Here is a 288,358-nt window from a genome sequence, read left to right as displayed (position 1 = left end):
CGTGATACCCATTGATTCTGGTTTTGTCAGGGGTCCTTGATGCCATACTCGGTCAAAAGCAGCCTTGATGTAAGGGCTGTCACTCTCACCTCACCTCTGGAATTCAGCTGTTTGGCCCATGTTTGAACCAAGGCTCTAATGAAGTCAGGAGCTGAGTTGCCCTGGCAGAACCCAAACTGGGCATCACTGAGCAGGTTATTGCTGAGCAGATGCTGTTTGAAAGCATTGTTGATGACACCTTCCCTCACTGATAATCAAAAGTAGACTGATGGGGTGGTGATTAGCTGGTTCAATTTTTCCTGCTTCTTATGTGCAAGAAAATACTTGGGCAATTTTCCACATGGTTGGGTTGATGCCAGTGGTGTAAGTGTGCTGGAACAGCTTGGCTAGGGGACCAGCAAGTTCTGGAGCAAAGCCTTCAGGTCTATTGCTGAAATGTTATCAGGGCTTATATCCTTTGAAGTATCTAATCCCTCTAACTGTTTCTTGTTATCACGTGGAGTGAATTGAATTAGCTGAAGACTGGTATCTGTAATGCTGGGGACCACTGGAGGAGGCCAAGATGGATCATTCACTCCGCGCTTCTGGCTGAAGATTGCTGTGACAGCTTCAGCCTTATCTTTTGTACTGATTTGCTGGGCTCTTTCATCATTGAGGGTGGGGATATTTGTGGAGCCTCCTCCTCCAGTGAGTTCTTTAATTGTCCACAATGATTCACAACTGGATGTGGCAGGACTGCAGAGCTTTGATCTGATCCATTGGTTGTGGGATGGCTTAGCTCTGTCTACCACTTGCTGTTTGGGGTGCAAGTAGTCCTATTTGATGGCTTCACCAGGTTGACACCTCATCTTCAGGTATGCCTGGTGCTGCTGATGGCAATAGTGCCCTGCACTCTCTATTGAACCAGAGTTGATCCCCTGGCTTGATGGTAGTGGTTGAGTAGGGGATATATTATTAGAGTACAGTTCTGTTGTTTTTGATGGCCCACAGTGCCTCTTGGATGCCCAGCTTTGAGTTACTAGATCTGTTTGAAATCTGTCCCATCTAGCACAGTGATAGTACCACACAACACAATGGGGGTTATTCTCAACGTGAAGGCAGGACTTTGTCTCCACAAGGACTGTGCGATGGCCACTCTTACCAACACTGTCACGGACAGATGCAACTTCAGCTGGCAGATTAGTAAGGATGAGGTAAATTATGTTTTTCACTCTTGTTGGTTGCCTCACATTCTGTGGCATACCCAGTCTAGGAGCATGTCCTTTAGGACCCGACCAGCTCGATCAGTGGTATTGCTGCCAAGCCACTCTTGGTGGGGGACACCTGAAACATTCACTTTGTCTTTGGGGAGTGACAGGCAATATCCACAGAAGGCCTGACTTAAGACACCATTGCAGAGTGCAAAAAGCCCAGCAAAGGAAAGACACAATGCCTTCTATACCTCAACAAGGGTAAGAAAGTTCATACCATTGGATGGCTGAAAATGAGGATCGACTGCCTGGTCCATTCTACTGGCGCATTTCATTATGAAACACATGGAGTCTCCAGGATCACTTGACTTCTTGTGGCCTGCACAAACTTGTGCAACATGATGTTGAGGATTTTGCAGATGGGAAGATTGACCATCCAAGTTCCTCTTCAATTGAGGAAAGAGTGAAATCACTGATGTTCATGAAGGTTTGGAGTGGGCAGCTACAGATGGAGCAACATGGCAGACAGACTCATAAACTTCTCGTTTCATCTAGGTTACAACCAGAATGAATCTCCTGCAGGATCTTTTGATCTCCTCATGAAATGTCATTAGCAGATTCAGAGATTGCAAGTTCTTCACAAAGAGCCGAACTAATGCTGCTGCATGGTGGGGATTGGAAACCTATGTGAGTGCAACTTAAACACGACATGGGTCTTCAACCTCATGAGGTAACACTGTGTCCAGTGACTTCCTACCAATCCTCATGGAACAATTGGCTAGGTCCCGTCCCTCTGCATGTCTAAATGTCCGGTTCTTATGCGGCTGAAGTGGAATTTCCACACTTTTCTTGTGCCACAATCAGGACCATCTGTCAGAAATAGAAACACAGGTTGCTTTCAGGGTCAATCAGAACAGCTTGAGAGTTGATTGAGAGTTTATTTATGAGCTGAGTTTTATAACTAATGCTCTTGGTGCAGTAAGAGAAAAGTGGGCACGGGGAAATGCTTTATTTTCCTCTCCAACTCTATTTTAATTTAGTTGCTTCCCTCTCTCCCTTCCTTCTTCTCACTTTGATTTTGATGTCAGCATTGCCGTTAACAGGCTTTCCCATTGGTCACGGGGTGCTTTCCTGGTGGTGGGGAAAAGGTATATATTATAAAGTTTGTTCACAAGGTGCCTTTTTTCCTGTCTCACTAAGTAAAACGTACATATGTAACCACAGGTGATTTGGGAAGAAAAGAAAATAAAGAACACTAATTGACTCTATTTAAAAAAAATTGAACAACTGAAGCACACTTGAAAAAAAAGCAGATTGAACTAATAAAAATCTGTGTTTGTTTCTTTTTCCTCTCGCTTGAAAACAGCAGTGCTCAGACTCGATGTAGTTCACCAGTAGGTAAAGGCTCAGGTCCACCTGTGCAGACCACACCCCCCCCCCCACCCACCAACAAAATTCCACATTGGGCCCATGTGCCGGAATTTCCCTTACAACCCTTTGCTCTGCAATCTGAACCACTTCATGGAAATTCTCTCCATGCCCATGTGACCCCTCCCACTTTCCATCAGACCATGGGCAAGTTAGTTGTGGGAGATTGCACCCTCTATCTGTTATATTCTTTTGGTTGCATTTCAGCCCAAGGATCCTGATCGTTGAGCATTCTCAGCATAGGGGAGCAAGCAAGTCGGAAGACCTCGTCATGGGTCTGCTGCTTGGCATAAATAAAATTGGCATCAACAGGTCCAGGAAGTGTGCCATTGAAGTCCTCATAACTCACATCACAACAACTGTGCCCGGGTATCCTTGGTGATGGAGCATGCAATGCCTACAGGGTATGCTTGAAACTTTAGAGAGAGGAATTGTGGCGACTAATGTGCATTATTTCCCCTATGCATTGCTATTGAGGATCTTGCTTTTCTCTCTTGATAATCATGATCTAGATTTTGGTGTGTATGGGACAATTTCAATGTTTGCAAATGAAACAAAACTTGTAAGAATTGTAAAATATAAGAAAGACAATGTTGAGCTTTAAAACAACATAGGCAAGTTAAATGAGTGGGTGGATACATAGCAGATGGGGTTTAGTGCAGTGAAATGTGGGGTAATGTATTTGGAAGAACATTGAAAGACAACATCCTAATAGGAGGCATTTTTATAAAGAGCATGACTGAGCAGTGTGTCCCAGTTTTACTAATCACTGAAGGTGACAGGTCAGTTTGAGACAGCAATTAATAAGGCATGCAGTACCCTCAGCTTTATTAGCAGGCCATAGGGATAAGGCGATGTGGAACTTTTATAAAACACTTGCTGAACTTCAGCTGGAGCATTGTGTACAATTAGGGGTACAACAAAATAGGAAAGATGTGAGTGCACTGGAGAAAATGCAGAAGCGATTGACAAAATTTGTTTCAGGAATGAGATGAGTTCTGGAAGACGTCTTCAAAATCATGAGAGGGTCTGGACAGAGGAGATAGGCAGAAACTGTTCCAAACTGGATAAATATTAAGAACCAAATTTCAACTAATTTGCAAAAGAAATAAATGTGAAGGGGGAAACCCATTTTCACTTGGGTATTGAATGCACTGTCTGGAAGTGTAAAAGTAACAGGTTCAACTGAGGCATTTTAGAGGGCATTGGATGATTGCTTGGATAGAAATAACGCGCGAAGGCTTGGAAAAGAAGTAGGAGGTTGACAATAAGTAATGATACTCATTGGAAGAGCTGGTTCAGAATCGTTGGGCTCAACAACTTCTTTCTCTGACATAGCACTTCTGCGTTTCTGTTCGACTGTCCCAATGGACAGTGGTTGTAATTTGATTAATTCCGTTTCTGGTTAACTTCATGATGAGCCACTTTCAAAAAGACATCTTCTTTTCGAATGAAGATGTGGCATCTGGGCAAGGGAAGGGTCTGGAAGGAAAATTTGGAGCATAACATTTCTGCTCAAATGCCAATTTACAATAAAATCATTGCAACTTTCTGAAATCCTCTTGCCGCTAAATCCAACATACGAATATTAGTTTGTTTAAATACCCTTGATGTAAGAAGTGTCATTTCCCATTCAATGCAGATTTATTTTTGCTAATAATATCCAGAATGAACCTTAATAAAAGACCCTTTCTAGAAATTATTATTAACGTCATTGTTAGATAATTTCTTGATATGGGGTAGAGAATTCGAAAGCTTCATGGCTAGTAATGACGTGATTGGTGGTAACATGGATTTGCAAATTGGAAAGCATGTTTGGTGGACATTTTGAAGATTTTTCAGGATGTTACTAACAAATTTGATAAAGGGAAGTTGATGGACATAGAATACTTCAATTTTCAAAAGGTTTTTTGTTAGGGGCCCTAAAGAATTAATACGCACGAGATAGAGGTAATGTAGTGGTATGGATTATTGATTGGCTAACTGTCAAAAAGTAGAAATTGGAAATAAATCATGTATTTTCGTGTTGGCAGGCTGTGCCTAGTGGGGGTTCCACCCAGGCCCCGGCTATTCACAACACTTATTGATTGGAATGTGATAACCAATCATAATATTTTCCAATTTGTGGATGATAGAAAGCAACATGTCAATGTGTAGTCTGAGGAAAATATAAAATGACATCAGACGGATTTGAATGGACTTGGTGAATGGGCAAGAACATGGCAGACGGAATACAATATAGAAAAATGAGAGGTTATTCAGTTTGGTTGAAGGAACTGAAATGAAGAGTATTTCTTAAATGGTAACAGGTTGGAAAGTATAGGTGTACAAACGTTCTCCTTGTCAGCAAATCACTTATGACTGACATACAGATTCAGCAAGCTATTAGGAATGTTAATAGAATGTTAACAACTATTGTAAGTGGATCTGAATACAGAAATACTCAAGCCTTTCATCAATTGTAGAGAGCATTGTTCGTCTTCACTTGGAGTACTATGCGCAATTTTGCTTTCCTTACCTTGGAAAAGAGAACAATTGCCATGGAGAGAATGTGACAAATGACCATCAGAAATAAAATAAAAGTGCAAGAGAAAGTCAGCAGGTCTGGCAGTATCAGTGGGAGAGAAATGGTATTAGCTTTTTGAGTCCCATATTATTCTTCTATGGAAGTGAAATTTTTCCAGTGTTAGCCACACTAGGCAATGAGAAACCATTCAAATTGGCGATTGATGCTAGTGACAGTGGTGTGAGGGCTGGTTAACTGCAAAGTGATACAATGGATTTGAACAGCATATCAGTTATTTTTCAAAGAAACTGACTGTAGGCCTGCAGAAGTGAAAAAGGAGACATTAAATCTTGTGATGGCTCTACATCATTTTGAAATATACATCTGTAGCTACCTGGAAGAAAAGTATTTGTATGGGCCACAATTCTTTGATTGTTTTTGACCTACAATTCTTTTCTTCGAGATTAATTTGTCAACTGTGCGATTTAAAAACTAATCATGTGCCTGGAAAAGAAAATATTACAGAGGAAACTTTATCAAGAGCATAGTTGAAGGATACTAAGTGATGAGGTGCCATTGGGCTTACATAAATTACAGTTGCTTTGTAACTCATTGAGTGTTTAATATCAGTATGGTGCTACTGTTACTGTGACATAGAAATAGTGTTAAAATAGTTTTTAATAAGTAATAAAAATGTTATTGCACACTTAGCATTTACATCCATCTTATATCCTGATCTTGCTTTTACCATCGTTAACATCATTTGTATTTTACTCTGGGCAAACTCAGAATGTGCTCCAATTGGTCATCCCCTTCCTGCAAAGGCATTAAAACTACCATTTTCTAACCCCTTCTGGTTCTGAAAAAGACCCCATCAAACTCAAGACATTAACTCTATTTCTCTCTCCACTGATGCTGCCAGATCTCTGAGCTTTTCCAGATTTTTGATATTTCCAGCATCTGCAGTAATTTGCTTTAATTTGGGTTTAATTCATGACCTTTTCTCCACTGGGTATGCCCACCTTGAAGAAGTTCCGCTTTGCTCTCCAATAGGATTTTTGCTTTAATCTTCTGGCTTGTTCACCATCATTGTTTACTCCCTCTTAATAATTGATCATGTCAAAACTCACTTTCAGAGCCACATCTCCTTCCTCAGTGACTGAATCAAGTTCTGCCTTACCCATCATGGATTTCAACTGATGTTCATCCTTCATGTTTCAAATCCACCCAGGATTACAGGTATTTCTGTTACAAATAACACTCCTCAGATCGCTAGTGCCATGTATGCTAAGCTCCACACTCAGTGCCATGCTCTGCCACCTGCACACTTTCGACCTCTTTCTCAATCAGCACCACCTCACACTATCTGAAAGCTGTCCCTGTCCCCAATTCCATTTCATTCTTCATCTCATTCGATGCTTTTAATTGTTAAGAAGGCAAGTTCCATAAATTCACAGATACTGATGCCGCTTTAGGTTCTTCCTCTCCTCCTCTTCCTACAAACACTATTCTCTCTTCTAATTTTATCTCCTACTGTATATTCATTTTTGCTTCTGGCCTTCCCCTCTCTGATGCTGAACAATCCATGCTCAATGAAGTACTTCATTTTATTCTTCTAAGCCCCAACTCAATGGGATTCTGGCAGGCTATGATATTCATTTGTTCTTCCGTCGCCTTCAAACCTTTGCCCATTTCTTTAGATAGAAGCCCTCTTCCTGTCACTCAGACCACTTCATCTTCTCCAATACTTCCGTCCACCCGGACCCTCCCCTCTGGCCTTTTACCTGTTCTTGATCTCTTCATTTGAGAACAGTTGACACAACATTAGCTACCTTATTATCTCCTCTTCCCTCACTAATCTAACTTGTCTCCTTCTGAACATGCTGCACTCGTTACGTCAGATATATCTCTGGTTTTGAGGTCTTAAAAACTGCTGATGCTGGAGCCAGAGACAACACGGTGTGGAGCTAGAAGAGCAGAGCAGGCCTGGCAGCACCAGAGGAGCAGGAAAGCCTATGTTTCGGATCGGGACCCTTCTTCAGAAAACCCAAAATGTCAGCTTTCCTGCTCCCCTGATGCTGCCTGGTCTGCTATGTCCCTCCAGCTACACACCGTGCTATCCCTGATTTTGTTGTCAAACCTGCCCATCAGGAAAGTGGGTCTCTGCCTGGCACACTAACATCAACCTTATAGGGAGTGAATGGCAACTTTCACACACTTCTTCCTATCTCCCCAGACAATGACCACACCACTGAACTTCAAGCTGCTGTTTCCAGAATTGTCACTGATCTCTTTTCCTCTCGACATCACCCCTCCATAGCTTCCCATTTCATAGAAGCAGAGACTAGTAACCAGGAGCATAAGTAGGCATTTAGCCCTTCAAGGCCCCTTCATCATTCAGTATGTTCCTGGCTGATCATTTATCTCAATGCCACATTTCCCCTTTCTCCCCATACCCTAGATGCCTTTAAAATCTAAAATAAAATCAATCACTCTCTTGAATATATTGAATGGCTTGGCCCCCACAGCCTTTTGTGATAGAGAATTCCAAAGGTTTGCTAATCTTTGAGTGAAGAGTATTTTTTTTTCTCATTTCAGTCCCAAATGTTTTGCCTCAAATGCTGAGACTGTGACCCTGGTACTTAAGCTCTCAACAACTAAAACTATTCTGCACCTCTCAGTCGCAAACCACTTTAACTCCCCCTCCCATTCTTTAGATGACATGTCTATCATGGGCCTCCTGCAGTGCCACAATGATGCCACCCGAAGGTTACAGAAACAGCAACTCATATTCGGCACGGGAACCCTGCAGCCCAACGATATCAATGTGGACTTCACAAGCTTCAAAATCTCCCCTTCCCCCACTGCATCCCAAAACCAGCCCAGCTCGTCTCCTCCCCCCACTGCATCCCAAAACCAGCCCAGCACCTCCCCGCCTCCCTAACCTGTTCTTCCTCTCTCCCATCCCTTCCTCCCACCTCAAGCCGCACCTCTATTTCTGACCTACCGCCTCATCCCGCCTCCTTGACCTGTCCGTCTTCCCTGGACTGACCTATCCCCTCCCTACCTCCCCATCTATACTCTCCCCTCCATCTATCTTCTTTTCTCTCCATCTTCGGTCAGCCTCCCCCTCTCTCCCTATTTATTCCAGTTCCCTCTCCCCAGCCCCCTCTCTGATGAATGGTCTAGGCCTGAAACGTCAGCTTTTGTGCTCCTGAGATGTTGCTTGGCCTGCTGTATTCATCCAGCTTCACACTTTGTTATCTTGGATTCTCCAGCATCTGCAGTTCCCATTATCTCTGCCTGCAACAATCCCTGTTGAAATTTTATATGTTTCGACCAGATTCCTTCTCACCCTTCTAAATGTTATTGAATAGAGGCCCAATATCTCGCTGTAAGACTATCTTCCATTGCTGGTATCAGTCTAGTGAATTTCGGCTTCATTTCCTCCATGGCAAGTTTATCTCCCTCTTTAGTTAGCAAGCCCAAAACTACACCCAATACTCTTGCTGTGGTGTTACCAACTATAGAACTTCAGTAACTCCATTCTGAACTTAAATCCTCTTGCAATGGTGACCAATATACACTTTGCCTTCTTAATTCCTAATAATTCACCAACCCTTACAGCACACTTCTTCCTTCTTCCCAAAATCTGTAAGCTGGATTGCTTTGGCAGACCCATTGTTTCAACTTGTTCCAGCTCTACTGAACTTATTTATACCTAACTTGATTTTTCCACTCATATTCTGCCTCTTTACATTTCATTCGGGATTCTTCTAGTGCTTTACCTTAGTCCTACATGCTTATTTTCTGGCTAAACCACCTCCTCTTCACAACAAATGTGCAATCCATCTGCATGTCTATCTCCCATTGAGAAGTGATTGTCTGAATAGCCCTCATATACCATCAAAGCAAAACAAAGAACTGCAGGTGCTTAAGATCTGAAATAAAATTAGAAATTGCTGGAGAAGCTCAAGTCTGTCAGCATCTGTGGCGAGAAAGCAGAGTTCATATTTTGAGTCCAATGACCCTTCTTCAGAATTGGGTCACTGGATTTGAAATGCTTTCTCTCCAAAGATGCTAGTAAATCTGTTAAATTTCTCCTGCACTTTCCTATACCACTGTACCCCTTCATCTGGTTGAGCTGTTTATCACTTTGAGTGGCTTATCTATTATCCTTCGTCTCACTTTCTCGATGTCAAAGGCGTGGTCGTAGTGACCTACTATACCTGTTTCTTTGTCAGTGAATGAAATACTCCTTGTTCCAGACTGAACTGGACTCCCAACTACACTTCTTTCTCTGATGCATTCTTAATGCTGCTTCCTGCTCTCATTCGTAATTGGAAAAATTCAGCAATTTTGCACCCAATTTCTATCCATCTCTCACCTTCACTTGGTCCATCTCTGATTCTTCCCTTCCCTTCATTGACTTCACTATTTCTATTTCTGAGGATAGGCTGTCCACCAACATCCATTACAAGTCAACTGAATCCCACATGTACCTCAACTACACTCCCCCATACCCTGCTTCTTGAAAGGATTTTAATCAATTCTTCTACTTATTTCTTACCATCAATCTATTCCAATAATGCCACTTTCCACTTGGGTACCTCCAACATCCCTTTGCAGAGTTTCAGAATCTGCAGTATATTATTTAAAATTTCACCAGGCTTGTTCCTGAAAGGCAGGAAAGTCCGATGAAGATGATATTGACAAATTGGACCTGTGCTCTCCTCAGTTTAAAATATAAAAAGTGACTGATTGAAGGCTACAAACAAACAGACAGGTGCAAAATACAAACCAGCCCCAATCCTGACCCCATGAAGATGTGTTCTTTTTTGTGCCCAACATTTCTACCAAGATGGAAAGGTTCCCCATTGAGGTGGCAGTTCAGGAAATCTGAAATAAAAATAAAAAGTCTGGAAAATACTCAGTCATTCAGACAACATCTATAGTGAGTGAAACTGAGTTGACATTTCAGTTTGATGACCTTTTATCAAAAATAAGTTCTAACCAGAAGTCTGTTATCAAGTGACTTGTTGGTTGGCAAAACATAGTAGATGCAACCAGACGATAGACCATATCAATGACTAAAGCTCATCTAAAAAAAATTGCTGCGCTTCTCATCGTGCCCCCTGAACCTAGGATACAAAATTAATGCTGTCTGAACAACAAAGTATTTTGTTGTAGGGCTGGGGGTGTGGTCGTGGTGGTGGAGGGCATATGGATGGGGGAAATCTGAGCAAACCTAATATCTCAGAAAGTATTCTTGGAGCTCAGAGCTGAACTGTTGTTCTGACAGACGTTTCCAGTGTACTTCCAGTAGGCATTCCCACCGCTGCTCCTGATTTTCTTCTCAATGTTGTTCACATCTCCAGTGGAACTTGTTTCGTTCATACCCAGAGACCTGCACAATCATGTATGCAGTATTGGAAAGTCAATCCTCTCATGAGGTGTTATACTCAACTGAATTTTTTTTAAAAATCAGGAAATTTCAAGACTGTTCTGAGCAAAAGGTCGTAAACATAAAATGTTACCTCAGTTTCTCTCCACTGATGCTATTCAGCTTGCTGAATATTTCCAGCTATTCTTGTTTTTATTTCAAGACTACCTGAACTTAAAAATTCAATGTTTGGCAAACTTGTTGCCGTTATTAACAGCCACTCATTTTAAGCTATTATGTGGGTTCTCTCATGAGATGTGGTATTATTAATTGTTCAGTAATACTTGTTCTTGCCTAACAGTTTGTACTGACCACCAAGTGGCCTATGCTTTATGTTAACATATTGTTGGTTGAAGACGATGAGTCAGCAGTCCTGAGCTTGGGGAAATTGTAAATTCAAGGTGAGTTGCTTGGGGAAATAATTTTAATTAGAAACAGATTTTGCTTTGGGAGAAATTATTCATTTTCATTATAACAAGCATTCAGTCAAATTCTCCCATGTAATATGTATAAAAGAAGACTTTGCTAAATTTATGCTTTTCTGCTCCACTGCTGAAGCTAGCATTCAGTACAGTTAGTTCTGACTCTATTCTGGTATGCTGTGGCACAACATAATTTGTCTTTTTATCTTGCTTTGCATTATTTTTGGAAACATGAATAGATGCGCACTCATGCATGTACATATGTAGACCAAAATACAAACACACAGTCCTAGCAAAATGTGAACCCAATCATTGTTCTATAAGATATCCAGATTCTTGTGCTATTTTGTTTCAAAAGGCAGGGATTCCTTTTATATTTTGAATTGAGAAGGTAAGCCCAGTGAGGATATTGAAAGATGCTGGATCACGTCAGTCACTGATGCCAACTGAAGATATTATTTATCCTCCTGAGGGATTAATTAGGGAGAAAATATTAATTGGACATGGTCCTGGAGGATACAAACCAGGTTAGACCTGTATATTCTGGAGTTTAGTGGGGTGAGAAGTGATTTAATTGAAACATACAGAATCCTGAGTGAATTTCAGTGGTTGGATGTTGAAACCATGGTTCCACTTGTGGAAAAAGGTGCAGACTGCAGAGAACATATAGAGCATGAAACAGTACAGCACAGAAAAAGGCCCTTTCCCCAACCATGCCTGCACCGACCATGAAGCCATTCTAAATTCATCCCAGCCACCTGCACATGGTCCAGATCCCTCTATTCACTGCTTATTCATGTGTCTGTCTAAATACCTCTTAAACATTGCTATCACATTTGCTCCTATCACCTGTCATGGCAGTACATTCCAGATACCTATCATTCTCTGCGTAAGAAAAACTTGCATCACAAATCTCCTTTAAACTTTTGCCCTTGTCACCATAAACTTATGCCCCCTAGTATTTGATATTTCCATCCTGGGAAAAAAAAGACTCTAACTATCCACACTGTCCATGCCTGTCATAATTTTATGTACATCTCTCAGGTTGCCTCTGATGCTCAAACACACAATATTCCAAATGTGGCCAACTAAAGTTTATATAGCTGCAACATGACTTGCCAACATTTATACTCAATCCCTCAACTGATGAAAGCAGGAATGCCATATAATTTCTTTACCACTTTATCCAGTGTTGCCACATTCAGCAAGCTAAGTACTTGCACCCTAAGATTCGCTGCACACCAATTCTCCTAAGAGTCCTGTCATTTGCTGTATACTTTCCTCTTGCATTTGACCTCTCAAAATACATCACTTCACACATGTATGCCTGGATTAAACTCCACCCAACTTTCCAACTGATCTATATTCTGCTGTATCCTTTAGTACCTTCCCCAATTCCACAATTCCATCACCTTTTGTGTCATCTGCAAATTTACTAATCAGATCAACCATATTTTCATGCAAATAACTTGTACAGATTATAAAAAAGAGAGGTTTCAGCATTGATCCTTGCAGAATACCACTAGTCACAAACCTCCATTCAAAAAAACCCTCCACAATTACCCTTCGTCCATTATGATGAAGCCAATGTTGCATTCAACTTATCAACCCACAGTGGGTCCCGAGTGACTTAATCTTCTAGACAAGCCTACTATGAGGGATCTGATCAGATGCTTTAGTAAAGTCCATATGGACACATCTGCTACTCTACCCTCATCAGTCATCTTCATCACCTCCTCCAAAAGCTCAACTAAATTTGTGAGACATGACCTCCCCTGCACAAAGCCATAGTGACTATTGTTAAAAAATCCATTATTTTTCAAATGCAAATAAATCCTATCCCTAATAATCTTCTCTAATATTGTCCCTACCACCGATACAATGCTCACTGGCCTATAATTTCCATAATTATCCCTGTTGCCCTTTCTAAACAAAGGAACAACATTGACTATTCATTAGTAATCTGGGATCTTGCGGATAATGAGGATACAAAGATCTGTGTCAAGCTCACAGCAATATCCTCCCTTGCCTCCCTCTGTACCCTGAATTAGACTCCATCCAGCCCTGGGGACTTAGCTACCTCAGCATTTTTCAGGACACCCAATACCACCTCCTCCTTAGTATCAACATGCCCTAGAATATCAACGTACCACTCCTTAATGTTACCATTGTCCATGCCTTTCTCCTTGGTGAATACTGATACAATATACTCATTAAAGACGTCGCTCACTTCCTCTGGTTCCCCACTTAAATACCTTCCAATTTCCTTGAGTGAACCTACCCCTTTTCTAGCTACTCTCTTGTTCCTAATATATGTTGAAGACACCTTGGAATTCTCCTTAATCTTACTTGCCAAGGACATATCATAGCCCCTTTTAGCCCTCCTTGTTTAATTGCTTTCCTGATTCCATTATATCCCTCAAGGACCTTGCCTGATTTCAGTGTCTTAAACCTGACATATGCTTCTTTTTTATTTTTGACTCAACTATAATATTCCTTGTCACCTTGGGTTTCTGAATCTTGCCATCTTTTGTCCTGCACATCACTCAAAAGAGCTAACAATACAGATGCAAATGGATGCCACCAGCACAAAAGACTGTATGTATATGCCTATGTTTGTACGAGGAGGGGACAGAATTGGAGTAAGAAAAGAAAATGTAAACAGCTAATTGGTGGAATGAAAGAGAGGTATAGTGTAAAGAGTTATTAGCTGCTATGCAAGTGTCGAGAGGGTGAGCTCAGATGTTGTCAGATCATTTGGAATTGGTACTTGATTGAAGAATATTCTAATGGAATGCTGTAAAGTTTATCCGGTAAATAATGTATATATTCACTAAGTGTTGATTAGTTTGCACTAACGTGGCTTTCAGCCCTTTCCTATCAGGGAGACCCAGAGCCTGTTTGTAATATTTATACATTTACAAAGAATTTCATTACTTGTCTTTAAGTATCCACAAATAGATTGTCAAACAATGAAACACAACCGACAAAATGTTCTGACCCATATTTGCTTTCAGCTGGATTTATCCTAACAATGGACAGAAATGCTCTCTTGTGTGATTTTGACAATTTTGGAAAAATCTGTTCACTATTCTTTGCCAGATTATTGAGGGTCAACTTAACCATTTTCATTGGTGGATCATTGTTTTTGCTGACACAAATGGGTGCATTTCATCGAATGAAATAAGCATCAAATTCTACTGTGAATGATTACAAACCAGAAATGACTCTCTTAAGCCTAATAAATAGATCTTTGAAGGCATTGTCTGAAAATCCTGATTGACAACTTGTTAAAACTGGGCCTTAACCCAAATACACTGTGAGGAAGCTCGGAAGTTTAACTGGGGGTAAGCCTCTTTTGATAGCATCAAAAAAGTGTCGCATGATGCATTAATGACAACTAGACAAAGCCCTCAGGGTACTATACATTTTTTATTTGTATTAAGTAGATAGTAAAGGGAAAATAAATTCTTGAATTAGCCCAGATGGACAGCAAAATCTTCAAACATTATTAGTAAGAGAGAAAAGAGGCCAACAGATTTTATAGTTAGAGATAGTAAGAACTGCAGATGCTGGAATCAGAGATAACACAGTGTTGGGCTGGAGGAACACAGCAGCACAGGCAGCTTCAGAAGAGCAGGAAAGTTGACGTTTGGGTCATCCCAGATTTTATGGGTAAATTTCTTAAAGTGAGTGTGATTTCCATAGGGTTTCAGATTCGATCTATGAGTAAAAATATTTGGTGCAGTTATAATTTTATTGATTTAGGTGCAAAGACAAACCATCCAGATCCGTATAGAAAATAGTTCACCAATACTCTTGCACTCTGTCCATCAAACACGCTAAGACAAACTCTTCAATGTGTAAATTATTCCTTTATTATAATATCCATTGAATTTGTTTCTCAAAAGATGTATCCCAAAATTTGTTCATGCTGTCAAAATCTCAAAGCGAGATTGCAGATTTGCTTTAAGTTCTGCAATGTAGAAATGTTGTAGTTGTTGCCTCCTTAGGATGAATCCCAACAAATCTCTGAAAGCAAATTATTTGGTATGCATTGAAACATTTTTTTTCTCTCTCATTAACACTGAATGAATAGATAATTTAGTAGCTAAATTTATAAGCTATAGAGGGTTCAGAAGAGATTCACCAGGATGTTCTGGGTATGCGAGGTTTGATTCTAAAGGAAGTTTGGATAGACCTTTTTCACTGGAGCATAGGAAGTTGAGAGATGACCTCAGAGAGGGTCATAACATCATGAGAGATATATATAGGGTTAATGGTCGATGTCTTTATCTTTGGATGGGGGAGTTTCAAGACTAGGGAGCATATTTTTAAGGTGAGGAGAGAGAGGTTCAAAAAAGACACAAGGGGCATTTTTTTTTACACAGAGGGTGGTTCACATGTGGAATAAACTTCCTGAGGAAGTAGTAGATGTAGGCACTGTTACAGCGTTTAATATTTTGGAAAGGCAAATCAGGGCAGGACTTATACACCAAATGGTAAGGTCCTGGGGAGTGTTGCTGAGCAAAGTTCAGACCCATAGTTCCTTGAAAGTGGAGTCACAGGTAGATTGGATAGTGAAGAAGGTGTTTGGAATGCTTGCCTTTATTGGTCAGTGCATTGAGTATTGGAGTTAGGAGGTCATTTTGCCTCTATAGCTTATAAATTTGTCTACTTAATTATCTATTCAGTCAGTGTTAATTAGAGAGAAAAAATTGCTTCAATGCATACCAAATAATGTGCATTCGGATAAATGTTGGTTTTCATCCTAAGGCCGCTTTTGGAATACTGCATGCAATTCTGCTCTCCCTGCTATAGGAAATATATTGTGAAACTTGAGAGGTTCAGGAAAGATTTACAAGGATGTTGCCAGGGTTGGAGGAATTGAGCTGCAGGGAGAGGCTGAATAAACTGAGGTTATTTTCAACATGTGATCTTATAGAAGTTTATAAAATCATGAGGGATATGGACAGGGTATAAATAGACAGGCTCACTTTCCAGATTGGGGTGACTGGGGGGGGGGGGGGGTGGGGGGGGGGGGTGGGGGGGGCTGGAGAGGGATGTCCAAAAGTAGATGCCATAAGATTCGGGTGAGAGGGGAAAGATTTGACAGGGATCTAAGGGGCAATATTTACATGCAGAGGGTGCTGCGTATATGGAATGAGGCTCCAAAGGAAGTGGTATAGGGGGGTACAGTTACTACATTTAAAAGGCAACTGATGGTAAATGAATAGGAAGTGTTCAGCGGGATATGGGAAAAATGCTGGCAAATGGGTCTAGATTAATTTAGAAGGCCTGGTCAGAATGGATGAGTTGGACCGAAGTGTTTGTTTCCATGCTGTATATCTCTATGGCTCTAAGGCACTTAGATAAGTACATGGATAAGAAAGGTTTGCTGGGATTTGGGGCAGGAGCAGGCAAGTGGGAGTAGTTCAGTTTGGAATTCTTTTTGGCATGGACTGGCTGGACTGAAAGGTCTGTTTCTGTGCTGTATGACACTATAACTCTATGACTCTGAGTACAAAAGTTGATTGAACAAACAGAAGAACCAACTACAACTGAATAATTAATTCCTCTGAAATTTTAGGGCCTAATTTCTACCTAATTAATCTTTTACAATTTTCAGGACATAGCACATCAATCTGAAATATAAACCGGTGGCTCATGAACTTTTATTCTGAAGATGTTTTTATTTTGCAGTCTTATCAGTAAGTTTTAATACTTGAGCTCAGATTTATGCACATACCACTTGAGCTTTGTTTTGGTAGTTTACAGTAATAATTAAATTCCTTCACATAATTACAACCTTGAAATCTCTTCCCAAATGTCAGCTCATGTATGAAAATCATCGGTCTGCAATGTTGGATGTGCGTTGTTAGAGTTTTGTCATGTAGCATAAAATAATTTTTGATTTTGTTCATTCCCTTGAAACTGTGTCATGTTGTAGCTGATATAATGCCATTGATTTTCAACTCGTTAAGATTTTTAAAAATCTTTCTCATACTTCCATCCCCCACAGTAGCATTCGCTAACATTGTTTACTTATTTGTTACACTCCAGGAAACCTTCAGCCCCCTACTTACAAATTGTTCAGGAAGTGTCTCCAACTGCTTGCATTAAGGGCAAAGTGTATGAACTTAAGGAGGCGCATCAAAGTATCACCAGCTGCTTGTCAAGCTCAAATGTTACAGAGAATTACACGCATCTAGAGCAGCTCTTTTATCCACATAAATGCTTGCCGTTGGGTTATAGAAGTACAGATGCACAGAAAATAGTAGCAGCAGGCCCTCTGAGCCTGCTCCATCATTCAGTATGATCATGGCTGATTACCCATATCAGTATCCTGTTCCTGCTTTCCCCCACCCCCACACCCTGTGATCACTTTTGCCCTAAACTATACGCAACCCCTTCTTGAAAATATTTAGTACTTTGGCCTCAGCTGCTTTCTGCGGCAGAGGACTCCACTGGCTCATAACTGCCTGGGTGAAGAATTTATTATAGAATCCCTACAGTGTGGAAACAGCCCCTTTGGCTCAATAAATCCACACTGACCATCAAAGCATCCCACCCAGGCCTATCTCCTACAAACCAAACGCCCCCCCGCCAATCTGCACATCCCTGGACACTATGCACAATTTAGCACGGCCAATCCACTTAGCCTGCAGATCTTTGGATTGTGGGAGGAAGCCCATGCAGATAAAGGGAAAATGTGTAAACTCCACACAGACAGCTGCCCAAAGGTGGGATTGAACCCGGGTTCCTGGTACTGAGAGGCTAAGTGCTGACCACTGAGCCACCGTGCCTCCCCTAATAAAATGTTTCTCATCATCACAGTCTTTAATGGTCTTTCCCATATGCTTAAACTGTGACCCCAGTTCTGGACTCCCTGGCCATCAGGAACATCCCTCCTGCATTTACCCTGTTTAGTCCCATTAGAATTTCAAGGGTTTCTATAATACTCCCAGTCATTCTTCTAAACTTTAGTGAATATAGTCTGAATGAATTCAGCCTCCCTTCATAGGTCAATCCTACCATCCCAGGGATCAGCCTGGGAAATCTCTGTTCCACTCCCTCCATAGCCGGCATGTCCTTCCTAAGACAAGGAGACCAAAAATGCACGCAATGCTCCAGGTGTGGTCTAGCCAAAACTCTGTACAATTACAGTGAGATAGCGTTGCTCCTGTACACAAACTCTCTCGCTATGAAGGCCAACATACCATTTGTCTTTATCATCGCCTGCTGCACCTGCAGGCTTACTTTCAACCTACATACAGTCATTCCTCTGTTATCCGCAGAGGGTTCCATTCCTAATAACCCCCTTGAATGCTGAAATTTGTGAATGTGGAGCTTGTTTAAAAATAAGTTAAAAGTTGCAGATATGTGAGTTTTTCCCACAAATGTTAAATTATATTATTACTTATTTTTGACTTGGATAGGTGAATTCACAAATCACGTTTATGCAGATACGGAGGATTTACTGTCTTGTAATTATATATTTCATGAGAAAAGAAAGACTCAAGATTTCCGACATCGTAGACACCACATGTCAAGTCATCGACTACATGCCCCACCATAAACAAGCGGCTTATTAAAATGTAAGTAAAGTAAACAAGTGATTTAAAACCTTACTTGTAAACTTATCCAAATGGATTCCAATTGTTTCAGAGACAGTAGGAACTGCCAATGCTGGAGAATCTGAGATAGCATGGTGTGAAACTTGATGAACACAGCAGGCCAAGGAGCAACAGAGCATCTAGAGTCAAATTGTGCTCCTTCTCAGGGCGAATTTTACATTCTCCTAACCATTTTGTATTCTAGTGACCTCTGGCTACTCAACATTCGCCTCTCATTAATTTGACGCAAAATTGTAGCCCCGCTGCCATAGAAAAAAACCTTGCCAATGCACTAACATCTAAGAATCATATTTACACAATCAATTTTCCAATCCATTACTAGCTTAGAACATCATAAGCCATCAAACAAATGGGTTAACTTGTTTTTATTTTGGAATCAAATTGATTTTACATCAAAATACAGAAAACTAAGTAAAACAAAAACTCTTCTTCATCTGCTTCCTTACAGACAAAACTTTAAATTTTCCTGGAATTCTACATCCACCAAATTCCCATTTCTTTCAGCACCCTCTTTGCCTTCCCAAAGGCTCAGCAATGCAGGAACATTTAATCATCTCTCCTAGCACTTTTATTTTTAAAAATTTTCTTCAGGCAGAACAAGGGGAAATAGTTCTTTGGGCTTCAATGCGATTATAGAACTGAGCTAGCATTGTACGAGAGAAGTGGAATAAACAATGGTCATTAGTTAACAAGTTACATTTGTGACTATACAGCAAGAAATTTCTCTATGCCATATGTAGAGAAACCTTTGTCAAACTCACCAAAATTGACTCAGCTTAAATACTGTAAGATTCAGCTTTCTTTAAAAAATTGCTTTACTTCAAAAGGTTATAGTATTATGTTATTTAGTCCCAAAGAGAAATGCTTGTCTTTAAATCTAGGGTATCAACATTAGATTAATTTTCTACAGGTTAATTTACAAGTTAAATACATGAACTGTGGAACCCAAGATTTTCCAGTTGGTAATGACCCTTTTGAAGATAGAGAAGTCTATCAGATGTTTGAAATAAGCACTGAGATTGTTTTAAGGTCTGACCAAAAGACAAATAATTATATCATCAAAAGTTATTGCAGTGTTTATGAATGTGTGAAATAAATATTGCAACCTTTTAATGTTGATCAATAACTTCAATATTTCATCTTAGTACCTTGACAGTCAGTTAATACTGAGCAGATCGCAGGCCTGGTAGTTACTGTGAATTTCATTTAACAGTTTCAGTTCCATGTGACATTTTCCAGTAATTCAACAGTAAATAGTAAGTATCAGAGGGCTAAATCCCAGCTTTCACAAATGAAATTTCAAATGAAGTCACCTCTAGCATTTCAGATGCTTTACACTGCCAACAAAATAGACCAGCACTGTAACATTCTTGCCTTGATACTGTGACATTACCAGGCTTTAAGAGGCTATATCCATTTAATGCCAGGCTTTATCCCTTTTTTTATGAAGAAAAGTTGAAACAGAGATGTCAAGTGATCTCCTCAAATCAAATTAAGTAAGCAGCTTGTGAGGCCTTGGTGTTTCTTTTTAAAGTCAGAACAATAGAAGCAGCCTGAATCGGTGGGGTCAAGAGTCCACAGAACAAGGATTTTTAGTTTTGGCTTTCAGCAGTTGCTGGGATCTTGAAGCTGGATGTGGAAGCTCTTATTCCTCTCTCTGTTACAGCCAATAGCTGGGGGTTCTCTTCCTGCTGCTAGAATTGCATGTGACACAATAGGTTTTACCGAATCGGCCTTTGTCAACAGTGTGTTTTTGGGATGTTACTATATTTGAAAAGTTAATTAGTAGTGGTTAATATATATGCATATTTCATATATATGCACTATTTTGTTAAGCATTTTGATAGAGTTACCAATGACAACCTTGTTAATATCGGTCAGCCACGACCCTTTGATTGGACCAGATTAACAGCCCTAATCAGGGAGCACATATTCTAAGAGGTCCACTTGGCTGACCTCTTTCCAATCACACCAGTGGTTAACAAAGGTAGTCAAGGAGAGTATCCAATCAAAAACTAAGGCATTCCAAACCTGTTGGGATGGCATGCCTGCTGACACTAACAATCTGATGATAATTCCCAATTGCAGATACTTACTTTTGATTTTATGAAGCTGATTTTTATAAGTTGAGTAAACTTTCACTAAGTGAAAATTTGCATAACTGTCAAGAAGAATATCTATTCAAAAGCTAAGGCATACAAAGCAGCAAAAAATTAATAGGTGGCCAGAGATTTGGGATTTTATTTTTAACCAGCAGCTGATGACTAAAGACCTAATAAAGAGGGAGAAAAATTGATTGAGAGTAAATTGGCAAGAAATATTAATCACCTCTAGCTTTATGGAAGGTTTCTATGGTATGAAAAACAGCATAAGGGTCGCAAAATGAGTGTGTGACCTTTGTAAATCTTTACTCATCAGAGTTAAGAGGGAAACGGCCTTATTTGAACATATCAGATTCTGAGGGTCTTCACAGCTATATTTCACAAAGGTGTTTCTATGAGTGGGGAAATCTCAAACTAAGTACAGAATAAAGGGGCATCAATTTGAATTTAGATCTGAAGGAAGTTCTTCCCTCAGAAATTAATTCATGTCTTTAGTCTTTATCACAGAGAATTGTGGAGGGTGGATCACTGGAGATATTTAAAGAGGAGGTAGATAGAATTTTAAAATCTTCTCAAATCTTCTCAAAACTTGCTAGAATTTTAAAATGTCGAAGATTTGAGGACTTTGAGAGCTGGCATGAAAGGGTAGTTGAGACCTGGGTCTGGTCAACCATGATATTAGTGAACATTGGGATAGGAATGGCCCATTCTAGCTCCTATTCCTTATGTTCTCTGCATGACCCCATCAACAGGGCTTTCAGATCTCTGTCAGCAAAGTGGGCCACCAATTTCCTGTGATCTGTCTTGTTCAGGGTGAGTGTCACAAATTGTACTGAGCAGGTCAGGACTGACAGTGCTTCACTAGACACACAAGAGCCTTTCACAGGCCCCATATTCAGTGTCCTAGAATATCCAGCATTGGCATGTACTTTGGCAACAATGAGCAGGAGAATTGGGCTCAGGTCAGGTAAAAATGGCACTGTAGGGATGTTGTAGTTACTTAGTAAGTGTGTTTTGGATAACAAGACAAGAAAATTCACTCGAGCCTACTGTTTATGGAGAGAAACTGTCCATAAAACTTGACAAAAATGATATTTTGACAAAATACAGTGAAATTTAGCCCATTATTTCTTTCCTTCCCTGCGTAAACATATACGATGATGTAAAGCTAAATCAAAAATATGCAACACTATTAAATTAGTGCACATTATACAATCACATTGAAAGCAAGATGAACTGATAGTGAATAAACAATTTTTTTGATATGAACATTATATGTCATATATAATGACATATTGTGGATATAAACTAACAGAAGAATATCTGGCTTATGGGTTTTGGGTAGGTCATGTACAGGATAGATCCTCAATACATTAATATTTTGGACCTATATGGGCAGCATTCTATTCTTTCCTTGGATTCTATAAGGGGCTGGATGGACATTCAGATGGTGACGGCAAAAACCTATCTCATTTCTTCATTGGAAGGAGACATGAATCCACCATGGCTTTGCCGTTGGATAAAAGTAATGCATTGAAGAATCTCTCATAACATTTATATAAGCCCAGCACCAAACAGCAAATAACAATATTGAATTTTTGTCATTTTCATCTTTGGAGCTTCTACCAGATTGTGAATGATATTATCTAAGTACCTTGCAATCCTGTGCCACGTGTTTCATTTCATACCATTATCTAATTTCAAGTCTGGAGCCTTTTGCACTTCATTAATTTGATTGCTGTAGTTTGTTTGATTTCTCAGCATTTTAAAATATTAGCTTTCTTGGTATTGATAGTTCTCCCTTTTTAATGGCTTTCTGTTGTCAATATGTTGTTTCAATGTAAAGAGTATGTGTTTTTTCACTTTGTTACCTATATACACCAGACTGAGGCATTTTTTAAAATCTAGTTGGTGCTGGCAATTACTACCGATTCTTATTTCTTACGTAATATTTGTACACAGAATACTTTCGTATGGTGATGTAGAAAACATTTCTAAAATTAAATTATATGGTAGATAGAATCTTAAATTCCTCCAAGCCAATTCTCACACAACATGCATCATACAACTGTTGTGATTTACGCTGTTGCAAAAAAAACTGTGGAATTTCACATTTCAATGTAGTACTAATGGCTATTGAATTGATTCAGACTTCTGTATCTAAATTTAAGGAAATGTTGGGAGTAAATTCTATTATCACTAACAAGTGAGGCAGATAGGGCAGTATTTTTCAATGTTTTCTTCATGTTACAGTACTCTCACTTAAAGCAGCACTGAATTCATCATCAGATGTCTATGTAAATTTGGTGGCACTGCTATTACCAGGGAGTAGAAATATATTTCAGAAAATGATGTTCAGCTGCTCTTCCGGAAGCTGCAGCGGCAGCAAAAATAAAGTCCTGGAGGGATTGATGACATTTTATTTTCCGTGCTCTTGTTTTTCACATTGCTGACTTCACCTTCAGAAATTGAAGATGGTCTGATGCCAGGAAATGAAAGCTGTGATGCGACTTCTTAAAAATTATACACTAATTTCTCTGTTGCTTTTGATGTTTTAAAACTTGCCACACAATGTAAAATGGGCAGATATTTCTGCATATTGTAGAAACATTGCACATGTAAATGATTATCTAATGAGGTGTGGCATAAAATTCATCTGGATTTAAATAAGTTAATTTTTTTAAACAGGAATAAGGGCTTGAGTGGTCAGATTCAATAGGTTGCTGTGAGCTGATAATTATAAATGAAGCTATCTTGATTATTCTCATGGCTATAGCAGTCATTGGCTGTTAATAGCTGTCTGTGTATTTTTTAAGTAGGGGATGTGCTTACACTACACAGTATCTAGAATATAGGAACACAGGAATTAGAAACACCAGTAGGTCTTCAGCCTTCTGAAAGCCCTCTGTCATTCAATTAGATCATGGTTGTTGCCTCAGCACCAATTTTCTTTCTGCTTCCCTTAATCTTTGATTTCTCTATCTACCAAACTCAACCTTAAAAAGATTCAACGACTCAATGTTTGCTGTGACAGAAAAGAAATTTCCTCAAACTCGTCTGAAAATGAAACTTCTTATTCTTAAACTGTGTACTCAAGCTCTAGTTTCTCCTACAAGGGAAACATCATCTTAGAATTCCCCCATGCCAAGTCTCCTCAAGATCTTATATGTTGGAATTAGATCACCTCTCATTCTTGTGAGGTGCAATGGGTACTGGTTCAATCTGTCTCCACTTTTTTTGTAAGATCAGCCATTTAGTATATATCTTCATGCAATAGTTAAACATGCGGATGTAACATTTGACCAAGTGTAGCATCAAGGAGACCTAGCAAAACTGGGATCAGTGGGAATCAGAGGCAAGCTCTGCTGGTTGGAATCATATCTGGCACATGGGATGATAGTTGCAGTTGTTGCGGGTCAGTCATCTCAGCTCCAAGGCATCTGTGTAGAGCTCCTCAGGGTGGTGTCCTAGGGTCAACTGTCTTCAGCTGCTTCAAAAATGACCTTATCTCCATCATAAGATCGGAAGTGGAGATGTTTGCTGATGTTTACTCAATGATGACAATGCACCATTCACAATTCTTCAGGTATTGAAAACAGTCCAGATTCAAATACAAGAAGATCTGGACAATATCCAGGCTTCAGGCTGACACGTATCAAGTCACATTCATGGCACTCAAATACCAGGCAAAGACCATCTCGATGGCAATATGTAGTCCCGTTCCAATACCTTTTTATTTTATCAAACTCAGTGAACTGTTATTGACTTTTATCCCTTGTATAATTTTCAGAAATATGTCAATAACTGGAAGTTTCAGTTTCCATCTTATACATGTGTTAATTTTGACTCAGATTGACACTTTTTTTTAACTGTTACTTTCATATGCTTGGCTCAATCTTGCCAGGTGATTACAATGGCCATTTTTGTGTCAGTATTTGTCCTCACAAAAACCAATTTTACATGACACAACATCTTGGGTATTAAAATCAGATGCTGGAAGTTGAATATCAAGAGCCCATGTATAACCTTTTCATGATGAAGACAGTAGCCACTTGAGATTTAAAGTGTTCAAATGGGTTCAAACAGGTTTTCAGGAATCATGGAGTTTATTTAACATGCTGCAGATTGTAGCAGACTTTTAGAACATTATTTCATTTCAACATGTCTCTGAGATCTGTCCATGATGGATAATGGATAAGTTGGCATGAGGCATTTAAGGGATAAGGGAGATGGATATTGTACTCAAACTCTGGAATAATGCACATTCCTGTCAGCAAGACTTGTGGATTACAGCTCTCATTACTGAAGGACTTTACGAGCACCCAATGCTCCATCTTCCCAAGTTACTTACCCTTCTTGGCCTCATTGTGTCACATTACCAACTGTCCTTCCTCTGCATCATCATCAATACCTTTACATTCCACTTCCATCATGCTCAATCCCTCCATTTGTGCCTTAAATCTATCTCAGAGAGACCGGGCCAAGTGGGGTAAAGACTGATGAAGGTATGGCAGACATTAGAATCCTTACTCGATATGAGTAAGAGGGAAATGCCAGTATTTGCTTCAGGGGAACTTGTTAGATCTCACTGAAAGACGATACCAGTGAGCTTCATTGTGCAATGCTGAGGCTGCTCTTACAATTTTGTCAAAGGCAACTCATTCTTATCCTCAACAGCCTTTGGTTCTTTTTCACAACCAGTCTGCTCTTTCCTCTTATTCTGGTGGTAACCAGCAAGCGACTGCAAAAAAGAAGTCAGAACTGCCTACTGTTTGCTGAAATTCCATCTCTGAGGGCAAGGCAACCGGACCCTCAGAGAATACACCAACTACACTCTCCTGTAGTCTGGAGACTTTCACCTGTCCAATCTCCTGATTCCTTGACTGCAGATCTCATCAGACATCATCGCTGAACTGTCGCATTGATAACTGCAGACCAGTTATTGTATAATGCTACGACGATGAGCAACGTGCAAGCCTGCCCTACATATGCCATTCATACAGACACCCATTCTAAGACCAAAAGACAGAATCAGCCATGATTCCCCATGTCTCTGGAAGGATCCTTTGATTCCCCCTTTCAGCTTCTCAGAGGAATGTATTGCCATTCAAGGCTGGGACGTGTACAGGATGTACAAAGTGTTCACACTCATGTTAAACGTTGACCGACAGAATGGTGAAGAACTTCAGGGCAACTTAGCGCCCTACACAAACTTTGAAAAAATGAAGACTAACTGATGTGGAGCACCTATGGAACGGGGCTACTGTACATAACTGATAGATACTTAGTATACTGTAACTGGGTCTCCATGGTGGTTGTCTACCTGTCCAAGGAGGCAGCTTGCCACTTACATGCTGGAGCCACCATGGAACATTGATAGGCTCCTCCATCCTTCAATCCAATTCACTGACTATCTCTCTTGACCTGTCCAATGTCCCTGAGTGCCTCTGGGCATTTTGTTCAACTCGTTAATGGCAAAGGCCATCTTCTGCCTGGGACTAGGCAGGTGCCTGGTATCTGGTAGACCTCCAAGTGTCTGAGACCTGGCCATTTCTGCCCTGACAGACTGTAGAGATATGTCATTGTGCTTACCAGGCTGTGTTTCCAGGTCTAATGGAGAAAGAGAAAGCACTGAGGAGAAAAGAACTTGTCTCGGGATTTCTGTCAACCTGTTGCCTAGCACAATGAACTGTATGCAAATCATTCAGATTTCATGTGTTGACTGAAGCTTTAAAAGCCACCTAACCTCTGTACCAAGCCATGATACTGTCCTGTCTGAGTGGCTAATGCTTTCTTCTGAAAGACAGGTAGAGAAGATGCATGAAGTGCAGGGACTTTAAGGTGAAATTAATTCCACACCTACAATGATTAAAAAACAATTATTCTGCAAGCGAAAAAGTTAAGAAGTATATGAATGATGTGCAGTATGGAATGACCAGTAACTGTTGGCCACATAACCAAAACATCAGTGCAAAAGACAAGGCTGAAGCATTTGCAGCAATCTTCAGCCAGAAGTGCCAAGTGGTGATCCAACTCTGAATCAGTTTTCAACCAATTCAGTTCAGTCCACATGATATCAAGAAACAGTTGGAGACATTGGATAGCAAAGGCTTTGGGCCCTGGCAGCAATAGAGCAAAATTTATGAAAACTTGTGCTTCAGAACTTGCCATTCCCCTGGCCAAGCAGTTCCAGGCCAGTCAAAACACAGGCATCTACCTGACAATGAGGAAAATTACTCAGGTATACCCTGCAAAGAAAAAAGCAGGACACATTGAACACAGTGAACTCTCAATCAACAGTAAATGATAGAACATGTCAACAACAGTGCTATCAAGCAGTATCTGAGGGATACTAGTGAGTCAAATGGGTTTTTACACTGATAAAGGGCAGTGGTTTCATGGTCTTCAGTGGATTCTTAATTCCAGCTTATTTTTATTGAATTCAAATTCCACCATATGCAATGATGGGATTTGTACCAAAGTCCCCAGAACGTTAGCTAATTTTGTGGATTAATAGTCAAGCAATATTGCCACTAGGCCATTGCCTCCCCTTTGGCATCAATAGTAACAGGCTGGGCATTGAAGGGGTGAAATTTTGTTTTGGATGACACATTCTTTATGTTGGTGAGAGTTCATGTCAAAGTAACTGGATGCATTTAATAGCACCTGCAACTGGGGGAAGACAATGAGGTTGCAGAATTCAATAGCTTGTGCTGCTTGACTCTCCTTTAGACTGTGGAAGGATATAAATTGGTAGAATCTGGAAAACATGGCATCAGTGACATCCCAGATTTAGATATGAGCCAGTAATTGGTTGATAGATGTTTGTTCCCACTTGCTCCTTAGAATGAGCCATTGAAATAAAAAAAACAGTTGAAGTAACGTTAACATAATGGGACGGCCACTCATTCCTTCTGAGTACAAGTACTGTTCCACCAGATGACGGGGCTCATTGATGATGGCCTGAGACACACTCAATCTGGTTCTCTGAGAACTGTAGAGAATAACAGCAAGATTTTAAATTCTCATCATTCTTCTCTGTTGACAGATGAGATGTGTGTAGATCCCTGTTTATTTTTAACTCACTCACGGGATGAGGACATAGCTGGCTAGGTCAGCATTTATTGTCCACAGAGCAGTTAAGATTGCTGTGGGTCTGGAGTCACCTGTAGGCCAGACCAGGTAAGGATGGCAGTTTCCTTCCCTGAAGGATATCAATGAACCAGATGGATTTTTCTGACAATCAAAAATTGGATTCATGGTCATCATTAGACACTTAATTCCAGATATTTATTGAATTTAAATTCTACCATCTGTTGCGGAGGGATTTGAGCCAGGGTCCCCAGAAGATTACCTAGGTCCTTGGATTCACAATCCAGCAATAACACTACCAGATCATTGATTCCCCATAAAAGAAACCTGCGTAAGCATGAGGTATAAATGCGCCCCGCCCCCCCCACTTTCCAATCCACCAGTTTCTGCATTCAAGTCACATTCCATCATTTCCACTACCTCTAGCAGGTTGAAAACCACCAAACACATCTTCTTGTCTCGCCCACTGTCTGCTTTCCACAGGTGCCATTTCCTCCATGACACCCTCCATCACCCCTAACTTCACTTCCTCACTTCCCCCCAGCACATTCCTATGCAATTGTAGAAAATGTAACACTTGCCAATTCACCTCCTCCCCTAACCTTTCTCACTGTCCACGGACCCAAACACATCTTCCAGATGAAGCAGCATTTTACTTACCATCTTTGCATTGGTGAGACCCAATGCAGAATGGGTAACCAGTTTGTGGAGCATCTCCATGCTGCCCATAGAAATGATCCTGATTGTCGTGTTGCTTATCATTTCGGTTGGGCCATCTATCTGTTGTTTCTTCTTGATGTCATATCGCTATATTAGGGTGTAGGATTAATAGGAATGCAGCATAAACCAGTTAGATGGTAACCACTATAAGTCATGTTGATATCTGGAGATGTGAGGAACTGAACAGCCACCTTTCAGTGGTGTGCTCTTCTATAACTCTATTCTATGTGCACCAGGGTGAGGTGACTCCAGGTTTAAAAAAAAAACAGAAATTGCTGGAAAAGCTCAGCGGGTCTGACAGAATCTGTGAAGAAAATATCTGAGTTAGCATCTTGGGTCCAGTGACCCTTCCTCAGAACTGTTCCTTCTGTTTTGACTCCAGGGTTATGTGGACTGGCCATGCTAAATTGCCTGTATCATCCAGGGATGCCCAGATGAGGTAGCCAGGGGGATAAGGATAGGGTAGGTCTGGTTGGGATGGTCTTCAGAGGGTTGGTGTGGACTTAACGGGATGTACGACCTGCTTCCGCACTGTAAGTCCACTAATCTGGACTTTAGTGGCAAGGGGATGGTAGGTTTGGGTTCTTTTGGCTAAAAGTCAAAGGTCATCTTGTACACAAGACATATGAAAAATGAATGATTTTGTGGCCAAAAATTGGAGGTCAACTTTTAATGTGAAACCTACCATTACCCAAATATTTATATTTGACAAGTCTTATATCCTTGATAGAGAGAAGTGGCGTCTTGTGCGTGCAAAGCCATCTATAGGCACAGTTCACCTTCCTCTCTGATGAAGGGTCTAGGCCCGAAACGTCAGCTTTTGTGATTCTGAGATGCTGCTTGGCCTGCTGTGTTCATCCAGCTCCACACTTTGTCATCACCTTCCTGCATCTTGTGTTTGTTAGCAAGTGCAACAGTTGCCTAGCACATACCCATGATGATAGGATCATTTAGCAGTACACAGGTAATATTTTGCAGATTTCAAATTCGTTTCAGTCCCTCTGCCTAATAACTGTCAAGCAAAGATAGCCATCTTGCTGTGTGACAATTATGTACTTAGCATAAATCAGCAAACTGCGAAGCACTGTTATGATAATGCAATGCACATTTATACATTTTGTGTAACTTAATGTCTATCCATTTGGCATATTTTCAAAACAGTCAATCACTGCGGGTGAATGAAAGACACCAAAACAAATCGGGATAAAACAGTTCGACAATCAGTGGTTATGTGCCATTTGTGTTTTCTACATTAATGCACCAAAAGGTTTTCAAATTCCGAATCATTAAGCAGAAGGAAATCAAGACAGTATGTTATGGAATGTCTGCAGTGCTGTCTGCACAGAATGTGTGGTAATAGATTTATCCTTTTTGGTAAGTTGTAACAGAAAATTATAAAGTCTGCAACAGTTAGATCACACAATTACTATTGCAGAAAGTAGAAAGTTCTGCAGCAATTTCCTACAAATTAAAATTGTACAGCTTCAACAAGGCAGTTTCATAAAGATAAGAAAATCTGCTTCCTATCCTTAGAAACAGAGTTGTATATCCTGTCCAACTCATGGGTCCATGTGCCTCTGGGATTTGTCCTTGACAGTCTATCCTCTGGCAAAATATGCTTTCTGAGTTGAGCTAAGAGCCAAAGCACAGTTCACCACAGGAAATTCCAACAAGTATTATCTCAAGCATTCTGAAACCTTGGCCAATATGATGGGATAATATATTTCAATGTCCCACGTGGCATTGCTTAATATGAAAAAAGGGACAAAGGAGCAACAGAGCGTAAATCTGCAAAACAAAAATTGCTTATTCTGATACATGAACAAAAGCCACGAGAGGAGGTTAGTGATAGTAGTAATATGAAAAAATATGAAAATGTTAAATATAATAAGTTGTTTTGTCAGGTATGAAGGTCACAGGTCAAATGGAAAATCATTGTCTCAATATGTACTTTAGCTCTTTCATGCTTCACAGATGTAGTCTGGGCTTTGAAACACAGTTGCTGATTGTTGTGTGATCCCACTGCAGATTAAATGTGCAATTCTTTCTACATTTCTACATAAAGTTTCCTAAAACCTTGTATTGTGTGGATTATAGAAAGTAAGGTATGTCATGCATTGTTAATACAGGCTTCACAGATGTAAATAGTACAAGTCAAATTACCCATCAATACAGAACTCCTCTGAAAAGTGGAGGGCTACCTTCAGCCAGGCATTCCAAGTGGATAGTTATCTTAGCCGCTTTGTGAGGTCCCCAGCAATATAGATGCCAACCTTCAAACAATTTGACTCACTCCACAAAATACTACAAAAGCTTTGAGCACTGACAACACTCCAGCAGGAGTAGTACTTGAGCTCCAAAACTGCACTCTTTAACAATTTGCAGCACAATGCTGGCGTCTATCCAGGAACGTGGAAAATTGCCGATGTGTAACTTGTACACAAACTGCAAGAGAGATCCAACTCAGTCAACTGTTGCCCCATCAGTTTGTTCTCAATCATTTGCACAGCAATGGAAGGTGTCGTCAACATTGTTATCACAGTAATAACCTTCTCAGCGGGATTTGCCAGATCCAGTTCCCTCCTGACATAAATGCAGAGTACTGTGAATGCTGAAGATCTGAAACAAAAATAAAAACTCAGCAGGCACTCAGTATTCTGAAGAGTCGTATTAGATTAAAAAGGTTAACTCTGTTCCTCTCGCCACAGACCTGTTGAGTTTTTCCAGCATTTTCTGTTTTAATATTGCTGTCTCCAAAGGTGCCAAACCTCCTGAAATGGCCAGGAGTCTTCTGGAATTGACATTGGTTGACTATTAAAAGCTATCCTGTAAATAAATTAATGTATACTGTAGATGGTACACATGGAGCTCTTGCATTGAAAAATGATGATCTGATGGTGCTCTTGGCATCATGATGACATAAAGCACAAACCGGTACAGATCATTTATGTGTCCTGCACTTACAAACAGCATTTCTTGGTATTCTTTTTTTTACCCAGTCAAGCAAGTTAAAGCTCTCATATGTAATTGCAGAAAATAATTCACTTTTTTAAAAATTTCCTCTCGATTGAAGGGAACACCACTAATCTGTTTTGATTTCAGTAAATGTTTTGGTGTACACACTGTGATCCCTTTGATCAAAACGTCAAGATCTCAGCAGACAAACTACAGGAGTAGCTGTGGAAGTGACTCCGATTAATGAAATGGTGAGAGTCATGTCTCTGAGTGCTGGCTTGCTTAGCACATGGCTCAAAGGGCTGCTTAGCAGCTGCCCAGGCCTCTGGGCTGAGTGCTATATTAGTCAGGGAACAACGGATGATTTTGCCTGAAGCAGGCACAGGATGCAAAACCGCAGAACCAGGAATAGAGTGAAGGCACCTGGTTTGCTCCCCCCAGGTATTGGTCCAGTTTGCAACAATGTTATAATCAAGAACAGCAAATCTCACAGTGTCAGGCCTGCTAACAGTGTAAGTATTCATAGGGGCAAATACCAGGGCCATCAGTGGCCAAAGAGTAGAACGTGAAATGTTCACTACACAGTGTCTGATGAATGAGTACTTGGGAGATGTTCCTTCAGGAATCACTGTGTATACATGTAAGGCAAGGTGAGAGAGACCAGGGCCTGAGCCAAGAATGTGATGGGATTCTAAGCAGTAAGCTGGCTGTGGTTTCAGCAGTCATTTGGGGCTCTCGATGTTGCAATCATTTCACTCCCCTTCCCCTTTTGGATGGGTTCAAGTGATGCTTCTGCTTTACATGGTGGTAACCTTTGACATCTCCCTGAGGATAACCAACGGGAATTGCAATACTGTTTGACACAAGATTCCATTACAGCCATGGTCCAAACATGAATGGAGAAATTGAATTTCAAGAGGTAAGGTTATCATGACTGCCTTTAACATCAAGGTGTGGACTTTGCTACAGCAGTGTATTTGTACTTGATATCACAATGCTTACACTAGCTCCAGTAACAGAAGAACTAAACCTGGGTAATGCAGTATTGAAGGAAACACCATTTAATACAGCTCCTGATCATATATTTCAATGATAGGCTCTTCACTTTCTGGGTTAACATTAAGTTATTTGGTTATCAGCATGTCATTCCTCAAGTGGTCCAAGTTAAGATGGAAACTGAAGCCTTTATTCCCTCAGACCACAAGCTATTACATGGTGATGAAATCTTGAGCATGTCTCTTAAAGGTGTACTGATATACTAATAGTGACACATAATGCATCATCCTTATTTTTTAAAAAAAGTATTCCAAACAGATATAGGTGGTTTTACATTGGCGTGCGTTGTCATTTCAATAAATGTACAAAGAAGAAAAACAAAGTTCTCAGGATTGGCAATTCAAACTTGAATGTACTGCTTTGGTGCTTTGAAACTCATTCACATCTGGTGATTGTACACCCATCTGGAGACATAAATGTTGTCCTTGAATGTCTAGTTGCTGGTTGTTGTCACTGCATCACTGACAATCATCATTGTCAGAGTGTCCTTCCTCACTTTCTTCATGCATGATTGGTGCATTGTGCATTTTTCTGAGCTAGTTTCTGTTCCTTCGTAATGCAGCACCATGATCAGTAATCACTTTGTATGATTTTGGCTGATTGCATATTCCAGAAACTTTGCTGGTATTTAAGTTCTTACATTTGGATTTCTGACCTCCACTTTCCACTGGGCACACAGATGTGGTAATTATCTACTTGCTGGATTGTCATGCATCTCTTTCATTTTCATTTATTTGTGAAGAAGAATGTCCTGTCTTTCAAAACATTTGGACAACTGGTTGCTAGGCAAGATTATTCATAATTGCCCTCTGAGCACAAATTGTGCTGGCAATGATAATCCCTTCTTTGTTGGTATTGCACAAAAACGCAGCAACGCCATGTGAAAATGTTGCTAGGTATTAATGATCATATTTGATTTGAGAATATGTCACACTTTCCACATGTTTGATTGAGTGAGGATTGTCAGGTGACAATGTAATGTGGGTCACTGACCACAGTGCACTTGTCTAAAAATGGAATGCCAATGAACTGCAGTTTTGTCAGACTCTGTCATGGTCATCTGACATTCCTGGCACCCATTCTCCTGCATTTTCTCCATAGCCTGATTATCCTACTGATCGAGAATCTATCTGTCTCAGCCTAAAATATGCACATAGGCTCTACTAGAACACATCTCTGAGGCAAGGAGTTCCAAAGTCTCTCAACCATTGAGAGCCAAAATTGCTTCTTATCTCAGTCTTAAATTGGCTCTCCTTTATTCTAAGACTATGCTTTCTGATCCAAAACTCTCCCATAAAGGGAAACTCTCAGTATTTGCCCTGTAAAGCCCCTTAAGAATCCTGCAGGTCACTGTCACTGCTGAATCATTGATATCTATTAGGTAGAAGATTTGGACAGCTATAAAGAGCTTGAGTATTGTCATTCCAGGAATATTCTTTCAATGTCAATGATCTATTGTATGCTGTAAGATGGTCTCTCCAAAGTTATACCATGGAAGTCTTTTGCTTGGGCACCTGCTCTTTAGGATACATGGCTGTAATATGTTAACTCTAGATTCTATGTTAATTTTAGCTTTTAATATGTGTCGGTCATCCACAATAGTATCTCAATATTGGATCCGTGGACACCAACAGTGCATTCTTTTCATCCACTAACATCGGCATCTGGTATTTACCAACCCCTCAGGATCTTCATGATACCTTTCAGAATCACTTACTTAAAAAGCACGTACTTGTATTGGAGGGTGCACTGGAAGGTAGCATTGAATGACTGCTGTAGGGACAGCAGTTTACATGCAAATGCAGGCATCTGGCCCATGGGTTGAACCCAGCTGCATCTAGGGGCAATAGCTTGTACCCTTAACACTTTCTTGTTTAGTGCCTACTTATGTGTTCACAGAATCCATGCCTTCCCTTGCCATGCCATGCCTGTTGGTACCATGATGCTTTAATGAAAACCTAAATGTTATCAATACTGCTGTGTTGACATACTCTTTTGCATGGGCACATAGGCAGGCTGCTCTATTCTTGTCAGTTAAGATCTATCTTCTGGGGAGTAATTTGCTGTACAGCACACCAAAATAACTATCAAGCACCTACAACATGTGCCAGTTGCTTGTGTAGCATATGCACTGCACTTGTTTTCAACCAAATGGCCTGACTGGAAGATAACAAAGTGTGAAGCTGGATGAACACAGCAGGCCAAGCAGCATCTCAGGAGCACAAAAGCTGATGTTTCGGGCCTAGACCTGCTCCTGAGATGCTGCTTGGCCTACTGTGTTCATCCATCTTCACACTTTATTATCTTGGATTCTCCAGCATCTGCAGTTCCCGTTATCTCTGGCCTGATTGGAAAGTGGGTGATGACTCAATCCAGTCAAGGGCAGTCTGCTGCCTGCTATTGGTCTGGGGATAGCGGAAACATCAGTCACAGGCGCAGTCTAGACACAGTGCAGGGGCTTGGCTGGGTCTGTTGTCCACTAAGACTGGTCATAGTCAGGGAATATGTATGACTATAATGATGCTAGTAAGCAATGGTTAGTTCTGTAGGACCAGCACAAGCAGTGAAGGGAATTGTGAATCAGCGGTCTGGGAGATGCAAAGTGATCAGGGGTTCAGTCAGTCACATCTAGGAGTTGCTTGTCAAAGTCACTCAGAGTCCAGTGTAACTGCAGTCCTGGAGTTCTGTATGTTGATCTGTGAAGAGGGTGCAAAGTGATACTGGTGGAGCAAAAGGAGGCTGGTTACCAAAAGGAAATGGGGCACTCAAGGCTGTTGGGGGAAGAAAAGATATGTGTTGCAGTGAGATTCTCATCTGTTGTACATCCCAGGACATTGGAGGGACAAATACATGAACTATCTGTTTGCAAACTGCAGGTGCATTCAAAATAAACATACTTAGGGTTCTAACGCTAAGCATGACTTTGTGGCTGCTATGCCATGGTGTTGCCAATGAAGAACAACACTGACTTACCAACACTTGACTGGTGAAACAGCAGTTTTTTAAAAGATGGCGCATATACCATGCATCCTGGTTTTTTTTGGCAGATGTTCAATGAGTGGTAAGTTGTTCTGTAAACAGCAGGTTGTGGGACAGGGCCAGATTTCAGAGAAAGGGATGCTGTAGAGGTGTAGTAGAGCATTACTGAGGCAGATTTGGTAAGATATGGTGAGAGATTTTGTTAGTTCTCATGTTGAAAAAAAACCTGCAAGAAACTTGTCAAAACTAATACTTAGCCAAAAAATGGACAATTCAGATTGCAGATTGTGTCAATTTTAAATCAGATTTTGTTTTTCCTTTATTCATTCACAGGACTAGGGTGTTGCTGGCTAGGCAGCATTTATTGCCCATCCCAGTTGCCCAGAGGACAGTTAAAAGTCAACCACATTGCTGTGAGTCCGGAGTCACATATAGGCCAGACCAGGTAAGGATGGCAGTTTCTTCCCTGAAGGACACTAGTGAACCAGATGAATTGTCCCTGACAGCCATCAATGGGTTCATGGTCATCATTAGATTCTAAATTCCTGATACTTATTGAATTCAAATTCTGTCATCTTCTGTGGCAGGATTCAACCCGGGTCCCCAGAACATTATTCGGGTCTCTGGAATAACAGCCCAGTGATAATAGGGCCTTCATCTCCCCTATTATAATTAGTATTCATTCAAGTTATGAAACATATTGTACAAAATATATAACAATAAAATGAACAATATTACATAATGTTATGTATAATAATTGAATGTGATAAAAGTTCTAATGTACACTGTGTTATCTCCACCCAGGGTGTTCTGTAGTTCAGAGCAAGGATTTGCTGATCTGTAGTTAGAGTTATAGGGTGTGAATGGCACCTTGACAGTGCGTTGGGACATCCAAATTGTACAAAGCAAAACCAAAGCACAGCCAGGTTACACTGAATAGAACAACCATGATCTGCATGCCTGAAAAAGCAACAAACCCAAGTATTGGGAGCCATTTTAGAATTCAGCAATTAAGGACAAAAAAATTGATCATAACGGGGAACATAAAGTACAAGAGTAAAATCACTGCAAACATAGAAACTAACCATGAAAACTTCTAAAAAAGTGTGAAGAGATAAGCATTAGTAAAGCCAAATGTGAATCCCTTACAGTCAGAAACCAGGGAAATTATAGAATCATAGAGGCATAAAGTACAGAAGAGGATCTTTGGCCTGTCAGGTCTATACTCCCAAAGCTACATTAAATCTACACTAGTCCCTCTTTCCAGCATTTGGCGCATAGCTTTGAATGTTATGACATTTCAAATGCTCATCCGAGTACCTTTTAATGGCTGTGAGGTTATCTACCTCAACTACCCTCCCAGAGGGTGGATCCCAGACACCCACCAGCCTAGTTAAAGGGCTTTTCCTTAAATTCCCTCTAAGCCTCCTGCCTTTCACCTTAAAAAAATGCCCTCTCCTCATTGACCCTTGCACTAAGAGGAAAATCTGCTTTCTATTGACCCTGTCCATGCCTCTCACTATCATATACACCTCTATAAGGATCCCCTCAGTGTTCTCTTCTCAAAAGAAAACAACCCAAGCTTATCCAGACTCTCTTCTTAGTAGAACTGTTCCATCACAGGCTGCCTCCTGGTCAATCTCTTTTGCACTCTCTGCAGTGCAATCACATGCTTCCTGTTGTGTGATAACTGGAATTGCACACAGTACTCCAGCTGTGGCCTAAACCAAGCCCAGTGCAGCTCCAACATAACCTCCCTGATCTTATAATCTATGCATTGAGTGATAAGGACAAGTATACCTCATGTCTTCTTGACTACCCTGCTAATTTGTCTAGCTATGTTCAGGGATTTCTGGACAAGAACCACAAGATTCCTCCGTTCCTCTGAACTTCCTTGCATCCAGTCATTCATTGAGTACGCCCTTGTCCTGTTATTCTTCCCAAGTGCATCGCCTTACACTTTTCAGAGTTGGATTCCATCTTCCACTGATCTGATGAACTGACCAATCCATTTCTAGCCTCCCACAACATAAGACCTGCTTCCACACTGTCAACACCTGGCCAATCAACATTTCATCCACAAGCCTATTTATCTTTCCCTCCACATTTTCAGCTACATCACTTATATATGTATAACAAACAATAAGGAACCCAGCACTGATCCCTGAAGCATACTACAGGGCACAGGACTTCAGTCACACAAACAGCCTTCCACCAGCACCTTAACTGGGGAACAAAGAAATTACAGAAGAATTGAACACATACTTTGGTTCTGTCTTCTCAAAAGAGTGCACAAATAACCCCTCAGAAATTTTAGGAAACCAAGGGTCAAGTGAGGGGGTAACATTGAAGGAAATCACTATTAATAAGAAAATAGTGCTGGGGAAATCATTGGGATAAAGACTAACAAATCACCAGGGCTTAATAACTTGTATCAATATTTGAGAATGTAACTAGTACAATAGATATCAGAGAATCTGTGGATGTGGTGTATTAGGATTTTCAGAAAGCTTTGAATAAGGTTCTTGATAAGTCATCAGGAGACAACATTACAGTTCATGGATTGAGAACTAGTTGACAGACAGGAAACAGCTTGGAAATAAATTGGCTGTTTTCCAAGTTGTAGGAAGTGACTATATCTGGCAAGAATCAGCTTTTGGGCCCCAGATATTCAGAATATATAAGAATGACCTGGATGAGAGAGCCAAATGCAGCATTTCCAAGTTAGCCGATGACATAAAACTTCAGGAACTGTGAGTAGTGAGGAGGATTCAAGGAGGCTTCAAGAAAATATTCAAGTCATATTGCAGTTATGCAGAGTTTCGGTGAAACAAAACCTAGTGTATTGCAAATAGGTCCCTAGCCTAATGCTGTGGATGGCAGGGCTGTTCGAAGAGGAGGGATTGGTTCAATTAGGCCTATATTCAATAAAATTTGGAAGGATGAGAGGAAATTTGATTATGAGTTCTACCAGAGCTGGACAGACCATCTACAGGGATGATGATTTTCCCTACTGAGGAGTCTAGAACCAGGAAACCCATCTCAGGATACAGGGAAGAACATTTAGGACCAAGACGGGGAAAGGTTTCTTCACTCAAAAAGTAGTGAGTCTGTGGAATTCTCTACTATAGAAGGCTGTGGATGTCAAGTCACTGAGTATATTCTGAAAAGAGATAAGTAAACATTTAGATTTTAAAGGCATCAATAGGTATAGGGAGAAAGAAGGAATGTGGCATGGAGATAGAGGATCAGCCAAAATCATACTGAATTGTGAAGCGTTTTTACATCTCACTACTTTAGGATTCCTTGATGCAACAGACCTGTGCTTTGCATAATCACAAAAATAAATAATAACAAAATCAGTTAAAATTTAGAATAGAACCAATTGTGTCACTCTTTTCAGTTTAATCAGAATTATAAAATTATTTTGCCACTACGTTTATCAAAAGAAAGAACTCTTTCTTATCAACAATATCATAGAAACCAATTAAATTAAAGTTATTGCAGAAACTGATAATAATTCAGTGCCTAACTGAATTAAGAAAGCAAATGTGGTGTTGTCCTTTATTGTGAGTTATGCTTGAAAAAGGACATACTGGCAACAGGAACAGAGGAAGCTCACTAGGTTGATTCTGGAGTTGAGAGGGTAGCCTTATGAGGAGAGATGGAGTAGACTGGGACTATGCTTATTGGAATTTGAAGTGAACAGACAGAATAGAAGTAGGGAGGTTGTTTCCACTAGTGGATGAAACTAGAACTAGGGGACATAGCCTCAAAATAAGGGGAAACAAATTTTTAGGACTGAGTTGAGGAGGAACATTTTCTCTCTCAGGGTTGTGAATCTGTGGAATTCCCTGCCCAGTGAAGCAGTTGAGTCTACCTCAGTGAGTGTTTTTAAGGCAAAGATTCATAGATTTTTGAACAACAAAGGAATTAAGGGCTATGGTGAGTGGGTGGATAAGTGGAGTTGAGTCCATGAGAAGATCAGCCATGATCTTATTAAAAGGCAGGGTAGGCTTGATGGACCAGATGGCCGACTCCTGTTCCCATTTCTTGTGTTCTTATGTTCTAACATAGAATTGTTGAGGACTAGTAGTTGTACATAAATGTAATTAAAGAATTTTACAAGAAAATAATTTAGAAATGTCTAAAAATATGAAAGCGATCAATATCGATAAACAGGTAGCAAGGAGACATAAGCTCAGGCTAAGTGTGAAAGTATAAAGTGGAAGGGTAAAATGTGTATATTCATAGAAGATGCAAATATATAACATATATACAGTCAAAAACTACATACATTGGATTAAAGTGTATTATAGTGTTGTGGAATTGGCATGAGAAAAGATATCATGGGTTAATATTACTTCATTCTTCTATGCTAACGCTTTTTCTGATTCTGTGCTTGTAGTTGCTACGTATTTGAAGCTATCTTTTTGCATTTGGATAATTTCCATAAACATAAGGTTAACTACTGTCAACTATAATTAAATCTGACACCCAGAACATAGTGTTCTGAATAATAATTCATAAGCTTACTTCACTGTAGTAAAATTATTTATCACATTTTCTTTAACTTCCACATTTCTTAAGCATCAGTACCTTTACAATTTGTGATAGGTCCAAAAACTGGCAGTTGCCATGGTATAGTATGGATCCCGGGATCAGGGAATATCATGTGACTCCCACAGCACCAAATGTACAGAGCAGTGAAACCTCCTCCGAACATTAAAATACATTAGCGTATTTAAATCCAAAACATATCAGTTAACCAGCACAGTTTATCTTATGCAGTATTCATTTCATAAATTCTATTAGGTATGCAAATGGAAAGAAATGGAAACAATTATTACATTTACAAAAAAATTGCATGAAAGACCTTAATAATATAATGCAGTGAAAATATAAATCTCAAATAACACAGTAGTTAAGAGGCAGTAGTCTGTGAAAAAATTATTTTACATTGTTTCAGTGACATAAATAATTCAGGAATATTTTCTATAGACATGTTAAAAATTTATATATTTATGAAAAATATATGTTTCTTAATTTAGTATTTCTATTCCTGGTATTGCTCTAATCATAACTAGAAGCTGGTGATCACTTGGATAAGTGTACTTATATTTCCAATAGAGCACCTTTTCATGTTTAAAAGAAATTCCACGTCAGGCCAGCATTTAAATTGCATGCAATTCTCTTTTGTGTCCACTTATTTATCCTGCAGCAGTTTTATTTTAATTTATCTGAGAAATATTTACGGCTAACTAATACAATGATTCCAATGAAAGAATTACTGTGTTGTAAAATCTATTACGCAAACTATCCTGAATAAACGTCATTACTATTTAAGATTCTTGTCTTAATATATAACATTGCTGCTATGGCACAGTAATTTTTTGAAATTTTTATGCTTATTGATTTTTGAAAAATATATTTCAGACATTTAAGGAAAAACATACTGTCTTCAAAAACACACCATGATACAGAGACTGAAGACTTTCCATATGTAGATTTCATATTGATGGAAGGAAATTACAATGATTATACAAAAAAATGCAAATATCTACGTTTATTTTTCATAATGAATGCACTGTTGATATTTTACAGGTCATGTTTGTTTCTATGCCTAAAACCTGAGCCCAGCGATAAACAGTCGCTCTTTGGGATTTTGACCAGGATGCCCTCTTATTATTCCTGCTGGTTAAGGGCAACAAGCAAACTCCAAAACCGAAAGGCCAAACACAGCCCTTTCAGCTTCAGAGAAAGAGTAGTGTGCCTTGGATCGACAGAGTGTTTTAATATATATGCAGAATTTATAAGTCCCTGAATGATGTGGACAATGGTGAGATTTGTGGCAGAATTGTGAATGAAGTTCAGCAAGGATTATCCTCGCTGGATGTTGATACATCTTTTATCAAACTTCTGGGCACCAAAGTGAGACTTTTGCCAGGAAAGCCATGGATTGCCTCTTCAGTGGGGTTACTGCTATTAACTGCTTTATTACGTGTACATCACAGCTCATTAATGATGATTCAGGGAATAACAAGGTTTGATTTCTAGCACGTTAACCCAGTGAGTTGAAACAGTATGAAATATGAATGTTCATGCAACAGTCAGGGAGATCCTTTCTCTTTTATTTTTAAACCAGTAATATTTCAGTTTAATTGGTCCGCTGAAGACCAAAATACAAGGCCATTGCCTGTTTGAATTGTAAAATTGACTACTGCTGATTGGCATGAAGGAATTGTAATGCAGTGTTTCCAACATACATTTACCAGTCAATTCCCTTGTGAAGTATCAATTTCGAATTCTTCTGCCCTTCCAGATGTGCATCATTCATTCAATGGACCCAGAGGAATATACTTACAATGTGAGTATTAAAACTCTGAAAATGGGAAGAATGTAGATTCAACAAATTTAGACTTAGACAAGTTTTCTTATTTAAATATTCCAAAGTATTGTGCAGATATTTTTCTGAATTCAGAAAATTCAGAGTTGATAGCAAACACCTTGTAGTTCTCTTCTTGCCCCAGCCTCCATTTGCCACAGCACCCTTCCATCACTTCGCGAGGTCTTTGATCCCTCAGGATTATTGATGCTCTTAAGGATACTTGTGTCAGTTTTGGCGATTTTAGTTATGGCCTGTAAACTAAAAGGGAGCTAATTCAGAAGATTGGAACTATTTGACAATTTTTTTCACCCACTTGAAGTCATTATGCATTCCCAGATTAGGCATCAAATAATCTAAAATGATGTGTACTAATGTGAACTTTCCATTTATCATCCTTAACTTCCCGTTGTGTGAGAATGCCAATTTATGCATAATCATTTATTGGTGATTTGGAGACAGTTGGAACCAGCATGTGATAAACTGTTCTTATAGCTGATGAGCAAGCAAACATTCAACTGAGAACTGCAGCACAACAGACTTGCCTCAGTGGTAGCAGACAGGTCTAGATCAGAGTTGCCTCATTTTGGCCCTGCGTCAATCGATGGGCTGAACAGCCCACTGAAGGTATGGAATAGAGGCTGGAATAAAAAGATTTATCTGATTTAGTCACAGTGCCACTACATTTTTTTTGACAAAGTGCTTCCTGATTTCACTTTAAAGTGGGCTAATTTTAAAATTATTCCCCTTGTTCTAAATTACCTCATGAGAAGAATTAGCTGCTCTGCATACATTCTACTAAATTATTTGACATTTTAAATATCTTGTTTAGATCATATGTCAACTTGGGATCTTATGGCATCAACATGACGACTGCAAGTACATAACAATTGCGTTTGAAACCATAAGCTTGACGTTTTTTTTTCTGGGCAGCCTGCTGCAGATTAATTGAATAATTCAATATACATGTCAAAATACAACAAAGCACTGTGGATGTTAGAAATTTGAAGCAAAAACAGAAAGTGCTGTTGAAACTCAGCTGTGAAGGAATGTCACTGGACATGAAACGTTAACTCTGCTTTCCCAGCACAGATGCTGCCAGGCATGCTGAGTTTCTTCAGCAATTTGTGTCTTTGTTTCAATATATATACCAATGGGTGGAGACTACAGGGTGCATAGCATACCCTCTGATACTTGCAAGCTGCGGGGTGATCCTTTGCTAACATAAACTCCCAACTCACATGATGCACATTCCTGCATTAGGCAAGTGTTTATTAAGCATTCCTTTGTCAAAGAGCTCAGCAAGTGTCAGAGTTTCAACATCAGCAAGAATGGGGCACCATGTTGTGTTTATCATTTTCATCGTAGAATCCCTACAGTGTGGAAAAGGTCCTTCATCCCAGCAAGTCCACACTGACCTTCAGAGCATCACGCCCAGACCCATCTCCCTAAAGACCACCCAATCTACACAACACTGAACATTGCGGGAGATTTAGCATGGCCAATCCATGTAGCCTGCACATCTTTGGACTGTTTGAGGAAACTGGAAGAAACCCACACAGACACGGGGAGAATGTGCAAACTCCATACGGACAGTTGCCCGTTGGTGGGATTGAACCTGGGTTCCTGGCACTGTGAGGCAACAGTGCTAACCACTGAGCCACTGTGCCATCTATAATTACTACAGAATCCCTACAGTGTGGAAATAGGCCCTTCGGCACAACAAATCAACACCGACTCTCAATGCATCCCACCCAGACCCATCATAAAGATAGTTGCCTGAGGGTGGAATCGAACCCAGGTCCCTGGGTCAGTGAGGCCACAGTGCTAACCTCAGAGCCACAGTGCGGCCCCGTAGTTTGCACCTGACGAAGGAACAGCACTCATAAAAAAACCCATTGGACGATAACCTGGTGTCATGTGATTTTTGACTTTGTCCACCCCAGACCAACACCAGCTCTTCCACATCATGGCAGTTCCTGGTTGAAAACAAGAACAAAAACTGCATGACCCAATGTTGCCTTAAGGTTTTCCCTGAACTTGAGTAAAATTTATGTGCAGAGTCTTCTCTAGGCACCAGGGATATTTCGCAGACAGCTGGTGAGACATCCGTGTTGCCTCTACGGGCAAGAACACAAGCCAATCGCACAATGGCGAGGCATCCTACAGGTCTTCCATGGAATCATGACCTCCTGGGGCAGAAGTCTGATCTAGGTAGGGCAGCTGGCCAATTAGAAGCTGGCAGCTCTAGTTCTCAGCAGTAACACGGACAATGCCATGGCTCGTGCCACAGGAGCAATCTGGACTACCAGGATCATGGGGGACCAACAAGAAAGATTAATGATGAGGCGGGCTTTTGTGAGAATCAAGGTTTGAAGCAAGGGCAAAAGGATGGGTCAGATTGGGCTGACCTTTGTTCAATGCCTAGTGCCTGGATCAGGCACTAAATGACATTGTCCCCCTGCCCCACACCCTATTCTCCTTAGAGTGATAACTTGCTTCCACAGCAGCCATGCATTGAGACATTGCAGCTTAATTAATCTAAGCAGCAGGAGAGGATGAGTCTCTTAAGTGGTCCTTAATTGACCACTTAAAGTGCTCAAATAGTGACAGGCGAGGAATGTTGACCATGGCCTTCCTGCCCAGAATGTAGAAGAAATTTTCGTGGAACTAGAGTATTTGAATGTGGCACTGCCCCCGTTAACTAAAAGCTAGTCCCAACTCCTAACCAGCCGACTCCAAGAGCAAATTATTCTACACAATATCTCAAAGATATGATATCAAACAGTGATCCTCTGAAGGCATGTAGCACAACATGCTTGAGCAATAAGTCATACACTGAAAAGAACCAATGTGCTTCCAAAAGTCATTATATTAACTGCATTATGTTTATCTGTTGAATTAGAGAGAATTCACACACTTCGAAGATTTCATATTTAATTTTAGTTGTCCATTGGAATAGTGGTGGAAGGATATTTAATGTGCTTGGCTAAAAATTCCCTCCTTGTTACTTGCTTTGATAAAATAAAACCTTTGATAAATCAGGTAAACATTTCAGATCAATGTATTTGTGAGTTCTTGATGTAACTTCAGAATTTCCAATCATTAGAATAATTTTCAGATCCATTTTAAAAGAATGATGCAATAGGAACAAAGTATGTTATAGATCATTCAAAAAAGCCCAAGTTACTGTGTTATCTTTTTATGCTTACCCACATTTTATTCTCTCTGCTTGTGAATGCTCTGGCTTTATTTTCATTGTATGGCTGACCTGGATCGTTTCGTATTGTTACCAACTGCCAATAGCATGTGATGTATGGATAGTTTGATGCTTAGCTTTGGACCACATTATGAGCACATCTTCCTTGGAAATCAAATCGTCGAGTGAGACTCACACTAGGAGCTTCTGATTCACTGCCCGGTATGCTTTGCACTGTTCCATACCATATGACCTCAGGGAGAGAGGACTGGATTGTAAACAAGCAAAGGAAAGAAAGAAACAACTTGTACTTATATAGCACTTTTTTGTAATCTCCCAGGGAGTTTTAGAGCTAGTAAACTGTTGTTGATGTGTAATCACCCGGGAACTTAGGCAAAAGCATCAGCTATTGCAAGCCAATTCCCTTTAGGTAGCAAATACTTGAATGAGCTTGTTTTGTTCAATCCCTCAGTTACACCCGTGTAATCCATGATCTCCACTTCCTGGATGGACAATGGCAGCTAAAACATAGAAGCATCATCACCTTCAAGCCTCACGCCAGTCTGTCTTGACATTATGTTGGGCACTTTCAAGGAGCCAGAATCACAGAACTTACTACTTCCCAGCACTGTTGGAGGAAATTAACAACATGGATTACAATAATGGTTTAGAATAATCCTTGAGGTTTCATCACATGACTTCCACCATTAAACTACCCTGCTCTGCCCCATTAAACCCCAGCCTCAACTTCTGTCATTTATGGACAAGCTTCCAAACGAACAGAAGAAGAAACTAAACGTATTTTAGTTACCTGTCTAGGTGATTTTAGGTTATATGTCAAAAAGCCTTTTTATCCATACACCAATAATTTTGTAATTAATAACAGTTTAATATAAATTAAAATATTGTGCATTTTTTTCCTGAGATTTTATGATCTTTTTCCTAATTGCTGATATCCTGAAGATGATGGTTCAGTTCCTGGAGACTCCAGGGCAATCCTGGAGATTTGGTAACCCTATCTGAAAATATGTGACTTGGAAAGGAACTGGAAATTATCATTCTTTCAATATATGTTGGTATGTCTACTTCAGTTTCTGAGGAGATAGACTCCAACAACCAGAACCAGCTTCCTGTGTGGTGGATATGATAAAAACCAATAGAGAATTTCTCTTTATTCTCACTGACTTCGGCTTTGTTAGGTCTACTTGATGTGACACCCTGGGAAATAGTCCCTTGATGTCAAGAGCAGTCACCCATATTTCACCTCTTTTGTCTCTGTTTGGATGAAGATTGTAATGAGGTCAAGGACTAAGTGGCATTGTCATAACCCAGACTGAGCATCAGTGAGCAAATGGATTGGTGAATAAGTAACAAAAACAGAAATTACTGGAAAAACTCAGCAGCATCTGTGAACAGAAAGCAGAATTAGCACTTTGGGACCATTCTTGTGAAGTCAGTGAACAATTGGCCCTTGCTGAGACTTTCAGTGTTGTGGATTGAAGGATTAAATGTACCATTCCCTGACCATATCTACTGAGCATGTGTGAGAAGAACAGTGTCATTGAGATGTCAGATCACATGGGACTGAGACCTGAAGACATGAACAAAACTTTGCTGTCCCTTGCTCCCATACATATTTGTAGGCAATAAATAGCAACAGTTTGTCCTCGTATTTTGGTTAGCCCTCACATGTTTCAAGCTCCCTGGTATTCTCAATAATATTTGCACAAATAAATTCTCCCACCACTTTGGTGATGATGAAGAGCCCTGTTGTGATGGTACTGGGATGATTGTTTTGGTCCCATTTTTTTAACACCCACATCTGAGTAATTTTCCACCTGTTCTGAGGAAGGGTCACTGAACCCAAAATGCTAACTCTGATGCTGTCAGGCCTGCTGAGCCTTTCCAGCAATTTCTGTTTTTGTGATTTCCAGCATCTATAGTCAATTCGGTTTTTAATTTTCAAGACTGTTGGGTAGAAGACAACATTGGAGATATATTGCAACAGCTTGGCTAGGGCTTCGGCTAGTTCAGGAGCACAATTCTTTAATAGTAAAGAAGGAATGCTGTCAGGGTCCATGGCCGTTAGGGATGATAAGTGCATGTCAGCATTACAGAGGGCCCTAGATTTAATGAAGGACAAAAAAAAGCAGCCAAGTCTAAGTCGTTGATGGTCAGCTTAATGAGATTCTTCTATATGTCAAAACATTGCAATATAATATGACAATGACACAATATTTTGCACTTTCCAATAGATTTCAATTTTATTTCACTTCTTTTCTGATAGGGGAGTGTAAAGCGTATTGCAAATCTTGTGTGACCTCATTTGTTAACTTGCTTGAGAGGAATGATCCCTCTGCTGATAGTCTAAAGTCAGTTTCAATTTGAGTTAAATGGAGTTGAAACTGGGAACTTTGCCAATGGTAAGAAAAGTACAAGCACTGCACTATGTCTTCCTCACAAACAAAACAGTTTATTTTACAGATTTAAAAAAATTACCACATTCATCACTGTTCATCACTAAAGACTGTTCTCCACCTCAGTTACGAAGATTACTAAAATCTGTTCTCTTATCAGAATGTATTGTGGGTGATGAGTATGAACTGAATATAAATTGTGCAACTGGGGAGTGCCATGAGTGATGCACCAGTAGACAGCAGCAACTACTTCTTCTTTAATGCTGGAAATAGAGTTTTTTTTTGTTATAACTGGAAATACAGGTAAGCATGAAGTGCAACTTTATTCTGTTTGCAGTATGTGATAAGAAACTTGTAGTTTTTTAACATTTGGAATTGTTACCTAGTTAGTTTTTAAACAATACAGTTTGGGAAAGGTTTTCTTGATCAACAACTGGAAAGAAAATGCTGAAATTTTGTTTTGAAATTTGAGCAAAATTGTAGGTTGATTCAAATTGATGATTTAATTCACGCCAATTTGGATTGGAGTTGATACCTCACCCAATGGACAAAAGAGAGATCTTCAATCTTTAATTGTAGAATTTAATCAAAATCACACAGCTGGCAAAAATAGTGACTTATCTATTACATTATTTCTATTATTCGGATGCTAAGAATATCTAGACACAAATTCAATGGGCCTAGTGCAGACAAGCAAAGCAAATTCCATATGGTACATAAAATCATTTCGAATTATGAGCAATATGGTCACATGCTAAGCATGCCAAATTAAATCTTATTAGTTGTACAGAAATATCTTCAAATCCTAAACATTTTGCAATTTGAAGTTTAAAATTAAGAGTGCGTGTTCGAGGATAAAATCTGTATCAATTACCAGAAAAATCCTCTTTATTGCAAGAATCTAACAATCTCTTCTTGACCTTCAGTGGTGAGAGGAGAGATGTAGGGCAATTTTTTTGTACAAAGATAGTGGCTCATGTGTGGAATAGCTTCCTGACAAAGTGATGGATGTGGGTGCAATTACTATATTTAAAAGAGATTTGGATGAGTGCTTGAATAGGAAAGGTTTGGAAGGATATGAGCCAGGAGCAGGCAGGCAATACTAGTTTAGTTTGGGATTGTGTTTAGCATGGACTGGTGAGACTGAAGGGTCTGTTTCTGTGATGCATGACTCTACGACACTATAACAAAATATCATCTTTTCCTGCAGTGCTGGTGTCATGGTTAAAAATGTGGAAAATTCTTCTTGAAGATTATTTGGGACTCTTTTTAGTTAGTCAGAATACAATAAATGTATTCTGTAAGTTGTAAAGGATACCTAAATTAGTTAAATACATTTGCATGTTGTATAATGTATTGAAACAAGATATAACAGAATGCCAACAATAAATATATTTCTAGACATTTATTTGAAAGAAATGTAGCAAAACTGAAGTGTATCTGTCTCAGCGTATCTCTATCTGGTATCTTATTTCATTTTCTTGGAGTTACAGTACAATCAGAATTCAAATTAATTGTTATCACCAAGCTAAGGGGAAAGTAGACTGAAGTGTGGTAAGTGAATTATATTAGCATGCATCTCTATATTAAAGTCTACTAAATACAGAGCTTTTACACTATACACTCCAGCACAATATTTGTGGTTGGGTTTTTGGATAAGTATTCATTTCATGCAAGCAATTAATTTTTCGAAGTGTTTGAAATACAGTGAGGGTTTCCCAATATGGGGTTAAGTCATTCAGTTCAATGCATTTTCCCCATCCTGAAGTTACTTTTTAAATCATATTTGATTGAATACTCAGAAGGTCTGAGTAGAAAACTCAGTTTTCTCAGAAAACTCAGAAAAGTAGAAGGTCTGCAGAGAAAACTAGGTTAGCATTCTGAGTCTGGTGACCTACCTGAAGTAGGGTCACTGGATTCAAAATGTTAAATGTTTTCTCTCTGCAGATGCTGCCAGACCTCTTTAGTTTCTCCAGCAATTTCTGTTTTTTTTTGTTTCAGATCTCCAGCAAATGCAGTTCTTTGTTTTATTTTTATTTGATCAAATAATGGTTCATGCTGAACTACAGCAGAGACAAGCGTAATGTGAAACAGTGCCGAACTCTGTAATATTGCAGGGAGTAAACAAATGTGTTTCAATTTGGATTTAATGCTGCATTGAAGAAGAAGCATCCTTATTAGTTTTTTTTTAGCAACTTCATTATTCTCTTCAAAAATATATATGGCTTATAATTCCATGCAGATTCGCTGCCAAAGATAGTTACTTATGCTTTTTCCCTGACATTCTCCCACTGAAGTTATCATTGGAGATTAGGTGTAATAAATTCCAGAGCCACTGTTTATGCTAAGTATTATCCTTGTATCAATTCATCGTTTGACTTATAGCCTTAACCGTATTCTGATGAATTTAAGAACATGAAAAATAGGACCAGGAATAAGTCATTTGGGCCATCAAGCCTGCTCCATCATTCAATAAGATCATGGCAGGCCTGACTGTAGCTTTAACTGCACTTTCCTGCTGACCAGTGCTTCACCCCTTTCTCCTGTAACTTTTGAATACCCTGTAGATGAAAAATTATTTCCCTCAGCCTAGGGAATATTTAATAATCTAGTGCCACTGCTCTCTGGAGGTCGTAAATTCCAATGATTAATGACAGTCCAAAGAAACAATTTCCTCCTCATCTGCAGTGCATATTCCAGGTGCAGGGTAAGTGTACAGTGACCCCATCCTGCATAGGTTTACCTAAATAGTGGTTAGGAAGACCACTTACTGATTTGCAAGGGGCGTAAGGGGAAGAAGCCTCCAGTTCAGTTATTAGCTCTCCTCTCTTGAGGGGAAAAAGACGCTGTGACTGAGCTGCCAATATGGAGGCATGCACTGAATTTTGGTTCAGCACATTTTGAGAAGTATTTGTATCAAATCCATGATGTTCAGCTTACCCAGAAGAAGGTCAGAGACAGTGCAGCTTGCCACATTCCCCCAGGTACTAGCAGCATAAACTATTTGTTCTGCAGTTACCTGTGCTATTCCTGCATTGGGTTCTTCAGTCAGAAGATGACCACAGAATGCAAGTAAATAATTTACAGCTTGATCACACCTCAACAAAGAGCAAGAGGGAGGTTATTTGAACATACATTTGAACATGAACATGGAATCTAATAGGGGTCTGGGTGACTTGGGCGGGGGCAAGAAGTGTGGCAGAATCAAGCAAAGCCTGTCTCGTGGTCATCTCCCTTCAACTTTTATGCTTTTCACAAATGGTGTGGTGAGATTCTCACTGGGCAGTGGGAAGAAGTCAAATAATGGGGTTATTGCTCAGTAAATGCCACAACACCCCTCATTTATATTCAGCCTCTCATCTTACCAACTCACCAAACAAGCTAGGTGATAGTAAAACCAGATAATGAAAGCAGAGCAGGTGCCTGTTGAATTCAACTCACAGCACAACCTTCATGTTGGAAACTGCGCAATAACATCTCAGGGCACGCTGTACGGGAACAGGCCACATTCACCTCTGAATTTGGCATCTGCCAGGTGAGAACATCTAAGAACCTGCATGGCACTGACAGTCACTTCTGAACACAAATGCAGTTTCTTAGGCTACAATTTCAACCATGATTGTAATGCTGTGGCAACGACACTTTGTGTTCAGGGGCAAGTATTCAGCTCTTGGACAGGGCCAGGGTTCTGCCTCCAGACTCTTTGCTTGCTTGTATAGTGCTCAATCACTCTACGTCTACAGATGTTCACAGCATCCCTGACCTGCTTTGCATTTTTGTGCTTCACCCCCTCAGCTAGAGATACAGGCTCATGTTCCCGCAGGCTTAACATGCACTTTAATACAACCACAAAGTCTAGAAGCTTGTTGTAGTGGCAGCGAGCCTCAGGGAATCAAGGCACAGTAGGTGGAGGGCAGCCTCTGATACAGGCCCATACTTATTTGGTGTGGTCAGAATCAGGATTCTCTCCTCAGAAGTTGTGGGGAACTGAACAATAGGCAACATATTCTTCCTGCCCTATTGTAGACTGGTTCCTCATGGAAGAGAAAGAGGCAAGTATTACAGGAGATATAAGTGGGTCACAGCTAACACTGTTGGTACTGACCGAGTGCAGAGGTGTTCGTGGTGTTAGGGGCTGGTGCGGATGGGAATGAGTGAGGGGCATGTTGCAGGAAATAGAATTATTGTTAGAGCATGGCTTTGTGGATGGTGGAGGGAGGATACAGCGGGTGTGAGGTATCAGAGTGGATGGTGACACATACTCTGGAAAAGTGGAGAAGGGCTGTGACCGTCTTCCTACTGCCCTGGACATTCATCCAGATAGCTGAGATTACATTGACCTGGGTGGCAACTTTGGTTCAGGTTGGCATGATGTAGTGTCATGGCCTCCACTGCCAAATCTAGACATTGAGGAGGTTCATCAAGGTCCCCGCCCACAAAGCAGGGCACCAATTTCCTCATCTGTCATGTCTGGGGAAAATGTCAGGAACTGTGTAGGGAGCTGTGGACTGGCAGTGCTTATGGGTGCTTAAAGATGGTGCAGGCGCAAGGGATGTTGGTGTTTTGGTGGGAGTGGGTTTTTTTTAACAGTGTGTGGTAAAATGCAGTAGAAATAGGAGATGCTACAGGGGCAATGTAGGTAATTAATAATACAAATTTGTTGAGCTAAGGGATGAAAACTTGCTCATGGTGAAGGTCCCTGCAAAACCTCGATGTATCTCCGGCCTTGCCAGAAAAACTCAGTCACAGAGGTCTGCTGCACGTGATGAGGCCAGTTGGCCCATTACGTATGAGCCAGTCAAACACCTAACTATTTTAATGCCACGTTCCCACATTTGGCCCATAGCCTTGTATGCCTTGGCATCAGAGTGTACATCTAAATACTACTTAAATGTTGCGAGGGTCTCTGCCTCTACTACCCTTACTGGCAGTTCCCACCACCCACTCAGAAACTTTTATTTCCCTCCTATCCCTTTTAAAACTTTATCCCCTTTACTTTTAATCTCTGTTTCTGGTCAGCGATCTATCCACTTAGAGGAAAAGTTTCTTACATTTCAATCATGTCTCACCTCAGACTCCTCTGTTACAAAGAAAACAACTCCGAAGGGTTACTGGGCCTGAAGCGTTAACTCTGATTTTTTTTTCAGGTGCGGCCAGACCTGCTGAACTTTTTGTTTTTTTTCCTGATTTACAGCATCCGCAGTTCTTTCAGCTTTTATTTACCCAGTCTATCCAATCTCTCTTCAAAATTAAAACTCTCCAGCACAGACAACGTCCTTGTAAATATGTTTCAGAGATAGTAGGAACTGCAGGTGTTGGAGGATCTGAGATAAGAATTGAAGAGCTGGATGAACGCAGCACGCCAAGCAGCATCAGAGGAGCAGGAAGGCTGACGTTTCGGGCCTGAAGAAGGGTCTGGACCCGAAACGCCGACCTTCCTGCTCCTGAGATGCTGCTTGGCCTGCTGTGTTCATCCAACCCCACAATTTGTTATCTTGGATTCTCCAGCATCTGCAGTTCCCATTATCTCTAATGAGAGTTGTTATTCTATATATTTAAATGGGCTAAGAAAACAAGTAACAGACACCAGAGTCAAACTAAACCCTGTCTTCTTTTTTGATAACCAAGTATAAATATTTTCAATCAACATTCATCGAATGACATTCTGAAGAAAAGCATTGGCTGATTTTCCTTAATTCCGCACTGAGAACCAATATGTGTTCTCCTCAGTATCCAGGATTATACCTAAAGCTTGTTACTTTCACACAACTACTGTCCAATTCCTTGCAAAGGAAGAGAAAAATAAGAGGGTTGAAATAAAATTTGAAAATTTTTCATGGATGTTGAGTTCCTAACATTTAAAATTTGTGTTGCTGTCATGTTAGTAACTATAGGGCACCATTGCCAGTTTTATTGGAACATTACTTCTGTGTGAAAAGTACCATGAGAACTTGACAAAATTGCCTGAAGAGTTTGAAAGCCCAGAATATTTCTTCAAGGTCCCAAATGAAATCTAAACCCCCATTTTTAAAAAAAACACTCCGCAATTAAGCCAACGTAAACAAAACTGAACAACATGTAAACTGCATCCAGTAGATCACTCAGAAACAGCTGTATTCATTTATGTGGTAACCCACTAAAAATCCGCTCCTGAAGACCAAGTATGATATTGGCGAGGATGATCAGTCGAATTTCAGACTTCCTTTTCGTCTGTGGTTAGCCAACTGTTTGCTTTCACTCACAGTAGTAAATATGTGGAGAAGGTATGGTCATTGAAAAAAAATGCAGTTCAGAAATACTTAACTTGATGCTGTATTTATTAGATTTTTATCTTTTTTCTTATTGTTGTCCTAAAGCTTGTTGCACGTCATACAATTATAAGGCAAATATTTATTAAGCACAGGCAATTAGCCTCTTTGCCACATTTGTCGGAAAAATTTGAATGCTAAAAAATATTGTCGCTTGAAATTTCTCCATCTTCCCAAAAACACATGCAACTACAGCAAACACTTGAGAAAGCAAGTTGGACTTTTTTTACAATCCAGCTGTTCACCTTAACGAAGAAGGAACTGGATTCTTTCTCACACCTTTGAAAATGTTCTGAAATATCTCCCAGGAATTTTTTTGGAAAGCGCATTCACTAATCACAGAAATAAACAATTGGATAACTTATGGCCAGAAATGCCCTACTATATACAGTAAGACTGATGCTTGGTTAAACTGCTCTGACAGTATTTGTTGAAGAATAAATATTAGAACACAGGGAGGACTCTTGTGTTGTTCAGCTAATGCTATGGGAGACAAGTAGACAAAACCGCAATTAAAGGTATCAACCAAAAGAAAAGAAATTCGGCCAACCTTCTCTAATTTAGTGCCACTGCAAACTATCATATACTTAAATGCATGGAATGAAGCTTGAGTTTAATCCATTCATAATTATGAAGGAAAGACATTGTCAAGAATTGTAGCTGAGCCAAAAGTAGCCACAACATGAGGCAGATAAATGTATTCAAATTTGGAGAACATTACGACCATAAGACCATAAGACATAGGAGTGGAAGTAAGGCCATTCGGCCCATCAAGTCCACTCCGCCATTTAAATCATGGCTGATGGGCATTTCAACTCCACTTTCCTGCACTCTCCCCGTAGCCCTTGATTCCTTGTGAGATCAAGAATTTGTCGATCTCTGCCTTGAAGGCATCCAACGTCCCGGCCTCCACTGCACTCTGTGGCAATGAATTCCACAAGCCTGCCACTCTCTAGCTGAAGAAATATCATCTCATTTCAGTTTTAAATTTACCCCCTCTAATTTTAAGGCTGTGCCCTCAGGTCCTAGTCTCTCTGCCTAATGGAAACAACTTCCCAGTGTCCATCCCTTCTAAATCATACATCATCTTGTAAGTTTCTATTAGATCTCCCCCAACCTTCTGAACTCTAATGAGTGCAATCCTAGGATCCTTAGCCGTTCATCTTACGTTAGGCCTACCATTCCAGGGATCATCCGTGTGAATCTCCGCTGGACATGCTCCAGGGCTAGTATGTCCTTCCTGAGGTGTGGGGCCCAAAATTGGACACAGTATTCTAAATGGGACCTAACTAGAGCTTTATAAAGCCTCAGAAGCACATCGCTGCTTTTATATTCCAACCCTCTTGAGAAAAACGACAACATTACATTCGGTTTCTTAATCACGGACTCTACCTGCAAGTTAACTTTTAGAGAATCCTGGACCAACACTCCCAGATCCCTTTGCACTTCTGCTTTATGAATTTTCTCACCATTTAGAAAATAGTCCATGCCTGTATTCTTTTTTCCAAAGTGCAAAACCTCACATTTACTCACATTGAATTTCATCAGCCATTTCCTGGACCACTCTCCTAAACTGTCTAAATCTTTCTGCAGCTTCCCCACCTCCTCAGCACTACCTGCCTGTCCACCTATCTTCGTATCATCGACAAACTTCACCAGAATGCCCCCAGTCCGTTCATCCAGATCATTAATATATAAGGTGAAAAGCTGCGGCCTCAACACTGAACCCTGCAGGACACTACTCGTCACGGTTGCCATTCCAAAAAAGAGCCTTTTATCCCAACTCTCTGCCTTCTGTCAGACAGCCAATCCTGTATTAATTAAATTTAAAATTAAATTAACTGTATCTTGTTCTTTGAGGGTTGTGTATACTCTTCCAGTCATTGCCAATCATCCTTTGTTGGTATTGCTCTGACAAATTAGTTGATATTTTGCAGTAGATGCAGTTAATGTGTCTATGACATGGCAGGGTCTGCCATCCAAATGACCCTACTCATTGATTTGAGAAGAGCTATAATGTTGATATAAGATCAGGTGCAGTATCTGCTCCAGTATCATGGAAAATTTGAGGATAGAAACATAGCCCTTGAAACTTGATGAGCCCTAAATCAGAGAAAGGAATTGCTGTTTTAAATAATGGTTCTTAAAGGGTTAATGCTGAAAACTGCATTACATTTCAGCCAATGTAATGGGGTTATCAGGACTGGAATGGGGAAAGGCTGACCAGACCTGGATTTTGAGGATGGCTTACCATCTAAGTTGGAGATAGCAAGAACTGCAGTTGCTGGAATCACAGTCAACACAGTGTGGAGCTGGAGGAACACTGCAGGTCAGGCAGCATGAGAGAAATAGGAAAGTCTATTCGGGACCCTTCTTCAGAACTGGAGAAGGGTCCTGACCCGAAACATTGACTTTCCTACTCCTCAATGCTACTTGACCTGCTGTGTTCCTCCAGCTCCACACTGTGTTGATACCATCCAAGTCACCTTTATTGTCTTTATGGCAATGGTAATCTTGCTCACATACCTTGCACCTGATTGCTATCACGCCACAAACTATACTTTGTTTAAGACATAAGATTCTTTTCATTATGCTGATAGTTTCCTGCTACCTCTTTCAACCAATTAGGTCCTATAGACCTAATCGTAAAATGGGATGGGGTGACTACTATCTACCCAAACACATGTTGATAGTTAATGGCATGGCATTCTTACATGACAGGAATTGCAATATGTAATTACCCATGTTGATCACAGGCAGCACATATACATCATGTTGCTTACTCATTACCATGATTGTAGCATGTAGCTATTGCTAAGAACACTGAAGTTAAAGGACAATAACTGGTGCAAAGTCATGAGAAGCTGGCAGGAGTTCAAGCTAACGTGTGCTGGTTAACATAAATGTGAGATTTTAGTTATAGTAAGTTCCAAAAGTTGATGGAGAGAGCAGGAAAAACATTGGAAAATAGTGCAATTGAGGAGAGATCCAGCTTCAAGCATTTGTAGCATTGGAGCCATTGGTGTAGGAAGTGGAGAGGAGGAGAGATATTTTTACTAATAGAACTTCATGTGAACATGCAAAGATAGTGGGAAAGGACAGGCATCATGATCAATATCATCAGATCTGAGAGCTGGCTGGACTGTCAAGCAAAGAACAATAAATAAACAGGCATGGTGAAAGCAAATGAAAACATCTGGAATGATTTGCATTGCTCAATACATCACCCCTTTACAAACCAATCAATAATCTCTATCAACCATGAGCCATGCTTCCCAATTCTAGCTTCACTTCACCCTCACTGAATTCATAATTCTATAAGCCTTATGTCTAAGTTTCTCAGCTTACATACAATGTCAGTCATTCAACCACAATAGGTAACACATGACATCACATTTATTGACACATTTCTATCTATTTTTCAGAACAAAGGGACACATAATTTAGGGTGACATGATGACTATGGTTAGCACTGCTGCCTCATAGCTCCAGGAACACAGGTTCCATTCCACACTAGGGTAGCTGCGTAGGGTTTGCACTCTATGTGTGGATTTCCTCTCAGTGCTCCAATTTCCTCCCACAGTTTGCGTCACATACATACAGGGTGGTTAAAAAGGCTTCTGGCATGCTTGCTTTCATTGCTCAGTCCTTTGAGTATAAGATTGGGGAATCATGTTAAGGTTGTACACTATACTGGTGAGGTCTCTTCTGGAATACTGTGCCCAGTTCTGGTCACCCACTTATAGGAAGGATATTTATAAGCAGGAGAGGGTTCAGAAGAGATTCAGCAGGATTTTTAAAGGAATGGAAAGTTTGAGTTATAAGGAAAGGCTGAGTAGGCTGAGGCTTTTTTCACTGGAGCATTGGAGGTTGAGAGACGATCTGATTGAAGTTTATAAAATAATGAGGGCTATGGATAGAGTTAATGATAGTTGTCTTTTCTCTAGGATGGGGGTTTCAATACCAGGGGGCACATTTTTAAGGTGAGAGGAGAGAAGTTCAAAACAGACATGAGGGGCAAATTCTTCACACGGACAGTGGTTTGGGTGTAGAATGGACTTCCTGAGGAAGTGGTGGATATGGGTACAATTACAACATTTAAAAGACATTTGGATAAGTACATGATTAGGAAAGGTTTGGAGAGAGATGGGCCAAGAGTAGGGAGGTGGATCTGTTTAGTTTGGTATTGTGTTTGGCATGTACTGGTTAGACAAAAGCATTTGTTTCCATGTTGTAAGACTATGAATCGAAAACACTAAGTGCAGGTTAGGTGGATTGGCCATGTTAAATTGCTCATAGTGTCCAGGAATGTGCAGGCTGGGGGAATTAGCCATGGAAAATGCAGGGTTATAGTATAGGGTGTGAGTCTAGGGAGAGATGTGTCTGCTGGGCCAAATAGCCTGCTTCCACACTGTAGGGGTTCTATAATTCTATGGTACGCTCACAGCACAATGTGGGCAAGGCTGCATGTCTTTATATCGATAGATGAGAGGTTATCAACATTATCAGAGAGGCCATGATCAAGTCAGAGCCAGTGACAGCTGTGAAAATGTCAAAGGTGATAATAGGCCCAAAACTAATCGTCCTTTTCACAACTTAATTCCTGTTTAATCCACGAGTATGAGAAACCACAAGGATGAGAATTTTAAGTCTGAGATAATTCTGGATTTACTGTAGGTTTGGATTAGCAAAGAATGATTTGAAATAAATCCAGAAACATTGTAAGTCGTATAATAATAAATTTTGCTTCGAGTAAAAATGCTTTTGTTTTATTGATTTTTTTTTACCAAAAACAATTACAATAAATTCTCCACAGTGCCTACGTCCTTTGGAGATTGGAAATCTGAAATTTCCTAATGATAAATTTTAATTATTCACTGAATTACCAGAAGCATGCTTTACAAAAGAAATTGATTATTGTGAGGTGAAGCTGACACAAGAATTTTCATTTGTTTACAGTCTGCACAGAACAGAAATGGCTACCTTGAACTTTATTACTATTTGGTGTCAAGCCACTTTGTTTACTTTTGTGCAGAAGCTGATGTTCTAATACTGACACTGAGATCTAAATATTTTGCCCAGTTGTCGAGACTTAACCAAAATTGAAACCAAAAGAACTGTGGATGCTGTAAATCAGGAGCAAAAACAAAGTTGCTGGAAAAGCTCAGCAGGTCTGGCAGCATCTGTGGACGAGAAAACAGAGTTAACGTTTCAGGTCCAGTGACCCTCCCTCAGAACTGATGGTGGCTGGGAAAACGTTTACATGCAGAAATAGGGAGATGGGTGGGGTAGGGAGTAAACGATAGGATAGAGCCCAAAGAGAGAGAAAGACAGTTGGACAGACAAAGGAGATGCTAACCATCAGGCTGGGAAGGTGAATAGTTGTTAATGGGGACTGTTAGTGATTAACAACAGGGGGTGTGTAGTGGCAGGCTGTGGTAACAAGGTCTCGCATGTAGGGTAGGGGTCTGGGACAGGGGATAGTTTAGGCCCTAAAATTATTGAACTCAATATTGAGCCAAAAATTGTTTTGGGAACCCAGACCTGGAAGACTCACCTTAGCTTCTGGCAGATTTATTTGCTCTGCTAAGAGCATTAAGGCAGTATGTGACTGAGACATGAGGGGAAGCCAGAACACAGTTATGGCCATTTTTACTCAATGCTGAGTTCACACAGGTACCATTTTTACTGCAGAGAAGATGCTATCCTGCAAGGTGTGAATGTTATCTTGAACATGCTGAATGATTGAGTTTTCACAGTCCTCTGGGAGAGCAAATTCAAAAGACTCACCACCTTTTGAAGAAATGTCTTGTCCTCAGCCTTTAATGATTTACCTTAGTTTATTCCTCTTGTTTTACACTGCCCATCTGGAGGAGTATCTGTATTCGCGCTGCCACTCCCCCCACCTTGTCACAACCTGCAAGAATTTTGTAAGTTTAATAAAACTAATATTTTCTGAAACTTCAGGGAATTAAGATTCAGCTTCCTGAACCATACCTGACAATGAAATATTGCCAGCACAGAATGAATTTTGGAGAACTTCTGCTGCACTTCCTCTTTGGAAATAATATGCCACCCCACCTCCTTACCCATTTTCTACCCTCGTCATTCAACCACTTGCAACCCCGTCCCACCCTCCTTATCCACTTGGCACTGTCTCTTCATACACTGTCAACACTATCCTTTTATCCACTTACATTAAACACTTAGTCTTCTGCCTATAACTTCTCAAAGCAACTTCAGGACATTTACACTCTACTTATCAGAATGCAATATTGAGTGCTATAAAACAGGCATGAATGGCTTCCATGATAAAGAATCATACGGATTATCTATCAAGTTCTTTCCCCTCAGGAAAATCAATTTGCCGTGTGCCTAGTTAAGAAAAAAGGCAGATCACTCTGGGCACAGGTCTGTTGCAAAGATTTTGAGGCAGAAGTAACAATTTCCAGCTTTTCTCCCATCCCCCTCTCCTCTACCTATCCACGGGACAGACAGTTGCTTGTTCTGACAAAGTTTTGAGGGCAACTGAGATGAAACAACTTGAATCTCATTGGTTATTAACTTACCCTGGGGCAGTTGTCCTGAATAGCAGACCAACAGCTAGGAAAGCCTTGTAATCTTACTTAATTCTTAGCCAGGAATCAAACACTTGTGGAGTTCCTGGACCAGTTAACAGCTCAGAAAAAGCAGGAGTCATGATAATAATGAGCTGGTGCAACTGCCCTCAAGAAACTGCTGCTACTTAGAGTTAGTCACAGGAAAATCGCACTCAATAATTTTACAGCACAGAAGAAGCCCACAACTTTTTCCATAAGTGATAATAGTTTAGGTGAGTTCACCTGCTGTTTTCCACTTTAAACTTCTTATTTTAAGATGACACTACTACTTACCCTCTTACGTTTGTGCATCAGCTCTCATGTAATGCAACATCCTTGAAGTTCTGTCTGTGTAGGCAGGGATTTCCACATCCTATGAATGAATGAAAAGAAAGTTTTTTTTCATAACTGAGTGTTAGGTAGGTCAAAGTTTATGCAACTTTTCTCTACTTATTCATCAATGGAATGCGGGCATCACTGACTAGGCCAGCATTTATTGCCCATAGGGCAGTTAAGAATCACTCTTATTCCTGTGGATGTGGAGATATGTGGAGGCCAAATTAGAAAAGTTACAGCAGATTTTCTTCCCAAAAGAGAATTTGTGAATCAGATGATTCTGTCCAAAAATTGTCATCATTGTCAACGTTGTCATCATTAAACTCTTTATCTAAGGTGCTCCAGATTTGCCACAATGGGAGTGCAAACCAAGTCCCCAGAACAACACCTGGGTTTCCTAATTTAATGGCTTAATACTAATGCCACTAGCCCATCAGCTCCACCCGAGTAGAGGTAAGTTATTGACCCAGATGATTGGAAAGAAATGGAGAATAAGGCTAAAGGAAAGGCTTTATGATTGGCCAAATGTGATTCGTCATGATCTGCAAAGGTTTATGTTGAAGCATAAACTATTGACAATATTTATTCATGACTTAGATGATGGAGCTGAAAACCACATATTCAAGTTTTCTAGTGATGCAGGGGTAAAACCCAATATAAGTAGCTTAGATGGAATAATTAAAACAGAGATGCACAGTCAAAGTGAAGAGGCAAAGAGTGAAAAGTGGAGTTCAATATAGGCAAGTGTAAGGTCAGCTACTTTGCAGCTAAAAAGGATAGACCAAAATACCTAATCAGAAATCTAGCCACACTTCCTTGCATTATGCACTGCCACAGAGGAAAAGCCCTCTATGCAGGGGTTGTATTGCATTTTATCTACAAACTAATGCCTGTATCTCAGACTTCCTTTAATTTCATGGTGGACAGCCACCTAAAAACTTAAAAAACTGAAGCAATGTCACTGGACTGGAAATGTTAACTGTTTTCTCCAGAGCTGGTGAATTCACCAGGAATTTCTGATTTTTGATTTGATTTATTTAACTTGATTTGATTTGATTTATTATTGTCACACGTATGTAGGCACAGTGAAAAGCTTTGTCTTGTGTGCAGTACAGGCAGATCGTACCATACAAAGTGCATAATGGTCATAGAAGAAAGGGAAGAATGCAATGTTACGGCCGTAGAGAAGGTGCACAAAGAGTGAGGTCAACATTAAATTTGAGTGGTTTGTTCAGGATTCTGATAACAGCAGGGAATAAGCTGTTCTTGAATCTGTCGGTCCATGTCTTTTAGCTTTCATATCTTCTGCTTGACAGAAGAAGTTGAAAGGGATATAACCGATGTTTTAGGGGTCTTTGATTATATTGGCTGCCTTTTTGAGACAGCAGGAAGTATAGATAGGGCAAATCGATGGGAGTGTGGCTTGCTTGATGGATTGGGCTGTGTTCACAAATCTGTAGTTTCTGATGGTTCTGGGCAGACCAGTTGCCAGACCAAGCTGTGATATATCAGGATAGAATGCTGTCTATGGGGCATTTATAAAAATTGGAAAGAGTCTTAGCAGATGTGCCAAATTTCCTTAGCCTTCTGAGGAATTAGAGGTGTTGTTGTACTTTCTTGACAATTTTTCTTTGTTTCAAATCAGTAGCATCTGCAGTTCTTAGTTTCATTTAAGTTCTAACAGCATCTGAGGTTCAGCCAAGTCTTGGAACTGTGTAAACCAAGTTAGAGTTGATTAACACTTGAGTTTTTTTTTTTACCTTTCTGGCCCTTTAATAATGGCCCATAGCCAGCTGAACATTGAAGTGCATATTTTCCTAAATTTTAGCAACACTAAATTCTGACAGCTTTGTGTGTTGTTTTCTTCATCTATCTAGCTGGGATACGAGTAAAAATCTTATTTTTAAATAACTTTTCCTATGAAACAATTTGTCAGGAAAACATAAGCCATTGCAAAATAAAATGAACCTCCCTCCAAACATTTTGAAGACATTAGGTAGATGGTTTAAGAGAAACAAGAAATTCATTTAACTGTTATTTTATCGTAAATGGACACAGAATGAACACATTCAGGAAACACCATCACAATTACAATTTTGAATAGAAGCAGAGTGGCTGGAAAGAACAGAGTGTGGAAATATCAGCAGCCCCAAACAACAGTTGCGTGTGTCTGTAGGACTTTAGTATTGCTTTCTGCATGAGCCAATTAAAAATCGACACATAGTTTGGCATCAACTTTACACATTTGGAAAAAAGTGAAGCAACAGCTTTCTCATGCAACAGGAAGTCCCAAAGCAGACTTGCACTAAACATTTGGAGTGTCAGATGATGAGGAATGTGCTTGTTTTAAAAACTTCATGAAAAATCATAATACACATAACGGATAACAGAAGTCACAAAAATGACACTAAAATGATGACACTTCCGGATTATAATTTTGCAGGCAACTTTTTCTATTATATTTATTCTCATCTGTTTATATTATTCATTCTAGCATGGTTTTGACTGGGTATTTGCAAACTCCTTGGTGTAACAATTACAATAGTACTTCTTCCATCAAATAAATCCTGCTGGCAAGCACATGGTTTGATTTAATTAAACTTTGTATGAAAAAGAAATTGAATTTTCTTATCGACAGTCCATTTATTCAGCAAGTGTAACTGTCTAGCAACTGGCAGAAATTCTGAAAGAAAAATATAACTTTATATGGAAATTGTTTGCAGATATTCATTTGTCCATAATATATTGGCTGCCTTGTCAACATCAAGTGACCATCACATCTTCTGCAAATTGCACTCATTTTATTTGTTTCAGCCATTAAATACATCACATGAAACATGAGGCTGAATCATTCCCTTCCTGTGTAGTGGGAGTAATGTGAAATAAAGGTGAGAAAATGTGAAGAGAATGTAAAAAGAAAGCAGATTCTTGGATGCTGAGAATTCCAATATTCCAATAATCCTTGAGATTATATATGCTGGAATTCAGAAGAACGAGGGGAGACCTTATAAAAATTTATAATTATAAATCTTCTCATTAATGACTTAAATACAACTTCAGAATCTTCCCATTGAGTGGTAACAAACTTATTTCTATGTACTTGTGTCTCATTTAGAGCAAGAGGCTTAGTCAGGGCAGAATTTGTTAAGTGCATATAAGTGGGTTTCTTGAAACAGTCTGCAGATAGTCCAACTGGAGGAAATTCCACACTGAACCTTGTATTGACTATTGAGCTGACAAGGTGAATGACCTTTCACAGGGAGGGCATTTTGGAAACAGTGCTCACAACGCTTTATGTTTTAAGATAGCTATGAATAAGGATAAGTCAGGGCCTTTCAGGAAGTTAGTAAATTGGGGCAAGGAAAACTGTCAGATTTAGGCAGGAGCTAGGCAGTGTTGATTGAGAGGAGCTGTTATCGGGCAAGTTCACATTTGACACGAGGGAATTGTTTAAAGATCTACTGTTCAGAGTTCAGGATCAGCACATTCCAATAAGGAGGAAGGGAAAGGATGACAAGGTAAGGGACTCTTGGATAACGGTGAAATCTGTGAATGTGTTCAAAAGGGAAAAAAAAGCATATGTAAGGTTGGAAACTAAAATCGGACATGGCCCGTGAGGAATATATAGAAACCAGGAAAGAACTCAAGCAGGGAATTAGAGCATAAAGGGGCCATGAAATGATCTTAGCAAGGAGGATTAAAGAGAATCCCAAAGCATTCTAGCTTGATAGCGAGATTAGTGTTAGAACATGCTATTATGCCAGGGCATTTTGATATCAAGAAAAGTGTGGTGTTGGGTCTCTTGGAGAGCATTAATGTGAAAAATCCCCAGGGAACAGTGGTATCTACCCCAGGTTATTGAGAGAGGCAAGAGTGGAGATTTCTGAAGCCTTGACCAGGACCTTTGCATCCTTGCTAGCCACTGGAGAGCTCCCAGATGACTGGACAGTAGCTAATGTTTTTCCTCTGTTCAAGAAGGGAAATAGGGCTAACCCAGGAAACTATAGGCCAGTGAGTCTTACATCAGTAGTTGGGAAGCTACTGGAGAGAATTCTTAGGGATAAGATTTACATGTATTTGGAAAGGCATAGCCTAATAAGGGATAGTCAACATGGCTTCATCTGGGGCAGGTCAAATCTGCCTAATTTGATTGGATTTTTCAAGGAAGTGACAAAGGTGATGGATGAGGTAGAGCAGTGGATGTTGTCTAAATGCATTTTCGTAAGGCTTTCAACAAGGTCCCTCATGGTAGGCTCATCCAGAAGATTAAGATGCATGGGATCCATGGTGTCTTGGCTGCATGGAATCACAATTGACTTGCACATAGAAGGCAGAGTGTAGAGACATAAGGTTGTTTTTCAGGCTGGAGGTCCATGATTAAAAGTGTTGCAGTTGTCGGTAGTGTAGAAGGTTGACAAAGGATACAGCCAGATATTGATCAGTTGCAAAAATTGTCAGAACTATCCAATGGAGTTTAACCTGTATAAGTGAGGGGTACTGCACTTTGGGAGATCAAGTGTTAAAGAAAAATATACAGTTACTAGCAGGGCAGTAACAGCAATTATGTACAGAGGGATCTCAGGGTTCAAATCCATAACTCCCTGAAAGTGGGAACACAAGTAGGGTAGTAAAGAAGGTGTAAGGCATGCTTGCCTTTATTGGTAGAGTAATTGAGTATAAGTGTAAAGATGCCGTGTTGCAGCTTTATAAGGCTTTGGTTAGGCCACACTTTGTTTAGTATTGTGTTCAATTTTGATCACCATATTACAGGAAGGATGTGGAGGCTTTGGAGGGATTGCAGATGCAGTTTACTGGGATGCTGCCTGCATTAGAAGACATGAGCTATAAGGAGAGGCTAAAGCCCCTACACCTCCTCCCTCACCCCCATCCCAGGCCCCAAGATGGCTTTCCATATTAAGCAGAGGTTCACCTGCACATTTGCCAATGTGGTATACTGTATCCATTGTACCCAGTGTGGCTTCCTCTACATTGGGGAAACCAAGCGGAGGCTTGGGGACCGCATTGCAGAACACCTCTGATCGGTTCGCAATAAACAACTGCACCTCCCAGTCGCAAACCATTTTAACTCCCCCTCCCATTCTTTAGATGACATGTCCATCATGGGCCTCCTGCAGTGCCACAATGATGCCACCCGAAGGTTGCAGGAACAGCAACTCATATTCCGCTTGGGAGCCCTGCAGCCCAATTGTATCAATGTGGACTTCACCAGCTTCAAAATCTCCCCTTCCCCCACCGCATCCCAAAACCAGCCCAGTTCGTCCCCTCCCCCCACTGCACCACACAACCAGCCCAGCTCGTCCCCTCCCCCCACGGCATCCCAAAACCAGCCCAGCCTGTCTCTGCCTCCCCAACCTGTTCTTCCTCTCACCCATCCCTTCCTCCCACCTCAAGCCGCAACTCCATTTCCTACCTACTAACCTCATCCCACCTCCTTGACCTGTCCGTCTTCCCTGGACTGACCTATCCCCTCCCTACCTCCCCACCTATACTCTCCTCTCCACCTATCTTCTTTTCTCTCAATCTTCGGTCTGCCTCCCCCTCGCTCCCCATTTATTCCAGAACCCTCTCCCCATCCCCCTCTCTCATGAAGGGTCTAGGCCCAAAACGTCAGCTTTTGTGCTCCTGAGATGCTGCTTGGCCTGCTGTGTTCATCCAGCTTCACACTTTATTATCTAGGATTCCCCAGCATCTGCAGGTCCCACTATCTCTGCTAGAAAAGTTCGGGTTGTTTTCTCTGGAGTGGCAGAGGCTGAGGGGAGACTTGATAGAAGTCTGTAAAATTATGAGGTGCATAGACAGGATTGACAGTCAGAATCTTTTTCCCAGAGTTGAAATGGCTAATACTAGGGGGGCCTGCATTTAAGGTGAGATGAGGAAAATTCAAAGGAGATGTGAGGGGCAGGTTTCTTACACAGAACAGTAGAAGTCTAGAATATGCTGCCAGAGGTAGTGGTGGAGGCAAATATCCCTCAGGGACTTTTAGATAAGTGCATGAATATCAAAGAAATGGAGGGATATGGGCCAAGGGCATGAAGAAGAAATTAGTTTAATTTGCCTTCATGTTCAGCACAACATTATGTGCTGAAGCACCCATTCCTATTCTGTACAGTTCTATGTGTAACTTAAGTCCGACCTCACTTTAATTATGTGCCACTTCCAATTCTCTTTTCTACTAAAAAAGACTAGATGATATAAATTCTGTTCATGTAGCTCAGTGTGCCCTGGCAGCTGCAGATTGCCAGTGTTGTGCTGACCAACATGCAACTGTTTCTTCATGCTAATAAATTTTCATTCTCCATGATCACCATCCTGACAAAATAGTAACTATGGGCAGGAGCAGGCTTTTCTGTCCTTTAAACTGCTCCACCATTCGTTGTGATCATGGCAGATCATCCAACTCAATAGGCTATTCCTGCTTTTCCATATATCCATTGATCCCTTTAATCCCAAGTGTTATATCCAACTCCATCTTGAAATCATACAATGTTTTGACATTGATTGTTTTCTGTGGTAGCAAATTTCACAAACTCATCATGCTCTAGGTGAAGAAATTTCCCTCATCTCTGTCCTAAGTGATTTTCCCTGTATTCTTAGACCCTTAGTTTTGGACTCCCCCATCATAAGGAAGATCATTTCCACAGCTACCCTATTTAGTTCTGTTAGAATGTTACAAGTTTCTATAAACTTTCCCAGCATTCTTCTGAACTCCAGTGAATATGATCCTAACCAATTCAACTTTCTTCATACATCAGTTCTGCCATCTCAGGAACGAATCTGGTAAACCTTCACTGCGCTTCTTTTATGGCAAGAGTATCCTTCCTTAGATACAGAGACCAAAGTTGCACACTATATTTCAGTTATAGTCTCACCAAAAGCCTGTACCATTGCAGCAAGATGTTCCTGCTCCTCTGCTCTAATCCATTTGCTATGAAGGTAACTGGTATCAATGGGAATCGGGAGAAAACTCCCCCCTAGTTTTGTCATATTGGAACACAGGAAGATGATTATAGTTGTCAGAGGTCAGTCATGTCGGCTCCAAGATATATCAGTGTAATGACCTTTGGCCAACCATTTTCAGCTGCATCATTAAAGATCTTCCCTCCATGATAAGGTCAGAAGTGGAGGTGTTCACCAAGGATTGCACAATGTTCAGCACCTTTCATGGCTCTTCAGATATTGAAGCAAACCATGATCAAATGCAACAAGACCTTGACAACATCCAGGCATGGGCTGAAAAGTGACAAGTAACATTTGCACCACATACCACCAGGCAATGAACATCTCCAATAAGAAACAGCCTAACTACTCCTCTTTGATATTTAATGGCATTCGCATCACTGAATCCCCCAATATTCATATTCTGGGGTTACCATTGACCGGAAAATCAACTGAACTTGCTACACAAGCATAGTAGCTATAAGACCAGGCCAGAGGCAAGCAATATGGCTTCAATCCTATCTCCCTAAAGCCCTTCGATCATCTATAAGGCACAAGTCAGGAGTGTGATAGAATACTCCCCACTTGCTGGATGTATGCATCTTTAACAATACCCAACAAGTTTGTAACTATCCGGGACAAAGCAGCCCACTTGACTGGCAACACAACCACAACACCCACTCCCTCAACCACCAATGCTCAGTAGCAGCCATGTGTACTGTCTATAAGATACACAGCAGAAATTCACCAAAGATCCTTAGCCAGCATGTTCGAAATCCACAATCACTTCCATCTAGAAGGACAAGGGCATCAGCTACATGGGAACACCATGACTTGCAAGTCCTCCTCCAAGCCACTCATCATCCTGAACGGCTAAAATATATTGCCGCTCCTTCACTGTCACTCCGTCAAAATCCTGGAGAACACTTGCTAATGTCATTTTGGATCCACATTGAGACTGCAGCAGTACAAGAAGGCAGCTTGCCACTACCTTGCAACTACAGATGGGCATTGAACACTGGGCAGCCAGCAACTGCTGAGTGAGTTAGTGTGTGAATTAGTGAATAAGTGAATTTAAAGAAAATACCATTTTGCGTCTTTACCATCTGCTGCACCCACATGCTTCAGTGACTGTTGTATGAAGATACCCAGATCTTGTTATACATTCCCTTCTTTCAATTCATAGCCAGATACAAACTTAGTGGCGGGGTTGGATTGTAGATGGCGGAAGTGTCGGAGGATGATGAATTGTATCCGGAGGTTGGTAGGGTGGTATGTGAGATTGCGGGGGGGAATTCTCTTTTAGCGATTATTGTGGGGGCGGGGTGTGAGGGATGAGTTGCGGGAAATGTAGGAGACATGGTCGAGGGCATTCTCAACCACCACAGGGGGGATGTTGCAGTCCTTGAAGAACGAGGACATCTGGAATGTATGGGATGGAATGCCTCATCCTGGGAGCAGATGCGATTAAGGCGAAGGAATTGGGAATAAGGGCTGGAATTTTTGCAGGAAACTGGGTGGGAGGAGGTGTATTCCAGGTAGCTGTGGGAGTCAGTGGGCTTGAAATGGACATCGGTTTCTAGATGGTTGCCTGAGATGGAGACAGAGACGTCCAAGAAGGTGAGGAATGTGTTGGAGATGGCCCAGGTGAACTTAAGGTTGGGGTGGAAGGTGCTAGTGAAGTGGATGAACTGTTCGAGCTCCATTTGGGAGCACGAGGCTGTGCTGATACAGTAATCACTGTAACAGAGGAAGAGGTGGGATTTAGGGCCAGTGTAGGTGCGGAGGTGGGGCTGTTCCACATAACCTACAAAGAGGCAGGCATAGCTTGGGCCCAATCGGGTACCCATGGCCACTCCCTTTGTCTGTAGGAAGTGGCAGGAATCCCACAGCTACATGGAATACACCTCCTGCCACCGACCTTCCTGCAAAAATTCCAGCCCGTATTCCCAATTCCTTCGCCTCCGCCGCATCTGATCCCAGGATGAGGCATTCCACTCCCGTACATCCCAGATGCCCTCGTTCTTCAAGGATCGCAACTTCCCCCCCACGGTGGTCAAGAACGCCCTCAACAGTGTCTCCCGCATTTCCCGCAACTCATCCCTCACACCCCGCCCCCCCCCAGAGAATCCCCCTAGTCCTCACATACCACCCCACCAACCTTCGGATACAAGGCGTCATCCTCTGACAATTCCGGCATCTACAATCCGACCCCACCACTAAAGACATTTTTCCATTCCCACCCTTGTCTGCCTTCTGGAGAGGCCACTCTCTCCGTGACTCCCTTGTTCGCTCCACACTCCCCTCCAATCGCACCACACCTGGCACTTTCCCCTGCAACTGCAGGAAGTGCTACACCTGCCCCCATACCTCCTCCCTCACCCCCATCCCAGTCCCCAAAATGACTTTCCACATCAAGCAGATGTTCACCTGCACATCTGCCAATGTGGTATACTGCATCCGCTGTTCCCAGTGTGGCTTCCTGTACATTGGGGAAGCCAAACGAAGTCTTGGGGCCCGCTTTGTAGAATACCTACACTCAGTTCACAGTAAACAACTGCGCCTCCCAGTCACTAACCATTTTAACTCCCTCTCCCATTCCTCAGACAACGTGTCCATCCTGGGCCTCCTGCAATGCTGCCACCCTAGGCTGCAGGAACAGCAACTCATATTCCGCTTGGGAACCCTGCAGCCAAGTGGTATCAATGTGGATTTCACAAGCTTCAAAATCTCCCCTCCCCCGACTGCATCTCAAAACCAGCCCAGCTCGTCCCTGCCTCCCTAACCTGTTCTTCCTCTCACCTATCCCCTCCTCCCACCTCAAGCCGCAACTCCATTTCCTACCTACTAACCTCATCCCACGCCCTTGACCTGTCCGTCCTCCCCGGACTGACCTATCCCCTCCCTATCTCCCCATCTATACTCTCCTCTCCACCTATCTTCTCCTCCATCCATCTTCGGTCCGCCTCTCCCTCTCTCCCTATTTATTTCTGAATCCTCTCCCCATCCCCCTTTTCTGATGAAGGGTTTAGACCTGAAACGGCAGCTTTTGTGCTCCTAAGATGCTGCTTGTCCTGCTGTGTTCATCCGGCTCCACACTTTTTTAACATAACTTTTATACATTTTATCCTGCATCTGCCATGCATTTGCTTCCTCATTCAGCTTGTCCAAATAATGTTAAAAGCATGTCTGAATTCCACTCACAGCTCACCCTCCCATCCAATTTTATGCCATCTGTAAATTTGAAAATTCTATGTTTAGTTTCATCACGCAAATCATTAATATAAATGGGAATAGTTGAGGTCCTGGCACCACAGTGCCTCATTCGTCACTGCCTGCCATTAGGAAAAAGACACAATTTTGCTCCTTTTCATTTTCTGTTGGCTAAACAATTTTTTATTCCTTTCAATACATGACCCCAAAACCTGTGTACTTTAATTTTACCGACGAATCTCTCATATGGGACCTTACAAAAAGCCTTCTTAAAGTCCAACTAAACCACATCCACTGTTATTTTTCTCTGATCCACTTATATGCCTTTTCCTTGGATCTAATGTACTCATGTCCCTTGTAAGCCATGTTCTGGCCACCTTTTTCATTTTAATTTTATATCAGACAGCAATGCACAATTCTGAAAAATCATCACTAGTTCTGAAATGTTAATTCTGCTTTCTCGCCATATAGCTGCTACCAGACCTGTTGTGTTTTTTGAGCAATTTCTGTTGTTGTTTCTGAAGAACGAATGATTGTTGCAGTTCACCCATGTGCTCTTTGACTACTTGCCATTGCCTTTCCACCATCATCTTTTAAGTAACGTTTCCCAATTTAACAAAGCTGACTTGCGTCTCATACCATCATAACGTCCTTCTTTGAGATTCAGGGCTCTAGTTTCAGAATGAACAGCATCACTCTCCATCTTGATAACCACATTATGGTTGCACATTCGCAAGGGGCTTTGCACAACTAGATTGCCAATTATTCCCTTCTCATTACATAAATTCCAGTCTAGGAAATTCTGTTCACCAGTTGATTCCTCTATATACTGGTTCAGAAAACTATACATTCCAGAAATTCCAACTCTACAGTTCAGTTACTAATTTGATTTTCTCAATCCATACACAGATTAAAGTCACCTTCATTGCAGATGTTTCCTTATTTCCAGTTTCATGCCATTCCCAATATCACCCCTACAGTTTGGGGGTCTATTTGCAACTCCCATGAATGATTTTTGCTCCTTGGTGTATCTCAGCTCAAACCATACAGCTTGAACATTGTCAGAGCTAATTCCTTCTTTGCTATGGTGTTCCTTCTTTTTTTTAAACTGCAATGCAACTGTACCATCTTCTTTTTGTCTGTGCTTCCTAAATACTAAATATACCAGATACAATTGGCTGTAATATAAGTGATGAATAGTGGACATTGTTTAGATAACACAACCTTTCTGCTGTCCAGGTATGGTGATTTTTCTTTTGCGAATTCCCAATAATGCAATTTTCTATAGCACAAGGTTACACAAGAATGCAACTATCACAGTATAGAACTACCTGTAATCAGTTTGCATCCATGTTCACCCTGCAGTCATGTCAACATAATCCTGATTATGTTACATCTGTTTGTGTGATTAACTCAAATACTTTATTGTGAATGTTTCTTGCAATAAGGCTTATCGTTTTCACATTACTTATCACTTTCCCATTATTTTTCACTCTGGCCCTGTTTAATCTTTAATTTCTCTGCCTATTACGTTTCTTATTCACTTTACTGTTTTTTTTTGTTCTGATCCTTGGTTTCTCTTCCTTCAACTCCTTGTACAGATTCCCAAATCCCTGTTATTTTAGTTTAAAGCCACCCTAACCACTCGATCAAATACTTCCCGTAGGGCATCAGTCCGCTTCCTCCCCAGGTGTAAACTGACCGGTTTGTAGTTGTCCAACATCCCCCAGAACCAGTCCCAATGTTGCAGGAATCTGAAAACTTCTATTCACACCTTCTCTTCAATCACATGTTCATCTCAAATATACTGCTAATTCTACTCTAACTGCCATGTGGCATCCTGGGATCATTGCCTTTCAGATCCCTAACCCTTTGTCCACATAAGTCAACATTGACAAACCATCAGCCTCACCAGATCATTACACCTGCTCTTAGTCCAGCTCACAAACCATTTCATTGCTTCAAATCTTTACTTTGGAGCTCAGGAACATCCAGGACTTGCATGTTTCTGCCAGGGTGCTTTGCACACAAAGACAAATATGCTTCTATCTAGACGAGATGCACCTTATGAGTCTTTGCTTTCTTAGCACTGATACTTATTTTGAGGCTGCTAGCCTCTGCATAATTTATAATGCTTTCCTAGTGCACACTCACTGACTCATGGACAGACATTTTTTTAGCACACCGCATCTTTACTGCTCAGTTACAGGCTGCTGGTAACTGAGGCTTGTATTGCATTTTAGCACTGAAGGAAGAGAGAGGCAGCCTGCTCCAGTGAGAGCACTAAACCATCGAGAGGATGGATATGTTGTTGTGCAATACTATGCTACCTCATTAACAGTTTACACAGCAAACACACTGTATGTACTTCAAGCAAATGACCACATGTGAAAGTCAAAGGGAAACAGTCCACAGTGGAGTGAAGGGAGACGAAAGTCAGTCAGGGAGTATTGTAACACGCTGTCAATGAGCTAGCACAATTCCACTCCATGGGATTGGCCACAGTCAGTCAGGTACTTGTTCTGACCAGAGTCCAGGGATTGGTATATTGACAGTCTGTAGACCAATTGTAAACTGTCTAGGAATCTCAGGCAAAATACAAACATAAGTAAATACAAAGTAGTGCAGGATCGGCCATTCAGCCCCATTGATTTATTTCCTCCATTCAAAAACATTGTGGCTGTTTAATTTGTGACCAGAGTCTTTACTGTTCATTTGGAGGCTGCTGGCCTCTGACTTGCATTGCTTTTCATCATAGAGAAACAAAATTATGATTGTAACGTCAAATTTGAATTCCCACCTACTCCGATAACCTTTCATCCTCAAGCTTAACAATAATCTCCCTCTGCCTCAAAAATCAACAAGGACTTTGCTTCCATCATCTTTTCATAAACAGAGTTCCAAAGACTCACCACCTGCAGAATTTTATACTGTTTTGTGTATTTTTAAAAGGTGGGATCGCTGATTCTTAAACAGTGATTCCTCGTTCGAGATTTTGCCAGAAACATCCTCACCACATCTACCCTGTTCAGACCCTTCAGGATTACATATGTTTTAATTAACTGCCTCTCTGCAAGAGTTTACTGATCGGAGAATATGCAAGGCTTTGCAATATACTGAGAGATGTTCCAGGCTGAATAAGAACAACCTATAGAAAGGAATATTTGCAGGAGGCCTGACAGAAAGATCCAGACCAGAGGACAGGATGTGACTATTGTGGAAGACATCACACAAAAGAAATGAGAAGCATGAATGACACAGAGAAAACAGAAACCAATTGGTAGAAGTTGAAATGCTTTGTTTGGAGCTGTTTAGCAAGAAAGAGGCAAGACAGACCTATCATAATGACTGTTGGAGAGATGTCACACTAACCCATAAAACACAGTGACATTGTTAGGTCTAAAGCTGATAAATGATTTGTGATTGTTAGAATGGTGACTGCAACTGAGAATCAAGTGAAAGTGAGTGTCAGACAGACACCGGTGTTTCACGTAACATCATTTGCTTTGCCGACCTATGGAAAGTGGCTCGAGATGGTGACCCAAAGATGAGGTCCTTGAATGAAAAATTGAAGTTATTCCTCCAGAGAGGATAAATCAACTTGAGAGCCCAATGAAATGGGAAGAATGAAACTTAGAAGTTCCAAATCATAGACATTATCAATATTTATTCATCTCAGTAGAAGGAGCTGATGGGTTGCCTTCTTAAATCACTATACTCCCCATCAGCAGCATTCTTAGATTCACAGAAGTGTTCTGGTGCAGAAGGATGTCATTCTGCCCATTATGTCCGCACATATTCTTCAAAGGATTGTCATTTCTACTGTCAATCTCTTGCATTTCCCCATAGCTTTGAATCCATTTCAATCCAAATTACCATCCCACACCCGCTTGAAAGCTTTAGGAAGAAATATTGATCCAACACAACTGCCAACAAAATAGAATCTAAACACTACTGTTTTACCTTCAATGGCATTACCATCACTGAACTGCCAACAATCAACATCCTCGAGATTATAACCAACTAGAAACTGAACTGGACTACACATATGCATACTGCATCTATAAGAGCAAGAAAGGAGCCCTGTAGTAACTTATCTTTTTATTCATTCATGGAATGAGGTGATTGCTGGCAAAGCAACATTTATTGCCCAAAGGCAGTTAAGGGTCAACCACATTGCTGTGGGTCTGGAGTCACATGTAGGCCAGACCAGACAAGGATGGCAGTTTCTTTCCCTAAAAGACATTCATGAACTTTACAATCAACAATTCACAGTCATCATTAGATTCTTAATTCGAGGCATTTATTGAATTCAAATACCACCATCTGCCATTGCAGGATTTGAACACAGGTCTCCAGAATGTTATCTGAGCATCTGGATTAACAGTCCAGTGATAATACCACTAGACCATCACCTCTCTTGACTCCCTAAAGCCTATCCATCATCTAAAAGGCACAAATAAAGAGTGTAACTGTCCGCCTTTCAGGATAAATGCAGTTCTAACAACAGCCCAGAAGTTTGACACCATCTAAGACAAAGCATTTGTTTGGCACCACATCTACAAACATTCACTCCCTTGACCACCAAAGCACAGTAGCATCTATAACATGCACTGTGGAAATATACAAAAGCTCCCAGCTTCACCACTTTTCACAACAACTTAAAAGGACAAGGGCAGCAGTTACATGGGAACAGTACAATGTATAAATTCCTCTCCAAGCCTTTTAACATCCTGACCTGAAAATATATCACCGTCCCTTTAGAGTCAATGCGTCAAAACCCTGGTACTCCTTCCCTAAAGACATTATGGGTTTACCTAAAGCAAATAGGCTGCAATAGTTCTAGAAAATAACTCACCAGCGCTTTCTCAAAGGAAACTAAGGAGAGGCAATAAATAGCATCAGAGGAGCAGGAAAGTTGACATTTTGGGTTGAGACGCTTCTTCAGAAATGGGGGAGGGGAAGGGGATTGTGAAATAAATAGGGAGAGAGAGGTCCCCACGCCTCCGCTTTGCGGAACACATACCCTCAGTTTGCAACAAACAACCCTGCAGCCCAAGCGTATTAATTGGACTTGACAAGCTTCAAAATCTCCCCTCTCCCGACCGAATCCCAAAATCAGCCCAGCTAGTCCCCACCTCCCCAACCATTCCTCCCACCTCAAGCCCCACCCCCATCTCCTACTCACTAACCTCATCCTGCCTCCTTGACCAGTCCTTCCTCCCTGCACTGACCTATTCCCTTCCTGATTCCCCATCTACATTCACCTTCACTGGCTCTAACCCTGCCTCTTTGACCCATCTGTCTCATCTCACCCTATCTTCTCCTTTATCCATCTTCGAATCTACCTTCCCCTCTCTCCCTATTTATTTCAGAATCCCCTTCTCCTCCCCCATTTCTGAAGAAAAGTTTCGGCCCGAAACGTCAACTTTCCTGCTCCTCTGATGCTGCTTGGCCTGGTGTGCACATCCAGCTTCACACCTTGTTATCTCAGATTCTCCAGCACTGGCAGTTCCTACTAACTCCATAGGCAATAAATGTTGGCCCAGGCAATGATGCCCATACCTAATGAATGAATTAATGCAAAGGAGGACCAGCAGTCTTAAATGCAATCTCGGAGGAATTCAACTCGAGACCTCTCTCCACTGTGAAAACAACTTTTTATCAGGGTCAGGGAGAAAAATCACTAGCTTTTGTGCTCCTGAGATGCTGCTTGGCCTGCTGTGTTCATCCAGCTCCACACTTTGTTATCTTGGATTCTCCAGCATCTGCAGTTCCCATTAGCTCTGATTGCTTCTCTTGTTTTCAAGCTCCTTATGTCTCCCCTCCCCCACCACATTAGAGCCGTCATTAGCATTTCTTGAGTTTTGAGACCAATATAATAGCGAAAAACAGAAGGAGGTCATACAGTCCTTTTGAAGATAAATTGAGTCAGAACTACCACTGCCCCCCCTCCTGTTCTTCTGCTTTCCTTTTCCTCCCAGTATTTATTTAATTTCTCTTGAATAATTTGAAGTTGAAGATGTGTGTTAATACTTATTCTTGTCAGACTCAAGGAAGGACCGTATTCCAATGTTTGTCGTAGATTAGAGTCCCTACAGTGTGGGGAAAGGCCATTCAGTCCAACAAGTCTGGCTGGCACACCAACCTCACCCTATTCCTGTAACCCTGCATTTCCCACAGCTAATCCATCTAAGGGGCGGCATGGTGGCTCAGTGGTTAGCACTGCAGCCTCACAGCTCCAGGACCCATGTTCAATTCCAGCCTCGGGTGACTGTCTGTGTGGAGTTTGTACATTTTCCCCATGTAGGCTAGGTGGATTGGCCATACTAATTTGCCCATAGTGTTCAGGGGTGTGTGTGTGTTATAGGGGATGGGATCTGGGTGGGATGCTTCAAGGGGAGGTGTGGACTTGATGGGTCAAAAGGGCCTGTTTCCACACTGTAGGGAATCTAATCTAATCTAACCTACACATCCCTGGATACTGTGAGCAATTTAGCATGGCCAATTCACCTAACCTGCACATCTTTACTCTGGGGGAAGAAATCAGATTAACCAGAGGAAACCTACACAGACGTGGGGAGAATGTGCAAACTCCCCAGTTACCCAAGGGTGGAAATGAACCTCGGTCCCTGGTATCATGAGGCAGTAGCACTAACTACTGAGCCACCATGCCGCCCTTTTGTGTTAATGCTTTTATTGCAGTCCTTTTGATCATCAGTTTAAATCTGAGTCATTTGATTATTGGCCCTTGAGACATTGGAAATAGTTGCTATTTATTTAATCTTAACCCTACCCCCCCCCCCTTAAAATCATACATCTCCATCAAATTCCCTCAGACTTCATGACTTTTAGGAGAACAACTTAACTTTTCTGTATGCCTCATCCATACAGCCATTCTAGTAAATCTCTCTGAGCCATCTACAAAGTCCCTATTATGATGTTCAGATTCAGATAACATAGGATTCAACTATTTTATATCAATTCAGCAAAATTTAGTCATCTTTTCACTCAATGCCTCCATCTATAAAGTCCAACAGAAGCTAAATTATCAGTATGACATACTTTAAATGTATGGTTTTATCAGACAATTGCACACAACTTCATAGAATCCCAACAGAGTGGAAGCAAGTCATTGGGCACATCAAGTCCACAATGGTCCTCTGAAGAGATTCCCACCCAGGCCCAACCACCCCCCAACTCAGCTGCAAATCTATGCCTGTAACCCCATATTTCCTATGACTAATCCAGCTAACCTGCACATCTTTGGACTGTGGAAGGAAACTGGAGCACCTGAAGGAAACCCACACAAACAATGCACAAACTCCACACAGACAGTTGCCTGTGGGTGGTTTCAAAACTTGTATCACTGGTGCTTGCAAGCCACCATGCCACTTGCTTATTTATATGATGTAACCAGCTCCACTTCTTTGAAATTTGCCCTATGTCAAACAATAGTTTTTTTATGGACTCTTGAGATTTTTTCAAGGGCTACTTTATAAAATTTGGAGGCTCCATTTTGCTTTTTAGAGCACTCTTTTTACATTCTCAGCAATTCATTTATTATGTGATGTAAATCTTCTATGTTTGACTAAATATCTGGGGTATTTGGACTTAACCAGAAGCAGCATTAGAAGAGTTATCATTTGCCAAATCTCCGTTAAACCTAAAGCCACAGCACACAAGGATAGCATTAACTTCCAAGACACAACTGTATTTAGATTAGTACAAGAACCAAACAAAAATTATTTAGACACATCTTCTATAGAATGTTGAGGTCATAGCTAATGCACTTCCCCATTGCACATACAGAAATTTGGTTCGTTTCATCCAAGCAGGTACCACCCTGTTTACTACATCTCATCTCTTAATCTCAGATATACATTTGACAATTAACAGAGCTGGTCACAATAGCATTCACTATGTTTCCCCCCAAGCAGTTGCTTCTGATTTTACGTAGCCTTGAGTTATAGATTCTGCATTCAGTTTGGAAGAATTTATTACTGAAGAGATTTTATGTTTTCCTGGCTCTCAAGTAACTGAGCACTTAATTATTGACAGGTTTTAAACTGTTCTCCCTCATTTCCAGCCTCCTCCTTCCTCATCCTACCACATTGCAGTTACCTCTTTCCATATGCAGCCTCCTCCACCTCTTCATTCCCCCTTTCAACTTAATCCTTTCTCCCAGTCTTAGCAGTCTCTTCTTTCAACTCTCGGTTTTTCAGGTTTCTCCTTAATCTGCCACTCCATTCAGCATCCTTCTGCTCCAATTCCACCCTTTTCAGCCTTTTTCCCACACAACTGTGCAATCTACTCCATCATTCCCTACTTCCAAGAGGCAACAGCCCCCACCAAACTCACTTGGTAACCTCTGAAATCAGGAGTCACATTCCCCAAATCCTGGGACTGAGCTGGCAGAAATCCCAGCAATTTGCTCACTGCTCTCACTTTCCAGGCAACGGCCTCGTGACATAATTGTTGGACTGTTCATCTAAGGGCTCAGGGAGTGTTCTGGGGAACTGGGTTTGAATCACGCCATGGCAGATGGTGGAATATGAATTCTGAGTCCAATGAAGTAAATTTTTCCAACGTGCATCAATGGCAGCTTGTAAGACCAGGAGTGATTGTTAGTTAGCGATGTGGTGGAAAGAAACTGGATCTTCAACCGTCAATTTCCACAGCTTCCAGATACAACATATATACAAACATAGAACATAGAATTGTACAGCACAGTGCAGGCCCTTCGGCCCACAATGTTGTGCCAAACTTTTACCCTAAACTTAAGGTCTATCTAACCTCCATCCCTACCTTATACAATCATTCAAATGCTTATCTAATAGCAGCTTAAATGACCCTAACGAGGCCAACTCCACTACTCCCTCCGGCAATGCATTCCATGCCCCCACAACTCTTTGAGTACAGAACCTACCTCTGACGTCGCCCTGATATCTAGCTCCACTCACTTGAAAACTATATCCCCTCATAATAGCTACCTCCACCCTAGGAAAAAGTCTCTGGCTGTCTACTCTATCTACACCTTTGATTATTTTGTACACCTCTATCAAGTCACCTCTCATCACCATCATTCTAAAGAGAAAAGCCCTCGCTCTCTCAACCTTTCCTCATAAGACCTTCCCTCCATTTCAAGCAACATCCTGGTAAATCTCCTCTGCACCTTTTCCAACGTTTCCACATCTTTCCTGTAATGAGGAGACCAGAACTGGACACAATACTTCAGGTGTGGCCTTTTGTATAGCTGGAGCATAACTTCTTGAACTCAATTCCTCTAGTAATGAAAGCTAACGCACCACATACCTTCTGGACAACTCTATCCACCTGGGTGGCAGCTTTCAAGGAACAGTGGACATGAACCCCAAGATCCCTCTGCTCCTCCACACTGTCAAGAATCTTTCTGTTAACCCTGTATACTGCTTTCAAGTTTGTCCTTCCAAAATGAATCTCCTCAAATTTTCAGGGTTAAATTCCATCTGCCACTTCTCAGCCCAGCTCTGCATCCTATCAATGTCCCTTTGCAACCTAGAACAGCCCTCTGCACTATCCACAACTCAACCCACCTTCATATCATCCGTAAACTTACTAATCTACCCTTCCACTCCTACATCCAAATCATTTATTAAAATCACAAATAGAAGAGGACCCAGAACAGATCCTTGTGGTACACCCACCACTTATAACTGAGCACCATGTTGAATATTTTCCATCCATACCACCTTTTGTCTTCTAAGGGTCAGCCAATTCTGAATCCAATCTGCCACATTTCCCCCCTATCCCCCTCCTTACTTTCTGCATGAGCCTGCCATGGGGAACCTTATCAGACACCTTACTTAAATCCATGTATACCACATCCACTGCTCTATCTTCAACCATGTTTGGCCACCTCTTCAAAGAATTCAATAAGGCTTGTGAGGCATGATCTTCCCCTTACAAATCCATGCTGACTATCACGAATCAAACTATGCATATCCTAGTGATCTTAAATCCTATCTCTCAGAGCCTTTTCCAATAATTTGCCCACCACTAAAGTAAGACTAACTGGCCTGTAATTTCCGGGGTTATCCTTATTCCCCTTCTTGAATAAGGGAATGACGTTTGCCACTCTCTAGTCTTCCGGCACGATAACCATGGACAATGAGGATGAAAAGATTAATGCTGAAGGATTGCCACAGTAACCTGGTACTGTGGTTTAGTTGTTTCAGATGATTCCATAGTTAGGATATGCCAGGCAGGTGCCAAAAGCACTGAGTTCAATCCCTGATCCGGCTGGGGTGGATTCGGAATGTACCTCCTTGTGCGACCAGAGGTGGAGATTGTAGAACTATGGATCAAATGTGTCTTTGGACAATGAACTGATAAGGAAAATTAATTCTAAAAACTTCTCCAGCACTGAATTAAACTAATTGGCCTAAAGATATTGCTTTTATTTCCAGCATTTTTGCATACCAAGGTAACATCTGCAGTTCTTCAGTTCTTCCAATTTTATTGGACAGCAATGTCCAGTTTGCTCCCAGTAACATTTATGCATATTCCTGGGAATAAAATGATCATTGATGCATTTTGTTAATTTTGTACCCATCTTCCTAAATTCTAACTGCAATGCTATATCCCTGATTCTATCCATCCATTCAATCACGTTGTTGACATCCTATGTATGAGGGTGGTAATTGATGGGAAATGTTCATTCTGGAGTCCAGTTACGAGTGGTGTACCGCAAGAGTCAGTGTTGGGTCCACTGCTGTTTATCATTTTTATTAATGACCTGGATGAGGGCGTAGAAGGATGGATTAGTAAATTTGCAGACGACACTAAGGTCGGTGGAGTTGTGGATAGTGACGAAGGATGCTGTAGGTTGCAGAGAGACATAGATAAGCTGCAGAGCTGGGCTGAGAGGTGGCAAATGGAGTTTAATGCGGACAAGTGTGAGATGATGCACTTTGGTAGGAGTAACCGGAAGACAAAGTACTGGGCTAATGGTAAGATTCTTGGTAGTGTAGATGAGCAGAGAGATCTCGGTGTCCATGTACACAGATCCTTGAAAGTTGCCACCCAGGTTGACAGGGCTGTTAAGAAGGCATACAGTGTTTTAGCTTTTATTAATAGAGGGATCGAGTTCCGGAACCAAGATGTTATGGTGAAGCTGTACAAAACTCTGGTGCGTCCGCACTTGGAGTATTGCGTACAGTTGTGGTCACCGAATGAGAAGAAGGAGGCAGAAGCTTTGGAAAGAGTGCAGAGGAGGTTTACTAGGATGTTGCCTGGTATGGAGGGAAGGCCTTACGAGGAAAGGCTGAAGGACTTGAGGGTGTTTTCGTTAGAGAGAAGAAGTTTGAGAGGTGACTTAATTGAGACATATAAAATAATCAGAGGGTTAGATAGGGTGGATAGGGAAAGCCTTTTTCCTGGAATGGTGATGGCGAGCACGAGGGGACATAGCTTTAAATTGAGGGGTGAAAGATAGAGGACAGATGTCAGAGGTAGTTTCTTTACTCAGAGAGTAGTAAGGGAATGGAACGCTTTCCCTGCAATGGTAGTAGATTCGCCAACTTTAAGTACATTTAAGTCGTCATTGGACAAGCATATGGATGTATGTGGAATAGTGTAGGTTAGATGGGCTTCAGATCGGTATGACAGGTCGGCGCAACATCGAGGGCCGAAGGGCCTGTACTGTGCTGTAATGTTCTATGTTCTATGTATCACAACCTCTGGTTGCAAAATTTCCAAAATTTCTGATCTGCTCTTCTAATAATAGGATCTATATGGCTGGTCCAATTATGTTACTGACTAATGGTGACTCCAAGATTCAATGATACCATTGAATATGGTTATACTTTCTCTTGCTAATGATCATGCTTTCTTGACAATTGCATAATGCAAATGTTACTTGACATTAGTGTTCTCTATGTCTTGCTGCCTTCAGGCACCCACTGCTTCAATATCTGGGGAGCAGCACCTGTTACTGAACAATGTATAATCATCAGCAAACAATCTCACTTCTGATCTAATGTTAGAGGGCAGATCAACAATAAAGCAGCAAAAAATAATTGGGTTGTGGAGGCTTGGGGACTGCTTTGCAGAACACCTCTGCTCGGTTTGCAATAAACAACTGCACCTCCCAGTCGCAAACCATTTCCACTCCCCCTCCCATTCTTTAGATGACATGTCCATCATGGGCCTCCTGCAGTGCCACAATGATGCCACCCGAAGGTTGCAGGAACAGCAACTCATATTCCGCCTGGGAACCCTGCAGCCCAATGGTATCAATGTGGACTTCACCAGCTTCAAAATCTCCCCTTCCCCCACCGCATCCCAAAACCAGCCCAGTTCGTCCCCTCCCCCCACTGCACCACACAACCAGCCCAGCTCTTCCCCTCCACCCACTGCATCCCAAAACCAGTCCAACCAGTCTGTGCCTCCCTAACCTGTTCTTCCTCTCACCTATCCCTTCCTCCCACCCCAAGCCGCACCTCCATCTCCTACCTACTAACCTCATCCGACCTCCTTGACCTGTCCGTCTTCCCTGGACTGACCTATCCCCTCCCCACCTGCCCACCTATACTCTCCTCCCCACCTACCTTCTTTTCTCTCCATCTTCGGTCCGCCTCCCCCTCTCTCCCTATTTATTCCAGTTCCCTCACCCCATCCCCCTCTCTGATGAAGGGCCTAGGCCCGAAACGTCAGCTTTTGTGCTCCTGAGATGCTGCTGGGCCTGCTGTGTTTATCCAGCCTCACATTTTATTATCTTGGATTCTCCAGCATTTGCAGTTACCATTATCTCTCACATTTTATTATATTGGGTTGTGGACACTGCTTTGAGGACCTCCTGCAAAAGGGGCTTTCTTTGATATGATTGTCCTCCAACATTCATAATCATCTCCCATGTGCTCTGTATAACTCCAAATCATGGAGTATTTTCTCAATGTTTTCAAATGACATAAGTTTTGCTCTGGCTCCTTAATGCCAGTCTCATCCAAAAGCTGTCTTTGATGTCAAAGTCAGTCACTTCCACACTCTCTGTAGAATTCTGCTCTTTTGGCCATGTTTGGATCAAAGCTATAATATTTTTGTAAATCAAATAGTCCTTGCTGAACTCAATCTAAACACCTAAGACACTTAACTGTCCTTTGAAATGGCCTACTAAGCCATTAAGTTGAATCAAAACCACAACAAAATCTAAAAAAAAGGTTGAAACTGAATAGGGTAGCTCAACAGCAACCAAGGCACCAGAAAAGACAAGGCTGACCCCAGCCCTGGCACCTGACAAAGTCCTCTCTGCCAATTTTGTGGGATTTGGGTTAAAATTGGGAAAGCTGTCGCACAAACTATTCAAGCACCACCCTGACATAATCATACTTATGGAATCATACCATACAGGCAAAGCCTAAGACACCACAGTCACCAGTGATGGCCAGGGAGTGGTATACAGATAAGACAGATTTGCATTGGGGGTCTTAACATGGAATCCAAACCTGATCTCATCAAATGAAACATGGGCAAGGGGATTTCCTGCAATTGACCATCTCCATCCCTCCCTCAACTGATAAATGAGCACTTCTTCATGTAAAACACCATTTCCTGAGTATGGTGAACATAATCTAGTGGGGGATCTTAATGTCCTTCATCAAGAGTGGCTCTGTAACAACTCTACAGACCAAGCTGACATGTCTAAAGGACATAGTTGCCTGATTGCATCTGCAGATGAAAGAACAAACAAGAGGGAAAAACCTATTTGACATCATGCTACATTTTGCAGCTGGGTCTGTCCATGTCAGTAATGGTAGGAGTGATTACCTCACAGTCATTGCAGAGACAAAGTTCTGCCTTCACATTCAGGATAGCCTCCATTGTGTTGTGTGGCACTATTACCTTGTTAAATGGGACAGTCTATCTGACAATGCAAGATTAGGAATCCATGAGGCACCATGGGCCAGCAACAAAAACAGAATTGCATTCAACCACAATCTGTAGCCTCATGGCCCATCATATCCTCTACTCAAATATCACAAACACCAAGCTTGCCTAAAAATGAGGTGTCAACTCAATGAAGCTACAACACAGGATTACTTGTGTGCCAAACAAGAGAAATTGTGTGCAATAGACAAAAATAATCAATCCCACATTTAATAAATCAGATCTGAGTTTTATAGATCTGCCACATCCAGTTATGATTCTTCGTTTATGTATTAAATAACTAAGAGGAGGATGATGCTCCAGAAGTATCCCCAGTCTCAATAATAGGGGAGCCAAGCACATCAGAGTGAAAAAATGAGGCTGAAGTTTTTGCAACGCTCTTCAGTCAGAAGTTCCGAATATCCATCTCAGCCTTCTACAGAGATCCCTAGCACAATGGATGCCAGGCTTCAGCCAACTCCATGTATTATCAAGAAATGTTGAAGGCTTTAGAAATAGCAAAGGCTATGGGCCGTGACCACACTCTGGCAATAGTACTAAAAACCATTCTCCTGAACAGGTGCACCTCCATTCTAACTGTTGGAATACAGCTACAACGCTGGCAACCAGCCAAAAATATGGAAACTTGCCCAGATGAGTCTTGTGCAAATAAAAACTTGATAAAGCGAACAAGGCAAATTTACCATTCTATCAATCTACTCACTAACATCAGCAAAGTGATTGAAGGGCTTACTGATGCTCAGTTTGGATTCCACCAGAGCTACTCAAGCACTGATTACATTAGAGCTTTGGACAAACATTAACAAAGTATTTGAACTCCAGAAGTGAGGTGATCTTAACTACCTGGCCATATTTGACCAAGTATAGCATCAAGGAGCCCTAGCATAAACAGAGCCAGTGAAAATCACTTCAAGGTAATGTTGAGTGCAGCCATCTTCAACTGCTTCATTGATGACTTTCCCTTCATCGTATGGTCAGAAGTGATGATGTTTGCTGATGACTAAGCAATTTAAAGTATCATTCACATCTCCTTAGATACTGACATAGCCCATTTCTAAATGTAACAAGACATAGACAAATTCCAGGTTTGAGCTTGTATGTAGCAAGGAACATTTGCATTACAAAAGTGCCAGTCAATAATCTTCATAAAAGCTAGAGAATCTAAGTATACTCTCTTTGCATCAATGCAATTGCTATCATTGACTACCCACTGTCAATACCCTGGGGATTACCATTGACTAGAAACAGAATTAGACTAGACAAATAAATAGTGTCTACAAGAAAGGGTCAGAGATTAGGAATTCACAGCAAGTGCCTTACCTCCTGTCTCCTTAATGCCTCTTCACCATCTACAAGGCACAAGTCAAGAGTGTGATAGAATAATCTCCACTTGACTGAATAGATTCAGCTTTAGCAATGAGCAAAACGTTCAAATCATTTTAAGAACAAAACATCCCACTTGCATGGCATTGTAATTGCCTTCGATGTTTACTCCTTTCACCACTGATGCACGATGGCAAGAGAGTATAATATGAAAAGGCATACTGCATTAACTTATCAAGGTTCCTCCAACAGCAGCTTCCAAACCTATAATCTCTACCAGCTACAAAGACAAAGTCTGCAGACACATGAGAAGACCATTACCTGCCAGGTTCCCTACAAGCCATACAGCATCCTGACTTGGAACAAAACCATATTTCTTCGCTGTTACTGGGTCAAAAGCTTGAAATTCCCTCCATAACAGCATTATATGTAGACAAAAGCCAATCTCACTTGGGCTGCATGGTGGCTCAGTGGTTAGCATGCGGCCTCACAGCACCAGGGACCCACGTTTGTTTTTATCCTCAGGTGACTGTCTGTGTGGAGTTTGCACATTCTTCCTGTGCCTGCGTGGGTTTCCTCTGGTTGCTCCGGTTTCCTCCCACAGTCCAAAGGTGGGCAGGCTAGGTGGCTGTGCTAAATTGTCCATAGTATTCAGGGATGTGTAGATTAGGTGGGTTATAGTGGGATGAGTCTGGGAGGGATAGTCTGTGGGTTAGTGTGGACTTGTTTGGCCAAAGGGCCTGTTTCCATACTGTAGGTATCCTACGACAAGTCTACACACACTCTAGGGACTACAATGATTCAAGAAGGCGGCTCATGGCTAGTTTCTTCAGGGCAATCAGAGATATACAATACATGCTATACCGATGAAGCTCACATCTCATGAACAAATTAAATAAAAGATGGCTGGAGTAATAACTTGGCTAGGTTCAGTTTGTCTTGTAATTCTACAGACAGGACAAAGCTTCATAATTTTCCACATGTTGGATAGATATGATAGCATAAACTTGAAGCATATGTTAATAACATGACATCCAAGCAGTCACATGGTATTAAGACTTTTATCAAGAATCACACAATCACAGAAGTGTTGTGGCGCAGAAAGAGGCCATTTGGCCCATCATGCCTGTACTGGCTCATCAATAGAACACCACGACCTAGTGTCAGTCTCTTACTTTTTCGTCATACCCTTGTACATCATTTTTATTATTTAAATAATCATCCAATGTCCTTTTCAATGCAAGGATAAATGGAATAACCCATACTAGAAATGGATTACAAAGATTAGTAAATACTAGATAAAGTGTTTGTTGGATTTTCCAAGAGTCTGACAATAAGCTATGGTCTTAAGTAAGCATATGTCTTGAAGATACAGTGAAAAGTGATTTGTCACCACAATTGGGTGCCATTTTGAGCTACAACAAGGATGAAAAGAAATTCTTCAAATAAGAGTTCATCTTCTGTTTAAATTAGATCTCAAGCAAGGCTCCAGGGTTTTTGCATGTTGCCTGCATGGTGTTTCAGTCCTCAAGAAGTCCCAGTCTGGGAACAGCAAAGACGATGCCGATGCCCCAGAAGACATCAACTCTGCTGCTTCTGCTGCCTCACTGACACCACCAGGAGACCCTGCTCCAGGTACCGCCACGACCAAGAATCCTGGCCCTGGTCACTCCTACCACCAAGTGTCTACTCTGGGCACCACTGCAGCCAAGAGTCCAGGTTTCAGGCTTATCAGCTCTGAGTCCGGGCTCGGGGACTGCCACTGCCACATTTATTGCTAAGAAATCTAGTCTATGCTGCCAATGTTGCAGTCATCACCCTGCCCACACTGCTCTGGCCTCAAAGATGAAGAAGAAAGGAAGTAGAAAAGACAAAAGATGAAAAGCACATTGAGAAAACAATACCGCCGGGTTGGAGCTGACAGGGTCCGATGAACCCAAACATAATCTACTGTGTCAAACTATATTGGAGGTTGAAGCTTGATGAACTGAGGGTTCTATCTAAAAAGACAGCTCAACCAGTTGACAGCATCGTAACTATTCTGAAATACTTGGGGAATGGTATGGCTAGTTCAAAAGCACAGGTCTTTACCACAATGCTGGAATATCCTAAGGGACCAAACTCAATTGCTGCTTCTTGATATCACATGGGGTAAATAATATTGGTTAAAAACTGAGGTTAAACAAGGCAGCCCCACCGCCAGCACACTCTGACAAGTTGAGTACATTCCATGCTGGTCACATTAATTTTCAGACCCAAGTGCTTCAGAGAGAAAAGGCTTTGTATTCCTTTCCCAGGCGTAAGCAATCTGTTGAAGTGAGTAACTTCTATCAACTTTAGCCCCTGAATGAAGGTTATCCAAAGTGCCATGAACTCCAATGATGAATCAAATGGAATTCCAATGTCACTATGATTTCAATAGGAAATCTTCAAGATAGAATAAGTACAACCCTTTTCATCCATTTTAAAGATTCCAAAGGTTCAGAAACTCTCTCGTACACATATCGTGATAGCACCTAATTCTCCATATACCCTTGGGCACATTCTTAATCAGGCATTTCATGAGTGCTTCTTAAGCTGCAAGGCTCTTGTGGCACAGTAGCAGTGTCCCTGTTGTTGTAATTACTAAAGCATTGGTTCAAGTCCCATCTATTCCAGAATTGCATAATAACATCTCAAATCCTGTTCATTAAAAACATTTGTTTTATTTTCAAGCTGTCATTTGTTCCATTTCATTTGAACTATTTCATTTCTGAAGTAATTTCTTAAAGCTCCAGCTCTGTGAAGAAAAATAATTGCTAGATTTGATTAAACGTTCTTAATTTTGTATTTGTTCTTTTCTTTTACTCACATGTGCTATCATGGACAGAACATTTCTTCAGTAATTTATAACGTCCAGAGATATGTGTACTCATTTTATTACCTGTAAATATAGGTATTACATCTTTCAATTAAGTGCAATTCAATTTCAATATATGTTAAATATTGAATTATTTTGCTGAATAATTTGCACTGCGCTATTTACATAATTTCTTATGAGAAATAACAACTCACTTACCACTATTTTGTGGTATTTTTCAGCATGTAACATCCTTAACAGGAATTTTGATTGATGATAATTCACTTGTTAAAAGGAGTACCTATGTGTATGTGGTGAGAATCAACAAACAGTGCCTACCCTTGATTTGTTGTAAACTTTAGCACATCCAGGGCCTTTCTGCCCTTGTCCTAATATCTCTTCAAGAAGGCAGCTCACCACCAACTTCTCAAGGGCAACCACAGATGGGCAATAAAAGCTGGCCAGCAGTGATGCCCATGCCCAACAAGTGAAGAGAAAAGTCATACTGTGGTGCATTTTCCCCAATGCACCCAATTGGTTGTGTTTTGAAATTTACAATTGGTTTCCTAACTGCTTGAAATATTGCAGGATATTTTTTTTTTCTCTTTTAATTTTAACAGTATGTTAAACTGAAAATACAGTGAAATTCATGCTTACATTCTCTGCTAGAATAATTGCACAAATCTAGCAGAATTTTGTTCTTATTTTGCTACTTTCTGACACAATTTCATGTCATTTCTAAATCTAAATGTTCATCTTTTAATAAGGCTGTCAAGATCACTTCTTAATATCATTGGCAGCAGAGGTCCAAGGACTGACCTCGAGACACTGTTTAAATCACAAATGTCTAAATATAATCATAATCAATAATTACTATTGTTTTTGTCCTATAAATTAACCCATTCTTAAATCAGGTTTAAAATATCCTACATGCACTTTTACCAAAATAATCTGTCAGAGATCATTTCAAAATGGTTGCTAAAAATACCTGCATATCTAACATCCGCTATGTTATCAGCTTGCAACAATTCTGCTAGATCCTTAGGCAACTTAGATATGTTTCCAGAGCTTGATCTGTTTTACCTCAAAAAGATGTGCATTCATGGTAATAGCATATCCCAATATGTTTCACAGCAACATTATCAAATACAAATTCACATCAAGCCACATGGGAGACTTTCAGGCAAATAACCAAAACGTTGATCTGAGGTTTTAAGAAGGCGAGAGAGGTAGCAATGTTTAGGCAAGGATTTTCAGAAATTAGGGCCTACCTAAAAACACAGATATCAATAATGAAGTGATTTTTTTTTCATTGATTCATTGGGTGTGGGCATCATGGGCTAAATCAGCATTTATTGCCCATTCCTAATTGCCTAGCGGGCAGGTAAGGGTTAACTACATTGCTGTGGACCTGGAGTCACATGTATGCCACACCAAGTAAGGAAGGCCGTTTCCTTAAGGACATGAATGAGCCAAATGAATTTTTCTGATAGTTGATCGCGGAATCATGGTCAGATTGTTAGAAATTTGATGCTACCACCTGCTATGGTAGGATTTGAAAACATAATTCCAAGGATATTACTTGGGTGCCTGGAATAAGAGCCCAGCAAAAATATCACCAGGCCATCATCTCTCTGAATTTAAGCAGGAATGAACGAGAGGTAAGAATAGGAAGAGTACAGGGGCTCCAGACTGTTTCAGGGTAGCAAATAGCTAAAAGGTTACAACACCATGTAGAGATTTGAATCAAGGATGAGAATTTTAAAATGGCAATTCTACCAGACCAGGAGCTGATTTAGGTCAATGAACTCAGGGTGTAAAATGAACAGAACTTGGAGTAAATTAGGATAGGAATAGAGGGTTTTTCACTTGTGTAATGTGGAAAACAGTTTATTAGAATTTATTATTGAGAGTTTATATTATTTAGAGTCTATTATATAGAGTTTATTATTATCTGAACTTAAATTGTTAAGGATCATATACTTTGAAATGGCTTTATTTCCTTAATTACTTATCTTGTTTCATATCAGAAACTAACTTCCTCTATTTTTAATAATTATTTTGCTATCTTTAAATGGGGATACGAGCTATTTTTGGATGTCTGTGAATGTCTGTTTCCCAATGTGCTTGAAAATGCTCAGATATGGGTTTCATATCTACCTTCCTTCCTGAAAATGCTTTGGATGCAGTCCATCTGATATTATTGGTCAGTGGATATCTTTGCACATTTTTATGATCCTTTCATTCAAAATCACTAACACAAACATTACTGTTTCGCCTATTCTTTCAACTGTCAGGTTAAAAATATCACAATCTTCAGCAACAAAAGTATTCAAGGAAGAAAAAATACATTGGATACTTTCAGCATTTATACATTCTCATGATCTCATATCATATCCAACCTATGTGTCCTTTACTGCACTCTCCACTGCACTCATTTCAAGAAGCTGATCTCTCAGTTATTCAATCTATGCCGCTTGCAATATAGCTTTCTAATGTTTTTCATTCCCATGTCATTTATCTGATGGCTTTACATCAGTTTATGCATATTTTCTAAATTCATTTCTTTTTCTCTTCCAGACTTCTATGCACAAAAGCACATTTGGCTACATGCCAGTGGTGTTGGGATATGACCAAGAAGAAGTCTGGTTTTTTTTCAATTAGTGGAAAACATATGTTAAAGGATGTATGAAAACACACCAAAATAAGAAACATCATGATACCTTTTCTCCTGGTTTTTGGCCTTCTTTTTATTTGTTTGTGGGTGTGGGCATTACTTGACAGGCCAACATTCATTGTCCCTCACTAATTACCCTGCAGAACATAATAGTAAGCTGCTTTCATGAACTGCTGCAGTCTGTGGGTACTGTCAGAAAGGGGGTTTTGGAATTTTCACCTAATGACAGTGAAAGAATGGCAATAAAGTTATGCCAGGATAATCATAGAATCCATACAGTGTAGAAGCAAGTCATTCAACCCACTGATTCTAACTAAACCTCCGAAGAACATGCCACCCAGCCCCTCTGTTTGCAACCTTGCATCTCCCATGGCTAATCCACCTAGGCTGCACAGCCTGGGCAAATTAGCACAGCCAATTCACCTAAACTGATAGAATGGGAAGAAACTAGAATACTTGGAGGAAACCTATATAGGCACAGGGAGAATGTGCAAACTCCACACAGTCAATTGCCCAAGGGTGGAATCAAACGTAGATCCCAAGCACTCCAAGGCAGTAGTGCCAGCCACTGAGGCACTGTACTGTCCCAGAACTATTACTTGGATGGGAACATGCAGTTGTGGTGTTCCCATTCTTTCTGTAGCCATTATCCTTATAGGTGATATAACTTGTGGGTTTGAGTAAGCTGCTGAAAAGTCTGGGTGAGTTACTAAAATGATAAACACTGTTACCACTGAATGAAAGTTGACGTGATGGATGGGTGCCAATTCAGTGGGCTTCTTTGTCAAACTTCTTGAACGTTGTTGAATCTGCATTATTCAGACAAATGGAGATGATTCCCTCACACTCCTACCTTGAGGCTTGTATATGGTACCCAGGTATGAGAGATACAGGCGTTACTCATTGCAGAATTCCTATCCTCTATCCTGCTCTTGTAGCCAAAACACTTTTATGTCTGATCCAGTTTAGTTTCTGGTCAATTGTAGCCCCCAGAATATTTATTGTGTGGGATTCAGTGATGGTAATGCCATTGACAATCAATGAACGATAATCAGATTCTCCTTTGTTGGAGATGGTCATTGCCTGGTATTTATATGCTCGGATTTACTTTCCACCTATCATCCCAAGGACAAATAATATCCATGTCTCACTGCATTTAAGTATGGACTGTTTCAATACTGAGAAGTCACAAATGGTATTGACCATTGTGCAGAGATACTGTGGAACTAAGGTAATGATTAATGTTCAAGAACCACAACCATATTTCTTTGTGCTAGCTATGACTCCCCCTGAATCCCATTGATTCCAACTTTCCTGGGGCTCCTTGATGCCATACTTGGGTCAAATGCTTCCTTGATGTTAAAGGCAGTCATTCTCACCTCACTTCTTGAATTCACCTTATTTGTCCATGTTTGAGCTGAGGCTGTAATGAGGTTAGGGATTGAGTGGCCCTGGGTGGCAAAATGAGCCCAAAGAGTCAGTTATTTATTTATAAGAGCCTCTTAATGGCACTGTTGAAAACCCCTTCCATCATTTTGCTGACTTGCTTAGGAAGAGGCAAGATAGATCATCCACTTGGAACTCTAGCTGAAGATAGATATAACTGCTCATTTTGTCCACCCCAGTACAACACGGACATCTCCACATCATAACTAGCAAACAGTTTAGCCTATTCCAAATTGTGGCACAGTAACTCATGGCCAAAGCCACTTGGCCCAACATAAATTTAGCTAAACAGTTTCTGCAAACAAGACCTGATGGAATGCAAAGAGGTCAAGGTTACCATGATCCAGAAGCAACCAAAGGAGCAGTCCAGAACCTGTTTTGCATGTTGAACAATGAGAGAGTCTTTATGACCTGCAACGCATTAAGATGTACTCAGCTAGAATAGTAGAGAGAGGTAAAATGTTTGTGTATTCTCCAGTTTCAGCCAGATCTCTTGGCACCATGATGCATTTGTATCATGGAAAGGGGATGGGTACACCTAGGAGGGCTGGCTTACCTTCAGTAGGTGTTGTGACCAGTGCCCTGTGACTCCATTGGCTGAAGTCAGACAACATTCAGAAGGGTTGAGGAAGACAGTGATAAGAAGGGACAGCTGCTGGCTATTCCTGCAGTAAAGACTCAATGCATGACTAACCTACATACTAAGAAGGCCCTGAATGCCCTGTAGACAGAGATCAGTGAATTGTATCCAGCAGCCCAATCAAGTTCACCAGAGCTGATATTATGTGTGTTTTTCAGGCAGTCAGCCTAATTTGGAAAAAGTTAACATAGCAAATATGAGCGGGAAGCCGGACGACTGGGAAGCTTTTAAAGAGCTTCAGAAGATAACTAAAAAGGTGATACGTGGAGAAAAAAATGAGGTACAAAGGAAAACTGGCCAAAAATATAAAGGAGGGTAGTAAAAGCTTTTATAGGTATGTGAAAAGAAAAAAAAAATGGTTAAGACTAAAATTGGGCCCTTGAAGTCAGAAATGGGTGAATTTCTTATGGGGAACAAGGAAATGGCAGAAGAATTGAATAGGTACTTTGGATCTGTCTTCACTAGGGAAGACACAAGCAATCTCCCAGATGTAATAGTGACTGAAGGACCTAGGGTAATGGGCAAACTGAAGGCAATTTATTTTAGGCAGGAAATGGTGTTGGATAGACTGTTGGGTCTGAAGGCTGATAAGTCCCTGGGACCTGATAGTCTGCATCCCAGGGCACTTAAGGAGGTGGCTCCAGAAATTGTGGATGCATTGGTAATCATTTTCCAATGTTCTATAGATTCAGGATCAGTTCCTGTGGATTGGAGGGTAGTTAATGTTGTCCCACTTTTCAAGAAAAGAGGGAGAGAGAAAACAGGAAATTATAGACCAGTTAGTCTGACGTCAGTGGTGGGAAAGATGCTGGAGTCAATTATAAAAGATGAAATTACAACTCATTTGGATAGCAGTAACAGGATAGGTCAGAGACAGCATGGATTTATGAAGGGGAAATCGTGCTTGACTAATCTTCTGGAATTTTTTGAGGATGTATCTATGAACATGGACTAGGGAAAACCAGTGGATGTAGTGTACCTGGACTTTCAGAAAGCCTTTGATAAAGTCCCACATAGGAGATTGGTGAGCAAAACTAGGGCACATGGTATTGGGGGCAAAATACTTACTTGGATTGAAAATTGGCTGGCTGACAGGAAGCAAAGAGTAGTGACAAATGGGTCCGTTTTGGAATGGCAGGTGGGGCACCACAAGGTTCGGTGCTGGGACTGCAGCTGTTTACAATATACGCTAATGATATAGACGAAGGCATTAAAAGTAATGTCAGCAAATTTGCTGATGACACAAAGCTGGGTGGCAGTGTGAAATGTTGGAGGATGTTATGAGAATACAGGGTGACTTGGACGGGCTACATGAGTGGACGGATGCATGGCAGATGCAGTTTAATGTGGATAAATGTGTGGCTATCCACTTTGGTGACAAGAACAGGAAGGCAGATTACTATCTCAATGGAGTCAAGTTAGGTAAAGGGGAAGTACAACGAGGTGTTTTTGTACATCAGTCAATGAAAGCAAGCTTGCAGGTACAGCAGGCAGTGAAGAAAGCTAATGGCATGCTGGCCTTCATAACAAGAAGAGTTGAGTATAGGAGCAAAGAGGTCCTTCTGCAGCTGTACAGGGCCCTGGTGAGACCGCACCTGGAGCATTGTGTGCAGTTTTGGTCTCCAAATTTGAGGAAGGACATTCTTACTATTGAGGGAGTGCAGCATAGGTACACGAGGTCAATTCCCGGAATGGCGGGACTATCGTATGTTGAAAGATTGGAGCGACAGGGCCTGTATACCCTTGAGTTTAGAAGGATGAGAGGGGATCCAATTGAGACGTGTAAAATTATGAAGGGATTGGACACTCTGGAAACAGGGAGTGTGTTTCCGCTGATGGGTGAGTCCAGGACCAGAGGACACAGTTTAAAAATAAGGGGTAGGCCATTTAGAACAGCGTTTAGGAAAAACGTCTTCACCCAGAGAGTGGTGGATATATGGAATACTCTGCCCCAGAAGGCAGTGGAGGCCAACTCTCTGGATACTTTCAAGAAAGAGATGGTTAGAGCTCTTAAAGATAGTGGAATCAAGGGTCATGGGGATAAGGCAGGAACAAGATACTGATTATGGATGATTAGCCATGATCATAATGAATGGTGGTGCTGGCTCGAAGGGCTGAATGGCCTACTCCTGCATCTATTGTCTATCGTCTATTTGTGTCAGAGTTGTTTTCTTTAACTTGTGAATGTTTTAATAAAAGCAAAGTTGAACTGCTGTCCTTTTTATGTCTCAAACAGTAAGAGCACCTAGGTAAACACATTCTATGAGTAATAAACTGGTCAAAGTATCTATATACAATATTTCACAGGCAGCAAAATTATTGCAAAAAGGTCAAGTATCTAAAAAATTGACTAATAGGTTATGAATTTGTTTGTGACTGTTGTTGTACAATGTCTATAGAAGTGGTATCTTCCACAAATAGATGCTACCATCAAGCAAAAAGAATAGTCTGCCTACAGAATGCAGCAACATTGTGCATGAAATTATGTGCTGTTGCAATTTGGAAAGTATCGTCCAGCGCCTGGCTGATCATATCAAATAGCATGTTATTTTTTCATTGTTCATATTAGACAGAGTATAAACCATAATCAATTATTTGGCACTTAAAAAGCTCAAAACAACATGTCTACTGTTACATATGATTCTACATTCAGACAGCACATAATGACCAATTATGAGTGTGCCAAAAGATACTTGAACAATCAATTAAAATAATCAGCCAAGCTTATAATATCCATTTATGTTCGTTAGAAATGGCATACACATTCACACACATACACATATTGTTTCTGCTCAAATAAAACAATTATGGTGAATCCTTGCACCTTTTTTGAATTTCATGGAAGTTTGGGAAGCCAATAGTTCTCTGCTAATTCCTTCATGATAAGTCAACATCTATATGCTAACCAATCAGCACCTATTTTTCCCCATTTTATGAACTGTTTTGATTATTTCTCGTTTTTGCCTTGGTCAGTGAAACACCATAAGCTTTCACCTTTCCAAAATATTCAAGAACTGGAATAGTGAAGGCATGCTTAGGCATCTGGATCAGTTTGAAATGCTCTGCAACTTAGTGCTGGCAAGACCACTGATGGGTCCTGCATGCTGAATAACTCAACTTCAGAAGGAAAATTCTCATGAGAGGGAACAGAGAAATAAGATGTTTAAAGAGAAACAATCGGCAACATAAGGGGAAAACAAAAATCACAAGTCATTGCCTGCCAGAAACCACAATTTAATACAAGAGACATATGTTTGTTCCTAAATTAGTCACTTCTACATGTTCTGTCTTTCCCATCATAAATATGCTATCATCTACAAAACTCCGCATGCTGTAACTCATCCTGTTCCACCTTATTCCAATCCATTTGAATGTTGTCAAAATGTTGTCCGTAATACACAGTGCTACCATCATTTTACTTACAATCATGGTGTGCTTTGCAACTGCTTATTCCGATGGTACTTCCCCTCAGTAGCACTGTGCAGATTGGCTGCCACTTCTGCTTATTTAACAGCACTAACAGCCATTGAAAAGCAATTTATTAGTTGTGAAACACTTCAGGACATTTAAGGCAAGTATGATTCCTTTTAGCTACAGAATAGGTTCTATTTCATACATGTGCATCTTATCTCATGATCAAATTATGCAAATACATACAACCAGAAAACAGTCATGGCTTTAGTATTTTGTGGAAACCTAGATAGTGCCATCATTTGAAGTGGCAGCAAAACTGAACAGAATGCTCCTTGGGACTCAAGAAATTCTCTGAATCCCTGATTCAGTCTTCCCTCACCTTAATGACAGATACAAATGCTCTAAAAAGCCACAGCTACCTACCTACCGTCCCTTCTGCCACCTTTGGACCCCCTTTTGCAGTACTTATTGCCATGGCATATCTAGATTTCACAAGGAAGACTTTTATTTCTCTTTCCCTTTTTGTCTTCATAATTGAAACAGCAAAACTTTCAGTTGCAGTATGTCATTCACATTTAATCGTAAGCTAAGTTCCCTACAACCAAAGCTCAAGGAACTCCCTCTGCACTAGCCAACGTGTGCAGGATATTTTGCAAAAGGAGGAAAATGACATGGGGTCAGCTGAGCAAGCAATATATCTCGTGTACGAATCACAATGGTCCTACCACTGTTGGAGGCTTTGCCCTGATACAAAGTTATTGTATGTTATTAAGTAGACTGTTAGTGCTGTTTTAGATCTTATACTGAAACCAAGCATAACTCTTTCTATTCCACTAACTTCAAGCTCTCTTTTTTATTTTTATTGGCTCCACATATCAATGGCTGCCAGAGGGACTACTTAATTAACTAATCATTTAACACACTCAGGTTACCTTACTTGTTCCATCACAAACTTGAATTAAGTAGAATGGCTTGACCACATATTCTCCTGGACCCACGCTACATAGTTCAAATATTAAAATCACCTCTTTCTTCCTGAAGAGTAAAAGTCTGCCTGCTTGCTATGTCTGTGAACTCCAACAGTACCCTTGAGTATAAGCAGAAATTAAATCTACTGAGACTTTCAATGTCTAGTGTCTTTCTGAGACTACAAAGTGTGGAGCTGGATGAGCACAGCAGGCCAAGCAGCATCTTAGGAGCACAAAAGCTGACGTTTCGGGCCTAGACTGAAGGGATTCATGGGATGTGAATATTAGGGTACTCAGCAAAGCAGTGCCATTAAATGTCAAAGGTTGATTGTCAGACTCTCTCTCATTGGAGATAACACTTGTGTGGTGCAACTATTGAACCCATGCCTTGATATTGTCCAATCTTCTGCATTTGGACAAAAATATTTTCAGTATCTGCAGAGACAATAGTGCTGAACATTATGTAATCCTCAATGAACATCCTCACTTCTGGCCTTATGATTGATGAAGCACATAAAGTGGCTCTAGCTGGTACTCTACCCTGAAGAGCTCCTGCAGGAAAGTCCTGACACTAAGACGACTGGCCTTCAACAAGCACAGTCACCTTTTGTTGTGCTAGGTACAACTCACATCAGCTAAGTTCTTTCTCCCTTATCTCATTGTCTGTCATTTTATTTGAGTCCTTTGATGCCACACTGTGGCCTGGAAGTCAAGGGCAGATGCTCTCACCTCACGTCTGGAAGTCAGCTCCCTTGGTCATGTTTGAAATAAGGCTGTAAATGAGGTTGGGAGCTGAGTGAACCTGACAAAACCCAATCTGGATGTAAGTGGCAGATTATAATTTGATAAGCACCACTTGGCAGCACTGTTGGCATCACCTTCCATCACTTCACTGATGATCAAGGGTAGGTTCATGAGTGGCAATTGGCTGGGTTGGAGTTGACTGTAATTTGTGTGTTGGATATACCCAGGCAGTTTTCCAAATTGTCAGGTAAATGTCAATGCTGTAGCTATACTGGAACAGCTTGATTAGGGCCACAACAAGTTCTTGAGCAGAATTCTTTTGTACTATTGCTGGAAAGTTGCAAGGAGCTCATAACTTTTGCAGTGTCCTATGCCTTCACACTTTAATCACTTTAATAAAACAATTATTGTTGCCATCATCTAAAGTGATTCGGCTGAAGGCAGGCACCGATGAAGCTGGGTTCCTACATTTCCTGTAATTTTTCCTGGCACTGTGTGAACCTTCAAGATCCTTGTATGGTAGCAATATTAGAATCCAAAGTCAATGCATCAGCTGGCCTATCAGCATGTGTGGGTCCCCTAAGTGACTGTGTAGCTGCACTGTTAGACTGACTGTTTCTGGGGAAGGGGATGACAAGGGTCATGACAAGACACAAAATTGATTAGAAGGATAAAAGCTGTGAGAAGGATATAGAGACATTGCAGTGTGCCCTGGACAGTGTAAGTGAGTGAGTAAAAGCATGCCAAATGCAGTATAAAGTGGATAAATCCACTTTGGTAGCAAACATAAGGAGGTGAGTTATTATTTGAATGGCTATAAATTGAGACAGGGGAATGTTCAACAAGACCTGTGTGTCGTCGTATACGAGTCGCTGAAAGTAAGTGCTCAGCAACAGCAGGCATTAAAGAAGGCAAACAGCATGTTGGCCTTCATAGTGAGTGGATTCCAGTACGTAAATAAATATGTCTTGCTCCATATACACAGGGCATTGGTGAGGTTATACCTAGAATATTACATGCGGCTTTGGTCTCCTCATCTGAGCAAGGCTATTCTTGTTACAGAGAGCAGAGAAGGTTAACCAAATTGATTCCTTGGATAGCGGGGCTGACTTATGAGGAGAGATTAAGTCAGTTAGGCCTGTATTTACTGGAGTTTAGAAGAATGAGGGTGAGTCTCATAGAAATCTATAAAATTTTTACAGGTCTAGACAAGGTCAGAAATCACACGACACCAGGTTATAGCACCAGGTTCATTTGAAAACAAATATATATTTGCTCCATAGTTGAATTAAGATCATTGTGGTCAAGGATATTTGGTCTTTTTTACTTTGATAAAAGCTTTAGTTCTCTCAGGACCTTGACTTGAAAGGAATTCAGGGATTTAAATATACATGTTAATCAGTTAAAACCTTCTAACGGATTAAAGATTTCACAGTATCTTCAGTTTATTTAATATATCCTCATTAATGGTGTGAACCATTGATCTTTTACTTATTAATTCTGTGCCTGATTCTACCTCTCTCACTAACATCTGAAGAAAGGCTGAGCCTCCAAAAGCTTGTGTTTTCAAGTAAACTTATTGGACTATGATCTAGTGTCATGTTATTTCTGACCCGTTCCACCCCAGTCCAACATCAGCACCTCCACAGCAGGTCTAGGCAAGTTAGATGCAGGAAGGATGCTTCCAATGACCATGGCGTCCAGAACCAGGGGTTTATAGTTTAAGGATAAGGGGTAAACCTTTTAGGACTGAGATGAAGAGAGATTTCTTCACACAGAGAGTGGTGAGCCTGTGGAATTCACTGCCACAAAACATGACGATACTGTTGCTTTGAGAGCTGTATTTTGTCCTCTTTTGCTGAAGAAAGGTTGAAATAGAGGTGACGAGTGGTCTGCTCAAATCCAACAAAATAAGCAGCTCGTGATGTCTTGGGGTTTTTTTTTTCTTAAATTTGGAATAAAAGAGTAGAATAATATTAGAACATCCGGGGGTCAAACTCACAAAGCACTAGGATTTTTAGTTTTAGCTTTTTGCAGTTACTGGGATCTGAAAGCTGGATGTCGAATCTTTTATTCCACTCTCAGTTACTGCTAAAATCTGGGATTCACTTCCTGCTGCTAGAATTGGATGTGAGACAATCTATTTTACTGAATTTTCCTATGCCAACAGTATGCTTATAAGATGTTACCATATTAGAACAGTTGCTGTTTAGTAGCTAAAAATAATTTATCATCCTGTTAGTTATCCCAACAGAGTTACAGTTAAACCAATTCTTTTTTTATTTTGTCTGTACTTTAATTACAGTATAAGAATAAAGTGTGCTTTGATTCAAGCCTAATAGTTTGACCAATTGAATTGCACACAGAAAACAATGTCTGGCATTTGCCTTTAAAATAAGAAAAAGTTAGGGTCTAGGCTCTCTCCTTGTCATGTTTTGAGTGGGTTTGGTCTGATCCATTACATCCAGAAGGAGGTAGATGTAGCTGAGATAACACGGTGTGAAGCTGGATGAACACAGCAGGCCAAGCAGCATCAGAGGAGCAGGAAAGCTGACGTTTCAGGCCTAGATCCTTCATCAGAAATGGGGGACGAGAAGGGGATTCTGAAATAAATAGGGAGAGGGAGAGGCAGATAGAAGATGGATAAAGGTGAAGATACATAGAGAGAAGACAGACAGGTCCAAGAGGTGGAGTTAGAGCCAGTAAAGGTGAGTGTAGGTGTGGAGCTAGGGAGGGGATAGGTCAGTCCAGGGAGGATGGACAGGTCAAGGGGTGGGATGAGGCTAGTAGGTAGGAGATAGGGGTAAGGCTTGAGATGGGAGGAGGGGGTTAGGTGGGAAGAAGGACAGATTAGGGAGGCAGGGACAAGCTGGGCTGGTTTTGGGATGTTGTAGGGGGAGGGGAGATTTTGAAGCTTGTGAAGACCACATTGATACCATTGGGCTGCAGGGTTCCCAAGTGAAGTATGAGTTGGTGTTTTTGCAACCTTCGGGTGGCATTGTTGTGGCACTGCAGGAGGCCCAGGATGGACATGTCATCTAAGGAGGAGGAGGGGGAGTTGAAACGATTCGCGACTGGGAGGTGCAGTTGTTTGTTGCAAACCGAGCGGAGGTGTTCTGAAAAGCGGTCCCAAGCCTCTGCTTGGTTTCCCCGATGTAGAGGAGGCCACATCTGGAACTGCGGATGCAATATACTACATTAGCAGATGTGCAGGTGAACATCTGCTTGATGTGGAAGGTCTTCTTGGGGCCTGAGATTGAAGTGAGGGGGGAGGTGTAGGGGCAGGTGTGGCACTTCCTGCGGTTGCAGGGAAAAGTGCCGAGGGTGGTGGGGCTAGAGGGGAGTGTGGAGCAGACAAGGGAGTCACAGAGAGTTTGGTCCCTCTGGAAAGCAGCTAAGGGTAGGGAGGGAAAAATATCTTTGGTGGCAGGGTCGGACTGAGATGGCAGAAGTGTTAGAAGATGATGTGTTGGATTTGGAGGTTGGTGGGGTGGTACGTGATGATGAGGGGGATTCTGTTTTTGTTGTTTTTGTGGGGAGGGAGCGTGAGGGATGAGTTGCAGGAAATGCGGGAGACACGGTCAAGGGCGTTCTTGACCACTGAGGTGGGCTGAGTGGGTGAGCACTTACAGTCCTTGAAAAATGAGGACATCTGAGATGTACAGGAGTGGAATGCCTCATACTGTTAGCAGATGCGGTGGAGACCAAAGAATTGTGAATAGGAGATGGCATTTTTGCAGGAAGGTGGGTGGTAGGAGGTGTATTCTAAATAGCTGTGGGAGCCAGTAGGCTTGAAATGGATATCGGTTTCCAGGTGGTTGCAAGAGATGGAAACAGAGAGGTCCAGGAAGTTGAGAGAGATATCAGACGGTCCAGGTGAACTTAGGGTTGGTGTGGAAGGTATTGGTGAAGTGGATGAAGTGTTTGAGCTCCTTGTGGGAGCACGAGGTGGCGCTGATACAATCATTGATGTAACGGAGGAAGAGTTGGGGTTTAGGGCTTTTGTGGTTAAAGGGATCAAAGGATATAGTGAGGAGGTTGGGGTTGGTACTTTGATCTCAATAATGAGCCATGATCATAACAAATGGCAGCACAGGATTGAGGGCGCAAATGACCCACTGCTGCTTCTATGTTTACAATGGTAACAACCAATCTACCAGCAAATCACCACGCTGAGCTACAATGAGGATCTTTCAGACACTAGATGGTTGTTGAGGGGTAGAGTCGCATATTTGCTGTAGTCACATCACCTAGCTAGCAAACTAGAAGACCAGTCTGATGGTCTTGGAAAATAATTTCAAATCTCACTATAACTAATGGACTTAAAACTTAATTAATCAAGCTTGTATGTAATGCTCATCTCAGTAAAGGAAACAATTTGCACCAAGTCCTTCATTTTCTCTCCAATATGTTCTGTCATAAATTTGTGTTTCCAATTGTCAGGATCCATCAGGATTCCATTCACTCCTACTAGGTATATTTCAGTGCCTCAAGTGTAATTCGCATTTCAATCTTCTCTGCTGATTTGGAATTGAAATCTCTAAAGCTGATGATCAGTTTTTCAGGGAGCCGTCACAGCGTATATTTTTATATTTTCTCTACTTACACTATAAAACGAGACTTTTATTCAGATATTCAACAGATCACAGCAGTGACTGAAAAAGGAGGAAGTATGGATTTCACCCTAATAAGATTCACTTTCATGTCGGCGTTACCTTAAGTTACGAGACGAGACTTTTATATCAGCCTTAAATAAATGTGCATTGCCTGCTGATTTCAGCTGGAAATGATAATTCAGATCAGTCATTCAATAAATAATATCATAAACCCTAGTGGGTATATTATCTGGTTCACAATCATTCTGCATAAATTTTGGATGATTTGAGTCATCCTGAAATAAATGAAAACAATTTGTACTGTAAACTGGAAAATATAAGCAATATTCTACACTATTAACTCAATGTTACATGTTTGCCAACATCAATCTTGAAGGCTGAAGTGAATCCATTTGCAGCCCTTACAGTTTTTGTTAAAGTTTCCAATTTTCAATTGGGAGAATCTTTTAAATTACATTACATGAATATTCATAACTATATTCCTATTGTTTCAAATTTATTTTTCTATTACTCATTTGGATTTAATGGAGCCATCGCCATAATTTGTCTCTTTAATAACCATTTATGGATAAATAATTAACAGAAGGAATATTTAAAATGATGTTGTAAACACTTTCAAGACTCAGAAGGCAGACAATCTATTCCCTCATACTTGAAAAGGGGATAGGGTATAAACAGCCACAACTGTGAGGATTGAGTCACAGATTCTTAACATTCATGAAATAGCTTGTCCACCAGCTCCTTTTGCAACAATCATGGCTGAACCTTTGAAGTCCGTTCAACAATTTCAAAGAAAACCCATTAGAATAACATAGACCAAAGGGAATCCATAGCTGAATGTTTTTTTTGTCCCATTAGTGCTGAAGGAACTGATCTTTTATCAACCAACTTGGATAATTGACTTCACTGACCTGGAATGGTGATAAATTCTGAGAAAAATAATAATAATAAAACTCATTGAAGATTGGGGTACGGTTGATGACAATTTTGTGGTGGCTTAGAACATCTGAGAAAGGGTAAGTATAAGAATTCTTTATCAAACTTGGCATTTGATTATGATTGTTTCAATTGCAACTTCTGTAATATTAACTGTCTGCTATACAACGTCCAACTCATGTAAAGTTAATTGTTGGCCACACAACGATTTTCATTACAGCGGTTCCATTGGCAGTGAGTCATCATCAAAATGCCCAAGGATGACTTATTTAATGATAATTCTCACTCCAAAACCAAAGATGAAGTACCTCATCTGTCAGGGAGATCATAGAAAATCCCCAAAGTAATATGAGGCTGATCATCACCCATTTAGGGAAGAAATGCTCATCACATGATGGTTAAAATTCTTCACAATACAAAAATAACAACATATTTATATAGTATTTTTGCAATAACAAGATATCCTAAGGTGCTTCACAGGAACATCAGAAAGCAAAATCTGGCACTGAGCCACATAACAGTAATAGCCAAGATTGCATAGTCATAGATATGGGTTTTAAAGGGTGTCTTAAAGGAAAAACGTTAGGTAGAGCAGCACAGACATTAAGCAAGGGAACAGAAGCTCAAGCCCACACACATATATCATTTACAGAGTGAACAAAATCAGTACTGAACAAGAGGTCAATGTTACACAATTACAGACATCCCAGAGTGTTTTGGAAGATATTACAGAGATAGACAGCGAGAGTAATACAGATCAATAACAAGGAATCTTCATTTAATTTCTACTGATACAAACTTTCAGACATTGCAAAACAAAGAAACCTGAATTATCAATGTAATACCACTATCTTTCAGTCATGGGCTGAGAATGCCTACAAACACAAGGCTAGTTGAATCTTTGTGTTCTAACATGTTTCCTTTTTACTGAGATATTACATTTAGTTCACTTGTCTCAATCATTAACACATATTGTGACTAGCTGGGATCTTTCTACTGATTCTGGAAAAGACTCATTTATTCCGACTCTTTGCTTCCTGTCGCTAGCCAATTGTCTTTCCGTTCCAATTATTGCCCTCAATCTGATGTATTCTAATTTTTCATGGAAATGTCTTACTGGGAGTTTGTTGAAAGCCTTCGGAAAGTTTATATAATCTTTTCTAAATAATTTGGATGTGAACCTGGAAGGTTTGGTTAATAAGTTTGCAGAAGACCCTAAAATTGGAGGTGTAATGAACAGCGAAATTTAGAGTACAGCAGGATCTTGATCAGATGGGCTAATGGGTCAAAATGTGGCAGATGGAATCTAGTTTAGATAAATGTGAGGTGCTGCATTTTGGAAAGGCAAATCAGGGCAGAACTTATATACTTAATGGTAAGATCCTGGGGAGTGGTGCTGAGCAAAGAGGCCTTGGAGTCCAAGTACAAATTTCTTTGGAATTAGAGTCATAGGTAGACAGGATAGTGAAGAAAGTGTTTGGTATGCTTGCGTTTAGAGCATTGAATATATGGGTTGAGAAGTCATGTTGCAGCTGTACAGGACATTGGTTAGGCCACTATTGGGATATTGTTGGCAGTTCTGGTCTCCCTGTTATAGGAAGGATATTGTGAAACTTGAAAGGGTTCAGAAAAGATTTGCAAGCATGTTGCCAGGATTGGAGAGATTATGCTATAAAGAGAGGCTGAATAGGCTGGGGCTATTTTCACTGGAGCGTCAGAGGCTGAGAGGTGACCTTGTAGAGATTTATAAAATCATGAGGGACATGGATAGGATGAATAGACAAGGTCTTTTCCCCCGGCTGGGGGAGTCCAAAACTAGAAGGCACAGGTTTAAGGTGAGAGGAGAAAAATTTAAATAGGACCTAAGGGGCAACATTTTCATGCAAAGGGTGATGTGTGTGTGGGACGAGCTGCCGGAGGAAGTGGTGGAGGCTGGTACAATTACAACATTTAAAAGGCATCTGGATGGGTATATGAACAGGAAGGGTTTAGAGGGATATGGGCTAAATGCTGGCAAATGGGACTAGAATAATTTAGGATATCTGGTTGGCATGGACAATTTGGACAAAAGGGCCTGTTTCCATGCTGTATAACTCTATGACTCTAACACTCTAAGTGCAAATAAACACATCCTTTGGCTGACCCAATCAACTCTAATAGGTACGTCCTCAATGAATTCCACTAGTTTTGTCAATCATATTTCCTCTTTTGCAAATCGATGTAGACTGTATCTGATTCTATGACTGTTTTCTAAGTGCTGTGCTATTAGATACTTGACAATTGTCTCCAGCTACTGATGTCAGGCTTACTGATCTATAAATCCCTGTTTTCTCTCGAATTTCCTTTTGAAATAATAAGACTATATTAGCTACCCACTGATTGGTGGGAACTGTTCTGGAGGCTAATGCCTAGATGACCACCTATACATCCACATTTTCTCGGGCTAGGGCTCCTCCATAAGTATTCTAGGATGTAGACAATTAGGCCCTTGTGATTTATCAGCGTCAACCCCATCAATTTCCCCAACACATTTCTCTATTAGTACAGGCTTGTTTCAGTTCCTTCCTTGCACTAAATCCTGTGTTCGCCATCATTCCTGATACAAAATTTGTGTCCTCCCTTGTGAAGACAGACGCAAAGTCTGAGCTTGGTTTGTGAGCTATTTCTTTGTTTCCCATTATAAATTCCCCCACTTCTGACTGTAAGGTACCTATGTTACTTTTTCCCAAAACTGTTTTCTCTTTATAATTTTTTTAGTCAGTTCTTATGTTTCTCCTCATCTATTTTCTCCTTCTTAATCAATCCCTTGGTCCTCCTTTTCTGATTTCTAAACTTTCCCAAATTCGGGTCTATTTCTTTCTCTTGCCAATTTTTATGCCTCTTTTTGCATCTAATACTAACTCACACTTCCTTTGTAAGTCATGATTTGGCTACTGCTCTCTTTGCTCTCTCGTGCCAGACAGGAATAATTATTCCAACTCTTTGTTTCCTTTCTGTCAATCAATTTCTGCCATTTCAATACAATGTCTTCAATCCAATGTATTTTAATGTTACACGTTAATGTCTTAAAGGGAGTTTATTGAAAGCCTTCTGAAAGTTTATGCAATCTTATCTAAATAATTTGGATGTGAACCTAGGAGGTGTGGTTAGTAAGTTTGCAGAAGACACTAAAATTGGAGATGTAATGAACAGCAAACATGGTTACTTCAGAGTACAACAGGATCTTGATCAGATGGGCCAATGAGCTAAAGAGTGGCAGATGGAATCTAATTTAGACAAATGTGATTTTTTTTGTCATTCACCCCTTCTCTCTTTACATGTATGCTTTTGCCTATCCACTGTCATTTACTTCAGAAACTTTTCCTAATCCATCATAGCTACCATAGTAAAATTGATATCTTATTTTTCGGTATATTTGATTGTGGACTGGATTTGGGAAAAGAAGTGACTCTATCAAAGCTAAGATTTGCAAAAGAAAAAAATGTAGCACTTTGAGCAAGAAAGTTACCAACACTAATTGTAAGCCATTTTAATATTATTGTTTTGTTCAGGCAAAGGTGAATTTGTTTGCAGAGGCCAGCACTGAGATGGGGGTGAGGGTGCAGGGGAGGCGGTGCGCTGCTCCAAATGATATTTGGCTAGCTACAAGTTTTTGAAGTTGTGACCAACAGTTGATCACAAAGACTACCAGCTTCACAACAACAATTTGATTGGCACCTAGGTACCATATAGCTTATGCACAATAATGAAAGAAGTCTTTGGACTGATGCAAGATACAGATGTTTTGTCTTTCTGTACAGCAAAATACCTAAAGCCTGAAGACAGCTAATTTATTTTCAGTCACCAGCAGCTATAAGCTGTGACCTTTTATCAGTAACTAAGATGCCATTATTTGCAACTTTAATAAATATTTTGTGTTCTTTTATTTGCTGTATGAAATTAGTCCTTCTCTGAATCCCCTGCCTTTAACAGATTTCGCTGGATGCTTTGTGCCATCTACAAAGCTGATAATAATTTCATTGGTTTACAGTCTTTTCATGGATGATCCTATTGTTCAATCAATTCTTCCTGCCTTTAGCATGATAGTTCTCTTGCTTTTCCTGCAGCTTCATTAATTTCCTAGCTTTTGTCTTCCATTATAGTTTGTCTGCTCATGTTCCCAAATTATCCCTTTATCGCTTTACTCCTTGATCATCAACAATCCCAAGTTTGTGGCCTTATTCTAAATTTACTTCTATCGTCCTTGCTTTCCATTTCAATAGCCGTGCCTCATGGTCTCCTTAGAGATGACACTTGATCTGAACTATAAGTATTTTGTTTATTTCTGCCTCTTGCAGTTTGCAATTGTGCCACCGTAAAAAAAGATTTTCCAGAGATTTCAACTTTACTCGCAGACCTTCCAAAGTCTATTCCTATTCAGTTGAACTACAGTTTGGGACAAAACATGGAATGATCAAATTACCAACACGAGATTAATCCGTAACTATCTAAATGTGAATCGGGCTCCAGCTGTATGCAGTAACTGGCTCACACTTGCCTATGTGCGTCAATTACCAGTAATGCACTTTACAATTGACTGCTGATTCTGCCTTTAAACTCTTGCTATGACACTCTTTACTGTGCTGCTATGGAAAGTTCAATTCTATCAGCTGTTGCCTATCCCACGTGCAGCCTTACTGCCGCCGTATCTGAAGATTCTTTAGCCTACCACTGATTGTTCCTCCGCTGTAAGATAAAGCAATGCACGCTGTTGGCACTTTGTTGTCTGATGGATCCTCATCACAGGTCCACAATTTTCCTCTTCCAGCTTCATGAGACATCATCATATTGAGTATGCTTGATACACTTTTCAGCATTAACCTTTCAGACCTTTACACTCGATACAATTGCCTCCTTCGCAAAAATATCCTTCAATTCAGTCAGACATAGTCTCCCCTTAACAAATCCATATTGACTACTCTTAATTTATGCCTTGTTAAATGATAATCAATATAATTAGAAATTTTTCCAATAACTTTTCCAATACTTAGGCAAAGCTGACTAGCCTATAATTTTTTGGTCTATTCTTTCTTCTCTTTTTAAGCAAGGACTTAATGTTTGCAGTCCTTGACTCATCTGGGAACATGCATGTTTACAGAGTGAAATAGTATATGATGACCAGGCAATGATGTCCTTCTATTGCTCCTCTTAGCAGCTTGGGATATATTTCATTGGAATCTGATGAGTTATTTACTTTTAAAGATATTTAGCCCTTTAATATTTACTTTTTCCACTTTGTTCGAGTTAAAGAAATTCCTTCTTTACTGAGATAACAAGGTGTGGGGCTGGATGAACACAGCAGGCCAAGCAGCATCAGAGGAGCACGAAAGCTTGATGTTTCGGGTTGGGACCCTTCTTCTTGACTGTTCATTAAGAGCCATACCTACATCTTTTACATTTACATTCAAGCTGCCTTTTCATCTCCTATCAGCCACGCTCTTCTCTTGGTTATTCTCTTGCTCTTTGTATCTTTATGTAACAGTGATAGTCAACTTATCAAAGGTCAATTGTCCTCTGTTGTGTATCATGAAGGCCATCAAAATGGAAATCTCCTTAGTTTCAGTCACATCCGGCCAAGGCAAAGCAGAATTTGGTCAGCATTAATGGCCTGCACTTTGTGAACTTTTTTAAATTCTTTCATGGAATGTCGGCATCACTAGCTAGGGCAGCATTTATTGCCCATCCCTTATTGCCCAGACAGCAATTAAGAGTCAACCACATTGTAAATCCGGAGTCGCATGTAAGCCAGATAAGGATGGTAGAGATATCAAAGTGCAGAGCTCGATGAACACAGCAGGCCAAGCAGCATTTTAGGAGCAGGAAAGCTGACGTTTCGGGCCTAGACCCTTCATCAGAAAAGGCAAGGAGGATGGTGGTATCTTTCCCTAAAGGACATTATTCTATTCACCACTGGTCTGTCAATCCAGAGACCCATGTAATGGTCTTGGCACCCGGGTTCAAAACCCACCCTGGCAGATACCTCTAGGCCATTGCTTCCCTTGTACGACTGTAATGTATTGCTCATTCTGCACCAGATTTGCAAGCCACTCTGTATCTCCACAATTGTGCATAAAAGAGACTTGACCTATCCTTGAATGATGGTCTGTCAAATATTCCATCTCATATATTATGAGGGCCAGATTAAGAAATATGTTGAGCAGCCGCTACCTTCTCAAAAATGGTCACCATTGTTAAATAAACTTTACCAGCTTTACCATGTCGGCCTACTACAAACTAGTGGAGAATGTTTCAGGTAAAAAAGGACCGTGTAAGTCAAAAATGTCCAAGTATACGGAGAAGCTGTTGTGACCTGACTCCTCTTCTGCCATTGGATCTGTTCAGTCTTTATAAGAGCACCAGAGAAATTTGACAAGCAATGACACAATTCACCACATTTTCTGGATACAGTGCAAGAACCATTGAACAAATGTTAGGGCTCAACACAAAATATTTTCAAACATTAGGCAAAACTCCATGCTGAACTGCCATTGATATTAATGACCGAAAGGAGCTTATTACTGATCATTAATGCTCTTGAGACCCAGTTTGGAATCCCACCACGGCAGATGATGAAATTTGAATTCAAAAGAGAAAGAAATTTGGAGTTAAGAATCTAGTGACGACCATGAAACCATTGCTGGAAAAGCCTATCTGGCCCAGTAACGTCCTTCAGGGGAGGTAATCTATCACCTATACCTGGTCTGGCCTACATATGACTCTAGACCCACAGTAATGTGGTTGACTCTCAATTGCCCCTTGACGAGCAATAAGTACTGCCCAGCCAGCGATGTAACATCCCACAGAGAGTGAATTTAAAAAAAATTCAAAATGATGGCAACTTGTGCTTCAAGCTTTTGCCAGAGAATGGCAGAGAAGGAGGAGAAAAGGAAGCAGCTCTGAGGTTATGGATTGCAGTATCTCCTGGGTGGTCCTGTTCACGGCCTCAAAGCTTTTCAGGCCAGGGTTCAGCTTGGAAGATCCATGATAGAAATTTGCATCTGTGAGTATCATCCTCAAATTGAGAGACTGACACTGTCAATTATGCATTTATAAATAATTTCTGGGTTTTCTTTAATTTCCCTGTCAAAATTTTCCCATGCTCTTTGTTTTCTAAATTTCATTTTAATTTAACATCTGCACTTTCTATATTCATCTCAACTTCTTGTGGTTTTGAAATCTCACTATCTGAGTCAGTTTCCATTTTCACCTAATCTTACTATGTGTGTTCTCTGACATAGAAGACACCTAAACTCAAAAGTCTCCTCCTATTTCATTATAAATGCTTTCTGGTTCCCCAATGAAAGCTTTCATTTTTTTTCTCTGTAACTGATTTACCTTTAACTAGCTGCTTCTTGTCTACTTCTTTCAAATCAAATCCCACTTGAGTAAAATTGGCCTTCCTCCCTTTTCCTCTTGGATTATCTTCATCCTTTTCTGTAATTATTCTAAATCTAGTAGAATTCTGATTGCTATCACAAAAAATACCCTTCCACGTTTTCAGCTTCATTTCCAATTCAGAAGATCTACGTCAGCATATGATTGATCATCTAAATGCAAGTCACATAGAAACAGGAAAGAAGACAAGAAATTGGCCTAGTATTAATAACGACATCAATCAACTAACCAAGGTGTGTGAAACATATCGATTTCATCAAACTCGACAATTGAGAGAACCCGAACCGAAAGAACTGCAGATGCTGTAAATCAGGAACAAAAACAGAAGTTGCTGGAAAAGCTCAGCAGGTCTGGCAGCATCTGTGAAGGTAAAAACAGAGTTAACATTTTGTGTCTAGTGATCCTTCCTCAGAGGACCCCATTTTCTACACAAGTCATGATGCATCCAAGTATTAATGCATGATTGCGACTATTTTTCAAGTCCACGAGCATGATTACACTGACTGACTGTTTCACCAAATTCCTTTTTGTGAAGCAAATTAGTTAAAGATGTGACTAGTTATTTTCCCATTCAGAGCCATATTCAGTTGGCTTGGTGTACCTCAAAAAATTGTATCCAACAATGGTCCTGAGTACACTAGTGCACCCTCCAAAACATGTGTACGCAATGAGGTATTCAACACAAACAGAAATATCAGAGCAATCTTAGAATGACTCGGAAATTAAAAATTCAAAAGTTGACATTCAAAATTCAGACTGGAAAACACAGGCATGCATAAAAAGTTAGCTAGCATCATATTATATCTTCTAGAAAAGTATCAAGGTGACTTGTGAAGTCTCTTTCAGGACTATTAACCAATTTGAGGGAATTGGAGAGGTAAAATGGCTTAGGCTGTTCATTATGTTAATTTCAGGGATACATCACCAATAAAAGAACACCCTTACAGACTCAATGCAGAGTCATTACCTCACATGAAGGAATAATTAAATTATTGGTAGACATTACATATTGAACTGTTTGTTGTGGGTCTTAAAGGTGCTATGCCGATTATTGCTAAATCGGCATGGTCACAAAAGCAGGTTTATGTTGTATTCTAAAACTGGAGAACCATATTGGGTGAATTGGATATGCACAATCTGTCAGAAAAACAGACCTATTAAATGATACTAGCAAATATATTTGTTTGATAAAGTCTAAAAAAGACTTTTTTGAACATTAGATGGGTCTTGTCAGTGAAATAAAAAATGTTTCAACGGCTACCCAATAAAATCATTGAAAGACTATGTAGCTTGTTGTCTGTGTTGAAAATTCTGTTGCTTTTTTTAACTCAATCTGTGAAGCATGCTTATACCAAATCATTTAACAGCTTGATTGGCAATAAAGAGTCACTTCTTTATCTGGTTAATAGTGAATTAACGCAAAACTGTGGGACAAGTCAATGTAGCAGGTATAAAAAAGTGAAGGCATGAGCCGTTTTGGATTTTCCCATACCCAGGACAAAACATGATTTTTTTGGGTTGTGTAGGCATGAATGGATTCTATCCCAAATTTGTTCTGAACTATCATTTTATCATTAACAAATCTTTAGGAAAAAAATGCCAAAAAATATAAAGGACATAAGAGCAAGAAGGTGCCTTTGTAAACTTGAAAGCTGTCCTGCAACTTCACCAGATTTAGTCACACTGGATTATGGGAAGCCATTCAAACTGGCCTTTGATCATGGGGATTAAGACAACCTGTCAATTATTTTTCAGAGAAACTGATCGAATGTCAGCAGAAATATTCTGCAGAGAAAAAAAAGGAAACATTGATTCTTATGATGGCTTTGCAACATTCTGAAATATGCATCAGCAGAAACTATTATTTATATGGCTCACAGTCCTTTTATTTTCTTAGAAGCATTTCGAACCGATAATTGTTTCAGTGGAGCTTTCGACTTCAACTGCATCATTTGAAAATCATTCATGTGCCTGGAAAAGAATATATTTTAGAGGCCGTTCTATTGAGAGCACATTTGAAGGATACTTGGTATTGTGTGCCCATGGATTTAAGCAATATATGGTTACTGTCATTGAAGCTTTATTTCAGTATGTTGTTACTGTTGCTGTGACATAGTAGTGATAATAAAGTTTTTAATGAGTAATGAAAATACCTGTTGGGGTTACATATTTATTCTTTCTACTATGAGATGTGATGTAAGGTCTATTATTTATGTATATATTTTAATATAATTAATTTTAGTGTTTAGATTTGAGCTAGTGGTGAGTGAGCTTTGGGCTGTATGTTTGAAAGGCTTCAGTGATCAATTTGTATGTATTTGTGTCGCCATGGTGATTTCATTTTAGGATTCTCTTTGGTGTGAGTACTGCAAAGGAGTGTTATTGTGATTAATGGTATTCCATTTTAATGGAAGTTTCTAAGTTTTTAAACTTGCGTTATATGTAATTAATTTATTTCATTTTATTTCATCTTCATTTATTCTGCATGATAAACTGCTTTGTTTTAAAACCAAATCTGCAGCATTGTGTTTCAGTGATAGACCACTACATTGAAACCAAAAGCAAAACAAAAATTACCTATCAAGCCAGATTTCAGTCTGGGATCTGATTTGTCTAGTAATAATATCAACTGGGATTGTAACAATATCTCTTTACAGTTATTCACAATCCTCCTCACAGTTTACAATGATTCAAAATTTTCTAACATTAGCGAACTTTGAAATTGAGCCGTATCTACCAATATCTAGGTCATTAATTTGTAATAGTAAAAGCAAGCATGCCAATACAGATCCCTGGGGAACTCCATTGCCAAGCTTCCTCTAGCCTGAAAAATATCCATTGACCACTACCCTCTGTTTCCCATTAGTCAACTAATTTTGTATCCAAATTAAGTTGCATCTGAGTTCTAAGGAAGCATCACTCAATCCAAAATGTTAAGTCTGATTGCTGTCCACAGATGCTGTCAGACCTGCTGAGTTTTCCCAGCTATTTCTGTTTTGTTTCTGATTTACAGCATCCACAACTCTTTCAATTTTTATTTTCTATCCATGTTGTTCCTGCTGCTTTTATTCCATAAGTTGTAACTTTTCTTATAAGGCTGTTGTGTAGCTCTGTTTGAAATGCCTGTCAAAAGTCCAGGATTACCCTCATCGATCCTATTTGTCATCTCTTCAAAAAACTTCGATAAGTTAGTTGAAGATGATTTCCCCTTTAGCAATTCATGCTGACTTTTCTAAACAGTCCACTTTTTCCCATGTAATTACTCGTTTTAACCCAAATAAATGTTTCTAGAAACTTCCCTCCCACTGAAGTTAAATTTTCAGGATTTATCAATTAGTTTATTTATACAACTCTGGTAGGACACTACATGGGCTTTACTGTAGTTCGAAGATGCTACTTGTGCATTATCTATTTTGGCCAGTGCGTAGCACTCTAGTACCGAATTAGCCTTTGCTCTACTGACAAGTTTCTGCTTTTATGAACACACAAATTAAGAGTAGAAGTTAGCCATTTGGCCCTTCAATCGTGCTCCAATATTTAACTAGAATATAAAACAAAAAGACCATAAGGAATAGGGACAGGTGTAGGTCATTCGACCCCTCAAGTCTGCCCTATCATCCAATAGGATCCAACACTCATCTAGTTTCTTGTCATGGCTGTTCTGTTTATTCTCTGAATTTCACATTCCTATCTCATAACCATTGATGGCCTTGCCTAAAAAAATTCTTTATTTCCTTCCACTTTAAAAATATGCAAACATCCTGCCTCAATTGCCTTCCGTAAGCTTAGTTGACTGGAGAACTCACTTGTGTTGCAGAGAGAAGTTAACAGTGCGGGTTCAGTTTCTGCACTGGCTGAGGTTACCAAGAAAATTCCACCTTCTCAACCTCAGCCTTTCCTAAAATGTGGTGACCCTCAGGTTAAACCGCCACCAGTCCACTCTTCGTAATGAGAGGCTGGCACCTTGGTGTTTACTTTATTTTTACTGACTTCTGATACAGATAATTCCAAAGGTGCACAATCTTTTCAGAGAAAATAGTTCTTGTCATCTCTGCCCTAAAAGGGTGACCATTAATTTCAAAGCAGTACCCCTTGTCCTGGATGCATCTTCAAGAGGAAGCATACTGTCATGTCCACATTGTTAAGGATATTCAGGAACTTGTAAAATTCAATCAAATCACCAGTAAACATTAAATATTCAAAAACTCTATTGAAAACAAGCCCAGCCTGTCCAATCCCTCCTCATCAGACAAGCTGCGTATTCCAGATATCAATCCAGTAAACTTTCTCTGAACTGTGTCTGATGAATTCAGACACTTCCTTAAAGAAAAAGACCAAAAGTGCACACAGTATTCAAGGTGTGGTCTCGTTGGGCTTTGGTGTAACTGATTTATAACATTTATACTCAATTCCTTTCAGAATGCTCAATAAAAATGTAGCCTTTCCTGCCACATTGCTTGCAAATTTGATTGAAAGCTGGGTATTCAGGCTTACAAAAGGCTAAATGTTTTACATGACTCGTTAACTTTTTGGTGTTCTAGCGATTGTGTCAACTGCCAGGTTTGTATTCAGGATCTAACAACCTTCATTGCTCTGTGAGGATCACTTTGTCATTATGTTCACTGTTGAGTAGATCTTTGACACTTTAAATCTTTGCTTTGTCTAATAAATCTCTCTGCAAAGCTCCCATGTGGATTTATGTGATCAATAGTTCAATACTTCAATTTCTTAGCTCCCTATCTGAGAGGCCACATTGTGAGTCCTACTCTACATCAGCTCATAAAGTTTCCATGGATTCTATAGGCTTCTGACGAAGTGACATGAATTCAAGTTGCTGATTATTGAAGTTTAATCTAATTCTCAATTGATCTTTGAACACAGTCTATTTCTTTTCGGAATAACAAGTTGTAGAGCTGGATGAACACAGCAGGCCAGGCAGCATCAGAGGAGCAGAAAAGTTGACGCTTTGGTTCTGGATCCTTCTTCAGAAATGGGGGAAGGGAAGGGGGCTCTGAAATAAATAGAGAGAGGGGGAGGCGAAGATATAAGGTGGATAGAAGAGAAGGTAGGTGGGAGAGAAGACGGACAGGTCAAGGATGAAGCTAGTAAATGTGAATGTAGGTAGGACGTGGGGGTGGGCATTGGTCATTGAGGTGGGAGGAGCGGATAGGTGGGAGGGAAGACGGAGAGGTCAGGCTCAGAGATTGCTTTGTGAAGCACTTACATTCAGTTTGCGACAAATGACAACACCTCCCAGTTGTGAAACACTTCAACTCCCCCTCTCACTCCCTGGATGACATCTCCATCCTGGGCCTCCTTCAGTGTCACAACGATGCCACCCAGAAACTGAAGGAACAGCAGCCTTGGGAGCCTACAACCCAATGGTCTCAATGTGGGCCATACAAGCTTCAATGTCTCCCCACCCCCAACCTCATCCCAAGATCAGCAACCCCTCTCATCCCCGTCTCCTTGACCTGTCCATCTTCTCTCTCACCTAACTGCTCAACTATCCACCTTCTACCTCTGCCTCCCCCAATTTATTTCGGAGCCCGCTTCCCCTCCCCCACTTCCGAAGAATGGTCCTGACCCGAAACGTACATTCACATTTACTAGCTTCATCCTTGACCTGTCCGTCTTCTCTCCCACCTATCTGCTCTTCTATCTGCCTTATATCATTGCCTCCCCCTCTCTCTATTTATTTCAGAGCCCCCTTCCCTTCCCCGATTTCTGAAGAAGGGTCCAGAACCAAAACGTCACCTTTCCTGCTCCTCTGATGCTGCCTGGTCTGCTGTGTTCATCTAGCTCTACAACTTGTTATCTCAAGCTCCAGCATTGGCAGTTCTTGCTATCTCTATTTCTGTTAAGGATCTTTTAGCTCACTGACTGTTAGTCCCCATGTGTTAAGTCTGCAATGACCATCATGCCAAATTGCTGAACAAATTTTTATGGTTTGCTTTTCTGGGTCAAACACACCTGACCGAGAAACCTGGCAGCATCCCATTGGGTTCTCAGTGACATGAGCTATGGTGAGATTTGTGCTAGAACTGGATGAGGACTCTGCTGAGACTAATCTCAATATGGGCAACATCTTGCTTCATCTTTCATACTTTTGCCAAGCATGTTTTTGTAAGGCAGTGATGAATTGTCAATTGAAGTGGATTATTGTTTATTAAGTCCTTTGTTAAAGGCACAACTCACGTCATTAATATTCAACTTTATCTCTTACCAAATGTGCAAAACAAGCTAGGCATCAAGACATTTCAACATGAATCAAAGTGGGCACTTGGTGACTTCAGCTCACGGCTGGCTGCGAATAGCCTCCATGTTACGAAGCAGCAAGCACAGCGCACAATTCTAGGGTAGCAGCCACCTGCAACCATCATCCATACACATTGGCATCCAACACTTGCCAAACTCTCACAGGCATCATGGCACCTCTTAAATCCACTTCTACGCCACTTAGGAAGCACAGACTTCCATTGCAGCAGAGAAAGGCACCCAGCTCAGAGTTTGGTTTAGACTACATCTCAGAGCTTATCTCTGGGTCTCTTCTGAGGAAGGATCACCGGACTCGAAATGTTAACTCAATTTTCTCTCCACCAATGCTGAGTTTTTCCAGCAGTTTCTGATTTTGCTTGTTCTCTTCACACTTGCACACTTAGAGTCTAGCTGCTTGCTCACAGCATCCATGCATTGCCTTGCCATTGTCATATCTGTTAGTATGTTGAAAATTCAGCCAGAGCCAAACATTATCAGTATTGCTGCATTGATATGTTCCTTTGTGTGGACAAATAGAGAGGCTGCTTATCATTATCATCAGGAGAAATCTTAGAGCCAGGGCTCATCTTGATGTAAGACACATAGAGACTTCAGCATGTACTGGCTGCCAGTGTGGCAAATAACAGCAATAACACAAAAGGAGGCAAATGCTGGCCAAAAGCCTTCCACCACTTGAAGAATTTCCAATGATGCAGTGGGACAAAGGGAACATCCTTGCAACTTATGTCATCCATGTATGACAATGGTCTCTGATGAATTCAGTGGAAAGTGGAATGGTTAACGTGACTCTAGGCTGGGAGGGGGTGTTGGAGTGCATCGGCCACTCCCTTTTAGATTTAACGTGTTGGTCACTCGGCCAGCACAGCGCCTTTAATATTATAATGCATGTGCTGTAAACAGAGCCACGATAGTGCAGGCAACAGGGATGCTGAATATGCAGTTCCGCAAAGTTCTAAGGTTGCCTCCAGTATAATCCAGACAGAATGTGGTACTTAATCCTGGGGCACAGTGCTCTGTACGATTGGAACAGGCAATGATATAATGTGATAAATTCTGGAGAGCCGGTGAGTGGGAGAGGTGTGTGGAATGGGATGAGGATGGTAAGCTGGAGGAAGATCTCCTTAAGGCTGACAGAGCCTAGCTGCATCGGATACTATGCGGCAGACAGATCTCAAAGGACACCTGGCTTCAACTGATGCTGACTGGGTGCAGCAAATCATCATGGAATGTCAAGGTCAAAATGCTAGCATTGACAAACTGCAGGCTTTATTTATTTTCTTTAGCTTCCCTTTCGTTGGCTGTCAATAAAAGCTCATGTTTGGATTTAACTGAATACTTTCCTGTATGTGATGTTCCCCTACTGGACAATGACAAGATATTGGTGATAACTGAGCATTGGAGAAGAGCAGCAGGCATGGAGAGGCTCTTCAAACGGAATGTGTATGGACAGGTAAAGTGATGACTGGGTCAAAGAATGGGGTTGTAAATGCAAGGAAGTGGCAGCCATGCCAAACAAATGGTGTGAGTAACATTACTTTGTGGCTGCTGTGCCATGACATTGCTATTAATGGACAATGCCCGATTGTCGATACTTGTCTTGGTGCCCATCTCAAGGATACAATGGGCACAAAGGCTGCAGTTGTTTTGATGGATATCTGCTGAATGACAATTTGTTCTGGGAATGGTGTCTGTTAAGATTGGGCTATAATTGGACATGAGGCATGATATAAGGGTCAGTAACTAGTAACTGAGACACTTTTGGTAAGATGCAATGAGAAATCTTAGCAAATCAAGGCAATGGTCTTTTCAAAAAAACTTGATGCAACTCACATTTAGAGAAAAATACCCCATAAGATTAGTTCCACAGCTCTGAAGGATGTTTAAAGATTTAAAATTTGGCTAGTTGACTCTGCTGAATTCCAGTTTAAATTAGGGCTTTATGTCGATATTGCAACTATACATCTTAAAACTTTACTCGCTTGTTATTAATCCACCACAGTAACTTTCCTTTTTCACATGAGTTAAACTGGCCTTTCATTTGATGGTTCTTTGCTCACCAAACAAAGTGTATTTTTGACACTTTCCAATGTTGTAACAAAGGTATTGAGTGTTGTCTCATGCACATTAGCATAATTTAATATTTTTGACAATGCGCTCTACCTGTCGATTAACTTGAGTGCTAACTGTTCAGGGACAATAGGCTTCATCAGGACAATGTTTTCTACAGCTGTTCAAGACATCATGTTAACAGTAATTGTCCAATAATCAATAACTTATTGGGGATTGATCAACTCTGTGGTTAGTTGTTAATAACACACTGCAAATTTAGAAGCAGACATTATAGAAATCACCTAATTCCGAAGGTGTATAGCTTGCAAACCAGTAGGAGAGTCTTGACATTGTACACACATAGTACTTTGACTCCTTAAATGTGAATTCTTTTAAAGTTTGGTAAACATAGAACACTTACTGGTTCATATCATTAGGATTAATCCAGAAAATACTATCTTTGCGGTGCTGCTCTCCAATCCTCCTTCTGGCTCTCTAACATCTGCATGTAGGACTGCATTCTTCTTTCTACTTAACTCATTGTTACTCATACAGGATGCAGTCTCTGACTGTTCACATCCCCGCCTTGGGTTGCTTTGTCAATGGCATCATGGAGGCAGCATACATTTTTGACTACCACCTGCAGCTCTAGAAATGCCCACCTTTCCATACTGAATAACCTGACAGGATTCCTGATTATCTTCCTCCCACATTGAAAAACTGTCATCCATGATATTGTGGCCTTGTCCCAGGCTGAGTTTCCCCAGAAGAAGGCTTATGTTAGGATGAGATGTGAAGGCTCACTTAGGAAACTTGAGGGCTACGAGGTAGCCAGGAAAGACCAAAAGAGAGAGCTCAGAAGAGCCAGGAGGAGACATGAGAAGTTGTTGGCGGATAGGATCAGGGTAAACCCTAAGGCTTTCTATAAGTATTTAAGGAATAAAAGAATGATGAGAGTAAGATTAGGCCCAATCAAGGATAGTAGTGGTAAGTTGTGTGTGGAGTCAGATGAGATAGGGGAAGCGCTAAATGAATATTTTTCAACAGTATTCACTCTAGAAAACGACAATGTTGTCGAGGAGAATACTGAGATACAGGCTACTAGACTAGGTGGGATTGAGGTTCACACGGAAGAGGTATTAGAAATCCTTCAGAAGGTGAAGATAGATAAGTCCCCTGGGCCGGATGGGATTTATCCTCGGATCCTCTGGGAAGCCAGGGAGGATATTGCCGAGCCTTTGGCATTGATCTTTAACTCGTCATTGTCTACAGGAATAGTGCCAGATGACTGGAGGATAGCAAATCTGGTTCCCCTGTTCAAGAAGGGGAGTAGAGACAACCCTGGTAATTATAGACCAGTGAGCCTTACCTCAGTTGTTGGTAAAGTGCTGGAAAAGGTTATAAGGGATAGGATTTATAATCATCTAGAAAAGAATAAATTGATTAGGGATAGTCAGCACGGTTTTGTGAAGGGAAGGTCGTGCCTCACAAACCTTATTGAGTTCTTTGAGAAGGTGACCAAACAGGTAGATGAGAGTAAACCAGTTGATGTGGTGTATATGGATTTCAGCAAGGCGTTCTATAAGGTTCCCCACAATAGGCTATTGTACAAAACGCGGAGGAATGGAATTGTGGGAGATATAGCAGTTTGGATCGGAAATTGGCTTGCTGAAAGAAGACAGAGGGTGGTAGTTGATGGGAAATGTTCATCCTGGAGACCAGTTACTAGTGGTGTACCGGAAGGGTCGGTGTTGGGTCCATTGCTGTTTGTCATTTTTATAAATGACCTGGATGAGGGTGTAGAAGGATGGGTTAGTAAATTTGCAGACGACACTAAGGTCGGTGGAGTTGTGGATAGTGACGAAGGATGCTGTAGGTTGCAGAGAGACATAGATAAGCTGCAGAGCTGGGCTGAGAGGTGGCAAATGGAGTTTAATGCAGACAAGTGTGAGGTAATGCACATTGGTAGGAATAACCGGAAGGCAAAGTACAGGGCTAATGGTAAGATTCTTAGCAGCATAGATGAGCAGAGAGATCTCGGTGTCCATGTACGCAGATCCTTGAAAGCTGCCACCCAGGTTGACAGGGCTGTTAAGAAGGCATACAGTGTTTTAGCTTTTATTAATAGAGGGATCGAGTTCCGGAACCAAGAGGTTATTGTGAAGCTGTACAAAACTCTGGCGTGGCCGCACTTGGAGTATTGTGTACAGTTCTGGTCACCGCATTATAAGAAGGATGTGGAAGCTTTGGAAAGGGTGCAGAGGAGATTTATTAGGATGTTGCCTGGTATGGAGGGAAGTTCTTACGAGGAAAGGCGGAGGGACTTGAGGCTGTTTTCATTAGAGAGAAGAAGGTTGAGAGGTGACTTAATTGAAACATATAAAATAATCAGAGGGTTAGATAGGATGGATAGGGAGATCCTTTTTCCTCGGATGGTGACAGCGAGCACGAGGGGGCATAGCTTTAAATTGAGGGGTGAAAGATATAGGACAGATGTCAGAGGTAGTTTCTTTACTCAGAGAGTAGTAAGGGTATGGAACGCTTTGCCTGCAACGGTAGTAGATTTGCCAACTTTAGGTACTTTTAAGTCGTCATTGGACAAGCATATGGACGTACATGGAATAGTGTAGGTTAGATGGGCTTGAGATCGATATGACAGGTTGGCACAACATCGAGGGCCGAAGGGCCTGTACTGTGCTGTAATGTTCTATGTTCTATGTTCTAAGAACTGTCACCTTCCCTGGTGCACAGAACCAAATGCTAGTTTTGGAGAAAGATGGACTCAATCCTACATGACTCAGTTGATCCCCTTTCATTATGCGGTGGTTACACATTTCCTGTCTGCCAATAGATCATGTTGTTGTGTTACAGTCAGCCCCAGGGCTGTAGTGCAGCGGATTTTGATGGGTGAGTCCAGGACCAGAGGACACATTTTAAAAATAAGGAGTAGGCCATTTAGAACAGAGTTGAGGAAAAACTTCTTCACCCAGAGAGTGGTGGATATATGGAATGCTCTGCCCCAGCAGGCAGCGGAGACCAACTCTCTGGATGCTTTCAAGAAAGAGATAGACAGAGCTCTAAAATATAGTGGAATCAAGGGTTATGGAGATAAGGCAGGAACAGGATACTGATTGTGGATGATCAGCCATGATCATAATGAATTGTGGTGCTGGCTCTAAGGGCCGAATGGCCTACTCGAACACCTATTGTCTATTGTCTATATGCACTGAAAGCAGGAGCTGGGGCCCCCGCCCAGCTGACAACACTTCCTATCTTTGCCCAGGACACAAGAAGTGTTATGGAGTCCTCACTTAGCAGAGGGTGTAATTTTGATAGGGTTAGGCTACCCAGGCAGACAGGAAAATCCCAGGGGTCATTTCACTTGATAATCATTGTTTTGTTTTGGAAGACAATGACATTGTGGGTTGCACTGGGGAATGCAGCATTGGGGCGATCCAGTTATACAAGAGTGTGAAGTGTAAGAGTCTAGGGGAAATAGCGATGGATAACTCAATGGTGAACAGAATAGAATAGCAATATTTGTCACATGTATTTTTACAAAAAAAGTGGAAAGTTTCAAAAGTTGTCATACCATGGTACCCAAATTAATGACAGAGTTCAGGAATAAAAAAGGGGCAGTCACATTACTGGCATTGTATTAGAGATCCTCAAATACACAGTGGACAATAGAAGAGCGATATGTAGACAATTCACTGAGGTGTGCAATTTTAATAACTAATAATATTAATAATTCGGGACTTCAACTTTCTGAACATTTATTGGAAAAGTAAAGGGTTTAGAGGGGGATAGATTTCTTGAAATGTTTTTAGCAGAACTTTTTATGTCAACACATAGAAGGTCCAGGAAAGGACAGTGCACAGCTGAATCCCATTCTGGTGATTGAAGCTGGATAGGTGTTTAAGGTGGAAATGGGGAAGCGTTTCAGTGATGGTGGCTGCAGCACCATGCAAGTTAAGTTTAAATATGGAAAAGAGAAAAAATGGTCTGTAAGAGAAAGCTTTGGATTGGGGGAAGTCAGGATCTGGCCAAGGAGGACTGGAATCAGCTTCTTGTGGGAAAATGTACATGAGAACAATGGGAAATGGAGAGGGAGTAGAGTAAAGTGGTTGGGGGTCTTCAAGAAAGTAAAGGGGGGAATGTGTGAAATATAGGAGCAATAATCCCAGAGAAACCTGGATGTCTCAGAATATTTAGAGCTGAGTAAAAAGGAAAGGGGAGACTTTCAGCAGAGACAAAGAGAGGAAATCAACAGATCTTTAGTGGAGTACAGAAAGTGTGGTTAGGAGCTTAAGAAACCAAGTAGGACAGCAAAGAGGGAGCATGAGAAAACACTAGTGGGTAAGATCAGGAGGAATACCAAGATACTCCATAAATATATTAAGGGAAGAGGATAAGCAGGAAATGAGTAGGGACAAAGGCAGGAATCTTTACTTCAAGGATACAGGTACAGGATTTGGAAAGGGATCTGTGAGGGTCTTGAACAGATTGACATAGGGAGTGAAGAGGTATTGGAGGTTTTGGCAGGTTTAAAAGTGGGCCAAACTCCAGGTCTGGATAAGTTTTATCCTCTGATGAAGGGTCTAGGCCCGAAACGTAAGCTTTTGTGCTCCTGAGACTCTGCTTGGCCTGCTGTGTTCATCCAGCTCCACACTTTGTTATCTTGGATTCTACAGCATCTGCAGTTCCCATTATCACTAAATTTTATCCCACGTTGCTTTTGGAGGTGATAGGAGAAATTTCAGAGAAAACACAGTTTTTAGTTCCTCTATGGCCTCAGGGGAGCTGCCAGAAGATTGGAGTAAAGATAATTTAGTTCCACTTTTCAAAAAGTGTGTTAGAGATAAACCAAGGGATTACAGACAAGTGATTCTCATGTCAGTGTTAGGAAAACTACTGGAAATAATTCTGAAGGAGAAAATTAATCTCTAGTTAGAAAGGCAATCTTTTATTGAAATTGTCAGCATGGTGTTATCTGAGGAAGGTTATGTCTAACAAATTTGGCATAATTTTTCAAGGAAGCAATCATGTTTATAGATGAGGGTAGTGCAGTTGATGTAGTTCATATGGATTTCAGCAAAGCCTTTAACAAGTTTCCGAATGGGAGAATGATGAAGAGGATAAAAGCACATAGATTCAGGGTAACTGACAAGAACTTAAGAATATAAGAAATAGGAGCAGTTGTAGACCATGTGGCTTGTCGAACCTTCTCCACCATTCAAAAAAATCATGGCTCATCTTTTCATGGACTCAGCTCCACTCACCTGCCCACTCCTTAATTCCATTACTATTCAAACATCGATCTATCTTTCCCTTAAAAACATTCAATGAGATTGCCTCAACTGCTTCAGTGAGCAGAGAATTCTACAGATTCACAATCCTTTGACAGAAGTAGTTCTTCCTCAACTCAATCCTAAATCTGCTCCGCCTTAATTTGGGGCTGTGCTCTCTAGTTCTGGTTTCACCCCCCAAGAGAAATAACCTCCCTGATTCTATCTTATCTATTCCTTTGTTAACTTCACATGTTTCTAAAACCCTCATTTTTCTAAACTCCAATGTGTACAGTCCCAGTCTACTGAATTTCTCTTCATCAGTCAATCCTCTCACAAGTGGAATCAATTTAGTGAGCCTCCTCTGCACTCTCTCCAGTGCCTGTATATCCTTTCTCAGGTAAGGAGACCAAAACTATACACGTACACCAGGTATGGCTTCACCAGTCTCTATACAGCTGCAGCATAATCTCCTTATTTTTAAACCCACCCTTCCAGCAATGAGAGACAATATTTCATTTGTTTTCTTAATTACCTGCTGCACCTGCAAACCAACATTCTGTGATTCATGCACAAGGACATCTATGTCCCTCTGCTCATGCTGCAATGTTTCATCATTTAAGTAATAGTCCATTTTGCTGTTATTCCTGCCAAAATGGATGACCTCACATTTACAAATATCGTACTCTATCTGCCAGACCCTTGCGCAAGATGGATCCAAAGTTGGCTCAGTGATAGGAAACAGAGGATAGTGGTAGAATGCTGCTCGTATGACTGAAGGTCAATGTCCAGTGGTGTACCACAAGGATCAGTACTGGGTCTCTTATTGTCCATGATATAAATCAATGATTTAGATGAAAATGTTGGTGGGTGTTTGGGTGAGAGGTAAATTTGCAAATGATACAAAGATTGGCTGGGCAGTTAACAATGAGAAAGAAGGTCCCAGTTAAGACATAGATGGGTTATTCAGGCGGACAGATCAGTGGGAGATGGAATTAATTCCAATGATTAATTCCACTTTGGAAGAAGGAACAAGATAAGTGAGTAAAAAAAAGCAAGATTCTCGGAAGCTCAGAGGAATAGAGGGGTCTTGGGGTATTTGCCCACTAATTCCTGAAGGCAGCAAGATTTGTTAATAAGGTAATTAAGAAGACACATGGGGGTCATGTCTTAATTGTTTGGTTGGGAGGTTTATATTGGAGCTGTACAAAACTTTGGTTTGGCTAAAGCTGGAGTACCATGTGCAATTCTGGTCACCAGATGGTAGGAAGGATGTGACAGTGGTGGACAGGGTGCAGAGAAGATTGATCAGGAAATTGCCTTGGATGAGCATTTTAGCTATGAAAAGACATTGGATAGACTTAAATTGTTTTCATTAGAGCAGATAAGGCTAAGGGCTGACCTGATTAAGGCTTCAAGCATTATGAGGGGCATAGTCAGAGTGGGTAGAAAACAGCTGTTCCTCCAAGTTGAAAGGTTAATAACAATACGGCCACAAATCTAAAGGTGAAGTGCAAAAGGTTGAGAGTGGATTTGAGGAAAAAACATTTTCATCCAGTGGACAGTGGGAGTCTGGAATACACTGCCTGGGAAGATGCGGGAAACTTCATAACATTCAAAAAGTATGCGGATGATCACTTGGAATGTCATAACATTCAAGGCTAAGGGCCAAGTGCTGTGATATGAAATTAGTGAAGCTAGTCAGCATAAATTGAATGGGCCAAGGGCCTCTTCCATGCTGTACGACTCTATGCCTCTTCATCCATGCCTCTGCTTATTGGACACTAACTTAGCTCAGTTTAACAGAGCACACGACTTTAAAGAGAAAAATATGACAACACTCACTAACCTGTTACTAACTGCATCTTGTGTGCCACTCTAGTTGCCTTTTCTCTTTGGATTCACTCGGGTTGAAACTTTATCGTTTGCTTATTTTGCCATTATTTTATAGTTTCCAATCTTTTAATTGCTAACTGGATCTATTTTAAGTTATAGGTAGATCAAATTGGGTGCGATGAAGTCTGACTAGCATTCATAAATAGTGTTGGCACCTGGTCTCACATCACCCCTCTATACCCTGATCAGTGCATCACTGCCTGCCCTGGCTTTTCATTTTCCAGACCTCACATCCCCAACTTGGTAATTGTGATTGGCGTTCTCTTCTGCTCCAAGTGGCAATGCCTTTCACTTCCCAGTTTACAACTGGGACCCAATGCACTGATACAAAATTCTACCCGTTAAGTGAGTAGGCACAGTTGTATCACATGAAGTTCAATAAGAGGAAATGTGAGATCTTTCACATTGGATGCAAACAAACCAAATCCAATTATTTTCTTAGTGGCAAGAGGCTAGCAGATATTATTCGAATTAAGTAGTCAAAAGCACTTTATTCACATAGATAATAGTGGGAACCTGACAACATTTCCACAAAAGGCTGTGGATTCTGGGTCTGAAATTATAATTTTCAAAAATTGTTTGATTTTTATTAGTGAAGCGTCTAAAGAAATATACACCAAATGGAGATAATAAGGTATAGAGCTGGATGAACACAGCACTTCCTACAGACTAAGGGGGTGGCCATGGGCAGCCGCATGGGCCCCAGCTATGCCTGCCTCTTTGTAGGTTACGTGGAACAGTCCCTCTTCCGCACCTACACAGGGCCCAAACCCCACCTCTTCCTCCGTTACATTGATGACTGTATCGGCGCCGCCTCTTGCTCCCTAGAGGAGCTCAAACAGTTCATCCACTTCACCAACACCTTCCACCCCAACCTTCAGTTCACCTGGGCCATCTCCAGCAGGAGGGTAGGTGGGAGAAGGTGTATTCTAGGTAGCTGTGGGAGTCGGTGGGCTTGAAATGGCTTTCTCTACATTGGGGAAACCAAGCGGAGGCTTGGGGACCGCTTTGCAGAACACCTCTGCTCGGTTCACAATAAACAACTGCACCTCCCAGTCACAAACCATTTCCACTCCCCCTCCCATTCTTTAGATGACATGTCCATCATGGGCCTCCTGCACTGCCACAATGATGCCACCCGAAGTGTGCAGGAACAGCAACTCATATTCCACTTGGGAACCCTGCAGCCCAATGGCATCAATGTGGATTTCACCAGCTTCAAAATCTCCCCTTCCCCCACCACATCCCAAAACCAGCACAGTTCGTCCCCTCCCCCCACTGCACCACACAACCAGCCCAGCTCTTCCCACCCACCCACTGCATCCCAAAACCAGTCCAACCTGTCTCTGCCTCCCTAACCTGTTCTTCCTCTCACCTATCCCTTCCTCCTACCCCAAGCCGCACCTCCATTTCCTACCTACTAACCTCATCCCACCTCCTTGACCTGTCCGTCTTCCCTGGACTGACCTATCCCCTCCCTACCTCCCCACTTATACTCTCCTCTCCACCTATCTTCTTTTCTCTCCATCTTCGGTCCGCCTCCACCTCTCTCCCTATTTATTCCAGAACCCTCACCCCATCCCCCTCTCTGATGAAGGGTCTAGGCCTGAAACATCAGCTTTTGTGCTCCTGAGATGCTGCTGGGCCTGCTGTGTTCATCCAGCCTCACATTTTATTATCTTGGATTCTCCAGCATCTGCAGTTCCCATTATCACTGAACATAGCAGGCCCAGCAGCATCAGAGGAGCAGGAATGCTAACGTTTCAGGCCTAGATCCTTCTTCAGAACTTCAGAAAGAAGGGTCATTTCTGAAGAAGGGACTCAGCCTGAAACATCAGCCTTCCTGCTCCTCTGATGCTGTGTTCATCCAGCTCTACACCTTGTTAAATCAGATTCTCCAGCAACTGCAGTTCCTACTATCCCTCATACACCAAATGGAGTTGACATATATGGTAACCATGATCTAACTGTAGGATGCATTGCCTTAAGATGCTGTATGGTTTGGTCTTATGCGAAGTTGTCTGATCTTCCGAAATTCGTTCTTAGCTATCTGCTAGCAAGCTGTCCTATGGGAATATCTAAAATCAGTTGGTCACATTGAGAATGCCAAACAATTTTCTCGCTTTGTGAATAGAAAAACTACAAAAGTAGTGTTGGTTAAAAAAACAGCATTGAGGAAGTATATTTTTTCAGAGATAGTAGGAACTGCAGACACTGGAGAATCTGATAGTCGACTGCAAGTGCTTGTTAAACTAAAGAGCATCATGTATATTAGTAATTTTACCAACATATTGAAGAAAACAGTTACACTACAATTAAAGATAATTCATAGTCAGGCTGTAGGATTAAAATTAAATATTCCTTCTGCAAATCTCCACATAAGTTTCACTTAACCTAATTTTGGGAGGCGACAAATGAAAACGTAACTAGCTATTATTCCCTCTAAAGTTCACTCCAATCAATTATGAATGAATAAAAACAAACATTGTGCTTCCTTACAAATCATTTCATTATATAAGACTCTCCATAAAGAAAATACAATCGCCAGGTTGAATCTGAGTGATGATCTCTCTAAATAAACCCAACATACATTTGCATTAAAGTAATTTGAAAAGTAAGTGGGCAACATTTCCAATTTGCGTTACCTTGAGGTGGGCATGGTGTGTAGCAAGATACACTCCCTAACTTCTTAAAAGTAATTGTTCCTGAATAAACTTTTACTTTGGCAGGTCATCAATAATGTAGGCTATGTGAGCTACTTATTTTTTGTCCAGGTGGATGACTGCCTCTAGGAAGTCATGCATATCTGATTGAAATTTCCAAACATTCTGGCAGTTAATCGAAAGGGAACAAGGCTGTGACTAAGAAAATAACTATTGACCCAAATATGAAAACTGTAGAATTCTGTGGAACTCAAACAGAACCACTTCTGCAGTTTTATTTATGTGTTAGAAATACTCCTGATTGACATTGATGCATGGAAGGTAATACAATTTGGAAGCAGCAGGACAATGTTTGAGATAAGGTGGTTGTGAGAGGAAGTCTCAGTTCCAAAACCTGGAAAATGCAAACACAATTCATGCAAGAAATTTGCACTCTCAAAGAAAGGGATTGTACTGAATGGTTTCAGTCGATGATTGTCTACTGTTTGTGAAATTCAGCAATGGCCAAATTGGTTAAATCTATTGTGCATCAAAATGAGATAATGAATTTGATACATCTATGCACAGCACATTGTCAGAGCATGCATATGGTCCCTGCACTCTTGCACTAGTTATCACAGCTTGACGATTTAAACGCAGTTGTAATTATTTGCAAAATAAAAGGGATAGTAAAAACAAAGATTTTGCCAGTGTACTTATTGCAGTGTTCCAAAACAAGATGTGATGCTAGACCTCAGGGACAGGTGGGACTTGAAGAACACAGGCCACTATTCTCCAAGATTGGCAACCTACGAGTGCGCCACAAGAGTCAGTTGCAATGTGCAATTGTTCTGTTTTTAGTTATGGGATCTATACTGAAAGTGCTTCTTTGGTTAAGGCAGCCTGTGGACTCAAAAAATGTAAACAGTTACCGCAGAATTCTTCAATGCTGAGCTGCGTGCATAAGTGAATACACTTTGTGATGGCTGAAATATTTTTAAATGATTGCAAATTAACCTGCTAACTATTCAAAAACAGTATCACCTCTTCATTTCTGTACAGCAGCTATAATAATCTTCCTAACAGCGATACCCTCTGGCTGATTACGTAGCACTGCCATGCTCTCACCTCTGAGTCAGAAAGTTATGATTTCAAGTTTTCCTCCAGGGACTTGAGCGTAACACCTACAGTGCTGAGGAGATGCTGCATGATGAGAAGTGCCGTCTTTTGGATCAGACATCACGCTAAGGCTTTTCTGAACTTTCAGGTTACATTCCCGTAGCGCTGTGTCAAACATTCCACACTGTAGGGATATTATGAATTCAATGAACAGAGGGGGAATATCTGCTCAATGTCCTTTAAAATGTGTATGCTCAAACAACATCATTAAAAACACATTACTTGTTCCCAACCTAATTGCTGAACATACACATTCCGTTATAATTTTGATTACACTTTAGAAGTGCTTCGTTTAAAGTAGACCATATGGTACAACTGAAACCATGAAAAACACTATAATTTTTCTTCCTGTTCTTTACACAATAACCTTAAGACTTATGCTTTTAAAGGTAAGCCTCATTCACACTGGCCACATTTTGAGAGCACTGCTCATATAATTTAAGATAAATAACTGAAAAATTGTGCATACCAGCAGCTACATTTTTGATGCAGTCAAATGTTAGTGGAAATATTACCTCTATCGTGTTCAGTAATAATGTAAGCTACGCGTGGAAAGTTCAGAAACTTCTGATTTTAAGTTGCTGCTGATAGGACTGTTTCAAATGAACAGAATGTCTCCCCTGAGAATTCTCAGTGTACAGATAAAGATTCCCAGCTGGATGCTTTCATATGTCATCTTATCTGATCACGCTTCTGTGTAGTTCACAAGGGCATCCATGCTTCTGAACAGTTAATATTTTTAACAGTGATATTTGCATATAATTTCAAAAGCTAACCAAAAAACTGTGGTTTCGGTGAATTTATACATCCATTTCAGTTTATTTCTAATTTTAGTAATTCTGCACTGAACACAGAACAATTGTTCTACTTCAGTTGTTTAAGCCTGGATACAAAGCAACTATTCTTTTGAGTGCAATGAAATTTCTGTTTTAGCTAAGAATTGACCTGCAGTTGCTCTCGGATAGTATAATTATTTCTGCATTTCTTTTGGATGGCTTTAAGATTTCAACGCAATTCTTTCACATTCAGTTCATGCCTGAAAATATTTTATTAGATTGCAACATTGTTTAAGAGATAATACTAAATATAATACATTTGACTCCCAGTTACATTTGTATCTTAAGAAAATGGAGGGTCTGTCATGAATGAGCTTTCCTTTTCCACTTCTGCCATTGCATGTTCTATATTCTTTTTGCAGCAGCAATTTTCTCTTACAGTCACAAGCCATTATGGTCTTGACTATTAATTTTTCCGATTGATAGCACAACATATTAAAACAGGTATTTTGCTTATGAAGATCTGACACTGAAGGAGTATGTCTGCAATTTCAGCAGTATCTTTTCCAGATTGCCTGCCATAACTTTGATGGAAGATCAAGGAAAACACTGGAGAAATGGCAATAAAAGGACATCCTCACAATTTCTCTGGAATTATTGCTGCACCACTGAGATTAAAGAAGGAGATTGGATAGACTGTGCGGAAATTCCAGCAGATAATCTTTTGTGTGTCATAAGACCCCGAGAACAAATCCCGTTATTCAGAGATTCATCCATCACAGATATTGTGTTAGTCGGTTTACTAGTGCCACTAATAAAAGTTTGCATGAGTTGGGCAGCAGAAAGAAAACCACAGCATAGTTTTGGCAAACCAACTTCTTTATTTGATTGCTAGTAAATGAGTATGGAAGGCAAAGAGAATAAAGTCTAGATAACAAAAAGACTAAAGAGTTATAGGTGTATCTTGTTGGGGCATCTGTGATTTTGCTGAAGGCCTGCTGAGAAACATCTGCTGTCCCTTTTTAGGAAGAACTGAAAAAGCACAAGACCATCAAACAATGAAGCTACCAGTTGGCCTACCCCTGGAACCAGCCCTGGGGGTGGATGCCTCACCTACTGAGACCTATTGGTCAGCAGCTCTTGTGTTCACTAGTGCTAATGCTACTTCAAAACACCCACTGGAATTCTAGAAGGCAGGAGTAACCTGAAACATTGGTAAGAAATGTGGTGTGCCATGGGCAAAGGTTTGCGGCTGAGCATCACAGGGAAAGGGTTATAGGAAGCTTGCGCAGCAAGACCTGGGAGTGACTTATTACAGGCCTTTTTCCTTCCCAATATTCAGAGGCCCAAGAGGTGACAAGCTTGCCGTATAGTTTATACTGCCACCACCATGCACAGTGACAGGTTTGCCATCATATAGTTAATATCAGTGGATAAGGCTCCTAGCTGGTAATGAGTTAGCTGCTTAGCTGCTTCATCTGGCAGTATTGGGCCTTCCTGCTCAGTCATAATTCTGGTGGAAGTGGGAAAGCAGAAGGGTTTTGGTATAGTGCCACCCCACCAAATTGAATGTCCCCAAAGCCTTCAAGCCCCCCACTGGTGAGAGCAGAACAATTACACCTACAGAGTCAATTGAATAAACCTAAGGAGCTGAAGATGCAAGTAGGCACTGAAAGCTTATTTCAACAGATCTTCTTGAAATATGGTTTAAGAGACGAACAAGGGCTGCGACTAAACATTCCTGCCTGCAGAGTTTTCAGTCTGGAAGAGAGGAGGATGAGAAAAGGAGTAGGTACTTGTAATCAACCCTGTTCACAGATGTGATGACACACCTCTGGAAAACGTGAGACTTGAACCTAGGCCTGCAGAGCCAAAGGTAGGAGCATGATCATCTTGCTATAAGAGCTTCTTAGAAGGGGCTTGTCATATCAATTAAAACAATAAACACAGCAGTGAGCAGGGATGACATGTTGGCGGGATCATCAAATGGATTGAACTGGGAAATAAAGAAGGGCAATCACATAATTATGAATATGCAATAGAATGGAGTGTTTGTGGTGTAGTAGTATTGTCCCTATCCCACACCAGGAGGCCTCAGTTCAAATGCCACATGGTCCAATCAGGAAAGAGAGATCCCATCTGGAGTATGACAGAGCCAAAGAGAGAAATTTCGAGGCAACATGAGAATTTGATGCAGGGGGAAGAAGTACTTTCTACTTGCTTCCATTGGCTCATTGTTTGCAAGGTTGTTTTAAAAGGACAAAGTGAAGGCCAGGATTGGGTGCACAAGGAGAGACATCCCAGGGAAACCGTACATTAATTAATTGGTTATAGCTACTGATTGACTATCTATTGTGGATTATTTTCAGTTTGAAGGTAATTGGGGGAAACATTTATAAGTTATAAACAAAACAGCAAGATATTTTGAAAGATCAAATTAAGAGCTAAGTAAATCAAATGGAGATGCAGGGCCTGGCAGTGTGTTGTACCCATATGTTGTGGGAGCTAGTAGATCATGCTAACCACATTTGTGACAAGTGCTGGTTGCTTGAGGAACTCTGGGTTAGAGTTGATGAATGGAGTCTGAGCTTCAAACAATGTGACACATCAGGGAGAGGGAAAGTTACTATGACACTTTCACACCCCTTAGATAAATTTGCTCGAATTCAGTCAGTTACCAGGGACACAGAGTGTGGCAATAAGTGAGGCAGGTAGAGAGAGCTGAAATGTGCTCTGGTTCAAGGTACAGTGTAATTATGAAGTAGCCGAAGGATTTGTGGGGTGAAGGTCATATGGTAAAGTATCACTAGGATGGGTAGAATATGGGAAGGAAATGGTCCACGTTTAGCAGAAGCCTGGCTTCAAGGGAGGAGGGCAGTGAATGACTACAGCCAACATTGTCACCACACGTGTCAGCGACTGTGTGGGAAAGTATAGAATTACATAAGTGGGTTTAATAAGGAGCAGCACAGTATCTCTGTGGTTAGCAATGCTGCCTAGCAGTGCCAGGGACCCAGGTTTCATTCTAGTCTCAGGCACCTGAGTATGTGAAGTTTTCACATTCTCTCCAAGTCTGAATGGGTTTTCTCAGGGTGCTGTGCTTTCCTTCCACAGTTCAAAGATGTGCAGGCTAGGTGGGGTAGCCATGGGAAATGCAGGGTTACATGGATAGGGTCGGGGATGAGATTGCCTTCAGAGGATTGGTTAAGACTCAGTAGGCCCAATGGCCAGCTTCCGCATTGTAGGGTTTCTGGGATTCTATGAAGGACTTGGGGAAGTATAAAGATTGTGGGGTTAGTGGGAATGGGATTCTCTGAAGGGGATGTGGATGTTTGGGTGCTCACTGGTATCTTCAGGATATGTCTGGAAACCAGTGGCAGAGGAGCTCCCATTGTTGGCTTACATTGTAAGGGGTGAGGACCATGATGCTGGGCACCTATCTACACAGCTTTGTTCTCTTCTGGGTTATCTTCTTCTGGAATAGGAGAAAGGGGGAATAAGTGAGATCACAGTCTGTCACACAGCTGTTATTACAGGTGAATGTGGGGGGAAGGTGGAGAGATGTATCGAAGGACTGAGGAGACAGAAAAGGGACAATGCAGACATAGTGATGTGGGAGATTTGGGGGGGAAATGACAGCAAGTGAGGGAAGATGTTACATGCAATAGTGAGAGTGACAGTGTGGCTAAGCCTGAAAATGGGTGGAAAAAGGGTGCATTAGAAAATATACAGTGAGTGTAAAGTGGCAGGGAGAAGAGTGTGTCACGTATCCTGGTAGAGTGGAGAATGTCATTGATCAGCTTTGTCCCTTTCTGGCTGTTCCTCCACGCCCTGACCCTGGCTGACAGGGACTAGTAGTGCAGCCTTCGCTGTCAATCCTCCACAAAGGACACGTCTTCTCTGGGCCATCTAAGACTACCAGAATGCTGTCTAAGAATTGTGATATTACTTCCTCTTCTCTAAAAAGGTCCACACTCAATCCTTGAGTGATCAGGAAAGCTCCAGAATGCCAACACTAGCCCGGGGGCCAAGTGACCTTTTAAGTAAGTCACAAATGCAAGGGATGCTGGTGTTTCCCCAAAAATTTACAGCGTGGAAAACTGTTGTAGGAATGCACAGGGCTGATGGGATAAAAATCAGACACGAAACAAGCCAAAGAGGGATGACTGGTGTTTAATGATTGGGAAAAAATGAAAGATAGAAACCTCATTGCATCTCACGGCAAAAAGGCCTCCAAGAAGCATGACGTGAATCAAAATTTACCAAAAAAAGAGGCTGGAATCAGTTCGGCATCTAGTGTATTATTCTTATTCACTCAGGGGATGTGGGCATTGCTGTCTCGATCAGCATTGACTGCCCATCTCCAGTTGCCCTTGAGAAGGTGGGAGTGAGCTGCCTTCTTGAACTGCTGCAGTCCATCTGCTGTATGTAGACCCATAATGCCATTAGGGAGGAAATTCAAGGATTTTAATCCAGCAACAGTGAAGGAACGGAGATATATTTCCAAGTCGGGATAATGAAGGGCTTGGAGGGGAACTTGCAGGTGGTAGTGTTCCTATGCATCTGCTGCACTTATTCCTCTGTACTGTAGTGGTTGTGGGTTTGAAAGTAACTATCTAAGGAAATTTGGTGAATTTCTGCACTGCATTTTGTAGATTGTACACACTACTGCTACTGAGTGTCAGCGGTGATGGAAGTGGATGTTTGTGGATAGAATGCCAATCAAGCAGGCTGCTTTGGCAGAAGGTTTCTGGATTGTTGCTGGAGTTGCAAATATTGAGATGAAGCATATTCCATCACATTCCAGATTTTTGGCTTGTACATGGGAAGCAAGCATTGGGAAGCAGGAAGTGAGGCGACTTGCTGCAGTATTCTCAGCCTCTGACCTATGACCTATCCGTGTACTCACTGTATTTATATGCTGAACCCAGTTAAATTTCTTGTCAATTATAAACACCAGGTTGTCAATTGGGGTTCAGTGATGGCAATGTTATTGAATTTTGGCACTGGGATTGGATTCCCCCTTTTGGGAGATGGTCATTGCTGGCAGCTGTTTAGTGCAAATGTTACTTGCCATTCGTCAGTCTAAGCCTGGCTAGCGTTCAGGTCTTGTTACATTTGAAAATGTTCTGCTTCAGTATCTGAGGAGTTACAATTGGTGCTGAATATTGTGCAATCATCAGCAAACATCCCCACTTCTGACTTTATGATATGACAAGGTTATTGATGAAACATCTGTAGCTGGTTGGGCCTAGGACACGACCCTGAGGAACTCCAGCAGAGATGCCCTACAGCCAAGGTGACTGACCGCCAACAAACACAACCATTTTCCAGCTTGCCATGTATGATCCCAACCAGTGGACAGCTTACTCTTTGATACCCATCAATTCCAGTTTTGCTAGGGCCACTTCTCGGTCGATTGTAGCCTTGATGTTAAGGGCTGTCACACTCACCTAACCTCTGGAATTCAGCTCTCTTGTTCATGTTTAGGTAGTGATTGTAACCAGGTCAGCTAGAACAAGAGTTCCCTGATGGGGACTGTCAACCTGGTCCTATAAGGGGGCACTGGGTGGCATATAAAAAAGAGAGGGTCAATGATGCTGTGACTGTGGTAAGTGGCTCTGAATGAAGCAGTGCTAAAGCCAAGAACTGTTCAGGGTATGTAAAGGATGACTTGGTGATGGGATACTGGCTCTGTGGAATTATTTCAATTTGAATGAAGGCTGTAATGAGGTGAGGAGCTGAGTGGCTCTGGCAGAACCCAAACTGGGTGTCATTGAGCAGGTGTTGCTTGATAGTGCTGTTGACGACACCTTCCATCTCTTTACTAATGATCGACAGTAGACTGATGGGGCAGTAATTGGCTGGTTTGGTTTTGTGCTGCTTTTTTGTCTACAAGACATATTTGGGCAACTTTCTACATTGTTGGATAGATGACAGTGTTGTAACTGTACTAGAATAGTTTGTCTAGAGAGCTACAAGTTCTGCAGCCAAGTCTTCAATACTATTGTCAGAATGTAGTCAGCACCTGTCGGCTTTCAGTATTCGGTGCCTCAAACCATTTCTTGATATCACGTGGAATGACCTGAATTGGCTGAATATTGATATCTGTGATGCCGTGGACCACTTAAGGAGGAAGAGGTGGATCATCCACTTGGCACCTCCGACTAAATATTGCTGTGAATACTTCAGCCTTATATTTTGCACTGATGGGTTAGGCTCTTCCATTACTGAGGATGGGGATATTTGTGGAGCCTCCCCCTCAATGTGTGTTGCTTAATTGTCCATCGCCGTTCACAACATTAGGTCGCAGGACTGCAGAGCTTATTCTGATTCATCAGTTATGAGATCGCTTAGCTCTGCCTATCAACTGCTACTTATGCTGTTTGGCATGCAAGTAGACCGTATGGTAGCTTCACTGCAATAACGCCTCTTCTTCAGGTATGCCTGGTGCTGCTCCTGGCCTGCTCCCCTGAACTCTCCAATGAACCAGGTAATGCTAATGGTTGAGTGGGTGATATGCTGGACCATGAACTTGCACATTGTGCTGGAATACAATTCTGCTGCTGTCGATGGCCTACAGTGCCTCATGGATACCCAGTCTTGAGTTGCTAGTTCTGTTCTTAGCTTATCCCATTTAGTACAGTGATAGTGCCACGCAACACAATGGAGGGTATTAATATTATGAAGGCAGGACTTCATCTCCATTCGGACTATGTGGTGGCCAGTCTTACCAATACTGTCATGGACAGATGCCATCTGCATCTGGCAGATTGATAAGGATGAAGTCAAGTATGTTTTTACCTCTTGTTTTCCTTACCATCTGCCACAAATCCAGTCAAGCATATATGTGCTTTAGGGCCAGACCAGCTCGAACAGTCGTACTGCTTCTGAGCCACTCTTGGCAGTAAACATTGAAATCCCCCACCCAGACAGCATCCCTTACCACCCTCAGTGTTTCCTGCCAGTGTTGTTCAACATGGAGGAGGGCTGATTCATCAGCTGAGGATGGTATGTGATAATCAGCAGGAGGTTTCCTTGACCATGATTAACATGAATTTATGAGATTTCATGTGTCCGGAGTCAATGTTGAAGGCTCGGGGGGAGTTCTCTCCCAATTGTATACCACTGCGCTGCCAAATCTACTATGTGTGTCATGCCCAGTGGGACAGGACATTTCCAGGGATGGTAATGGTGGTGTCCGGGACGTTGTCTGTAAGGTATGATTCCGTGTGTATGGCTCTGACAGGCTGTTGCTTGACACTTCTCTAAGACAGCTTTCCCAATTTTGGCACTAGCACCCAGATGTTAGTGAGGAGAGTCAACAGGGCTGCTTCTGTCATTGTCTCTTCTTTTTCCTAGGTTGATGCCAAATGATCCATTCACTTTCATTTCTTTTTATTGAGACTTTGTGGCGATTGATACAACTGAGTAGCTTGCTAGGCCATTTCAGAGGGCAATTGAAAGTCAACCACTTTGCTGTGGGTCTGGAGTCACATGTTGGCCAGACAAGGCGAGGTAATGTCCCTGAAGGATATTAGTGAGCCAGATGGAGTTTTTTTTCAACAATCATCAAATAGTTTCATGGCCTTCAGTAGATTCTTAATCCCGGATTTTTTTTTATTGAATTCAGATTCCACCATCTTCCATGGCAGGATTTGAACCCGGAATATTAGCAGTGTTTCTGGATTAACAGTTTAGGGCTAATGCCACTAGGCCATCACGTCCCCTCTTAAAATGGGTTATATACTGTAATTGAGCACCCGGCAGCAATCATCAATTTGCAAATGCTCTCAGCACAGGTGTTATGGATGTCTCAGCAACTCCCATACACATCAAAGAGATGATGGTTCGTTAAGCTTCACGAGAGATTACGATTTTTCAATTTGCTGATCTGGTTTTGAAAGCCCGTCTCAACAACAGCTCTGGCATTGAATGCCAATTCCAGTTGATCACCCACTTGTCCTATGTTTACACTCCCCTTGACTCCAAAACTGAATCCAATACTGATTCACTGGCAATATTCCAGCATTTTGACAACGACTAGCTTCACAAAAGTTGTAATCTGCCCCTGAGATTTTGCTGACCTCTAATCTTACTCTATTGTATGAAACAAATACTGCTTGTAGATTTTCAATTGCCACTGTCATAGCCATGCTGAAGTATTATTAATGCTCACAGACTTATTCTGAACCACTTGAGGCTTCTGCCAACACAAATCCTTCCCACTTTCACAGCTTCCCAGGCCTACTTTCTGAGTTCTGACTCAAAAGTCTCACTACCTACTACTTCCTAGAGCTTCACCTAAGTTTGTTACAGCAGCTCCGAGCTATTCAAATGATTAACTCTATGACTGCAGGACAGCGACAAATTGACATCCTAACATGGAGTCAGGCCCTATCTCAATTTCCTTCTCCACCTTCGTCTCAAGCCCTGGAATTACTTTTCAGTGAACCCCAAAGTGTCCTGAGAGAACTGTACAAACCCTTGCAACAAACTCCGCCCCTATCACAAGACAGAATTATATGTTGCTACCTGATAATCTTGGAACTCTGTGTCCTCTGAATGTTACAATGTTGTTTTTAGAGAAAGAAAACAATGGCTTTCAACACTAAGAATATGCACAAAGAAAATCTCGCACAATGTGTCCAAGCAATGTTGCTGCAATCACTTAATAAAGATTGATATGCAGGGAAGTATACGTAAAGTGAGATTGCTACGATGGAAAATCAGAAAGATAAAATTTAAATATTCAGAAGCAATACGAGGCCTTAGCAGTTTTGTTTCTCATTAAAGTATACTGTGTTAATATTGGATTTTAAGCATTTTACTATAAATTAATTTCTGTTAATAAGCAATTAGCAACCAGCTTATTCTTTGTCAAAGTGATTAACCATCAGTGCAGATTTTGCTCTGTATCTTGCAAAACATGGGAGAAATTTCAGTCCCTCTGCTTATCGATAATTCTTAGGGGATGGATGCTAATTTTCTAAATATGATTCACTGATGAAAGCGCAGAGCTTGGAATATATTCAGCATCCTTATCGTTTTGAGGTTAACAATTTTACTGAATTTTCACATGACTTTGTCAGGTTAGATCAAGGTTTAAATTAAATTTGGAATTTTGACAATGTGTGAAATATTGAGCTAAACAATGTCTTCATTACAGATCCATATCAAAACACATGATGTTTAGCCAATACATCATTATGTTCTAGTAACAGCAGTTCTCTGTGGATCAGCATGAATGGATTGTATGGCTTATGCACGCGATTACCATGGTGATATGTGTGGTGTAAAGTGTTACGTCTGACTATGTGATAAGTTAATGAAGCTCAATATACATCATCACAGGAAGTGATGCAATGTTACATGACCTTGGTCTTACAGCCTAGCGGCAAGATGAAGCTAAAGAAAGATTTTTTTTTAAAACTTAAAATTAATGCTTTTGTTACTGCAACAAATTTTACTCCGCAGCACAGTGAGCCCTAATACAGCATAACATGACGAAAGGCAATCAGGACTGGACCCCTACCAAATACCTGGCTCATTCTTCCTACATTTTTGTGAAAATTAATCATTTGTTTAATAATTAATTTTTAATTATTAGCGCTGCTCAAAAAGAGGTACATTTTTCTGATTTTGCCTTTCGCTTTCAGGCTCTGAGAATTTATAATGATCAAGGTCCGTGTCTCTTGCAGTCTCATCTCATGCAGTCTGCTTCAGATGTAGCAACAGCGATCTCAGCTTGACTGACAGCTCATTCTTGAGAAAAATGGTTGCTGCATGTTGCTGGCAAACTAGATTATATAACAGCAGATGATTCCTAAGGGTTGGAAAATCACCTTGTTTATCATGTGCATTGTGACAAGCACCCAGTACGTCAACTTAATTATTGACAATGAATGACTGTAAGGCTGCTGAGTTTCAAAGGATTTTTGTTAGCAGAAAATTATAGGACTGAAATGATTTGCAGAATTGCTGCAAGGATCTGTTTAAGATGATGAGGTTTTGTTGACTCTGTTCATTAGTTGTCCTGCTTTACACTTGCTGTCCACTAGTATTTTGTTGCAGAGATGCAATAATTCCTCATAATTAATTTCTCAAAGGTGGAAATTAATTTTTCAATGAGTTGATTATTTCTGCGTGAAAATTCACACACTCACATGTAAAGATGCTTTGTTCTGTACATGGAAAGATACACTCCACTCTTGCATGACAGTAATGTTTGATAAATATTAGTAACGGTTCATACAGCACAGATGGATGTCATTCGGCCCATTGTAGGTATGCTGACTTTTTGAAAGAACAATCCAATTAATTTCACTCTCTCACTCTTTCCCAACAGGTCCTGAAAACTTAACATTTTTTGTAAGTATATATCAATTCCTGTTTTAAAAGTTACAGTTGAAACTGCCTCACTTTAGGCTGCACTTTACAGATCAGGAGAATACACGGATAGAAATATATCTTCATTATCTCATGGGGAATCATTGAATACCAAATTTATAATGAGTACAAAACAGCTGCGCACTCGACTCATAAGTATATTATGGAAGTCTTAGACATAAGTGTAATGCAATAGGGATCTGCAAAAAGTAGACCAGTGCAATGCTGTTGTATTACCATAATTAATGGTTTCCCTCAGTAATTTTGCAATTGCTCACAGCAGTAGGTAGTCAATGAATGTCACAGTTTTATATTACATCCTTCAAAAATGCAGATATTACCAGAGATCACTTAAAGAAAGCTTGCTTGCACAGTAACTAATGCTCTAGTTGTTTTGCATAATAATACCAGAACAATTAAATTCAGCCTGATTTCACCTCTAAAGCACTTACCAACCTCGGGAACTGGATTTTTAAATTAGTGTGGAGGCCAGTTTGGATTTAGGGAGCCATGCATTTGGCATTGCCGGCTTCTGAGCTGCTTGCTGCCATTTCTCTGCAGGCAGCCAACTGAATCAATTATTGGTAACTATGATGCTTGTTAAGGCATTGTTCTGTACCAACTGGGATTACTTGTTAGCAATGGTGGGTAGACTATGGCTTAGACCAAACCAACATGGTGGGATCACAACAGGGAACTGTGGGAGGAGGGTTTGCTGATAGTGATGGATCACATGATGCTAGCACTCCTTCGGCTCATTATTATTACTGCTTCAAAGCCATCAGCAGATCAACTGGTCCTACTTGAGCTGGTGGGCTAGCCGATCACTGAGTACTTCCCTTCCATTCATTGATCCTTCAGTGTTAGACAGCCTGCCATTTTTCCAATGATTATACAGCCAGCTTGCTCTCCTGCCTTTAATTGACAACAGCTTGGAAAATCCAGAAATCATATCTAGATTACCCATTCAGTGTTGGCACTCGGAATTTACTTCCATTTGCATTTTTCAAACCCCAATTGAAAGTACAGTCCCTGATGCCAACATCACCACAGCAAAACCCGAAATCCAGAAGTTGTTGACTTTCAATCTGCTCTATCACCATGCTCTCCATGGACAGCAATTGGAATTCAGCCAACTGTTAAAAATCTGGTCCTTCATGCCATTCGTTGGTGTAAAAAAGCCTTTGAAATATTACACCTCATTGGATTATTTTTGGATGTGGTGTACCTGATTTTATAACGAAATCCAGAACTATCTTGAAAAATCCATGTTACCTTTGCGGAATGTTGAATTGCTCTAATATATTAAAAAGATCTATTCTTTATAAAGTTAATGATGTTTCAACTTCTACCTTACTCCCATGTCCCAATTGTTTAGCTTATTTTCTGTAAATTTAATTAAACATGTTGGAGAGTCAGTGCATTTTTAAAAATTAATTTATAGGTTGTTGATATCACTGTCCAGATTAGCATTTATTGCCCAGAGAGCAGCTAAGAGTCATCCACATCGCTGGAGTCACATGTAGATCAGACCAGGTAAGGATGTTAGTTTCCTTCCTTAAAAGACTCTAGCGGATCAGATGGGTTTTTCCCAACAAGCAATTCATGGTCATCATTAGACTCTTAATTCCACTTATGTTTTAATTGAATTCAAATTCCACCATCTGCTGTGGCAGGATTCGAACTTAGGTCCCCAAAGCTAAATTAACAGCCCGGCAATAACACCACTATGCCATCACCTCTGCTTTGTTCTTGATTTGCAGGTAATGAAAGTTGTTTTCAATCTGATTGGCAGTCAGCATGCTGATTGTATTACTGTTGCTGGATGCATGGCGATTGGCTTAACTAGGTGTCAGATTCAAAGTAATATTGAGGAAATACATGCCTCTGGAAACTTCAGATCTTCTTAATTAATGGTGTACTGTTATTTTGCTGCTGACTGCTAAATTCAGCTCATTATAAACTTTTGAACTTTACTTGCAAATTATTCTGGATGCTATTAAATATCTGGCCTGGCTCTAGTATAAATATATTTTGGCATTAATAAATGCAACTCAGACTAAAAGCCTAGTTTTTTTTATTCGCATCTATCAAAAGCCTCATCTAAAAGAAAATTACTGGAAGATGAATGCTAACTTGCACTAGGCTTCTGGACATCTGGATATACACTGAATTTATTAACTTGGGACAACTATATAGGCCATTCAATCTGAGATATTTACAGTCAAAATTCAAACAACTCAGAGAACAAATCAGGCAAGAATTAGGATTGCTTGACTGAAAATCACTTTACCTTCAACTTTCAGAAGGTTAAGTATGACGGATCATAGAATCCTTACAGTGTGGACGCAGATTTGGCACATCGAGTCCACACCAACCCTTTGGATAGCATCCTGCGCAGATCTATCCCCTTACCCTATCCCTATAGCCCTGAATTTCCCACTGCTAACCCACTTAGACTGCACATCCCTGGGCATGAGGGCAATTTAGCATGGCCAATCCACCTAGCCTGCACATCTTTGGACTATGGGAAGAAATCAGAGCACTCAGAGCAAACCTACACAGCCATTGGAAGAATGTGCAAACCCCACACAGACAGTCATTCAATGCTGGAATCAAACTTTGGTCCCTGGCACTGTGTGGCAGCAGTGCTAACCACTGTGTCAACCAGGGATAATCCTGTCCTGAGTGTGTAAGTTTTAAAAATGGATACTATGTTGAGTTTTTAGAGGAGTTGTTGTCAAAAACACATATCCAATTATACAAATAATTACATGAATTAGGGAACACGCAATAAAATATCTGCTAATAAACAAAATTTTGTTACCTTGGGATCAGTATAATGCACAAGGCATTGTGAGCATTCCCAGTCCTTTTTGCAGATGGATCTTTGTCCACACACCTTTGTGCAGATCACAGTAAGATTTGGCACATCTTTGAAGGTCCCACTATTGTCTTCTCATTGGCATCACTGTTCTCGTCTGACACATGCTCCTTGAGTGAGTGTTGCCAGAGATTGTGCACTTTGTGTACCACAAGTAATGGTCCTGTGTAGTTCCAAACTGCAAGAGGTAAAATATAAAGAAATAAAGCCAAAGAAAACCTGAGAAAGAGAGAAAAAAGATTTCCTGGGAGGCCAGGATGAAAATAGCATTTCTAATGCATGAGTCAGATTGCGGTCAATCTCGGTATTATCCTTTGTTTGGACTATATCTCTATTGTTCTAGGGTAGCAAAGATGCCACAGTTTCTCCATGTCAGTGCACAGATGAGATTCATAAGGGAAATTGGTAATGCTAGACTGCCTCAATGAGTCAACTGAATTTCAAACTGGACAAAAGTGTGCTGTAGCCACAGCTTAATTTCTCCCTCCCTCATGGACAAAATTCTGAAAAGACGACCCTGATGACATCGCCCACTCCGATGGACAGGAGGCCCACTACTGAAGAGGATGTAGGCTCATCTATCTTTCCCCATTGATTGTGCAAAGAATAACACAAAGACAGTCAAGTATGTAATTTTAACGTGATTATGGTATTAAACACAAGGTTCTGCATCTTATGTTTTACTGGCTAAGTCCGAGTTACGTTGAGCTTTTTGGAGGAACTTCATCCAGAAGACCTAACACATCTAGTCAACATATCTTAGCAAACATGCCTCATTAGTTATCCACTCTGTGCCCATAATGGCTTTCAAGTCAGAGTCCAGTCCGATCTTACTATGCAGTGGACCCATAACAAATCATCAATTAACATATAGCCTGGAACTTACTGATATCCCTTGATCCCAAGCCATATTTAAAAGCCTGTCATGCATCCAGACAAACGCTGTCAGTCTGACACTACCTTGCATGGTCTCTGGCATTTGCTCTGGACATGGCAAATAATGGTGAATCAGTGTCCTATTTTATGGGCAGGAACTTGGATGTGCTGCTGGATGGCATGGTGCATAGGCGGAGGTTCCTCTTCTCCGAGGACGAGCTGTGCATGCCACAAGACCAGACTATGCCGACCTGGTGCAAGCTTAAAGCACTTTCAACTCTCCGGAGGAATGCACATCACTCCAGGATGAAAGCCAATGTCCTTCTCCGCTTCACCAGTGTCCTGTCACCTCTACCTCTCACTTTATTTCTGCAACTGTGCTCACCTCTCACCAGATTTAATGCTGAACCACTCTTATTGCTTGAAATATTTTCCTCCCCTCACTGTCACACAACGCAATCCCAACATTACTGATCCTGCATGCTGTCTGTGCTACCTACTCACTCATTCATGTCACCTCCACTACTGCAGCAAAAGTAACAGCCCTGCCACACATTTTAGCTCCCTTAATACCTCCTCTCTCTCTCTCTCTCACACACACACACACACACACACACACACACACACACACACCACACACACACACTCCAAGAAGAAAACAACCCACAATAGGACTGAAAGAATTAAAGCCGGTGAAGGAGAGATGCTGTCCAAACATTGGCTCCTCACACCGCATATGGAGAGCACCCTAACTCTGACTGTTGCAAATGCTGGCTGACTGCCTGGCCCTGGTATCATGTTGCAGGTGGTCCTTGAGAGAAAGCTATCCCTTTGAGCATACTGAGGCCTGTTGATAACGTGGCATTCTGTCTGTCCTAAATAGCAAGGCAAAGTTGTAGTAACATGAAGCAGATAAACTGGGCTCACAGTGAGTTAGTGCAATGATGGTGAGTAAACAGTTTGTAGAAGTAGCCAGGTTTAGTCGCTGAGCAGGGTTTGTGTCCCTGAAGGCAGAGTTATAATGATGGCTATTGGTACAGCCTGAGGTGCTACATTGAAGTGCAAAAGCATCCTATGAAAGGATGAGAGATGTGCCAGGAGGTCTCAGAAACTGGCACATATCTAACATTAATCTCCATGGATGTGGGATATGTGTGGGTGTGCTGTGGGATGTTGGTGCCCAATTTCCAACATTGGGGTCATTCAGAGCAGGCGGTGAGCTGAATTTATCAGGTTCCAGTTTGACTTCTACGCTGAGTTCTCTCAATATCTAGCTTGTTTTGGCAGATTTAGTAAGGTAAAAAGCCAAATATTAACGAGGCACACATTTGGTTTGACAGAAGTTTACAAAATGATGAACTGGCTGGATAGAGTAGATTAGGAGAAGCTGTTTTTGCTCTTTGTAAAAAAAAAAGTATGAGGACATAGATTTAAAGTGATGTGCACAAGAAGCAAGGATGATATGAAAAAAGCCTTTTTTTATGCAACGTGTAGTTAGGATGTAGAATGCACTGCCTGGAAATGTGATGTAGACAGATTTAATTGAGGCATTCAAGACGCATTCAGTGTGTGTCTGATCATTTGGAAATATTGGGAAAAAGCAGGAGATTAGCACTGGGTCATAGAACCAGTGCACACATGGCCTCCTTCTGCAGTATAATAGTTCTGTGATTCTATGATGTTTTTGAGTTGGGCCATCAACAAGCCATTTAGCAACCAATAATGGCCCTCAATTGACAACTCATCTCTGCTTTTCAAGAAACTTGCCGCATTGCTTGTGAAAAGCATAAAAGATGGAGCAACATGTTCCTGATGTCAAGATAGGTCTTGGCAAACTTCTTGTCTAATTCAGCCACAAATCCTGCCATAGTCCATTTCGCACAGACCCCTCTGCAAGCTAGCACTCAGAATAGGGTGGCATGGTGGCTCAATGGTTAGCACTGCAGACTCACAGCACCAGGGACCAGGATTCAATTCCAGCCTTGGGTAACCGTCTGTGTACAGTTTGCACATTCTCCCTGTGTCTGTGTGGGTTTCCTTCCACAGTCCAACGATGTGCAGGCTAGGTGGATTGGCCATGCTAAATTGTCTGTAGTGTTCAGGGGTGTGTGCGTTATCAGGGGATGGGTCTGGGTGGGATGCTCCAAGGGGTGGTGTGGACTTGTTGAGCCAAGGGCCTGTTTCCACACTCTAGGTAATCTAATTTAATGTTGGTTTGTACAGAAACAAAAGTCAAGAAAATGTCTAACAATTGCCTGAGCTGATATCTTACATTTCACATTATTGCTGATACTCAAACTTACCACAAAGAATTTTCTGATACTTTAGATTTTAGTTGTGAATCTTTCAAAATGCCGCACTTGAGAAGACAAAATATATGGCTGAAACCTCTGCCTCTGTAATTTCACAAATTACTACAAGAAGTCTATTTATCTGCAAATCTTACTTTTGACATGTTTCATGCAAAATTACAGTGGTACACCAGGAGCAGCTCCAAGGAAATTTCTGGTAACACTAGAGTTCAGATAACGATGAGTGAGTGACCAGGGTTATCTGAAGTACAGTGTGTATATGTAATTAACCAACCAAACTATTATTCGGTTTTTCTTTTTCTAATCCTTACTTTCACATTTATAATGGAAATTGACAAGACAAACTTATCACACTGTAATCGCACAATCCCAACTGTGATGACACTGTGATGTCACCACGAGTAGGCTGTGCAATAATTGAATTACAAATTTGCATAGCTAATGTTCATTATAGGTATAGACGTACAAATTTCAAATATAGACAGAAAAATGTTTAATATATTTTTAATCAATGTTCTCCAACACTGGACTTGAAACAAAGAAAGGGGGACGGTAAAAAAGGAGAAGAAGGCAGGATAACAGAGTAGATCAGAGTTGATAGATGGATGGGGGAGGGAAGCCAAAGAGGGAGGTTAACCAGGAGACAGAGAGAAATGAAATAAAAATGAAGAGATTTAAACGGGAGGAAAAGGGAAAAGTAACTTGATGCCTTGTCTCCAACCTGGCTTGGTTTGTGAGCTGAAGCATCCTGGCAGTCAACAGGTTGCTGCTGCTTCAGGGCAACTAAAATTCCCTTCTTTCTGGCAGGCTGTAGTGATATTTTGCTGATTTCAAACACTTCAAAAGGTTTCCAATTTAACTATTAATAGAGAAGATTGTTATCTAGGGCAACATCACATATGCTTCTGCCAGGGAGGAATGAGAGAATGAGGATATGATTCCCTTGATGAAAGTCTGATACACTCAGAATTGCAGTAAATGTGGTTGACAGGAATTGAATGTTGAAGATAAAATTACAGTAAAATTATGATAGGTTAAATTGCCCGGTCCACCCATAACATTTTAAGTGGAGCTTCAAGAAGGCTGAAAAAGCCACTGAGTAATTTGGTTTTAACACCGAACAAAAAGAAAGTTGCTGGGAAAGCTCAGCAGGTCTGGCAGCATCTGTGGAGGAGAAAACAGAGTTAACGTTTCGGGTCCAGTGACCCTTCCTCAGAACTGATGGTGGCTGAGAAAACGGCAGTTTATGTGCAGAAAATAGGGAGGTGGGTAGGAGTAAATGATAGGTTAGAGCCCAAAGAGAGAGAAAGACAGTTGTACAGACAGAGGAGTTGCTAACAATCAGGCTGGGAGGGTGAATAGTTGTTAAAGGGGACTGTTAGTGACTAACAACAGAGGGTGTGTAATGGCAGGCTATGTGCTAATAAGGCCTAGTGTGTAGGGTGAGGGCCTGCGACATGGAAGAGTTTAGGCCTTAAAATTATTGAACTCAATATTGAGTCCGGAGGGCTGTAAGGTCCCTAAGCGGAAAATGAGGTGTGGTTCCTCCAGTGTGCATTGGGCTTCACTAGAACACTGTAGCAAGCCAGAAGCAGAGATGTTGGCCAGGAAGCAAGATGGTGCATTGAAGTGGCAGGAAACAGGTAGCTCAGGGGTCTTTTTTGCAAGCAGAATGTAGATGTTCTGCAAAGTGGTTGCCAAGTCTATGCTTTGTTTCCCCAGTGTAGAGGAGACCACATTGTGAGCAGCGAATACAGGAAACTAGATTCTGGGAAGTGCAGGTGAAGTGTTGCTTCACCTGGAAGGTATGTTTGGACCCTTGGATTCTGGGGAAGGAGGAGGTAAATGGACAGGTATGACACCTTCGCTGGTTACAAGGGAAGGTGCTGTAAGACTGTGGGGAGGTGTTCGGGGGTGAAGGAAGTGTGGACCAGGGTGTCCTGGAGGGAATGGTCCCTGTCGAAGGTGGACAAGGGAGGGGAGGGGAATATGAGTCTGGTGGTGGCATCTTGCTGGAGGTGATGGAATTGGCATCTGATGATCTTCTGGGTGTGGATGCTGGTGGGATGGTAGGTGAGGATAAGGGGAACTCTGTCGCTGTTGTGGGAGGGAAGAGAAGGGGTGAGGGCAGAAGTGCAGGAGATGGGTCAGACCCGATTGAGGGCCCTGTTGACAATGGAGCTGGGGAATCCTCGGTTGAGGAAGAATGTGGACATTTTGGAGGCTTCCTTGTCGAAGTTGGCCACGTCACAACATATGCAATGGAGACGAAGGAACTGAGAGCATGGGATGGAGTCTTTATGGGAAGTGGGGTGTGAGGATGTATAGCGCAGGTAGCTGTGGGAGTCAGTGGGTTTGTAATGGACGTTAGTGGCCAGTCAATCCCCAGAAATGGAAACAGGAATGTTGAGGAAGGGAAAGGAGGAGTCAGAGAGAGACCAGGTGAAAGTGAGTGCAGGGTGGAAATTGGAGGCGGAATTGATGAAGTTTTCCAGTTCTCGATGAGAGAGGGAAGCAGCACTGATGGTATCATCAATGATGAGTTCAGTATTGAGTTCAATAATTTTAGAGCCTGAACTCTCTCATGTCCCAGCCCCCCACCCCCACACCAGACCTTGTTATCACATAGCCTGCCACTACACACCCCCTGTTGTTATTCACGAACAGTCCCCATTAACAACTATTCACCCTCCCAGCCTGATCCTGAGCAACTCCTTTGTCTGTCCAACTGTCTTTCTCTCTCTTTGGGCTCTATCCTATCATTTACTCCCTACGCCACCCACCTCCCTATTTTCTGCATATGAACTGACGTTTTCCCAGCCACCATCAGTTCTGAGGAAGGGTCAGTGGACCCGAAATGTTAACTCTGTTTTCTCCTCCACGGATACTGCCAGACCTGCTGAGCTTTTCCAGCAACTTTGCTTTTGTTCCTGATTTAGAGTTTTGGTTTTTATTGTAATTTGGTTTGTTTACAAAAATGCTTTATGTAAAATAAAAAAATGGAAACACAAGTATGCAGTAAATAAGTGAAAAAAAAAACTGTTTGGTTTAAAACTTATAGGGGCCTGAGAGGTATGGTCTATAGTGGGATGTGTGGCAGAATCACACAAGAAGTTCAGGAAGGTCTGTCTAGATATCAGACTAACTTTCTGTGTGTTTTATGCATTTACAGAGCAGGGAGGAACATTTCTGGCCAAGCAGTGGGGGACTATTGCTTGTTTAAATGCCTTGTTGATGGCACAACACATTTCATTGATATTCAGCTCCCATCTCAACAAATGTGCCAAAAAATCTAGATGCTGAGAACTTTCAAGATAGAACTCAGATCGGATATCCGGCAATTTCAGCCTACCAAGGACATGCAAGTTGTACATGGGGTACCAACATCTCATACCAACACACTCCATGGGCACTGGCAACACAAGTCACATCCAGACACATTGGCATCAATCATGTACCACCTTAAGAGAGTCCTCATGGCACATCTCTGATCCAGTTATAGGGTACTTATGCACATCAAAGGGTCACCTGGGGTCCCACTGGCAACTACCATTTTAATGTGGCAGCTAGGAGCCTGTGCGTTAGTGACACACGCATACAGCCCGTGGACTGGACCTGGCTGCATCTCTGACTTGTTTGCTCACTATTATTGCACTTACTCAGTCTGAGCCTACCTGGGGCTTGGACAGAGTCAATCAGCTGCTTGCGTGGCTCAGAGTCAAAATATTCTCCATTTCAGGAAAGTTGGGCAACCACCCCCTCCACCCATCTTAACTTCTTCTGGTTTTTGTGAGCTATTTTCCTCCTTGAATAAGAGAGAGGAAGGTATGAAGTGAATCTAAAGTTGTACAATTGTTAGTTTTGGTGACCGTGGAAAGTTGTTCTGAACGAATGAGTTGGCAATGCAGAGGGCATGACTGGCCAGTGTTGTTGGGGATTGTGATGGATGACAGTAAATGAGAGAAGATGCTGCATGCAATGATGAGAGTTGTCGAATACAGGCTTTGGTGGGGAGGTGAGTACAGTCGTAGAGATAGTGTGAGAGTGTGGTACCGGGGAGAAGATGTTGACTCTTAAACTGGCGGACTGGAGAAGGTCATTGGCTTCTTCCTATATTATTGTGTATTTGTCCAAATGGCTGAAACTGCACCAACCCAGGTGGCAACCTCAGAGCAGGCTAGCATTATTTGATGTTCTGGCCACCATTACTGCTCCTGGTGGAAGAGGATGCCTCATCTCTACACCAGCCATTCCAACGGGACATTCAGCTTCTGCCTGCAAGGTGGGGCACCAAATTTCCTTTGTCTGTCATAACTGAGGCAAATGGCAGGAACCATGCAGGACAGCATCGGACTGACAGTGCGTATTTGGGTGCATGCCAGCTTTTTAAAAATGCTAGTGAATTTCAGAATATCCACTGAATGGTCTGTTGCTCTGGAAAGTAGAGTTTGAATCAGATAACAAGAGTATCATAAGGGCAGATTTGATGATTAATTAGATGTGTTTGGTAAAGTATGATGAGAAATATTCCTAGGCATCTTGGTGGCCAGAGCAGTGATATATTCCTTGCTTTGTCCTCCACTACTACATGTTTCATATGTAAACATTAAAGAGTGTTCTGGTAGAAGACAATAAAACAGCTCACTTACCTCAGTAAAAATGTCTCTTGTTGCATACACTTTCAGGAAGTGGACAAGACAATCCATCACTGCAGATTTGGCCATGATTTCACACACAACTTCGCTTCAATTTGTTGACATTGTGAGATGACAAGAGTGCATGAGTTCTGCTAATCTGGAACTGCTGGTCCATAACTGGTTTATCATGGCATCCATCTCATGAGCTTCCTATTCTGCTAGCAGGACAGGCTGACACCATCATGATAGCCAGAATGTCTGATTACTTAAGTTTGACCCATCGCACTTTCACTGACAGTAAAGTCATGCTTGTGTTATTACTCAGCATTAAGGAAACAGGAAATTAAAGCATATGCACAATTGCAAATCAACATATTTGTGAAATTACGCTGTACGTTATTATAGGAGAAAATGAATGTTATTGCTTCCACAAATATAATGGAGAAAGGAAATTTGGACAATTGTGTTCAAGATTTGGTTGCTGGCACCCCAATGCAAATCTTTGTTGATTAAATAAAGTGAGCTTTTTTCCAATTATTTTCCAAAAATAAATAAACCCTGTGAATTTTAGAATTATGTCTCATTCATTCTATAAGGTCAGAGGATAAACTTGTTTTGCATTCTAGCTGGTAAGCACTGTTTATCAATGAACTGACTTATTTACTGTGATTTGTAGATGAAGTTCAAAAGGAAACATCTGTGACTAAAACAATTATAGCCTTCATCTGCTTCTTGTCTTTTGTAATTTTAATGTTTCAGACTAGCTCTGACAGTGAACCATGAATGGAATAGTTATTCCCCGTTTATCCCACACCAAGATTACAGCAGGCTGCAGCTCCAGTTATTATGCATCCTCATATCCTTTCCAGCAAAGGAAATGCAGAACGGTGCACACACGGAAACAAAGAAAAACTCAGAAGTACAAGTATTTATTGGCAAAGGACAGATGTGACAAGGTGCATTACTGACAGGACGTTTAGTGCTGTACCATTTGTGTGCTCGTAATTATAATATTCTTGGCCCGTGCTGCTACAAAGCATTTACAGAAACTACTGAGGTAAGGATTATATTAATTTCATTTAAGAAAAACCTTAAACTTGGCCATGAAGATGCAATGCATAAAGATCATGTGACATTGCATCACATCTATGATAAAATATACTTCATCTGATTAGTACTCTACAATCAGACTTAATTCCTTATCCTACAATAATGACTTAAAAAAGAAACATTTTCTGCCAGACATAACATTTCTTTAATAAACTGCCAGGCTGTTACTTAGTCCCTAACTGAGACCACTAATATTCCAACATGTGCATCAGTCCCTGTCGGGAATTTTTTTTATGCTGAGGACTATTATATTAAGATGGAAATGTTCATAGATCTGCAGTATATTGGAGTTAAGTGCCAAGGACATTCCCCTGAACGTTCCTGGTAACTGGTAGATATCAATGGAATTTAATCCTATCGTGTATACAAATTTTTAGCTTCTGCCTCAGCCATAAATGAACCAATTCTCGTGTGTTCCTCCTGCTCCACACTGTTATTTATAACCAGTTCTACTCCTCCTTTTATAAATATCTAATCTCTTATGGTTATTTTCAATTATTGTGTCCTGCTGCAATTTTTTAAAGTTAATATGTTGATAAATAATATTTTATTCAAATAATGTTGAATTACATTTTTGATGTTTCTTTACTGCTTTACATTATAAATATATTTAATATTTCCTATATTTCACATGGGTGAACTTTGGCTTACATTGTTGCTGAGTGTCAGGTTACATAAGCTGATTCACAGCAACAGAATTCTGTCTTCAATTTATTTCAATTGTTGCATTTGACATGTCCATTGAGCATTTTTTTTGGGGGGGGGCAGGAATTATGAAAATGGAGTAACATCGCATTAAACATTTAATTTCCAAAGAGATTTACTCAGTTAAAAAGCACAATTGAAAAGTAACATTGACTAAACATATATTATTGCAATAGTTGTTAATATTTTTGAGGAGCAGAAATGAATTAATAGTTTACAATTATTGTGATAAGCTATGATTAAAGTTTTGGAAATTTCATTCTGTCACCATCTACAGAAACTACTTAATTTGAATTGCTCCTTTGAAGGCTTCGGACAGACTCATTCATTTGACAAAACTTACAGAAGTTTGAGATTGAGTGACAAGAACTTGTAAGGATGTACTTCCTTTACTTTTGAAATGTGTTCTAAACTCCTTCACAATGAGGTAATCAAAGTATGGATGCCATATCTAAGAATAAGCCACAATACTGTACGAACATAAAGTTTTGTCATACAGATGGCTTTTAAGAAGGGTCTTGAAGGACGATGGTGATGTGGCAAAGGTGGCAATTAATGGAAGGCCAGTTTCAGAGGAATAGAGAAAGCAGAGAGGCCATAAAAAAGTTTAAATAAGAGGATGGGAATGTTAAACTTGTGAGACTGGAGCAGGGTACAACATCACAGGCACAGGATGCTAAATCTGTCCTTCCTCCTCTCATTTTTATCGTTGAAGACCACAAATACTCCTTTCCTTTCAAGTGAAACTGTGACTTGTATTTCTTTCAACTTAGTTCACTGTTTTTACTGCTACCCAATGTGTTTTCCTTTTCTTAAAGGACATTAAAGGCAGCATGGACAACAGCTTTGTGGAGCAAATACAGAAGTTGCTGGAAAAGCTCAGCAGGTCTGGAAGCATCTGTGAAGTGAAATCAGAGATAACATTTCGGGTCTGGTGACGCTTCCTCAGAACTGATGTTAGCTAAGAAAACAAAGTGTTGAGCTGGATGAACACAGCAGGCCAAGCAGCATCTCAGGAGCACAAAAGCTGACGTTTCGGGCCTAGACCCTTCATCAGAGAGGGGGATGGGGTGAGTGTTCTGGAATAAATAGGGAAAGAGGGGGAGGCGGACCGAAGATGGAGAGAAAAGAAGATAGGTGGAGAGGAGAGTATAGCTGGGGAGGTACGGAGGGGATAGGTCAGTCCAATGTTTGTTTACATGCAGAAGAGCTCCTTACACTACACAGGAGGTCTTGTTATCACATAGTCTGTCATTACATACTGCCTATTGTTAGCCACTAACACTTTCCATTAACAGCTATTCACCCTCCGAATTGTAAACCAACTGCTCTTTTCTGTTTGGGCTCGATCTCCACCTATTGTTTATTCCTTAACCCCTCCCCCCACCCTATTTTCCACATATAAACCAAAATTTCCTTAGCTAACATTAGTTCTGAGGAAGTGTCACCAGACCCAAAATGTTATCTTTGATTTCTCCTCACAGAGGCTGCCAGACCTGCTGATCTTTTCCAGTGACCTCAGTTTTTATTTCTAATTTACAATATCTGCAGTTTTTTGGTTTTTGTTTAGCGTTATGGAGCACCTCCATTCAGTTCACACCACATTTCACTTTAATTCACCTTATTCTCCCCTGGATTCTCTTTCTCCACCGCCTAATGTATTCTAGTGAAGCTTGCGTGAGCTTGAGGAAGAACGGCCCATCTTTTTAAGAGGCCCTCTGCAGCCTTATGTTTCAACATTACATTTCACAATTTAAGATCATAACCTCCGCTTCCATTTTTTGGATATGTTTTAGAAAGCAGCTGTCAGTGACAATTTTACATTTTCAATTTACAGCCTTTGGTATCTTACACTTTCTTCTCCACTTTCCCTGCAATGTATTACATGTTTTAAAACTTTCCTGTTTTTTTTCTCTGTGTATGTGTCAGTTGCAAGTATGTCTTTTTATGGTCCATCTGTAAATGCCCTGTAATTGAAGGTAGCAACAACAGGGTAGCATAGTGGTTCAGTGATTAGCACTGCTGCCTCACAGTGCTAGGGAGACAGGTTTAATTCCACCCTCGGGTAACTGTGTGTGTAGAGTTTGCACATTCTCCCCGTGCCTGCATGGGTTTCCTCCGGGTGCTGTGGTTTCCTCCCACAGTCCGAGGATGTGCAGGTTAGTTGGTTGGCTGTTGGAAATGTGGTATTACCAGGATGGGGTGGGTGTGGTAGATAGCGCTTCAGTGAGTCAGTTGTAGACTTGATGGGCTGAATGACCTGCTTCCATACTGTAGGGATTCTATGATTCTAAATCATCTTCTTGAGTCACTGGTCTTCATTTGGTGGAGGTATGCTCACCACGTTATTAGGGAAAGGAAGTTCAGGATTTCTGGATCCAGCAGCACCAAAGAATTAACAAAATAGTTATATTGCAGATTTACTTTTCTACAACTTTTATGTAGTAGTTTGATACAACTGAATAGTTTGCCAGGCATTTTCAAAGGTAATTACAATTCAAGGGGCGATCACCCTGATAAGGATGACATAAATTTCCTTTCCTTAAGAATGTTGGTAATTCTGATGGGGTATTAATGACAATCTAATAGAATCCCTATAATGTGGAAACAGGCCATTCAGACCATAGAGTCCACACTGACCGTCTGAACAGCATCCCACCGAGACACACTTCCTGGCTAAGCTAGCTAGCCTACATGTTGCAGGGCACTATGGACAATTTACCATGGCCAATCTATCTAACCTGCACATCACTAGACTGTAAACCAGAGTGCTGGAGGAAATCCACTCAGACACAGGGACAATATGCAAACTCCGCACAGACAGTAGCCCACGGACGGAACTGAACCCAGGTCCGTGGTGCTGTGAGGCAGCAGTGCTAGCCACTGAGCTACCGTGCTGCCAATCATTGCTTAGTGTTATGATCAGAGTGAAGCTAGACCACCAATATTGAAATTTCATCATTTGACTAATACCTGAGACTTGCATGGAACTAAATGATGTTAGGTGGGCAACATTGATCTAAAATGGTTATTGTGATCACCTGACAACCTCAGACAACCCACATGAAATGCACAAAACTGGCTGTACTAGAATGACCATTTCAAACAATAGGCTCAGAAACGCAGTGAGTTGTCAAGAAATTCACATCAATCGTTTTACTCGCACTTGCATGTATCTCCACATACAGAGAAAGGAAAGGTTTCCAGTGGAGTATTCAGTTTGAAAGCTTATTGATTGACGTGGGTTAACTACACCATTATTTTACCTACAATTACTGAACATTTGCGTAAGAAGTTCTGCCATGAAAATTTCAAATCAAATGGAAGGAGGTAATGGTAAAGCCTTGTTCCACCACACCTATGTATGTAAGATTGGTTTTCCAGAGCATGAAATTAACCATGATCAAGTGTTGCAGAATGGTACATTCCGAGGTACAGGAACAAGTGCTGAGGGATGCTTTAAAGCTTGGGACACCTGCCACCAAGGCACAGTGGAGAAAGACCACCAATAGATTTCTGTTCAGCTATTGGGTCCTCCCCGTTGGATAAAATGTATGTAAATATAGTCTTGTACAAGTAACAAATGCCTTGGGAATGTTTGCTGGATACAAGCTCCAATGTTTGTTTGTTTTTTTCATATGCTACTGTACAGAACTGATTCAGGGATTGTGTAAAGAGTTTTTAATGAATAAAGTATATCTTTGAAATTAAAAATGTTGATGTTTTCTGTTAGTCTTGTGCTCAGCTCCTGCATGTCTTGAGCTCCTACTGACACTTTGACAGTTGAGTCTGTAAATGACAAAGGCAGCAGATGAAGATTTTGATAGAAGAAGGAAATAAAGGTAGGAGAATGGGTAATATTTTGGTGGTGAATGTAGAGGTGGTGAGAATAGAAAGGAATTGGACCCTGAGTGTGTGACCAGTGAGTTTCAATTCAAGACAGCAGCCAAGAAAAACTTTGGAGTCTATCACAAGTATTGATTTTTTTCACAGGCAAAGGAAAACATGAGTTAGGATTCACTGAGGAGACAATCTAAGGTATTGATGCTAATAAAACAATACAGGGTCATAGCAAATCAGCAACCTTACACCGGTTTTTCTTTTCTGTAGAGTCATGTTTTGCTCCAAACCCATTTCCTGTTAATGCTGAAGACCAATTCCATGGCAATGCCTTTATAATCTTTGAGTTATCATTCAGTTAGTGTTACTATTTTACAAGATAATAACAATATACTAATTTTGCACACAACATTACTTGTGTCATATCCCATGCAGTTATATTTTGGGAGGAAAAGAGAAGAAAAAAGTGTTGTCTGAATGTTGGTTGGGGCTCACATAAAACCACTTTGAGATGTCAATGTCAATGAGCAATGTGTTCCCCTGGTATTGACAGCAGGATTATTTTCATCTAATTCTAGCATCTGGAATAACATAATCCTCAATTATACAGGCTAATGTTCAAAATGTTTTTTAATAATGTGCCGTCTATGATGGTGGATTCATGTTAAAAAAAAATTGGGACATCAGCTTTGCACTAATTTTAACTTTGCAGAAGTAAAGTTGTGTGGTAAAGCCTGAATTTTTTTCTTAAAAAGCTGTAGATGCAAGAAATCAGAAACAAAAACATAAATTTGTTTCAGGGAGGACAGACAGGTCAAGGAGGCGGGATAGGTTAGTGGGTAGGAGATGGGGATGGGGCTTGAGGTGGGACAAATGGTGATGGAGGTGACGGCTAGCTGGATTGAATTTGGGATGTGGTCGGGGGAGGGAAGATTTTGAAGCTTGTGAAGTGCACATTGATACCTTTGGGCTGCAGGGTTCCCAAGTAAATATGTGATGCTGTTCCTGCATCTTTCGAGTGGTGTCATCATGGTAATGTAGGAGGCCCAGGATGGACATGTCATCCGAGGAGTTGGGGGGTAGATGAAATGGTTCGTGACTGGGTGGTGCAGTTGTTTGTTGCAAACCGAGCGTAGATGTTCCGCAAAGCAGTCCCCAAGCCTCTGCTTGGTTTCCCCGATGTAGAGGAGGCCACAACGGGAACAGCGGATACAGTATATCGTGTTAACAGATATGCAGGTGAACATCTGTTTGATGTGGAAGGTCTTCTTAGGGCCTGGGATGGGGATGAGGGGGGAGGTAAGGGGCAGGTGTAGCACCTGCTTCGGTTGCAGGGAAAAGTGCCGGGATGGTGGGGCTGGAGGGGACTGTGGAGCAGACAAGGGAGTCACGGAGAGAGTCGTCCGTCTGGAAAGCACATAAGGGTGGGGAGGGAAAAATGTCTTTGGTAGTGGGGTCAGATTGCAGATGGCAGAAATGTCTCTCTCACCTCTCTCTCCTTCCTGGACCTGTTTGTCTCCGTCTCTGGCATCCACTTGGAAAATGATATCCATTTAAGCCTACTGACTCTCACAACTACCTAGAATACACCTCCTCCCACCCACCTTCCCGTAAAAAGGCCATCCCCTATTCCCACTTTCTTCGCCTCCACGGCATCTGCTCCCGAGATGAGTCATTCCACTCCCGAACATCACAGATGTCTTCTTTTTTGCGAGGACCGCGACTTCCCGTCCACAGTGATCGAAAATGCCCTTGACCGTGTCTCCCGCATTTCCCGTAACTGATCCCTCACACCCCCCACCCACAATACTAACCAAAATAGAATCCCCCTTGTCCTCACATACCACCCCACGAACCTTCAAATCCAAAGCATCATCCTCTAGCATTTCTGTTTTTTCAGTACATTTCAGTGTCTCGTTGTTTCATAGACCACACACTGTGTATAAATTTAAGACATCCAAAGATTGACTGGATTAAATACTAACTGAACACAATGCAGTCAACATGTTGTTTCAAGCAATCATACATTTTTTTTTCACAACACAGCACTGGAACTAATGATACAGCGCTCCAGAACCCCTTTATTGTATAAGAGACCGATTTTTGAATAACCATTCATTGTCAAGTGAAGTAAAGCAGCATCCAATGCAGATTATTTTCTCTGAGAGTTTGTGAAGGATGTTTTGACAAAATATGTCAAAAACTGTGCTCCTGGAACTGAGATAATGAGAACTGCAGATGCTGGAGAATCCAGGATAACAAAGTGTGGGGCTGGATGAACACAGCAGGCCAAGCAGATCTTAGGAGCCTAAAAGCTGATGTTTCGGGCTTAGACCCTTCATCTGATGAAGGGTCTAGGCCCGAAATGTCAGCTTTTAGGCTCCTAAGATGCTGCTTGGCCTGTTGTGTTCATCCAGTCCCACACTTTGCTCTCATGGAACTGACATGAGTGAAAAAGAGAATAGAGATTATACACAAATTCCAGGAGAGGGAGGAGAGTAATCTGTTCAGTGAGAATTGTCAATGTTCAATGTCAATTACTGGACAGTGAAAAAGGTAGATTTACAATCTACGCCTCTCCCTACACCTTCCCCCTCACCTCCATCCAAGGACCCAAAAAACCTTCCATACCTGTAAATGTGGTCTATTGCTCGCGATGTGGCCTCCTCTACATCGATGAGACAAAGCAAAGGCTCAGAGCATGCTTTGTAGAGCACCTGCACTCGGTTCGTGGCAAACAACAACAACCTTCAGTTGTGAACCACTTCAACACCCCCTCCCACTCCCTGGACAACATATCCATTCCAGGCCTCCTCTGGCGTCACAATAACGCCACCCAGAAACTGGAGGGGCAGCACCTCATATTCTGTCTTGGAAGCCTACAATCCAATGGTCTCAATGAGGACTTTACTAGCTTCAAAATCTCCCCACCCCGGCCTCATCCCATGACCAACCCTCCCTCTCATCCCCACCTCCTTGACCTGACCCAACCTGTCCGTCATCTCACCCCCTTTGATCCCTCCCACTTCACTGACCAATCCTCATCACTACCTACCTGCACTCACGTCTCACTATCCCACCTACCTTCTCCAGCCCCTCTCACCCCGCCTCCTTGACCTCTCCGTTATCTCTCCCACTATCCACCCCTCCCACTTCACTGACCAATCCCCACCACTGCCTACCTTCACTCACCTATCACCATCCCACCTACCATCCCCAGCGCCACCCCGCTTCTCCCTATTTATTTCAGTGCTCCTTTCCCCCTCCCCCATTTCTGAAGAAGAGTCCTGACCTGAAGCGTCAGCTTCCCCGCTCCTCTGATCCTGGCTGGCCTGTTGTGTTCCTCCAGCTCCACGCTGTGTTATCTCAGACCCCAGCATCTGCAGTTCTTGCTATCTCTGAGTGAGATATACAGGCAATAGTTTTAAGGATAAAAAGAAGCGAACCTCCACCTCCTTCATCTAATGCATCACTCACCAAACTCAAGCTGCACTGAGACTTCTGTATTGATACCATTTGGAACTATACTGCAACAACTAGATTGAACCAATTTTCCTAATTGATAATCATATATTTTGGGTAGAGCTCATTTACCCTGCCTAAGGCTGGAAGAAAATTACTTCACATTCTTACCTTAACTTTTACGAGCGCCAATAACAGTTAAATGTTACTTATTTAAAATACGTTGATACTTAAAAACTCGCTATTCACCAAACTGACACTCCTCCCCCTGCCCGCAGTAACATCAGAGGATTTTCTCTTTGCAAAACTTCACATTCTCATGCAGCTTAGATTCCACTTTAAATTCAACGCTACATTTTTATTCATTATATTTTTATTCATTCATGAGCTGTGGGCATCACTGGCTCAGCCAGCACTTATTACCCATCTCTATTTGCCCAGATGGCAGTTAAGAGTCAACCACATTGCTCGAGTCACGAGTAGGTCACACCAGATAGTGATGGATCATTTCTTTCCCTAAAGGGCATTAGTGAACCAGATGAGTTTATTTTTCACAAAAATTAAGAATGTTACATGGTCAACATTAGACCAGCTTTTTTTTAACTTTCTTCTTATTTTTATTGTATTCAAGTTTCATCATCTGCAGTTTGTCTTTAAACCCATATTTCCAGAACATACCTCTGAATCACTAGTCTGGTGAGATCGCCTTGCTTTGTTTACACCATAGAGAGGATTTTAACTTGCTTGACTGGCAAAAATGGACTTGTTGCAGCCCAAAATATCATGGTGCTGAATACTTACCACCCTATTCTAGCCCTGTTCCATTCCACTGCTCAGGTTTTTCATTATGATGGTTCAGTTATTCACTTACAGCAGGTGGTGTTCTCAATCAAGCATGTAAACTGGGGTATTTTGCTGTCTGTAAAACCTAGCTTTCATTTTCAGAGGAGAAAGCGGAACTAGCACGCAGCAATATGCTTGTTCAATATTAATGCATCTGTTGTAAGCAGCATTAACGGGTAAGTGTGTGGTTGGAAGGAGAAGGAGAGTTTATACAGTGTTTCCTTTCGTGTAACTGGAAAGCATGTTACTCAGGGGAGGAAAAATGTTTAGAATACTAAGGAAGGGAAAGAATTACTTTAATCAGTGGAAGAAACACATGTTAATGGGTCATGTAATTGAAACATTTACAGACAGGAATCCTTGTTCTGATGATGCTGCAATTAGTGGCTGCCACGTTCCTGCAGTTTGCTGCCATTTCTGTTTGATATGGTGCAATAAGAACTACCTCTCTCTCAATGTTGGCAAAACTAAAGAACTGATCATTGACTTCGGAAGGTAAGGAGCAGACACGCCCCCAACTACATCAAGCGAACCGGGGTTAAGAAGTTGGAAAACACCAAGTGCCGAGAAGTGACGATTAACCACAACCTGTCCTGGACTTCCCACATAGATGTTATAGTCAAAGAAAGCACAACAATGTCTCGTTTTCCTCAGGCAGCTCAGGAAATTTGGCCTGTCCATAAGGGCTTTCACCAACTTTTATTGCACCTTTGAAAGCAAAATGCCAGGGTGCATAACAGCCTGGTAAAGCAACTGCTCTGTCCAGGACCGTACAAAACTACAAAAGTTAGTGCACACAGCCCAGACCATCACAAAAGCCATGGACTCCATTTAAAAGGCTGTCAACATCATCTAAGGCCCATCACACCCTGACAAAGCTATCCTGCAACCCTTTCATCAGGCAAAAGATACAGAAGCTTGAGCACACGCACTAGCAGGTTCAGGAGCAACTTCTTCCCAGCTATGAATGGACTCTCTAACTTCAAATAATGATGATCTTGTTAATGTTGCCCTGTGCAACGTAATTTGTGCACCTCTTTCTAAGTTTTTCCTTTACCCATGACTTGGATGTCTTTGCTCACCATGACCTGCCTATACTGCTCATAAACAAAGCTTTTCACTGTACCTAGGTACACGTGACAATAAATCAAATCAAACCAAATCAAATCTCCTTCCCATTTGACGCAACAGTACCTGCCTGTGTGCTCTCGCCTGCTTTACAAGCATGTTAAACACTCTTTTTTTCAGGGAACTAAGTTCCTACTGCGTGCAATGGTTGCTTCTCATGCATCTGGCATGTGCAAAGTTGAATGGTAGAGGTTTTCCCTCTCTCTAAAGAATTATTTCTGCTAGAAATAATTTTCTCCCATTAATAATGTTATCACTGAAATACGTTTCAAGTCGAATATCGGAATGATTCATACTTAGATGACATGAGGACAGAGGCATGACAAGTCACCCCATGCCTGACCAAGCAAGCAGCAGAGCTTTGTACCAGGTGGTAAAGTATAGATGCCTCAAAGGACACTTATGGAAGATTGTCATTCATGCCTTACCGAATATAGAAACAATCTTCATTATTTTTGCTTGTTTTTTCAGGAGACCCATTAAAGGAAGCTAAATTCCCAATGGATGCAACATTAGGCAAGTTCAGCCGTTATCAGACTTCAACTCTTCTCAGTGTTTTATTTGGGAATTTCCACATTTCATTCACCCTTGACCCCAAGTTATATATCGATCAACCAAAATATATTTTCTTGGCATACATTAAGGTAACATAAAAAGGCTTTGGGTTCTTCCAGGAATATATGCATTGTAGTTAAGAAATAAAATGGTTTTAAAAATTCAGGGTTACTGCAGCAAAGTAAACTTGTTTCCATAAAATTTGAGATGAATTCAAGGAACACCAGTCAAAACTTATAGTTGCTACATTGTTCAAATGAAAATAATAAGTATGTAAATTATCTGTGAGGCTATTTGCCTCCAGCTGTACATTACTATTTCATACAGATAATCGAAAATCATTCTGTGTCTTCTTCTTTTATTTAACATGAAAGATGAGGTGAGAATGATTGTTACTGGAATGAATCATAGAATCATACAGTTCAGGATAGGCCCTTCAGCCCATCAAGCCTGAACCACTAAAAATATACTATTACCTACACCAGTCTCATTTTCCCACATAGGCCCCTAGCTTTGACATTTCTAGTGCTCACCTAAGCATTTTTTAAAGGCTATGAGTTTCCCGCCTCAAATACACTCCCTCTGGGTGAAAGAGTTTTTCCTAAAATCCCCTCTAAGCCTCCTGACTTTCATTTTAATATTATGTCCCCTGTTATTGACCCTTTGCTTAAGGGGGTCTACTGCTTTCTATTCATCCTACTGATGCCCCTAGTAATCTTTTACGCCTCTATCAGGCCCTGCTCAAACTTGTGGCTCTAAAGAAAACAGCCCAAGGTTGTACAGCCTCTTTTCATCACTAAATGTTCCATCGCAGGCAACACTCTTGTGAATCTCCTTTGCACACTCTCCAGTGCAATCACATTGCTTCTATTGTGTGGTAACCAGAAATGCAAAAAATAGTCTTGCTGTCATCTAAGCAGACTTCTCTAGTGGTCCAACATGATCTTCCCTGCTCTCATAATCTATGTCACAACTGATAAAGCCTCATGTATGTTCTCTTATCAACCCTATTAATCTATCCTGTTACATCCAGGGATCTGAGGATATGCACCCGAACAACACTCTTCTGGGACTCCTAATGCCCAGCTATTTAATGAGTAGTCCCTTGCTTTGTTCAATCTTCCAAAGTGCATCAAAACACATTTATCAGGGTCAAATTACATCTGCTGCTAACCTGCCCATCTGACCAATTTATTTGCACTCTCATGAATCTGAATACCTTCTTCCTCACTGTCAACCACTACACCAATCTTTGTGTCATCTGCAAAATTGTTTATCATTTCCCACCCAGCTCCCTTCCCTAAGCCCACATTTGCATCCACATCATTTATGAATATCACAAACAATAAGGCACCCAGCACTGATCTTTGTGATATGCCACTGCACATTGGGCTCCAGTCACACAAACAACCTTTTACCACCACTCTCTGTCTCCTGTCACTGAGTCACGTTGAACTCAATTTGCTAAGTTACCCCAAATCCAATGATCTTTTACCTTCTTTATCAGTTTCCTATGTAGGACTCTAGAAAGGCCTTGCTGAAATCCATTTAAACTGTTTCAATTGCCCTACCGTCATCCAAACACTTAGATACTTGCTCAAAAGATTCCACCAGATTAGTTAGGCATGAATTTCCTCTGACAAAGCCTAGCTGACCACTCCTGATCAAACCTTGCCTCTGTAAATGAATAATTTTCTCTTTCACTATTTTCTCCAAGAGCTCCTGAACACTGATGTTAGATTCACTGGTCTATTTTCCTGGTCTACCATCACTACCCTTCTTCATATTGTAAAGTTATTTATTGTTCCAAATATTTATGAAAATAACTGTAAAATGTGGATAATTTGCCATGATTAATCTGGTGTCATTGTAATTACATAAATTATAAAAAAGAAATAATACACACAAAGTTAAGACAAATTTCATTTATTGTCTCAATGTATTCTTGATTTCCTAGGTGGCCTTGGGATGTGCCTTACTCCTCAGCCGCCAAAGCTGTCCCTGAGGCCACCACATCAAGGGGGAAGAACGCTGATGCAGCCCCTGCTGCCGCTGACCAGACCCAAACCATTGCGTCTGCTGAAGCCACATCATCACCTCCGACATTCCAGCCCCCGCCAAGACCAGGAAACTGACCCAACTTTCGAGGATCGGGGCCCATTCCCAATCTCTGAGGACTGATGGACCATCTAAATTAACTCCCAAAGATCGAGGGATCATTCACTTCTCCACCATCACACATGCTGCCAAAACACCTCTGGAAAAGAATCAGCCCCAATCCATTGATCTTGGAAAAATTGCTCGAGCTGGGACCACCATTGCAACAAGGAATTGGCCAGATGAACCAATCAACAAGCTCCCTGCATCTTCTTTCCATTGGCACAGCTACAGAAAGAAAGAAAAATGAATTTGATTCGAAAGTCAAATGAGGAAAACTAATCTTCTAAATGAGGAAAACTAAAACTTTCAAAAGAAAATAAAGTGGCCGGTCATGCAAGAGGGAGTGAATGGTCTGGGAGCCTGAACACCTCTGGCCCTGCCACCTCTGCAAGTTTCAATAGCCTGAAAGTTTTCCTGTAAAGTTGAACTCCATTAGGTGACCTCCAGTCCTCTGTACCCAACTAGTCAAGGCCTGTTATTCGAAAAGAGACCTGTTTATTCCTATTCATTTTTTCCTGTCTGCCAACCAGGTTTCTTTCCATCTCAATAATTTACGCCAATCCCATGCACTTTAATTTTATGCGTTAATGTCTTGTGTGGGACTTTTTTCAAAAGCCTTCTGAAAATCCAAATAAACTGCATCCAACAGCTTTCCTTCATCAACTCTATTAGCTATATCCTTGAAGAATTCCAAAAGGCTTGATTTCCCTTTCATGAATCCGTGCTGACTCTGCCCAATCTTACCACTTTATTGCTGAAAATAAAAGTTCATGGTGTAGTTGGTAGCACATTGGCATGGATGGAAGGTTTTGCCAACAGGAAGCAAACGGTAACAATAAATGAGGGGTAATGGGAACTGCGGATGCTGGAGAATCCGAGATAACAAAGTGTGGAGCACAAACCTCAGGGGATCTCTCTCCCACTGCACCACCTTTGATCTGCCTCTCCCTCTTTCCCTATTTATTCCAGAACCCTCTCTCCATCCCCCTTTTCTGATGAAGTGTCTAGGCCTGAAACGTCAGCTTTTGTGCTCCTGAGATGCTGCTTGACCTGCTGTGTTCATCCAGCTTCACACTTTGTTACCTGATAGCAATAAATGGATCTTTTTCAGGTTTGCAAGCTGTTACAAGCATAGGGATCAGTGCTGGGGTCTCAACTCTGACAATTCATGTCAATGATATGAATGAAGGGATCACAGTCAGAGTATTTTAATTTAATAAGTAAGATGACGATACATGGAGCCAATAAAGGTGTATAAGTAGTATTCTGTACTGGGCAGTTACTGGGCTCCAGTCATTAATAAAGAACATCTGAGCTCGTTGTCAACCAAACAGGGAAGTTTTATTTCAAAGTTGTGCACTCTGTAAGAACCAGTAACAATTCTGAACAAACCCACAAACATGACTCACTGATGTAACTCTCCAGTCCTCAAGTGACTCACTTCTTAAAGGGACACTATCCTAACATGACTTACCACAATTAAAATAAGAAAAGGATAGGTTAAATGAGTGGAAAAGGATCTAACAAATGGAGTACGATGTGGGTAAATGTGAAATTGTCCATTTTCACAGCAAAAATAAAAATAAGCATGTTACCTAAATGGTGAGCGGTTACAGAAATCAGGGGTTCAGAGAGAAATAGGTGTCCGAGTGCAGGAAGCACAAACGATTGGCATGTAGATACAGCAAGTAATTGGGAAAGCTAATAGAATGTGGGATAATACATTTGGAGCTGGAGGAACACAGCTGGCCAGGCAACATCAGAGGAGCAGGAAAGTTGATGCTTCAGGTTGGGACACTTCTTCAAAAATGGGGGAGGGGAGAGGGGGCTCAGAAATAAGTAGAGAGAGGAGGGGTGGGGCTGGGGACGGTAGGTGGGATGGTGTGAAGAGTTCAGGGCAGAAGATATTACCAGAGGGTTGCAGTGGGAGAGAGACTCACCGAGGTCTTTCTTGAGGGAGGAGGACAACTTCTTCAAAGTGGGCATCCCTAGAAGAGGCTTCGCAATGGGGTTATGAATGTTGTGTTTTAATGTGAGTGAAATTGAATGCAAGAGTCGGGAGGGAATGCATCAGTTATAAAGGGCATTGGTGGAGTACTGTGTACAGTATTAGTCACTGCACATATGGAAGGATGTTAAAGCGTCAAGAGCAGTTCAGGCGAGATTTACTCAACTAGCACATGGACTAAGCAAATAGCTTAATGAAGAAAGACTAGATTTGTATCTTCTGAGGTTTAGATAAGTCCAGCTGACTAAATTGAAACATAAGATCCTGAGGGAACTCGTAAATGTCAAAAGAATGTGTCCTCTTGTGGGAAGATCTAGAACAAGGATTGAAAATAAGGGGCTACCAATAAAGAGACAAGGGGGAACATTTTTCTGAGGGCTTTGAGCCTTTGGAATCCTCTCCCTTAAATGGAAGTGGATGCAGAATCTTTACAATTTTTTAAGGCAGAGATAGATCGATTCTTGATTACCAAGAAAATGAAAGATTATCAGGTGTATGCCGGAATGTAGAATTGAGGTTAGAATGGGATCATCTTACTGAATATCAGAGCAGGATTGAAGGGCTGAGGGGCCTAATCTTGTTCTTTGTTCATATTTTCAAAATTATAAGGTTTTTTTGTATAAGCCACAATCCGACAATTTCAAGAGGACAGCGTTACTGACACCAATTAGCAGGTGTGTGTGTGTGTGTGTGTGTGTGTGTGTGTGTGTGTGTGTGTGTGTGTGTGTGTGTGTGTGTGTGTGTGTGTGTGTTGTCTGTGTTGCCTGTGTATGTCTGCGTATGTGTGTGTGTGGCTCTGTGTCCGTCTGTGTAGTGTGTGTGTGTGGGGCAGGGCTGTTGGAGGTGTGGGGGTGTGTGTGGTATGGGGGAGTTGTGTGGGGTGGGGGTCTTGGGGAACTACCTTGGGCTTCATGGTTGTGCAGCTCACACGTGAGAGCTTGCTAATTGTCATTTTGTTGAGAGACATCTTCCCCCATCTGTCTCCAGAGTACTCTTGCCAGGAGACGAATATTCCTGATGATAATACACAGGCAATTCACCATCTGTATATAATCCTGCTGATCCCTTCCTCCATGAAGAATGCATTGAAACAAATTTCAACATTATTCACTTCCCATCATCACTACAGTGGTGTTGTGGCAGTATTGCTGAACTAGTACTCCAGACTGATGCTGTGGGGACATGGTCAATGATGAAATTTGAATTCAATAAGAAAAAAGTGAATGGAAAAAAAAACAGTCCAGTGGAAACTATGTAATGATTATCAATTGTTAAAAATCCATTTGATTTCGTACTGTCCTCTAGGGAAACAAATCTGCCATCTTTACCTTTTTAGCCACATACAATTCAGTTCCACAGAAACATTATTTGTTTGGAACCAGTTGTTGAGGGAATCAGAACTACTTTGGTCATCGGAGACAGAGGGTGGTGGTAGAAGGATGTTTTTTGGAATGGAGGGTTGTGACTAGTGATGTTCCAAAGGGATCAATGCTGGGACCTCTGCTGTTCGTGGTCTACATAAATGATTTAGAGGAAAATGTAGTTGGTCTAACTAGCAAGTTTTCAGATAATACAAAGATTGGTGGAGTTACGGATGGAGGATTGGAAGAGGATACAGAGGATGTAGCTCAATTGGAGGCTTGGGCAGAAAAATGACAGACAGATTTTAATCCAGACATATATGAGGTGATGCATTGTGGAAGGTCTAGTACTGTTGGAAATTATTCAGTGAAGAGGAGAACTTTTAGGAGTATTGGTATGCAGACGGTTCTGGGTGTACCAGTCCACAGACCACTGAAGGTGGCAGTGCAGGTAGATAATGTAGTAAAAATGGTCTATGGCATGCTTGTTTTCATTGGAAGGGACATTGAGTATAAGGATAGACGGGTTATGCTGCAGCTTTATTGTACTTTAGTTATACCACACTTGGAATATTGTGTACAGTTCTGGTCACCACACTACCAGAAGGATGTGGATGCTTTGGAGAGGGTACAGAAAAGGTTACCAGCATGTTGCCTGGTATGGGGGGTTTTGACAATGAAGAAAGGTTGGATGGACAGGGTTTGTTAGCACTGAAATGCAGGAGGTTGAGAGACAGCATGATAGATTGTGAATGGCATGGATATGGTGTAAAGTATAAGATGTTTTCTCAGGGTGGAGGGGTTAATTACTCGGGGGACAAGGTCAAGGTGTGGGGGCAGGATAGGTAAGTTTAAAAGAGATGTGAGAGGCAAGTTTTTCACACCAAATGCAGTGAGTGCCTGGAACGTGCTGCTAGAGGAGGTGGTGGAAGCAGACATAATAGCCGTATTCAAGAAACAACTGGACTAACACATTAAAAAGAAAGGAATAGAGGGATATAGTTCCTGTAAGTGAAGATAATTTTCGTATGGAAAGGCAAAATGGATCAGTGCAGGCTTGGAGGGCCTGTTTTGTTCTTTCTTCTTTCTTTATTATCTTAAACTATTCAGCATGCTGTTCATTTGTGCCTTATGTATTCTGAAGTGGGAAGACCTCCAAATTACTTCTGGGGTAGGTTTCTGAGTTGGAACCCGTAATGGTTGTACGCACTGATATAGTGCATTAATTCCTATACGTGGTTTCTAAATGCATCGTCATCTTTTCTCCTCCTTCAGGGATATTGATCCTTTTTCACTCTTTCCAGAAGAAGTAAGGTTAATCATTCCCCTTGGAGCCTGCAGTAATAAATCTGAGAAAGATAGTGAGCAACATCTGTGGCGATTAAATGAAGATGTGCATGCTGAGGCTATGCGCAGCTTACAAATAAAGCTTTGGAACTGAAAAAGAGCCATGTCAGACTTGATATATTAAATCCATCTTTCTCCACAGATGCTGCCATACCTGCTGATCTTCTCCAGCTCTATTTTTATTTTGGATTTGTCTTCCTCACCCGCACCTCATCCTCAAACTATTGAGACTGCACCTGGCACCTGCTTACTGACAAACATCCAACTTCTTTGCAGGCAGCTAGCTTCACAAAGTCAGTATAACCCCAGGGGTTTCTTTGAGCTCTAATCTTTCCCAGCTGCACTAAAAACTGCTTGAGGGCTTCCTTCACCCGCACTCTCAGCTGCACTGAACTGTTCAAAGTGCACAGACTTTGTCCAAGCTGCCACAGCCCACAGTATTTTCCCTGAATGCTGACCCTCAAGATTTAGCAGCACTTACTGGCCCCCAGGACTTCTCTGAGTGGTTGCTGCTCAGGCACTATAGTGTCAGACGCTTTTCAGAATGAAGCCACCTTCTCTCCTTTTTCTTAAATGCCTGGCTGGCCAATAGCCCGAAAGTAGACCCTTCTACTGCCTCGGCCTCTGTCTGGCTGATTAAAACTCACCCTCTCCCTTGAAATACTATTCAGTGACCCATGAACTGGTTTGAGTGATGTGTGTTGAAAAGCTTGTCCCCAACTGAAGGTTGAATGTAGCAACTGTTAGAACAGTGGAACATAGTTGCCATTGGAATGCCACGTTCCCTAAATAGATTGCAAGTTCATATTGTGCAAATGAATACAATATCAGTGACTACAAAACAAAGAAAATGAATTTAATCTCAGTCTGTCTCTGGCTATGGGGTCGCCCCATCAGCATCCAATTACAATCAGAGATAATGGGAACTGCAGATGCTAGAGAATCCAAGATAACAAAGTGTGAAGCTGGATGAACACAGCAGGCAAAGCAGCATCTCAGGAGAACAAAAACACAAAGTTTCTGTGCTCCTGAGATGCTGCTTGGCCTGCTGCGTTCATCTAGCTTCACACTTTGTTATCGAGCATCCAATTACAGTTGATTCTGCTCCTCGGGTGATAATAGGCTTGCCCATATCTTGTTATCTATCATATGCTTTTATTTCCTGGAAGAGCAAAAACAATGGCGATTGTGAATGAGTGTGTGGGCGATGAAGGGTCTAGGCCCAAAACGTCAGCTTTTGTGCTCCTGAGATGCTGCTTGGCCTGCTGTGTTCATCCAGCTCCACACTTGGTTATCTTGGATTCTCCAGCATCTGCTGTTCCCATTATCACAAATTGTATTTTTGTGAGTATTTGCCTAACACTTAATATGGATAAAGACTATGAATGTGGTTGATGTGTGACTAGTGCCTGTGAGCAATGCCTGTGTGAATATCAATGCACGGTTTGATGGTGGATGTATTATGTTGAGGTTATGATGGTGGTGTATTTATTGAGAAATGTGTTTGTGACCTGTGATTTTACCTTGACTGCTCATGACAAACCAACACATTTCTGGTAGTGCTATACCTCGCCTGGGGCCCAGCATTTTTGGCTGTAATTTCCAAGGCAGTCTCTTGCCAGATGAGACAAGCTGTCTCTATGCCCACTTCATTTCCTGCAAATGGAGGACGCTCTTCATCCTGTATGACTCTATGGCTCTGTAGGCCTTCTCCACATGAATCTCCAGAGCCACCTATAAGGAGCTGGGTAGCTTTGTTTCCGAGCCAAGCTTCAATGTTGGCTTTTCTCCCAACTGGTACATTCCATACACTCAGTGGAAGTGGTTGAATGCATACTGCATACATAGTTCCAGACAACTTACATCTAATCAGCCCTTGAATGCTGAACTTGCAAGTGTCAGTTTTAATGCCGACAGGCACATTTAAATCATGATAATCATCTATTAGTCCAAAAATTGCATGATAAGTTCAAACTTTCTAATAGGCACAACACTCATTTAGGACAGGCTTTTATTCCCTTGGGGAAAATAATTCCCTTTTATATTTTACTGTAATAATTGTCGAGAATCAAACATGATGGTTGTATTATTTCTGTGATAACTTTTCTGATTGTGAAAAATGTTGAAAATACTTTAAGATGCAATCAGAATACAATCCCAATACTAATTTGCATTGTAACTAGTTTTATGGTTTTGTCCTGATTCATTTATTCGAGACTGTGTTGCTGCACCCGTACAGAGAGAAATGAAGGCATGCATTGTGCAAGTGCAGATAAAGGACATCTTATCAAGACATGGTCTCAATTGTATTTCTCATCTGTATCTGGAGCCACATTCACATGAATGCAAGTAATGATTTCATTGAACATAGAACACAGAACATTACAACACAGTACAGGCCCTTCGGCCCTCGATGTTGTGCCGACCTGTCATACCGATCTCAAGCCCGTCTAACCTACACTATTCCATGTACGTCCATATGCTTATCCAATGATGATTTAAATGTACCTAAAGTTGGCAAATCTTCTACCGTTGCAGGCAAAGCGTTCCATTCCTTACTACTCTCTGAGTAAAGACACTATCTCTGACATCGGTCCTATATCTTTCACCCCTCAATTTAAAGCTACACCCCTTCGTGCCCGCCGTCACCATCAACTAAATAAAAAAACTTGTGACTGTATATCAGAATCTAATTAGATGCATCTAATTATTAGAGGTCTGGAGGATAAGCCAAAGGTTGGTGGGAAAAGCAGAAGAGGAGCATTCAAAAAGCAGATGGATTGGGCAGAGACAAGGTATATTCCATAAAAATGAGAAAGTAGGGCAAAGGAATCCAATGTTTCCTGGATGACGAAGCAGATAGAAATTATGGAAGAAAATGCATACTTATGACAAATGTCCAGTCGAAAATAGATTGGAAAACCAATCTAAATATAGGAAGTTCAGAAAGGACACTATAAGGAATAAAGGAAGCAAAGAGGAATTATAAGAAACATTTGCAGTTAAAATGAAGGGAAAAAGCAAAGTCTTTTATAAGCACATCAATATTACAGCCTCGGGTGACTGTCTGCGTGGAGTTTGCACATTCTCCCTGTGTCCGCGTGGTTTTCTTCCGGACACTCCGGTTTCCTCCCACAGTCCAAAAATGTGCAGATTAAGTGGACTGGCTAAGCTAAATTCCCCTAGAGTTCAAGGGTCTGTAGATTAGCTGGGTAAAAGTGGGATGGGTCTGGGTGGGATGCACCAAGTGTTGGTGTGGACTTGTGGCCAAAGGGCTTGTTTCCACACTGTAGGAGTTCTAATTTTATTAAAAAGGTGTTAAAAATGGGACCAATTAGGGACCTAAAGGAGGCTACACATGAAGGCATCTGGCATGGGAGAGGTGTTAAATTAATACTTTGGATTGGTCTTTGCCTGTATGGCAAACCTTTTGAAAAATATTCTTTCATGGCCTATAGGTATCACTGGCTGGACCAACATGTATTGCCTGTCAGGAACAAAAACAAAGTTGTTGGTAAAGCTCAGCAGGTCTGGTAGCATCTGTGAAGGAAAACAAATAGAGTTAATGTTTGGGGTCCATTGACTCTTCCTCAGAACTGTAGTGCCTGTTCCTAGAGGCTCAGGGGTGTGTGGGTTATAGAGGATGGATCTGGGTGGGATGCTTCAAGGGCAGTGTGGACTTGTTGAGCTGAAGGGCCTGTTTCCACACCATAGGGAAACTAATCTGATCTAGATGCCCTAGAGAAAGAGGTGGTGATTTGCCTTCTTGTGGCACCACAGTCCATGTGCTGTAGCTAAACGCACAATGTCGTTAGGGAGGGAACCGACCTAAAAACATTGAAGGAACAGCAATATATTTACAGATGACATTGGTGGGTGATCTGGAGGGGAACTTGCAGATAACGGTCTACCTAGGTATCTGCTGCCCTTATCCTTCTCGATGGTACTGGTCAAGGACTTGCACAGTGCTACTTAAGGCTACTTGGGAATTTCTACAGTGCATCTTGTAGGTTCTACACAATACTGCTATTGAGCATTGGTGGTGGAGGGAATGAATATTTGTGGATGTGGTGTGAATCAAGCGGGCTGCTTTTTCCTGGATGGTGTAAAGCTTCTTGGGTGTTGTTGGATCTACATTTGTCTGAGCAAGTGTGGAGTTTTCCATTAACCTCTGACTTGTGCCTTCGCAGATAGTAGCTCGGCTTTAGGAGTCAGGAAGTAAGTTAATCACTGCCGGATTCATAGCCTCTGACGTGCTTTTATAGTCACTGCAGTTTCTAGTCAATGTTAATCTCCAGGATGTTGATAGTAGGGGCTTCAGTGATAGTAATGATATTGAATCTAACTATTTTCCCTTTGACTTCAATTTTGTTGGAAATGATTATTGTCTGGCACTTTGGTGATGCAAATGTTGCTTACCACTTGTCAGCCTGAGCATGGATATTGTCCAGGTCTTGCTCTATTTAAACAGGGACTGATTCAGTATCCGAGGAAGTACAAATTGTGCTGCACATGGAGCAAACATTAGCAAAATCCCAACTTCTGATCTTAAGATAGGTGGAAAGTCATTGATGAAGCAGCTGAAAATGGTTGGGGCTAGTACACTACCCTGAGGAATTCCTGCAGAGATATCTGGAGCTGAGATGATTGACCTCCAATAACCACAATCATCTTCCTATGTGCCAGGTGTGACTCCAACCAGACAGGATTTTCCCCCTCGCTCCTGTTCCCATTGACTCCAGTTCTCAAGAAGGGTAACTGGATTTGAAATGTAACTCTGCTTTTTCTCCACAGATGCAACCAAAACTGCTGACTTTTTCCAGCAATTTTAGTTCTTGTTTCTGATTTCCTGCATCTGCAGTTCTTTCAGTTATTCTGGAATATTGTATACAGATCTGATCGCTACATGTTAGCAAGGATGTGAATGCTTTGGGGAAAACGCAGAAGCGGTTTGCAGGAATGGTTTCAGGGAACATAAATGTCAGTAGTGAAGATTGATGAGAGAAGGTGGAACTTCTTTCCTTGGAGAGGAAAGGCTAAGAGGAGATCTGAAGGAAGATGTGAAGAAAAGGAATGGTCCCAGTAGGATAAGTAGGGATAAACTATTTGCACTCCTAAAGAGTATCGAGATTCAGAGACCATAGATTTAAAGATTTTATTTTGGAAAGGAAGCAAAAATGAGGTGAGAAAAGCCTTTTTCACAAAGTGGGTAGCTAGGGTCTGGAAGACACTGCTTGGAACAATGGTGGAAGCAGGTTCAATTAAAGCATTTGAGAGGGCTCAAGATAAGTATTTAAATAGAAACAACATGCAGGCTTACTGGGAAAAAGAAGAAGATTGACTCGAAGTCAAAGTGCCCAGAGAGCCAGTGCAGACCTGATGCATAAAATAGCCTCCTCCAGCACAGTAACAATTCAGTGCTTCGGTGATTATGAACAAATGGCATTAGATTCCTGATAACATTCACATTTTTATCACATCGATCTGCAGACTCTACATTCATGTTCTCCTGTAGTTCCACAGTATGTTCATATTGTCTGATAAGTCATGATAGGTCTCCATTCATGCTCTCTGATCAGTTTAGCAGGTTCATTTCTCCAGAGAATTGTGTTCAGTCCTTGACAATGTGAAGTTCTGTTAAAAAGTCTAATAGGAATTGTAGCTTTGCTTTCAGTTGTCCAGGGAGTCTGATACATTAAAGTGATGATATCAGACATAAGTCCTTCATGCAAAATGTATTCAAAATCGGAAACTCACTTCCACCCCCCACTTAAATCTATTGACAAGCGGTCATTGAAAACTTCAAAACTGTGATTAATAGATTTGTTAAAAAAGGATATTAAGGAACATGGAAGAAAGAACAAATAATTGGACTTGAGTCACAAATCAGCCACAATTGATTCATTAGTGGACAAGCTTATAGAACTGAATGGCCTAATCTTACTGCGAACTTTGTATGCCTGATCATTAATCAATTATTTTACTGATGTACAAGCATCTCTGGCCAATTTTCCAATGTAATAACCCTGGATGATCCGACAGGTTTAGTGCACTAATTGAAAAACCTGCTTCACGATAAAATAGTAAGACAAGGTCTAGTTTCACTTGTTCATCTGAAAGGCAATTAAAACCTTATGGAATGAATTGAAGAAGAGTACAGTGCTGCTACGGCGAACTTTACTTCTCTGAACAATACAATGAAATATTTTTCTTTCCTATCTTTGCAATTTTGTTGAATGCTAATTGGTTGCCTACGTATCAATTGTTGCTGCACTTCAAAAGTTTCAAAGCACTTTTGATCTCCTGAGGGTATTCTATGCTACAGAAAAATTTTAAACTTTTGCATTCATGGCAGCTCCGAGGAGATGGAGAGAAAAATACAATGTTGGATGTGGGTGTCAGTTTGTAAGGATGATTGATTAAAGATAACAAAGTGTGGGGCTGGATGAACCTCCCACCCATAGCCTCCAACCTTAATGTTCCCCAACCCCGCACTGCCCGCTTCTATCTCCTTCCCAAAATCCACAAACCTGCCTGCCCTTGTTAATCCATTATCACTGCCTGCTCCAGCCCCACCGAACTCATCTCCACCTATCTGGACAACAAAATATGAGGCTGGATGAACACAGCAGGCCAAGCAGCATCTCAGGAGCACAAAAGCTGACGTTTCGGGCCTCGACCCTTCATCAGACTTCATTTTCTCCCCCTTGGTCCAGGAACTTCTCACCTCTGTCCGTGACACCACCCACGCCCTCCACCTCCTCCAGAACTTCCAATTCCCCGGTCCCCAGCACCTCATTTTCACCATGGACGATCAGTCCCTATAGACCTGCAACCCTCATGCAGATGGCCTCAAGGACCTCCACTTCTTGCTGTCCCTCAGGTCTGACCAGTCCCCCTCCACTGACACCCTCATCCACATAGCTGAACTCGTCCTCACCCTCAACAACTTCTCTTTCGATTCCTCCCACTTCCTACAGACAAAGTGGGTGGCCATGGGTACCCGCATGGGCCCAAGCTATGCCTGCCTCTTTGTAGGTTATGTGGAACAGTCCATCTTCCGCACCCACACAGGGCCCAAACCCCACCTCTTCCTCCGTTACATTGATCACTGTATCGGCGCTGCCTCTTGCTCCCAAGAGGAGCTTGAACAGTTCATCCACTTCACCAACACTTCCACCCCAACCTCAAGTTCACCTGGGCCATCACCAGCACATCCCTCACCTTCCTGGACCTTTCTGTCTCCATCTCAGGCAACCAGCTAGAAACTGATGTCCATTTCAAGCCCACCGACTCCCACAGCTACATGGAATACACCTCCTCCCACCCACCCTCCTGCAAAAATTCCATCCCTATTCCCAATTCTTTCGTCTCCACTGCATCTGGTCCCAGGATGAGGCATTCCACTCCTGTACATCCCAGATGTCCATGTTCTTCAAGGACCACAAAATCCCTCCCACAGTGGTCGAGAACACCCTCGACCGTGTCTCCCACATTTCCTGCAACACATCCCTCACACCTTACCCACGCAATAACCGCCCAAAGAGAATCCCCCTAGTCATCACATACCACTGCACCAACCTCCGGATACAACACATCATCCTCCGACACATCCGCCATCTATAATCCGACCCCACCGCCCAAATCATTTTTCCATCCCCACCCCTGTCTGCTTTCCAGAGAGACCACTGTCTCCGTGACTCCCTTGTCCACTCCACACTCACCTCCAACCCCACCACACGCGGCACCTTCCCCTGCAAACGCAGGAAATGCTACACTTGCCCCCACACCTCCTCCCTCACCCCTATCCCAGGCCCCAAGATGACTTTCCATATTAAGTAGAGGTTCACCTGCACATCTGCCAATGTGGTATACTGCATCCATTGTACCCGGTGTGGCTTCCTCTACATTGGGGAAGCCAAGCGGAGGCTTGGGTACCGCTTTGCAGCACACCTCCGCTTGGTTCGCAATAAACAACTGCACCTCCCAGTCATGAACCTTTTTAACTCCCCCTCCCATTCCTCAGACGACATTTCCATCCCGGGCCTCCTTCAGTGCCATAATGATGCCACCCGAAGGTTGCAGGAACAGCAACTCATATTCTGCTTGGGAACCCTGCAGCCCAATGGTATCAATGTGGACTTCACAAGCTTCAAAATCTCCCCTTCCCCCACTGCATCCCAAAACCAGCCCAGTTCGTCCCCGTCTTCCTAACCTGTTCTTCCTCTCACCTCTTCCTACCTCAAACCGCACCTCCATTTCCTACCTACTAACCTCATCCTGCCTCCTTGACCTGTCCATCCTCCCTGGACTGACCTATCCCCTCCCTACCTCCCCACCAATACACTCCTCTCCACCTATCTTCTCCTCTATCCATCTGCGGTCCGCTGCCTCCTCTCTCCCTATTTATTTCAGAACACTCTCCCCATCCCCCTCTCTGATGAAGGGTCTAGGCCTGAAACGTCAGCTTTTGTGCTCCTAAGATGCTGCTTGGTCTGCTATGTTCATCCTGTTTTACACTTTGTAATCTTGGATTCTCCAGCATCTGCAGTTCCCATTATCTCTGATCTTAGGAGCACTGCTTGGCCTGCTGTGTTCATCCAGCCCCACACTTTGTTGTCTTGGATTCTCCAGCATCTGCAGTTCCCATTATCTATGATTGATTAAAGAGTTGTTTTCTTTCAGAGAGATACTGATGGATTTAATAGAGTACAACAGGGTCCCTTACTGCTTGTTGTGCACATTCATGATCCAGATGTGAATGTAGGAGGGATGATCAGTACCTTTGCAGATGACATGAAATTTGTTGGTGTGGTAAGTCACAAGGACGAAAGCCTTGGACTACAGGATGATACAGGCTGGCTGCTTAGATGGGCTGAACAGTGGCAAATGGAATTTAATCCTCAAAAGTGCAAGGTGATGTATTTTGGGAGGATTCACAAGACAAGGGAGTTCACATTGAGTGTCAAGCTCCAAGGAAGTGCAAGGGATCAAAGGGACCTTTGTGTATATGTCCATAGATCCTTCAAGGCAGCATGACAGATTGATATGATGATTGAAAAGGTATATGGGATACCTGCATTTATTCATAAGGCATTGAACACAAGATCAAGGAGGTTAAAATAGAGCTGCTTATAACATTTGTTAGGTTACAGTTGGAGTACAGCGTGCAGTTCTACTCGCCGCACAATAGGAAGGATGCAGTGGATATTCGAAGAACAAACAACAGTACAGCACATGAACAGGCTCTTTAGCCCACAAAGACTACACTGACACATGATGCCTTTCTAAACCGAAAGCTGTTTTCCTCTATGTAGTCTGTATCTCTCTGTTCCACACATGTCCATACATCTGTCAATATGCCTCTTAAACATTGTTGTTGTACTTGCTTCTACCACCTTCCCTGGCAGCACATTCCATGCACTTACCAATCTCTATGTAAAAGCTTGCCTTTCGCGTCTCCTTTAAACTTATCTCATTATGTCCCCTAGTAATTGACATCTCTACCCTGGGCAGAGGACTCCAAGTCTCCATTCTATCCAAGCCTCTCATAATTTTATAAGCTTCTATCATGTCACCCCTCATCCTGCAATGTTCAAATGAAAACAAACCGAGTTTTTTCAATCTCTCCTCATATCTAACACCCTTCAAGCCATGCAATGTTCTGCTAAATAATTTTTGTGCCCTCTGCAAAGTCTCCACATCCTTCTTGTAATGTGGTGACCAGAACTGTATACAGTATTCCAAATGTGGCCTAACTAAAGTTCTATACAGCTGCAACATGACTTGCCAATTTTAATACTCTACACCCAGACTGATGAAAGCAAGCATGCTTTCTTGCCTGCCTTATCCAGTTGTACTGTAATTTTCAAAGAACTGAGGGCATCTAGATCTCTCTGTATGTTGACGCTAAGAGTTCTGCCATTTACTGTATACTTCCCTTGTTTTGGATCTTCTGAAATGCAACATCTTACATTTGCCACTTCTCTGCCCACGTCTCCAACCTATCCAAATCTGGCTGTATCTTCTAGCAATCCTCTTCACTATCCACAGCTTCACCAATCTTTGTGTTATCTGCAAACTTACCAATCAGGCCAACCAGATTCTCCTGCAAACCATAAATATATATATATATTATGAACAATAGGAGCCCCAGCACTAATCCCTGTGGACCACCACCGGTCACAGGTCTCCAGTCATGAAAACACCCTTCCACTGCTACACTCTGTCTTCTATAACTAAGCCAGAGCTGTATCCATCTGACTAGCTCACCGTGAATCCCATATGACTTCACCTTTTATGTCAGCCTGCCATGAGGGACCTTGTGAAAGGCCTTGCTGAAGTTCATATGAACAACATCTACCACCTTGCCCTCACCAATCATCTTTGTCACTTTCTCAAAAACTCAAGCAAGTTTGTGATACATAATCTTCCCCTCACAAAACTGTGCTGCATATCACTAATAGGTCCATATTTGTCCAAATGTAAGTAAATTCTGTCCCTAAGAACCTTCTCAAATAATTTCCTTACTGCAGACATAAGGCTCAACAGCCTGTAATTTCCCAGATTATCCCTGTTGCCTTCCTTAGACAAAGGAACCATGTTGGGTATTCTCCAATCCTCTGGGACCTCTCTGTGACTAAAGCAGATATAATGATTTCATACAAGGCCCCAGAAATTTCCTCATCTGCCTTCCTTAGCGTTCTGGGATAGATCGCATTGGTCCAGGGGGCTTGTCGAGCCTAATGCTTTTTAAAACATACACACTTCCTTTTTTATACTGACATGCCTCAGCATATCAACATGCCCCAGAAAATCAACATAGACCTCCGAAAACCCACCATCCACCATGTCCTTCTCCTTTGTGAATACGGGTATTCATTCAGAACCTCGCCCACTTCCTTTGGTTTCACGCATAAATCCCCTCCTTTGCCCTTGCGTGAACCAATCCTTTCCCTAGCTACCATCTTGCTCCTTACATGTGTGTAAAATGCCTTGGAAGTTTCCTTAATCCTGTTTACCAAAAACATTTCATGGCCTCTTTTAGCCCTCCTAAATTCTCATTTAAATTATTTCCCGCAATCTTTGTATTGTTTGAGGTCTCTGACTGTCGTCAGTTTCCTAAAACTAATGGATGCCTCCTTTCTCATTTTGACAAAGGATTCAACAGAATATTGCCTGGACTGGAGCGATTCAACTGTGAAAAGAAATTAGATAGGCTGGCGTTGTTTCTTTAGAGCAGAGAAGGCTGAGAAGGATTTGATTGAATAAACGAACGATTTATTGTCACATATATTTAGGGAGATACAGTGAAAAGTGTTCTGGCACCACAATCCAGGGCCATTTTAAGGTACAAAAGAACAAAAGAAAGTACTGAAGTTTGTCTTTATCAGCTGGGGTCACAATCATGGCTCCAGGACTTGTACAAGGTCTTTGCAAGTTTCCTGCTCTGGGCCTGCTGCAGCCAGCAGGTCCAATTCCACCATCGGTGCAGCTGATGCCTCGCCACTAATCCTAGAAATCCATGCGTCGGTCCTAAGATGCTGGGAGTCCCCACTCCAGTCACTGCTGACACCATTACGGCCTCCTCACAATGTCAAGAAGGTGAAGGAAAGAAGGGAGACAAAAAAGAATGTGGCCAGCCTGGAGTGGACAGGCCTACCAGGCCAGTGCTGCCGTCTTGAATAGCTGGGACAGTCTCTCTATTCTGGTGTCACTGGGCCAGCTCTCTCCTCCATACTGCAGGGCACGTTCTGCTCAGGTGTACAATGTTCTGAAGGGCATAGACAGGGAGAAACATTCCTCTTAGTAGAGGGGCCAATGGCCGAAGGGTACAGTTTTAAGGTAGGAAGTAGAAGATTTAGAGGAAATTTGAGGAATATCTGTTTCACCCGGAGGATTGTGGGCATATGGAGGTCACTGCAGGAAAGGTTGGTAGAGATAGGAAGCCCTCAAGACATTTAAGAACTATTTAGATGATCACTTGAAATGCCATTGCATTTAATGCTATGCTGGAAAATGTGATTATAATAGGTAGATATTGATGGCCTGCATGGACATGATGGCCTGAAAGGCTTCTTTCACGCTGTAAAATTTCCATGACCCTATGGCTTTAAATATAAGTGGGAATATTTTTGAATTCAAAATGTGTTTGGTTAAATGTGTTGATGCTTTTCCAGAGCTACTTGAAAACAGGCTAATAAAATGTGAGGCTGGATGAACACAGCAGGCCCAGCAGCATCTCAGGAGTCAGCATCTGCAGTTCCCATTATCATTGAAAACAGGCTGATGCCTATGATGCTCATTGCAAACATTGGTACTATTCTCAATTTTTCACGTGTGCAGGTCATTGTTCAGATATGCACATTAAGCACTTTAATACTTTCTAAAGCTCTTTATTATGCTGCCATATGTATTCTGCATACAATCTTTTTACCGCTCACCCTTCCACTCCTCTGCATCATGCAGGAAGGACAAGCCTTGACAATGCCATGTAATCACTATGGAGTTGAAATTCCTCTCTGTACTATTTTTGGAGCACTCGTTAATGTTTTCGTCTTAAACCTTTGTGTATGTTATCTTAATGAATAGTTAGTGACTAGGGAATATGACATGAATGCACCACAAAAAATATTTCAATCCCTCTGAGAAATGCTTAGGAAGTTTTAAGCTCCTGTTATATTACTACCATTTTATTTCAGATAAAGGAATGCCTGAGTGTGTAAAAGACATTACTATCCTGGCAGTAAGTCCATAGACCAGTGCAATCTGGATAAATGATTCAGTTCTGAAATGAAAGAACAGATTTAATATTGTAAGCTGCAAGACTGTTCTCTGTAAATATGAATCAAAAACATATTCAGTATTAACAAAGTTCCCTTTTAAATTGTCTGACCTCTACAATAAGTAATGCCACTTACAGAAGAAAAATAACTGATGGATATCTCATTATTTACTTAGTTAGAAATAAAATCTCTATCCCAGATTACTCATTTGCAACATTCAATATGAGGCAATTAGATGTATAGAAACTGGACATTTTTTTTTTGCATGGCAGCTTCTAAGCCACACATTATCATCACCAACTCTGAATTTGTAGATAATTTCCAAATTACATCATTTGTGCATTTAAATTTTTAGGGACAATGCTACATGATAAGATGCACTGTAGTGAACTTGAAAGAAGCACAAATCCCAGGACAAAATATTTCTGGCTCAATTCAGGACTTAGTTTCCTGAAAGCCATTCTCTTTCAAATAGGGAGCACTGGACATGGATGAAGTGATCATGTTCAATTATAAATAAAGTATGATTTTTGTCTTATTTACTGCAGGATTGATGCAAATTGATTTATCGATTTGAAACTGCTTTGATGATATATTTCTCATTAATGTTCCCATCAGTGCTGTTACTCCTGATTTAATCATTTTAGAAACATGCCATCTGACGACAAAGTGAGGTTTAATCCATTTTTACACATGCTGGTCCAAGGTCATTGCTCATTGCAATCTTAACTTACATAATATCAATTTCAACCATAAGTTCTGTTAAATAATGCATTTTCTTCTGGAAATTATGTGTAAACAACCTGGATGACAAGAAGGTGATTATTTGCAATCACATCAAATGTCTCTGGTAACAATTCATACACCATCCTATTACGTACACCACTATTTATGGTGATTTAGACAAATGCTAGAAGCTCCCCTCATTAATAGGCTTCATGTTACTTATTGCTGTTGGCAAAGTATGTTAACAGTGAGTTACATTTTCTTCATCATTCTTTCACATGTTTAATCATTTCTATGCACTGTCGAGACACCTTTCCCAATCTGTGATAGTTTTCCTAAATAAGTATTAATATATTCTCATTGAAAATAATACACAACCTTGCAGTTTTGAAAGCAGCTGCTTTGCAAAATTGTCAGGCTTCTAAAATCAAATTGATACGTTAGGGCTATCTAATGATGATGAATGCAAAACTGACATTATTTTTCTTTAGGTATCAGCTGTTACTGTTTTTCTTTGTATAAACAGAAATAATGGTACAAGAAGCCATCTCAATCAGTCTGCTTTGAATTCTGAGTTAATGTCAGCTTTTACCAATGATATAAAATGTTGTAATTACTTTAGCAGGATGTGAAATCTTATAGCTGCCTTAAACGTGTTGCAAAAAGAAGTCTTTAATTTAGTTAATGGCATAACAGTATTGATTATTTCAAAAATCAAATTTTGTATTGTCGTAAATGTTTTATAGACTGCATTTGTCTGTAACATTGGATTGTATAGAATATGCTTCCATTCAAAATTAGTTTAGCAGTGATCATTGCACTATGTTACATAGTTCCTGATGCTCCACACACAGTTGTTAGACAACCAGAGAAGGAGTCCATGTTTGAAATAAATCAACACTTTGTTGTGTATTTTAAAATAATCCAACAATTCAGGTAATGGTGTTCCAATGCATCTGCCGCCCTTTTCCTTCGAGATAGTAGTTGTCACAGATTTGGAAGTTGTTACCAGAGGAGCCTTGATGAGTTAATGCAGTTCATATTGTAGGTATTGCATTCTGCTGTTACTATGTATCGGTGATGAAGAGAGCAACTGTTGAAGTTGAATGTTTAGATCCAATTCAAATGAGCTGCTTTGTCCTAGATAATTCCAAACTTCTTGAATGTTGTCTCATTCAGGAAATTGGAGAGTGTTCCATCACACTTCTGATTTGAGTCTTGTCGATGGTGGACAAGCTTTTAGCAGTGAAGAGATGGGTTACTTACTGCAGAAGTTTCAGTCTTTGACCTTTCTTGTAGTCACAGTACTTCTTGTGGCTGTTTTACTTCAGTTTGTGCTCAATGACAGCCCACAGGATGTTGGTAGTGAGGGATTCTGCGATGATAATGTTGTTGGATGTAAAGGAGTAATAGTTAGATTCTCAACTGTTGCAGATGATCAATGCCTGACACTTAAGTGGCAATTTACATTCGCACCACGTATCAGCCCAACCCTTGATGTTGTCTGAGTCTTGCCATATATGGAGACAGCCTGTTCTCGTATCTGAAATGTCGCAAATGATGTTGAATATTGTGCAATCATTAGCCAGCGCTCCGACTCTGAAGATTTATGATGGAGGGAAGGTAATTGATGAAACGGCTGAAGATGGTTGGGCCAAGATCACTACCCCGAAGAAATTCTGCAGTGACGTCCTGGGCTGAGATGATTGACCTCCAACAACCATCTTTCTATGTGCCTGCTATGCCTCCATCTAGTGCAGAATTTTCTCCTTGATTCCTATTGATTTTGATTTTGCTAAGAGTCCTGTATATCAAATTCGGTCAAATGTAGCACACCTAAAATTAACCTAGAGAAGATAGGGCCAAGTTGCCTGTTTGAGTTTCTATAGTCCATCTCATATAGGTACAGTCACAGGGTTATTAGGAAGGAATGTCCAAGATATTTATCTAGCCACAGCTAAGGAACAGTGATATATCGGCAAGTCACAATGGTGTGGAGGCTTGAAGGTAACTTGCAGGTAGTGGTGCTCCATATGCTTTCTTCCTCAGTTTTTCAGGCAGTAGAGATCATTGGTTTGGGAGGTACAAATGCCAAAGCCTTTGTCAGAAGCTGTTTTTCAATTTGTAGATGCTACATGCTGCAGCATGTTGCTATGATGAAGGGAGTGAATGTTAAAATAATGAGTGAGAAGTTGATTTGTCCTAAACACTTTGAGCTTTTTGAGTGCAGTTGAAACTGTAGTCATCCAGGCGAGCGAAGTGTATTTCGTCACACTCCTAACCCATCCATTGTTAATGGCTTGGGTGAGTTAGGAGGTGATTTACTCCATTGAATTCCCATTCCCTGATGTGCTCATATTGCCAGACAATGATTACAAATTGTGAAGCTGGATGAACACAGCAGGCCCATCACCCTCTCTGATGAAGGGTCTAGGCTCAAAACTTCAGCTTTTGTGCTCCTGAGATGCTGCTGGGCCTGCTGTGTTCATCCAGCTTCACAATTTGTTACCTAGGATTCTCCAGCATCTGCAGTTCCCATTATCTCTCGCCAGACTATTTGTATGGTTTATCTATTTCAGGTTCTGTTTAAAGACAATGCTCTAGGATGTTGGTAGTTGGAGATTTGGTGATAGCAATACCATTGAATGTTGTGATGCAATGGCTACACTCTCTCTTTGTGGATATTCGCTGCATAGCACTTGTGTATGAAGACTTACTTTGTCTCCACAGGGCTATATTTTATTGATCACATCTAAGTAAAGATTTCATAGTGATTTTAAAAATCATGCAGGATCCAGACAATGTATGATAAAGAGAAAATATTCCCATTTGACAAAATATTGAGGACCAAAGGACACTGGTATAAGGTGATTCCAAAAGACGCAATAGTAACAACAGCAAAAACATTTTTGCAGCACCTTCTGGTCAAGTAATCATGGGCCCAAAACTGGTCCCATAGCTGGTGAAATCAGGCCTGACGGAAAACAGACCAAACTAAATTAAACAGCAGCCAGTAGCTATTGATTACGGAGAACAGTAGAAACCAAGATCCAAGAGGTAACAATGATTCAAGGGGACCAGTTACAACTAGTCCAGGGTTGTGTATTGGAGAGGTGTCAAACAGATGTTCTGCTATCTTGACTACCTGAGTATGTGCACTTTACACCTCCTGTCATAGCAACAGTGAAGGGTGTTGGTAGGGCCCAAAGGCCACAGAACATTCTGGAAGGTCTGGTGCAGTGGGGAATAAAAACAGATACCTGGAGACCCATCTTCAGTGAAGACACAATAAAGACTCAGGGAAGAATCACAGCAAGATCTGTGACAGAAGACTGCACAGCAAATCAATTAGACCCACATGAAGGCCCACCTTGACCTGTCAGCCTCACCATTGTGGAAGAGATCCAACCTTACATCAGAAAGAAAGGAGATTCCAACAGCCCAGCTCAAACACATGGATCTTTGTGGAAAATATATTTTCTCTGGCAGCTAGTGCTGGACAAATAATAAATATTGTGGGAATTTGGGAAATACATAGTGATTTTACAAGGAATACTTTGTTACTAAAATTGAGTTAAATCACCAACTGAATTTTGTGTCCTTTTGTCAGCCTCACTGACAAGAGCACTTGGCCAAAGTGTTTTTGATACATCTACTGGTCAAAGCGTCCAAAGCATGGATAGTAACCTTGTTTGTTCTGGAGTTTTTCTGTCTGAGACGGTTTACTCTTGACCTTCATTAGAGAATTGAACAATTAGCTGAAAAGAGAACAGAAATTGCAGGACTTCAGGGAATCACTGAGAAGGGGAGATAAGGTTGTTGCTCTTTTAGAGAACTGACACAATCAAGACAGCACAATGATCTCCATCTGTCCTGTAATCATTCTATACTTCTCCATATTTTATCAATACCATTGCAGAAAGAATCTCTGCAACAGCAGATTGATGAGGATGAGTTGGTTCTTATTTAAATTGCTTCTATCACTACATGCTACAAGCCTAATATTTCCTTTTGAACTTTAACAGGTCAGGCACGAGTGGTGCCATTGATTCATTCTTGGTACTGAGCATTGAAGTTCCCTGCCTTTCGTAGACTCTGCCTTTTATTAACAGGGAAGGGAACAACTAATTTTACTCAATCCTACCTCATCTCATTTCCCTGCTCATTCAGTCAGATAGCAGGCATTTTTTCAATCCACTCGCGGCACGTAGGCTTTTCTGGTTGGCCAGCATTTGTTGTCTTTGTGAAGGTGGTAGTGAGCTGTCTTCTTGAACTGCTGCATTCCGTGAGAATGCAAAACTTTCATGGTGACCTCAGGTGGTGCAGAAATTGAACCCACACTCCTGGCATTGCCCTACTTAAGAAACCAGCGAGCAAATTGACTCCCTCCTACGCTAACTGATTTAGTCCACTCTGGCACTCTTGCACTTGCAGAAAAGTCCAATGGATACAGAGTATCTGTAAATTTGCAAGCCAGTATCATTGTGCAGAGGAAATGATATAATTGGCTCTACCTCAACCAGGAATTTATATAAGTATCTAATTACAAGATTGCCCTACAATAAAATATCCCAGCACCATTTGGATGTTCATTTTGGAGTTCTATCCTAAGGCTTGAACAATGTTTTATTGTTTGCAAGTTAATGTTACACCAAATGATACAAAAGTATCATTCTACTTAAATTGTTACTACACTGAGGGGGTAAAGAATGTTTCTTCGCACAAAAAAGATTATGAAACAAATTCCAGATGTTAACAGTTAACAAGCCCTTAAGGTTTAACTTTCTCTGTTTTCTTTATTATCATACCAGCATTTTACAAGTGGCAGGAAATTACCTCAAATGATAATGCATCTCAAAGGGAGTTTATAAAAAGTTATCAGATTTTCCCACCGTTTATCATGATACATTTTTCCTGTCATTTTACATCATCAGCAAACAGTGGGGCCTGCTCATCTCCTGTGAATTCAGAACCTTCCTTTGTTCTAACAGGGTTTTGGCAGTCGAGACGGGAGAAAAAGCAACATTGTTGTGCTCTTACTAAGTATCATGAGCCATTAGCCTTCCAGATGATAGATCCGCATGTTGTTTGGGTAACAGAAATTGCAATATGACCAGCTTTACCTGGGTCCACTCCTCCCACCCCGCTTCATGAATTTTATTTGTGTCATGCCATCAACACAGTCTTGACATTAGAAATTACTGTCAGAATCCAGTTACCTCCATTCTCAAAGGAAGCCGACTAGAAGCCACACAAGTTTGCAACTTACACAGTCTTTGAGCCTTTATCTTGATGTCAGACAAATAATTCTGTGGATAGAGGTATAACGTTTGAATCCCTCACACCTTGAATCTGATGAGACCTTATTTCTTAGAAAAGTCCGATGGATACATAGGTATCTGTAAACTTGCAATTCAGTATCATTATGCAGAGGAAATGATATAATTGGCTCTACCTCAACCAGGACTTTATATATGTACATAATTACAAGCTTGCCCTACAATAAAATATCCCAGCACCATCTGGAAGTTCCATCCTAAGGCCTTAGAATCCCTACAGTGTGGAAACAAGCCCATTAGCCCAATGAGCCCACAGTGACCCTCAGAGCATTCCACCCAGACCCCTGCCCCTATAACCCATCCAATCTACACATCTCTGAACACTATGGGCGATTTAGCTTGGCCAATCCACCTAGCCTGCACATCTGTGGGAGGAAACCAATGCAGACACGGGGAGAATGTGAAAACTCCGCACAAACAGCTGCTTGAGAGTGGAATTGAACCTGGGGCCCTTGTGCTGTGAGGCAGCAGTGCTAACCACTGAGCCACCATTCATCATAGTTAGATATAAGCCCCAACTTTACTTCTTTAATGTGTAAAATTGGACAAGGCTTCTGTCAAACATCTAATCAGAATGTGATAATGGGAACTGCAGATGCTGGAGAATCCAAGATAGTAAAATGTGAGGCTGGATGAACACAGCAGGCCAAGCAGCATCTCAGGAGCACAAAAGCTGACGTTTCGGGCCTAGACCCTTCATCAGAGAGGGGGATGGGGTGAGGGTTCTGAAATAAATAGGGAGAGAGGGGGAGGCGGACCGAAGATGGAGAGAAAAGAAGATAGTTGGTGAGGAGAGTATAGGTGGGGAGGTAGGGAGGGGATAGGTCAGTCCAGGGAAGATGGACAGGTCAAGGAGGTGGGATGAGGTTAGTAGGTAGGAGATGGAGGTGCGGCTTTGGGTGGGAGGAAGGGATGGGTGAGAGGAAGAACAGGTTAGGGAGGCAGAGACAGGTGGGACTGGTTTTGGGATGCAGTGGGTGGGGGGGAAGAGCTGGGCTGGTTGTGTGGTGCAGTGGGGGGAGGGGACGAACTGGGGTGGTTTTGGGATGTGGTGGGGGAAGGGGAGATTTTGAAGCTGGTGAAGTCCACATTGATACCATTGGGCTGCAGGGTTCCCAGGCGGAATATGAGTGGCTGTTCCTGCAACCTTCGGGTGGCATTATTGTGGCACTGCAGGAGGCCCATGATGGACATGTCATCTAAAGAATGGGAGGGGTAGTGGAAATGGTTTGCGACTGGGAGGTGCAGTTGTTTGTTGCGAACTGAGCAGAGGTGTTATGCAAAGCGGTCCCCAAGCCTCCGCTTGGTTTTCCCAATGTAGAGGAAGCCACACCGGGTACAGTGGATGCAGTATACCACATTGGCAGATGTGCAGGTGAACCTCTGCTTAATGTGGATAGTCATCTTGGGGCCTGGGATAGGGGTGAGGGAGGAGGTGTGGGGGCAAGTGTAGCATTTCCTGCGGTTGCAGGGGAAGGTGCTGGGTGTGCTGGGGTTGGAGGGCAGTGTGGAGCGAACAAGGGAGTCGCGGAGAGAGTTGTCTCTCCGGAAAGCAGACAGGGGTGGGGATAGAAAAATGTCTTGGGTGGTGGGGTCGGATTGTAGATGGGGGAAGTGTTGGAGGATGATGCGTTGTATCCTGAGGTTGGTGGGGTGGTGTGTGAGAACGAGGGGGATCCTCTTTGGGCGGTTGTGGCGGGGGCAGGATGTGAGGGATGTGTTGCGGGAAATGCGGGAGACGCGGTCAAGGGTGTTACCCATTTTTGCTAGCTGTGCTTGGGTCTACTTCCAACACACTAGCAGAAACTTGCTCAAATTTGTTCTCTTAAATTACATGAAGGGGAACTCAACTTCCATTGGTCCAGTAGCTCCATCCATACCGCTGTCACATCATGTATCAGCCTATCAGCAGATTCCCAAACCTCAGCACCCTACCCCCACACTATTGCATAGATGCAGTCCCATCCACACTTCACATCAGCTTCGATGACGGGTCATTTAGGCTTGAAACCCTAGCTTGCTCTGTCTCCACAAAACTGCCCGACTCGCTGTGATTTCCAGCATTGTTTTGATTTCTGTACAGATTCCGGTATCTGCAGTAATTTGCTCCTACATTGAGCTCATGAAACTCTTTGCCTGCATTATATTTTCTATTTGCATTAGGGGTTAACAGTGTCACACTCACACTCTGACCTTGTCAGCCTATAGACTGTTAAATGTAGATGCACACTTTTTGAAATGAAGACATTAGGCTAATTTTTTAAAATCCTGTGTCATTTGTACATGCAGCTCTTATAAAGGCCATAAAAGTGAAGTATGCTGTGTTAAACTCGAGACCCTCTGAAGATGCATTAATACAATGCCTGGGGTCTGCATATCTTCGATAGAAACCATGCTAGTGCAAGACTGAACTTCTACTCACTAATTACCCATTTACAGAGACAGATTTTAGCCAGACTCAGGTTTCATCTGATTCTAGTTGCATGTAATCTGACATCACATATAAATGAGCGACTGACATAAGTGCTATTGACCCCTTACAAAGCAGAAAATCAGCGTAGAGATTCTGCTGCACAATTTAGTCGGTCGTGTTCAACAAAACAGCACACTAACCTCCTGCTTCAGCAATGATTTCAGTGTGCAGAGTACTAATTGCACTGATCATTTGCTGCATAATCAGTAGGGGCTTCAATACGATTACTTCCCAGACCTACCAAATCTAGGCTGCACATCTTAAAGGAAGGATGCACTGTGATTGCTGCGAGTGATAACGGTTTTGTGAGTAGCTTGCTATGTGATGATTATTTTAATTTTTGACCACAGCCTCAGGTAGGCTTGGCAACTTGCAATCTTCTCAGCTCTTCTTAAATCACACAATACGACTTCCAAGCCTGCCCCAATCCTACCCCAGACAGAAATTCAGAAATGAATTGAATATTCTTCAAGTGCTTGTGATGCCAACCCAGAATGAAATTGGTGCATAAGAGTCTTCAGCAAGAGTTGGATAGCTCCAGTGAGTAGTCAAAATATTGATGGATGGTATATAATGTTAAAGAATGTCTACATTAGCAGTGAGAATAGGAAACTGGAATGGAGGGACTATGGAATACAATGATACAGATAGTTCTGAGTGTTCTGGCACATGAATTATATAAGGCTATTTTGCTAGTTTAGCAAGTAATTAAGATAGAAAATATAATGCTGCCATTTGTTACAATGGAAATAAAACACAAGGAAAGGGTCCTGCTGCTGTACAGAACTTTAATCAACCACATCTGGAGTACTACATGCAGTTGCGATCTCCTTATTTAAGAAAGGATAGAATTCTATTAGGAGCAGTACAGAAAATATTCACTTGACAGATTCCTGAGCTAATGAGTTATTTGATGAGGAAATGGTTGAACAGATCAGGTCTGTACGCTTTACGATTTAGAAAAATAGAGAAGTGACCTTATTGAAAGACTTGAGAGCATACATGACAGTGTGGGCTTTGAAGGATTTAGATGAGTTTGCAGCAAGTAGATATAGTTTAAAGTATTAAAGTTACCTATTTAAGACTAAGACGCAGGATAAGGGACTACAATCTTTGTTCAGATACACTGCAGAGTTGACATGAAGTGGATGTGTAGCAATGCACCTTCCATCAATATCACCTTGTACAATGGGAAAGTGTACAAACGCTTTAACACTTCATGCTTAGTTCTGTAAATTCTGTAAAAAAGAAATAAATCAAATTTATCTCTCTTTGACAAGGCCTTAGTTATAATACAACACAATACATTACCATACAGTACAGGAACAGGGATAATGGGAACTGCAGATGCTGGAGATTCCAAGATAATAAAATGTGAGGCTGGATGAACACAGCAGGCCAAGCAGCATCTCAGGAGCACAAAAGCTGACGTTTCGGGCCTAGACCCTTCATCAAAGAGGGGGATGGGGGGAGGGAACTGGAATAAATAGGGAGAGAGGGGGAGGCGGACCGAAGATGGAGAGTAAAGAAGATAGGTGGAGAGAGTGTAGGTGGGGAGGTAGGGAGGGGAGAGGTCAGTCCAGGGAAGACGGACAGGTCAAGGAGGTGGGATGAGGTTAGTAGGTAGCGGGGGGTGCGGCTTGGGGTGGGAGGAAGGGATGGGTGAGAGGAAGAACCGGTTAGGGAGGCAGAGACAGGTTGGACTGGTTTTGGGATGCAGTGGGTGGGGGGGAAGAGCTGGGCTGGTTGTGTGGTGCAGTGGGGGGAGGGGACGAACTGGGCTGGTTGAGGGATGCATTAGGGGAAGGGGAGATTTTGAAACTGGTGAAGTCCACATTGATACCATATGGCTGCAGGGTTCCCAGGCGGAATATGAGTTGCTGTTCCTGCAACCTTCGGGTGGCATCATTGTGGCACTGCAGGAGGCCCATGATGGACATGTCATCAAGAGAATGGGAGGGGGAGTGGAAATGGTTTGCGACTGGGAGGTGCAGTTGTTTTTTGCGAACTGAGCGGAGGTGTTCTGCAAAGCGGCCCCCAAGCCTCCGCTTGGTTTCCCCAATGTAGAGGAAGCCGCACCGGGTACAGTGGATGCAGTATACCACATTGGCAGATGTGCAGGTGAACCTCTGCTTGATGTGGAATGTCATCTTGGGGCCTGGGATGGGGGTGAGGGAGGAGGTGTGGGGACAAGTGTAGCATTTCCTGCGGTTGCAGGGGAAGGTGCCGGGTGTAGTGGGGTTGGAGGGCAGTGTGGAGCGAACAAGGGAGTCACGGAGAGAGTGGTCTCTCCGGAAAGCAGACAGGGGAGGGGATGGAAAAATGTCTTGGGTGGTGGGGTCGGATTGTAAATGGCGGAAGTGTCGGAGGATAATGCGTTGTATCCGGAGGTTGGTAGGGTGGTGTGTGAGAACGAGGGGGATCCTCTTGGGGCGGTTGTGGCGGGGGCGGGGTGTGAGGGATGTGTCGCGGGAAATGCGGGAGACGCGGTCAAGGGCGTTCTCGATCACCGTGGGGGGAAAGTTGCGGTCCTTAAAGAACTTGGACATCTGGGATGTGCGGGAGTGGAATGTCTTGTCGTGGGAGCAGATGCGGCGGAGGCGGAGGAATTGGGAATAGGGGATGGAATTTTTGCAGGAGGGTGGGTGGGAGGAGGTGTATTCTAGGTAGCTGTGGGAGTCGGTGGGCTTGAAATGGACATCAGTTACAAGCTGGTTGCCTGAGATGGAGACTGAGAGGTCCAGGAAGGTGAGGGATGTGCTGGAGATGGCCCAGGTGAACTGAAGGTTGGGGTGGAAGGTGTTGGTGAAGTGGATGAACTGTTCGAGCTCCTCTGGGGAGCAAGAGGCGGCGCCGATACAGTCATCAATGTACCGGAGGAAGAGGTGGGGTTTGGGGCCTGTGTAGGTGCGGAAGAGGGACTGTTCCACGTAACCTACAAAGAGGCAGGCATAGCTGGGGCCCATGCGGGTGCCCATGGCCACCCCCTTAGTCTGTAGGAAGTGGGAGGAGTCAAAAGAGAAGTTGTTGAGTGTGAGGACGAGTTCAGCTAGGCGGATGAGAGTGTCGGTGGAGGGGGACTGGTCGGGCCTGCGGGACAGGAAGAAGCGGAGTGCCTTGAGGCCATCTCCATGCGGAATGCAGGTGTACAGGGACTGGACGTCCATGGTGAATATGAGGTGTTGGGGGCCAGGGAATTGGAAGTCCTGGAGGAGGTGGAGGGCGTGGGTGGTGTCACGGACGTAGGTGGGGAGTTCCTGGACCAAAGGGGAGAAAATGGAGTCCAGATAGGTGGAGATGAGTTCGGTGGGGCAGGAGCAGGCTGAGACGATGGGTCGACCAGGGCAGGCAGGTTTGTGGATTTTGGGAAGGAGATAGAAACGGGCCGTGCGGGGTTGGGGAACAATGAGGTTGGAGGCTGTGGGTGGGAGGTCCCCTGAGGTGATGAGGTCGTGAATGGTGTTGGAGATGATGGTTTGGTGCTCGGGTGTGGGGTCATGATCGAGGAGGCGGTAGGAGGTGGTGTCGGAGAGTTGGCGTCTGGCCTCGGCGATGTAGAGGTCAGTGCGCCATACTACCACTGCGCCACCCTTGTCTGCGGGTTTGATGGTGAGGTTGGGGTTGGAGCGGAGGGAGCGGAGGGCTGCCCGTTCTGCGGGGGAGAGGTTGGAGTGGGTGAGAGGGGTGGAGAGGTTGAGGCGGTTGATGTCTCGATGGCAGTTGGAGATGAAGAGGTCGAGGGAGGGTAGGAGGCCTGGGGGTGGTGTCCAGGAGGAGGACTTGTGTTGGAAGCGGGTGAAGGGGTCAGTGGAAGGAGGGTTGGGTTCCCGGTTGAAGAAGTAGGCATGGAGGCGAAGACGGTGGAAAAACTGCTCTATGTCCGACCGTGACTGGTATTCGTTGATGTGTGGTTGTAGGGGGACAAAGGTGAGCCCCTTGCTAAGGACTGGCCGTTCGTCCTCAGTCAGTGGGAGGTCTAGGGGGATGGTGAAGATGCGGCAGGGCTCAGTGTGGCTGTCTCCTCTGGGGTAGCAGGCTGTGGAGGTAGTGGGCGGAGCGATGAGGTCGTCGGCCGTGGGCGGGGTTCCGTACAGGAACAGGCCCTTTTGGCTACTAAGCCAGCGCCGTTTCCTAGTCCTTATTTAGATTGCTACTTAATGCCCATGTATGATTTCTATCCCTCTGTTCACTTCCCATTCAGGTTTCCAGCAAGATATGCCTTAAACATTGCTAACATGCCTGTTTCCATCACTTCCACTGGCAGTGCAGTCCAGGCACCCACCACCAACATCCCGCTTTCACATCGAATCTGTGCCCTCTTGTAGTTGACCTTTCCAGTCTAGGAAAGATCCTCTGACTATCCACTTAATCTATGGTTTGCATAATTTTTGTGGACCTGCGTCAATTCATCCCCTCGTCCTTTGCCTTTCCAGCGCAAACAATCCAAGTTTATCCAACATCTTCTCAGAACTAAACCCCTCCAGATGGGGTAGTGCCTTGGTCAATCTTACCTGCATCCTGTCAAAAGCATCCACATCCTTCTGGTAGTGTGGTGACTAGAATGGCATGCAATATTCAAAATGTGGCCGAACGAAAATTTTACACGGCTATAACATAACTTGCCAACTTTTATTTGATTTGCTTCGGCTGATGATCGCAAGTTTGTTGCATGCATTTTTGACCACCTTGTTTCCATGTTCAGGGAACTGTGGACCTGTACACTCAGATCCTCTGTACATCAGTGCTTCTAAGGGTTCTGCCATTTATTGTATAGTTCATACCTGAATTTGATCTTCCAAAATGCATCACCTCACATTTGTCTGGATTAAACTCCATCTGCCATTACTTGCCCAAGTGTGCAATTTATCAATATTTGGCTGTAGTCTTTAAGCCCACTTCCATTGCTAGTGTCTGTCTTCTATGACGAAGCCAGTTCTGTATCCATCAAGTCAGCACACCCTGCATCCCATGAGATTCTACCTTTTGCAGCAGCCTGCTAAGAGGTGCCTTATCAAAGTCCTTACTGAAGTCCATGTCAACAAAATCCCATTGTGCTTCCCTAATCAATTATTCTTGCTACCTCCTCGCAAAGCTCAATCAAGTTGGTGAGAGATGACCTTCCCCACACAAACCTATACTGCCTATCATTAACAAGATCATTCTCTTCCAAAGGTAAATAAATCCTGTCTCTCAGTATCTTCTCCTACAGCGTGTCCACCATTGACTTCAGTCTCAGTGATCTATACTATTTCTGTTTTCCTTCTTAAATGAAGGAAAAACATTGCCCATTCTCCAATGCTCTGGAGCCTCACCTGTGGCCAAAGAGGATGCAAAGATGTCTGTTAAGACCCCACATATTTCCTCTCTTGCCTCCCACAGCATCCAGGTATAGATTCCATCTGGTCTTGGGAGCTTTTCTACTTTAATACTTTTCAAGACCCTCAACATTTCCTCCTTCAATAAGTCGACCTGCCCAAAAGTATTCATATACCTTTCCCTAACCTCGATGTCCCTCACTTCTCTCTCTTTGGTGAATGACTCTATGACTCTATAAATACCAATGAAAGCACTCATTAAGGATCTCACCTATTTCCTCAGGCTCGCCTCCCTACTTTATCCTTGAGTGGACCTACTCTTTCCCTAGCTACTGTCTTGCTCCTAATATATGGATAAAATGTCATGGGATTCTCCTTAATCCTACTGGTCAAGGACATTTTGTGGTCCCCTTTAGACTTCCTAACTCCCTGTTTGAGCTCTGCTTCTTTCCCTAAATTCCTCAAGGACTTTCTCTGCTTTTAGTTGTCCAGACCTTAGGTGTGTTTCCTTTCTTTAAAATTAAACTGATAATTTCCCCTGTCATCTAAGGTTCCCAAATTCTGCCTTTCCTGTTCTTCATTTTCACAGGAAATGTTTGTCCTGCCCTCTAATCAACTGGTCTTTAAAAGACTCCCACATGTTAGATATGGATTTCCCGCTCCCAAACCACATTCTCTAATCCTTGCCTAATTCGGTTACAGTTGGTCTTCCCCCAATTTAACACCATTATCCAAGATCCATTCTTGTCCTTATCCATAATTATCTGAAAACTTACAAAATTATGGTCAGTCTTCCCAAAATGTTACCCTACTGAAATTTTAATCACCTGGCCAAGCTGATTTCCCAATATCAGGTCCAGCATGACACCCCTCCTTCATTGAGCTATCCAAATACTGTTTCAAAAAACCCTCCTGGACCTACCTGGCAAATTGTTCCCCAAACAAAACCCAAGTGCTAAGAGAGTCTCAGTCAATATGGAGGAAGTTAAAACCACCCACCACAACAAAACTGTTATTTCCATATCTTTCCAGAATCTGACTACATATCTCTTCCTCAATCTCCCACAGGCATCTGGGAGGCCTGTAGTACAATCCCAGCGTTGTGATTGGGCCCTTTCTACTCCTGAGGTCTACCCATCATGCATCTCAGTGGGATTCCTTCACAACATCCTTCCTTAGCGCAGCGGTGATATGCTCCCTAGCTAGTAATACGACTCCCCAACCTTTTTGCTTCCTCCTTTGTCTTATCTAAAACATTGACATCTCAGACCATTCAGCTGCCAAACCAGTTCTGTGACATTCATGCAACTATGACCTGAGAAGTATTGATAATCCCTCCAGTTCTAGCCAAAACAGTCATTGCTGTAGTCACCTTCACAGCCACTAGCAATGGATTCTTTGCCAAGCTTTGAAATTAAAGATGTTCTGACAGAAATTGATAAATTTTAGTAATGTGCTCCAGACCGGTATCCCACTTTGTGTGAAGGAGAAAATTTCCTCAACTCCCTTTAATCCTTTTGACAATTATTTCAATTCTATCACATCTGCTGATTGAAGTTTGCTATTGAAAATAGGCTTTTCATATCCACGTCACCTATGCCACCATAATTTTAGGATACGCAGCCATTGTCCACAAAAGACCCTAGACATCTCTCTCAATTTGAGACAGGGGAGGAGAGAGAATTGGTTATGTGTTGCTTAAAGATAACCACACCATAAGCATGGGGTAAGGTGAAGTAACATCTGTCCAAATGCTACCACAGATGACACAGGGATTGCACCCACATTGTTCAGTTTTATTCTGCATAACACTGTAGTTGCATATCATAATTTTATGAAATTCCTATAAGTCTCCACTGCCAAAAGAAAACAACCCCAGCTGATCAGAACTAAAATTCTTCTGTCCTGGCAGCATTGTCATAAATCTCCTCTGTATCCTCTCTAGACCGATTGTATCTTTCCTGTGGTGACTAGAACTGTATATAATTCTTCAGCTTTGGCCTAACTTGTGTCTTATATCATTCAAGCATGACCTTGCAGCCCTTTTATTCTCAAACTTGGCTAAATCTTCAGCATACCAAGAATTGGCAGAGTGCCAAGAACAGCACTCAAGGAATCTGAGCAATTGATATCATCAGCACATTTGGATTTTATTGTACTATATTATAGAATGTATCTCGAAAAGCTACATGCTTAATGTAACATGCCTGTGACATGCATCAGATCTCTGCTTAATTTCATTGAAAAAAAAGCTAGAAATATTCAGCAAGTCAGACAGTATGTGACAACATAGAAACATAATTTATATTCTAGCCATTTAGTGTATGAAAGAAGAATAAAAACAGTACTTAGTTAATCCCTCCCTTCCCTGGAAGCATGAAAATTTGGGCTATCCCATCTGGAACTGTAATAACTTTGGAAAACTTGTCTGAATTAACAATTGTTAATATACAATAAACCTGCTTGCTACCCAAGAACAGTATTTCTGAAGACACTCTGTTGTGATCGATATTCTACCAATAATCATTAGGTAAGCCCAAGAGAAAGCTGAAACAAAGGATTGGTAACACTATACTAGGTCAAACAACCTTACCCAATACTAAAGTTAGTGGAGGTAACAACATCATAATACATTAGTTGTGGTCATCTCGGAATATCCCAATTTGTTCCAGGTATTTTCTAAACAATCTGTTTAGAAGTGTCAATACACACTGGAGCTGGAGGGACTGTGAACCCAGGTCTCCTGGTTCATGGGTAGGGTCACTATCACTGTGCCACTGAGTCCCCCCAAATTGTTCCACGATTAACAAACTAGCAACATCTGGCACAAGTAAAAGGAATCAATAAGACATCAAAAGTGTTATATTTCAGGACTCTTTCGAATGTTGCATATAAGTTGAAAGTCAATTTTACAAAGGCTATTTCAAAACACATCCGTTGTTAAATCCTTACACTGCCTTTCCCCTGAACAGCCACCTGCACAATTGAGGAATGTGCACTTTTTTATTTTTCACTTAAATTAGAATTTGTCAGAACAAATTACTCAAGTCCCAGCTGAAACCCTGTCAGGTCAAGTTATAAATGAAGGGTGGGAAGTCTGCCAGGGCAGGCAAATAAAGGCTACATCTTCCGTGAATTTTTGATCAGACACAAAAATATAACTGATCCTGACGGGACCAGTCTCTGTGTAGGTACCACCTTTGTGAAAATATTTGACAAATCTTTCTCATTGAATACTAACTGACAGAATAAGGTAACTCACATTTGAGCATCCAACTGATTGTGGTGGAATACGAATTATTCTGATGCCATCTGCTTGCTCATATAACTGAAAAATTATTGAAGAAGAAATTTGGCTTGATAGCACCCACCTATTGGATAAAGTAAGTACCCTTGGAACTCTAAAACAACAGTTGTGGTGTGTGTGCACTCACACTTAAGGCAAATTGCACCGAGACCATTCTGATGAGGACGTTAACATGTGTACAAAGAAAGAGCACTGAAGCAATGCAAAGTGTGCAGATCATGGCATTCATGTGCAATGTTGATTTGATGCCAAGGATCCCTATTAGAGCTTCATGTTCCAGATCACATCCTCTCCTAACAACTGCACAACTATTTACTGGAAACATGGAACCTCCCAGCCACCAGCGTTATTTAAATAGTTCATAAACTACAGGAGGGTTGCTGGTTGGCTTTTCTGGCTGTTGCTTCAATTATGTGTGCATTTGGTACTTTTTTTAGTTGATTAACGTTACAAAAGTCTATATGGACTAGTGTGACAGACACTGAGACACTTTCAGCTGATACTAAGGTTCTGAATTAGTCACTTGATCCCAGATGTGGATACATTAGTGGATAATTCTTCAGGAATGATTTGGAGACTGAGCGCAAAACACAGAGAATAGAACAAGTTACTGGAAATGGACAAAAAAGGGCTGCCAGCAGATGGTCATATCCATGCAGGATGTTAAGAGAGCAATTCTCTGATCGGAACTTCAGCAAAAAAAAAATGCCCACTTGTTCATTGATGAAGGCAACATTGAAAGCCATCATTTGCACCAGCCACAAATTCAACATCGAAGTAACACAAGGACTGCATTGTTAGTGATAGCTATGAAGACCACTGTGCTGATGTACTTCTGTGGCCTACTCCTTTCAGACTGAAACTGGAGATATTTACAACATCTTATAGATTGCCATCTCCTCTTCTGTAGGGCAAGTTGCTGAGCACCTCAATATTTTTCATTTTTACTTTCCAGAGTGAAGAAGATGGGCCAGTGATGTAACATCTACATCTTTTACTGCGACTGCTTGAACGTCAGTTTGAAGGCATCATATATCCACTTTTTATTACATAAAAATTCAAAGGGATTCCTTCAAAAAATGGCTGAAAGTGGTGTCATGATATAGGATGAGAACCCTGAAGTGCTATAAACATTTTAAACTTAACTTTAGCTAAAATGTGTTTATTTTTATGGAGAAAGAAGACTACTACAGCCAGAAACAAGGCTATACATGTAAATTCAGCATTGTTTGGCAGAGTCCTGTGTGGGATCCATGGAATGTCATACTTGTAGACTGTCAGAGAGAAAAACAAGAGATTGGCACTAAATAATGGAGCCAGTACAAATAACATGGGCAGAAAGGCCTCTTTCTACATCATTATAATCTTGTGAAGTAAAAGGATGCTCTCATTTCAAGTGCTAGAAACAAACTTCCAACAAACCAGTCAGAAGGAAACAACACGCTCTCTCGTTGTGAGTGCTTCCTGCCAATCACCATCAGAGGAATCAAGGATAACACGATTATAGCTAACCTACAAAAACAAAGGATACAGAAATCAACTTCTTAATTATCAATGTTGCACCATATACTCTTCACGAACCCAAACACGTTAATCTGTATTTCTTTTAACTCTTGCCTTATTTGGGCACACTTCTTATTCCTAATCTGCAAATATATGTTTTGTTTCATTGCTTCATTTCACATTTAGCAACTAACAAATTCACTCCTTCGTTAACTCAAAGCTTATGTTAATTGACACATTTTGAAACACAAATTCATTTCGTCTGGGAGAAAGGATCCACCAAATAGACAGCAAAGAGAATATTGGCAGACTTATATTGATGGAAGGAGAAGTGTTATCTTCCTGAGAGACAGCAGGCTTGAGCTCCATGGGCAGACTGTCCTTCTATGGGACAGGGCCTCATCCATTTTAGTATTGTATGAGTGTTATTTTGAAATATTTTCAAATACACAATAAAAATATGATATCCCTTCAATCCGAACAATATTTCTTCACAGTACTCGAACTTGAGAGAGGATTTCATTCTCTACCACATCTATAGGTTTGTCTTAAATGTTGCTTTCAATTTGTGGTCTTAAGAGATTGGTGGCCTCTTCCGCAAATATTTACTGCATTGAACTTAGACGGGTTCTACTTAAAATAACCTTTCGGAGTTCCAACTAACACCAACATCTTTGCACTGAAGTAATCTATTTCTTATCTTCTCTAAATTAACTCCTTTCTCTTGGAGATACTGTTTTATACTTCCAACTTCAATCAGGCTGTCTGCAAATTGATGACAAAAGTTTTCATTTTTATGCAGCAGAATGAGAAGGCTGTTGCACTGCAGCTGGTACATGGTTTTGGATGAACAGGAGATTTGTGCTTTCACTTTGCCTGCTATTGGAGTATTCAAAGAATTTACAATCTGTTTGTACCTTCTTTAGTCATTGCTTCCTAGGGTAGCTCACAAACATGTATCTCCAGCACAGAGCCTGTGAAATCCTACTGCATCATAAGACCTCCACGTGAAATCAAGCTATGGTCTTTAGTTATCACTGTCTTGATGCTCTTCCAATCATGGCCAATATGTTTCTCAACCCTATTCTTCTGCTTTCTGTCCATAACCATGATCCCCTTCCCAATTAAGAACCTATGAATCTCTGTCTTACATACACTCAATGATTTGACCTCCACAACCCTCTGAGGCTTGGGTTCTAGAGATTATGTACCCTCTGGCTGAAGAAATCCCTCCTCATCTCACTTCTAAAGGGTATTCCCTTGACTCTCAGCCTTCCCTAGGGTCTTTGAATCTCCAGCCAGTGGAAACATCTTTTCCACATCCACTCTATCCAGGCTTCTCATTATTCTTTAAATTTCAATGAGATTCCTTTCTCATCTTTCTGAACTTCACTGAGTACAGAACCAGGATCTTCAATTACTCATATAACAAGACCTTCATCTCTGGGAAAAATCTTGTAAGCCTCCTCTGGAGCCCCTCAACACCAGCAAATCCTTACCTAGATACTGCTCACAATATTCCAAATATGGTCTGATCAGAGCCCATACAGCCTCAGCAGCATAATAATTGTGAGATTTGCAGCAGCATTAAGTATGTAGGGCTGAGGTGGACTTTTAATGTTGGGTAAAAGGCATTATTGATAGGGCTGTTGGTAGTGTGTGACATTCATGGCACATTTAGTAGGATATGTCATTTGAGGATACATTCACTAATTTGGACCCCTATATGAGGTCACTGATTTTTGTTACACATGTAATTGCATCCAGGCCCTCAGGGTTAGATTACTGGCAGTAGCCTTCATAACAATCCGCATACATTGCATTCTGAGCCTGTATTTCTCTCCCTTTGGTTACAAGGCACTTTTCCTTCGTTTCAGCTTCCTGTGATTTCCGTTGATTTTAGCCCTAACTTTTATCTAAATTGATTACTTCTACACGACTTACATCCCAACACACTGCTCTTGCAACACGCTCTTGGAAGCTAGGACAGGTATAGTGCAGGCCTGTTTTTAAGGCAACAAAGCAATTAACAGTAGAGTTACTGAAACAGTACATGTTTATTAGAGATAGTAGGAACTGCAGATGCTGGAGAATCTGAGATAACAAGGTGTAGAGCTGGATGAACACAGCAGACCAAGCAGCATCAGAAGAGCAGGAAAGCTGACATTTTGGGCCTAGGCCCTTCTTCAGAAAAAAAGAATGGTCTAGGCCCGTAACGTCAGCTTTCCTGCTCCTTTGATGCTGCTTGGCATGTTGTGTTCAACAGCCCTATACCCCATTATCTATGTTTATCAGAGCATTAGTTTCCTTCTTTTAAAATTTGCTGATTGGAAATCAGGATTTATTTTTTATAAGCTGTGTTTTGGCCCAAAGTCTTTTATGTTTGGATGCCAATCTTCATCTGATTAATGTACTGGTTCGATAAATGATAAAACAAAAACATTAATTGTTGAACATAACATTACTCTTTCTAATTGATTGGACAATCCCGGAAGCCTACAGTAAATAATTCACTAGACTGCATCTTCTGTTTCAAAGATTCCAAATGGTTGTGCCATAAAGCGCAATTTTACAGTGTTTTACAAAGTCCCAGTTCTGCTGCAAGAGGAATCTTGAAAGTTTGACAAAGATCTGAACTGACTGGCTACAATCTCAAATGCCCATTGGTTCTTACAAAGATACAGCTTTGGAGCTTCTGAGTTGATAGTTTTCCTCCAGCTTCTGGCTTTTCTGCAGAATTAATGATTTTATATCCAGGAATAGTAAATTCTTCCACTGGGCAGATATGTTCAAAATGACCTTGTCATCTGCTGTCATCTGAGGATGACGCTCCACATGAAAAGTACTTTGATGCATAATCCACCAAGAGGACAGTCTTGAAGTAGCTAAACTTTCAAATGATTTGTTTCTCATTTATTCTGAATACTTTCAGCTGTAGGTAAACAATATGACATGCAGGATTAATAATCATTGGTTAAAATATGCTCAATTGTAGAATTAGAACACAGAAATCACCTACATTAAATAAAAAAACTGCATTAAGAGAACTGCTCAGCATGTTTATGAATAGACACATTTTCCACAAGTTTTTCAAATACAATAATCAACAATAAATTCCTTGGTGACTTCTTGGTAATGAAATCAAGGTGTGAAATCATTTTTGTTCTATTTCTTTGTTAATGTCTTGTGAAGCAAAACAAATTAGCATTTTCTTGTTTATTGATGTTTATTTGCATTTGAATTGCTGGTGACATTAACTGATTGCAATACCACAATAAACTCAGCAACAAATTCAGTATCCTGCATACAACAATAAAACATTTGCAATGTGTGTGCCATGCAGTGTTCACAAAGTCATGAATCTGATAATTTATCCAAAAGGAATTTTCAAAGTATGATGTTAAGTTTTTGACATTAAATTACTGGTCCACCCTACAAACAGGATGTCCACTGGGAACATAACATTGTTCTCGCTAAAACATCAGGGGAAGAGGGAACTTGCCTATGGCTCCAATGGTGGCCTTGCAGCAATTTATGGCTGGGAGCCACTTAATTGCTTTAAGGTAAGACTTCTGCTTGTTTTACAGACGGAATTCCTGCCTTCGAAAGGTACTTGCCATTCTAATAGATGGATAAACCCCTTAAGTGATCATTAATTAGCTGCTTGGATTCAATAGACCTAAGGGAAGCTAATTTCAGACAGGTCAGAGATTGGTGGGTCAGTGGTAAAGGCTATTTTTTAGATTTAATGCTTCCCTGCCTCCAAACCTGCTACTAGGGAGCATGAAATACAATTCACTGAATTGGGTTTATTTTAATTGTGTGCCAACTCAATGAATTAGTTGAAGAGTGTTATTCTAATATTGCCTCCGATCACAGCTTCCAGTTGGGAGTGCTGTTAGATATAATGAATATCTGCACAAATATGATGCAAAACGATTAATTCTGTAAAAAAATGCATGCTGAGTGCTTTTAATATTGATAATATGTATTAAAAAAGCATTTTTTATGCATTTTACATTATGGAAATGGGAAGAGGAAAGTCAGAACCCCTAAAGCAACTTGAACACAATAGGTGATCATTAGAACAATACCAGATGAACTTTGTTGCAACCTAAAATAAAGCGCTGCACATAGGAAGAAAAGTTAAGCCACACATGCTCTGTGTATAGTGTGGAAATAGCTTAGCATAAAGCCATTAGAGACGTGTGATTCTTAGTAGACACAATACTGATCACGTCCAACCAATGCAGGGCAGGAATCTGCAAAACCAACAGGATGTTGAACTAAGAGTTAAAACAATAAGCCAGAGAACCTGGTGACAAAACTGTAAGTGGTCTGGTCAGACCACACCCTTTGTATTGTGTCCATTTCTGGTCATGAAGGGCCAAGGGGTTTGTTAAAAGGAACAAAAATGTGAATTGTTTGAAACTTTTGTGGGATACTGGACTAAAGACATACGTGTGTACAGTCACTAACCTGGTGCTTGTGATGTGCCAACTACCTTGCCACTTTCTACGGCTAAATCCAGGGTAGCTCTCTATAGGCTCCACTGCCTTTCCATTATTCTGTGAAAGTTTTAAAAATGGTACTACACCCCTTCCAGTGGCATGCCTCTAATGGAAACTGTGCATCAATTTCCCCTGCAAAAGTAAATGACAAGAGGGCTAGCAGTCATGGAACGTGACCTGAGTAACATGGGAAAGTCAAAATAAGAGATTTGGGGGATCATCCTCTAAGTGGAGAAAAGAGTTTTACAGTTGTGCATGTAACTAACTATTGCTATAGGAACTATATCACCACAGTACAAGATCATGATTGAACAGTTTCCTTTAATCAAAGTGTCCGGTAAAGTTTCAATTTTGCAAAGGAGGTGTACAGACCAAGACAGACAGACGTATTTCTTCCGTGTTTGTGTTTCACAGTCTGTTGCTTTGTTTGATAGCTTGTTCTAGAGGGCTCAGCTGTAGGCATTCTTGACAAGATTGATGAGATGTGCAGTGAAGTCATCTATAAGTCAAGTGAATATGCCAAGCATTTCTCCTTCAATAACTGGCTGCTGCTGAAGTGTTGTGACTGAACTGTCTTCTTAAAGGCTACAATCTAATTCCAAGCACTCTATCTAATTGCCCCCATTTTATAGGGGATTTGCATCAATCAGCAGTAAAATGGATATGCAAATAAGGTAACCCAGGAAATCTTACTGTAAATATCTCTTCACAAGTGTAAATCATTCTACACTGCATAATTGTTGCAGAACTACATTGGAGTCAATAAACCAAAACAGCAGTGCTGTGAACCTATCCACTTGTGTGTACATGTGCTAGATAAGGTGGCTAAGATCACCATAGATACGGAAGAGGTGATAATATGACGCAATTAGAGAGGGGGAAAAAAACATGCTGCATGTTAGAATTAGAGTGCATATTAAATCTTAGCTTTATTCCTGTGATTAAGAACATAATTTCAATTCAGATTATGTTCAAAATAAAGTTCAGCATTGTAAACACTTGAAATTCTAATGCCGATTTATTTAAAAAAAGCTTTAATACCCACAACATTTTTGGGAATATAAATACAGTGTAAAACAATAAATGCTGACAATCCTAGGAATTTGAATGAGAACAACATTATATGTACATGTGGGACGCATTTGTTATGCTGACCAAATTAATTATGTTTATTTATCAATGACAAAGATGTATATAGTTTCATCAGAAAATAATGCTATATTGAACGGCTATACTTCCAAAAAATTTCTTATTATAATCATAGAAAAAAAATCCTCTGTTAGCCTGGCATATTGAAATTCTTGAAAGATAGTTACAGACGTATTGTGCATTATAAAGTCCAATCTGTTGGAACTTTGGCATTGTTTTGGCAATTTCAATAGAATTATAGCTGTTTTGTGTTCAAGATGACTTCCACCTTCTGTAGGTCATGTTGGCCATCATTTTGAGAACTGATGAATAAGAGATACCCTTTAATGATATCCTCCTCCTCCTCCTCCTTCTTCCTGGCATTGCCATGTGGACAAAGATCATAGCCAGGTTGTACTCAACTGGATAATAGAATGTGAAGCTGGATGAACACAGCAGGCCAAGCAGCATCTCAGGAGCACAAACGCTGACGTTTCGGGCCTAGACCCTTCATCAGAGAGGGGGATGGGGTGAGGGTTCTGGAATAAATAGGGAGAGAGGGGGAGGCGGACCGAAAATGGAGAGAAAAGAAGATAGGTGGAGAGAGTATAGGTGGGGAGGTGGGGAGGGGATAGGTCAGTCCAGGGAAGACGGACAGGTCAAGGAGGTGGGATGAGGTTAGTAGGTAGATGGGGGTGCGGCTTGGGGTGGGAGGAAGGGATGGGTGAGAGGAAGAACAGGTTAGGGAGGCAGAGACAGGTTGGACTGGTTTTGGGATGCAGTGGGTGGAGGGGAAGAGCTGGGCTGGTTTAGGGATGCGTTGGGGAAAGGAGAGATTTTGAAACTGGTGAAGTCCACATTGATACCATATGGCTGCAGGGTTCCCAGGCGGAATATGTGTTGCTGTTCCTGCAACCTTCGGGTGGCATCATTGTGGCGCTGCAGGAGGCCCATGATGGACATTTCATCTAAAGAATGGGACGGGGAGTGGAAATGGTTTGTGACTGGGAGATGCAGTTGTTTGTTGCGAACTGAGCGGAGGTGTTCTGCAAAGCGGTCTCCAAGCCTCTGCTTGGTTTCCCCAATGTAGAGGAAGCCACGCCGGGTACAGTGGATGCATTATACCACATTGGCAGATGTGCAGGTGAACCTCTGCTTAATGTGGAATGTCAACTTGGGGCCTGGGATGGGGGTGAGGGAGGAGGTGTGGGGGCAAGTGTAGCATTTCCTGCGGTTGCAGGGGAAGGTGCCGGGTGTGGTGGGTTGGAGGGCAGTGTGGAGCGAACAAGGGAGTCATGGAGAGAGTGGTCGCTACGCAAAGCAGACAGGGGTGGGGATGGAAAGATGTCTTGGGTGGTGCGGTCGGATTGTAGATGGCGGAAGTGTCGGAGGATGATGCGTTGTATCCGGAGGTTGGTGGGGTGGTGTGTGAGAACGAGGGGGATCCTCTTGGGGCGGTTGTGGCGGGGGCGGGGTGTGAGGGATGTGTTGCGGGAAATACGGGAGACGCGGTCAAGGGCGTTCTCGATCACTGTGGGGGGAAAGTTGCGGTCCTTGAAGAACTTGGACATCTGGGATGTGCGGGAGTGGAATGTCTTGTCGTGGGAGCAGATGCGGCTGAGGTGGAGGAATTGGGAATAGGGGATGGAATTTTTGCAGGAGGGTGGGTGGGAGGAGGTGTATTCTAGGTAGCTGTGGGAGTCGGTGGGCTTGAAATGGACATCAGTTACAAGCTGGTTGCCTGAGATGGAGACTGAGAGGTCCAGGAAGGTGAGGGATGTGCTGGTGATGGCCCAGGTGAACTGAAGGTTGGGGTGGAAGGTGTTGGTGAAGTGGATGAACTGTTCGAGCTCCTCTGGGGAGCATGAGGCGGCGCCGATACAGTCGTCAATGTACCGGAGGAAGAGGTGGGGTTTGGGCCCTGTGTAGGTGCGGAAGAGGGACTGTTCCACGTAACCTACAAAGAGGCAGGCATAGCTGGGGCCCATGCGGGTGCCCATGGCAAACGGCAAACCATTTCCACTCCCCCTCCCATTCTTTAGATGCTCCGTGACTCCCTTGTTCGCTCCACACTGCCCTCCAACCCCAACACACGCGGCACCTTCCCCTGCAACCGCAGGAAATGCTACACTTGTCCCCACACCTCCTCCCTCACCCCCATCCCAGGCCCCAAGATGACATTCCACATTAAGCAGAGGTTCACCTGCACATCTGCCAATGTGGTATTCTGCATCCACTGTACCCGGTGTGGTTTCCTCTACATTGGGGAAACCAAGCGGAGGCTTGGGGACCGCTTTGCTGAACACCTCCGCTCAGTTCGCAACAAACAACTGCACCTCCCAGTCGCAAACCATTTCCACTCCCCCTCCCAATCTCTAGATGACATGTCCATCATGGGCCTCCTGCACTGCCACAATGATGCCACCCGAAGGTTGCAGGAACAGCAACTCATATTCCGCCTGGGAACCCTGCAGCCTAATGGTATCAATGTGGACTTCACCAGTTTCAAAATCTCCCCTTCCCCCACCGCATCCCTAAACCAGCCCAGTTCGTCCCCTCCCCCCACTGCACCACACAACCAGCCCAGCTCTGCCCCCCTACCCACTGCATCCCAAAACCAGTCCAACCTGTCTCTGCCTCCCTAACCTGTTCTTCCTCTCACCTATCCCTTCCTCCCACCCCAAGCCGCACCCCCATCTACCTACTAACCTCATCGCACCTCCTTGACCTGTCTGTCTTCCCTGGACTGACCTATCCCCTCCCTACCTCCCCACCTATACTCTCTCCACCTATCTTCTTTTCTCTCCATCTTCGGTCCGCCTCCCCCTCTCTCCCTATTTATTCCAGAACCCTCACCCCATCCCCCTCTCTGATGAAGGGTCTAGGCCCGAAACGTCAGCTTTTGTGCTCCTGAGATGCTGCTTGGCCTGCTGTGTTCATCCAGCCTCACATTTTATTACCAAATGTGATGTTTGCTTTTGAAAGCTTATTGTCCATTTCCTTTTCTGTGATAGTATTAAACAAGATGTGATCCCACTAATATCTTCACACAGCCAGGAAGGAAAGATTACATTCAGAGTGAGATATAATCAGAGTGATTATATATTTTTGGGAATTTGGAAGCAGCGTGGGAATTCGGTGCAGAAGGGAAGAGATGTTATTTGTTTGCTTTTTTGGCTTACATTTTGTAAGTTTTTTTTCTCTAACAGGATAAGTTGAACCCCAGGGTCAGCGACCCAGCACAATGGATTTACATCACAGGTAAACCATTATTTCATTGATTGGTGTTAGCAATAATTTGACAATCTATTGGTTAGGGGAAATATTTCCAAGCTGCAAACAAAAAGACTAGTATGAATTTTTAAAAAAATCAAATTAATAATTAAATAAATCAAACAGAAATGCAGAGCCAAGTAAAGTATTGTATACCTGCATGATGTGGGAGCTGGTGAACCCCCATGTAGCAAATGTATGTTGTTTGAGAAACTCTGATTCAGAGTTGATGAGCTGGAGTCTGAGCTTCAAACACAGCAGCACATCAGAAAGTGGGTAGAGCTACCAGGATAATGAAGTGTGAGGCTGGATGAACACAGCAGGCCAAGCAGCATCTCAGGAGCACAAAAGCTGACGTTTCAGGCCTAGACCCTTCATCAAAGAGGGGGATGGGGTGAGGGTTCTGGAATAAATAGGGAGAGAGTGGGAGGCGGACCGAAGATGGAGAGAAAAGAAGATAGGTGGAGAGGAGAATATAGGTGGGGAGTTAGGGAGGGAATAGGTCAGTCCAGGGAAGACAGACAGGTCAAGGAGGTGGGATGAGGTTAGTAGGTAGGAGATGGAGGTGTGGCTTGGGGTGGGAGAAAGGGATGGGTGAGAGGAAGAACAGGCTAGGGAGGCAGAGACAGGTTGGACTGGTTTTGGGATGCAATGGGTGGAGGGGAAGAGCTGGGCTGGTTGTGTGGTGCAGTGGGGGGAGGAGATGAACTGCACTGGTTTTGGGATGCGGTGGGGGAAGGGGAGATTTTGAAGCTGGTGAAGTCCACATTGATACCATTGGGCTGCAGGGTTCCCAAGCGGAGTATGAGTTGCTGTTCCTGCAACCTTCGGGTGGCATCATTGTGGCACTGCAGGAGGCCTGGGATGGACATGTCATCTAAAGAATGGGAGGGGGAGTGGAAATGGTTTGCGACTGGGAGGTGCAGTTGTTTAATGAGAACCGAGCGGAGGTGTTCTGCAAAACAATGATGCCACCCGAAGGTTGCAGGAACAGCAACTCATATTCCGCTTGGGAACCCTGCAGCCCAATGGTATCAATGTGGACTTCACCAACTTAGATGCCGCTTGGCCTGCTGTATTCATCCAGCTTCACACTTTGTTACCTTGAGCTTGTTTAACAGGTTTGAAAATCAGGCTCCCTGTGTAGATGAGAATGGAGGCTGGAGGATGGGTGAGCAAACTGACAGAGCACCGTGATGTGGGGACAATCAAAGGGCAGGGAATGAGAAGAGAGAAGTTTAGTAGTAATCAGGTACAGTATTGTCAGGGGAATTGCACTGTTCTTTGTGGATGGATTGTGAGTTGTAAAGGAAGTGTTGCCTGCCTGTTAGCTGGGATCAGGATCTCTCATCTGGGCTGCAGAGGAATTTGAAGTGGGAACAGAAAGCTCCAGTTGTCATGGCAAACATAGGGACATTTGCACCAGTACTGGGGAAAGAGGGAGCTGTTGTGTGGAAAATTAAAGAAAAGGTTAAAGAGGGTTGGGGGTTGGGGTGGTAGGACTTAGCAATGGTTATTAATATTTCCAGAACAAGTAATAGGACAGAGAGTAATGGAAAGTGTTAGGAAACTAACTTCAGGCACAGAAAATGAGGAGACACCTGTAAGAAGGGAGGACAGCCAATGCAGGACTGAGGATATAGTACTTTAAAGCACACAGCATACAAAATAAGACAAAAGAATTTGCGGTGCAGATCAAAATTGGTGTGTACGATGTTGCAGATAGCAGAGATGTGGCTGCAAGAGTTCTGAGGGTTGAATACTAAATATTCAAGAATAGATTTCCTATCAAAGGGACATGCAGATGTGCAAAGGGGTGGGATTTCGTTGTTAGTAAGATCTAAAAGTAGATAAATCACCTGGACTGGATGGTCTACATTCCAGAGTTCTGAAGGAGATAGCTGAGGAGATTGTAAAGGCATTGGTGGTGATCTTTCAGGAATAAGGACTGAAAAATGGTTACTATGATACCCTGAGTTAACAAGATGTATAGCTGGATGAGCACAGCAGGCCAAGCAGGATCACATGAGCACGAAGACTGACATTTCTGGCCTGGACTGTTCTTCATAAATAGAGAGGGAAACATAAGACAGGAAATTATAGGCCAATTGGTCCATCCGCAGTCATTGCCAAAATTTTAGGTCTATTTTTAAGGATGAGTTTGCAGTATACTTTGAAGTGCCTGTTAAAATAAGACTGAGTCAGCACAGCTTCATCAAGGGCAATCTTACCTAATGAACCTGCAAGACTTCTTTGAGTAGGTATGAACAAGTTAGACAAAACAAAGTTAGTGGGTGTCTAGATGACATGTCCATCATGGGCCTCCTGCAGTGCCACAATGATGCCACCTGAAGGTTGCAGGAACAGCAACTCATATTCCGCCTGGGAACCCTGCAGCCTAATGGTATCAATGTGGACTTGACCAGTTTCAAAATCTCCCCTTCCCCTACTGCATCCCTAAACCAGCCCAGTTCGTCCCCTCCCCCCACTGCACCACACAACCAGCCCAGCTCTTCCCCCCTACCCACTGCATCCCAAAACCAGTCCAACCTGTCTCTGCCTCCCTAACCGGCTCTTCCTCTCACCCATCCCTTCCTCCCACCCCAAGCCGCACCCCCATCTACCTACTAACCCCATCCCACCTCCTTGACCTGTCCGTCTTCCCTGGACTGACCTATCCCCTCCCTACCTCCCCACCTATACTCTCTCCACCTATCTTCTTTTCTCTCCATCTTCGGTCCGCCTCCCCCTCTCTCCCTATTTATTCCAGCTCCCTCTCCCCATCCCCCTCTCTGATGAAGGGCCTAGGCCCGAAACGTCAGCTTTTGTGCTCCTGAGATGCTGCTTGGCCTGCTGTGTTCATCCAGCCTCACTTTTTATTATCTTGGAATTCTCCAGCATCTGCAGTTCCCATTATCTCTGAAAGTTAGTGGGTGTGATCTATTTGGATTTCTAAAAGGTTTTTAACAAGATGCTCAGGAAGTTAAGAGACCATGGTGCTAAGGTCACAATGCTGGCAAGGGTAGAGGATTGGCTGACTGGTAAAAGGTAGACAGTAAATTATTTTCTAAGTGGGGAAAGGCTTTGGAAGTCTGAAGCACAAAGGGACTTAGGACTAATTCAGAATTTTCTTAAGGTTAACATTCAGCTTCAGTTGGCAGATAGGAAAGCAAACACAATGTTCCCATTCATTTCAAGACAGCTAGAATACAAGAGTAGAAGTGTACTGCTGAGACCATACCTGGCTCTGGCCAGACTGCATTTGGTATATTGTGAGCAGTTTTGGGCCAATATTCTAAGGAATGATGTGCTGGAATTGGAGGGTGTCCAGAGGAGGTTTGCAAGAATGATCATGGTGGCAAATGGCTTGTCATATGAGGAGTAGTTGAGGACTCTGGGTCTCTGCTCAACGGAGGCTAGAAGGATAAAGGAGGATCTGATCAAAATTTGCAGAATTCAGAAGCATGGAAGGACTGGATATGGAGAAGTTGTTTCCAAAGAAGTACTGACTAGAAGCTAAGGGCATAGCCTCAGATCATAGGGATAACTTTTAGAGCTAAGATGAGGAGGAATTTCTTCAGCCAGAGGTGATTAATCTGTGTAATTCATTGCCCATGGAGGGTTGTGGAGGGCAAGTCATTGTGTGTGTTTAAGACAGAGACAGATAGGTTCTTGATCAGTAAGGACCAAGGATTCTGGGGAGAAAGCATGGGAAGGAATTAAGAAACATATCAGCTTGGATCAAATGGTGGAATAGCCCAAATGGGCTGAATGGTCTAATTCTGCTCCCATGTCATATGGTCTTAATCGCTAAATCGCTTGATGGTTTGATGACTGACATCTGAAGAAGGAGTGAGACTCCGAAGCTTGTGTTTTCAAATAAACCTGTTGGACAATAACCTGGTGTCATGTGATTTCTGACGTTGGCCACCCCAGTCCAACACCGGCACATCATACTTCCTGTAGTCATAATGCTTGGTGGTTTATGTTCTTTCAAAGGTGGAAGCTGATGCAGAATTTCAGAGATAATGGGAACTGTAGATGCTGGAGAATCCAAGATAACAAAGTGTGGGGCTGGATGAACACAGCAGGCCAAGCAGCATCTTCAGAGCACAAAAGTTGACGTTTTGGGCCTAGACCCTGCATCAGAAAGGGTCTAGGCCCGAAACGTCAGCTTTTGTGCTCCTAAGTTGCTGCTTGGCCTGCTGTGTTCATCCAGCCCGACACTTTGTTATTGTGTAGAATTTCAGAGATGGCTTTAATTCATGTTCTAAAAATGCATTCAGCTATTAACATATGCAAATTCTGCTCCTGCTTGCAGTGGTGCTAATTGCCTCCATGGAAAACAATGCTCAACAGCATGGATTGTTTATTTTAAGCTATTAACCAGAATCACTGCTGCTGCTGGTCCAAGATTTGAGACCAATCTCCAGGCTCCACACAATCTCTTTCTCAGTCTCCTGCTCCACAAAGCTTTCTGATGGTGCTGTGACACGTAGTCATTTCTGATCCAGCTCCCATTCAATTTTATCCAATCGCTTAATGGAAAATTGATGCATGGATCTGCGTTATCCACTACTGTGCACCATCTCAAGGATAATGTGGTTCATAATCCAAATTTCTTAGCTCCAGGATCTCCCCATTGAGTTAATACATTGTGGCTAAAAAGGAACACTGCTGAAATTCTAGGCACTAAGTTTATGGCGCAGTCACTAATTTAATAGCAGAATTTAATTTTATAATGAGTCATTATTGCTAATGATGGAAATAAAGTACAGATTTGAATATATACAAAGCTTATTACCAAAAATGAGTTTGCCTAAATGTGGAAGAATATTTCTGTAGAAAACAATTGGCTCAAATGTGAGTGCAAATTACCACATGCTATTTTTCATAAAGAACAAGTGGTACAACATGAGCAGTGAACTCATATGGTGCTTGTGAATGACCTTGAAAGACACTAAATCACAGAAATGCTGAAGATTCACAGTGAGGCTTTTGTGAACTGCTACCACATCACAAACTTGGAATTTAGCCATTAAATTAGTACTGAAGGGAACTGAAGAACTGGATTGAACATGAGAGTTAGACCAAAGTCAGCTCTGTAACACTGTGGTATTGTGGCTAGGGGTGAAAAGAACATGACTGTTCTTACAAAGTTCGTGTACTATTCAATGATGTGTTGTTCTCATTTATTGTCTTCCATGTATATAACTGAGTGAGTTGAACATAATCCCTTATCATGCATGTGTTTTGCTACACAGACACATTTTGGAATGTCTACTGACTGAAGACCTAAAAAATGTAACAACAGTTGAGACTATCAAATATGTGGAGTTCATGTGCAATGCTTGTACTTTAATGACATTTGTATTCAAAGAATATTGAATTACAATATCTCTGAATACCAAGCATTTCTTATGTAAGAATAAGGTTGTCAGATTAATACAATCCACTGAAAGAATCTTGACTTTTAGCTCTTTCTGTGACCAAACCTAATTTGTTACCTTCGCACTGTCAAACAGACTCCAGCTCCGCTCCAAGTATATTAATGTGTCTGAGGTATAAAGTCCAGAACAAAAATAACTTTTCAATCATCAGATAAAGTTTCCAATCATTATTATGACTACTATTTTAATTATTATTAGTTATTACAATTATACACATATTACAATTCATTCATTCCTCACCAGCATAAAAGCCAAAATATAGATATTATCAAAGTGAATATCTTTTACAAATCCTCCGTGAAAGACATTTCTTTTACGTCTGAACAATTGTACGGTCCATTCATGGTACCAACAACATTACATCTTGCTTATGTAAGGCTAGCTCTCCATGGAAAAGTGTTGACACAAAAAATATCAAAGAGCAACAGGTGTACCAAAGTCTGGAAGTACGTTTGTTTGTGTCATGGTCGTGATAAATGTGGATTCTTAGAACCCTATAGTGGGGAGCGAGGCCATTAGGTCTTCTACCCAATCTCTTAAAAGCATTGCACACAAACTCAGCCCCTACCCTATCCTGACAATCATAGGTTTATCATGGTTATTCCACCTAGCCTGCACACTACATTGTAATTTAGCATGGCCAATTCAACTAACATGCACGTCTTTAGAAAATGGGAAGAAACTGGAGCACCTGGAGGAAACCCACACAGAAATGGGGAGAACATGCAAACTCCACACAGTCATTCAAGACAAGAATCAAACTCAGGTCCCTGGTACAGTGAAGTAGCAATGCTAACCACTGACCCTCCGTTCACCTATTTTCTGATTTTAATAACTAAGACTTACATCAACTGAAGTATTTTTTAAAGAGGAAAAATACCGTCTTAAAATGCCCACAGCAATTAGCTAATCACACAGGTTAGCCAAGCTTCGTGAAACCAACATGGAATTAATTAATTAATAGATATATTAAAATGTCACTGGAGGAATGAAGAAATCCATATTTCCAAATTTGATTTACAACTCAGATAATGAACTCAGATATTCGAACACACAACCAGTCATATTTCAAGGAGCTGCATTTGGGAGAATGGGAAAGATGGATTTGTGACTAGAATGAATTAGAAAAAGCTCTCTCTGACAGCCTTTCAAGAAACAAGTGTGCTGATCAATGATAGAGCTGATTAAACAGAAACATTAGAACACTGCAAACACAACAGACAACTGAAACATTCACCACTGTTGAGGTACAGGATACCATTAAGAAAACAATTGTCAAAGACTAAACATTAAGAAGACCCCAAGGACTTTAAACTGTATATTCCTTTCACATTCTTTTTACGTTGAACCTCCTATCATCATAGTAGAGGATGACAATCAATCTTCACGCTTCAGCAAATGCCTTCGGAGCAACACTGGCACACAACAGCCAAGCCTGGTAGAAATCTCTCTAACCTTCATATTAGGTCAATTAGGAAAATAGACATGTTCGACTCCTCTGCATTTTTCATGGAGTCAAGTCAGATTTTCCATGGCACGTTGGAGATGTTGTGAACCATAGCCTGCAAAAGATAAGTGTAAGTTTTAAAAGTCCTTCTCTTGTCCCTGTTGCCAGTCATTGGTTCTCCACCCACACTCTATAGCTCTTCATCCCTCCATTGCAATGGCAATAGTGCTTTCATGCTCATATTTTCAGTATGCTATTGTTTAGAATCAATAAACACTATAGTGATATTAGGATTTGTAAAATAAATTAAAAAGTCGTCCTATCCTGCCCTGCTACAATATAAAATACAAAGCTTTTCCTGCAAGAAAATAAAAGTGTCACTCATATACCCTGTTCAAAGCATCAATAACAGAAACTGCACAATTTGTAACCTTTTATTCTTGTGTAAATAAAAACCGTATGATTGACATCAGAGAAAGGCCAGAGCTGGCCATCAGGTCTTTTAAAAGAAAAACAGAGGCTCAGATGTTTCAATGCTTTAATTGCTATCTAGGCTGTCAGTTAAGCCTCGTGAAGGATTCTTGCCATGCTGAAATACCTGAGAATGGGGAGCACGTGAGTGGTGAGGTTCTGTAGGTTTTGTGGTTTATAGGATAGTACACTTTCACTACAACTAAGATGATTTCCATAGCACCTTCAAGGCCCTCTCAGAGAGCCAACTTAGGACCTGGCAGTCACTGTGGTTGCCTCCAATCTCTTTCCCAGGTTAGCTGATCTGGCTACAACTCACACCTCAACGCTCAGGAATGCAGACACTCTGCTGTGGGTTCTTTTGCTGGTGGCAGTAACACAATACCAAGAATCTTCCCAACTCCTGTTATTTCCCTTGAAGATGAAAATCCAGGCCATTATCTCTGACATTTTTTAAAAGAAGTATGGGTATAATTTCTTTATAGTTAAGTTCCATTAGATTAGATTCCCTACAGTGTGGAAACAGGCCCTTCAGCCCAACAAGTCCACACTGCCCCTTGAAGCATCCTACCCAGACCCATCCCCCTATAACCCACACACCCCTGAACACTAAAGGCAATTTAGTCTGGCCAATCCACCTAGCCTGCACATCTTTGGACTGTGGGAGGAAACCGGAGCAAACCCACACAGACACGGGGAGAGCGTGCAAACTCCACACACCGAGGCTGGAATCGAACCCGGGTCCCTGGCGCTGTGAGGCCACAGTGCTAACCACTGAGCCACCGTGCCGCCCCAATTCCAAGCTCTGCATTACATGACTGATTCCAACCTCTGCAGTGCAACAGATCAGACGCTACACAAGATTCCCAATAAAGGCTTCTGCAGAGTAATTCATTTATTCAGTTATTATGCCTTAGTATAGCAGAATTAAGATTAAAAAGGGTTAAATTATTTTGCTTCAATTTGCCCATTTTGCATAATAAAATAAAATAAATGCTAAAACAAACTGATTATAATTCATCCCACCAGCAAACAAACTTCAAAATTACGTTTCCAACACCAAGAGTTGGAAACTAACAAGAGCTTGCACAGTTTTGTAAATGAAAAAGCCAACAAATAATGTAATAAAACAGCTGTGATGATTGGAAATATCGCAGCCTCTTTCATTCTCACTAACTGAAATGTTATTTCACATTCCTCAGCAAGCTTGCATTCAATAATCTACATCACAAAACATACTACCAGCCATCATGGCATCTCACACAAAGTTGTCCCTATTTCTGAAGCACATAAATTGGAAACAGAATCAAAGAGTACACTCTCAGTATTATATTATTATTTATTAATAACTCCAATGCTTGCTAATATGAGTTGGCTGTCAGCACAAAATTCATTCGGTATTCTTTTCAATGCAGCATTTCTTATCTTAACAACTTTTTCTTCAAACAAAATATTAAATTAAAAGAGTCTGTAGTTATATCAGGATTTTTCACTTGCATTTGCATCTTTATTGATTTAAAATGATTCTTTAATGCAATGAAATGTTAACAAATTTTTATGCTTATTGTGCAGCATAGAGCAACTTTACCAAAATGCCCATTGCTGTAACATGGCAGCACCATACAATTACTTTGTTTACCTAACATACCCTGACTTCCAAACATTTATAACAATTATGTTGACTTTGGTTTGCAAGTACAGATTAGTCGGTAAAGTGGGCAAATTAGTGCTTTTGGCTCTGAACTTTGTGCAATGAGAGTACATCCAAGGGGTGGCATGGTGTCTCAGTGGCTGCCTCAGAGCACCAAGGACCAAGGTTCAATTCCAGCCATGAGTGGCTCTCTGTGTGGAGTTTGCACATTCTCCCCATGATTGCATGTGTTTCCTTTGGTTGCTGTTGTTTCCTCCCACAGTCCAAAGATGTCCAGGCTAGGTTGATTGGCTGTGAGAAATTCAAAGATATGGTAGGGTGGTGGGTCTGAGTGTGATTTTTTTCAGAGGATCAGTGTGAACTCAATGGGTTGAATGGCCTGTTTCCTCACTGTAGGGCTTCTATTCTATCATATATCAGGAAGCTAGCTGTGGAGGTCAGGTGAATGAAAGCTCTGGCAGGGCCACATGATGTTCTTTCCTAAATTCTCATCTTACACTCCTGATGGGTAAAGTTTTATGTTAAGAACACAAATTCAATTTCATAAAATGTACCCATTGAAGCATGTCTGAATACAACCCATATTTCAAAGAAACACAGTGTTCCAATATTAAATTTACATAATTACAAAAGTTGATTTGAAAACCTCTTCGCTAATGCTGTTTTTGGTTCACTAACACAAATTATTTACTGATGTGTTAAATTTATTTTAGGAATTGCTTTCTGATTTAGCGTTGAATCCTCAGGACATTAATCTTCACAGAACTGAACAAGCTTTGGGATACGCCTTCAGAGTTTTTCTGTGAATGCGAGCCATCTTTGGTTTGCATCAAAAGACAGCCCAAATCTAGTGACCTGCAACAGAAACCTCTTACAGGCTGGAGACAAATGAGCCTAATATGAAATATGCTGTGTATAAAGCTTGAAAGCTGATTATCCCTAATTAGCCAACAGTTTTAAATGTGTAAGGTGGAAACAGTCATAGTTACAAGATGAATAATTTTTTGGCCCTGCCAAGATTCTAAGTGTTACTATAACATCACAAGGATGCAGTTCCATTTATTAAACCCAGCAACGTAAGCCATTAGACTGATGTTCAGGGATACCTTCCATGGAAGTCAACAACAAAATCAACTTTATACTTACACTGATGATATCAACAGGGAAAATATACCTATTTTTCTGATGTTGGTAAAATGGACGATCAAATTTTGACTACTATCATCTGATTTTTAATACCTCAGACTGTTCATGGATAATGATGGTTTTTTTTTTAGAAAGGAATGAAACACTGACTTAAGATGGCCACAGTTACTGCCTGATCAGGCTGAGTCAAGCACCAATGATCAAGAACCACTCTGAACTGAAATTATTATATTGTTGAAATGACACAGATCAGTCATTCAGATTGGTACCTCCTGTTTTATTCAAACATCTGTGAAGGTTTCACACAATACGATAAAATGCTTGCCTGTAGATTACACAGTTTTTTTTAAAAAGAAGCTAGACACAGGAAAACACAAGTTAACTGTATTTCAGGTAATTGCTTTTGAACAGAGCAGAGAGAAGATTAATGGATTGGCAATAGCAGAATTGGATGATTCTCTCTCAACTTATGAAGCAAGCAGCTTAGGTGAATATTGCTAATACGTTGGCTTTCACAGTAAATATGTTTGAGTACAGAAGCAAGAATGTCTTGCTGCAAGTATACAGGGCCTTGATGAGACCACACCTGGTGTATATGAGATAACAAAGTGTGGAGCTGGATGAACGCAGCAGGCCAATCAATATCTTAGGACCACAAAAGCTGACGTTTTGGGCCTAGACCCTTCATCAGAAAGGGAGGATGGGGAGAGGGTTAGGGTTAGGGTTCTTCACCCTTTCCCATCCTCTTTTCTGATGAAGGGTCTAGGCCTGAAACATCAGCTTTTGTGCTCCTAAGATGCTGCTTGGCCTGCTATTTTCATCAGTTCCACACTTTGTTATCTTGGATTCTCCAGCATCTGCAGTTCCCATTATCTCTCACACCTGGTGTATTGTGACTTCTTCCATAAGGAAGGATGTTCTGGCTATTGAGGGAGTGCAACAAATATTTAGCAGACTGATTCCTGGGATGGCAGGATTGACGTATTGAGCAAGACTGGAAACGGAACTATATTCACTCAAATTTAGTAGAAGAAGGGAGTAATCTCCCATAAACTTATAAAACTCTAACATAACTTGATAGTATGAATGCAGGAAATATGTTCTTGATGACTGGTTGTTCAGAATCAGTGGTCACAGATTAAGGATATGGAGTACGTCATTCAGGGCTGAGAATCTGAGAAAATTTCTTGACAGCAAGAGTGCCTAGCTTGTTGAATTTTCTGCCGAGAAAGCAGTTGAGGGCAAAACATTGTTTTCAAGAAGGATATATAGTTCTGAGGATTAAATGGAGGAAAGGGTATAGGGCACAAAATGGAACAAGGCCCTGAGTTGGATGGTCAGCCATGGTCATATTGAATGGCAGAGCATGTTTGAAGGGCTTAACAGCCTCCTCCTGCTCTTATTTGCTATGTTTCTATCTATTCCCCTCTCTTCTTTCAGAAATAATGCCCAATGACCAAATTGGAGAAAATAAGATTTTACCGAGAACGCAAGGGCTTTGATAAATTTCACAATTACTGAGGATACAACTCATGAACTAAACAACTGAGGTTTAAACTAAGACCAAATGATTCTCAAGAACAATGAGGACTTACTTCACACTGTATATTCTTGGTTTTCTTTTTTTGTACGAGACACTCACCACTGTTTCAACTTAATACCTATGTTTGAATGTATGTTTAATATTGCATTTCATTATTTTCCTTGGATTAGTATGCAATAAAATTCTGCTTTATTTCACACAAGAAAATTCTGATTCTTGATTTTTGAAATTGTGAACTGCAGTTTAGGTGAAGTATGATATAGCTGCATACTAAAACAACCTAAAACAATCCAGCCAACGAAGGAGTTTAAAAAGACGTAAATTAATTCACATCTCCTGAACAAGTCATGAAAGCATAATAGCCAGACAATGAAAGAAAGAGTGAGGAAGTTAGAAATTTGATATCACTCTGGATTATGTCAGCATAGAATGTGTTTCCATTAGTAGTTATTACAGTTGAAGGTATAATGCTTAGTTAAAGAGGAACAGTTATATATTTGCAAAGAAAGGTCCACGGAACATATGTGGAATTCAATCTATCTCAGGCTGACTGTGCCATCGTTACTAACTATGTTCAGCACCATCCGTGACTCAGCCATTCAATATGACCATGGCTGCTCATCTAACTCAGGACCTTGTTCCTGCTTTCGCCCCATACCCTCTCCTCTATTTAATCCTCAGATACTGAAGCAGTCTGCGTCCAAATGCAGCAAAACGTAAACAATATCTGGATTCAGGCTGACAAATAACAAGTTTCATTCAATGACATCACCATCACTGAATCCCTACTGATAAAATCTTAAGGGTCACCATTGACCAAAAACCGAACTGAACTGGTCATACTAGTATTGCGGCTACAAGAACTGGTAAGAGGAATCTTGTAGCAAGTAATTCATTTCATGTCTCCTAGACCCTATTCACCTCCTACAAGGTACATATCAGAAGTGAAGATGTACTCCCCACTTGGCAGGATGAGCCCATTTCCATCATCCCTGAAGAAGCTTGACACCATCCTAGACAAAGCAGCCCACTTGAATCGCACCTCATCCACAAACATTCAGTCCCTCCATCACTGAATCTCCAGTGCAGTGTATATCATTTTAAAAATGCATTGCAGAAATTCAACAAGTCTCCTTGGCTAGCACCTTCCAAACCTAATATTTGAAACGACAAGGGCAGCAAATATGAAGTAAAACCATCTTCAAGTTCCTCTAAGCACCCTCACTTGTAACTATTTCACCATCTTTTACTTGTGTTAGGATCCAGGAACCTGCTCCCTCTAGCCCTGTGGATGCACCTACACCAAAGATACTGTGGTGGCTCAAGAGTCACAGAATCATACAGCATGGAAACAGACCCTTCAGTCCAACCAGTCCGTGCCAAACACGTTCGCAAACTAAGCTAGTCACACCTGGCTGTATTTGGCTCATATCCCTCTAAATCTTTCCTGTTCATGTACTTGTCCAAATATCTTTTAAACAGACGGCTACCATCCATCACCTTTTCACGTATAATTAAGGATAACAAATAAATGCTGGCCCACATCCCCTGAGTGAATGAATAATAAATGAATACACACATACTTACATGCATAGCATTTCTGAAAGCTTGAGGGCTTCATTTGATCAATTTACCTTTATGATCAGGAGTTATAAGCTGGCAGAATTTATGAAACTGGAGTCGGTCACAGAAATGCACACAAACTTCTTTTTAATATCAAAATGAGTTCTTCTTTCATTTCAGGATGTTACAGAGCTGTTAACAAATTGAAAGAAACCTATAATTTAGCAATAGCCTAAATATCCAGAAAGATACCACACATGTCCTTGACCTATTAAGTTACTTATGCCTGTGTCAAATTTGCAGCTGTTAAATTACACCAACAATGTTAATTTTGCTTTGTAGCTCCACTGGAAGAGATGATCAACAAAATGGCATGCTATGTTGAAATTTATTTCATGTTGTCATATAGTGAAACGGTTACGTCCTATAATCCATGAATATCTTTGTCTCTAGCTTAACTGAATGCAATTATGACACTGGTATCTCAAGGCAAAAGCCTTTCATCATTTCATGGGTATTGTAGGTATTATAATGATCAATCTGCCAATGAGATTGGTTGTTTGATCTGATTCTCAGCAGTATGAACAGGCATTTCACGGTTTGTGAACAAGTTCCATTCTGGAGTTCATTTGCAAGTCAATTTGTATGCAAGTTGGAACATAATGCAGGAAAATGTAATGGAGCCATTTATAAGTACAGGAAGTGCTCGCATTTTGGATTTTTAAAGTTACACCCCTGTACGAGACCACATTCAAGTCTTCGTAAAGTGGACTTGTATAAATTGGGACCCCCTGTAGAGGAATGAAAGAGAATTCTTATTTTTTTTCTTTTGGATGAGTTATTAACAACTCCAATTAAAATGGTATTTTAATCAAAAATTACTTTCAATAAGAAATCATCATGATTTCAATTATGATAATGTGAGATTTTAGCAACTCTTTCATTGTGCATTAGTATATGTATGTGTAATGGCTTCTAAAGATTAATTGTGACGAGGGTTTTGGTAAATTTTGCAATAGATGTTGTTGTATCAGCTTTCAAGGAGCACATATGGAATTTCATTTTTCTGTTATTTTGCCTGCGGTTGTTAACATATTTCCAACAAATGCTTAAATTTCTATTGAGTAACTGCATGCAAATGCAATATGTTCTACTGTAACAATATATTGCAAATTATTTTAAAGTTTATATTTGAGAGCTTTAAGTACAAGCATAATTATAAAAGAAGTAAGATATTAAATAATGACCTATTGAAAGCTTTGAATTAATTTGAAATCCGTTTAAATCTTCACTACGGTCCCTCTGTCATGTAGAGTTCAAAGAACTACCCGTGGATGGTTATAGGGTTGCGTGCAATATGGACTATGTTGAGATTTGTGGCAAAATGGCATAATAAGCCTGACAAGTTCTATCTCAATGCTGGGAGTATAGTAATTGTAGCAAGGTCAGTCAGGTGGACATCTTAGAATATGAGTTTCTTGATTGGGGCCACTAATCTGGTTCAATCAGGGAGCTCTGGCTGACAGAGAACAGGAGTGTCAGACATACTGTTCACTCTGAGAGTTGGCTGTAAGGGAGCTGGATCAGTATCAAGGACACTCCATGTGTAAATAAAGAGTGACTTGCTGAAGGGATACTGGCCTCTGAGGAGTTATTTCAGTGGCAAGGACAGAAAAGCAAGCTCCTGAAGAAATTTGCTTGTGACAGTCATCTTTGACTTGGGATAAGCATTTGCGACATCATGACATTACTTGGGAAGCTTGGCCCATTTGATTCTGCCATCGAAGTCTGGCCCAGTACGTGGAAAGAATTTCCACATGTGGAAAGAATGTGTTATTTTTTCTGGACAAATGAAAGGCAACAAGTAGTTCTCTTGTGGATCCACAGCTTTTGCAGTTATTAGGAGCCTAACGTTCCCTGATGCACCTGATACTAAAGCCTTTCAAGAGTTGGATTTATTTAAGGAATATTACAACCCGAAACCGCCTCTAATTTTGAGATTCAGTCGGTTTTACTCAGCAATTCGAGAACAAGGGGAATCTATTTTGGGATTTTTGACTATGTTAAGATGACTGACAAAGGCATGTGATTTTGGTGAGATGCTGAGAGACCATTTGGTATGTGGGATTAATGATGTAACCATGCGAGAATACCTACTTGCTAAAGCCCAACTGGACTTCAAGCAGGTACTACAATTGGCTTCATCATTGGAAAATGCAGCAAGTGAAGCATATAGGTTGCAGAGTATTCCAGTGGAGGTGGGCACCCTTTCCAATCCAACTGAGCTTGGGGTACACCACATGAGTAAACACCACTTGGACATGCATAGAGTTCATTCGTCAAACATGGGGAGGACAAGAAAAAAAACTGCACACATCTTTTGCAATGCATAGGCTCCCGGAACTGTTGGTCACAGCTAACAGGTCATCATTTTCCAGCAAGGTATATGAGTATTTCCCAAAGTTGAACGGCATTCAACATATAAGGCCAGCTCCATACCTTCAATCACCCAATGATCTGGCAGAAAGAACAGTCCAAACATTGAAGGCAGCCTTATTGAAACCACCTAGAGCTTCAATAGATCCCAAATTGTCCTCCTTCCCAATTTATTAAGAGACCACCCCCTCATGCAACTCCCAACAGAGTAAACGAGAGAAACAGATTACTTCAACGGATGAAGTTTGGTGTAGAACCACAGGAATGGCCCTGCATGGGTAAAGGCATGGTTAATGCATAAAGTTCGGGTAGACAGGTACCCTGGAAAAAGCCCATGGGCCATATGAAAGCTGCAAACTTGCTAAAGGTGCAGAAGCAAAACATGCCTGGCCCCTCAACAGCCTTTCCAACTGCTCGGAACCTGTAAATTCTCCCTCTTATTAAGTGTTGAAGGTACCTCGGAATCTCAGATGGACATAATGGATGTCACCATCTTGATACCTTTGCTGTTCGAATGAGAGATTTTTTTTTCTGAGACTGTCCAGGCACAAGAGGTGAGCTGCAGAGGATTAACATCACCCACATTCGAGGTGGAGCTGGAGGAACCTAACGTGATGCTAAAATACTCCAGGAGGAGCTACAAAATAAAGAACTACCCTTTGTCATGAAGTCAACCAGGAATATGATTTCCCTGACTAGTACTATTACCCTGGTCCAATCAGGAAGTCTTGGCTGACAGATTAAGAACAGAAGTATCAGACATTCTGTTCAATCTGAGAGCTGGCTTTGAAGGAGCTGGATAAGTGTCAAGGGCTCTCCACGTGTAAATTAAGGGTGATTTGGTGACAGGATACCAGGCTCTGTGGGGTTATTTCAGGGACAATATCCTGCCTTCTGTCATTCTTATTTTTTTAACAAGCAGCATGGTGAATTTCTCGGCAGTGACAGGTTACCTGGGATTATTGCTTATTCAACACCTTATTAATGGCCCAACTTGTCTCATTATTATTCAGCTTCTTATCAAGCCAAACACATGAAGCAAGTTAAATGCTGAGAACACTTAATGTGGAAGTGACTACCTGATGAATTCGCTTCACCCCTCGCTCAGAATGATAGCCATGTTGGTCACTGGGTATCAACATCTTAGGGCATGTTCCGTGGGCACCAGCCACACTCCTATGCACAATGGCAAAAACAAATGCTAGCCTCTTAGAATCACTGTGTGGCACATCTCCAACCCACTTACAGGCCACTTCTGCAGATCAATGTTACACCCTGGGCTGCATCTTTCTAATACTGCAGCAAAAACACTGTACCCTCACTGCAGCGTGCCCAGCTCATAGATTTGGCCAGGCTGCATCTCCGGCTCTTCACTTTGCTGTCATAGTGTGCACTCACTTTAAGAATATCTGGATGCTCATAGTTTCCCTGCCTTGCCTTGCTTTTGTGTGCTTTGTCCCATCAACTGGAGCCACCAGGTCACATGACCACTGTCTTGCCTTTACATTTAACGCAGGCCCAAAGGAAGGAAGCTCGTCATGTCAGAGAAATGCATCATCTTTATGGTCTTGGCTATCAATATGTTCAAGTATCCTTACATTGAGAGGCTGTGCGCTTATTAACATCATTAATTTAGAGTCCTAGAGTGCAGTAAGAGTTAACATGGATTTCCCAGTTGGGACATTGGCAGTGAACTGAAGATAGGAACCATTGAGTAGCCGTGTAACTGACTACTTCAACACTCCCTGTGAGCTGGGAGTCACAGAGGTCATTTGCCAGGCCCCTCAATGAACCCTCATCTATAATTGCGCCCTCTCCACCTTCCCATGAATATAGAGCCACAGGCACTGAAGGAGAAGGTTTTAAAAATGAATAGCTCATACAGAGGAAGAGCAATCTGCAACGGAAAGAGAAGAAGAAATGGTGAGGCCTATGATTGAAGAAGTTGGGACTGCTCTTCTTGGAGAGAAGAAAGATGTGAGATTTGATGGAAGTTTTCAAAATCAAGAGATGAGCTAGATAGAGAAGGAGTAAAACGAGAGGGATATTTAAAGTGATTTTCAAACAAGGCAAGGGTGATAGGAAAAAGTGAGTAGTTCGGGTAAGAAATGCACTTCCAGTCAATGTGGTGGAGGCAGGTTGAACTGAGGTATTGAAGAGACAATTTGATGAGTACGTAGATTGATATGGTGTGTCGGGATATGGTGCAAAAGCAGGGGGTAAAAGTACAAGGTAATAGAATTGGTGCAGACACGATGGAACAAATGGCCTCCTTCTGCACCATAACAATTTGGTGAATTTATAATTATGCCTTTATTAAACAACATGAGTGATGGAGCAAGGCGAAAGATGGTGAAAATAAAGTAAGTCACAGAAGCAAAACGAGAGGCTGGGTGAAGTGCTACAATGAACCAGCAGAAGAAAAGGGAAATGTCAAAGTCAAGCAGGCTCCTGTGATTGACGAATATGGTGGAAGAAAGACAGGTAGAAAACAGTATTCACTGAAACGTCAGCTTTTGTGCTCCTGAGATGCTGCTTGGCCTGCTGTGTTCATCCAGCTTCACACTTAGTTATCCTATATAAATATATATCCCCTCATTAAGACCACCAGCTACACCTCCCATATTCCCATGAATTGTAGAATAGCCACCATAAAGTAACACTCACTGTTTGACAGAAAACATGAGCAATGGTTAAGATGTGCGAAGTAGAAAGCCATAATGTCGATAGTAGAAAAACAAAATGCTGAGTTCAGCTTTGTTGAAACAATAAGCGACCAGGAACAGCTGAAGACAGAGAATTAAAATGAGTTTACAACAGCTGACAAACTGGAGCTGATGAGGAAAGTGATCAGCAAATTATCACCGGAGTAGCAAGGTTGTTTTGCTGTTATTTCTAAATTATAAGAAAATGAAGCACTGCATAGAGTTAGAAAATAATTCTTCAAAGCAATTTTGCCCACTCTCCAACATATAATTCCTGTAGGGCACTGATCTTCATGAGTTTTTTGTTCTGATATTTTTTTCTGGGAACGGTGACATTCCATGTGGTTTCAGAGAGCTCAGGCATCATTTCAGATGTTACTGAAATTGAAATTCAGATTATAAATCCAGCTGTCATATATGCTTATCCATTAATATACCCATGGCTAAAGAGTTTTTAATTAACTCAGATGAAAGAAACATAGAGTTGCTATTTACACCATTCCTCGTTATAATATATCCAATACATGCTTGATCAAGGCGTCATCTGATTCACTCTGAATGAAAGTCAATGAATCCCGTCGAATATGTAAATCAAAAATCCTGCCTTGCATCTTCCAGATCTCCAAGCACTAATTCTTTGCTTGTAGCCAGGAGGAATATACAGTTTTTATTGTAAAATAAGTTAGTTCAAAAGCAATAGTATCCCCTAGATACATAACTGCAATCATAAAGAAAAATGAATGGAAGGAAAATTATCCATATCCATTAAGTGGCTTATTGGAAAATTTGGCACAAATCTGGTAATGATATACTGGTCATTGTATATGGGCTCACTTGGGCTCACTAGTTGCAGGGAATCATACTGATAAAATGAAATGATATTAATAGAAATAGAGTGAGGTGTTTCTTCTATCACTTCTATCTTAATCAATAAAATTCTAAAACCAAGTTGAATTAATTTCTAAGGCACCTGAATATAAATGTAATGGTTGTAACAGTTGAATTTTGGGGCAAGTAAAACAATTGTGGTCAGCTTTTTTTTAAATTAGCGTATAAACCTCAAAATCCAAAGAAGTAAATATTCATGAACTATCGAACATTGTTAAATATTGTTCAATATGTTAGTCACTGGCCACATGCAGCTAATTCCATGTTGATTGGTAAATGCAACTCAATAACATGCCAACATGTCGAATGGGAATTTATTCAGATGATAAGGATTTTGCCTCCCCTCAGTAAAATCCAGTGATAGCTGCCAATGCCGGTTTGAGCAGTGACTGAAGAGATATATATTCATTATTCAGTTTTTCTAGGCAGTGAAAGCATCAAAGGTATATCTGATCAGTTGACAGAAGCTGTAACAGCTGAGGCCATTGACATTCAAAAACTGTGGGAGTCCCAGGCCAATGGCAGACCTCTGGAGTTACCCACGAGGTAATAGTTTCTAGAGTTACAGTGTGAGGAGACTGAATATTTAGTCAAACTTCCAGAGGTTATTTGCAGCCCAGCACAGACAGATATTAACCTAAAATTTGCTGGTTTTGCCAAAAATAAACAAAGCAAAATAAGAATGAAATTAGAAGGGAAAAAGACTTACAAAACCTAGTGGTGATCTAATTGTTAGAGAGGTAACATTTTTTTAAAGTTTGAGTTGGACTGAAGAAATGTGTATATTTGTTTATATAAAGATTATAACTCAGCAGTAAAGAACTGAACTGCCACAATAATTCTGTTTAAAACAGACAGAGTGATTCAGATGTGATGATTTGGATTACTTATCAGCTGATTCTCTAATTAAGATGGAATTATGCTTTGTAAATATCATTTGACTGAATGGCCGACATATAGGTGGTGAACAGCAAGTGTGAGCTGTAATGTTAAGTGAAAGCTCATTACAGGCAAGAGACAAATATTTTTTCCAAGGGGACAGAAGCAAGTTTTAATGAATTAACCAATCAAACCTACATGGAAAGGTGATGCAGGTGTGGTGTTTGACAGTGCTCAAACTGATCTTTTTCTGGAGATTGAATAGTGCCAAGAGTGCAAAATGCATTTGTTTGGAAAGAATACAAAGTCGTTTGCCTCACAGCCAAGAATTAGCTAGCTCGGGAAAGATATTGCTCGGATGTTGAGAGAGGGTGGGCTGATCAGCTGCTCTGGTCTAATCTTTGGGCATGTCCATGTAGAATGTTTCACTTGATATTGTACGCATCGTATGGATAAGATCTTTGCAGCATTTTTAGAGTGTACTTAACTTTAATAAAGAACATTGGCTACTTTCTATTTTGGAGCTACCTTGCGTTATTGTTATCTAAACTGAACCTGACAGACCAGGGAAAGTGGGAAGAAAAAGCCAACAGAATCTATCCAGCCAGTTAGTGTCTCTGTTTCTCACTTGTGCAACTGGCTTCTTCCACCTATGGATTAGCGATCCTTTTGGGGATAAAGCTCCATCAAACTACTTAGTGAATAGTGGAGATCGACTGAAAAATACTTGCCGTTGCCACCAGCATGACCTTTTTGCAGCAATGACTAGGCAGTTGGGAGTGCACCTGAATTCACCACTCAGTCCTCAGACTCCACAAGTGAACAAATAAGCTCACAATATTACTGTGAGAAAGAGGTGGTCGACTGCTGCATCTGGGGTCCCCTCTCAGGGAACTCCTGGCATAAGTGCTGGTTCCTCAGCCCGTCCGTCAGAGACACCAGTACCTCTTGTATTTTTGCATTCAGGTGTCAAAGTTTCAGTCATCCCAGCTGCCTCCTTTGGTGAGAATCATTCATCCATTGAAGAAAGTGAAGAATAGACGATGTAAAAACAGCAATGACAACTACTGTTAGGTGAAAAACATCTTCCCTTCGTAGATTTTTGGACTTTTTTAAAGAGAAGCAGGAACAAATCTTATGATAGTTTAATCACAAAGAGATACAAGTAAAACTTCAAATAATTTTAAAGTGGTGGAAGTGTCCACAATATCAGAAAACTTCTCAGAAGACTGAGTTAGGAAGAGATCTTCAGTTTTTCAAGTGAATAATTTTACAGTTTCAACAGGGAATCAGAAACATTGAAGTTTCAGCCAGGGTGGAGGATGTCATAGCTGCAGCAGCAGAAACCAATCTTGTACAACACCTCTTTACAATTCACAGGCACCATCAAAATAAGCTAGACATATGTAAAGGAGAACTGCAAGCCTTGGAAACAAGCCATCAAGAAAAAATAAAGCACCAATAAGCAGATAATAAAGAGCTTGCCCAGGAAAAGGAGGTCCTTAGCTCTAAACTAGGTTAAAGCTATATTGTTCATTCTGAGCTTTTAGGGCTGAAGACTTGGAATGTATAACGAGGTCAAACACATTAAAAGCAACCAACAGTTGACTATCTTAAAGAGACTGATGCACTGAGAGCTATTGAGAGCCACCCTGTAATATAGATATGTTGAGGGTGAGAGGAAAAAGGTTACGTTAGAGTTCCAAAAATCCTCTGTGGAAGAGGCAGTGTTTTTAAGCAAGTGATGTAAAAACATCTGGAGTTTTCAAAATACTGTACGACATTATGCGATGAAAAGTTCTGCTGCAGTCAGTGAATCAGAAATTACAGAGGAGAGAGAGAGACACTTGCGGGAGAGAAGAAAAATCTGCATTTAACCTTGTAGGAGAAGGTCATAGATTGTCACCTGTGTTGAAAAGGTAAAGATCATCTACAGAAGGCATTTCTTTTTGAGGAAGTGATTAGAAGCAGATGAGGAAGTCATTCAACAGCCAATCAGATTTGCAGACCATGTTGCTACACAGGAATGTCTTTATGATCCCAATTCACTAGTGTATTCCTTCCTCAGCGACCATGCATTTCACCTTCTAGTATAGTTCCAGAACTGACCATGTCTACAAAGAAGCAGCAATCCCACTCCAACCATGCATTCACCCTCTCAGACAAGAACATACCCACTCATCCTATTCATCCTTCAAAATAAGTAAAAATGCTATCGGAGATTAATATCTCATAAGACTTGAGAGGCGAGGGGAGGGTAAAGTGAGAGTAATGAGTTTAATGCTCATGGTGAGATGATGTACCGTATTCAACATTTTCATTTAATTGTTTCCAATATGGTGAAAACAGGTTGAGCAGGCAATTCGTTCAGCCTGGATAACAGCTAGGCAACGAAAAGAAAATTTACCTTTGTGATTTACCTCTAAATTATAAATTGAAAATAGTTTTAGTTACTTAATTTAAAAATTCAGAAAAAACTCAGAACAAGAAAATAACTGTGTTAAAGGCTGACACCAGCCTTTAAACTGAATAGTTTTGTACCGCACTAAACATGCAACTAAAGTAAATAGTATCGCTCTCCTTAGAATAATTAGAGCATACGGAAGGTGATTTATAGACATGCTACAAAAGAATATTTCAATTACTGAATTGGTTACCCATGGTGTTTTTGAGTTCTAAGCAATTCAGGTGCAAAGAGGTAAATTATATGTTTGAATCACTCACTTTGACTTTCTACTTATAATGCACATTGTATCGATTTAATTTTCTTCATCTGTTAAATCAATTGGATAAGTATTTTACACATTATGGACACCATATGGAAGTGCTTGGATGTTACTTTATTTTTTTTCAGTGACTTAACAGCATTTAAATGAAATCAGAAAATGCTGGAAATGCTCAAGAAGCAAGGCAGTGACTGAGGAGAGGAACAGAGCTGAAATCAAATTGAAATGTTTGCTTAGTAAAGACTGCAGGTTGTCATGACTACTGGCCTGCCAGTTTGTCACAAGGACCTGCTTTGGAACCATTTTTGAAGAGTCACTCAGAGAGTGAGACCTATCTCAGAGATAGCCTCAATGTCTAAAACCATCACATCGGAGGGCAACTAAACTTTTTCCAACATCAGATGAGCCATTGGTGGCTGAAACCTGTCTGAATCATGAAGGTTGCCTGTTGATTACAGTCTGGGGAGAGATTAGTCTCCAGGATTATTTCAAAACCTCCTCCTTGACCCCTCATCTCATCTGCAACTGTCAAATCAAGACACTGAATCTGCAACAATGGGTTGCCTTAAAGAAGGCTTATCCCTCTATAATGGCCTCCATGCAGCTCTCTTTTAATTTTAATTTAAAAGCATTTGAATAACCTTCGGAGGGCTACATTCACCTTCAGGCACCCCTCTATTAACTACAATACCAGCATTTAACTGCTGATGTTTCAGAACTGGAGCACCTCATTTTGGCCAAAGCCACCTTCCCTACATAGTAGATTGTTAACCCTGAAGGCAACCATTAAATTGATCATCTACTTAAAATAGTCCTCTGTATTCCAGTGTGGGCATTTCAAATCTGCATTTCTAACTGACAGCAGAAAACACAAACTCAGTCCAACATTTCATATTGATGATTGATCATCAGAACTGGAGGTTGGAAATATGAAAAAAAAATTAAGCAAATCCAAAGGCTGGGAAGAAGGTTGAGAGGAAAAAAGGAAACCAATTTGATCTTTGGGTGATTAAGGAGCATATGGATAACTTAACATGAGATAACTAGATGCAGTTTGATTTAAAATTCAACTTTCTGAAGACTATGGCACCAGTTGGAGGCAGTCGGTATAAGAGTCTTGTGACTGAAGCCATTGCCCAGTGGCACAACTGTTTGTTCTGTAAATCGGCTAGAGTGGGGTGGGGAAGAAGGTGGACAGGGGGTTGGAAAACAAGACTGGAATGGAGGCTTTCACTGGGCTCTCATTTCCCAAGGCTCTCATCCTCAATCAGGCATAAACTGTCAGAGAAGCCCCACACCCCCAACAAGGGGACCACTATTGCACCAACTTCCGAAGTGCAAGAAAGTCATGCAGCCTTCATTTCGTCTCTCAGCCACAACTAAATGATAGTGGGTTCAGAAATGCTAGATGTCAACTGATTGACTTCGCACCCCAGGCAGCAGTGAATTCTGCATTGCCCCCTTTCACCTTTCATCTTCCTCAAAGCCAGGAGAGTGATGCAGGCCCACTCCCATCATTACATAAACCCAGATGTCATCTTGTCCCCAGCCTGGCAAGTTGCATTCAGTCCAGCCCAATGACCGTGTTCCTAGCTAGCTCAATTTATTTACATGCTGCCTGTGAAAATGGTCTGGTCCTTTTGCCAGAGTCATCAGCTGAGCAGGGTGCTAGCCTCGGCCAATGGGCATTTGATGTGCATGCCAGCCGAAAATAGTTAAAGATATTGGAGATGACTTATTTCATATTCAAGTATAGAGTGGTTTAGAGCTAACTATTTTTTTAAAAATTGTGTTCCCAAGTTGCTTCGAGATATAGAGATATAAACTGTCACTGCCATCCCATTTGCTCCCTTGGCTCCACTCTTACCTACCAGAATATGCTGGTCTGTAATCCCTCTTGTCTTTGCCTCTCTCTAATTGTTTGGTTGATGCAGCTAAACAGGCGATACAGGCACCTCATCTCTTTGGCATGCTGTCTCTGTTGATAACTTTTTGTGTTAGAATGCTTCTGAAGAACATGGCAACACAAGACACTCATATCTCACTGAAATACTACTGTGAATCTGCTGAAAGAACTTGAATATGAAGACGAACCTCCACCAACAATGTTGCCCCTCTGTAGGTGTAAAGATATAGATGCAGGCAGAAAGTAGCCTTTTCCTTCAAACATCTCAACTCACATGATTTCTGCTAGCAAACTCACTGTTGCAGTACAAGGACCAAGGATTAAACTATGTAATATTATCTGGAGCAAATGCTCATGAAAAGTTAGCGCCCGCTTGGAAAAGAAACAAGCCTTACAGATTCCTGTCCCCCTGTGATAATAAGACAAAAATCACTTCCATGGTTATGTAATTATAAGTTTCCTAGTGTAAGGTTCTCTTTTCAAACATAATCCTTAAACAGATCATGAGGGTTAGAACATGGCTCAATTATATTGAGGAAATCACAACAGCCAGAGACATCGAAGATATGAATTGAAGAAATTGACATGAATAATTGTCTATGCTAATATACATTTATATTTTACTGGAAAACAATGCATTGTTAGTCTGTTACTTTAAAGCTGTCATTAAAAAAGTCTGTATTTAGATATGCCACTTGATTTCTAATTGAAGTGTATTAATTATGAAAAGTAAAGTTTCCATTATGGAAATAGTTACCAAGCCACAAATGGTGAGCTGTTTTGTCAAGTATAACACAATAACATGTTATTTCCTTTATGAGAATATTCAAACAAAAAATGTCGGTGATTATTTAACAGTTGATGTGATATAGCAGAATTAAAGCTTAATACGATAGTTTCCTTAAAATCAAATATATTGCAAAATCATAAAAACAAGAGATTGCAAATGGGATATTTCATGATATTATTAATGACTTGAAAAAAACATGCTTTGGTGGACAAAGTATTATGTTATTATTTATAATCTAAAAAAGGGAACATATTTAGAAGTAGTAGCTTTGATCCTGCTTTGTATCAGTGATGCAAAATCCAATTTGTAGAAAATGGTGAATTTGTAACCTAAGCCAGTTCATAACAGTGCTGAGTAAGTCTCAGATTAATGTAAATGCAAGTTAAAGTGCTATCAAAGCCTTTCATATATTTCAGTAGTTAGCGGTAATGTAATTTAAAAATAATCAATAGGATAAATCTAGTGTGAAGGCTTGTCTTGTATGAATAAGTTAAGGAATAAATATCACAGCTACCAATGGTCCTTGAAAAGAAAATAGATTCTATAGAGGACAGTGGTCCATTCAGCCTCATTTCTGTCCAAATTGAGAAAGTGAAATAATTATCCTCTGACTGTATAGTTTGGAAAGTCTCATTCAACCATTCCACTAAGTTCATTAGCTAAGAAAATTGCAAAACAAAACGGATGCTAAAAAGATGAAAATTTTCACCATTTTTAGCATATTTATAATGCACAAATAAATACTAATGTTTGCTAAGAAAATTGAAGCAGGAGCTGGTTGTTGATATCTTGGTGCAGCTCCCTTTAGAGTTCCCTCAATAATTTTTTGGTCTTCCTGAGATCTGCCCACTGAATCTCAAGATTACTCATTCATGATGTGATCATGAAGGATAGACTCATTGCAGTTCTGAGATTCCCACTGCTCACAGACATTACATCCTGAGTAATTTAGAATTGGATGTATAAGGTGCATTGACAACTGGGATTTTCTGACTGAAGCAGATAAGAAGTGTTTCGGTGCCTAAAAGAACAAGTCTCATTAGCTGCTAGGAAATCACTATACAAGTATTGTCCTATACCCACATTTACCTAGGTGTGTTTTTTTAGTGTAACTGACAGGGTCAGACCACTGGCAAACTTTTAACTATTGTGCACGTATTGTTCACTCTCCGTAAGGGCTTTTCAACTGCAACTATGCTACCCCTTATCAGATTGGGTGTATGATAGAAGAAGAATAGCTGTCGAGGACAGTACAAAGAGAGGATTCTAATAATAGATAAGTAGGATTCTTACCCCCAGTAAGCACAAAGTGGAAGGTGATGGCCTTGTGGCATTATCATGGGTCTGTTACTTTAGTAACAGAGCTCACATTCTGGGTAACCTGGGTTTGAATCCTGCAATGGTACATGGTGGAATTTGAATTCAATAAATATCTGGAATTAAGGATCTAATGATGACTGTGAATCCATGGCCAATTCTTGGGGAAAAACCTACCTGGTTCACTGATGTCCTTTAGGGAAGGACACTGGTGGTCTGCCCTACATGTGACTCCAGATCCACAGCAATGTGGTTGACTCTTAATTGGCCTGTGGGCAAAAATAAAATTTATTGGCAGAATATTTCAGACAACAGTTTTTTTTGGTATGATATCCCTAAGAATACACTTCACCAAAAATGTAAAAAGATAGCCCTATTGCCAACTCCATGATGATCAGAAGCTTGTTTTGTGGGTATGAAGATGGTGGTTCCATGTTAATAGTCCTGGTCTAATAATCAATTGTTTTTGAGGGATTTATCTGCTCTGTGGATGGTTTAATTTCAAGTAATATACCTCAAGGCATTTAGATAAAACAAAAAGAACTGTAGATACTGAAAGAAAAATGAAAAGTGCAGGAGAAACACAGCACGTCTGGCAGCATCTCTGGGGAGAAAAACAGTTAACATTTTGACCCCTGTGGCCTTATATCAGGACTGAAAGCAACAGGGAAATGGTGTATTTATGCTGATGCAGACTGGGTGACTGCTTTGTGGAATATATTCACTCTGTCCATAAAAATGAATGCAAACGTCCGGCTACCTGGCTCTTCAACACACCACCATGTTCCCTTGCAAACACTTTGTCTCAGGCCTATTGCTGTCCTCTAACAGTGCTCAACACAAGCTGAAGGAAAAAACATCTCACCTTCTGTATAAGTACCTCACAGCCTTCAGGTGTTTCGAATAGCATTTCTTGTCAATCGCAGCTTTATTCCTTAAGGGCTTCCACCTTATTTTGAATCTTCTGGTTTTACACTCTGGATTGTTCTAATGTTAGCAAAGTTTTAACCTGCTTTTGGCAGTGCATTTTCTGTTTCCTAACCTATCCTAATAACTATCCAACCTCTCCTCCCAACATTTTTCTTCTTTATTGTTACTCTTTTAAACTTGGTTCTCTTTCATTTGGTGTTTCAATGTTGGGCTTCCTTTATGATCAGCTTGAGCTCTTTTAGTAGAGTATCCATGTGAACAGTTATTTCTGAAAGGGCTCACAGCAACAGCTTGATATGTATAAAAACCGAAAGAACTGCAGATGCTGCCAGTCAAAAACAAAAGCAGAGATTTCTGAGCTTGATGTCTGTGCTGTGTATCTCTGCATTTTTTGCAGATCTATCATTTTCTACAGCATTGCTTTAAGCCCAACATGATGTTTCTCCAGCTGCTCCTCCTGAGAATGATCCAGTTTACATTCAATATGTTCTATACAATCGTAAACTGACAGATTTTTCACTGAATTGATTCTACAGAGCATGGGGTTCATCCTGCTTCACTTTGTTCTCTTCCAGCTCTTAATTTTCTTTGTGAGCTGATGGTAATCTCCCATTAAGAATTCATAATCTCAGAAATGGTATTCTCAAAATGGATTTACCTCTGTATGAATCTTAGCCAATTATGAATAGTCACCACTTCAGACTTTTCCTCTTGAACATCATTCTTCTCTCCACAACAGAGGGCTGATATTTTAGCTTCACTAATTCAGATGAAATTGGCGTGTTCCATTCTTCATTCATATTCAGTTCTAAAAGAGTCCAGTGAATAGTCTGCTGCAGTTTCTGTTGGGTCTCTGATGTTCCAGTGATTACATAGGTCTTGACTAGTTTGAGATCATGGCAAGATGGTAAGCCTGTAGTTGTTGGTCCAGCAATGTCTATGATATAGAACATCTGTGACATCCTGGTAGATTGCTTGTTCTGCACTTCAGTACTAGTGAACTTGCACACGCAGTTCCATGCTGCAAGTTTTGCATTCATAAGTTTTATTATGGCTTCCAATGTCTGTTGAGTACATGTCTTTTTTTGGAATTTTCAGATGTAGTAAAGTTGCACTTAACCCTGTGTTAATCTTAGCCAATTATGAATAGTCACCATTTTCTGAAGATAGTTAATTTGAAATTTTATAATTCGTCCAGATGATGAGATGGCATTAAACTTTTTTGTGAGATTGACATGTGTTTATCATTCCTTAATTTGTCATGTATGTTATCAGATTCAGATTTATTGATGAATGCAAGTTAATACTTCTGATGAGATGTCAGGTATTCTTTATTAATAGTACTTGAGTGTGGTCAGCATTGATCATGGTTTAGCTGTTTGTAGCTGCAATGCTCCAGTGTATTGCTTCTGCAAAAATCTGTTCTGCCGCAGGCCTTGCAAAATTGACTGAAAATGAACCATTTTATACCACTTCTCTTTTCAGTAGCTTTTTGACTGTATAAGGTTTTGGCTTATCTAGCATTTTGTATTTGGAAAATTTCCATGGAATGGATATACCATCAACTTAGCAATTCTGTTGGTTAGCTCTCCATCTGAAAAAAATCATAATGAAGCCTTTTCTTTGTACCTGATCACAAAGAAGTCTATGGATTCTGTAGGATTTTGTCTAAATGATCTGAATTCTAGGAGATGAACATGGAAATTTCCTCTAACTTTGAATTTGTTTTCTTATGTCTGCAGTCTTTCATCTCTTCAGCTATTAGTTCTGTTGCATTACTTGCACAATCCTGTGCAAAGCTTCATTCCCAATTGCTAAGCATATCTCAAAGACTTATAGACTGGTGAGCCTATCATCGGTGATGGGCACGTTGTCAGAGGGAATCCTGAAGGGCATGATTTACATGCATTTGTAAAGGCAGGGACTGATTAGGGATGTCAACATGGCTTTCTGTGTGAAAAACAGTATCTCACTAACTTGATTGAGTTTTCGAAGAGGTAACGAAGAGGATTGATGAGGGCAGAACAGTGGGTGTGATCTATATGGACTTCAGTAAGATGTCCAACAAGGTTCCTCATGGTGGACTGGTTAGCAAGGTTAAATCATATGGAATACAGGGAGAACTAGCCATTTGAATAACTGCTTGGCCTGCTGTGTTCATCCAGATCCACACTTTGTTATCTTGGATTCTCCAGCATCTGCTGTTCCCATTATCATTTGAATACAGAACTGGCTCATTGTTAGAAGGCAGTGGGCAGTCGTGGGGGGTTGCTTTTCAGTCTGGAGGCCTGTGACCAGCAGTGTGCCACAAGGATAGGTGCTGGGTCCACTGCTTTTTATAAGTTACATAAATGATTTGGATGTGAACATAGGAGGTATGGTTGATACATTTGTAGATGAGACTAAGATTGAAGATGTAATGGACAACAAAGAAGGTTACATCAGAGTACAATGGGCCGAGTGGTGGCAGATAGAGTTTAATTTAGATAAATGTGAGGTGGTGCATTTTAGAAAGGCAAATCAGGGCAGGATTTATATACTTAATGGTAAGGACCTGGGGAATGTTGCTGAATAAACAGAACTTGGCGTGCAGGTTCGTATTTCCTTGAAAGTGTAGTTGCATGTAGATAGAAGAGAGAAAAAGGCATTTGGTAAGCTTGTATCAGTGATAATGGAAACTGCAGATGCTGGAGAACCCAAGATAGTAAAATGTGAGGCTGGATGAACACAGCAGGCCAAGCAGCATCTCAGGAGCACAAAAGCTGACGTTTCGGGCCTAGACCCTTCATCAGAGAGGGGGATGGGGTGAGGGTTCTGGAATGAATAGGGAGAGAGGGGGAGGCGGACCGAAGATGGAGAGAAAAGAAGATAGGTGGAGAGGAGAGTATAGGTGGGGAGGTGGGGAGGGGATAGGTCAGTCCAGGGAAGACGGACAGGTCAAGGAGGTGGGATGAGGTTAGTAGGTAGGAGATGGAGGTGCGGCTTTGGGTGGGAGGAAGGGATGGATGAGAGGAAGAACAGGTTAGGGAGGCAGAGACAGGTTGGATTGGTTTTGGGATGCAGTGGGTGGAGGGGAAGAGCTGGGCTGGTTGTGTGGTGCAGTCGGGGGAGGGGATGAACTGGGCTGGTTTTGGGATGCGGTGGGGGAAGGGGAGATTTTGAAGCTGGTGAAGTCCACATTGATACCATTGGGCTACAGGGTTCCCAAGCGGAATATGAGTTGCTGTTCCTGCAACCTTGAGGTGGCATCATTGTGGCACTGCAGGAGGCCCATGATGGACATGTCATCTAAAGAATGGGAGGGGTAGTGGAAATAGTTTGCGACTGGGAGGTGCAGTTGTTTATTGCGAACCGAGTGGAGGTGTTCTGCAAAGCGGTCCCCAAGCCTCCGCTTGGTTTCCCCAATGTATTGGAAGCCACACCGGGTACAATGGATGCAGTATACCACATTGGCAGATGTGCAGGTGAACCTCTGCTTAATATGGATAGTCATCTTGGGGCCTGGGATAGGGGTGAGGGAGGAGGTGTGGGGAAAGTGTAACATTTCCTGCGGTTGCAGGGGAAGGTGCTGGGTGTGGTGGGGTAGGAGGGCAGTGTGGAGTGAACAAGGGAGTCACAGAGAGAGTGGTCTCTCCGGAAAGCAGGCAAGGGTGGGGATGGAAAAATGTCTTGGGTGGTGGGGTCAGATTGCCTTTATTGGTCATTACAATGAGTATAAGAGTTGGGAGGTCGTGTTGCTGCTGTACAGGACATTAGTTAGGCCATTTTTGGAGTATTGCATGCAATTCTAGCCTCCATGCTAAAGGAAGGATGTTATGAAACTAGAAAGGGTTCAGAAAAGATTTACAAGGATGTTACCAGGGTTGGAGAGTTTGAGCTACAGGGAGAGAATGAATAGGTTGGGTTTTTTTTCCCTGGAGCATTGGAGGTTGAGGGGTAAACCTTATTGAGTTTAATAAAATCACGAGGGGCATGGAAAACTTAAATAGGTAAGGTCTTTTCCCTGTGGTAAGTGAGTCCCAAACTACAGGATGTAGGTTTAAGGTGAGAGGGGAAAGATATAAAAGAGACCGAAGGGACAATTTTTTCACACAGAGGGTGGTGCATGCACAGAATGAGCTGCCAGCGGAGTGGTGGAGGTAGGTATGATTACGACATTTAAAAAGAATCTAGATGGGTATATGAATAGGAGGGGTTTAGAGGGATGTTGGCCAAATGCTGCTAAATGGGACTAGATTTATAAAGGATATCTGGTAGGCATTGTTGAGTTGGACTGAAGAGTCTGTTTCCATGCTGTGTATCTCTGTTACTCTATGCCATGCTTTTCTGCATCAAATGCACCAGAATCTACAAACCATTATTCTGAATTCTGTTTATACATTTATAAATCTGTTAGGAGATCTGCTGTGTCCCAATTTAATCTAAGGAATGTTTGTATCATTCTGACAAGATGTATTTGACTTTCCCCAGCTTACTATTGATTCAGTATACGCTCTGATTACATTATCAAGTGAGTTAAACTGGTCTCTGAAGGGATTTGTCTGTTCATTAGCAAACTGTGTTTTCAACACTGTCTGAAGCTGGCATGTACAAAGAAATAAAGTTGTATGCTGAATATTTTATCTCTTATGCTTCAGCATTATCTAAGTCTGTGAAGTGCTGCATTTTGGAAATGCTGTAGATTAAATTGTTTACCCACTGTTCAAACATGATAGCGTGACTATAATGTGTTGCACCACAGTTCATCAGTCATGTTAATAATAATGATCTAATAATCAATCTCTTGTCAGGGATTAATTAACTCAATGGGTTAGTTTATTGCCAATAATACAATGCATTATAAATTATAACCTTGACATTCCATCAAAACTATTAGTTTCTATGTGTGCAACTTGAAAACCCAAGGCAGACTATCTGGAAGTCAAACTCACAACATTGAAAACACATCGCGCATGGACTCCTTATAAGCAAACTCTCAATTCAATAGTGACCAAACTCAAGCTTTATGGATTAGGCTAATTTAAGTGAGCTAATAGCGTCTTTGTTATATCACAATTACTATGGAGGTATGACTAGGTCAGAGGCGTATCTTATTTAAGATCTGAAAGATTAATTATTTTGGCATTATAGGAAGGTAACAACAAAATAAAACTGTCAAGTTTTATGGGGTTACTGGAATCAAATGTAGCCAAGCTGCTTTCAAAGTTCACATAGAAATCTCAGCCAGTGCCTGAGAAATTAGCTGAACAGCAGTTTTAGTATGCAGGCTGTGATTGATAATGACTAGAATCTCTTATATTCCAATTGTACCTACGTTGAAAGTTGAAACAATTCATCAATGTTTCAAAATTTAGCACTCTCTGACCTCTTCAGGGAAGTGAATAATTTCAATCATAGCTTGTAAGCAACATGTAATTTATGAGAACACTTGTGGCTAGTGCTATTATCTGTGTGAGTAGATCAAGCAGTAGCTTTTTGCCATATTGCCAAGTGGATAGCTCTTGTATCTGAGCCTTTCAGAGAATGTTGACAATATGTTTGATGCGGGGAACATTACAACCAAGTTCAAATCTATTCTGATTCGAAAAACAATCAAGGCAGACATACATTTATAGTGTGTCTTTCTCGAAACCAAATATCTCAAAGTCAATTAAATATTTTTGATGTGTAGTACTGTTGGTACATAAGAAATGCAGCAACTAATTTGAACACATCAAACTTCCATAAACAACATTGGTGGTGAAAAGATCATCTCTTTTCTTTTCTAATTTTGATCAAGGGATGAATATGGATCCAAATGTCAAAGATAATTCTCCCGTTCTTCTTCAAAGTAGTGGCATGGTGATGTCTCTGTCCATCTGAGTGTAAAAATGAAGTCTTTGTTTAATATTTAATCTAAAAGACAGTATCACATTACACAGGAGTGTCAACTTCGATTTCTGCAATCAAGTCCTGGAGTTGGCCACGAACCTGGAATTTCTTGTGTAAAGGGAGGAGTGATACCAAATGAGCCCCGCAAAATCTGCGTGTCTGAAAGTAAGATCAGGACTCTGAGTTGATTTTCTCTTCGTCCAGGAGAATATCACCAAGTTGGTCTCAAACTAGGGACTATATCTGTGGAGCTACTGATATATATGTCTCAGCTCAACAGTAGGCTGTGAATGTCAGGTAGTTTGATGATGATGCAAATATCGGTGGAGTTGTGGATAGTGTAGAAAATTGTCAAAGTATACGCAGGGATATAGATCCCGATGCAGATATGAGCACAGAATTGGCAAATGAAGTTTAATCTGGGTAAATGTAAGATGCTACATTTTAAGAGATCAAATGTCAAGAAAAGTATACAGTTAATTCAGGGCGCTGAACAGCATTAATGTACAGAAGGGCCTTGGGCTTCAAGTCCATAGCTCCCTGAAAGTGGCCACACAAGTAGATAGGGTGGTAAAGAAGGTGTATTGCATGCTTGCAGTCAATGGCCGGGGTATTGAATACAAGGGTCAGGATGTCATGTTGCAGCTTTATAAGACTTTGGTTAGGCCTCTCTTAGAGTATTGTGTTCAATGCTAGTCTTTACATTCCTGGAAGGATGTGGAGGCTTTGGAGAAGGTGCAAAAAAAGTTTACAAGGATGCTGCCTGGATCAGAGGGTATGAGCTATAAGGAGAGGCTAGAGATGTTTTTCCTTGAGTGGCAGAAGCTAAGGCGAGGTTTGATAGAAATCTATAAAATTATGAGGTGCATAGTTAGTGTTGACAGTCAGAATCCTTTTCCCAGACTGAACTGTCTAATTCTAAGGGGCATGCATTTAAAGTTAGAGGCGGTAATTTCGAAGTAGACATGAGGGGCCAGTTTTTTACACAGAGAGCGCGAGGAGTCTGGAACGCACTGCCAGGGGCAGTGGTGGAGGCAGATACAATAAGGGCATTTAAGGTACTTTTAGATAAGCACATGAATATGCAAGGAATGCAGGAATATGGACCAAGGGCAGGCAGAAGGGATTAGTTTCATTCGCTGTCATATTCAGCAACACATCATGGGTCGAAGGTCTTGTTCCTGTACTGTACAGTTCTATGTTATATGTTCTAACATACTTACTACCTATATGCTTGAGGAGTGCCTCCAAACATATAGGAGGAAATTTTCAACTGACAGTCTCCATTTTCTCACTACAATACAGCTACTGACAGAGGAAAGAGTGCTGAATGTCTTAGACATCATTAAGCTTTATGATCGGTATTTAAATGATCACACAATATTCCGACTCAAAACAAGCAAAACGTTGTTTAAGTATCCACTGTGATAATTTCTAGATGTCCAGTTGAAATACTAATGCACTGTGAAGTTAGCTCCACCCACACATACCGCTGGTCAGCTATCTAACAAATATCACAGCCCATCAAGTCTGTCCCACCAAATTACTAGTCTCACCTTCCAGCACTGGGTTGACAGTCATGAAGTCATTAAAAGGAATCAGGAAACCTCTGAGAAAAATAACGATTTTGGAGGGAAGATGAATTAAAATTTGTGCCAAGCCATAATAAGATTTCATACACACCCTGTAGCCAGGGGTTGGTCTGCTCTGGGCAGAGATAAAATGTATCAGAACTGACTCATTCCCTGGATCCTGAGAGAAAGCAGAAGACTTTCAGTCATTGTTATCTGTCTGGTACCTGCAAGTCACTGGTAATGTTCAAATGATGCCTGAACCTAAGTAGGGTTTCACCTTCTTCATTTTGCATGTGGGTTGGTTCTGCAGGTTCTGCTATCATCTTCATGCTCATTTTGAACCCAAGTTGAAAATGCTTCCCATAAATTCCTTTTCCATAGTGCGATATTTAACATGTGGTCTGTGCTATTTCCTTAAAAATGGCACAGAAAAGATACCACCATAATGAAATCATATTAAAAAGATGGCTGTGTATATTCACAAAAAAACATGCTTGCACTTCAGGAAGAGAATGTTAGCTACATGACACAATCAAATCATATCAGCAACTGTGGCCTATGGTTACTTGGCACAATTCTTTCATCCTTGTAGAATGCAAATACAACTAGAAGAAAAAAAGTCTTTGCTGTCAATTGTAGTAGGGTAGTGGGGATAAATTGATTAAACATTGCAAATGTCACAATTGTAAATAATTCACATTGTAGGTAAGCAAATAGAATACAATAGTCTTTGTAGTCAAAGGTACTGAATGAGTGCCGTGAAAGGTTTATAATGTCACCTTTGGGCACTATCTTAGGTACAGGGTGCCTAGGTACAGTTATTTTGTGTGTGGTGACAGAATTGAGATAGCAGAGAGAAAATAAAAGAATAGCGTGGGAATACAGAGTTTAAAAAGTCCAGAATGAGAATAAAAAATATTGTTAAAAACTCACGCTATAGTCCTTTTTCACTGAGACCATACCTGTTCGGGTACAGCCTGTGACCCATCTCCCAGGACTCTTACACCCCACCACTCCCCACCCCCCACAACGCCCCATGTTCGCTCTGTTCCCACTCTGGCCATGACTCAGCTCCCAGCTCTGCCCATGCTCACTCTGTTCCCGCTCTGGCCATGACTCAGCCCCCGCTCTGGGGCCCAGCCATGATGCACTTCTAGGACTTGGTCCACACTCACTCTGCTCTTGCCCAGGCCGTCACTGGTTTCCAGGATTTGACCCCCGTTTGCTCTGCTCCCAGTCTAGCTGTGACTCGCATTTGTGACTCTGCCTGCGCTCACTGTGCTCCCTGATCTGGGCTCCAGTTACAACTTGCTTCCTGGACTCAGCCCACCCTCGGTCTGCTCCCTGCTTGGGACTCCAGCCATGGCTTATCTCCCCCACCAGGCTAGTCAGGGATCAGTGTTGGGGCTGCAATTGTTTACAACTTATATAGATGATTTGGAGCAGGGTGCTAAGTGTGGTGTGTCAAAATTTGCAGATGACACTAAGATGAGTGGTAGAGCAAAGTGTGCAGAGATACGGAAAGTCTACAAGGGGATATAGATAGTCTAAGTGAGTGGGGAAAGGCCTGGCAGATGGAGTACAATGTTGATAAGTGTGAGGTCATCCATTTTGGTACAAATAACAGCAAAATGGACTATGTTTTAAATGGTAAAAAATTGCAGTACGCTGCTGTACGAAGGGACTTGGGTGTCCTTGTGCATGAATCGCTGAAGGTGGGATTGCAGGTGCAGCAGGTAATTAAAAAGACAAATGGAATTTTGCCTGCCATTGCCAAAAGGATGGAGTTTAAAAAACAGGGAGGCTATGCTGCAGCTGTATAGGGTCCTGGTGAGGCCACACCTGGAGTACTGTGTGCAGTTTTGGTCTCCTTACTTGAGAAGGGATATACTAGCACTGGAGGGGGTGCAGACGAGTTTGACTCGGTTGATTCCCGAATTGAGAGGGTTGGATTATGAGGAGAGACTGAGTAGACTGGGAATATACTCATTGGAATTCAGAAGAATGAGTGGAGATCTTATAGAAACATATAAGATTATGAAGGGAATAGATAAGGTGGAGGCAGTGAGGTTGTTTCCACTAGCAGGTGAAACTAGCACTGGAGGGCATTGCCTTAAAATAAAGGGAAGCAGATGTAGGACTGAGGTCAGGAGAAACTTCTTCACCCAAAGGATCGTGAATCTGTGAAATTCCCTGCCCAGTGAAGTGGTTGAAGCGACCTTGCTGAACGTTTTTAAAGCAAGGCTAGATCATTTTTGGACAGTAAAGGAATTAAGGGTTATGGTGAGTGGGCGGGTAAGTGGAGCCGAGTCTCAAAAAGATCAGCCATGATCTTATTAAATGGTGGGGCAGGCTTGAGGGGCCAGATGGCCTACTCCTGCTCCTGGTTCTTATGTTCTTAAGTAGTCTCGGTCTCTGTTCTCATTAATTCCAGGTAAGGTACTTTAAGAAGTTAAGAGCTGGGATGGGGAGGAGGGGAAAGAAAAACTTCAGCAAGTGGGAAAAAAAATAGCAAAAGAAAAAGGAGCTGGCAAGCACTGGAGTTTCAGCTGAAGAGTTTTACTCCACCGCCATCTTACCAAAGGAGATAGTTACAAAATTGAATCATTATGTAGTCAATCCTTTTGTTTCATTATGTTCTAAAATGCTTGTGTGCAGAATATATATCAGTTCATTCTAAGTATGTGCTCACATTGGAACTGATACTGACCAGAGTCCTCTGTTTCCCTCTTGTTCCTCAGCAGGCTATCCTGTATTGCCCTGATGTACATCTTTTACACCATGGCTCACAACAGGATATCCAGCTATTGAATGTTGCTGTCACAGGTGGTCAGCAATACAGCTGCAAGGAATTTCCTGTCAGGGGTGTGACTTGAGCCAAAGAAAAAAAAAAGTTTCTTTCCTGTTTAAATCTCCCTGAGCAATAACAAGAACAGTGCAGTCAAGGATTGTGCGCTCTTGCAATGTTTATTTGCACTTTTTTATTTGTTCTGTGTGTGGTCACTGCAGCTTCAATAACAAACAATTTCATCAAATGCTGAGTAGAGTACTATTGTACAAATGCATAAACAGTGCTTGTCAGAAAGTCGGACTGTTTAGTTCACACACTTTTAACTTTTAGCTGTGCAGAAATAGAAAGAAAGCTACAATTTCTAAGAAATTTTTTTTGACTTTCTCCTACCACCCAAATGTTCATGAGCATATTTGGAACAAACTAATGACATATAATGATATGCACCCTTTACTGAGCTAGAATTATTTTCATACAGTCCTTCTTATCAGTTTTAAATAACTGACTGACAATTTTTAAAATTTGTATCAGCAATCTGGGCATCCGTCTTAAACGACTAGTAAGGATGGACAGTAAAGGGTTCAAAAACAAAAAAAAGGCTTATATATTTTTAGAGCACCTTAGACAATGGCATTTGACACTTTCGCCTGAGAAGGTATTCAGTAAGGTAAGTAAAAGCCTGGTCAAAGTTCTAGATTTTAAAGACCAACTCAAAGGAAAATAGAGAGATATAGGGAAGGAATGCCAAAGCTTAGGACCTCAGCAGCTGAGACATAGCTGTTTATGATAAAATCATCAAAATCAGGAATACACAAGAAACTAAAATCAGGTGGGTGAATGTATATCAGAGGATTAGAGTGTTAGAGGAAACTAGTGTTGGAGGGAAAGAGTGGGGGTATGGATAAATTTAAACAACAATATGAATATCAAAATCGAACTACTTATCCTCAACCCAGGCCCGAAACGTCAGCCTTTTATATTCAAAGTTATGAAGAGATGACACCAGTTTCTATGTGTGAAACAGGTTTTATTGACAGTGTTACAAGACGTCTATTCCATGCTCTAGAAGTGGTATTGGGCTTTTTTTTAATCCATTCACGGGATGTGAGTGTCACTAATTAAGCCAGCATTCATTGGTCATCCCTGGTTGACCTTGAGAACATGGCTGCCAGTTGCCTGCTTGAATCACTGCAATCCATTTGGTGTAGGTAGACACATTGTACTATTAGCGAGAGAGCTCAATGTTCAAAAAGGGAGGGAAATTGGAGGCCGGAACCAACAGGCCAGTTAGCCTGACATCTGCCATTGGGAAAATGATAGAGTCCATTATTAAAGAAGAAATACTAGGACACTTAGAAAAGTATGATTCAAACGGAATCAACATGGTTTTATAAATGGGACATCATGTTTGACAAACTTGATAGAATTCTTTGAGAATGTACCAAACCAGGTTGATAAAGGGAATCTGGTGGATGTAGTGTATTTGGATTTTCAGCAGGCATTTGATAACTTGCCATAGAAAATGTTTTTGCACCATATAGGAGCTCATGGTATTAGTTAATGTATTAGCATGAATTGCTTGTATTGGCACACAGAAGACAGAATTAAGGTTAATAGGCTTTTTTTTTAATTGAAAAGTATTCATGAATGGAATGTCACAATGGCCAATCTAGAGTCTCAATCCTTTATTATTATTGACTTTGTGAAGGGGACAAAGTGTAATGTATCGAAATACCTTGACAATACAGAATTAGGTGGGAAGGCACATTGTGATGAGAACAAACAAAATTTGAAAGGGACTATAGATTAGTTAAGTGAGTGAGCAAAAGCTTTGGCAGATGGTGTTTAATATTGGAAAGTGAAAAAACCATCACTTTGATAGAAAGAATCAAAAGGCAGTGTATTATTTAAATAGAGACAGACTGTAAAAAGTATGGAACTAAAGGATCTGGGTGCTCCTGTGCAGGAAACGTAAAACATTAGAATGTTGGTGCACCAAATAATTAAGATAGAAAAGTGAATTTTGGCCAATTTTTTAAAGTCATTTGAGTTTAAAAATGGGGAAGTCTTGTTCCATCTCTAGGGGGTGTTGGTGAGGGTGTACCTGGAGTACAGTTTTGGTTCCCATATGTAATCAAGGATATATTAGCATTGGCATCAATTCCAAAAACATTCACTATGCTGATTTCTGGACTGAAGGCATTGGTTTGTCAAGAACAGCTAAACAGGTTAGGCTTTTATTCATTAGAGTTTGAAGAATGAGGGGTGATCTTATTGAAACATAAAATATTTTGAGCACTTGGCAGGGTAGATGTTGAGAAGATGTTTCCACTAGAGGGAGAATCTCAAACTTTAGGACATAGTTACAGTTTAAGAGGTCACTCATTTAAACCTGAGACTCAAAGGAATTTCTTCTCCAAGACGGTAGTGAGAGTCTGGAATTCTCTACCAGAGATTTGTGGAGGGCAAATCACTGAATGTACCTGAAGAGGAGGTAGTTAGATTCTTGAGATACTGAATCATTAAGGTCAATGAGGAGCTGGCATGAAAGTCAGGTGAAGGCCTGGGACAGGTCAGCCATTGTTTTGTTGAATGGCAGGAGAGGATGGAGACGCCAAGTTGCCTACTTCTGTTCATGTTGCTTATGATATTTCCAGACATTTATGTGCTTTTTCTTGAGTCACATCTAGGTTAAACCAAGCAAGCATCAAAATTGAGCATCCACAGTAAACACAAACCAAAAGAATTGCGGATGCTGTAATTCAGGAACAAAAATAGAAATGGCTGGTAAAGTTCAGCCGGCCTGGCAGCATCTACGAAGAGAATCAGAGTTAACATTTTGGATCTGGTGATCCTTCGTCAGAATAGAACCAACAGTAAACATTCCTATGATATCAAAACATAGAACAAGTGATCATAGCAGTTCATAGCAGTTAGGATTCATAGCGCAAAGTTTTAGACGAGCTTAGGTTTATGAAGGGTGGAAGATGAAGTCAGGCAAGGAGATAGGAACAGCAGGTCTGCTTTAACTCTGCTTTCTTTCACAAAGTGCTGCAAAATCTGCTCAGTTTCTCCAGCAATTACTGTTTTTGTTGGAACAGTAGTAATGGAAGCCTAAATGATAATGCAGACAGATGCCTACAGAATGGGTCCAATTCCTGTACCAGCTTTGGTTGATTATGGAGGCCTGCCCCCTTGCCTAACTCCATGTTTGATGTGGAATGGTGTCCTCAACCAATGTAAACAATTATCTCTTTCTAACAGACGTCTGTGGTCCTTCATGGACTTGCATCACAGCTCTCTATAAAACATGAATGAGTTAAACATGGACTGTGTAATGAGGAAGCTGTTCCACTTCCCAGTGCAGTCATACCTTACTTTCATTAGCACATTGACATTTCCCAAATTGCAGATAATCTCAGAAGTTCAATTAAAAAAATTACACTTGCAGCCTTAATACTAGCATAGTCAATTTACTAAAAACGTTTTACTGATTTTGTGGTTGTTCGCCACAACAAGCAGTCTATTTTGCTGCAAGAGGTACTTTTATCTCTTCCTGTTTCTTTCTTACCCATTTCAGATCATTTTTCCCCATTGGCTAAATTTCGTCTTCACTGTTGAAAGTTGTTGCATTCATAATGGGTGCAACACATTTAGTATTATTACCTTCACTCAGAAAACCTGTATTTCTTTCTCAATAACTTCAAGCAGAGTAAAGTGGTGGCAATCTACAGCTCACAGCTTGTTGCCTACACCAAAGTCAAGAATTATTCACCCCACCCTCCAGTCGAAGAAAGGGCTCTGGGGTGCTGTGAAACCTTATTGTCACACTGTTCAGTGAATGCAAAAATGGCTAAGTACTAAAATAGCTAATATACTGACTCTAAATGTTGACCTTTAATGGTGTGAATATCATTAATGCGGAAATTTAAATTCCCTTTGATTTGTATTTAACATTGTGTCCAGTCTATTATTAAAGTCCAATAAAATATCTCGTGGTTTTAACAAAATGCAAAGGTAGGGTGGATTTAAATTGGTCCTTGAGAAGGCATAAAAGTAGGATTATGAATTGACAGTTTATTTTTCATTGCACTTTTTCTTCCCTTTCTTCAATTCAACAGGACAGTAAATTGTACTTGGTGTAACAAGGGCTGCTGATTTACTTCCGCATTTGAGTTTTTACTAAAGACCAACTTCAATGCCAAGTTGAGTTACAAGGCATATTACACTCTGCCAATAGCAACATAAGAAATCCAGGAAAATAGGAACCAGAGTACCTCATTCCATCATTCAAACCTGTTCTCCATTAAATAAGATCACAAATGATCTGCCACTTTAAATCATTTTCCTGTCTTTTTCTCATTCCAATAATTTCTCTGGATAACAAAAATCTATGAACCTCAGCTTTAAAATTAAGATCTAGTACCAATTGCCATTGACACCTTCAAATTTCTACCCTCCAATATGTTTCAATGTAAATTCACTCCTGAAAATTCTGATTGTATCGAGATCATGACTGTTCTGATCATGGCTTTAACTCCGCTTTCCTGCCCATTCCCTCATAACCTTTGACTCCCTTGCAGATCAAGCATCTATGCAACTCAGCCTTTGAATATATGCAATGATGCAACTTCCATTGTTCTCTGACGTAGTGGATTTCAAAGATTAATGCATCTCTGAGTGATAAAATTCTTAACCATCCCAATTTAAATGAGAGACCTTTTATTCCAAAAGTGTTTCTCCTAGTTCTCCACCATAAGGGAAATGCCCTCTCAGCATCTATCCTGTCAAGCCCCATCAGAAACTTACGTGTTTCAAACAGAGCACTGCTAATACCTATAAAGTTAAATAAGTATAACCCCATCTTTCTCAAGAAGACAATCTGTTTGCCCTGATATCTAGAGAACTCATGGGATTAGAAGTCAATGTTGATAACTCCTAGGGCAGCTCCTTCCTGACTATAAACCACTCTTCTGCTGGGCCTGCTCTACTGGTGGGACAGGATATACCAAGGTTGGCGATGACAATGTTTAGGGCCTGGTAAGGTATGATTTTGTGAGTCTCATTTATCAGTCTGTTCCTTATCTAATCTATGAGATAGGTCTTCCAAGTTTGGTCCTACCCCAGGTGTTAGTAAAGACGACTTTACAGAGTCACCTGGACTTTGTTACTATTGTTTCTGTTGCCTAAGCCAATGCCAGAAAGTCTGTCCAGTTTCATTCCATTTCTCCTTTCTAACAACTGATACAACTAAATGGTGTGCTAGGCCATTTCAGAAGGCAGTGAAGTGTGTATTCAGTCACATATAAACCAAACCCGTCAGAAAGCTGGAGAACTCAACAGATCTGGCAGCATCTGTGAAGAGAGAAACATGTAACAGTTAAAAAAAAATCAAAATATTAATTATACAGAACTTACAGCATAAAAACTTTCTGTTTTTATTTCAGAATTTCAGCATCTGCTGTCTTTTTCTTTTAATATGCAGTCCTAATGCATTATAGTTTTAGTGTTTACTTAAATAAAATAAACTGTCATTTGTACTGTTATTTGAAGGATGCCATTATTTGATGTATTCAGTAATTTATCAAGGGGTCAATTGATTTTATGAGGAGTAAACACATTTTTTTTTCTCTGGTATTTCACTAATTCTTACCAAAGTACTTTTGTCAGAAAATTATAACACCATCCAGAAAACCGATACTGATTTAGCGACCACACCGGCGATTTCCTCCTACAATGTTATCACATTTCTGACTGAGTAAGTCAAGCTGCAGATGTGAGGATTCTGAAATCCAAGTATAATTGGATAGTATAGAAAAAACTCAACGTTATGCAGGAAACATGTATTACACATATTCGCTGCCTATCAAAGTGTCACTTATAAAGTTAATAAAATCAATTCAATACATATTTCACTTAAAGGTTACATTTGTAAACTATGGGAGTATCAGATCCATAAGCCAGGATAAACTGAGTTTGTTTCAGTTTATTATTTTAAGTACAAAGATCTATGCATTAGTGAGCAGAATGTTAGAATAACATGATTTGTTTACTTTTATAAATTTGACACTGAGGCATTGGACACATATCCATTTCTTCAATCATGTAATTTCTCCAGCTTGGAGAATATACAAATCAGTACTGTCTCAGTTTAAAGAGTTGAAATAAGGAGGAATTTCTCCACTCAAAGGAATGAGAGCCTTTTGGACTTTTTTTACTCCAGTGAGCTATAAATATTCAGTTTGGATATATTCCAGGCAATCACTTTCTCCAATCAGAGATGATATAACTATTTGACCCTTGACATTGCCATCTACTATCAATATCCTAGGGGTTAACTTTGACCAGTTACTAACTTGGATCAGGCATATACAGACTGTAGCTACACAACCAGGTAACAGCTATGTGTATTATTTACAAGGTGCACCACAGTAACTAAAAGGTTTAGTGGACAAAACCTTGGAAACCTGTGATCGCTATATACCATCCAGAAGGACAAGTGCAGCAGATGCATGGGAACACCACCAACTGCAAGCTCCCTTTCTGGTCACACAGCATACTGACCTGGAACTACATCATCGTGCTTTAATTGTCACCTAATCAAAATCTAGGAATTCTCTTCATAACAGCACTGTGTGTATTCTTACACTCTGAAGAAAGTGCCAGCTCAAAAAATCAGCTTGACATCAATTTTCCTAAGTCATGAGGAATGGCAATAAATACTGGACTTGCCAGTGGTGTTCACATCCAATGAACAAATAAAACAACCTTTACTGGAACTCAAGAGATATGGTGATGGGACGAGAAAGTGAAATTAAGGTCACAGATCAACCATGAATAGCAGAAAGGGCTTAAGGGGCCATATAACATAATCCTGCTTTATTTCCCTCTGTTCTTAGGCTGTCTCCAACCTTCCATATTTTGTTGAATTGGAACTCAACCAACTTAAACACGTCTTTTTTTTTCAGAGGACCTGGATGGCAACATTAAAATTGACCCACAGAACACCGCTATATGCTTAGAATCCATGGAATTCGGAATACTGTTAACAAAATTTCACATCTTCTGAAAGGTGCAAAATTAGGTTGTCAACAAGGCACTTGCCCACAACGTGCAGGATGGAATATTTTTACTTCAAAAATCACAGATTTGTTGATCAACTATGCAAGTCATTAAAGCTGCAGGTGTATGATGAGCCAAATTTTTGCTGCAAAGAACATAATCATCTATGACAGCATTGATATTCAGATTTCAGAAGTGATATATAATAATTTATTGTTAAGTCTTCTGGTTTACAAGAACCATGCTAGTGGCAATGGTACCTTCAGCATATGGTGGCAAACCTTTTGCTTTCTTTCAGCGTTCCTGATTGATTTCAATATAAAACTGTTTCCCAGTACAAAAGATTCCCAGGTGCGCTACAGCACTTGTGCATCTTAATAGTGTTTTGCAGCTCAGTACACTGGATGATTTATCACATCTGGTCACATTTTTTTACTGAGAAGAAGCAAAAGGGCATTAACCTGAAACACTAACTCTTGTTTCTCTTGCGACATATGCTGCCCGATAAGCTGAGCGTTTCTGGCTTTTTAAACATCCACAATATTTTGCTCTGCTAACTTCGGGTTGGTTGGTTTTCAGATAATAAGAATAAAAAACACTGCTCTGGGCTTGGAAATAACATGGATGCATTCACAGGACAAGTCCTTACGGGTTGTAAACAAATTTGCACTTCATTATTTAGCAGATCACAATCCCTTGTAATACATAGAAGGAGACTGTGTGTTGTTCCTGAGGCCATTTGGACTGAGGCACTGTATTAATTACAACACACTAACTTTGCTTCTTTAATTAAATCCATTAGCTCATTAATTCTCATAGTTTAATTTGTAAAAAGATTATTTTAACAATTTAATATTTTCAATGTCAGCTGTTCTAAATAAATCTCCTTTTAGAATATAACAATGTTTACTAAATGGCCACTTAAGAAACAGTCTTAAGCAGCAAGGATAGGGCTACGTGGAGAGACAATCCAACAAAAGAAGCAGCCTCCTCGTATGTTCAACTGTGGGGTCTCTTTGATTGGGCACTTTGCGCTAGAGGAAAGACCCTGCACCAGAAAAATAGTGCATCTCCTCAGAATGCTCCTCATATTTCCCCTTTCAATATTTCCCTGACCTCCAACTTGCACCACCAAATCCTGCCAGATCCTTCCTGATTGGCCTTGGCAAGCCCCTTACTAATTTGTTTGTCATCCTGGCTGTTGGCATGAGATACCGTGGCCACTGCTCGTGGCAGGGATGCTTAGTTTGAAGAGATGATGGAGCTCACAGTCCGGCTGCTGTTGGAGGCATGATTTAAAGGAAAGTAAACTGCAATGTCAAGCAGTTAACTGGCTGATGGGAACTCCATCATGCCTGGATTTCTGAACATGACATCAGCAAAGTTGCCCTAATTTTCTGCCATGTGCATGGAGCCACAGTTATGGTGAGAGCCCCACCCACAGCCCATCTATTTACCTCAGGCAGAAGCAGTCATGTTAAGTCTCTGTCAATTATGCATCGTCTGGGACATTTACAATATCTCGGGGGAAGAACCAAACAAAGGTTCTATGAATGGAAGCAAAATTAAACATTAATGTCATCTTGAACCAATTAATCACAACTTGAGGATTGGTTCATCGATTAAATAACTGATAATTAAAAGTACAGAGATGACCTAACAAAAGGAATCAAAAGGGCAAATAGAGAAAACAAGGATAGATTAATCACCAATGTAAAACAATAATACAAAAGTATTATGTTATTCTTTTAAAAACATTTTGAAAGGAAGGATGTAGCCAATTGGGAACCAACAAGGAGATAGCCTTGTGGAGGTCATTGACATTTCTGATGTAGTAAATGAACACGAGACAAGTGGATGCTGTCAAGGTAGTAGTAAAAAGTTTGGCAATAATGATAAAGCTAGGATAAAAACAGGCAATGGGTATGTTAAAAAAAGTTAGTAATCCTTAAAGCTGGCCGGTTCCCTAATGTAGATGGGTCATGGAAGTAAACATGGAAATTGTGGAGCGTAAAGCCATAATCCTCTAATGTTCCTTGGGTGTGGGGCTGTTAAAGAACAAAAGAATTGTAAACGCTACATTCCTGAATGAGAGGGGCATAGCTACTAACCAAAGACTAATCTGCCTCATTTTGGATGGAAGAAACTTGTAGAGACAATAATTTTGAAGACAAAATTATTGCTATTTGAACGTAAGATGGGCTGTCAAATGAAACTTAGCACAGATTTATTAACAGGAAATGATGGCTGACAAATTGTAAAGGAGAATAAATTTGTTAGCAAAGTTAAAATGCAAGGATTAAAAGGGCAGAGGGGCTTTGATGTAAGAATTTGCTGAGAAACATAATGGCATTTTTAGGACAGATATGGAAGTCTTACATTTATGCAGCACTGGATTGGCAGGCTTGATTTTTATGCTCAAATACTAGAGTGAGATTTGAACCCATAGTTGTCTGACATAGTAACAAGTGTACCACCAACTGAGCCACAACTAATGGACGGCAAACAGCATTAAAGTTTACAGTGATGATCGATAGGGATTGTTAATAGACAACTATTTTTGATATACATTTTTGACAGGATAGACAAGGCGATAACTTCACAGTTTACAGATGATACAAAATGTGGAAGTACAATTGAAAACAATGATGATATTAACAATATCTTGGGGGAGCTGGTGTAGGAGGGAGGGCTTCAGATATGTAGATAATTGGGATGCCTTCTGGGGAAGGTGGGACCTGTACAAGAAGGACGGGTTGCATCTGAACTGGAAGGGGACAAATGTCCTGGGTGGAAGGTTTGCTCGAGCAGTTCGAGAGGGTTTAAACTAGTATGGCAGGGGGTTGGGAACCTGAGCTGTATACCGGAGGTGAGAGTTGATGCAGGTGAGGCAGTAGCAAGAGGTAGACCAGCTAGTGGGAAGGAACCAAGGGATCGGTTAAAGTGTGTTTGCTTTAATGCAAGAAGTATCAGGAATAAAAGTGATGAACTTAGAGCATGGATCAGTACCTGGTGCTATGATGTTGTGGCCATAACAGAGACATGGGTTTCTCATGGGCAGGAATGGTTGCTGGATGTTCCAGGGTTTAGAACATTTAAAAAGAATAGGGAGGGGTGAAAAAGAGGAGGGGGTGTAGCACTACTAATCAGAGAGGGTATCACAGCTACAGAAGCTTCCATTGTCGAGGAAAATCTGCCTACTGAGTCAGTGTGGGTGGAAATTAGGAACTGCAAGGGAGCAGTCACCTCGTTAGGGGTTTACTACAGGCCCCCCAATAGCAGCAGGGAGATTGAAGAAAGCATAGGTCGACAGATTTTGGAAAAGTGTGGACGCAGTAGGGTTGTTGTAATGGGTGACTTTAACTTTCCTAATATTGATTGGAACCTGCTTCGAGCAGAAGATTTGAATGGAGCTGTTTTTGTAAGGTGTGTCCAGGAGGGTTTCCTAACACAGTATGTAGACAGGCCGACGAGGGGAGAGGCCATTCCAGACTTGGTGCTCGGAAACGAGCCAGGGCAGGTATCAGATCTTGTGGTGGGAGAGCATTTTGGTGATAGTGACCATAACTGCCTCACATTCTACATAGCTATGGAGAAGGAGAGGATTAGGCAAAATGGGAGGATATTTAATTGGGGAAGAGGAAATTATGATGCAATTAGACATGAGTTAGGAAGCATGGGCTGGGAGCAATTGTTCCATGGTAAGGGAACTATAGACATGTGGAGACTGTTTAAGGAACAGTTGTTGCGAGTGATGAGTAAATATGTCCCTCTGCGACAGGCAAGAAGGAGTAAGATAAAGGAACCTTGGATGACGAGAGCGGTGGAGCTTCTTGTGAAAAGGAAGAAGGTAGCTTACATAAGGTGGAGGAAGCTAAGGTCAAGTTCAGCTAGAGAGGATTACACGCAGGCAAGGAAGGAGCTCAAAAATGGTCTGAGGAGAGCCAGGAGGGGGCACGAGAAAGGCTTGGCAGAAGGAATCAGGGAAAACACAAAGGCATTTTACACTTATGTGAGGAATAAGAGAATGGTCAAAGAAAGAGTAGGGCCGATCAGGGATAGCATAGGGAACTTGTGTGTGGAGTCTGAGGAGGTAGGGGAAGCCCTTAATGAGTTTTTTGCTTCTGTCTTTACGAAAGAAACAAACTTTGTAGTGAATGAAACCTTTGAAGAGCAGGTGTGCATGCTGGAATGGATAGAGATAGAGGAAGCTGATGTGCTGAAAATTTTGTCAAACATTAAGATTGACAAGTCGCCAGGCCCGGACCAGATTTGTCCTCGGCTGCTTTGGGAAGCGAGAAATGAAATTGCTTCGCCACTTACGAAGATCTTTGCATCCTTGCTCTCCACTGGAATCGTACCTGAGGACTGGAGAGAGGCAAATGTAATTCCTCTCTTCAAGAAAGGAAATAAGGAAATCCCCGGCAATTACAGACCAGTAAGTCTCACGTCTGTTGTCTGCAAGGTGTTAGAAAGGATTCTGAGGCATAGGATTTATGACCATCTGGAAGAGCATGGCTTGATCAAATACAGTCAACACGGCTTTGTGAGGGGTAGGTCATGCCTCACAAACCTTATCGAGTTTTTTGAGGATGTGACTAGAAAAGTTGATGAGGGTTGAGCTGTGGATGTAGTGTATATGGACTTCAGTAAGGCATTTGATAAGGTTCCCCATGGTAGGCTCATTCAGAAGGTCAGGAGCAATGGGATACAGGGGAACTTAGCTGCTTGGATACAGAATTGGCTGGCCAACAGAAGACAGCGAGTGGTAGTAGAAAGAAAATATTCTGCCTGGAAGACAGTGGTGAGTGGGGTTCCACAGGGCTCTGTCCTTGGGCCTCTACTGTTTGTAATTTTTATTAATGACTTGGATGAGGGGATTGAAGGATGGGTCAGCAAGTTTGCAGACGACACAAAGGTCGGAGGTGTCGTTGACAGTATAGAGCGCTGTTGTAGGCTGCAGTGGGACACTGACACGATGCAGAGATGGACTGAGAGGTGGCAGATGGAGTTCAACCTGGATAAATGCGAGGTGATGCATTTTGGAAGGTCGAATTTGAAAGCTGAGTACAGGATTAAGGATAGGATTCTTGGCAGCGTGGAGGAACAAAGGGATCTTGGTGTGCAGATACATAGATCCCTTAAAATGGCCACCCAAGTGGACAGGGTTGTTAAGAAAGCATATGGTGTTTTGGCTTTCATTAACAGGGGGATTGAGTTTAAGAGTCGTGAGATCTTGTTGCAGCTCTATAAAACTTTGGTTAGACCGCACTTGGAATACTGTGTCCAGTTCTGGTCGCCGTATTATAGGAAAGATGTGGATGCTTTGGAGAGGGTTCAGAGGAGGTTTACCAGGATGCTGCCTGGACTGGAGGGCTTATCTTATGAAGAGAGATTGACTGAGCTCGGTCTCTTTTCACTGGAGAAAAGGAGGAGGAGAGGGAACCTAATTGAGGTATACAAGATAATGAGAGGCATAGATAGAGTTGATAGCCAGAGACTATTTCCCAGGGCAGAAATGGCTAGCACGAGGGGTCATAGTTTTAAGCTGGTTGGAGGAAAGTATAGAGGGGATGTCAGAGGCGGGTTCTTTACACAGAGAGTTGTGAGAGCATGGAATGCATTGCCAGCAGCAGTTGTGGAAGCAAGGTCATTGGGGTCATTTAAGAGACTGCTGGACATGCATATGGTCACAGAAATTTAAGGGTGCATACATGAGGATCAATGGTCGGCACAACATCGTGGGCTGAAGGGCCTGTTCTGTGCTGTACTGTTCTATGTTCTATGTTCTATGTTCTTAACAGACTTCAGGAGGCTAGAGATGCTCTGGTAAAAGGGGTAGGTATATTGGACATGAAACAGAGTGAAGAGTGAAGATGAATTATTTTTGCAGGAAGAACGAGGAAATGCAACATCAACTAAATACACTGTAGCGCAGTTTTACAGGAATTGCAGAAAAAAAAAACAGCAGGCGATAGACAAATAGAAATGACTGACAATGCCAGGAAAATAAAAAGAAGGCTGTTTATTAATTGGTTTATCAATGGTAATGTGGTCAAGAAATATCCATGTAGTTGGTAGTCCCACCTACACACATAAGCTGGCCAATCAGATTTCCAAGATACCGAAATGTGAAGCTGAATGAACACAGCAGGCCCAGCAGCATCTCAGGAGCACAAAAGCTGACGTTTCGGGCCTAGACCCTTCATCAGAGAGGGGGATGGGGTGAAGGTTCTGGAATAAATAGGGAGAGAGGGGGAGGCGGACTGAAGATGGAGAGAAAAGAAGATAGGTGGAGATGAGAGTATAGGTGGGGAGGTGGGGAGGGGATAGGTCAGTCCAGGGAAGACGGACAGGTCAAGGAGGTGGGATGAGGTTAGTAGGTAGGAGATGGAGGTGTGGCCTGGGGTGGGAGGAAGGGATGGGCGAGAGGAACAACAGGTTAGGGAGGCAGAGACCGGCTGGACTGGTTTTGGGATGCAGTGGGTGGAGGGGAAGAGCTGGGCTGGTTGTGTGGTGCAGTGGGGGGAGGGGACGAACTGGGCTGGTTTTGGGATGCGGTGGGGGAAGGGGAGATTTTGAAGCTGGTGAAGTCCACATTGATACCATTGGGCTGCAGGGTTCCCAAGCGGAATATGAGTTGCTGTTCCTGCAACCTTCGGGTGGCATCATTGTGGCACTGCAGGAAGCCCATGATGGACATGTCATCTAAAGAATGGGAGGGGGAGTGGAAATAGTTTGCGACTGGGAGGTGCAGTTGTTTATTGCGAACCGAGCGGAGGTGTTCTGCAAAGCGGTCCCCAAGCCTCCGCTTGGTTTCCCCAATGTAGAGGAAGCCACACCGGGTACAATGGATGCAGTATACCACATTGGCAGATGTGCAGGTGAACCTCTGCTTAATATGGAAAGCCATCTTGGGGCCTGGGATAGGGGTGAGGGAGGAGGTTTGTGGGCAAGTGTGGCATTTCCTGCGGTTGCAGGGGAAGGTGCCGGGTGTGGTGGTGTTGGAGGGCAGTGTGGAGCGAACAGGGGAGTCTTGGCCTCATGGAATCATGGGCCTCCTGCAGTGACACAATGATGCCACCCGAAGGTTGCAGGAACAGCAACTCATATTCTGCTTGGGAACCCTGCAGCCCAATGGTATCAATGTGGACTTCACCAGCTTCAAAATCTCCCCCTCCCCCACCGCATCCCAAAACCAGCCCAGTTCTTCCCCTCCCCCCGCTGCACCACACGAACAGCCCAGCTCTTCCCCTCCACGCACTGCATCCCAAAACCAGTCCAACCTGTCTCTGCCTCCCTAACCTGTTTTCCCTTTCACCCATCCCTTCCTCCCACCCCAGGCCACACCTCCATCTCCTACCTACTAACCTCATCCCACCTCCTTGACCTGTCCGTCTTCCCTGGGCTGACCTATCCCCTCCCAACCTCCCCACCTATGCTCTCCGCTCCACCTACCTTCTTTTCTCTCCAACTTCGGTCCGCCTCCCCGTCTCTCCCTATTTATTCCAGAACCCTCTCCCCACCCCCCTCTCTGATGAATGGTCTAGGCCCGAAACGTCAGCATTTGTGGTCCTGAGATGCTGCTTGGCCTGCTGTGTTCATCTAGATTCACACTTTATTATCTTGGATTCTCCAGCATCTGCAGTTCCCATTATCTCCAATCAGATTTCCAGTCGTTCTTAAATTTATGGCTCTTTCCAGGACCACAAGCCCAATCAATCCACCACAAGCAGCAGCAAGGAATTTGGAATCAAGGTAAATTGGAGCAACTTTGCTGATGCCACTCAGACAGGGACTGATGAGTGAATGGGGCTGGTGCAGACATGATCAGGATGCTCAGGGTGTGGAAAAAGCAATGGAATGAATCATACTGAAAGAGGTCTCCGTGGGGCACAAGGTGTCTGAACATGAGATACACTCCGCTGAGGCCATTACTATATGATGCCAGCATTCCCCATGCTGGTAAAATACCAGCAGCAGCAATAGAAAGTCCTTTATGACGATAATCAGCCATTGATGGGTTTCAGTTGTTCCTAGTTGGAGGTGTCATCCATTACTTAACTTGTGATAAAATACCAGGACAGGTGAATAGACAATGGGCAAATTGTGAAATATTTTACATTTCTCCGCAAAGTTTCAATGTGCAGAGCAAGTAAGTTACAATAAATGGTTGTAAATTAGGTCTCAGTTGGTGTGTTGCTTTTAATTATGGGCACTACCTGTTGGAAGGATGTTCAAACATTGCAGTGTTTGCAGATGACATTTACTGGAAGCACCTGAGATGAAGGATTTCTGTCATGCGCAGAGGCTGAAGCTGGGTTGCTCTCCTGAGAGCATGGAAAGGTGAGAGGAGCGTTGATTTCAAAACAATAATTTTTTTTATATGTAGAAAAAGAAGAAGAGTTGAAAGATCCATATACAGAAGACTGAAGAGGATTAGAGGCAACATGAAGAATCATTTTCTGTCGTGAACTGTGACAATTGGAAGAGGAATCAATTGAAGCTTGATTAAAGAGTAACGTTGAATACAAATGGGACAAATATGTAATTGGAAGGAAAAATAATGTGGGGAAAAAGAAAGGGAGTGGTACTAATTGGATACATTTAAAGAAAAATCCAATACAGTTATAACAGACATAATGGGTGACTTCTGTACTGTGTCATTTTATGAATCTAAGAGGGCTTGAAGCAATTTAAAAGGCTTGACATTCGAAGGGTCTTCACCAGGTTTCAGATGTCTAGTGAAAGATGTCTTGTGAAGGCTTGTGTTTTTAATCACGAGGAAAGGGTAATTGGAAACAGCCAAAGTAAGTGATTTTATTTTAACACTGCTACCAATTTTTGCTACCAATTTTTGCTCTCTTGTAGAAATCTCAAGAACCATTTCCAAAATCCCAGTGAGCAGTAGGCAAAGCCTATCACATTTTCACACAAGATGGATGAGTTTCTAACACCTGTAACAGGTCTTAGTTTATTTGTAATATTCTGTTAAAGAGCTGGTTCTGCCTAAGCTATACATGCATCGTTATTTCAGGGAATATCAGCATGCTAAATGATATTTGAAAATTCTTCTGGCTCCTCAAACCTTTTACTGGTTCTCAGCACCAAAGTAATCGTTTCAGTGACCTACAATTTGCTGAGTTTTCTTTTGTAAAGCCTCAAATTTCTTAATACTGCATAAAATTAGGTTTCTCTTTTTCTCAGCACACAGGCAGTAAAATGGTTTCTTCCAGCCTCTGAAATCATCCCAGAAGAATATAGTAAAAATGGCTATAAATTCAATTCTGACATACAAATTCACTTAAAACTAATAAGAGGAGCTAAACATACTGCCCCCCCAAATTCTGCAGGGAGTTGGTCCCAGAATAAATGGCAGGATTTTGTTGTTAATAATCTCTGGAGCTGACTTCAATAAAGAACCAAGATTTGGAGCCGGTGGCAATGGGAAAATAGGGTTGCAGGGGAAGTTAACTTATGTAAATAATACTGAGTACCTATGCCAAGAAGGATCAGGCTCAGACATCTACTTGACATGGTGTGGCTGCATGAGAAAGACTACAGTTTTTACCTGAGCAGATTTTAGCCTTAATCAGTTTAATGTGAAGGAAAGAAATAGATAAATGGAAATGCATTGAATTCCTTTTTCTTCAACATTTAGTAACATACAAAAGTAGAAATTGACAGGTAGTTTCCTCAGCAATTTCTGTTTTTCTGTGTCTCAGATCTTCAGCATCCACAGTTCTTTTGTTTTAACTATCAGTAACGCCAGAACAAATTTGTTCACTTACTATGAACCTATCCACCTTTTTTCAGCAGATTAATATGGATTATCTCAGAATGAATCAAAGGATTTTGATGGGAAATTGACAACAGGTATTTGAACCTCTCCAGGAATACAAAGACATACCAGGTTGTCAGGGAACCATACTGATTCTGATGCTTAGGAAGCTACAGGCACTGGCTAGGACGTCAATGAGTTCAAGGTTCCCTCCATGGAAACATAAATGCATGAGCTGCATCAGAAACCTGTCTAAGCTACATACATATAATTCTGTGTTGGTTTGCAGCATTGCAAAGGCCCCCAGAAAATGTGTAACAGATTTTGGGGAAGGTGGAATCCATCATTTCTACTATAATGAGAGAGGTTTCTTCACTATGTAGAGCCTCCTCGATTGTATTCCAGTTTCAAAAATGCCTGCATATTTCTCTCAGAACATCGAGCCCTCCCATATGACTCAATGGCTATATTTAAACAAGTCATTTTCTGTGACTACACAGCCTGTTGCATTCTGCTGTACAAATTCAGCTTTCCATATAATCTGGTGTCTATCCTCTTCTTCTTGCTCTTGTTTAATGAATAGCCAATAAAAGATAGGAATGTTCTCGAACAAGGCCTCATCTTAAGGAATACTTCCAAAAGATGCTCAGTGCCTCCAAATTTAACACTAAAGTACTTTAAACAAAATCAATGCCAAGTAAATACTTGGGCAGAACAATAAGAATAAAAATAAAGTCATCATAGTCTTGCGAGATTGAGGCACTGCTCTCTCATTACTGAAAGATGACCAGGCCTTCCCTATGAGTCAGAATGCCGGTGATGGATGTTCCCACCAACTGAGAACCGCTGGACAATCAGACACTGGCAGCTCCTCATTGCTGTCAATGGCATCGGGGGAGTGGTGACATTTGTCAGTCATTGCTCAGGGCGAACAAGAGACTCAGGCGATAGTAAAATTGGGGGAGAATGGGGTTGTTTAACAAGGGTGGGAGCATAAGGGAGGCACAGACATGGTATGGTTATCAGTGTGCAACCCTCCTGCTCCTCAGTCCCTCAATTAGGCACCAAGGGCCAATCTTACTTCCAGGGCAAAGTGTCAAGTTTTTTTAGAAAGTCTTTCTTCCATGAGGCCTACTTAGATTCCTTGGCTTTTCTTACCAAATTTGCCTCATTAACTACATACCTGACTGCATGGCATCCCTTACGTCCAATACCAACGCCAACTTATTATGTACTTTTCCCAGAAGAACCCGGGAGTCAGTGGTTATCTGCTGAAAGACTGGCATCGCTTACACCTGTGCCACCTTTGAAAGGCTGCTGTGCAGCCAGACAGCATTGGCAATTTCAGTGCTATCCATCACATGCAACAATATTGCACAGCAGCCTCAAGGCCATGACACAGAGCTGACATGGACAACACTCCCTCATATAAATAACCCTATTCTTTCACCCTTATCACTGTTTAACTATCATGTCGCACCCTTTAAAGATGCATAGTTGCATTTGTTTAAACATATTCTAAAGCAGCACTAATCTGTCTGCTGAGGCCAACTTCATTCATTGTCCAGTAGGTGAATATGGCTTTCATGCGAGCAATGAGACAATTCCAAACTTTAAGCTTTTATATATAGCCACCAAAAGGCAACACAAACAAAACCAGCTGAAGTTCAAACTCACAATGCAAACCAAATACTGGCACTATGGCCAATGACTATTCCACATTGCATGGCAGTCTGATGCTCACAGCTGTATCTACAGGAACTGGATGTCACTCAGGTCATATCGGGCTTGTAGCTCCTGATATACCTGGGCACTGAAATGTACAAAGAGAGCTTTCTCTTTACCATTGGTCTTGTCCTTGTTCCAGGAAGACTTCTTCTGTTCTCGAGTTCCTCAACAAGCAGCACATCATCTTTTTGACTGCTCCCATTGTGCAGAGCTCAATATGTCAGAATAATGTGGCACACTCTGTCTGGATGACTGAACAGCCCTCACAGGCTCAGTCAAGCAGTGAAACTACAGCTTCTATAGCTCTGATTGAATCATGGATACCCTACATCAGTCGGGGGTACAACAATGGTAAATGAGCTATGGTTGCAATGGGCATCCCTTGTTCCTCATTAATCAGCCTTGTCAGGCACCAAGATCCTCAGTCGCACCAAGTATAAGGGAATGTTCCAAGATGTGAAAGTCAGCTGCCCGGATAGTGGGTACATTGGTAACAATGATGACAAATCACTGTACATTAATGGAGTGGAACTGTTTCCTGTTAATGAATTCCACAGTGTTGTGATATTGTCCTCTCAGTGGTAGCCCTGGCCTCGACTCCTTCATCCTCTTTGACAGTGAGCTTTCCCCACCACCTCCCCCACTGTGCACACAGGCCATTCATGCATCCTTGTGAAAGATTGGCTGACCCAGCCGAAGGACTGTATTCATCCCAGAACTCTGACTGATTTCGAACAGTCCATAGACATGACTGACCAGACTCCTGACCACCATGTTTGAAGCTCCCTAGTTATTGGCAAGTGATTCCCCTGACTGTTTGTGATGGTCCTACAGAACAGACTACTTCCATTTCCCAGACTGCATGGAGACAGATCCACTGACCATGAGTGACTCCAGCGGATGTCATTACACCTCGTAACAGGTTGGCAAAAAATATCTCGATGATGGCTTGTGAAGCTTCTCAACCAATTCTGTCACAAATCTCACCAAAGCCCATATGGCTCAGGCACCTGCAAAATTTCTGCCCAGTATAACTGGCTCATATGGTATTTTCCTGTGTCAAAACTCTTCAATGTTTTATGCGCTGTAGAGAATGAAGGGACAGTAATTTACTGTAAGTTTGAATTGCCTAGTTTACTTTTGGGGTTGACAGTGTTGAAATAGTAAAGCATAAAAATGGAGAGAAATTCCAGTGCCACTCTGGGAGATTCCAAATTGATTCATAAATCTTCATGTTTCTCATTGTTAAAACAGGACATAAACAAAAAAAAAAATCCAAAACAGCTGATGTTGAAAATATGCTTCCGATGTGTTTTTATAACGTCAGCTTTCTTTTATCAGAATTACTAGGCCGGTAATTAGTTTTGTAACTTGTCATTGATCAGCAGCTGCAATCGATTAACAATTGTTATGGCCAATTAACCAAATAAAGTTTTGCCTCCTCTTCCCATGTCTTTTTACTTGTTCTTCAGTTACTTCACAGTAATCTGCTAAAGATGCAAATACTGTCATTCATTTGAATTCACAGTAAGTAGCCTATCAGTGTAAATGACATAATCTTGAAATTGCAAAATTACATCAGTAAAGGGCAGAAATAATCCCAATGTAGTGTGGGAAACATTCTGGGTTCGAGATTCTTCAGATAACGAAAAGGGATTAAAAAAACAACTGAATGTTATTGGCCTGCAGTACATACATCCAGAGAGGGGTCTTGTGGCACAACGGTAACATCCATACCTCTGAGCCAGGATAAAGTCAGAAATTACACAAGACCAAATTATGGTCCAAAGGGTTTATTAGAAATCATAAGTGTTCGGAGTGCTGTTCCTTGTCAGGTGAAATTGTCGTTCACCTGTTGAAGGAACAGCGCTCCGAAAGCTTGTGATTTCAAATAAACCTGTTGGACTACAACCTGGTGTCATCTGACTTCTGACTTTGACCACCCCAGTCTAATGCTACCACCTCCACTTCTGCGCCAGGATGCCCAAGTCTGAGTCCCACCTGTTCCTGATGTGTGTAATAACTCTCTGAACAGGTTGATTAGAAAATAAGCATTTAAAAAGTAAGCAATGGAAATTATTGACCCTTACCTAGTGAGTTACCAACATATTTAATAGTGTTACACTACTTCAAAGAATTTCTTGAGAAAGGACTTTTGTATTATGTTAGACAGAATATAAAACAAATTACCTATATGCTGATTTATTCAACAAACTGAACTAACTGTTACCTTAGTGCAGCTGAGGATAGAGTAGAAATATATCTGGAACTGTTGGCAAACCTGACACCTAAACAAACCATTACAACAATGCAAATATACAAAACATCTGATGTTGTCACAGAGACACAGCAAAATATTCAAGTTCTGAAAGACACCTCTTCTCATTGTAGAGAAAAAGTAAACTAACTCCAGCCCTTCAACATGAAATGAGGCAACTGAGAAGGAATTTTACAGACTTGTTTGAGACATTGAATGTTTGTAAAAGAAATGCTTAATTTATGCCATGGAGAGATGACCACAGCTCTTAACTATTACAATGTAAGGTGCAGTGTCAGAAAGGAGTGATCAATACATGAGAAGGGCTTCCATACAGTCAGCATCATGAGAAATGATTGAAGAGCTGGTTGGTGCTGTGATGAGCAATTACTTTTTTGACCACCCCAGTCCAACACTGGCACTTCCTCCTCTGTGCCAGAATGTCCACGTCCAAGTCCTACTTGCTTCGGAGGTGTGTAATAACCTCTCTGAACAGGGTAATTGGAAAACAAACCTTTAGAAAGCTTATATTTCCGACATCAGTAGTGATATATTCCAAAATGACTTTTTTATTGTTGGGACAGTGGTGGAAACGCCTTCAGCTGCCTTGATTTTGCAATGTGGAACTTTTTGCCTAACTCCAAGAAATCACCTCGAAAACTTTCCTACCAGCAAAGCTTTTAATCTTTCTTCCTATGTTTTCCACAATTTTTAGGTTACATTTCTTTGTTCACTTCAACTGGTGAAAGATTTCAAGATATAGTCTGCAAGAATATACCATTATCATTATATCATTTAATCAGAAACAATAACCAATTAAACTACCAACATTGCATTCATTTTCTATTGAAAATGGGATATGTTGCTTTGTTGAGTTCCTTGTGGAACAAGAGAAAAAGATGGACTGAAAATATTTCATAGGATCGTAGTCTGGTTACAGAACTAAAAAAAGGCCAGTCAATCAATGTGCCAATGCCAAATCTACAATATCAAGTTGTCCAATTGGATTGCCTTCAGACAATGCAGTCCACTGCTTGGACTACAAGCAGTCCCCAGCTTCAAATGCACAAAGCCCGAGATTACCTGTGTCAGAGATCTCCCAACGCCATAATGAGTTCTACAATTAATATCATGCTCAACGGCCAAACTTTACCACCACTTAGGAGCACAGTTATCACTGTCAATTCTCCTGTTGTCATGTGTATGTCCTGTAGACCCATCTTTCATTTATTAACTTATCTCATTACCTCCCCCTTCAGTTTCACCTCATCATAATCGCTTCCCTATCCTTTTCCTATCAGCCTATCATGGTCGTTACCTTTCGCTTTTTACCCCCTCTCCCACCTTCCCTTGCTCTGCATTTGCCTAAAACTACAATATTTCTAACTTTTTGCAGTTCCCCTAAAATGTATAACCACCACTGACAAGAAAGCCCGCTGGATTTTGTTTCAATCAAGCATTTCAGTGGTTAGCCAATTGGATTTCTATATTCTATATTCTATACTCATATTCCGCTTGGGAACCCTGCAGCCCAATGGTATCAATGTGGACTTCACCAGTTTCAAAATCTCCCCTTCCCCCACCGCATCCCAAAACCAGCCCAGTTCGTCCCCTCCCCCCACCGCACCACACAACCAGCCCAGCTCTTCCCCTCCACCCACTGCATCCCAAAACCAGTCCAACCTGTCTCTGCCTCCCTAACCTGTTCTTCCTCTCACCCATCCCTTCCTCCCACCCCAAGCCGCACCTCCATCTCCTACCTACTAACCTCATCCCACCTCCTTGACCTGTCTGTCTTCCCTGAACTGACCTATCCCCTCCCTACCTCCCCACCTATACTCTCCTCTCCACCTATCTTCTTTTCTCTCCATCTTCTGTCCGCCTCCCCCTCTCTCCCTATTTATCCCAGAACACTCACCCCATCCTCCTCTCTGATGAAGGGTCTAGGCCCGAAACGTCAGCTTTTGTGCTCCTGAGATGCTGCTTGGCCTGCTGTGTTCATCCAGCCTCACATTTTATTATCTTGGGTTTCTACTGAGATCGTCTTTCAGGGCAGAAATATTACACCTTGCCTAAAGATGTCAGCCAATCAAAGGCCAGTCATTATTGAGCGTGATAGCACCAGGTCAGAGTCCATGTCTAATGGAGGGAGAGCAACTAGAAAGTGCAGGAGCTATGGACATGGGAGGGATCTTTTCAGAAAAAAATGTATTGAGGTGGTTCTGAGAAAAGTGGATGTGGAGCATTGGAAACAAGAGTAAATTAATGGTTCTCAGTAGCAAACCCTGCCACCATCTATGCTCCTAAACATCCCAGATTAGGGCAGATATAGGATTGCCCCAACATGGCATGCAGTCTACATCTTTGTACCCACTGGCAAGGCTACAAGTATTGTTGTTGTCAAGAACAGAGTTAATCATAGCAGTGATATGAAGATGCCCTTGAGTTGTTACTAACTGAATGCTTTAGAGTCTCACTCAGTTGTCTGCAAGGAGTTCTACCTACGCACAATTTATTCCTGGGTAAGTAAGAAAGCGTTGGTAGCAACCTAGGAATCTGGCAACTTTCTTGCTTGTCATTTTGTCCCTGCTTCTTGGAAGGGAAGAATTCAACACTTGCCTCTCTTTCTCTCTTCCTCTTTTATTCCACAGATGTTAACTGACCTGATGAGTATTTTGAGCATTTTCTATTTAGATTTCCAGTTCTTGATTGCTGTGTACTCCCAAAAGCTCACAGATAGGTGTTTGGTAGCACAGAAATTGACGATTGCTTAGAAAGGCACATTTTCTTGAAACCAGGAGATGGTAGGAACTGCTGATGCTGGAGAATCTGAGATAACAAGGTGTAGAACTGGATGAACACAGCAGGCCAAGCAGCATCAGAGGAGCAGGAAGGCTGATGTTTTGGGTCTGGACCGTTCTTGAAGAAAGTTCCAGACCCGAAACATCAGCCTTCATGCTCCTTTTCTTGAAACTACTTTTGTTGGCCCTCATCAGGACAATTCACAAGAATATCAATTTAAAGGTTAAGTAAATTTTTATACAGTGTAAGAGGAAAGTGCTAATTTTTCAGCAAGTGGACACTGATTGGTGAGGGCATTGCCATGGAAAATGCCTCATGATGATTGTCAGGTAGCAGTATGTTAACTGGCTGTTAGTCTTTCCTTAAATCTTAACCCAGGTAGGTTGACAGCAGCATCTTGCTAGAGGTGAACACTACTCATGTTGCTATTGCATAGTAGCATCATCAAACAGTTAGCTTTGCCTACAGCTTGGACTTTTAAGACATTCAGGCTATTAAGTATCAGAGCAGCAGTAAGCCATTCAGCCCACTGAGTCTGTTTCACCATTCAATGAGGTCATTTGCTGATCTGATATCCCTCCACATAACTTTCCTTCCTGTTCCCTATGACCTTTGATTCCCTTTACCGGTGAAATATCTACCTATCTGAGTCAAATGTTTTGCTTTTCCAGAGTAATCTGCGTTAGACTTGGGAAAAGTTAATAAATGTACTGCTAAGTTGTAACATTGTCATAAAGATGTGAGATTTATCAAAGCCTCTACAATATACAGCAAGCGATAGCAAAATATGTATCAGGCTAGAACAGGGACAATGAGATTTATTTCAGAAAGAGAGAGGAGTATGGTAAGGATGCAACACCACATATTAATATATAATACTAAATGTGTCTGTAGAATAAATATTCAGAAAATTGGATACACTTCCAGGGGGTAAGAAATGGAGGAGAGAAGATAACAACATTGATATATGCTCATGATCTCGCCTTCCAAGCAGAATCATTAAAGGTGTACGAAACAGCACAGATTAAGTAAAATCTAGAAGTTTAGACTATGAAAGGAGTATTGGTACCAAAAGGACAAAAGCAATGGTAATTCAAAGAAACATAGTAAAATAAGCTGGTGTGAATATTGAAGTGAATGCTGCAATGCTGGAAAAAGTAGATAAGTTAGATTATTTAAGACACATAACAGAAGAAAATGACAGATGTGCTGTAGAAGTTAGAAGAGGGAAAGAAATAGAAAGTAATTTTGTGAAGAAGCAGAATGTGTTCATAAAAAGAAAACTCAAACTTAGAAGAAAGAAGAACTCATAAGATGCTATATTCATAAGTCTGGGTAATAAATAAAGACCTGGGGAAATAGTAGCCTTTGAAATGTGAATGCTCAGAAGAATGCTAAAGATTCCCTAAACAGATCATAAGATAATTAAAAAGGTGCTTTAAATTGCAAGGGCAAAAAGAACTTTAAATAATGACATCCAGAAAAAAGAGCAATGTTTAATTCACTTGAGGTGAGCTGAAAACTGAAAGTACTCTTCCAGTGAGTAAAATGTCTGGCAGTAGAAAGAGCATAGTTAAATGATGGATATCACAGAGTGGTAGCAGATAAGGTACAGTGGGTGTGTGAAATGGTACAGGAATGTGAGTGTGGCGTACTAGAAAAGCAGATTTCCCGACAGAATGAGCTACAAGTGGCAGCAGTATTTTCTTTTTATAGTATTGATATTCTGTCATCATCAGTGTGTCAATTATATAAGTGCAGTTCCAGTACTGTAGCAATCAGGCCATTATGTCATTTTCAGTAGTTTGTATTGGATACATTTAACAAAGTAGTTTTTTTCCTTAAAATTACAGTATTCTCCTATTTAAATTATTTAATATGGATGACATTAATGAGCATATGGCTACATTAAGTCCTTAAACATTTTGCAAAGTATAAAATTAAGGAGTGAAATAACTATTTTTATTTATTGACAAAGTAAAATGCTTCCTTTATGATCTTAATTTGAGGATGTATTTTGTCCAATGAGTGGAAGCTGGTTTAATGGGACAATTGTGAATTCAGAACCTTGGAGCATACTGATTATTCAATGATGTTATTTGCTTCTTTTCTGTCTCATTTATGGCCTGTAAGCATTGAATTGAATGCTGGTTATTTGCTATGCCTGTTGTCAGATGGCGAACAGAAGTAGCATTGCCTAGGGTTAGAAGTTAATAATGGTCATGTGTCTCATTTGCTTAGAGTGGAGCTTGTGGGTTAGTTCAAGAATGGTACCCAATTAGGAATTTTTTTTATCCTTTATTATCTAACATTCCTTTTAGCCACTGACATTGCACGATAATTTTGATCACATAATTCATCCTTCATTCTGTTTAAAAGAAGCACTTCAAAAGATTCCTGAGCCAGCTGGGGAGCTTGTTCACCATACTTTGGGATATAAGTCACTTGGAAGGACACAATGGTTTGGTTGTGGGAGTAATAGAGTTTTTTTTTCCCCATTCCAGACTGAAGTTGTGAATCAGGGAATGTGACCTTCCTTAACTATTCGCAGGTCAAACCTTAACATTCAGCAGTGTCTACAAGCAATGTGGGGACTGAATTCCCAACTTGAATTCAAAGGATGTGCATCACTTTGCAGTCGGTCCATACTAATGATGGCTGCAAATTCAGATTTTACAATCAGCTCCCACTGATTGTTGGCTTGTCTTATTGCTCACAGCACTTTTAATTTTGAATGTTTTACAGGAACTGAATGACATTGCGAACAATTAGAAATCAGCTTAGAAAAAGATTGCAAAGGAAACGAAATGCTGGCTCATTTCATGATTTGGGTAAGTTTCTCCCAGCTGACACTAAAACTAAACATTAATGTCATTATAACACTCTTTGAAGCAGGGTTTCTTATTGGAAAGACAATGCTTCTCATGCATCTTTGGCAATGCGGTGACTGGGTGCTGCTTTAAGTTATTTGGTGATATGAAAGTTTAATTAATGAAATATCAATTACATCTTGATACATTTAATAGCTGGCCTAGAAAACCATAGGGTCTTATTTCTTACTGGTTCAAAAGTATATTTAAAAGCATGTAAAAATCTTTTTTCTTTTAATTTATAAGGGAACCATATTATTCAGTAAACACCTCATCTTCCCCCAGGGCATTCCTCTGATCAGATCACGAAATATCCATCATTTAGCTGCTACCTCCTCCCAGTTCACACACAATTAATTTCATTTCATCCTGGAACAAGGCTTTTGTTTTGCTTTTGATGACTCTTGTTCATGAGCCAGAATTTTTACTTCTCTTCAACTATTTACAAAACAAAAACAAAATAAATTGGTCTAATAAACCCATCAGCTGCTTCTTGGATGCAAGAGTTGTCACTTTTCTATTCAGTTAATTGATAATGTCTCACTTTTTTTTTCTTACCTCATTCCAGTTTCCTGCTGCCCTCCTGTGCTATTTCTGATGTGAGGTTCTGGTTGTTATAATTTTTGATGCTAACAAAACTGAACATTTACAATTTTCTGAAAGATTTTAACATCATTAAATCTACTATTACAAGTAATGGGCAATCAAATAATTGCTTAAAGGAGCAATTCTCAGGAATGAGGCCCAAACTTTAAGTGGTGATTATGTGTGAACATTTGCTGCATGTTAAATCACAATTTGCAGTCAACAGTTTTGCACGTTGACTTTGCATTTTCTATTAAGGACAGCCTAGTTTGATTGAGCAGTCTCTGGTGAAAAGGTGTATCAGCAAGTGCTGGCTAGTCACCCTTTGCAGTACCCTTGTTAATTAAATTGAAATATTGTGAATAATTTTCAATATTGGCACTAACTTTAATGGAAAAGTAATTGGGAGCGACTGCTGGACAATTTTTGTGTCGTGGACCTAAACAGACTCCTGGTTGCTCTTTATTAATGCAAAGTATTCAGGGAGAGTGGATGGAACAAAATAGCCTTTTTTTAAGGACAGATATGTGTTTAAATAGTCCAAGTTATATTTCAGAAAAAAACTTGGCAGATTTTTCTAACAGCAGCACCCACAAGACAGGAGATCTGGAAAAGCTGCCCTCTGTGTATTTTAGTCTTACCGGGAGGTACTGCTGAGGATACTAAGGGTCTGCAGTGAGGTGAGGCCTAACGACAAAGGGAGGAGAGGGTAACCTGACCTATTGTATAGATATGGATGGAAGTGGCCAAGGAAGTTATTAGCTTTCATGAGATCTCTCCAATCTGGAGACAGTTCAATAAGAGGGTCCAGACATCAGGAGGGCAGGATGGACAAAATGTTTAGTTGTCAAATCCCACATTCTGACATCCCTAGCATTCTGCCCAGGATGCATCAGGCCAATACAACTTACAGCTCCAACCATTCCCCTCTCTGAAGGCTCCTTCGCACATCAAAGCAATTAAATTAACACTCAATCACAGCCTATTTCAATTTCACACACATTCCTCGGTCACAGAAGGTGTCCACCCCTTATCTTCCATAAGCCACTACTAGCACTCAGACCACTCTATTTCTCTGCAAGAAAAGAACACACAACTTGTTGAAAAAAAAATCAGGGGAAGTAAGTCAGGAAGGTTGGGTTTCAAGTAACAGGCACCTTATTGAGCAAAGGGAGATAATATTTTTCCAGGAGGTTGAAGATGCCAGCAGTGATATGCTGTCAGAGTCCCAGCTTCATGAGGCACTGACGCTTCAACATGTCAGAGAGCTGAATGGCTGCGTTCTGACCCAGTGTCGGTGTCTTGGCATCTTCCAACTGGGTTTCACTGTCCGTCCCTTTAATTCTTAACTAATAGGGACATAATGGACTTGGTGCATTCAAAGTGTTTGGCTAACCTGCTGATTCTGACAGAATGAGTGGATTATATAATAGCCTCTCACCTGGCCTTGCCTGGAGATTTCCCAGTTTGTTAGTTTCATTGAGGAAGTCCTTCCTGCTGGGCATTGTTCTTTTTCAATTTGGCAGTTTGTAAGTAAAGAATGCAAGTTCCAGCAACTTTCCTTCTAAGTTGCACATCATCCTGCCTTAGAACTATAACACCATTTTATCAATATCACTGGTGAGGGTGTTGGGGGAGGCGAAGTTGGCGGTCACGTCCAAACAAGACTGTTACAACACTCCCAGAATTACTGTGGTTCAAAAAGGAAGCCCACCATCACCTTATCCAATGCAAGTGGAAATGGATATAGACTCTGGCCTATCCAGTCATGCCTCATCTAGAGTCATAGAGTCATACAGCACGTAAGAGATCTATTGGTCCAATAAGTTCATGTTGAACATAATCCCAAACTAAACTAGTCCCACCTCCCTGCTCCTGTCCCGTATCTCTCCAAACCCTTCCTATTAATGCACTTATCCAAGCATCTTCTAAAAGTTGTGATTACATGCATATCCACCACGTCCTCCAGAAGTTTATTCCACACGCAAATCACCCTGTGTAAAAATTTGCCTCTTATGTCTTTTCTAATTCTCTCGCCTCTCACCCTTACAATTATCCCCCCAATCATGAAATCCCTTATCCTATGGAAAAGGCAACTCTCATTAACTCGATCTATACCCCTCATTATTTTATAAACTTCCATCAGATTGCTTCTCAACTCCTGTGGTGCGGTAAAAAAGAAGCCCCAGCCTATCTAGCCTTTCTGTATAACTCAAATCTTTCATTCCCGGCAACATCCTGGTAAACCTCTTCTGGGCCCTTTCCAGTTTAATAGTACCCTTCGTATAACTGGGCAACCAGAACTGGACACAGTATTCAAGAAGAGGCCTCACGAATGTCCTGTACAACCTCAACATGACTTCCCAACTCTTATACTCAAAGGAATAAGCAATGAAGGCAAGCATGTCAAACACCTTTTTAACTACCTTGTCTATATGTGACGCAAACCTCAAAGAATTATGTACCTGCACCCCTAGGTCCCGCTATTCTGCAACACTACACAAGGCTCTATCATTAATTTTCTAAGCCATGCACTTTGTTGTAGCAAAATGTAATACCTTGCATTTATCCAGATTGAATGCTATCGACCATTTCTCAGCACATTGACCCATTTGATAAAGATCCCTCTGTAATTCTAGAAAACCTTTTCACTGTCTACTATGCCACTAATCTTAGTGTTGTCCACAAACTTACTAATCATGCCTTCTATATTCTTATCCAAATCTTTTATATAAATGACAATCAAAAGAGGACCCAGAACCGATCCCTGTGGAACACAGCTGGTCAGAGGCCTCCAGACCTACAAAAAAAAATCCTAGGACAGGCTAGGCAGAGACAGGCATGAGAATTCCTAGAAGCAGGGCACTCCATGAAACATGCTATTAATAAACACATTGAACTCGGCCCCAAATACATTCCACTATGAAGGAAAACCGGAAGTGAGGCAATCCAGCTCAACGGACCCAGAGTATAAAAACCAGGCAGGTAAACACATCGACACCTCTTCAGAGGCTGCATGGAGAGTGTTACCCAGCATGGTAACGAAATGTATACGAAGCAAGAAACCAGCTCGGCGAGCTAACCAAACTGAATACCCTCAACATGCTCCTTTTCAATATAACATTTCTTGCTTACTTTTAACTGTTTGCTTTGCTGATACCTGGGAAACCCAACAATGGGGTCAAAAATAAAATGGCTTTTAAAGTGGAGACACACTTGGATGTTTTATGTTAAAGTAACTATATACTTATAGGTCATTATCATATTATAACCACTTGCTAAATCCAACCTCCAATAGTTCTCATATTTCTGGTTGCAGAACTTTGCTGATTGTTTAAACGAGCCAGTTGAAAAGTTTGTAACTTAGCCTCATCCAACTAGATGCAAGGTTTGAATCTTAATTAGGTAAGCTAAATATGGACTCAGGCATGCTCAGCATGATGCTGTGACAACGACTGTCTGAGTCTGGGTGAATAAAACAACATTTGCAAACTGGAAATTGGACAAAGTTTCTAAGTAACTGCAGGTGTTGGAAGGCTGACTAAACAATTGAAAATGAAGGAAATGCAATATAATCATTAAAATCAATAAAGATGAACATGATGGTTGCAGATCTTCATTGGAAATGGAACATGAATGACAAGCAACCTGAGGAGAAGCTGTTAAAGCACAATGTCTCTGCCACTGACATCAGTATGAAGAGTTACCGGAGGGGGATATTGAACAATTAGAATTAACACCTAATGTGTTTTTCAAATTCCATCTGAGCTTTTGAAACGACCATAAGTCAGAATTTTGTCAGTTTTGCGTGGAAATACAGTGGCTATATTTAACATTAAAATTGCATATTGTAATATGTTATATGCTAAGTCTTCAGCTCCTAAGGGGTTCAAGAGGCATTTGTGGGATAAAAATGTGATGAATCTGTCTAAAGGGACAATTTACTACATATCATGGCAACTTTCAATTTCTTTAAAAACATCCTATGCTGTTAATAGAGAGCAAAGGTATGATTCAGTTTAGAATTGAGCTTAGAATTTATGAGCAATAATTTCAATCGAAATGAAAACTAGGAGATGCTAGAATGTAATAAGGTGAGCTAAGTGATCAGTGAAAAATTATCTTTGGTTACATTGAGATTACAGCAGATTTTATGAATTAACACAAAATGAAATGCTAATAGGCATTTATTTTAAAATAATACCCTGAACACTTTAATGAAATATTATATATAACCATACACCTTATTATTAGTCAATTAATTGTGAGCAATTTGACTAGAGTAGATTTTAATGTTTAAAGAAGGAATATCTCAGTAGGTGTTATATTGAAAGTGAGAATGATATAGAGTGCATTATGGCCACTGATGTAAGGAGAGCTAGAGATGAGCTAGGTAAGTTAAATATCTCTATCCAGCAAGATACTACTGAAAGGTTGTAAAAATTAACAACGATCTGACAAGAGTGGCAAAAATAGGTGCTCTGTCAATTTCATACCCTCTGTAATTGTATGATCCAAAATTTTGCCACCAGTCTACCATCTCAAAAAGCATCTCATAACCCATTATCCATGTTTGCTGTCTTACATTGGCACCATGGGCAGGCCAGGAACCAATTTTAAATTTTCATCTTACTAAACCTTTGATGATCCTATTCCATCCCTCTCTCTATTACCTCGACCAGCACCACAATTTTCTGAAATCTCTGAGTTCCTTGAATATATTAGTCTATATTACTGACCATTCTTTCAATTGCCAGAGTTTCGCATATGTTCCGTAAACCTCTGGTCTCCCTCCAACAGCAGCCAAACACACAAACACACAGACACAGACACAGACACAGACACACACACACAGACACAGACACACACACACACACACACACACACACACACACACACACACACACACACACGTATGTTCTCCTTTTTCAAATGCTTTTTCTGAAAGCATATTTATTTGACTAAGCTTTTGGTTATCTAAACTAATACCTTCTTGTGTAACTTTGTGACAAATTTAGTTTCATAGACCTCCCATGAAGTGCCATGGAAAGTTTCGGTCTTCCAAGGTTCTATATAAATTTAAGATATTCAATAATGTGAGATTTTGAATGAAACACAGGAATTGGATGTTCCAGATTTGGGTGTTCATTCTCATTCTTGAGTGATACTGAAGAATTTTCTTGCATACACAGAGTTAAATGTTCCTTGTACTCTAGAATAAACTCATCAGATAGCAAAAGAAAGATCAGTGTGACCACTATTTAAATTTGAAAGTATTGGAACTTCTATCATTTCGTCAATAAGTAGCATTCTGTCACCATCCTTTCTAGTCACATAAACTGGCTTCACTATAAAACTAGATGAAGTGATCTGCTTTCTATGATTCTGAAGTGAATTAAAGCAATTGTCATATACTACATCAATAACAAAGGCGCCAAATTCTCAAGGGCAATGAAAGATGGGCAATAAACATCCACATCTTATGAATGAATTAAAGAAATTGTATATCCCTGTCAAATCCAGGACAAATCCTTTCTGGCCAGTTGCTGCTCTATGTGAATCTCACTCATCATTAAAGTTGACAGTGACTTGCAGGTGCACCTGCCCACTGCCACTCAGTTTGTATTCTTCTTGGCCCATTCACCTTCTGACCTTATTTTGGTCTTGGTCCTAACATGGACAAAAGAGCTGAACACCAAATCAGAGGTGAGAGCAACTACCTTTAAATCAAGGAAGCATTTTACTTGATATGGCATCAATGAACACCAGTGAAATGGGAATCCAGGAAGACAGCTGGTCACTGGTTGGAATCATGCCCAGCACAAAGGAAGATGATTGGAGGTCAGCCATCTGAGTCCCAAGATTTCACATCTAAAGTTCCTCAGGGTAGTTTTTTTCAATCAGCTGTTTAGAAATGTTATATCATAACTCTGGAGCAACAGGAACTTGAACCCAAGCCTTCTGGCTCAGCAGCAGGGACTTTGCCAATTGCATTAGAAGGTGCTCATTTCTTCAGGATAACTTGTTTGTGAATTGAACAAAGGACCGCTCAACCTCTTTTGGAGAGGCAATTTCTTTGTTTAATTGTCTTTGTAAGTGAATAGCACAAACTGAGGTCAAAACAGCATTTAACGGGGACTTGAAGACTGGATCCTCTGATTAAAAGTCTGATGCTCTACCAACTGAGATATATTTGTGTAACAGGTATATTTGCAATTAATGAAATTCACTAGATATTTTCTAATCAACTTGCTCAGCCATGTAATTACATGTGGAAACCAGACCTATTGGTTCAGATTTGGATATATCACAACTGCACTGCAAGGGTTTTTATTTCCTCAGGGTTATGTCCCAGTCTTAATCATCTTCACCTCCTTCATCAACCACCAAAACCTCTTCCATCTAGAAGGACAAGGTTAACAAATATATGGGAACACTACTATCTGCAAATTCCCCTTCAAGCCAATCACCATCCTGACTTGAAAATATATTGCCGTTACTTCACTGTTTCTGGTCAAAATCCTGAAATTCCCTTCCTAAATGCATTGTGGGTCAACCTACAGCATGTGGACTTCATTGCTTACCAGCTCATCATCACCTTCTCAAGGGCGACTAGGAAAGGGCAGTAGATGCTAGCCAGACAGCCACAACACCCACATCCCATGAATGAATTTTTTAAAAGTAGCATATAATCTGCTTTTTTGTGATGACAAAAACAGGCATTAATAAACGCAGGTTCATCTTCTGCGTGCATCTCCTTGTTCGGAATCTCTGAAGGAGAAAGAGGATCGTCATTTTTTGATGGAACTGGAGAGTGATCATAACTCTCAGAAATCTTCACAAATGTCATCTAATCTTCGTGGCATGAAGAAAGCGGAGGAAAATCTAAACAAAATGTCAATTAATCATCTTTATCTGAAAGCTTATATTTGTGGAAAGACTGAGGCAAGTCCTTATAAAATGGAATGTAACCATCATTTAGATATGGCAATTCCTCACTAAATTAAATATCGTTATCTCAGCTTGAGTCATTATCTGACAATAAATCACCTCACCGATGCAAGGAGCCTTGTACCAATGTTAGAAGAGCAAATTATGCACAAGCTTGCTAAATTAACAAGAGGTTGTTCTGAATCTTAAGGGATAAATAGGCTCTGTAAAATCTATACCATTGTGGGCAGCAGTTGCTTTAAACCTACTTAGGTGTTGAAAGTTTGTTATCTCTTCACATGTAGTAGTCAAAGATGTTCTTTATAAAGCTATTTCACAGCCAGAGACAGGATAATAATAGTCCATCATGAGTCAAGAGAAAGTTCAGGTTTAAAATTGTTTTAAAGTGATTGACCAAAACTCTTGCTCATCAATCAGCATTATAGGGCGAACAATTTTAACATGGTCAAGAAGTGTGTAACTTTCAGGTCCTCCTCCTCTTGTTCAAATTACTGGATACTCCTTTATTGTTGAGGTAATCTATTTCATTTACTCTGAAAAGGTGATTTTGCATTGCAAACTTACTGAAAATGTACAAACCAGCCACATGGAAAGTATCAGATTCCACTCATTAGACAGATTCGGCAATTACCAAAGCTTCTTCACACAACAACATGAGTACTGCAAAATAATGTCCCCTGCATTTCTTCAGTTTTGGCAGACCTCTTTCTAGGTGATGTGGGTATCTTTAGGCCTGGCCAGCCTGCAAGCCTGCACTGACCCGTAGGATTATTTAGAATCACATCCAGTTATATGCTCTACACCCGCCCTGTCTAGCATGCTGGACAGCTTGCTCGAACATTATATCTGATTTAGATTCCAAAAATTTAGAGGGCAGAGCCTTATAGGCATCTGAATGACATTATATATCATGAGGTTTGTGGGAGAACAGATGTGAAGTCAAGTGATGCATATCTTGACATCAGGAGCATCTCGTTACATCTTTTAAGCTTTTGCCGAGCAGCTTGAATATTTCTCACGAGACAATGGTAAGTTTTCAATTAAGGGGAGTTAAAACTTATTAAATGCATGTTAATGCTGCAATGTAGCTCATTGATATTCAACACACAAGAACAAAGTAATCAAAAATGCAGATTGCTGATGTTCCTCCTCTACAGTGTGCTGTGATATCTCCATGATGCTAGGAAAAAGAGCAGCACCTCGAGCTAGATGAAAGTGCCTCATTACCCAGCCCCTCATCCCTCCACCTCACTTAGTTAATACTGTATCACGACCCTAGCCAGAGTGCAGAAATATATGCCTGCATACATATCCAGCAGCTACTGATTGTTCTACCGGACCTGGCTCTCCATTGCAGTTGCCTTCCTCTCCAAGGAGCAATTAATTCAAGCTGATGGTGGAGTAGGGTGGCTAAATCCTCTCCACTATTTCTCACATTTTCTGAGCTATTTGGCTGATTTGCTGCTGCCATCCTTTTTCCTAGAATAGATTGACAAGGCCTGCCTGGTCTTGTGTGTTTGAGAAAAATAAAACACGTGGACATGCAACAAGAAAGATTTTGTCTTAAACAAGTTGTAATCTATTGCATGGCAAGAACTGTCTACAAGTTACATCAATATTGAAGACATTGTTACAGAGACTATGATGAATACCTTGATATTTGGCCTTACTTCTCTGAGATCCGGAAATGTTCAACATTAGAACAGAGTTGAGGGAAAACTTCTTCACCCAGAGAGTGGTGAATATATGGAATGCTCTGCCCCAGAAGGCAGTGGAGGCCAACTCTCTGGGTGCTTTCAAGAAAGAGGTAGACAGAGCTCTTAAATATAGTGGAATCAAGGGTTATGGGGATAAGGCAGGAACAGGATACTGATTGTGGATGATCAGCCATGATCATAATGAATGCTGGTGCTGGCTCAAAGGGCCGAATGGCCTACTCCAGCACCTATTGTCTATTGTCTATAACCACCAAATCCATATGGCATCATCATGTAATCACTCCTCAGCTTTAATCTCTTCAGACCCTTAAACCCTTGTACAATGGTGTAGAGTAGTTGAGGGAGGAAGGTGGGAAGACAATGGAAGAATTCCATCAATAGGGTGCCAGATACAAGGGTCAAAAGAACATAACTTGCATCATGAATGCATCACTACAGTACTCCTGTTCAGCTCAGCATTACTCAAAAAGAACCTGTGAACTACAGAAACAGTGAGTCTCACTGATCACCAGGTCTATACTGTTGAAATAGAGGTATGGGCTGCTATAAAAAGTATAACAGCATCATGTCAAGTCCCAGTACGTGAAATGGTGCATGTATCTGTGCCTTTTACTGCAAGCAAGTTACACTTTTAAAGAATTGAAGTTTGTCTATAAATATAGGAATTTACAACTGGCACATGCTATGTTATGATCCAGATAACCCTGGAGAATCTAGCAATTTTGAAATATTTAATGACTATCTCAGTGACCTATGTGGAAGCACTGTAGAATTAAGTAAATTATAGAGGATGTATGACAGATGTGGCTCCTTGGAAAGTATCTATGACATGAAAGATGAGATCCGGTGTCACCCGGAGTGTCATTGATAGAGATGTCTTTGTTGAGGAACTTGGATTCCAGATCTGGCTACTGCAGCAAACAGAACTCTAGTTTAAAATGGAGATTCTTCTGAAAGATCAAGGAAGTGAAGCCACGTCTATACATCCTGATGAATACATAATACTGGGATAGTCCACCTCACCTCTGATATTGATCAACACACCTTACAGATTCCCACTGTAATCCATCCCCTTGCTCCTAAAACCTAAGAATCTACTGGGAGCCCATTGTGGCATCCTCAGTTCCCATCTCTACATTTTCTGAAAGTAGCAGATTTACCAAAGGTAGGAAATAGTGGAGGAGAAATTTCTGGAGTTTAGAAAGATAATTTTGTTTTGATCCAATACATACAGAAAATGCTAAAGTATGGATAAATGCCTCCACAAGCAATGTTGATGAACACTACCTTTATAATTAATATTTCCACCAAAATGGAAAGATCATAACGATAAGATAACAAAGTGTGCAGCTGGATGAACACAGTAGGCCAAGCAGCATCTCAGGAGCACAAAAGCTGACGTTTCGGGCCTAGACCCTTCAGCATCCTCTCTGATGAAGGGTCTAGGCCCAAAACGTCAGCTTTTGTGCTCCTGAGATGCTGCTTGGCCTGCTGTGTTCATCCAGCTCCACACTTTGTTATCGTGGATTCTCCAGCATCTGCAGTTCCCATTATCATAGATCATAACGATAAGACTCTTTTAAACAGTGGTACACATTCTTTACAGTAATGAGGGAATGTGGAAGTCCTCAAATTTAGAGAAAGTTATATCATTCCTTTCTGACTGTCTCCTGTACATCTATTACTGTGGGAGTGAATGTCTCTCTGTGCACTCTGACACAGAGCAGAATTATTAAGAGGACTCTTCGTTAACAGAATTCCAGGATACAAGCGAAATTGGAACTTCCTGACTTCACCAGGAAACAAATTGCAATTTGCATTCCCCTTCAATCCAGGAATGTGAAGGTCAAAGAACATACATGGTTAAGTAACAGATTGAAATTGGTGGTTGCAAAAGGACAGGATAGGCATAGCAAGAAGAAATACAATTCTGAGAGAGAGAGCGTTACAAACATGACAAGATGGAAAAGATTCAAGCTGAAGAAAACAAACATTAGCATCTGCAATAGAAGCTTTCAACAAGCTTAAAGCAAAGGGAAAAAAGGAGCAGCACTAAATTGTAGATCTTTTGGCATATCAGTAAAATGTAAGAAGGGCTTGTATTTAATTATGGATGATGGTATAAAATGAACAGTCACAAATTATTCCCTTTTCATAACATCATGATGTCCTAAGGAGTTTTTAGCCGATGCACCATTCCAAGTGTAGTCACTGTTGTAGCACAGGATGAACAGTGACCAAGTTGCATACAGAAGGGTCCCACAAACAAATGAATGTAACAGCCAAATTATTTGGTTGAGGGATAGATGCTAACCAGGTCTGTGGGGAGACATCACTTATTCACCCTTGAATTGTGACTTGGGATCTCTTATATCCACCCAAGATAGCTTAATATCTCATTTAAACAACATTTAATGGAACACTCCCTCAATTGTAGATATTGATATCAATCTTGATTTTAGGCTTGCATCTCTGGAATAGGACTTTAACTTGGAATCTTCTGACTTAAGTTTAAGAATGCGACCAA

Source organism: Stegostoma tigrinum, chromosome 4 (genome assembly GCF_030684315.1).
Source record: "Stegostoma tigrinum isolate sSteTig4 chromosome 4, sSteTig4.hap1, whole genome shotgun sequence".
NCBI classification, from domain to species: Eukaryota; Metazoa; Chordata; class Chondrichthyes; order Orectolobiformes; family Stegostomatidae; genus Stegostoma; species Stegostoma tigrinum.
This window is presented reverse-complemented; position numbering follows the sequence as displayed.